This window comes from Castor canadensis, chromosome 8 (assembly GCF_047511655.1).
Source record: "Castor canadensis chromosome 8, mCasCan1.hap1v2, whole genome shotgun sequence".
Taxonomy (NCBI): Eukaryota; Metazoa; Chordata; class Mammalia; order Rodentia; family Castoridae; genus Castor; species Castor canadensis.
Genome location: NC_133393.1, coordinates 3023236 through 3311593, shown reverse-complemented (window position 1 = coordinate 3311593; position 288358 = coordinate 3023236). Strand labels below are relative to the sequence as shown.

General features: G+C 39.2%; 1 protein-coding gene across 1 annotated transcript; it reads right to left on the bottom strand.

The window, feature by feature from the left end:
* Nucleotides 1-121418: 121418 nt before the first annotated feature.
* Col21a1 (collagen type XXI alpha 1 chain) lies at nucleotides 121419-282745 on the bottom strand. Its single transcript, XM_074081869.1, has 30 exons — nucleotides 282373-282745; nucleotides 233733-233856; nucleotides 230017-230568; nucleotides 205572-205740; nucleotides 205266-205482; nucleotides 202667-202840; nucleotides 201312-201389; nucleotides 199471-199479; nucleotides 199109-199192; nucleotides 191640-191702; nucleotides 180937-180990; nucleotides 180792-180845; nucleotides 170313-170366; nucleotides 169806-169859; nucleotides 169192-169245; nucleotides 169026-169079; nucleotides 160714-160767; nucleotides 144225-144269; nucleotides 142270-142323; nucleotides 140559-140612; nucleotides 137041-137094; nucleotides 135405-135476; nucleotides 133701-133736; nucleotides 131035-131079; nucleotides 127533-127565; nucleotides 126847-126993; nucleotides 126702-126756; nucleotides 125988-126188; nucleotides 124382-124459; nucleotides 121419-122988 (listed from the first exon to the last, which is right to left on the bottom strand). The coding sequence occupies exons 2-30, from the start codon at nucleotides 233818-233820 to the stop codon at nucleotides 122801-122803; spliced, it is 2874 nt and encodes a 957-aa protein (XP_073937970.1). The 5' UTR covers nucleotides 233821-233856; nucleotides 282373-282745; the 3' UTR covers nucleotides 121419-122800.
* Nucleotides 282746-288358: the final 5613 nt, after the last annotated feature.

Sequence of the window (288358 nt, the reverse complement as noted above, 5' to 3'; positions counted from 1 at the left end):
GTAGAAGAGAAAAGGGGGGAAAAAAATGACATTTTTGCTTGTTTGAGATAAAGTTAGCAGAGAGTTTCCTTGTGACATTTCCACATATATATGTATTATAACCTGACTTTACTTTTCTTCATTCTACCTTGTCCATTTCTTATGGTGGTTTCAGCTGGTTTAAGATCTCTGTGTTCATTCTTGTATAGAGTACATCAACCATATTCACCTTCTTAGTTTCCTTCTTTTACCTTCCCTTTCTTGTGTGACTTCCCCTTAGCATGACCAGATGTCTTCTTATGAATTAAGCTTCACGGCCAGAGTCAGGTCAACCACACAGAACAAGAGAAAGGTTGAGAACGAGACTTGCTCACCTATGCAGCTCCAGGAGACATTTGGAAAGCTCAATAGTGCTCAGAGCCCTTTGTATCACCAGCTGCGTTTGTCTGTGTGTCTGTGTGTCTCTGTGTGTGTGTGTGGTAAGAGAGGAAGCAAGACTGTATTGAGGGATCTGCTGAGAAAACTACAGCAGGTGGGAGAGAGAAAGAGAATGTCTGAGACTGAAAACCTTGAAACAACTATGAATGCACAAGTCCCTGTAAGCTGCTGAATAATGGGGCAGCAGGGCAACAGAGCAAGAGTAATGGGGGGTTAATTGATTAAGGCATGATACATACATGTTTGAAAAGCCAAGGTGAAACTCCTGTGAATTATCAATATACACCTTTACATGCCTTAAAAAATGAAGGGCAGGAGGGTAAAATAGGTCTTTTGGGGAGAGTGTTAACAGTGAGAGGCGGTGGGCATAAGGAAAGGGTAAATATGGTGGATGTATTTTGTATCCATGTGTGAAAATGGAATATGAAACCTGTTGAAATTATTCTAAGAAGAGGAGGGGGGGAGGATGGAGAATGATGGAAGGGGAGAATCTAACTAAGATTATTGTAAGCACATAGGCAAATATCACAAAGTATCCCCTGTACAACTCTTATATGATAACAAAATCTAAAAAGAGAAAGAAAGAAAGAAAATCTCAAGGAAAGATTTAGGATTTTCAGTAGGGAGGTTGGTTGGTTTATTTTGTTTTTCTTTTAGGCAGATGGAAATTTAGCTTGCTTCCACATGGAGAAAAAAAGAAGCCATAAAGGGGAACATACAGAAGACCATCACCAATGGAGTAAAGGTCACTAACGAGGTGGCAGGGGATGGGGTCCAGGATGATTCCTGGATCCCAGGAGGGTGTGACACAGATCAGTGTCCCTGTGACTGTGCTGCTGTGGGTAGGACGTGGGGGATGAGGGAAGAGGGGGACTCCGTTGACTGGCTGACTGGCCGTCCCATCCCATCCCAGCTGTTGGAGACAAGTGCGTGAACTTGCTGTCTACATTTTAAAGACAAAAGCCTAGCTTCTTATTGTCTACTGTATACGCAAGTGTGGTCAGGAGATGAAGTTTAAAATTCATTTGCAATGAAAAACCAAATCTGTGAATTAGAATCAAGACCTGTAAATTCTTAAAAGACAACTACAAATTGTTTACAGAAACAAGCATACAAATCACAAATTCTAAAAAAGGAAGCAAAATAAATATTGAGGGAAATCCTTCATCTTCACCAGAATTCAAATCATGTGACAATAATATCGTCATGCTTGCCTTTCGAATCAACTTGTATTCTTCTTTTAAAATTACACGCAGCTAATATAAGGTAATCTAACCAAAGAGAGTCCAAAACCAAAACTAGCTCAAGTAAAAAAGTAATGTAAAATCATTTGAAATGCCAATATCAAGAAACAGCCGGGCACCAGTGACCCACTGCTGCTGTAATCCAGCTTCTTAGGAGGCTGAGCTCAGGAGGACCATAGTTCAAGGTCAGCCAGGCAAATATCTCAAGAGACCCCATCTCCAAAATAACCAGAGCAAAGTGGACTGGTGTGGCTCAAGTAGTAGAGAGCCTGTTTTGCAAGCCCTGAGTTCAAATATCCCATCCCACCAAAACAGGGGCGGGGGGGGAAGAGAGAGAGAGAGAGAGAGAGAGAGAGAGAGGGTTTAAATTTCCTCACACTTGCTTTTGGATGTTTCCTGTGCCCACATGTGCATGAAGCTCATACTTGACATGTTCTACGTGATGTCTTTGTGCACCTGTGTAGTTAGTTTTGGAGACATTTCTGAGTCAAAGACTGCTCATTGAACCTTTTAAAACAATTGTTCTCCTAATCAATTTTAGCACCTCAGAGCAGTGTCACTTCCCCACGGCCATGCTGGTCCTTGGTTTCATCCGAGGTCTTTGCCAAGCCAAATGTTCTGTGACCTAATTCACACTTCTTTAATTGCAAAGATTGCATGTCTTAAACCAGTGTTTGTCTATGAATACACTTTGTCTACAATGTTAAATATTTTTAATTATGGTAACATTCAGTACTAGCGTGATTGTTACTGGTAAAATGGTAAATTGCTAGCATTCTTGTGGAAACATATCTGATAATAAAATAAGTATAAACTGACAAAGTGACTATAAAATATGACAGGAGTAAGAGTTAATTCTGTAAAGCCCCATATTTCCACAAATAAATCATTTGTGTTGGAAAACTGCATTTTGCACAGCTCCTGGCACATAATAGGCACTCAACAAGCTTGTTAAATGAATGAATAACTGACTGAATATGTTTGATCTAATTTGCTTTCATAGAACTATACACATAAAATATAAGGAATATGTCAAATCTTAACTTTGCAACAGTTCTTTCCCCTCTTTAAAAAAAACACGAACCAAGAGTTCATGAAAAATAACCTTTAATTGTGATCTTAATTTTAACTTCCTTGATTCTTTCTCATGTTATACTTACCTTTGTGGGCTTTTGTTTTCTTTTCAATTTTTTTATTGAATTTTAGTGGTGCTTTATAAGGTGGAGATATTAATCACTTGTTATCAGTATGAGTTGAAATACCACCTCCCCGTCCGTGGCTTGCTGGTTGATTCTGTTTGTCTTTCTCACATCGGGTCTTGCTATGTAACCCAAGCTCATCTCAAACTCGAGAGTCTCCTGCCTCAGCCTCTCAGGTGCCAGGATTACAGATGTGAGCCACGATAGCTGGCTTCTTTTCATACAATGTTATTTCATGAAGCACTCTCAATTTTAATAAACCTAGATTTTCGAGGCTTTTCATAATGGTGAACGTGTTTTCTGTTTTCTTTAGGAAAACTTTTTCTAGGGACAAAAAATGTTTCCCTACACTTTAATCAAAAAGTTTTTAAGGTTTTTGGGCTGGCCAGGTGGTACAAGCCTTGACCCCACCTACTTGAGAGGTGGAGATCAGGAGGATCATGGTTTGAGACCAGCCTGGAGATAAAGTTAGTAAGACCCCATCTCAACAAATACAAGACCCTATCTGAAAAATAACCTAAAGCACAAAGGGTTGTGGGCATGACTCAAGTGGTAGAGCACCTGCCTAACACATGCAAGGTCCCAAGTTCAAACCCCAGTATCACCAGTAAAAAAGAAGTTTTCATTATTTAAATATTTAAACAATCTGCACTTGAAATTTTTGTGTGTTGTAAGCAGGGATTTATTAATTTTTCCATCTTTATACCAATTATTTCACAACCCTTTACAGGATATTCTTCCTTTCATTCTGTTTTGAAATACCACATCTGTAAATATTCAAGTTTCACACGCTTCAGAACTCTCTGTGCTGTTTCTCTTGTCATTATCACTTAGTTAAAATATTTTAAGATTTCCATTAGGATTTTTTCTTTAACCCAGAAACTTCTTTTATGGCACTTGAATTTCTTAATTTCGTGCATTATCTTATTGGTTTTAAACTGAACAGTTCTGTGATCAGAGAATTACACGCATAGGTTCTTGAGTGACTCACAACTAACCTGCCCCACACGAGATCCCTGGCATAGAGCAACCCCCAACTGCTTCAGTCTGTGCTCAATTTGTTGCCTTTTCCATCCCATTCATTCTGTTAGGTTTATTTGCAAAATTTCCTTCCTTTCCGCCTTTTTACAGCTAGTTATTCTTGCCCAGAACTGCTTTTTTTCCTCTATGGCATTTGCACCGTTGGGTCTAACAGAACACTTCAGCACTGTGCAGCATTGGGCCAGTGTTGGGTGTCTGGCTCCTCTTTGGCTTCTTTGCTCCCAGCAGGACCAACATCCTGAGGGGTTTTGTTCATTGATTTATCCGAGGGATAGACTGCATAGACGGCAGATGTTCAGTGACTGCCCAGTGGGTGAATCTAACTTCCAATCCGCTCATTCTCTCCTCAGCTGTGACTCACATCCTGCTCATCCTAACTACCAACGTTTTCAATTACAACAGTTTCATTCTGCATTTATATAAATCATAAATATATTCCTTTTAGGTTCTTCTGGTGATTTCGTCCCTGCATCATTTTCTATTAAATCTTTTATTTCTTGTTTTTCTTACTTTCAATTGTGATAACTTGTTTCATTTTACATTTGTTGATTTTGCTTGTTTGATTTTGGCCTTGTGGCTTTGTTTGTTTTTGACGATGGCGTCTCGCTGTGTTGTCCAGTCCAGTCATGAATGTGTGGGCTTAAATGATCCTCCTCAATATCTCAAATACCTGAGACTACAGGTGTGCACTGTCACACCTGGCATTGTGTTTGAAGACTGTTGAATGAGAGCTCCTTTTGAACAGAAGAACTACAAAGTCACATTTGAAGAACCCGAATTTTGAACGGGGAGATGGATGGTGGCCGTTTTATAATGTATCTCCAACATAATGCCCTTACTTCTTGGGAGGAATTTTCTTCCATCTAACAAGTCCGAGTTCTGGAACAGACACGATCTCCCTATTTTGGTTTCAACTGGAGCATCATCTCAGAGGATATGAAAATTGGAATTACTGGGTTTTTTTCAATGTGATTTTTATTTTTATGTATTTTTGTTATTGCTGTGCTGGGGGTACATTGTAACATTTACCAAAGTTCTTACAATATATCGTACTTGAATTCACCCCCTCCATCATTCTCCCTTGTCCCCCCTACTCCCATTCCTGGAATAGTTTCAAAAGGTGTCATTTTTTGCATTTATGTCCATGTGTACATATTTCCACCATATTCACCCTCCCACCCCTTTCCTTATATCCCCCCCTCCCGCCAAACCGCCCCTCCAACAGGACCTGTTCTGCCCTCCTGTTCTCTGATTTTATTTTTTTTTAAACGACATTTTGTTTGTTAAGATAACTACACAGGGTTGGTGCTACACCTGCCCTGAGCCCAGGGGCCTAAGCAGTCTTCATCCCCTGTCACACGGTCCTCCACACGCCACCTTTCCTTCCCTTTCAAACTCCATGCATTTGTCAGATGTGATTCCTCACTATGCAGACAACACCTCCACGTCAACCTGAGATTGCTCCGACTGTCTGTCCTGAGTCCGTGAACCAGACACATGAGCTCAGGTTGATTATCTCCCTGACTCTTCACTGAATGTGGGGCATTTGATCTAGCAACGCCTCCCTAAGTAAAGTGCTATGGATTTGCTGTACCATATCTCAAGTGACAAGTGTCTTGAGTTTAAAGAAAGCAAATGTTTGTGTTCAACCCACCACATCTCAAAGACTTGTAAAGACTCACTTTCCCATGCTGTGGTTTGTGCTAAGTCTGGCTGCCTTCTCATGATTCCCTGCCTTGCCCCAAGCTTGAAGGATCCCACTGCTGCACAATTCCACGTGCTGTGGACTCCAATCAAAGTCAAACTATGTACTGCTTACTGCCCACACCATAGCCACAACAAGTTATGTATAACCTGGCAATATAGAAAAAGCTTTACTTGTACATTGAAGTCCAAGACTGCAAATGCTGGCTCTAAAACAAACTTTATCATTCCATGTGTAATTAGTAACCTCCATTTCATTTTCTGCTTCTGATACTTTATTTCCTAACGTTTTCCAGATGGTAAGTGGAATGCTACGTAAGTAACTGGGTAGACTTCAGTCTCAAAATCACAGGCCACCTGCACTTCTCACCCTCAGGAAAGATCAACCTCCAAGACAGAGCATAGGATAGGAGAGGAGCACAAGAGAACATGTTCTCCCAGGGACACTTGCCCCCAAGAGGGGGTGACAGGAGGTGACTGCTCTATGATGTATCTCTCTAGGTTATTCCTTCCCACATTCACCAGCCAAGCAAGTGATTTTACCCTTTCTGCAGAGAATGAGGAAAAGGAAAGAGAAGATGACAAAGTGTAACAATGATTGCATCTCCTTAATAAAAAAGCAGACTAGAAGATAATGAAAAAATACCAATTTAGTCTATGGAAAGTGGGTGAAGGTAGAAAGGAAGAGATAATTACTTTATTTTGTCATGCATATTATTATTCAAACCAGACTCAAAGCAGAGAAATGAAATCTAAAAAAAGTATTTTTTTAAAAAACAGGGCAAATTTGGTAAAACTAGGGACTTAAAACTCACCTCTGTTTTATGGGAAACATGAAACAGAGTTTTACCTCAGTTAAAGCAATATAAATAGAGAAAATCGAGTTCATATTTGTGTGGCCCGAATGGAACTTCATTCAAGATGGTTAAGTGCTCTGGGCCACTGTTATTTGGAGGACATGAATGTGAGCAGCTAGGTGACAGCCTTGTGGGCTGTGTGGCTGAGAAGCTCTACAATGAGGGGGAAGCCCCCTGCCCCCCTCCTCTGTGTACTCCTCCTCTCTTCAGTGCTTTTTTCTCCTATGCTTGAATGAGCCCAAGGATAGTCAGTGTTTATGCTACTGAAATTTGCTGGTTTGTTATACAAGATAATATTTTTTAAAGTCATACGTAATCTGGCATAAGAAGTGGAAGGATTCCATTACGAAAACCTACAATATGTGGTGTTGTCTTAGAAATAACATGGCAGGCAGGGAAAAACCTGACCTTGTACTCAGTGAAGTTGGATACCCAGGGAATGCAATGTGAAAGCAGTTGCTAACCAGGCACAGCGGCTTACACCTATAATCCTAGCTACTTGAGACCAAGAGGATCGCTGTTTGAGGCTAGCTCAAGAAAATACTTTCTGAGATCCCCATCTCCAAAATACCAGAGAAAAATGGACTGGAGGTGTGGCTCAAGTGGTAGAGCGCCTGGTTTACAACTGTGATGTCCTGAGTTCAAACTCTAGTCCACCAAAAAAACAAATTTTTGCCTGCTATGTTTCAGGTTGGGAGAACCATGTGAGCCAAGTGAGGTAGTTGGGTAGTGTCTCACCTCTTACTGTCTACGTTTAAGAAGGTAGAATTAGAAATAGATGCACAGGCAAAAATTAACTGGTCTTCAAGCACAAAGCCAATAAAGAAAGTTCAGAAATTGAGTGCGTAACAGTTACAAAACTACCCATTCCAGACCTCAGACAGTAAGAGATAAGGATGAAAGTGGCTTTGGGGAACAGATCATAAGTAATTAAGCCTTAACTCTGGGAACAGTCACATTAAAAGTGTGACCTTCCCACATGAGTAAATGTCTCAAGCTTTCCCACGGAAGCACCCCTTAAGTTGGGAGGCAGAGGAGTGAAAGAGGCACAGAAAAAATTTGCTTGAGGGTGATGTATAGGAAAGATTTTGCAAATAGTAATTGGCAAATGGAAATAGCTAGCAGCCAAAAATTCAGATGCCTGCTATGTTTTTAAGAGAAATGTTTTACCTCAATAACCAAGAGTCCAGTTGAAAAATAGTAATAACATGACTGAATCTTGAAAGATCCTATGAACCCTTCAACTTTCCCAAGCAAGAAGCTGTAGAGCCACCAACAGTCACCTGAGGTACAGCCAAAGAGAAGAGTGGGTGAAGAAAAGGTAGATAAAAGAGACATGAGAATTATCAGATGAGGGATTCCTTCCTGGCAAGCCAAACCAGAGCTCAACGAGAATTTTCCCCACTTCTCAAAGCCCCAGATCTACCTGGGATTCCAGCAGTGCCATCTTAGGTTCTCCCTTACCAAGAAGAGGCTGATTAAGTTTATCCTGCACCTGATATATAAATACCAGGGAGGAGAGATGACTTGTTATTTTACTTTCTAGATTAAAGGAATAAGAGGAGGCACATTTGGAGCATAGTGACTGCCCAGGAGTTCAAGTTATCTTCCTTGGTGCTTTCTTTGTGTGTAGAGGTGAAAATTACCTGATATTTGGTGTCTGGATGGATGGACGAAGGCAGATACATTAGTGCTCACCCACGTGCACACATTGTTTTGTATTTCCCAGCCCCTCTTCAGACATGGACTTTAAAAAGTCAGATCACCTTTTGAGAGGGAAGTGATGTATGTTGCTTTTATGCCTGACCCCAAAATGCCTTGTGCCTCTTGCACACACTCTGTTTTGTCTATATGGCTGGGACCAAAGGAGTCTGCAATGAAGTCACATTGATGGAAGGAGTTAGGATTCCTAAGTGAGTCTTTTGGAAAGAGCCACTCAACCTGCTTCAGAAATAAATCACAAAGTTTTTTTTTTTTGTAACCGCTAATGTTATTTATTCAATAATACAAAGCAGATTGCATAGCTGCTCCCAAACCAAGTCTTACCCCAGATCTGAACCAATGAAGCATGATCTATCACAGACACTAACCTTTTGGAAGAACATTTCTTGGGGGCAAAAGTGAAGGCAGCAAGAATTGTAATGGACTTAGAGCACCCTCCCAGAGGACCGGAGACTTGCCTAACAAATGATTTATCAGTGCTACAGGGAGTGGGGAAGTTGGGGGCGGCCATCTAAAACTTGAGAGTGGGTGCTGCAGACTGAAGGAGGAATATGAGCTCATGTCGTCAGACATGGACTTTTTAAAAAGTTAGAGCATGTGTTAGAGGGAAAGGCAGGTCCACAGATGATATATTGATATTGGTTGGGAAAGGATCAAGATATGTAGTCAGCCACCTTGAGACCCAGCACCAGTGAGCGGGGGCAGGCAGTGGGAAAGCAAAGACGACCAAGGTGCATGCTGCTAAATCCTGGAAGCTGAAGGATTTACAGGGATGCACTGGAGTGCCCTGGGAGGAGTTCAGTCCATAATTTTACCAGAGTATGGCGAGAATGGAAATTTTCAGAGTCATAAAAATAAAGAAGAGTTGTAGAAATTTGGAAAGTCTCCTCTCTTGAGGATGGTTTGTGGTTTAAAAGCTACAAATTAATCAGTTTGGATTCATGTCAGTTGCATGCCTTATGATCAGTGTTTTACTGTGTTGTATGCCAACTACGCTAATACAGCAGAGATGAAATTTGCACACTATAACTCAACCTACAAAAAATGCATGTTTAAAACTCAAACATGATGTCATCCTGTCTCACATTTCCATTTCTACTCAGTAGGTTAAAAAAAAATAATACTTTTCAAGGAAGCTTGGTCCTTTTTGGTTCAACAGTCTGTTTTGGGTCTCAGTAAATAACTCAACTATTTCATTATTTAAGTTCATTGGATTTTTAATTAGTCCTTTCCTCGTTCTGCCTGCTTTTCTCCCAGGAGAATCCATGGTCTCAGGAGGTTGATCTACCTTTCCCTGCATTCAAACTTCATCCAGTCACTCACCAACAATCTCTTCCCCCTTTACTCAGATTCACCTGGCTCACCTGCTTCATTTGGCCCTTGGGCTGGAGGTTTCTGCTTGTTTTTGGCACCAAAACACACTCTGCACCCACCTCATACAAGCCGGTTCTTGTAAGCACTTCTATGTGATCCAGAAGGGAACAAGGAAATTCTAAGGTGCCAAGACGTATTTCTCAGACTGGGGTCTGGGGAAGTGTAAATGGTCTTCTAGCCCAATATGGTCCTGACCTACAGCCTTCTTCAGCTATGTGGGTCTTCCTGACCTTTCTTGAAGATATCTACCTTAGGATCTTGCCTGTGCTGTTCCCTCTGCCCGGGATTCCTCCCCACATCACCGAGCTCACTCACCGCCCTCACGCTTCTGTTCAAATGTTAACCCCGCAGAAAATCATGGCATCAGCTTGCTCTATAAAACAGGATCCATTCATTCTCTGTCTACTTTCTCCCTTGTTTTCCTTCAAAGGACCAAAAAATATTTACGTATAGCCACAGTATTTTACCTTCTATGATACCTGCATACACTTTTTCATCTGTGCTCCACGAAAGTAGAAGCACCACTTTTCCTGTTCTTCTGCATTCCTAGTGTTTTTTAAATTACTGAAGGGCTAGTGGAGTGGCTCAAATGATAGAGCGCCTGTCTAGAAAGCATGAAGTCCTGAGTTCAAACCCCAGTACTACAAAAAAAAAAAGTTAAATGGAGCTTAGTAAAATTATTGGTACACAAGAAATACTTGTTGACTACATGAACTGCAAGTTTCTGCATATGCCCACATTATATACAAGTGGTCAAAGACAGGAAAAGCCTTAAGATACGTGGGCATAATTGCCACGTGGTAGATTATAGGTGAGTTTTTCCTTTATTTTTTAAACTATAAAGCTTAGAATCATTTATACTAGTAATTTGTGTGTGTGTGTGTGGTACTGGGGCTTGAACTCAGGGCCTACACCTTAAGCCACTCCACCAGCCCTTTTTTGTGAAGGTTTTTTCAAGACAAGGTCTCGCAAACTATTTGCCCTGGCTGGCTTTGAAATGCAATCTTCTTGATCTCTGCCACCTGAGTAGCTGGAATTACAGGCGTGAGCCACCGGCGCCTGGCTCTGTACTAGTAATTATTCACACATCTTAACTTGGGACTAACCATATTTTCCCATTCTTTGAAATTGTTTTGGTGAGGATCAGATGAGATAATAAATGCAAAATTCTTCTGAAAATGGTAGATTTCAGTTAACAGAGGAATTGCATAAACATAAGATTATTTGGACAAAGGATATATGCTAAAAGTGATTTATTAAGATACATATAAGCTAATAAATGACACAGAAAAAAAACAGATTAAGGAAGGGGTCCATATTATCAATTTATCAGATTATCTATAACTTTGCTTATGCTGATGTGACTTCAATAACATCATCCAGTTTCTTCAATGTGACATGTAGAAATTTAAATTATTTCCTAGGTTATATATTCTCCAAACTACTTCTGTAAAATGTATCTCATATATAATGATAATCCAGAAATACATTCTGCTAAATATTATGACCTCTAAATTTAATTAAATCATATTGGCAAATATAAAAAAATCTCTTTAACATATTTAAGAGAAGAAAAACCTACCTTTATCATTAATGACAAAACAACATTTAAAATATTAGCAATGATGTGTACCTATCATTCATTGAGAAAAAGAAAACAGACAAAACATCCATGGTACACCCAGTAAGTAGAGTGGCAAAACACCTTAGTCTACCGCCTTTGTGACTCCCCGTGGAGGAAGCTACTGCAAACTCTTGAACAACTTTTCTCAAACTCTGCAGCTTACCATCACCTGAACACTCTTACTTTACACTGAGGTAAATGTTTCTCCTGCTTTAGTTCTCCCATCTTTTTAACATACTGGCATCTTCCAAGAACACTTAACCAACAGCTGCAAAGTTCACTGTCATATCACTTACAGCTTTGAATTCAGCCCAGAAGGTCAGTAAGTTTAAAGGCAGTCTATTTGCTTCTCAGAAATACAAGGAGACCCCTACCAAAGGGAGAGATGAAAAGTACAATCATGCAGGCAAATGCCACATGCCAGTAATCCAAAACAAAGAGGACCATTTGCCTTCACTTTATTTTTATAACTAATACCTGATATTCTAGTTAGGAACTCTTGGGTCAACCAATAAGTTTGTTTAATGTGCTTAACAAACCTCCATCACCTCTCTAGATCCTCCTCTGACACCTTGATCCCTTGCATTTGAATTGAAGGTTATTTACTGAATGATTGGTTTACCTTTCTACTTATCTTGTGTATGTGTTAATGCATGTTTATTGTGGCAATGCAAACAAAACAAAAAGTATCCAGATTAAATAAAATGGCCACCAAGGGATAACTAAACCACTCATCAAAGTATCACTAATCAAAGATATTCATCAACATTTTGGTGCATACCTTTCAGAAATTTATTTATGTGTACCAATAACTATAGACATGCATGACTTCATATAAATAATTTCGTTTTCTACATGCTGTTTTTATAGGTCAGCAGCTATAGATACACATCATACCTTCTTTTGGTAGAATAATATACCTTCACATGAACCAGTGGAACAGGAAGGGATCCAAACTGCCTAGGATGCTTGGAATGACAAGAACTGAATTACTACATTCTTTTCAATAATTTTCTTGAGTTTTATTTCATTTTTCATCCAGATAGACTATGTAAACATTTTACCAAATGGCAGCATTACTATTTCAATTGAGTTTTGTTGAATTATAGATGAGCTCAGGAAGTGTTGACATGCTTGTGGTTTTCAATCCAAGCACGAGATACATGTTTCCACTGAAGTCATCATTCGCAAAACTCCACAGAATGTTTGCTTCATACAACATGCTTGGTTACGCCATCCCAAAGATAAGCCAGGCATGGTAGTTCCTGCCTATAGTCCCAGCACTCAGAAGTCTGAGGCAGGAGGATCACAATGTCAAGGTCTCCCGGTTACACGGCAAGAGCCTCTCTCTCTCATTCTCTCTCTCTCTCTCTCATATCCCAAAGATGTTTTATTGTCATCGTTTTCAGTTTTTTCATTTGCTACATACCATTGTTACTGCTAATGTAAAACCTGATATTTTCCCGTTACACTTCCCACTAAGACAAACAGAGACAGAGGTGTTGCGATGTGTGCATTGCATGGCGGGCGTCTGGCCCTGTATGGCCACCGTGCAAAGCCCTCTGGTTCCAGGGCTGTAGAGAAGAGCTCCGTCAGACAAAGACCGGGGCCCTCACACCAAGGGTGTGCACCCTCTGGAGCTTCAAGGGCACTTCTAAGCTTCAATTCCTTATCTACAAAATTAGATTTTAGTGCTGTGTACCTCACAAGGCTACAGAAGGACTGAAGTCAATAAAATACACACCATCACTTTCACAGTAATTTTAAGCCTTAGTAGATGCTACCAAAGCACTAGCACTAAGGATACTAAGAGTCTTTCAGTGACTCTGAAGAATTATACTCAAAGATTGAAACCTGGCATATTGTTTTCCAGTTCTGAATCTGCTATTTTTTCTGTTCAGAGGGTTGGGGTGCAGCTCACTGGTGGAGCAAGCATTTCACATGAATGAAACCCTAGGTTCAATCCCCAGCACCCCAAAATAATTTACACTGGAGCAGTAGTAAGTGACAAGGGTAAAAAGCTTTTTAGACTTTTCCTGACTCTGGGAAGGCAGCTATGCTCGGAAGGACGCCACCAACACCACGCTCCCAACTGTTTTGGGATGGCTCCAAGTTATTTGCTGTTAAACACAGTGGTCCTTGTTTCTTTAAGATTTTTGTAAATGTCACAATGTACCCCCGGTGCAGCAATAATGTAAAGAGCTATATATTTTTAAATCATGTGAATAGCAGATGTATATACTTTAATAAATGCTTTCGTTCTTGTTATCAAGAGTAAATATATTGGACTGGGTGTGGTGGCGGAGGTCTACAATCCCAGCTACAGGGGGAAGAAGAGATGGGAGGATCAGTCTGGGGCCAGCCCAGGCAAAAGTGCAAGACCATGTATGAAACTGAGCCAAAGCAGAACAGGCTGGAGGTATGGTTCAAATGGTAGCCTGGTCCCTGAGCTCAATCCCAGTACTGCAAAGGAAAAAAATGAATAAGTAAAAGAATAAATACACCATTTTGCAATCCTCTGACATGCATCAATTTGGTCATTTTTCTTCCTCCAGACCATTAGTATGGGAAATACATGTGACATTCACGTGTGTCCCAAGACACTGGGTATCTCTTTAGGATTTTGAAACAAGTATTAATAAATACTGGTGGTTATAATTAGTTGATGCTTATTTTTCTGTGCTGTGTTACAATTTTTGGTTTTATTAAAAAAATGTAGAATTGAGAAAATTGCCCTTTGATTTAGCAGCTAAAGTAACATAGAGATGTTTTCTGCTTACTGGTTCTGCTTTGAAAGCCATCCAGACTCGGCACTATTTTATCCAATGATTCTTTCACAACTTGTCTAGCTTTTTCATGGTCATTTATTTGGCTTTTCTATTTCCCCTTTGGTGAACTTAAGTTTACCTGTGTATTCCGTATTTTCCTAAAAGAGCATCGATTCTATCCAAATTTTCAAATTTCTCAGGATGGAGTTTTACTTACTATTTTCTAATTATCTTAAAGTTTCTCAACCCATAATTGTTTATTCTTCCTCATTTCCACTTTGCTCCATCAGTGTTTTCCCTTCCCCTACTGTGTCAGTCAGCTTTCCACTACTGTAACAAATACCTGTCATCAATTAATGCACCAGAAGGAAAGGCTTATTTGGCTCAGGTTTTCAGAGGTCTCACTCTATGGACAGAGGACATGATAGCAGGAACACGTGGCACCAGGGAGCAAAAAGAGGATGCGGAGCCAGGGTCCCAGCAGTCATTTCAAGGGTAGTGACCAAGCGTCCTTCCACTGGGCCCTGCCTCCTAAAGGATCACTTTTGGGAGCACTTATCCAAACCCTGGCACCTTCTCTGTCTCTCTTTATACATACTTAAGGCATAATACTTTTTCAAGAGCTAACCCTATTAAAAACCCACAGACAAAATATGAAATTAGACTTCAATAAACATAATCTATTAGGTATTAAAGTGAATTTGGGGCAATTTAAAAGAGCAAGCTTCAAAGTTGAATGGATCTGATTCAGTTCTTGGCTGTGGAAGTTACTGTCACATAACACTACACAAATCTAATTCCCAATTTTCTTATCAATGAATTTAGGAGACTTGTGTACTTACCTGGTGTAGTTGTTATCATATTTAGAGTAAATAATTCAGACTATTGGTACAGTGCCTGAAGATAGTAGGTAAGCAATGAATTGTAACTTTTATCTTTATAATTGTTATTATTTTTTCTTCTTGTGATAACTCACTTGCTATAGTGGCGAGAACTCTTCTCAAATGCCAACATTTCTACTCTATGATCAAACATGGAGTAAAATGAATGGTGGAAAACTGCAAAAGACATACTATATAGGAGACTGGGAATGACAAGGTGTTAGTAAGCCACCAATTCATTCTGTTTAGTTCTCATGTTCACAAATTTTAGAAGAGAAAATGCCTGCCATCTGGCATTCAATCAAATGGAAGAACTTAATATTACAAGAATATACTGCTCACAGAATACATTCATAGTTTTGTGTGTGCTTTCTTCTTCTTCTCCTTGTCCTTTTTCCTTTGTCTTCCTCATTCTGCTTTTCTTCCTCCTCTTCCCTCCTCCTTCTCTCCCCTTATCAGTACCGGGACTCATGATTGCTAGCTAGGCAAGTGTTCTGCAATACCAGTCATGCTCCAACCCCATATTCTTTCCAGAATTCCTTCTGACTCCTGCCTTGTCTGCTGGATGAGATTTGCTCATCCTTTGAGGATTAATTGGAAATATGCCCTATCAGAGTGTCTTTTAACCCCTCCAGACCAAGTTAATATCTGACTTTTCTTCATTTTCTGTAACTGAACACACTGGTTTATTTTTCGTTTTTATGGCATTCAGGAAACCTGGATATCATTTGAGAGATGTCTGTCTGCCCTGGATACAAGTTAGAATGAACAATCACGAGTGAAGGCATAACCAATCTGTCATTCCTGCTCTGTGACCTCAGAGCAGTGGAGCTGTGGGGTGCTTCTTATACCTGACAAATATGTTTCCTTATTTATAAAATAACTGAAGACATACAGCAGGCTAAGGTGCCAGGGATCTAGGAGATGCCCAAGGAGGGTGAATATCCTCCTTTTAAGTGCCCCATGGAACTGAGAAACTCTCATCTCTGTAGAGTTGAGGAGAAGGCACAGGCAGACAGTCTGCTTGGAATCAAGCTTCCCAACAGCAAGTCAGAGGAAAGCATCTATTTCAACCCAGTCACAAGAACCTTTGATTAAATGGAGCTTCCAATGCCAGGAGGTAAGTCTGCTGTACCAAGACACAGGACTCAGGTGGCTAACGTCCAAATGCACTGCTCTCCACCTGAGCCTGGATCTGCTGGAAGCATTTCTGTATCAGACTTCCTCCGACGTCTGAGTTCATGATCACAGTCAAAAGCTTGCCTCTCTGACTATGTCTTCTTTCCATGCTGTGATTTCTATACTACTTCAAATTCATTTCCCACTGTTCCTTTCACAATGAACTATTGCACTTACCTAAGACCTTTGTTCTACTTAAACCACTTTCACCTCTGCCAGTAACCTGTCCCTGCATTCTGAAATAAAACCCGAGTGTCCTGGGAGACACGGTTTCTTCCACAGCCTCCCGGTGGAAACAGGTCTTCCACCTGCTAATCTCTGCCCCTCCATATTCACTGACAAACTGCTCTTTTTAAGTTTATAGCTGTTCTCCTTCTTGTTGACTGTATGCCTTCCTTTGTTTACTTGAGTGTTTTGACAGTAAAGTCACAGAATTCCTCCCCAGTGACCAACTGCAAAGTGTAACCATGCTGAGCTGTGATGCTCCCAATGCTTTTGTCTTTGGTTTATTATAACTGCAGTCTACACTCTTATCTTACATGCTATCTATAATCCCAGATGCCCAATTTCCCTTCAATGCTCATGTTAAGACTATTTATTAACTCTACATATGTGAACACTCCAAGCCCTATAAATATTCCACTGACATATTCAACGTGTGACTCACATTCAGACATTGAAATGAATTTATGCCCATCCCACTGCTGGGCATAAATTCCAAGCTTTACTGCCTTTCAGTTACCCTAATGAGTGACTGTCATCCTAAAGCATCCCCTCTTGCCTCACTTTCTAGATCTGAGAAGCTGGCAAGGTGCAGTGGTTCATACAGGTAATCCTAGCTACTTGTGAAGTAGATATAGGAGGATCAAGGCCAGCCAGGTGGAGAAAACAAGTGAGTTAGACCTTCAAAGGACAATCCAGTATGGCAGTACACACTTGTCATCCCAGTTACCTGTGAGGTATACATAGGAGGATCATGGTCCAAGGTCATCCTGTACAAAAAGCATGAGATCTCATCTAAAAAATAACTAAAGCAAAAAGAGCTGGAGGCACAGCTCAAATGATAGAGCGCTTGCCCAGCAGGCGTGAAGCCCTGAGTTCAAACCCTAGCACCACCAAAACATAAAAGTAAAAATAACTTTAGGAAGCCACCAATTCTGAGAGTTACATTTCTCACTCAATTCATTGGCTCAGACTCTGATTCCTCATGGATACTGCTGCAAATGTCCTTACAAAAGCCCCTATGTCCAATCTCAGCTCCTTCTAACCTACTCCAATAGTGCCAGGAAATCCTATGTTGAACTCAAGCTGGTCACATTTTCCTGCTCAAAATCTCTAATGGCTCTTCCAGGATTTGGGCAAATTTCCAAACTCCCAAGCCTTCAGTGATTGATCCCTTTTATGTCTTACCAGACTCTTACACTTCACCAATCTCCATCTCCAAATAAACTACACATCTTCCTTCCTCTAGATCTTTGAACATGGTGATATGCATTGCTCTGGGCTATGTCTTCCTTCCTCTCCATCCCCTGTCAGCCCCTCTCTCCCACCCAAAGCTGGCAGGCTGAATTAGATTTTACCTTTCCCAGGAAACTTTTCCCAAGGCTCTCCCATCTCTCTTTGGGATGTGAGTAGGGTAGACCACCACCACACTTTGGGTTAAATGCCCTTCATGTCAGCTCTCCTAGGACCCTGTGCTTATTTCTGGGATAGCAGTAAGTGGACTCTGTTGAAATTGACAACTGACTTTTCTGTGCCATACTCAGCCCCCATTTAACCTAAACTATCAGTCCCTTGAAATTGAGAGCTTTGGCTCTACACATCTACAAAACCCTAGTTTAGGCCTTAAAATTAGTACATAATTACTTGGCGAATGAAGGGAAGAAGAGAAGGAAAAGATAAGGAAAAAGGAAAGGAAGAAGGGAGGGAAGGAGACGGACTCTTTGGAACAACTGAGCTATGGAGATATTCCTCAATGGCTCCTGAAAATATGCCAGACCTGCACAGGCCACGATCAAAATTACTAGGAAAGGAGTGTGGGTGTAAATCAGTCACAGAGCGTTTGTCTGATATGCATGCAATCCTAGGTTCAACCCCCAGCTAAGCCAAAAAAAAAAGAAAAAAGCAGCAGGAAAAATCAGGCATACCACAAATATGCAGGCGATATATAGATGGGATGGGAGGATTAATTATAGGTAAGTACCTTACTTGGCAAACAACGATGACTATAATTTTTACCACATTCACAGTAAGGTATTACAATGAGTTTTATATATCCATTATATTAATCGGTTATTATAACCACACAGGCAACCATTCTACTATCATACCAATTTTACAGAGAAGACTCCTGAAGCAGGAAGAGATGATAGAACTCAGGATCACACTGCCTTGGATCTCCTGAGCCCAGACTCTTAACTCCTATGCAGTATTGTCTATTTGCCTCTCTCTTAATTATATTCATTCATGTTGAATAATTTTCCATTACAGAATTTAGCAACCCTTTGTGGAAGAAATGCACACATGTAATTATAAAGCAGCTTAGAACTGCAGTACTGACATAGGTATTTTTCATGCTTACGACAACCAAGAATTAAAGGAGTATTCAAGAAACATGAATGAAGTATTCATTCATGAATGATAACTGGGGAGTTAGGGTTAAACCCTTTGGTTTCCTAGCAGGTAACAAAGTATGCATTGTTATTTAGAACTATCTGAGCTGTGGGCAAACGAACACTTGCCTCCTCACTATTGTCTGGTTAAAAGCCAAGACATTAAACATCACGAGGCTTAGAAAGCCAAGTAGAGACAGTCTTTCCAAACAGCGAGTCCAACTTCTACAATTCCACATTAATTTTACTTTAGCCCAAGTCTCTTTCTGTGTTGCCAGAGTTGATCAAGAGGTATTATTTCAAAGAAATGGCATCTGACCAACTTTTCCCTCTGAATACAAGAAGACTCATCCAATTTCTTGCAAACCACATTTAATGGCTGATTAAACAGAAGATGCTCCATTTTTATAGCAGATTTGTAAAATCTGCATTGCATTAATAAGTTGCCTTTAAATTGTCTTTCTGTGGTTATTACAGATGCTCTGTCCCTCAAATTTGGTTGATATATGACATATATTTTGAAGACATAAAGCATTTCCTGTAACTTCCCAGGTCTACTTTCCACCACTAAGTGGCCAGTCAGTATAAACTCTAGCAACACAATCCTTCAAATTTTTTTATGCATCCATGACATAATTCATTAAGTAATTAATTGAGAAAACACTGAAAGCAGAAAATATTTAAAGAAGAATGAACATCCAACACACAGATTAACAACAAAATTGATTTTAACTTTAAAAAGTCTATCGTATGGTAAGCATTAAATGATTGTGTTAGCCTTCTTTGCAAACAAACAAACAAACAAAAAAAAACCCCCGCATTTTTCTTTTCTCTAAATCACCCTCCAGTTTTCCAAAGATTTGGAGCTCTTTCCCAACTCATGCTCTTGTAAGGATCCTGGAGAGACCCATAGAAGCATTTTCTCACATCCCAGATGGCCTTTCTCTTTTGTTTTTCATCTTTTAGAGACAGTCCTTCTTAATAGCTCATGGTTAGCAGTTACTCTCCTAAACAGGCTGTTTTGGATATTTAGCAGGAAATACAAATCTCTAAGCAACCATGCTTAAGGTAAACACAATGGCTACCTGCAGGTATTACAGTAGCCAAGTCCCTCTCAGCAAAGGTCTAAAGTACTTAAAAATGAACCTTCAGGAAATACACAATTTAAAACTGCATACACGCACACTTCAATCCATGACGTTAATTAGGTTTGTCAATAATTTTTTTACACATGGAAAGATTAAGAAATCAATTTTAAACAGTAAATTAAAACAAGACCTGATTTTAGGAAAACCAATATTCCCAAATATTGTGGGAAAAGCCTGAATCCAGGATTAGGCAACTTCAGGTCTATTCTTGTTAACATAGCATCAGGACAGGTCTGGTTGACAGGAGTTCTACTCCAGGGCATATCACATGACCAGTCTCACTAACTTGCTTTTTTTAATCACCCTCCCACCACTCATCCATAGATGTCAATGTAGTTAAACTGTCTGTTATGGACGTAATTATGTCTCCCAGAATTCATAAGTGGAAACCCTAACCTGAGACTGTCACTGGATTTGGAGGTAAGTCTTTTAAGAGGTAATTAGGTAGGGGCTGTGGATGCAGCTCAGTGGTAGAGCGCTTGCCTAGCATGTGCAATACCCTGGGTTTGAGTTCCAGCACCAGGAAAACAAGGAAAGAAAAGAAAAAAAAATGTAATCAGAGTATCATATTTTCTTTATTCCATAAACTGAAATTTTAAGAGAACATGACAATCAAAATAAGAGGTAAGGAAGGTAAAATGAGGCTGTTGTTTGGGTGCTGATCCATGAGGACTGGTGTTTCTATAAAGAAGATTTTGATATACAGACAGGACTCACACAGAAGACGGGGTGAGGACGTAGGGAGAACACGACTGCCAGCAAGCCAAAGAGAGAGGCCACAGAAGAAACCAATCTGGCCAACACCTTCATCTCAGACTCCTAACCTCCAGAACAGTGGAAAACTAATTTCTATTGCTTCAGCTACACAGCCTGTGGAACTTTGTTACGGTAGCCACACAACCGGTGTCATTAATCTATATTCTCTAATTGCCTGACCACCAGTCATTAACAGTTGGCAATGTTCCTTGGCTGGCCTTTCACTCCTGGCATGCTTGTAGCTCCAGACAGCAGAGGAATCAGCAAAATGCATTTTGAATATGAAGATCTAAGCTCATCCCCTTCATCATTTAAGAACTTTCCAGAGCCTTCATGAAAAGACAAAAAACAGAAAGGGGAAGGAAACAATTCATCGTGTTTCCAACGAGAACATGGTTAACAGAAGTACAGGCAACATTTTATTTCAATCTATATGTTCTGCTTCTTACAGATTATTATCTACTTATCTTGATAAGTATCTGAGAACCCTGTGGAGGAGGGTCTTTTGTCTTGTGGTGCCTTCCAGCATCCCTGAAGGGTGCTCCGATTCCATCAAGAACAGCTAAGACAACTGTTTCAATGATATTTTTGTATTTGAAATGGAAACTTCTACTCTTAAATTAGCAAGAAAATATTTTCAGAATTGTAGGAACTTATAAATGCTGCTTTAGTATTGCAAAGTCAAATCCATATCATTTACTCCTGTATAGTTCCTTACTGTATCATATTTACAAGATCATGAAAGAAAATGTGCAAGTCCAGAAATACTCAGTGTTTGGGGAAGTCTTTGTGAAGAGCAGTTCAGTGAATCGTGAGAGACCCCTATCGACCTTTTTAGGTATTATGAGAAATTCACCACTGCTCCCAAAACACTGCAGTCCCAGCGCGTGACAGCATTTCTGTACATTAACAGTCTCCGGATCAGGGGCCATGTCTTATTTACTTCTGTCTCTCTGCACCTACTACAGAGCCTAATACCCAATAGCAACTCAATAGTATACATTTAGCATTGAATTATGTTGGTTAGATGTGAATCGTTTACAGTTAAGAGGCTTGTCACTGAGATGAGGTTAAATGCAAGGGAACATGTACAAAGGAAGGAGGATGTTATCGAACCCCCAGTACCCAAAAAACCCCAGAAGAGCCCCTAATGTCTAAGAGCAGGAGCAGTGTTCCTCAGGCTCGGTGGGGATCTGAGATCTGTCTGCTACCAGGGTTCTTCACTTATCACTCTCCTCACCTCCTCTCTGCCCAATCTCTTTCATTTCTTCCTTCTGTTGATTTTTCTAGTTCACACAAAAGAACCCAAGATTTCAGGCAGACACAAAATGTTAAAAGCTACTGTTTGTTACTGCATGTGGAAAGCCTACATTGATGAGTCCCCCAGTCCTGGCTCTCCTGTGGCCTCCAGCAGGGAAGAGGCTACAAGTTCCAGAAAAGAGCAAGGTGCAGACACCCCCACTCGTCCACTCTGTAAAGCAACGAGTGCACAAATGAACAAATGCATTTGAAAGCAGAAGTTTATAAATTAGCATGCCCATTTTCTATGCCAGAGAGCTAGGAGAGGTTACTGTATCCAATTAATTTGGCAAATAATATACATATTAGCAAGGTGACAAAGAGAAAACACTGCAAAGGTCAAATATACTGAAACCCCATCACAAATGGAACGATTATTTTTCTTTAGGACAAAACCTGATGATCAGAACTTTCTTTAAAATACGGGCTGTACAGATTCCAACATAGCATCTTTAGGAAACAGCACAAATCCTCCCTGTGTTGGGCACCTGGTAAACTGATTTTTGTTTCAGCTGCCTTGCCACAGTCTTCCCCTAAGCAGAATTGACCAGATTGGATGTGAATTTAATCTTTGTCACAGGTTTCTTCCCTCTGCCACAAACCTTTGAAGCATCTCTTCCGGAGGCTTTTTGAGGAATTAAAACAATATTTCAACGTCACCCTATAGTAAATATCTGTTGAAGGGGTGACTCTCCTCTGATTACTTTTTCATCTCTCTGGCCGCAAACAGAGTCCATCTCTCCAGCTTCCAAAGCGAAAAAGAAGGTGATAAGTCATGAAGTGTAAAGAACCGAGAATGAGAGGGTTTATATGATTTCAAGAGTCGGGGAATTTCTACATTAAAATTCTAAATGGTTAGCTATGTGGCCTGCACTTCAGATAGAATTAGGTGTGCAGGGAACCACTGACCTCATAAAACGAAGCTATCTCAGGCTTGAGGGATCCCATACAACTTAGTAGAGTTTGCCCTGGCATTCCTGTTTATCATCCATAACCAACAAATGCTCGTCACAGAACTGTGCTAGCAGAGAATAAGTCACCAGAAAAGTGCAGTTCTGTAAAATCTCAGCTTGATACATTTCCTGAAAATTGTAATATAAGTATTTATAAATGTATACAAGTATATAAATACCTAAAGTAATGAGATAACCACCTGGAAGCTTCCAAACACCACTGTGCTAGCTCATCCTAAGCAAATGTAGGTAGGATGTCTGCATATTTGATGAGGAAACAGGTTATGGCTTAGACTGCATTTACCATTTTTTCCTGTACATTCATTGGGGTGGATGGTAAGGAAGATCTCTCTCCCCATCCTCCTGTCTCTCTTGGAGCTTGTATTTAGAACTTCCATTCTTCCTCCTCAACTTCCACACAGTGGTTCTTTCACCAAATAATCTTGTTCATCCAAATAAAATCCTGGTGGATTATAGTTTGCATTTTCCTTGTCTTGACTGAATAATAGGATTGAGAGATTACAAATCCTACTAATTTATCCCGTAGAGTTGAAGGATTATTAGTAGGGGCATGGTTTGTTTATGTAGGGATAGATTTCATACCCCTTCCTTTCTCCGTTTCATCTAGAAAGTGGAGGTTTAACCACCCTTTCTGTGACTAAAACCTACATGGGTTTTCTACCAACATGATTCAAAGCAAGAATTAGGTTTAAAGAGCCTAGATGATATATTTTAGTTCTCAGTTTCCAAATCCCCTGAACCATTCAAATAAACTTCAGATGGTTTGCTTAAATGTTCCCTTGTAGAATATTTACTTAAAATACAGAGGAGCTAATGTGTTATGTTATCTTGATTAACACCCAATTAAATGTTCTAAGTTATAAATCTGGCTTATTTATCCAGAATTAATTTTCCTTATAATATAGGGTAGATATTCTTTATTTTGTTCAACATTTTAAAGGATTTTATGCTTGAATTTGGTGACCATACTGCACATTACTGCTGAGAACACCACTGAACTGTTAAGGTGCCATTATGAATTACAAAATGAACTCACTATTAAAACTCAGTTTAGCCTCTGAGCTTCAGCAGATGTTCTGAGTACTCATTTTAACTGTGCACTCTCTCAATATGGTGCTGACTTATCTTTGTTCAAATGGGATTCTGCACTCTGCTCATTCCAGTCAACATGTCCTCAGTATTCACAAGAATGGATTGACAATAAATAAATAGGCCTAGTATCTTGTCTTTATTTACATCCTTCTCTTATTCAAGCATAAGAATTCAATGCCTACTGTCTTATTTGATAATGCAGAGCATCAGAATAAGTTAGGTATCTTCAATTTTTTTCACTTCATTTAGAATTAATCTCAAATAAATTCAAATACCCACACTGCTTATTATGAGTCAGGACAGGGGGACTTACAAAAAATGGCACTTCCTCTTAAGATAAAAGAAAAAGTAGATGTCATTCTCAAATAACTTAGATAAACTTTTCAAGTTTGGGTTTAAATTAAAACTTCCCAGGAAATCTACCATATCCTCAAATTTATCTATTATTGGTTTTAGATTTCTTCTAGATATTAAATTAAAGCTAAACTAATGAATTTATAAATTTATATCATTTAACCAATAAATTAAAACTTTAATACATGCATTTCATACCAATGTGTCTTCTAAAGTTCTTTTTATAACTCTGCAAGTTATTTAAAAACTCACTTTTAGTGTAAAATTAGTTTTATCATTTTAATAAGCATGCTATAGAATTTGCTTCTTGCTAGTTTTTATACTTTACATCTAGCCTATTTCAGTTTTCACCAGTCTACTTACATGTTTTAAACAAAATAAACAATCTTACCATGGGGTCTATGGAAAGGAGGACATGGAGAAATCCACTTATTTGGATGCAGTTAAAAACAAAGGAAAGGAAATGGGACTGTACTACCTCATCTCTGGGTGCCGAAGAAGAAACTTCCTAAGTGCGTGCATTTCTCAGCTTGAATGTGACTCACGTTCTTAGAGCCATAAGATCTCACAGAAGTCCGTGTGTGTTTGATAGCATGAGGGTCGTGGGCTTGCACCAATTTTATTCACATGCCTAACACAGAAACTAACGCACAGCAACACAACAACTTTTACTAGTTAACACCTGGGTGAAAATAATGACCATGATATACTAGAAAATAAAGTCCATGGATCAGGAAGAAATTTATAGCATCAAATAGTTTTATTAGTAAAAATGAAATGACAAAAATAAATGGATTTGTATTTTTTTGGACGGGGGCAGTGCTAGGGTTTGAACTCAGAGGCTTTTGATTACAAGGCAGATACTCTAGCACCTGAACCATGCCCCCAGCCTTTTAGTTTTAGTTATTTTTCAGATACAGCTTTGCATTTTTGCCCAGGACTGACCTCCTAAATATGCCTCCTGCATAGCTGGAATGACAGGTGCACACCTCCATCTCTGGCTTATTGATTAAGATGGGGTCTTGGTAACTTTTTTGCCTGGGCTGGTGTCAAACTGTGATTCTGCTCATCTTTGCCAGGGATTCCAGGTGCAAGCTACTACTACTGGTCTTTGTTTCTTATTTTAAAAACCCAGAAAAAGAACAACAAAGTACCAAAGTGAAGCTAAAAGAGAAATGAATTTTGTTTTCAGAAGAAATGAAATCTTGACAAGAAGAAAATAATGAGAAGAGTATAGGAAAACAACATATCTCATTAACAAATCAAAATCCTAGGTTTTTTAAAAAAAGTATAGATATCAAAAGCTGAGTTAATCAATAAAAAAGAAAGCACTAGAAATACAAAAGGCCAATGAGAAAAGCAAATATTGAAGCAACAGGAATTTATTTTTAATTGAAAGGATGATTCCCAGACATTTATGCAAAACATTTTAACACACATAAAATGGACCATTTCCTAGAGAAATATAGACTACCAAAATTTACCCAATTTGAGTCAGAAATTTTTAAAGGACTAATCTCCCTAAAAATAAATAGATAGCGTTGTTCAGGAACTGTAGTGGTTTTCTAGCGCTACTGTCACAAATTTCTACAAACTTGTTTAAAATAACAAATGTGTTCTTTCACCATGCTAGAGGCCAGAAATCAGAAATCTAAGTGTCGGCAGCACGGCGCCCCACAGACATCTTGAGGGGAAAATCCTTTCTTCATTCTCTAGCTGTCTTGTGCCTGGCTCCCTGGTTGTGGCAGTGTGTCTCCAGCGTCTACCTCTCTCCTCTGTGTCTGTTTATCAACACCATTCGCTGGATTCAGGGATCACTCTGACCCAGGATGGCCTCACCTAGAGATTCTTACCTTAATTAAATCTGCAAAGACCCAAAGACTCTTTCTCCAAATAAGGCACTTTCAGAGATTTGGTTGAGTAGGATTTGAGCATATCATTTGGGAATCATATTCAGCCCACTATAGAAAATAACCATCAAAGAGGCATCAACTTCAAGTGGTATCATAGAAGGTGTCTGTCAAGCCTTCAAAGACCAGAAAGGCTAAATGTTCTACAAATTATTCTGGAAAAATGTAAGGAAAACTTCCAAATTCTTTTTATGAAACAAATATTATACTGATATCTAAATTTGATAAAGATAGCTAAAAGAAAATTACCCACAAATCTCTGTTGGTGTATATGCAAAAATATTACACAAAATACTAGCAAACATAATTCAACTCTAAATGCCAAAAATAATACATATTGACAAAGTGGATTTGTTCTTAGAAGACTAGGTGGTTCAATATTAGGAAATCATTAGTATTATATGCCATATTAATTCATCTAAGGGGAAAAGCATATAATTGTCACCACAGACACTGAGAAAACCTTTGAAAAATTCACAACCTAAAAATGATTTTAAAGTTACTCAAAAATAGAAATTGAAAGATATTTCTTCTTTTTTTCTTGGCATACTGGGATTTGAACTCAGGGCCTCACACTTGCTAGTTTACCTCTTGAGCCACTCTGCCAGGCCTTTTTAGTGTTGTGAATTTTCCATATAGGATCTCAGGAGCTATTTGCCCTGGGTGACCTGGAACTGCAGTCCTCCTGATCTCTGCTTCCTGAGTAGGTAGGACAGATATTTCTTAATATTGTAAAATATTTATACCTTAGTCTTAAACATACTTTGTGATTCGGTGGAGAGGCATCAGCCATATTGCCCTAAGAGCAGGAGACAAGCAATAAGCCACTTCCTCTACCACTATTCTGTTTTAAGCTAGAGGTTTCATCTATTGCAATTAAACAAAAGAAATAAAGACTAAAAGAAGAGGCAAGCCTTTCTCTATGTGCACATGACATAACAGAACAGCTAGAAAATATGACAATTAAAAGTAAAACTAACCTAAACAAAAATGACTCCATAAGACAACAAGATATAAATGAATATAAACAATTAATGGCCTGCAAACACACAACTGCAGATATGTGTGGGAGACATCCACACTTATAATAGCAGTAAAGAAGATTAAATATTTAGGAATAACTTAAAATGTGAAAAACCTACAAGAAGAAAATTCTAAAACACTAAAAATAAAATTTGAGCCAATGGGAAAATATCATCTGTACTTAGATAAAATGATACAGCATTATAAAGATGCTGATTTCCTTAAGTTAACTTTTAAAGTAATGCAAGGCCAACAAAGATACTTACAACTGGATTTTTCTCTCCAAGGAGTTCAAAAAGTTGATACTAAAATCCACATGGAAAAACAATGCATGTATGTTCAGGAAAATATTGAGAAAAAACAGGAAGTGAATTCAATTATGGTATATTGTAAAAACTTTCTCAAGTGTCACAATGTACCCCCAACGCAACCATAATTTTTAAAAAACTGTCAAAAATAAATACAAATATTTGAATAGCTAAATAATAAAAAAATGAAAAACATAAGCAAAGATTAGTTCAGTCAAATATTAAAACATATCATAGATCCTCCACATTTCAGATAGCTTGGTTCTGATTCATAAAGACAAACAGACCCATGAAATACAGCAGCAAGCCCAGGAAAAAAACATATGTATGGATTTAGTATAAGATAAAAGGGGCACCTTAGTTCACAGAGGAAAATGTGAGTATTTTGATAACTTGTGCTGGGACAACCTGAAAGTCATTTGGATAAAGAGACAGTGACATCTATGTCCGTCACCAACATAAGAACAAACTCCATGTGGATCAGCAGTCAAACATCAAAAATGGATCTGTTACAAATACAAGAAGAAAACATACAAGAGTTGCTCTTTAACCTCAGGGTACAGAAAGGTTTCCTGATTTGACTCCAAGCCCACATTCAATTTCTATTTTAAAATTTTGAACACCCAAAAACTTAAAAAGAGAAAAGAAAATGTTTTTATAAACAAAGCTGAAAAGCAACTTATAAAATTAGAAAGTATTTCAGCATATAGAACCGAAAAAGAACTCGAATTTTCAACATCTAAATAGCCCTTAAAAAGGAAGAACGAAGGGCAAAAATCTGATAGGAAAATGACAAATAGATATAAATAGATAATTCACAAGACAGTCATAAAAATAACCCTCGGTTTTATATATATATATAAAACCCACTCATAACTAGAGAAATGTAGGTTAAAACAACGCTGAGTATCCATTTCAGAATGACAAAGTTTTACCATAAGATGAGGTATCCTGTTAGCAAGACTCAGGGACAAACAGGTGCTCACATAGAGTGCTGGTGGAAATACATCTCTGTGCTGTTTTTGCAAATTTCCTGAGAACCTAAAAATATTTTAAAATAAAAATGGCAGCAAAAAGTCTCCAGGAATTGCAGGATAACCTGAGCTGACAGCTGGGCAACATGCAAAATGGAAATAATTACCTGTGTGGTAAAGCTCAAAAGGAGTAATTTTTGTGCAACTGGCTGCAAAATCATACAAAGTCCCATGATGAAATGCACTTTGTAGAAATCTGGAGGCAGGCACTCGAAGGGAAGATGGGTACTATAGACTGTCTCGCGGGCTGCAAATCCAACTTAGGTAAAAAATACACAGTTCATTCATTAATTTGAAATTTCTTAAACAAATACGTGGTAGATAGTGACAGGCAGTGGTCACATATATGTGAAAAAGACACTGCCCCTGCCTCTGAGTGTTCACAATAAATGGGGGAGGTAATATTCAATGAGAAACCAAGAAGTAGATAAGGTCTCTAACAGGCGCACTCAAAGCTCCGAGTACCATGAAGAGGCACAGGGGTTGGAGAAGGCTTTCTGGAGCAGTGACATTCAGGTCACATGGACGTCTGAAGGAGAGAAAGTGTCCAGTCTGAGCAAAGAACTGAAGAACAAAAGACTCTAAAGATGTGGAATATATTCTGTGACATGGCACAGACAGGGGTGTGAATAAGGCTGAAGAAGGTCGATGGTGAAAGGCTTTGACAGGCATGCTCATTTATCTGAAATTCATCTTGAAGCAATGGAGAACCACTGAAAGATTTTTTAAAGATATTTTCTCTGTGACACCAGAAAAATAGGTCTTTTTTTTTTTTTGCAGAAGAAATTATATATTTATTTGATGAAATATGAAATAACCAATATGAATCACTACTGACAAGTCCTATAAACATAAAGAAGTTGAGAAAGAAATAAAAGTAAGTTAGAAAATATACTGTATGATACTAATTATATAAAGTTCAAAACATGCAAATAGTATTACATATTAACTTAGGGATACATACATACATTGTAAAAATATAAAGAAAGTCATGGGTTGAATAATCATCAACTTTTCAGAAATTGGTTACATATGTCAGAGAAGGAAGGAGAAGCAGCGGCTTCTTAACCAGGTCTCCCTCCTCAAGACATCTTTGATGCTGTGATTCCACTAACCTGCTCAAGGTGGAGCCTTGATCAGACCATTTCACTGTTCAAAATGCCTTCAACAGTTCCACCTGCCTAAGCATGAAATCCAACCCTTCTCGAGATTTACATTCAAGTCTCCCTCATGCGACCTCAGTTTATTTTTCAAATGTCATCTTCTATTACTTCCTTTCACATCCCCCTACATTCTTCCCCCAGAAAAATAGGTCTTGTACATTGTATCTTAAAAAAGTCCCTCAGCTCCTTGACCTACAGAAAGAAGATAACTAGTGTACAAAACGTATAGTAAATATGAATATAGGTCTTATGAGATGCCAGATCCTGTTTATATAAGATATATCTATATTTGTATATTAGGTGGAGTCTTACTAAGGCCCAGACTGGCCTTAAATCCCTAAACTCAAGCAATCTTCCTGTCTCAGCCTCCCAAGCAGCTGGGACTACAAGCAGAGCAAAGAAAGATGTATTAATTAACCCTCTAAATCCGTACCACAGTGCTATTTGCTAGTTAAGGTTACAATTTTCATTGTACAAAGAAGAAATTAAGGCTTAAGCTACCTAACGTGCTCAGGGTTATAGAGATGGCAAGAGTTGGAGTTAGATTTTGAACGTAGCGAGTACAGCTCCATGATCTGTGTTGTAAACAGCTCTGTGATAGCGCTTCACGTGTTTTTGTGTGTTTGTATGTGTGTGTGAAAAAAATAAAGTCAGTATTTTAACACATGTGACTCATACATCACATTTTGCTCTGTACCATGGTCTTGCCATAGCAGCATATCTAGCAGATAGTCCCTTGAGAAAACACCAGGACCCCCTCGATTCTTAGGGGATTCCATTATATGCACATTCCAAACTATGTTTATATATTTCTATATTGATCGATATTTAGGTTCTTTACAAGTTTGGGTCTTACAAAGAATGCCACGACAAAATTAAAAGCAACAGAATTGTTCAAATTCTGATTTTAATATTGAGAAATAATGGAAAACTAACCTTTGCTCTTGGTGTTTAATATTGTGTTAAGGGTAGGCCAGAGAAAAGGACTCACAAATACCCTCTTGTTTTATGAATTGAGAAGCCAAAATTTTTATAATTTTATGATCATCCTAGGAAGCACACAAGATTTGGGAGCATGTCAGAGGAAGGAAGATAATGAAAGAACAAGTCCTCTAAGATCTAAGATTCTGGAATTCCAAGATGGCGGCTAGAGGTAGGAAGCAGAAAGCGACCCTCCTATAGTGAAATCTTGGAGAGACGCTGGAGACACACTTTGCAGGCATAATCACTGAGAAAAGGCATAACTTTGACCCCTCCACACCTCCAGCCAGCGCAGAGAATCTCCACTTCACGTTAAACGGAGAACCGAGGAGGCCCCTGGGGCCGCCAGTGGCCGGTGCCCATACGGCTTGGGAAGACACAGACCAGGTGAGCTTCGCGGTAGCGCGGTAGCCCCACAGACAAGCCTAGGCCAGAGCAGCATAGCCCCCTGGACAGACTGACCTCCACCCGGGAAAAAAAGAGAAACTGAGTACTAAGCAATAAGAACAGTTAAGACACGCGGGAAAGAGGGTGGGGCGCCCTGAGCGCTGAAGATTGGGGGAAGGGAACCCTTCCTGGGACTGTAAATAAACAAGCTGGGCAGGCCGGAGAGCCTCTGGCGGGAGTGGGGCGTGCACCCAGCAACCAGGAGCGGGGACGCTTGTGAGAGGAGGGAAGACCCACCTCCCACATGAACTGTAAATAAACATGCAGGCCTGACAACACGGGAGCAGGGTCACCTTTCCCAGTGCTTGGAAAGGGGAAAGCCTGTAGCAGAGGCCCCCCTCCCCCGCACAGGAGAACTCTGAGCAAACAAAGCCTGTGGGACCAGGTGAGTGCTAAGCTCACCCCAGAGATCTGCATAAATAACACTACCAGCTACAGGCTGAGAGCAGCAGGCAGACGAGCCACAGTTGCAGATACCACTCTCAGAACTGCCTCCAGACGCTTTTTTTTTCTTTTTCTCCCTACCTTTGATGAGAGAACAACCGAATTACACCTGCAAGCCGAAAAACTTACTGAAACTGTATTGCATTTGAACTGGGGACACTTGGTGGGGCTTTTGTGTGTGTGTGTGTGTGTGTGTGTGTGTGAGTGTGAGTGTGTAGTTTTGTTCTACTTTATGCATCCCCTTTGATGAGACAACTACAGAACAACATCTCAGGCACCAACTCCAGGACTGGAAATTGAGACAGACACCCAAATTATTAAGACTGAAACTGCATTGCATATAAACTTGGAAGTTTTTTGGTTTTTTTTTTTTTAATTTTCTATTTTCCATTTTATTTTAATTCATTTTTATATATAGATATTACTTTCATTTACTTATTTTTTATTTTTTATCTTTGATTTTCAATCCTCTCTCTGTCTCTCTAATGTCTGTTCAGCTTACTGTCGATTAGTACACTAACACTCCCTGTTTATACCTTTGAAACTCTCTTGTCTGATACCTTGTTCTGCTTTCTCCCTCTTGTCTGTATATTTGTTTTCCCCTTTTCTATAACTTCTTGCTTTCCATCTCAGCTCACTCTTCCAATCTAAATATTACCATTGTTATTATTACAAGCTAGAAAATACTTAATTGCACATAGTACAGGGACAGTAGCAACACCAAGGACAATGACGGGAAGACAGAAAAAACAGGGAAACCAGTTTCCCTACAGCAAAAAAATTAGTACAGGAACCAGAGGGGAATGAAGAGAACAGAAACTCAGATCCAGACTCCAACAAAATGAAGATAAACTATGCCAAAGGACCCAATGAAGCCCACAAGAATAATTTAAAAGAAGACATACTACAAGTACTCAATGAGAATTTTATAGAGATGATACTGGATAGGGTCAACCAAAATGTACAGGAGACACTCAAGAAATTCCAAGACAACAAAAATAGAGAATTTGAAAAAGCAAAAGAGGAAATAAAGGAAACCATAGAAGCACTGTATAAACACCAAAGTGAAAGAGAGAACACAATGAATAAATGGATAAATGAACTCAGGACAAAAATAGACAACAATAAAGAAGAAAACTGCCAGGATATGGAAAACCTCAGAGAAAAGAATGAAACAGAACTGCAAAACAAAATGGAAGGCCAATCCAGCAGAATAGAACAAACAGAAGACAGACTCTCAGAACTTGAAGATGAAATGCTAATTGAAGGAAAAACCGAAGAACTATTAATTAAACAACTCAAGACCTGTGAAAAGAAAATGCAAGAACTCACTGACTCCATCAAAAGACCAAACTTGAGAATCATGGGCATCGAAAAAGGAGAAGAGGTGCAAGCGAAGGGAATGCGTAATATATTCAACAAAATAATAACGGAAAATTTCCCAAATCTAGAGAAAGATATTCCCATACAGATGCAAGAGGCCTCCAGGACACCAAACAGACCAGATCAAAATAGAACTACTCCACGACATATCATCATTAAAACAACAAGTTCAGAAACTAGGGAAAGAACATTGAAAGCTGTAAGAGAGAAAAAACAAGTAACATACAAAGGTAAACCCATCAAAATCACAGCAGACTTCTCAAGAGAAACATTAAAAGCAAGAAGAGCGTGGGGTAAGATCTTCCGGGCACTGAATGAAAATAACTTCAACCCCAGGATACTCTACCCAGCAAAGCTATCATTCAAAATAGATGGAGCAATAAAAGTCTTCCATGATAAGCAGAAACTAAAACAATATGTGACCACAAAGCCACCATTACAAAAGATTCTGCAAGGGATCCTACACGCAGAAAGTGACACCCAACTTAACCATGAAAAGGCAGGCAGCACCAAACCACAGGAAAAGAAAAAGCAAGACAGTAGAGAGTAACAAAAAGTTAGGTACACACAATCAAACCTTCAAACAACTAAGACAACTAAATAGCAGGAATCATCACATACCTATCAGTATTAACGATTAATGTTAACGGACTTAATTCACCCATCAAAAGACACCGTTTGACAAAATGGATTAAAAAAGAAGATCCAACAATTTGTTCCTTACAGGAGACTCATCTCACTGACAGAAATAAGCATATGCTTAGGATGAAAGGCTGGAAGAAGATTTACCAAGCCAATGGCCGCCGAAAACAGGCAGGAGTAGCAATACTTATCTCTGACAAAGTAGACTTCAAACCTACATTGATCAAACGAGATAAAGAAGGACATTCCATACTAATAAAAGGGGAAATAGACCAAAAGGAAATAATAATCATCAACCTGTACGCACCCAATGTCAACACACCCAATTTCATCAAACATACCCTGAAAGACCTAAAAGCATATATAAATGCCAACACAGTGGTTGTGGGAGACTTTAACACTCCATTATCATCAATAGATAGGTCATCCAAGCAAAAACTCAATAAAGAAATCTAAGATCTAAAATATGCAATTGATCAAATGGACCTAGTAGATGTCTACAGAACATTTCATCCAACCTCTACACAATATACATTCTTCTCAGCAGCCCATGGAACCTTCTCCAAAATAGATCAGATCCTAGGGCACAAAGCAAGCCTCAGCAAATATAAGAAAATAGAAATAATACCGTGCATACTATCTGACCACAATGCAGTAAAAGTAGAACTCAACAACAAAAGTAAAGACAAAAAACATGCAAACAGCTGGAAACTAAATAACTCATTACTTAATGAAGAATGGATCATTGATGCAATAAAAGAGGAAATTAAAAAGTTCCTGGAAGTCAATGAAAATGAAAACACAACCTACCGGAACCTATGGGACACAGCTAAGGCAGTCTTGAGAGGAAAGTTTATAGCCATGAGTGCATATATTAAAAAGACTGAAAGATCCCAAATCAATGACCTAATGATACATCTCAAACTCCTAGAAAAACAGCCAAGATGCCCCACCACTGACAAATGGATTAAGAAAATGTGGTATCTATACACAATGGAATTTTATGCAGCCACAAAGAGAACGAAATGTTATCATTTGCTGGTAAATGGATGGAATTGGAGAACATCATTCTGAGTGAGGTTAGCCTGGCCCAAAAGACCAAAAATCATATGTTCTCCCTCATATGTGGACATTAGATCAAGGGCAAACACAACAAGGGGATTGGACTATGAGCACATGATAAAAGCAAGAGCACACAGGGAGGGGTGAGGATAGGTAAGACACCTAAAAAACTAGCTAGCATTTGTTGCCCTTAACACAGAGAAACTAAAGCAGATACCTTAAAGCAACTGAGGCCAATAGGAAAAGGGGAACAGGTACTAGAGAAAAGGTGAGATCAAAAATAATTAACCTAGAAGGTAACACCCACGCACAGGAAATCAATGTGAGTCAATGCCCTGTATAGCTATCCTTATCTCAACTAGCAAAAACCCTTGTTCCTTCCTATTATTGCTTATACTCTCTCTACAACAAAATTAGAAATAAGGGCAAAATAGTTTCTGCTGGGTATTGAGCAGGGGAGAGGGAGGGGGCGGAGTGGGTGGTAAGGGAGGGGGTGGGGGCAGGGGGGAAAAATGAACCAAGCCTTGTATGCACATATGAATAATAAAAGAAAAATGAAAAAAAAAATCTAAGATTCTATTATTTATTTATGGAAACTGCTTCACCTGTGGCAGACACTAATTCAGGATGTGAATATATATTTCATAGCACTTAATAATGAATCACAGGATTTTGTAGCCCTTAAATCAAACCACCCAGAACAGTTGTGAAAGCAGAGCGTCATGGCGCTCCACCAACGCTCTTCTCACATTCTGCCACCTCGTGACAACCAGTGCGTCTGCAGCTTGCCTGTAAATAGGTTCTTCAGAAGAAAAACCCTGAATTTTGTACCTCCTCATCACATAGCTTTTCAGAGTACGCACACCATTGAGAAATAACTTGAAAACTCCTCACATTTTGGCGAAATCTTCCTTTATGCTTAGTTTGCATTCTTAGACTTTGAAGAAAGAATGAAAGATGACAAATCGCCTGGTTTATCTCAAAATTTGACCTAATATTCACTTGAAGATTTTTGGTTTATAAACTCAAAGGAAATTCACAAGTTTCTTTGGGATACATCAGCTCCTCAAATCATTAAAAACAGCAAAAAAAAAAAAATTCACTCATCAGCAGATTTCTTCTCTGCAATGGAATACCTTTAGGCAAAAGATAGTTGCCCTCCAATGAATGGTGTTTAATATTATCAAAAGTTCCCCATTTGAAAGACTGGAGAAGTGGCTCAAGTGGTAGAGCACCAGCCTGGCAAGTATAGGCCTAGAGTTCAAATCTCAGTATCACCCCCCAAAAAGTTTGCTATCTGAGAAATTATCCTACATGATACATTAGATTGTGTTTGAATGCCGTGGAAGTAGGCTTCAAAAATGTGTTCTCGAAATTTACTTTTTTCTTTTTTTGAGATAGGGTCTCACTACATAGTCCAGGCTAGCTTGGAACTTGCTAGGCAGACCAGGGTGGCCTCGAACTCACCATCCTTCTGTCACTGTTTTCCAAGTGCTGAGATTATAGGCATGAACCACCATGCCTACCTTGTTGTTTACTTCTGTGAAACCTTCCCTGACTCCTTCTGAGTTGATCTCTCATTTTATGTCACAAATATACCTTTGTGCCTGTGATATTTGGTAGCACTTATCATACATCATATCATAGTTTGAGTATTTTCTTTTGCAAATCTTGCTTCTCAAGGTATCCATGAAGTTCTAGATTGAAGAAACAATGTAATATTCAGTGGTATATCTGCAGTAACTCTCAGGATGAATGGTACCTAGCGTTAATATTTCACTAAATATTAGAAAATGAAAGATTTGAAATAATTGTTCACAAGTGAACTTTGAAGCTTCATTAGTTTTAATTCTAATTAAACTGACATATAATTTAAAATAAGCAGTTGCTGTGCTCAACTTCCTCCATAAAACCTAGGGGAACACAATGATGGGATATGCAAAGAGCCCGAAAATACACATATGCACTTGTTACACCTACCAGAGTTGGGTCCACAGTCATGGAAACTTCCCAGCATGTTGACATCTTTCTCTTGCCATCTTTGGTCCCTCTGCGAGACTTAAATGGAAATGTTCTCAAGCTGACCATGGGATGCTGACTATGGGCATCCTCATTCCAAGTGACTATGCCAGCAGAACAAGTCATCTGAGCTATTTCTGATTCCAAATGAAATTGTTCTCAAAAGAGCATTGGTGCTGTTTTATTACCGCATGGGAACATTTTGGATGAAACCCCCAAATCATGAAACTTGTCCTAAGATTTCAAGTGATTCTAGTAGTGTACATTGTGGAGAGGCCTCTTAATTCAGCCACATGTCCAAATTCACTCATCTCGCTATCCAAGCTAGTTGTAAGAAGTTCAAATAAGAACTCCAGCTACTTTGTGTGTTTTTTAAAACATTTATTAGTTCATAAAAGTTGTACAGGGGATACATTGTGATGTTTACTTATGTGCTTACAGTTTATCTTAGTTAGATTCACCCCTCCACCATTCTCCCTCTGCCACTTCCCCCCTTAGAATAATTTCAACAGGTTTCATTCTTCTATTTTCATAAAAGAATATAAAATGCATCCACCATATTCACCTCACTCACCCTTCCCTTGTACCCACTCCCCTCCCACTGGTATTTGCACCTAGAAAAGACCTGTTTTTCCCTCCTGCCCTTCATTTTTGTACGTATATATTCATAGTCCAATGGGGTTTCTTTTTACCTTGGTGCTTCAGGCCTGTATGTGTCGTGTTTTAATCAAATTAATCCCCACCATCTGTTACTCATTCTCCATGACTGCGCTCCCCTAATATTCAGCAGCTTTCAGCACAATGCATTATATTATATTCATGCATAGATGAGTCATTCAAATATTTTTCATTCTTTAACATTTTCTTTCTCTCCCCTTCCTCCCATAACCCCTGCAGAGAGATTCACTGATCCAGTTTTGTTCTCTCTCTCACTATAAATGTGTGTGTGTGTATATGTATGTGTACATATATGATCATGCATGTATCTATATATACATTTAACTTACAGGTCTAGCTTCCACATGAGGTGCGTGCTTTGATTTTTTTGAGCTGGCTTAGGTCACTTACTTTTTTTTTTTTAAAGTACTGTTACCAAATTATTTTCCTTTGGGCAGTTGTTTTCATTTTCTCTTATGGTTTTAGTGCTTTTCCTTTTAAAGTCCACACCTGAGTAGTGTTTTGGGGCTCATTCATCATAATTGCATATTTCACAGAGCATTCTTCCCAATCTATCCTGTAGTATAGAAATCCTTGTGAAGAGACAGCATTAGCTCTCCTAAGACATTTAGTGCATTTTAAGGTTTGTGTCTGACCTCCACAAGATTTATTTTCCACATCCACATTTCCCTTAAACAAGTGTGTGTCCTCATCAGCTTTTCTTGAACAGTGCACTCAGGAGAAGGGTGACAGTAGCCACTTTTTCTCTTTCTTAGAATTACTTCTCCTCAGGAAATACACATTTTCTGCTTTGTCAAGTTGGACACTTATGAGGGGCACTTCTGTCATTGAAGTTGGGATGGTGGAGAACAGAGCTGCAGTCACCCAACGTTGGCTGTGATTGGATAGGAACTTAAATTTAATAGGAACAGTAGAAAAATCCACTTGGCCCCAGTTCCCATCCTAATTTCTATTAAACTTTATCTCTAATAAGACTTCTATCCTCAGAGGCATTTCCCTGACACGTGTCTCTGAGTTATCAACTAATTGTGAACTTTGTAGGTAAAGAAAGTAATTTTATCAGACTCCTTGGATGTCAACATATACTATTATTTATGGTTTTTTCTTCTCAACTATTGCTACTGAGCTGCTTCTTATTTACAAAATCATCATGAGTCTCTCTAAAATAAACTGCTGCTGTTATTAACTTGAAAAGAAAAAGCAAAAAGTTGCAAGTGGGAGAAATCAGCATAAAATGGAAAATAAAACTCCAGTTTCTTTTATAGGCAGAAAAACGTGAATTACATTAAAATAAATAAAAGTAATGATTTAAAGGTACATACTCAATGCTCAGAGGAAGAGACTCACAATGTCATGAAAGAGGACATATTAAAAGGAGATGGGCTCCTGGCTTCTTGGAAAAGTGGGCTGGAAGAGACCAGAGTTCAGACTCCACAAGGAATGATGCCTTCCACCCATTGCCTGATGCAATGGAGAAGGTGGGCCTGAGGAGAAGAGCAAGGGGGACGTCCAGCCTCCAAATGTCCTCCAGATAGAAAACCATTTTCTGCATGCCACCCATTCAGCATACAAACCAGACAAGGTCTCTTGCTCTTTCAAGGCACATTTTCTTGATCTTTGTTTCTTGATCTTTGTTGCTCTGAGTTTGCAGAGTTCCTTTGTTTATAAGTATACTTAAGTCCAAACTATTTTCCATACTCAACTCTTGGGTGACTTACACAGTTGCTAGGCTTCATGTCTCTGACCACACAGAGTCCAGAGTGGCCAGCATCTTCAAACCAGTCACTGTCCTCATCAGGCATTTTCTTGCTAATACTTGCTACTGTGTTTATCCTCTGTTGGCCCTTCCATTCCTCAGCTCTTAGAGCTTTTGGTACCGTGGTTCATTCAGATGGCAATTGTTACTTGGCTGATGAACATTTGATTTTCATTAAGAGTCCTGCAAGGTGAAAATGTTTGCTTCTGGAAAGAGGAATTGCAATACATAAGAGAGGTCAGGAATGTGACTTGGTGTAGTGTGTGTGTGTTGTAAGGAGGTTTTACATACAGTTTCATATATCAACCCTCAGATTTTTAGAATTTAGGAAATTCAATACATCGATGAAAATTTAGAATTACGTGAGAGGTGCATTTTTTTGCAAACTCCTTACATTACCACAGAGCAGTGTGGTCCCCAGACCAGTGAGATCACAAGGGAACCTTTCAAAAACGCAAATTCTTCTGCCCCATCCCAGGCCTGTGGAGTACAGACCTGGGGATGTGTTCCAGCAGTTGGTGTTACAACAAACCCTCCAGGTCATTCTGATAAATGTTGAAGTGTGAAGACCACTGACAGAGGTAAGTGAATTTTAAAAATGAATCCCACATTATTGTTGAAGAATTTCATTCATACTTATATAATAAACAAATGTTGGGAATTAAAAAAAAAACTTAAATGTTCCCATTGTAATGACTGACACATTTCTTGTTACTAACAGATGTGAGAGTTGACAAGTTACTCATGCAGAATCATTATAAATGGAGTTTTTATGAAGTTTGAGTGTTCTAAGAGCCCTGCTTGCATTTGAACTAGTAAACAATAGACCTGCATTATGACGTACTGTGTTACGTTATTTATCAGTTCTGATAATAAGTATTAGCAGAAATACTCATCATTTCTCTTTGCACTTGTAAAGAAGTCATTAAAAGTTTCAAAGGTAACAAGTTCCCTTAATGAAGCCAAACTAACGACGAAAAGATCAAATACAAATTTCAGAGCTTGAGAAGCAAATGTAGATGTAGGAAGGGCCTAGATGCAAATCAAAATTACATTTAGTTTTCATCTCATCTTGGCCAGAATGACAATCACTAAGGGAAAAAAAGCTGGTAAGGATATGGGAAGAAAGGAAACCTTATGCACTGTTGGTGGGAATATAAATGAGTGCAACCATTATGGAAACCAATGGCGGTTCCTCAAAAAATTAAAAATAGAGCTACCATATATCCTACTGTATCACTTCTGGGTATATGCCCCTTGAAATCAAAATGAGTTAACTATAAAGATACCTGTACACCCATGTTTTTCACAGCACTATTTTCAATTGTCAAGTTATGGTATCAGCCTAGACCCAACAACAGATGAATGGTGAAAGACAATGTGGCATCTGCATGCATACAGTGGAGTATTACTCAGCCTTTAAGAATAAAACTATGTCACTTACAGGACAATAGATGGAACTGAAGAGCATATTGTTAAGTGAAATAAGCCAGTCCCACAAAGGCAAGAATTACATGCTTTCTCTCATTTGTGAAAGCTAGGGGGAAACACAGCAAAAATACCAAGATTGTGAAAGTAAAAGGGGGATGGCTAAGAAGGTGGGAGGGGAAGGAGAAAGTGGGAGAGAAAGGGGTACAAGAAAGAGGAGTAGAGGGGTAAAAGCAATCAAAGTACATTATATGCACATATAGAAATGTCATGATGAAACCCCTTCTGTGTACAGTTTAATACATACAATGAAAGAGAAGGACAAAGAACAGGAAGCAGACAGCTGAACTAAACAGCACAAGTCAGAGCAAATCAAATTAAGTCAGAAGTCTCCAACATCCAAGGCTTAGCTTGCAAAACGAAGCCAGAACTGCATTAAAGTTCTGTACAGCTGACAGGGCTGGCTACCAACTCCGAATCTAGGAACCTATCAAATAAGGAAGGAAATGGACGGACATCAATAAATTCAGTCAATGGAGAACTAGTCATTTGTGTGAGAAGGTTGAAAATGAAGTCTGTCTCACAAATAGAAACTGCATTAATTACAGATTAAGAGCGAGACTGCTGAAGACCCAGGCTGAAAGATGGATTACCATCTAGGAATGAACTAAAAAACATATCCATAATTTGAAATGGCCCTTTTCTCCTATAGTTGACCAAAGCTTGATGCAAAAATTAAATGCAGAAGCTTGCCTCTAGGAATAGAGACCCTTAAGGAAATCCGTGAGCAAACAGACATGACTGTGTAATAAACTGAAAAAACAAGTGTATGTCCTGAAAGAGGAGTAGGGAAGATGTGAGGTGCAGAGAAGAGCAAAGGTAAAAGCAGAGAACTCAACACCCTTGAGGATGAAGCGCAGAAAAGGAAGAAACCAGGCTGCCAACGTGCGGCGCTTCTGGCAGCTCCTGCCACGTGTAGCACAGGAACTCTGTAAGTTTTCTTTCCAGTTCATGTACCTTGATCACTGACAACTGCTTCAAAACCAGATGCTGTGAAGCACCTCGCTTTTCATGTGTTCTAAGCAAGAAGAAAAGAATGAACTCCGTATATTTCCACCTGTATGCTATTGTGAAGGCATCAATTTAGAGAGAGACTTTGTAGATACATTTGACATATTTCACTGTTTTGGTCCTTGAGACAGGAAGCACAAATGATTACAATTGCTAAAAGAAAACAAAACCTTGACGATAACGTTTTTTTAAAGCCCCAAATAAGAAGGAAGGTGGTAAAAGGAAGTGAGAGAAGAACACATTCAGATGGCGAAAGGAGGAAAGTTTCTACAAAAAGCCTGCGAGGAGACCTGTCATGGAGGTAGCTCTTCCTTTTATTAACAAACCAAAGTGACCTGGAACCAGCTTATTTTTTCCACAAGGAGCATGGCAATTTGTGTCAAGGGAGTGGTCAATGTGTCTGACCCTTATCATCGAGTCACTACCACCCAGAAACACACATCGTGGCTATGGCTGGGCCATTCCGTTTCCTCTCTTCATGATTCTTTACTCACGCTCTGGAAACACGCTTCATAAAATATTTTAACACCTGTCTTAGGGCTAGTGTACCTTTATAATTCACTCTCTTAGATACTATGCTATGAGCCAGCCAGGGGGTACATGCCTGTAATCCCAGCCCTCAGGAGGTAGAGGAAGGAAGATTGGGTCAGGAGTTCAAGAGCAGCCTAAGCTGAGTATTTTCACATAAATATAAGTATCACTCTTTCTAACTAAAAAAGTCTTTTTGGGGAGGGAGATTGCATTGTACAGATTGATAGAGGAGTATAAATTAAGAGTGTTGACTAGGTGGGAATGTAAACTATACAGCCATGTGGAGAACAGTTCAGAGATTCCTCAAAAACCTGCCAATATATCTACATATGAGTCAGCTATCTCATTTCTGGGTATACATCCAAAGGAAATAAAATCAAAGTGATACCTGCATAGTTGTGCTTATGGTGGCACTATTCATAATAGCAAAAACGAGACCAGCCTACATAACCATCAGTAAATAAAAAGATACAGAAAACATGTGTGTATATATTTATGTATTTCTTCTGCAACACACACACAGAACGGAGTATTATTCAGTCATAACGAAGAATGAAATCTTATCATTTGCAGTTAACTGGCTGTTAAGTGAAATCAGTCAGACCCAGAAAGACGGGTACCACTGTTCTCTCCCATATGCAGATGCTTAAACGAAGCAAGCCGATGCAGACCAGCAAAAGCCAGGGGATAACAGGAGGCTGGATCTGACCAGTGTGTGCAATACACAAGCATTGAAGCATCTTCTCAGAACAGATGTCCATTATAAAGTGACACACGACCGCACTATATTCTGTTTCACTTTCCATCCCGTTTATTTTAGGTTTGAAGGGGGCTTTTGGCCCTGCTGGGGATCAAACCCAGGCCCTCAAACATGCTAGACAAGTGCTCCACCATTGAGCTACATCCCCTCGAGGCGGTTCTTACTCACATGAACACTATTACACTTACTGTTTGCTTTCTAAACAATGTTCACAGTTTTCTAGTTGTTTTTAATATTTTTCAGCTAAGAAAACATATCCCAGTAAATTCCAGCTATATAATTGTAACTTCTGCAAAACCTGAAGATTTGTATCTCTGCCATTTATTCTGTACACTTTTCTAATGCCTTAAGCAAATTCTTCAGTAACATCCCTGACTAATAACGGTGAAGGGATGGGATTGGACATTAAGTTGAAACATCTTTTTCAGTAGCATATGTAAAATTGTGTCTATTCCTCTTTTGTTTTAATTGATGATTTTATTAATGAATGAATGTGGTGTATCTCCTTCATAGTTCTCAAGAGTCCAACAAAAATAAGTCTGCGGACTTAAAGTCATAAAATACTCCACAGCAGAGAGCTGCAAACAAGATCAACCCATTGGTCATCCTCTAGTTCTGAATCTAAATTGCCATATAGTGACCACTGCTAACAGTCTTGGTGTCTCCAAATTGCACGGTGCCAAGGGAGACTGATGGCTTCCCACACGGGAGGGAGCACAGCTCAGAGAGTGGGCGGTGTCTTTTTCTTTTTTTTTTTTCAACATTTAAATCTCTTTATTCACCTCTATTTTTGCTAACTTACATTACTGTTTTTAATTTGTTTACCTATATAGCCTATTAAACTAATCCATTTTTGCTATTCTCTCTCCTGGAATTTCTTCAGAAGCTTTTTTCAAAGCTTCTCAGATCATTGTGTCTTTTTTTTTAATTGTTTTATTACTCATATGTGCATACAAGGCTTGGGTCATTTCTCCCCCCTGGCCCCACCCCCTCCCTTACCACTCACTCCACCCCCTCCCTCTCCCCCCCACCCCCTCAATACCCAGCAGAAACTATTTTGCCCTTATTTCTAGTTTTGTTGACGAGAGAGTATAAGCAATAATAGGAAGGAACAAGGGTTTTTGCTGGTTGAGAAAAGGATAGCTATACAGGGCATTGACTCACATTGATTTCCTGTGCGTGTGTTACCTTCTAGGTTAATTCTTCTTGATCTAACCTTTTCTCTAGTTCCTGGTCCCCTTCTCCTATTGGCCTCAGTTGCTTTTAAGGTATCTGCTTTAGTTTCTCTGAGTTAAGGGCAACAAATGCTATCTAGTTTTTTAGGTGTCTTACCTATCCTCACCCCTCCCTTGTGTGCTCTCGCTTTTATCATGTGATCAAAGTCCAATCCCATTGTTGTGTTTGTCCTTGATCTAATGTCCACATATGAGGGAGAACATATGATTTTTGGTCTTTGGGGCCAGGCTAACCTCACTCAGAATGATGTTTTGCAATTCCATCCATTTACCAGTGAATGATAACATTTCGTTCTTCATGGCTGCATAAAATTCCATTGTGTATAGATACCACATTTTCTTAATCCATTCATCAGTGGTGGGGCATCTTGGCTTTTCCATAACTTGGCTATTGTGAATAGTGCCACAATAAACATGGGTGTGCAGGTGCCTCTGGAGTAACCTGTGTCCCAGTCTTTTGGGTATATCCCCAAGAGTGGTATTGCTGGATCAAATGGTAGATCAATGTCTAGATTTTTAAGTAGCCTCCATATTTTTTTCCAGAGGGGTTGTACTAGTTTACATTCCCACCAGCAGTGTAAGAGGGTTCCTTTTTCCCCGCATCCTTGCCAACAACTGTTGTTGATGGTGTTGCTGATGATGGCTATTCTAACAGGGGTGAGGTAAAATCTTAGTGTGGTTTTAATTTGCATTTCCTTTATTGCTAGAGATGGTGAGCATTTTTTCATGTGTTTTTTGGCCATTTGAATTTCTTCTTTTGAGAAAGTTCTGTTCAGTTCACGTGCCCATTTCTTTATTGGTTCATTAGTTTTGGGAGAATTTAGCTTTTAGAGTTCCCTATATATTCTGGTTATCAGTCCTTTGTCTGATGTATAGTTGGCAAATATTTTCTCCCATTCTGTGGGTGTTCTCTTCAGTTTAGAGACCATTTCTTTTGATGAACGGAAGCTTTTTAGCTTTATGAGGTCCCATTTATCTATGCTATCTCTTAGTTGCTGTGCTGCTGGGGTTTCATTGAGAAAGTTCTATTAATTCCAGAGTATTTCCTACTCTTTCTTGTATCAACTTTAGAGTTTGGGGTCTGATATTAAGATCCTTGATCCATTTTGAGTTAATATTGGTATAGGGTGATATACATGGATCTAGTTTCAGTTTTTTGCAGACTGCTAACCAGTTTTCCCAGCAGTTTTTGTTGAAGAGGCTGCTATTTCTCCATCGTATATTTTTAGCTCCTTTGTCAAAGACAAGTTGGTTATAGTTGTGTGGCTTCATATCTGGGTCCTCTGTTCTGTTCCACTGGTCTTCATGTCTGTTTTTGTGCCAGTACCATGCTGTTTTTATTGTTATTGCTTTGTAATATAGTTTGAAGTCAGGTATTGTGATACCTCCTGCATTGTTCTTTTGACTGAGTATTGCCTTGGCTATTCATGGCCTCTTGTGTTTCCATATAAATTTAACAGTAGATTTTTCAATCTCTTTAATGAATGTCATTGGAATTTTGATGGGAATTGCATTAAACATGTAGATTACTTTGGGGAGTATAGACATTTTTACTATGTTGATTCTACCAATCCATGAGCATGGGAGATCTCTCCACTTTCTATAGTCTTCCTCAATCTCTTTCTTCAGAAGTGTATAGTTTTCCTTATAGAGGTCTTTCACATCTTTTGTTAGGTTTACACCTAGGTATTTGATTTTTTTTGAGGCCATTGTAAATGGAATTGTTTTCATACATTCTTTTTCAGTTTGCTCATTGTTAGTGTATAGAAATGCTAATGATTTTTCTATGTTGATTTTATATCCTGCTACCTTGCTATAGCTATTGATGATGTCTAGAAGCTTCTGAGTAGAGTTTTTTGGGTCTTTAAGGTATAGGATCATGTCATCTGCAAATAGGGATATTTTGACAGTTTCTTTACCTATTTGTATTCCTTTTATTCCTTCTTCTTGCCTAATTGCTCTGGCTAGGAATCCCAGTACTATGTTGAATAGGAGTGGAGATAGTGGGCATCCTTTTCTCTTTCCTGATTTTAGAGGGAATGGTTTCAGTTTTTCTCCAATTAGTATGATGCTGGGTGTAGGTTTGTCATATATAGCTTTTATAATGTTGAGGTACTGTCCTTCTATTCCTAGTTTTCTTAGAGCTTTTATCATGAAATGGTGTTGGATCTTATCAAAGGCTTTTTCTGCATCTGTTGAGATGATCAAGTGGTTTTTGTCTTTGCTTCTGTTAATGTGGTTTATTACATTTATTGATTTTCGTACGTTGAACCACCCCTGCATCCCTGGGATGAAGCCTACTTGGTCGTGGTGAATGATCTTTTTGATGTGTTGTTGAATTCAGTTTGCTATTATTTTGTTGAGGATTTTTGCATCGATGTTTATTAAGGAGATTGGTCTGTAGTTCTCCTTTTTGGAGGTGTCTTTGCCTGGTTTTGGGATAAGTGTAACACTGGCTTCATAAAATGTGTTTGGCAGTTTTCCTTCCCTTTCTATTTCATGGAACAGTTTAAGGAGGGTTGGTATCAGTTCTTCTTTAAAGGTCTGATAGAATTCAGCAGAGAATCCATCAGGTCCTGGACTTTTCTTTTTGGGGAGACTCTTGATTGCTGCTTCAATTTCATTTTGTGTTATAGGTCTATTCAGCTGATTAATTTCCTCTTGGTTCAGTTTTGGATGATCATATGTATCTAGGAATCTGTCCATTTCTTTAAGATTTTCAAATTTATTTGAATATAGGTTCTCAAAGTAGTCTCTGATGATTTCCTGGACTTCCATTGTGTTCGCCGTTATCTCCCATTTTGCGTTCTTGATTCTACTAATTTGGGTTTTTTCTCTCCTCATTTTATTCAGATTTGCCAGGGATCTGACGATCTTGTTTATTTTTTCAAAGAACCAACTTTTTATTTCATTAATTTTTTGTATGGTGTTTTTTGTTTCTATTTTGTTGATTTCAGCTCTTATTTTTATTATTTCTCTCCTTCTATTTGTTTTGGGATTTGATTGTTCTTGTTTTTCTAGGAATTTGAGATGTATCATTAGGTCATTGATTTGGGATCTTTCAGTCTTTTTAATATATGCACTCATGGCTATAAACTTTCCTCTCAGGACTGCCTTTGCTGTGTCCCATAGGTTCTGGTAGGTTGAGTTTTCATTTTCATTGTCTTCCAAGAACTTTTTATTTTCCTCTTTTATTTCATCAATGACCCATTGTTCATTAAGCAATGGGTTATTCAGTTTCCAGCTGTTTGCATGTTTTTTGTCTTTACTTTTGTTGTTGAATTCTAGTTTTAATGTGTTGTGATCAGATAGAATGCATGGTATGATTTCTATTTTCTTATATTTGCTGAGGCTTGCTTTGTGCCCTAGGATCTGATCTATTTTGGAGAAGGTTCCATGGGCTGCTGAGAAGAATGTATATTGTGTAGAGGTTGGATGAAATGTTCTGTAGACATCTACTAGGTCCATTTGATCAATTGCATATTTTAGATCTTAGATTTCTTTATTGAGTTTTTGTTTGGATGACCTATCTATTGATGATAATGGAGTGTTAAAGTCTCCCACAACCACTGTGTTGGCATTTATATATGCTTTTAGGTCTTTCAGGGTATGTTTGATGAAATTGGGTGTGTTGACATTGGGTGCATATAGGTTTATGATTGTTATTTTCTTTTGGTCTATTTCCCCTTTTGTTAGTATGGAATATCCTTCTTTATCTCATTTGATCAATGTAGGTTTGAAGTCTACTTTGTCAGAGATAACTATGGCTACTCCTCCCTGGTTTTGGGGACCATTGGCTTGGTATATATTCTTCCAGCCTTTCATCCTAAGCCTATGCTTATTTCTGTCAGTGAGATGGGTCTCCTGTAAGCAACAAATTGTTGGATCTTCCTTTTTAATCCATTTTGTCAAGCGGTGCCTTTTGATGGGTGAATTAAGTCCGTTAACATTAAGTGTTAGTCCCTCAGCCTCCAATCCTGGAGATGGTGTCTCAGAAGTAGTTCTGTCATCTCATCAAAGGGGAAAAATACCCAAAAAAAAAAGAAAAACACCACAAAGTTTCCCAAGTTCAAATGCAATACAGTTTCAGTAAGTTTTTCAGCATGCAGGTGCAGTTCGGTTGTTGTCTCATCAAAGGAAGAGAGAAAAAAAATAGTCTGCCTGCTGCTCTCAGCCTGTAGCTGGCGGAGTTATTTATGCAGATCTCTGGGGTGAGCTTAGCACTCACCTGGTCCCACAGGCTTTGTTTGCTCAGAGTTCTCCTGTGCGGGAGCCTCTGCTACAAGCTTTCCCCTTTCCAAGCACTGGGGGAGGTGACACTGCACCCGCTTTCTCAGGCCTGCGTGTTTATTCACAGCTCAAGTGGGAAGTGGGTCTTCCCCCCTCTCCTGTGGAGTTTTCCTCCCACACCACTTTTACAAGCTTTCCTGATCCTGGTTGCTGGGCGTGTGCTGCTGCTCCCGCCTTCTCTGGCCAGCTTGTTTATTTACAGTTCCATGAGGGATTGCGCCTCCTCCCCTTCAGCACTCAGGGTGTCCCGCCCTCTTTGCTGTGTGTCTTTTTTGTTTTTGTTGCTTATTGTTCAGTTTTTTTCTTTTTCCCCTGGGTGGGGGTCGGTCTGACCAGGGAGCTATACTGATCTGGCCCAGGGTTGTCTGTGGGAGTACTGTGTGCCACTTAGCTCACCTTGTGGTCTGTGTCTTCCCCAGCCACCTGGGAGCTGGTGTCTGGCTGCACAGGAGCCCTCCTGGTTTCTCCGTTTAATGTGGATTGGGACTGCTATGCATGGGGTGGGGGGTATGGAGGAGTCAAAATTTTGACTCTTCTCAGTGGTTTTTCCTGTAAGTTGTGTCTCCAGTGTCTCTCCAAGATTTCACTTTTGGAGGCATGCTTTCTGCTTCCTCCCTCTAGAGGTCATCTTGGAATCTCTCTCCAGGAACACTTTAATTTCCTCTTTTATTTCATCAATAAAATGACCCATTGTTCATTAAGCAATGGGTTATTCAGTTTACAGCTGTTTGCATGTTTTTTGTCTTTTTTGTTGTTGTTGAGTTCTAGTTTTAATGCATTGTGATCAGACAGAATGCATGGTATGATTTCTGTTTTCTTATATTTGCTGAGGCTTGCTTTATGCCCTAAGATAGGATTGATTTTGGAGAAGGTTCCATGGACTGCTGAGAAGAATGTATATTGTGCAGAAGTTGGATGAAATATTCTGTAGACATCAGCTAAGTCCATTTGGTCTATGGTGTGATTTAGGTCTAGAATTTCTTTATTGATTTATTGTTTGAATGACCTATCTATTGGTGAAAAGGGGGTATTAAAGTCTCCCACAACTACTGTGTTGGAGTCTATATGTGTTTTTAGGTCCTTCAGAGTATTTTTGATGAAATTGGGTGCATTGATGTTGGGTGCATATAGGTTGATAATTGTTATTTCCTTTTAGTGTATTCCCCCCCCTTTTTTTTTTAGTATGGAATGTCCTTCTTTACCTCATTTGATCAATGTAAGTTTGATGTCTATTTTGTCTGAGATACGTATTGCTACTCCTGCCTGTTTTGGGGGGTCATGAGCTTGGTAATCTTCTTCCAGCCTTTCACCCTAAGCCAGTTCTTGTTTCTGTTGATGAGATGGGTTTCCTGTAAGCAGCAGATTGTTGAATCTTCCTTTTTAATCCAGTTTGCCAATCAGTGTCTTTTGATGGGGGAATTAAGTTTGTTAACATTCAGTGTTAGTATTGATAGGTATGTGGTAATTTCTGTCATTTAGTTGTCTTTGTTGTTTTAAGGTTTGATTGTGTGCAGCTGAATCAATATTACTCTCTACTGTCTTGCCTTTTCTTTTCCTGTGGTTTGGTGCTGCCTGTCCTTTCATGGTTTCTTTGCTTTCACTTTCTGTGTGCAGAATTCCTTGAAAAATCTTTTTTAGTGGTGGCTTGGTGGTCATATATTGTTTTAGTTTCTGCTTATCATGGAAGACTTTTATTGCTCCAATCTATTTTGAATGATAGTTTTGCTGGGTAGAATATCCTAGGGTTGAAGTTATTTTCATTTGGTGTCCAGAAGATCTCACCCCACGCTCTTCTTGCTTTTAAGGTTTCTGTTGAGAAATCTGCTGTGATTTTGATAGGTTTACCTTTGTATGTTATTTGTTTTTTCTTTTTTACAGGCTTAATATTTTATTCTTAAAGAACATGAATCTTAGTAATTATCATGAATAACAAAAACAAAAGTTCACCATGTCTCGGCCTTCATTCCTCAGGTTCAGATCCTCAGAATCACCCAATGTTAGCCAGATAGAAAACATCCTAAAAATTGCATCTAGACTGTATATGTACACATTTTTCTTGACATTATTCCCTGAACAATATAGTATAACAACTAATCAGATTTCATTTACATTGCATTAGGTATTAAAAGTAATCTAGGGATGATTTAAAGCCTAGGAAAGTGGGCCATAGTGGTTCACACCTATAATCCCAGACTCAGCAGGTTGAGGTAAAAGGATCACAAGTTTGAGGCCAGCCTAGGCTACAGTGTGAGACTGTGTCTCAAAAAAATTTAGTATACTCAATGGTTGAAATTCAATAAATTATAACTAAAAAATAAAAGGAAGCTATAGGAGAGTGTGCACAGATTATGTACGAATACCTACCCCATCTTATGTGAGAGACTCAAGCTTCCAAGATTACAGTGTCAGCAGGGGTCCTGAACCAACCCCTCATGACTCTGAGGGAGGACCGTGATTAATCTTGCATTATTAACAGACCACATTAAACAAAATTTCCTAGGAACAAGAAATGAAAGTGTCCTTCTTGTCATGATGCCAATGATAGTATACATCCCATAATTATTCAACTTTCTTAAGCCCTTTTCAGAATATTGTAAAGTTAGTTGATTAGGTTTAACATCTGGCCTTCTTTTTGGAGCATCTTACTCAAACCAATCTTCTCAAACATGATTAGCACAGTACCTAAGACATAGTAGACAATGGTTTATTTTGATTAGATCCTAAAATTTTTGTCAAAATAGCTTGTATGTTTATGTGTTGTTTTACAACATGAAGTCTCATAGCAGACATGTGATACAATTAACAATTTAGCTGAATTCCTCAAGCTCATTAGGAACCAGATCAGACTTAAAAATACTAAAATGTAGATTTTAATTGTCTCAGGCCAGGAAATATATCCTGTGAGGATTCATAACACATCCCAAAAACTTCACCTTAAACAGCAGGCTAGACATATCTACTTCTTCAGCAAGACAATGATTCCCTGAACCTACACAGCACTTTCATTAGGGGCCTTCCACAGTGTTTGAAGAAATAAGTAGATTGATAGGAGAATTTTTCTCCTTGTCATACTTTCTTCCTTTTTCTTTCATCTCTTCTTTTCTTTCTCCCCCTCCTTACCTCCCTCCCACTCTTCATCCTTCCCTTTCTCCCTCTCTTCTTTCTTTTTTCCTTCTTTGCTTCCTTCTCTTTGGAAAACAAAACATACAAAAAAAAGTAAGATAATAGAGATCTTTTTCCAGTCCAAATTGAAAAAATGAGTTTTCAGGCACAAACAAATGTGATGTGAACTGTTCTTCAATGAAATTGGTCAAAATTACAATGGACAGATATTAAAGGAAAAACCTTAGCTTAACAGAGAGCCCCAAGCAGCTCTTTCAGTTGATGAATAATTCTCCAACAGAAGTGTTTTCAATAAAAGTGAGAGCTGGAGGGAAATAATCAGAAGTTGACTGATGTACAAGTGAAGGCTAGCACAACATTCAACAAATAAACTTTAAATTTCAAAATTGATGGAGATTCTATAAGGTACCAAGTCATTATTAATCAGAACATCCATGACAGGTGGACCAATATTTCTGCTGAAGAGTTTTTGCTAGTAAAATCACACAAGCTACCTTCCTGAAAAAGAACTGAGTAAATGCTTCAAAATTTAAGAAATGTTAAGATAGTTCCAAAACACAAGTAGGCTATATTTCTAAGCTGGTAGAAAGCTTAGAAAGCTTGAAGATTATTCAACAATTTTCTTTTCTAAACTACCAAAAGAAAATATCCCAAGTAAGTTCATGCTTCTGTATAATCATCCACCTGGCTGCAGCATATCAGTTGAGTTTTTTGGAAGCACATCTATTCCTGAGCTGAGCTCCAGTTCAGTTCATCATTGAGATGTGACAAAAGTGACTCTTTTGTTGTGTTGCCCATTCCTTGAAGTGAAGGAGGATCAAAATGTTGTAGAAAGAAGGTAACTGAAAGTTTCTCATTTGTAACCTTTTGGGACCATGGGACCAGCTGAGACCAGCCTCTCCTCTAGACACTAGGGCTCCTTAATCAATGCACAGTGGCTAAAGCATATCTTTGTCTACTCTAATAGTAAAATTTTTAATCCCCTACTGACAGTGAAGTGGAGAGACCAACTACCCTTCTTTGTCTGGGACTACCCCAGTTTTGACACTGGATGTCCCTCTTTCCAGGATGCTTCCAGGTAAACAGGTACAGATGGTCACAACTGGTATCTGTGACTGACAGAGAGCTCTTCCCCTAGTCATGAGAGTCATACAAAGATGCCGTATGACACTATGCATGGGATTCCACACTGGTGCAGGGAAATAGAATAAAATTATAGTATCCTGGCCCAAATATAGAAAAGACCTTGATATGACTCCTTGCTTCTGGAGAACTCTAGCAGTACAAAATTTCTCCCCAAGAATGAACGAGTTATCCTAACAATTCTTTTTTTTTTTCTGAATCTGAATCTAAGCAATATGTGCCCTGAATCAATGATGAGAGTATTTAATTTTGATCTACAGAACCACATTAGCTATTTGAACAAATTTGTACATCTCACATGGGTCCTACCATACCTCATTGAAGGACCCATGGAATGACTTGTTCTTGCATTCCTGTAATCCAAGACCAACCCGGGCAAAGTTAATGTAGGACCATAACTGAAAAGCAAACTCAAGTGGTAGAGTGCTTGCCTAGCAAGCAAGTGGTCTTGAGTTAATCCCTAGTATGACAAAAAATATTAATTAATTTGTTAATTAACTAAAAATTTTTAAGGCAGAATTAGATCCACATAGCTCCTGATTTTCTTTGAGGAGAAAGGAATTCAGGTGGTTGCCTTGCTGGGTATTTTCCTATCTGAAGGGAGTGAGTGTGAAATTGTGCTCAGCCAGGCTGGCTGTATAGACCATTCTACTCCAAAATTCCCCACAGTGTTTCAGTGCTGAGCCTTCCCCAGGAAAGGGTGCTCTGTCTTTTTTCTGAACATGGCACACATTTGATCTCTAATTTACATATTTGGAGGCCTCATGACATTTTTCTTTGCAGCCATTTACCTTAAGAGAGGGAGAGGGTGGAAGGGAAAATTTGAAAATAAAGAAAAGGTAACACAGGTGAAAAAAGTATGCTGAGGAAAGGGGGAAGTGTTCATTTAAAGATGAATTCTACAGGATCAAATGTTGTGTGAAATCTAACTGGATCCTAGCAGCAAAACACCTGAACTCATCAGGAAGGTTGAGTTTGTAAAATACTACTGCAGGTGTTGCATTACATTACCTTTTCTTTCTTTTGGTGAAAATGATACCACATATTTATTTGGATATTAGAGGTGAATACTTCATGACAGCTGCAAAGAAGAGGAACAAAATAGGAGAGCCAACTAAGGGCCAAGTAAGGGGCATCATCATTAAGAAGAAAGGGTTTTTACACAAGCACCCTCTACAACCAACCTCTTTTTTTCTCAGTTCACGGTTTTGAGAAAGATTACTGCTTTCTTTAAAAATGATTTCGAAGTCAAATAGCTATTTTTAATTTTTTTATTATTGTTGTACTGGGGGTACACTGTGACATTTGCAAAAGTTCTTATATTAATCATATTCACCCCTCCATCATTCTCCTTTATCTCTCTGCTCTCCATTCTTAGAACAGTTTCAACAGGTCTCATTTTCCCATTTTAATACATGTATACATAAGAGTTCCATCACATTCACCCTCCTAATATCTTCCCCCTCCCACTCATACCTACCCTCCAGACAGGACCTATTTTTTTGTTCTTTTGTAAAAAAAAATAATAGTTTGTTTATTTAAGATAGCTACACAGGATGTTTCATTATGACATGTTCATGTATATATATATATCATAACCAAATTGGTTCATCCCCTCTATTTTTCTTCTACTTTAATCCCTTTCTTAGGTGATTTCAACAGATTTTAAAATTCTACATTCATTCTCATATAGAAGTGTATCTACCATATTCACCTTCATTTTCCTTCTCTCACCCTCCTTCTCTCATATGTGACCTCCCCTTAGCATGACTTGTTTTTCATAATATGCAATAACCTCTTTTGTTATTGTATGTGAAGATGATTCAGAAAATAAAAGTGTGACCTTCTAATAAAATCTATTATCCACTGATATTTTCTGAAAATACCACACCCCAACTTGTTTCTCATTTTATTTTGCTAGTGTGACAACCACTTTGACATTAACAAGGTGAAAATCCATCACTGAGACCCACACTTCTCCATTTCACAGCCATTACTTCAACATGCAGAAGTCTTCCTGTGTTTTGAATTTAGCAACATAGCTAATTTCTGTACCTGGCAACATGGAGAGTTTATTTTTCTTACCGTTTTTAACAATTGTTTTCCCAGAATAAAAATCATCAATAGCAGGTATTCTATGCCTGTGTTCTCTAAATCCTCAGTCTTTAAGAAATACTCATTTTCATAGTTCCTGGCTGGTATTTTCCCAATATTCCTCAACTTTTGTTCAAAATGCTAAACAAACCAACATGCAATCGGAAGAGGAAAAAGAGCAGAGGGAACACACCAACTGTGGACAGATGAGGACTCGAGTTCTCAATTGCAGCAACATATCCTAAGGTATAATTCATATTTTCTCTTTTGCCAACAATTCCCTATTTCCTTTCATTCATGTAGTGCCTCAGGCTGGTTAACTGTTTCCTCTGGTGCAGTAACTTAAACTTTTATTCCTTTTTTTCAGGTTCATATTTTGTTTTATTTTATTTATTTTTAAATTTTTTATTAGCATATTATTATTGTAGTGGGGGTACATTGTGACACTTACAAAAGTGCTTACAATTTATCTTAGTTGAGTTCACCCCCTCTATCATTCTCCTTTATATCCCCTCCCCTATTCCTGGAATAGTTTCGACAGGTTTCATTTTTCCATTTTCATATATGAGTTCATAATATTTTCACTACATTTACCATCCTACACTCTTTCCTTATATTCTCCCCCCTCCCACTGGTACCAGTCCCCAGACAGGACCTGTTTTACCTTCCTGTCCTCTAATTTTGAGGGTGGGAAAAGAAAATTTTGTTTGTTTAAGATGTCTACACAGAGGTTTTCATTGTGACATTCCCATGTATATATGTATTATAACCTGAATTGGTTCATCCTCTCCATTTTTCTCCTTGCTACTTAGTCCCTTCTTATGGTGATTTCAACAGATTTAAAAATTCTATTTTCATTCTTGTATAGAGAGTACATCAACCATATTCACCCTCTTAACTTCCTTCTTTTACCCTCCCACTCTCATATGTGGCCTCCTGTTAGCACGACCTGCTTTTCATTCTTGTTCTTAGTTGTTTAGGTGTCTGTTGTTCAGTGGGATTTTTGCCTAGTATTACATGCCTTGTGGTTAGGTCCGTGTAACCCCTCACTGCACTTCCTCACCGTTTCCCCCATCCTGTGTTGTTGAACAGTTTCCAGCGTGTCTCCTTGTGTCTTGTTCCAACACAGATGTGATGTAATTACTCACTATCTTACTTTCCTTCTTTTCCTCCTTGTAAACTTTTATTCTTAGTCTGAATAAGTAAAAGTTGCAGAATGAAAAACCCTGGGTACACACCTTTCCCCCACACCTCCACCCTCCACCCCTGCCTGGGTTCAGGCATTCCAGGTTGCCTCGATCTCATTCCTCCTCCCTCATCAAGATGAATTGACATGGCATTTTGGGCTATTTCTGTAATGGCATGGGAAGTCCCAAATGCCTAGGCCACAGTCTCACACTCAGATTTAGAGTTGAGCATGACTACATGACTTTCCCCTCCTGCCTGTGCTTCAGGGAGGACATCTTCACTAAGTAGTAGGCTTATTCTTTACTCATTCCCTGGCTCTTCTTTTTGAATTGGGGGTATTTAGGGAAATCAGTTCATGATGTTTTGCTTATTTTGGGGAGCTCGCTCTGTTTCTCTATCAGAGGAATTGCTGTCTCCCTTCCTCCAGGCAGGAAGGCACTGATGCTGTCAGGGGTCCTGTGATGCCTGCTGGCTGGATGAGACTGCCTGAAAGTCTAGGCTAGAAGTCCCAAGGTTCTCCGTGGGTGCACTACACCTTCCTATTCACGTTTAATCACCACTAAAGCCAATGCTTCAAACTCTTGCTGCCTGACTCCTGTGTCTGTCAGTTGGTTCCAAATTTGGGACTGGGACTATATGGTGACAGTTAAGCCCTTCTAAAACCCCACAGTACTAGTTAAGAGGAAATAATTGTGTCCTTTATTCCTTCAGCTAGGGAAATAGAAACCTTCTCAAATTGCCACTCACACCTGTAAGCCTAGCTTCTCAGGAGACAGAGATCAGGAGGATTGTGGTTCAAAGCCAGACCAGGCAAATACTTTGCAAAGACCCAATCTCAAAAAAAAAAAAAAAAAAACCATCACAAAATGGGCTCATGGGGTGGCTTAAGGAGAAGGCCCTGAGCTCAAACCCCAGTCCCACAAAAAAAAAAAAAAAAAAGAGAGAGAGAGAGAAGAAACTTCAGACTGTTCCCACTCTTGGATTCTTCCATGCAACATAAAATTAAGGGATTGGAAAGAAACTTCATGAGAGAAGTTTATAACCTCAGAATTCAGGCAAGTTCTGGAAGGAAATCGGGCTTTAGCTTTGTTCTTCTTAGCATCACGTCAATTCTCAAAACCTTAGGGTACAACATAACATCTATACTGAACTTTTAAAAGGTGTTGTTATTTAGTGAGCTACATAGAATTTATTTCTCTATTTGCATTTAATGAACCAATTAACTCAAAGAGCAATTTTCACATGGAATCTAGAAGATAATGACTTTACCTACTCATTCTGAACACTTTGTGACCCTACACCTTCTTTTATTATTTTTTTCTAAAGTTGATTATGATGCTATACATGTGACATGTATAGCTTTAGACTGTGCCCAGGAATGACTGAAAAATAGGAGTTACCTTTAATTAAATTCTTAGAGATTACCATAGTCTCTCTTTTGCAGGGAAATTTTATTTTCTAACTTATCTTGCTAAAAAACAAACTAACCAAACATATATTAATAACCACCCTTGAGAAAACAGATTTATTTTTTGTACATTTCATGTCAAGTCATAAGATTATTTTATAAGCATAAACCATTAACATGGTTAATTTACTCTTGCAGCCTGAAGATAGATTTCCCCACAGTTGAGATGAGAATATTAACTCCAGCAAACACAGGCTTACATTAGGTCACTTTCATTCAGCATGAGTTCTCTGAGAACTGGAATAATATCCAAGTTCTATAAATTTCTGAAGTAATTACTATATTGGTTATGTATGTGGTTGCTAAACTTTCCATTAAAAATAGAAAGCACTTGGAATGGGTAGCCCCAACAAATGCTTGCACGATTTATGTTGAATAAAATTGTACAAATCATGGTTAAGTACATTATTAATAGCTGCTCAGTCTTAGATAGATGGCTTTGAATGTATCATTGAGTATATTAGCCTTAACTTTCTGTCTTCTGGTGACATTTTTATTGGCTTCCTCCTGATTTAAATGGTCTGGGATGTATGTAACCATATGCTTCCATAGAAGAGGAAAAACAAATTTCTCTCTGACCAATGGTAACTAGCTCCTTAATAACAGGATAAATGCATAAAATTCCCCATTTGGTCCCTGGCTATGGTGCTACCTGATGAGAAATCTGCCTTTGGAGCTGTTCCAATGCAGATAGGGAAGAACTGAGAGTGAAGAAGCAATAGAGTAGACTACCTTTATTCTTTATTTTTCTTATAAAATAGAATAATAGTTAACAGGGCAAGTATACAAGAAAATATATTAAAATCTAAATGGTATTCCTTTGGGATTTCCAGTTGCTCACTTCCACCAGTATCTGTTAAAAAGTTTTAACAGTGTATTAATGTTTTTATTTTAGCCACATTTTAAATTTTGTCAGTGAGTTATAGCTATAGCTACAAATTGCACTTAGGGGCAAATGGGAAGAATAATTTCTATGTCATCAATGTTTATCCGGATTAGCTCTTTTGGTGGAAAACATTGCTTATCACAAGAAAGATTCACCTCACATTGCTATAGCCTGCAGCTGCCATTTTCCATGCCACAACCAAAATCTGAGTTAGAACACAAAGCATTTCACAGGGTAGTGGTAGAGCGGGAAGTGAGAAAAAGAGGGTAGAAAGAACTTCAAGTTGAGAGAGACTCGCAATTAGATCCAGACTCTCACTCGGTATCCTGGTTTCAAGTTACTCTGGGCAAGACAGCCAACACCCACAGCCTCATAATCCTCATATCTAAAATGGAAATGATAGTACCTATCCACTAAGGGTTATTGTAAGACCCAAGTACCTAACACACTGGCACTTACAAGAGCTTCCGTGGGTGTTGACCTATTCCTTGCTCCTTTGTCCTCCAAAATGTTTTCTATAAATAAGTTTATCTTCAGTGAACTATTATTGATGTAAGTACAGACCAAAAAAATGGTATGCATTTTCTTCCTAGGTAAGTTCTCTTAAAAATTAGACACAAATGGATGTCATATCCAAACCAAAGTCAGTTTTTGCGAAGTTCCTTTCCCCCTTGAGAAAACGCATCTCATAACACTTTACTTCATTACCACATTTGCAGTATAGCACTTTCCCAGTCTCCTCTGCACTGTGATTATTAAAATTCTTGGCAGCTGGATGTGCTGGAGAGGAAAACAGAACAACACAAGTATAGCTATGAAGCATGCATTAATGCAATACCAGCTCACTTATTACCTGGGTTTGGTCTGTCAAAAATAACAAATGAAAGACTTGACTTTCTATAACTCCCCCCAGCTTCACCTATTACATTCTGGAATATCCTCAAAAATGCTTTGTGTACTCCAGAAAAGAAACCCAGACTTAGATAGTCTTGGATTTCAGTGTTAAAATGTTCATAACATTATAACTTTGCTAGCTAAAATCTAAGTCAAATATTGTGTGCTAACTTTCTATCACAAGCTAAGTTATATCTAACAATTTTTAATTTGCTTATAAGATGTTCTGTTAGTTACACTTGACTCTAAAGAGACATAAAGGAAACCCATATCAACTCCATCTGGTGCCCAACCAACTACCTCACTGCTCCTACTTTTTGAAACTTCTGATAAAAAGTGGTGTGTTTCAGCCTGGAGTTTAGAATGAACTGGGGTCCATTTTTATTCTAAAATCTTATTTATCTATTTATATCTTAGTATTTGTTAGGCTAACATATATGGTTTTGCTCTAATATGTACAAAATAAGCCACAAAATAAACCCTTTGAAAGAGGAGATTAACAGCTAGTTTCCCCTTAAGCTCAGTACTTAACCAGTAATAACTGGGCTCATTTGTTCAAGTCACAAAGTCAATGAATTCTCATTTAGGTTTTTAATTTAATATATGTGCTATGTCCAGCAGCCAGGTTGCAGCAGTTATATACAGGGTAATCACCAGCTAGAGCCTCTCAAGTTTAAAGTCGAGTGCTGGCTGAACAGCTTTGGTTTCTGAATGGATGACAACTACTGCCAACCCCTGAGAAAGCACCCAGAATTGTAAGAGATGAGAAAAAAGTGAAAGTTCAGTTTGGAGTATGTTGAGTTTTAAATGTCTTTCCCAGAAAAAAAAGTCTTTTGAAAATATATGACCTTTCTTGAATTCTGCTATTGGTGCTAACCTGGAGTCACTTGACACAGGATTAAGAGAAGTGGAATCTCCTAAAGGCATTATTGCATTATTGCAATAAGTGTTCCACCATAGGAGAGTCATGGTGACCAAGCTCCCCACTTGCCAAAGCAAGATGAGTCCCAGAGGTCAAGTCCCTTTTAACACCCTACTAACACCTGGAGCATAAAGCGTAAATTCAATGCAAGCAAGAGAAGTTGAGGTTGGGGATACATGTTTTATTCTTTTAAAGAGAAAAAGTTGAAAATTACTTCTGTGATTGGAAAATCTAGTCAGAAGCCGCTTAAGTTCAGTGGTCTGTGAGCTTGTGTCTTCATTTCCTTTTTAGTCTTTTGAGTTGAAGGAAATATTTGGGTCAGAGACTATAATGTGGAGTTTTCTATTCATTCAGCAGCACTGAGAGAACAAATGAAAGGCCTTGTTTTGATAAGGCTGGAATCAAGGGTCAAAATGGATAGAATAAACAGATATTGCTGTGGGGAAAGGAATCCAAAAGTCAGAGCAAGGCTTTGGATTATCAGCTAAAACTCAAGTTGAGTCATCACAGGAAAAGGTAACGACACTGTATTGCATTGACCCTAAAGTCAAATTCTTCCACAACAAAATGTGAAATGACCTCTGACCCTAACTGCATAATTTGTCATCTTAAACCTGGTGGCATTCCCAATGTAATTGTCATGCTTAATCACTACAAATTTGGTCATAGATATTTAATTTGCCGTAATTTGAAAAGTGTTGTGCATTTTAGGTATGCCAAGTATAATTAGTTTAATTAAAATTAAATTAGTTTAATTACTGCAAAATGCTCTCAAAAGATTGTGTTAGGGTTCAGTGGTAAGTAAAAAGTCACCATCTACTCAGAAATGCACAGAACAGAGCAAATTTCAAGCAGACATCTGTGTCTAGTAATTACAAAATAATTTTTCAATAAATGTAAACTCAAATTCTAAGTGATGATGAGAAAGTACTGTGTCATTGTTTAATTGCAAATGTTCTTCCCTTCTTAGTGATACAGGAAGAGAATGGTGCCAGTTACAGTAACAGGCACCTTACACTTGATGAAATGTAGTAAAAAGTCCCATTTCCAAAACATGCTGTTGTCTCTATAAAACCTTAATTAGGGAGATTCCAAGATGGCGGCTAGAGGGAGGAAGCAGAAAGCAAGCCTTCTATAGTGAAATCTTGGAGAGACACCGGAGACACACTTTGCAGGCATAATCACTGGAGGTGTGGTGGTGACCCCTCCACACCTCCAGCCAGCACAGAGAATCTCCACTTCACGTTAAACAGAGAAACAAAGAGGGCCCCCGGGCTGCCAGTCGCCAGCACCCAGACGGCTTGGGAAGATGGGGACCAGGTGAGCTTTGTGGTACCGCGGTACTCCCACAGACAAGCCTGGGCCAGAGCAGCATAGCCCCCTGGACAGACTGACCTCCACCCGGGGAAAAAAGAGAAACTGAGTAATAAGCAATAAGAGGAATAAAGACACATGGGAAAGAGGGTGGGGGGGCCCCTGAGCATTGAAGATTGGGGGAAGGGAATCCTTCCCAGGACTGTAAATAAACAAGCTGGGCGGGCCAGAGAGGCTCTGGAGGGAGCGGGGGCAGGGCGTGTGCCCAGCAACCAGGAGCAGGAAAGCTGGTGAGAGTGGTGGAGGGAGGAAAACTCCACAGGAGAGGGGGGAAGACCCACCTCCCACATGAACTGTAAATAAATACGCAGGCCTGACAACGAGGGGGCAGTGTCACCTTTCCCAGTGCTTGGAAAGGGGAAAGCCTGTAGCAGAGGCTCCCGCACAGGAGAACGCTGAGCAAACAAAGCCTGTGGGGCCAGGTGAGTGCTAAGCTCACCCCAGAGATCTGCATAAACAACACCTCCAGCAACAGCAGGCTGACAGCAGCTGGCAGGCAAGCCACAGCCGCAGATACCATTCTCAGAACTGTCTCCAGATGCTTTTTCTTTCTTTTTCTCCCTACCTTTGATGAGAGAACAACCGAATTACACCTGCAAGTGGAAAAACTTACTGAAACTGTATTGCATTTGAACTTGGGACACTTGGTGGGGTTTTGTGTCTGTGTGTGTTTGTGTAGTTTTGTTCTACTTTATGCATCCCCTTTGATGAGACAACTACAGAACAACATCTGAGGCACCATCTCCAGGATTGGAGACTGAGACGGACACCCAAATTATTAAGACGGAAACTTCATTGCATATGAACTTGGAGGGTTTTTTGGTTTTTGTTTTTTTTTTCAATTTTCTATTTTCCATTTTATTTTAATTCATTTATATATATAGATATTTCTTTCATTTACTTATTTTTTATTTTTACTCTTATCTATTTTTTTTTATTTTTGATTTTCAATCCTCTCTCTGTCTCTCTAATGTCTGTTCAGCTTACTGTCAATTAGTACACTAACAATCCCTGTTTATACCTTTGAAACTTTCTTGCTGAAACCTTGTTCTGCTTTCTCCTTCTTGTCTGTGTATTTGTTTTCTCCTTTTCTATAACTTCTTGCTTTCCATCTCAGCTCACCCTTCCATTCTAAATATTACCATTGTTATTATTACAAGCTGGAAAATACTTAATTGCACACAGTACAGGGACAGTAACAACACCAAAGACAATGACGGGAAGACAGAAAAAACAGGGAAACCAGTTTCCCCACAGCAAAAAATTAGTACAGGAACCAGAGGGGAATGAAGAAAACAGAAACTCAGATCAAGACTCCAACAAAATGAAGATAAACTATGCCAAAGGACCCAATGAAGCCCACAAGAATAATTTAAAAGAAGACATACTATAAGTACTCAATGAGAATTTTATAGAGATGATACTGGATAGGGTCAACCAAAATGTACAGGAGACACTCAAGAAATTCCAAGACAACAAAAATAGAGAATTTGAAAAAGCAAAAGAAGAAATAAAGGAAACCATAGAAGCACTGTATAAACACCAACGTGAAACAGAGAACATGATGAATAAACGGATAAATGAACTCAGGACAAAAATAGACAACATTAAAGAGGAAAACAGCCAGGATATGGAAAACCTCAGAAAAAAGAATGAAACAGAACTGCAAAACAAAATGGAAGGCCAATCCAGCAGAATAGAACAAACAGAAGACAGAATCTCAGAACTTGAAGATGAAATGCTAATTAAAGGAAAAACCGAAGAACTATTAATTAAACAACTCAAGACCTGTGAAAAGAAAATGCAAGAACTCACTGACTCCATCAAAAGACCAAACTTGAGAATCATGGGCATCGAAGAAGGAGAAGAGGTGCAAGCAAAGGGAATGCATAACCTATTCAACAAAATAATAATGGAAAATTTCCCAAATCTAGAGAAAGATATTCCCATACAGATGCAAGAGGCCTCCAGGACACCAAACAGACCAGATCAAAATAGAACTACTCCACGACATATCATCATTAAAACAACAAGTTCAGAAACTAAGGAAAGAGTATTGAAGGCTGTAAGAGAAAAAAACAAGTAACATACAAAGGTAAACCCATCAAAATCACAGCAGACTTCTCAACAGAAACATTAAAAGCAAGAAGAACGTGGAGTGAGATCTTCTGAGCACTGAATGAAAATAACTTCAACCCCAGGATATTCTACCCAGCAAAACTATCATTCAAAATAGATGGAGCAATAAACGTCTTCCATGATAAGCAGAAACTAAAACAATATATGACCACAAAGCCACCACTACAAAAGATTCTTCAAGGGATTCTGCATACAGAAAGTGAAACTCAACTTAACCATGAAAAGACAAGCAGCACCAAACCACAGGAAAAGAAAAAGCAAGACAGTAGAGAGTAACCCCAACTTAGGTACACACAATCAAACCTTCAAACAACTAAGACAACTAAATGACAGGAATCACCACACACCTATCAGTACTAATGCTTAATGTTAACGGACTTAATTCCCCCATCAAAAGGCACCATTTGACGAACTGGATTAAAAAGAAAGATCCAACAATTAGTTGCTTACAGGATATCCATCTCACCCACAGAAATAAGCATAGGCTTAGGATGAAAGGCTGGAAGAAGATTTACCAAGCCAATGGCCCCGAAAACAGGCAGGAGTAGCAATAGTTATCTCTGACAAAGTAGACTTCAAACCTACATTGATCAAACGAGATAAAGAAGGACATTCCATACTAATAAAAGGGGAAATAGACCAAAAGGAAATAATAATCATCAACCTGTATGCACCCAATGTCAATGCACCCAATTTCATCAAACATACCCTAAAAGACCAAAAAGCATATATTAACTCCAACACAGTGGTTGTGGGAGACTTTAATACCCCATTATCATCAATAGATAGGTCATCCAAACAAAAAATCAATAAAGAAATCCTAGATCTAAAATATACCATTGATCAAATGGACCTAGTTGATGTCTACAGAACATTTCATCCAACCTCTACACAATATACATTCTTCTCAGCAGTCCATGGAACCTTCTCCAAAATAGATCATATCCTAGGGCACAAAGCAAGCCTCAGCAAATATAAGAAAACAGAAATTATACCATGCATACTATCTGATCACAATGCAGTAAAAGTAGAACTCAACAACAAAAGTAAAGACAAAAAACATGCAAACAGCTGGAAACTAAATAACTCATTACTTAATGAAGAATGGATCATCGATGAATAGAAGAGGAAATTAAAAAGTTCCTGGAAGTCAATGAAAATGAAAACACAACCTTACCGGAACCTATGGGACACAGCAAAGGCAGTCCTGCGAGGAAAGTTTATAGCCATGAGTGCATATATTAAAAAGACTGAAAGATCCCAAATCAATGACCTAATGATACATCTCAAACTCCTAGAAAAACAAGAACAAGCAAAACCCAAAACAAATAGAAGGAGAGAAATAACAAAAATAAGAACTGAAATCAATGAAATAGAAACCAAAAAAACCATACAAAGAATTAATGAAACAAAAAGTTGGTTCTTTGAAAAAATAAACAAGATCAATAGACCCCTGGCAAACCTGACTAAAATGAGGAGAGAAAATACCCAAATTAGTAGAATCAAGAATGCAAAAGGGGAGATAACAAAAACACCAAGTCCAGGAAATCATCAGAGACTACTTTGAGAACCTATATTCAAATAAATTTGAAAATCTTAAAGAAATAGACAGATTTCTAGATACATATGATCATCCAAAACTGAACCAAGAGGAAATTAATCACCTGAATACATCTATAACACAAAATGAAATTGAAGCAGCAATCAAGAGTCTCCCCAAAAAGAAAAGTCCAGGACCTGATAGTTTCTCTGCTGAATTCTTTCAGACCTTTAAAGAAGAACTGATACCAACCCTCCTTAAACTGTTCCATGAAATAGAAAGGGAAGAAAAACTGCCAAACACATTTGATGAAGCCAGTATTACACTTATCCCAAAACCAGGCAAAGACACCTCCAAACAGGAGAACTAGAGGCCAATCTCCTTAATGAACATTGATGCAAAAATCCTCAACAAAATAATGGCAAACCGAATTCAGCAGCACATCAAAAAGATTATTCACCACGACCAAGTAGGCTTCATCCCAGGGATGCAGGGTGGTTCAACATATGAAAATCAATAAACGTAATAAACCACATTAACAGAAGCAAAGACAAAAACCACTTGATCATCTCAATAGATGCAGAAAAAGCCTTTGATAAGATCCAACACCATTTCATGATAAAAGCTCTAAGAAAACTAGGAATAGAAGGAAAGTTCCTCAACATTATAAAAGCTGTATATGACAAACCTACAGCCAGCATTATACTTAACGGAGAAAAACTGAAACCATTCCCTCTAAAATCAGGAACCAGACAAGGATGCCCACTATCTCCACTCCTATTCAACATAGTACTGGAATTCCTAGCCAGAGCAATTAGGCAAGAAGAAGGAATAAAAGGAATACAAATAGGTAAAGAAACTGTCAAAATATCCCTATTTGCAGATGACATGATCCTATACCTTAAAGACCCAAAACACTCTACTCAGAAGCTTCTGGACATCATCAATAGCTACAGCAAGGTAACAGGACATAAAATCAACATAGAAAAATCATTAGCATTTCTATACACTAACAATGAGCAAACTGAAAAATAATATATGAAAACAATTCCATTTACAATAGCCTCAAAAAAAAATCAAATACCTAGGTGTAAACCTAACAAAAGATGTGAAAGACCTTTATAAGGAAACCTATACACTTCTGAAGAAAGAGATTGAGGAAGACTATAGAAAGTGGAGAGATCTCCCATGCTCATGGATTGGTAGAATCAACATAGTAAAAATGTCGATACTCCCCAAAGTAATCTACATATTTAATGCAATTCCCATCAAAATTCCAATGACATTCATTAAAGAGATTGAAAAATCTACTGTGAAATTTATATGGAAACACAAGAGGCCACGAATAGCCAAGGCAATACTCAGTCAAAAGAACAATGCAGGAGGTATCACAATACCTGACTTCAAACTAGATTACAAAGCAATAACGATAAAAACAGCATGGTACTGACACAAAAACAGACATGAAGACCAGTGGAACAGAATAGAGGACCCAGATATGAAGCCACACAACTATAACCAACTTGTCTTTGACAAAGGAGCTAAAAATATATGATGGAGAAATAGCAGCCTCTTTAACAAAAACTGCTGGGAAATGTGGTTAGCAGTCTGCAAAAAACTGAAACTAGATGCATGTATATCACCGTATACCAAGATTAACTCAAAATGGATCAAGGATCTTAATACCAGACCCCAAACTCTTAAGTTGGTACAGGAATGAGTAAGAAATACTCCGGAGTTAGTAGGTATAGGTAAGAACTTTCTCAACAAAACTCCAGCAGCACAGCAACTAAGAGATAACATAGATAAATGGGACCTCATAAAACTAAAAAGCTTCTGTTCATCAAAAGAAATGGTCTCTAAACTGAAGAGAACACCCACAGAGTGGGAGAAAATATTTGCCAGCTACACATCAGACAAAGGACTGATAACCAGAATATATAGGTAACTTAAAAAACTAAATTCTCCCAAAACTAATGAACCAATAAAGAAGTGGGCAAGTGAACTAAACAGAACTTTCTCAAAAGAAGAAATTCAAATGGCCAAAAAACACATGAAAAAAATTCTCACCATCTCTAGCAATAAAGGAAATGCAAATTAAAACCATGCTAAGATTCCACCTCACCCCTGTTAGAATAGCCATCATCAGCAACACCACCAACAACAGGTGTTGGTGAGGATGCGGGGAAAAAGGAACCCTCTTACACTGTTGGTGGGAATGTAGACTAGTACAACCACTCTGGAAAAACATTTGGAGGCTACTTAAAAAGCTGGACATCGATCTACCATTTGATCCAGCAATACCACTCTTGGGGATATACCCAAAAGACTGTGACACAGGTCACTCCAGAGGCACCTGCACACCCATGTTTATTGCGGCCCTATTCACAATAGCCAAGTTATGGAAACAGCCAAGATGCCCCAGCACTGACGAATGGATTAAGAAAATGTGGTATCTATACACAATGGAATTTTATGCAGCCATGAAGAGAACGAAATGTTATCATTCGCTGGTTAATGGCTGGTGTTGGAGAACATCATTCTGAGTGAGGTTAGCCTGGCCCAAAAGACCAAAAATCGTATGTTTTCCCTCATATGTGGACATTAGATCAAGGGCAAACACAACAAGGGGATTGGACTTTGAGCACATGATAAAAGCGAGAGCACACAAGGAAGGGGTGAGGATAGGTAAGACACCTAAAAAACTAGCTAGCATTTGTTGCCCTTAACGCAGAGAAACTAAAGCAGATACCTTAAAAGCAACTGAGGCCAATAGGAAAAGGGGACCAGGAACTAGAGAAAAGGTGAGATCAAAAAGAATTAACCTAGAAGGTAACACCCACGCACAGGAAATCAATGTGAGTCAATGCCCTGTATAGCTATCCTTATCTCAACCAGCAAAAACCCTTGTTCCTTCCTATTATTGCTTATACTCTCTCTACAACAAAATTAGAGATAAGGGCAAAATAGTTTCTGCTGGGTATTGAGGGGGTGGGGGAAGAGGGAGGGGGCGGAGTGGGTGGTAAGGGAGGGGGTGGGGCCAGGGGGGAGAAATGACCCAAGCCTTGTATGCACATATGAATAATAAAAGAAAAAAAAAACCTTAATTAGTTATCTGTTGAGTGTTAGATAAGACTGGTGGTTATTTTTACTTATTTTGGAAGCTAGAGTCTAGATCTCAAAGAATACTCATTTTTAAATTTTTTTTTAAGTTTCTGCATTTGTTAGTGTTGACTGGTGGTTGGGAACTTATTATGTAAAAGAGAAAACTTTTATAAAGAGCTGAAACTTTAAATTTTAAAGCACAAGCACATTCTAGCAAATGTCCCAGGCATCTTTATGGGTCTGGAAAAATAATTTCACAGGATTGTGTATGGAAGTGCTATGGTAATTTAGATTCTGAATAATTTCCCCAGGGATTTCAGAGAAACATCTCTAAGTGGAAACTGGCCATTGAGGAGGGACAGACGTTTTAGTAGCTCATTTTCTGGGTTGGTAGCAGGTCATTTTTGCATGCCATACAGCTGAGTACCTGTTTGCATAAGGAACTACACTGGACTCGAAAATGCAAATAAATGGACAGAGGAGCCTAGAGTCTGAACAAGGTGCTAAAGCATTTTATGCAAATGAATGAAACTTAAATTGTGACATGCTTCAAAAGAGGAGCAAGGATGCTGACAGCAAAAGGATCACATACCTCTCTGCTTTGAATTAAAGTAGAAAAAGTGGAGGGATCCAAGAGCTAAATACAGGTGTGTAGCATGAGGTACTAGCCTAAAACTGTAAACATATTATTTTTCAAAGGTAACTTCAATACTCACTTTAGAATAATTTTATTTTTTAGTTCAGGGAGAATAAAAAGAAAGTGGAAAGTGTCAGCATTGCTTTTGCTTACAATGCCGCAGAATTAAATCTTGAAAATAGAATTCAAACTTGAGCAGTTTTTAAGTGAGCTATCTCTTTTTAAAACTTCTGTTTCAAAATCCAAGCTGATGTGATTTAAATTTTGTAATTTTTTATAAATAATTTCAAGGTCCTTGCTGCAATAAATAATCAATTTTCTGTTAACGGGCTAAAAACGATTTAATGCTTTTTCTTTGTATGTACTTCAACTAAATATGTATAATTTTTTTGGCTGAGAATATTTTTATTTTATCATTTTTACATTTACTCACAAGTGTATACATTATTTGGGACACCTCCCACCCCCTCCCACCACTTCCAGGTAGACCCTGCTCTGCCCTCTTCTCCAATTTTGTTGAAGATAAAACATAAGAGATAATAAGAAAGACATAGTGTTTTTGCTAGCTTGACATAAAGGTAGCTACAGAGAGATTCCTAGCAACACTTCCATACACATATGTATTACAACCCACATTGGTTCATTTCTACCAGACCTCTTCATTCTTCCTGGTCACCTTCCCATAGTGGCCTCTTCTGGTTTAAGATGACTTTATTCACTCCTCTACAGTGAGCACATCAACCACATTCAAGTCTAAGGTTTTCTTTCCTTTCCCTATTCCTCTCTTGCATATTCTCCCCTTAGTATGACCCATAACCAATAATATTACTGCATTTGTTTTAGGGCTATAGTCTGCATATGAGGGAGAACATATGATTTTTGGCCTTCTGAGCCTAGCTAACTTCACGTAAGATGACGTTCTCCAGTTCCATCCATTTACTTGCGAATGATAAAATTTCATTCTACTTTGTGTGTATAAACACCACATTTTCTTAATCCACTTCGTTGGTAGTGGAGCATCTTGGCTGTTTCCATAATTAAATATATTTTTGTGCCCAAAACTTTTTAAAAAAATTCTGTGCTGCCCCCTTTGTGCAGACTTTTCATTTCACTTTCTGTGGGTTTTCTTCCTCACGTAACTATATACTTGTGAGACTGTCTTTGTAAATAAATCGTGGTAGTTGTAGTCGAGGTCCATGCACCCCACTCTGCTCCAGAGGAGAGCCAGTCCAGCAAAGGAAGAACCAGATTTCCAGGAGAGTGATAGAGGAAGAACTCTGGAGACCAACAAGGAAGAGTGAAGGGAACCAGAAACAGCCAGAGACTTGGAGAGACAGCTAGAGAAACGAACAGAGCCAAATCCAACCTCAACCCTAACTACTTGGCAGCTGGGGACTGGAGACACAGCAGGGAAAAGCAGGAAATTTCCAGCAGCCCAGCAGTAGCAAACCAACTGCTCTAATGGCCCGAGGGTTCCGTGGTCCTCTTGACTTGCAGTTCAATAAGAGTGACTGCCCAGCTCTAAAGAACGATCTCACATTGGGCCTCCCGAGCCCCAGAACCCAAGCTGATCCAACACCCTCTGCTAGATGCCATTCTGCCTTAGGGACCAGCAGCTGCCTCTGATGCTGCCAGAAGCCTTGGGCTGTGGGGGCCTCACAGACACCTCTGCATCTGCAGCTTCAGGAGCAGCAATTGCTATTGTCACAATCTGCACTTGCCCCAGGGAACCTATGGAAGAGCTTCTTCCCAGCCATGGAACTGCAGCTGCTGGTGCCAAAGCCTCCACATCCACCAAGTGGATCCCTGGGACCACAGAAAATTCCATCTCTGTCTTGTCTCCAGGACTGTGGCCACCAGTGCTGTTCTCACCGGAGCTCACCCTGTGTGACCTTGAGACATTGCCACCCTTGTCCTGCAGCTCCAGGACCGGAGGTACTAAAGTAATAACCCCAGCAAAACACATGCTGAACTGTGGGATGTAGGGAGCATCTACTCCAGAAGCCACAGATATGGGACCCTTTTTCTTCACTTCATAATATGTAAATATGGATAACTTATCAGTGCATACTTCACATTCTAATGACCATTTTAATAGTCATATGCTATTCCATATTATAACAGAATATATTTGTTTATTCCCCAATTGATAGGCACTTATATTTATTTTTTCTCTTCTTTCTCGTTTTGCTCTCACACACACACACACACACACAAAACCCTGAATTGAATATTTTGGATTTTTGTTGTTTTTATGGAACTGTGGATTGAAAGTAGGACCTGTTGCTTGCTCAGCAAGTGCTCGACCTTTGAACTTCAACCCCAGCCTTTGGTTGGTTTGCTTGTGTGCTTGTTTGTGAGATAGTCTCTCTTACTTTTTCCAGACAGACCTCAAACTCTGGATCCTCATTCCTCCACTTACCAAGTGGCTGGAAGAATACTCTTTTTTATGTCTTTTTTATTAGCACATAGTAATTACAGAATGTGAGGGGTTCATGCAATATTTGCATGCATACATACAGTGAACTCTGATTGTAGTCACCCCCATTACTCTCTCATTCCACCTTCCCCAGCCCCCTTTTGAATCCTTCGTATGATGTTTTAAAGTGTGTTTCAGCATGCATGTTCTTCAGCATATGCTCTTCCCACTTTCTCTCTATCCACTCATGCCTCCAATGGTCCCCCATTTATGTTCACGTCTTTTTTTTCTTTACATCTAGAAGCCACATACAATATTTGTCTTTCTCAGCCTGGCTTATTTGACTTAGTATGATGATCTCCAGTTCCATCCATTTTCCTGCAAATGACATAACCTCATAATCATTAGGGCTGAATAATTCTCCATAGTTTGTATATAGCAAATTTTCTTTATTCACTCATCTGTTGATGGTAATCTAAGGATGATTCTACAACTTGTCTGCTGTGAATAAATATAAACATTAAATAAAATAAACACAAACAAGCGATAAACATGGGTGTGCAGGTGTCTCTGTAGTATGTTGACTTACGTTCCTTCAGGTATGTGCCTAAGAGTGGTATGGCAGGATAATAAGCGGTTCTATTTTTAGTTTTCTGAGGAACCTCCATACTGATTTTCCTAGTGGCTGCACTAATTTACATGTAACAGTGTATAAGGTGTCCTTTTCTCTTCCCCCATAAAATTTGTTGTTTGTTTCCTTTAAAATGGCCGTTCTGACTGGGGTGGTTTTGACTCACATCCCTTTATGGCTAGGATTTGTTCATGGGTTTATTTGCCATTTATACTTCTTTTGAAAACCAATTGTTCAATTCATTTGACCATTTCTTAACTGACTTATTTTTTTACTTTGGTGGTTAGTTTTGAGCTTTAAAATATTCTCCATATTAATCCCTTTCTAATGAATAGCTGGCAAAGATTTTTCCCACTCTGTAGGCCGTCTCTTCATTCTGGTAATCACTTCCTTTGCTGTGTAGAAGCTGTTTAATTCGGTGAAATTCCATTTGTCAGTTCTTGCTCTTATGTTCTGAGCACTTGAACTCCTATTCAGAAAGTCATTGCCTAGAACTACATCTTCCATTGTTTTCCTATATTTTTCTGTAGCAGTTTCAAAGTTTCAGGTCTTATGTTAAGATCTTGGCGCCATTTTGAATTGATTTTTGGGCAGAATGAGAGATTCGGGATCTAGTTTCAGTCCTCTACATGTGGATATCCAGTTTTCTCAACACCCTTTGTGGATGAGGCTGTCTGTTTCCAGTGTATGTTCTTGGTACCTCTGTCAAACATCATGAGGCTGTAGCTGTGATGGTTTGCTTCTGCATCTCCTGTTCAATTGGTCTACGTGTCTGTTTTCGTGTCAGTACTGTGCTTTTGCTGTTTTTCCTCTGGCTAAGTCCAGCATTGTTCTTTTTAATCAGAGTTGCTTTGACTCCCTGAGGTCTTTTGTGTTTCCCTCTGAATTTTCGGATTGATTTTCCCAATTCTGTGAAGAATGACATTGGACTCTTATGGTAATTGAATGGAATCTCTATGTTGCTTTCTACAGTACAGCTATTTTAATTCTGCTAGGACCTGAATATGAGAGGTCCTTCCATCTTTACTGTCTTCTTCAACTTCTTTTCTTGGTGTTTTATAGTTCTCATTGGAGAGGTCTTTTACCTCCTTAATAAAGTGTATTTCTAGGTAGTTTTGAGGTTATTTTTTTAATTTCAATATATGAGCTCTGAGACACAAATTTAAATTTGTTTTCCAATCAGCCAGTTATTCCAATATCAATTTGTAAATCATCCAATAGACTTGAATGGTTACATTTGTAAAGCAAAAAATATTGTGACTCTGCTGGTTTGTGGTGTTCTGTGCCACTTGTCTTTATTTCTATTTAGAGAATTGTACCATACTTCTAAAATTATTCCATCTCTAACCATAATGTCTTCTTATATTCATATTTTGTTGAAAGGTTTCTTTCTTTGAGGTGACCATCCTAAAGTTTTTAGACTATTCTTTCATGTTTATTTTTTCTGACAGAGATTGAAAACTTTTTTGTAAGTACTTATCCACAAATATTATTGGAATTGGCTCAATAATGCTCAAGATGTGACTAAAAACTCTGCAAGGAGTTATTTAGCATGATTTTACTTTTTAACTTAATTTCAGAAAGTATGGAACTTTTGCATGAAAAAAGTAATACTGGGAGGGAAGGGACAAAGAAGAAAAAAAAAGAAAAAGTAATAGTAGAAAACAAAATCAGGATGAGAAAATTCACAATGTGAAAAATCTCATCTACAACCACCCACAGATCTGTCTTTTCTAAGGGGCGTTGGGATAACCCCACACGGACCACCACCAAAACAAGACAAAAACTATTTTAACCACCAGAGGGCAGCACACTCTCAATAATGGACCTCAGCAATCAAGATGCAACTCAGAGTTTCCCTTATTTTGGAGATGAAATTTATGTAAGAATAATAATAAATTATATATTTCTTTAAACTCTGAAATTATTATACAATTAATTCTAGCATTATCAGAATAACACTCATTTATAATATATATGGAAATAGTCATCGCTGAATTATCCAAATTAATATCAGTCCATGCTTGCCCAACTACATTGATGAAGTCCTACGTGAACTTGTGAGACGTTTCAGAGAAAAGAGAACTTGAAGATAGAAATTGTATCTGGATCACCAATTGTTTCTTTTGTACATGGGTAGGACATGAATGAAAAAAATTAAATGATCTATAATCTCAGCCTTATTAAATTTCTGAATTAATTCAAGTGAAACCTGGCTGTCTTGTACTGGGAACTAGAACTCCCCTTAGGCAAATAGGTCCTTACCCCAACCCCTGCACCTCTTCTCAGCTCCTCTAGCCATGCACCCTCTCCTTCAAGCTAGGACTACCCTCCTTCCCATGGTCAATGTATAGAGCAACCTGGAGCCTATGGTCACCCTTTTGAGCATCACGCTCTGGATTTGTGGTCACAGAATTCACATTAGCCCATGTCCAGGGCTTGTTTATCTCTACTTCTCTGGGCTCATCTTATCCAAACTATGTGATACCATGGATTTCTACATCCCTGACCCAAAGGATGGCTGGTGGAAAGCTGCTTCTTTGCAGTACAGACAGTTTTACTGAGAAGGTGGGCTTTATTGACCAGAAAAACTGAAGAACTTTCTCTCTTTAGTCTTGGTATTTCTGGATGGTATAATATTCAGGCACTGATTATGTATTACTTGTATAACTTTTTAAATGCAGAGGGAAATACATAGAAACAAAACCATATTGAATTGGAGTTGGGCAAAGTCCAGCTGGTGCTCCAAGTTCCACAGGGCTCTTAGGATCCTTTGATAGGTGCCAAGCTACAAGCAGGCCTGTTGGACAAAGGACACACCTCACTAGGGCAAAAATAAATCATAAAGAAGCATGAAACAGTTTCCCAATTGCCTTAGCTGCTTTATAATTTGGGAGGTGTCACAGCCTCCTCTGATACTATGAGTCGTGTTATTAAATAAGCAATAAGTGTCCTTCTTAGGGTGGATCCCTCAGGAAAAAAGGAGGCTTGCAGACATTTGCTCTAACCAGTCTCAATAACCTTCTTGGCCAAATTCCTTGCCCTCGGTTTCTATCTGGGGGAGTGGAAGGAGGAGGTTTATTCCCCAATTGTGTCTTCTTCTTTCATTTAGGAAGAAAGAACAAAATGCATTGTAATATGGCACCCAGGAGATACCAACCTGAACACCCGATGTTCTCAGGAGCCATACTTCTCATGTTCCCTACACTCGAATGCATCATGTCCCCAGTGAGCCATCTGTTCCTGTAACCAAAATCTTCTCATCAGAGCATCTGCCCTTGCAGTGAACAAGAACTCACTGAGAAGTTGTCATGGTGCGTTTATGCAGTACTTGTGTGACTCAATGCATCCTAAAGGAATTACCAGCACTTGGTAAGTTATTCACTCCATGAAAATATTTTAGAGTGTCTATTGTTTGTGGGAATTACAATTGATGTTGGAAATGGAAATAAAAACACATCAAAGATGCCCATTTCTGTGAGTGACATTTTCCAATTATTGAATGCCATTAGAACTACTCCTAATTCAACCTGTCAGCAATCACTTCCACATCCCAATTTGCACACATATACACATAAGTGCTTGTGAGGGAAACCAGAATTAAATCTGATTTATTAAAGTCAATTAAACAGTGGGGAACATTTATTTTTATGTTTAATAAGCAATAGAACCCAAACAACATAATCTAGAAGGGACATAAATAACATTCAAAATACATTAAAGCTGAAACACTACAGCCACATATTCTACTGTGGCTCCTACCTATAGTAAATTTTAACATAGGGACATTTTTGAAGTATGGACCTAACCCTAGCTGTCCGAGCTGACCACAACCCGAAGCCTCAAAAGCTTGCGGTTGTCCTTCACTCACTTCCTTAATCCCAGCGTAACGCAGAGTGAATCACACACCGATCCCTTGCTTGTGAACGACTGATACAAACCTAGACAACGCGAGCCTCCCGCAGAAGAGAGGGCTACAAATTAACCATGAGGTAACAACTTAGATAATTTCAGAGTTGTCATGAAGAATTCTGTACCAGGTCTTTTTTGGTATATGACCAAAGGTTCTATTTTCTCTCCCTTTTCCCCCTCTCAGCTTTACCAGAATGTTCTCAAACACCTAAACTGACAACACTACATCCTTTAGTCCTCAGTAAGTCAATCAGCATGTGCTGAAGTCCTGTTGTACCTGTTTCTTGTCCCAGCACCAAAGACCTGGACAAAGACAGTTTTGCTCTTCCGTTCCTCGGGACAATGAGGAGCTGGTGTGAAGCTCAGTGGTCAGTGTATGCCTAGCATACACAAGGCTCTGCCTTCAAACCCCAGAACTCCTCAACCCGCCAGGAGACAATAAGAAAATAAATATGCAAATATATACCAGTAAAAATTAAATCTGAAAGGGCCCGTTGAGACCGAAAGTGAGCCTTAAAAACAAAGAGAGTCCACAGTTTTGCTACTGGTACTTACTGCATCAGTGCTTCCCCCTCTTTTTTTTTTTCAGTTTTTCTCAGATAGAAAATTTATGTCGCTGTGTAGCTTAGGGTGGCCTTGAATTTGCTATGTAAGCCAATGCTGGCCTCAAACTCAAGACCCTCCTGTCTCTGCCTCCCATATGCTGGGATTACAGGCATGCTTCACCACTTCTGGCTAAAGCTTTCTATGTCTCCCATTTTATTATTATTATTATTATTTTTATTTCTTTTATCCATATGTGCATACAATGTTTAGGTCATTTCTCCCCCCTTCCCCTCTCCCTCCCACCCCCTCCCTTTTCCCCCACCCCCTTGCTACCCTGCAGAAACTATTTTGCCCTTATTTCTAATTTTGTTGTAGAGAGAGTATAAGCAATAATAGGAAGGACCAAGGGTTTTTGCTAGTTGAGATAAGGACAGCTATACAGGGAGTTGACTCGCATTGTTCCTCAGCGTGATACTGGGGGTTAAAACCACCACCCTGCATATGCCAGGAAAGCATTCTGCATCCCTTGAATGTTTTCTTTCGTCATTGTGACAAAAGAAGCATGGTTATGTAGGACATTGCTCTTAGCGAAAGGAAAGTGAAAAGCCTGCAGCAACTCTTGGGAATATCTTTGCAACTTTGTATAATTCTCAAATAAAAGATTATATAAAAACAAATAGATGATACTGGTGTATTTTACAGAATTCAGGTGATAGAAATTCCCCACAAGGAACGAGAACCTGGAATGAAAAATTCTGATGAGAAGTATGACATCCATCCTGTGCTATCTATCAATTAATGACAATCAAAAAGGACCAGAGTCTGAGGAAATGAGTCCTTTACACATGACAAGGGATAGTCAACATATCAGGATCTTTCTATAACAGCTAATCAAAAACTGACCTCTAGACTAGAGTAAAAAAGGAGTTCTTGGGTCAAGAAGCTGAATTTTTAAGATTTTAGTGAGGGCTAACCCCGTATGTAACAACCCAGGATTTCTGTCCCTCCCTTTTGTCTTCTACAGTGACTGCTTTGCCCCAAAGTTGACTTTCCATGTGCCATGAGGTGGCCAGCAGATCCCACAGTTTCCCCTCAGCACCAAGGAACTAAGAGAACGATCGTGCAATATTCCAGAAAAAGAAAATACTTCTCACCTCAGTGGCTTGAGTTGCTATGACTTGACCCTGAGCCTGGAGGACGGTCTCACAGACGGGGCCAATCCTTGCAACACCCTCAGGATAAGAATGTCAGAGGGCAGGTCCACCAGAGGAAATGGACAGTACTATTTCCTTGAAGAAAAATTACAAGTAAGGAATTTCAAACAACTCTGGTACTTTCATCTGTTTCATGTAATGAAAGTTGTACAGAAAAGAGGTAATTATGCATAAAAATTTGTAATGAATTGAATGCCCAGGTGTCACCTGTTTGTGGCATGAATTACAATGTACTGCTCAATGCACTCTACACAGCTATGAGACAGGATGTTCTCAAAGGATATTTATCATTTAAATTTAAGACATACTGCTGTAATACAGTCTGATACATACAGACTTGTGGGATACACCAGTGAACAAAACAAACAGACAAGATGACTGCTCCTCTGTGTTTAATTTTTAAATATTATTATAAAAATAATATATAAGTTTAAGAATATATTGTCAGCTGTGTGTGCAAATATGTGCAAAACACCAAGATTTTCAACTGGGCATGGTGGCATGGCACATGCCTGTAATCTCAGCACTAGGAAAGCTGAGGCAAGAGCATCACCAGTTAGAGGCCAGCCTGGTATACATAGGAAATAAAACAAGCAAACAAGAAAACCCCAGTATTCTCATATACCTTCACACAGAGATATTTGCAAGTACCTGTGAAGTTAGCAGTAGTTTTCTCTGGCTAATGGTTTAAGCTGGATTTCTTTTTTTAATTTGGCCCTTTATTTTCCAAATTATCTACCACAAACATATGAGCTTGCTATTTTGTAAAAGAGTGGACATTGGTTTCTACTGACAGCTTGTCATTTCCAGAATGTCTGCTAAATGCCTAATTCTTTCTTTTCACTCACACATAATTTGGAATTAGATGGTGAAAAAGGAAAAGAGAGTTTTCTACCCCAAGGGGTATTTCCAGCTAATTTGCTCAAACTGAACTCTTTTATTTTTTATTAAAACTTCATTTTAATAAATGCCGATGATGAATTTATTTTCTCGAAGATAGGATTGCTTTTTTTTAATATTTGAGAAAGGCAAACTTGGATGCAAGAAGTGGACATGACCTATTTGTCCTATCGAAGACATGGCTGCAGAGTTACGATTTCACATCTGAGACTTCCCACTGCATGACTTTTGCCATGATTTAAAATAACTCTAAAGCTGCCTGAGACATTCTGGATTAACCTTGGTGTGTGAATTCCAAACCCATTCCCAGAGCAGAGATGTTTTTAAAGCAGTTTCCCGTGAGAAAACAAAGCATCTGACTTTTGGTGATGTGAAGGTATAAAATGTTCACTCCAGTGGTGAACACTTCTGTCTTGACTTCTCGCTGCCATCCTCTGTGGTATGTGTAGGCTAAGGGTGACATTTATGAGGAAGCTCGTCCTGCAGAGTGGATTTCTGTCACAGTTCATGCGATGTGTTAAATAACTTGACACACTTTGACCTTTCAGGGTTGAGCAATTGGTCAAACAAGTCTATAAGAATTCATGGAATTTACTGGGTGAGTGATGGGTGAGTTCAAATTTATTCCTAGGAGCATTATAATTATGATTCCCTCAAAAATTGAACAAAACTCCCTGAAAGCCCTGCAAAATCAGAGAAGATTAGTGTGGGCTGATGTATGGGAGGTGTTTTCTGAGGATTTGACATCCTAGCTTAAAGGATTTGTGACTCTAATTCCAAGAAGATTTTGCCACAAAACTGGCATACAATTGTCTCAAAAAGAAACAAGAAAAACTTGCCCAGTAGATCTTTGACATGATAGATTTTGACTAGCACTAAAGAATCTTACTTCTCAGAAGTGAATATCCGATGCATCAATTGTCTTCATGAACCAAATCCCCACTTAAGTTACAGAGGACTCCGTGCTTTTCATTTCAAAATATGCTTGAAAGTCTTTGATAATAAGAGATTTCTGCTGTACAACAGATCCCTAATCATTTAGCATGCAAGACTACTCAAAATACAAAGACCAAAATGATCACTTTCGGAGAACTGAAGCATCCATTTTTAATGATTCAAAGTAGCCAAGTCTTTACATAAGACATTTAACTTCTTTTGGTGCAAGGAATGGTTCAGTGACAAAGGCCAATGATAGCAGATGTCTGCTTGACAGGTGATGTTTTCTGCAAAAAAGCAAAGTAATTGGAAATAGCCTTAGATATAAATAGGTTAAAATAATTTCTAACCAGGCTAACAGCATATATTTATTTATTTATTTAATATTAATACCTTGATGACTTTCTTAAAGATATGAAACTTATAATAGGTTTTAATCTCATGTAATATTTGACAACAAAAGGACTCAAATGCTTTCCAAATGTAGATCCTCAGAATAATAACAAAATCTTTTGTTTTAATTTTTTTTTTTTTGGCAGTACTGGGGTTTGAACTCAGGGCCTCATGCTTGCTAGGCAGACTACTACTTGAGCCACTCCAGCAGCCCAACTGCAAAGTCTTAACTGTGATTTTTAAATTATTTTGCAAAATGTCCTAATAATAATGACCTGCTGTTTATCTCAGCAGTTAACCATAGCATCCCTACCTGGTGTGCATGTTTCAGTATTAAGAAATCCATGCAGAAGAAGTCTACAAAGACCTTCTAATGTCTATAAACAACGGTGCCCAGTGGGAATTAAAGCTCAGAAAATGTCTACTCCAGCAGTTAAGAATCTCATACTTCCCTTTTACTGATATAGCAGAATATTCTATTTGAAAACAAAAATGTACAAATGTTTGTTTTACTAAAAAGAACAGTTTAAGATGAAGAATAAATTAAACAAATTCAACTAATAATCAGTCATTAATTGATTAGTATTATTCATGATAAGAAATATACCTAGCACTGTGAAAAGCAAATTAAATTGTCTTGATCTAGGTTAATCTGGAGATTGCACTTGGAATTACCAAATGCTGTTGTTTATGAATTCATGTATCCGAAATATATTTATGACATTCTATTAGCAAAGGCTCAACTTCAGGATCTTTAATGTGCAGGATCTCTTTCAAGGACTGGGAAGGGACTCTAGCAATGGATTTACATGCTAGATTCAACTGCCACCACCAAGATCCCCTTCCATAAGGATCTCCTCCCCGTCATTCTCCTTATGTAGGGTAGTGCTCTAGTAATTATGGGCCTTTGGGGGATCTGACTGAGAGGGTCTTCAGGTGGATGTTCCTTTAGTTCTGATTTAGTGTGAAATATTCAGGTGTTACTTGTTTGCTACCTCACTGTACACACGGCATCAGGAGCTCTCCCATTGCTCCAACTCATCCAGCATCAGCTCACAAAGATGCAGGACACAGAACACAGGACACAAAATCACCCAAGGCATCTGGCACTGGAAATATGTGGGTGATGAAGGAGAAACGAAATCATCCAGTTTGTTTATGAAGAGAGGAATGTATGTCAGATAAATTCACCTGTAATCTCATCTAACGGCAATGTGGTTTTGAACTATTTCAGTGTATCCTCTCAATATCTTACACTATCTGGCTGGGTACTAAGCACATAGCATGTTAATATTTGTAGCTAACATTTATGCTATACCAGGAATTCTTCTAAGCGCCTTACAGATCAGCAGTTCTCAATTTAACTTAGGAGGTTATAACATTACCCTGTTGTTAATGGGATTGCCCAAGACACAGCTGCTACAGGATAAAACTGACTTTGAGCACAACTTTCTTACTGTCTTGAGCTTCATCTTAGATGGCCGCTCTTTCCACAGTAACACATTTCACCTTCTGAAATAAGAAATAAGCGTAATAAATTAAGCAATGGTAGAAAGTAGTCTTACACTGAAAAGGAAGTTATAGTTTAAAACACAGATCACCCAGAGTTCAGAGTGAGAGGAAGCAAATGTCTTTATCATCTTCCTTCCCAACAAGGTGAATGTCCTTTAGCCTTCCAAGGGACTTAACTTTGCATTGAGATTTTAGTGCCAACTCTGTACTTTAAAAGGACATAGACATCTATCCCCACAAAAAAAAAAGACTAGCCAAGCTCTTAGCATATTAAGACAACACACCTCCAAGGCCAGACTAAGTGGAATATTACAAGTGGACTATCAAGGCTCCAATTTTCTGGCTCCTAACTACTTTCCCTAGCTTCCTTTTGAGCTCCTCTACCTCCTCTACCCATTTTAAAGAATGCTATGTCTGGGGCACCTCCGCATCTCACCAGGAGGATTTTCAGGTTTTGTATTCAGAGAGCTGTAAGAAAGCCTCTAATTCTGTGTTCCTTGTTCTCCCTCCCACCCCCTGGATCCACAAAGATGTGGGTTACTTCTCCCTCTTCTGTGTCCAGTGTCTCATAACTTATTTGCCTTTTTCCTGAAGAAGAACACAATGACTGACAACAAACACAAAATATTGATTACAAATGTTCACACTTTATTTTCTATGATAGACATTGGCTAGATGCACTCTGATCTTGTTTCCTCCTCCTGGGAAGTCAGGAAAATGGCATTTTTCAGACATCTTTTTGATTAGGCTGAGACCATCCCGGCAAGTTCCAACCAAAGGATGTGGTCAGAGGAGGTGTACAACATTTCCACATGGCCCTAAGACATCCAGTGACACCTTCCATACATGCTCTGCTCTGTCCCTCTTCCCAGTGTTGGAGCTACCTGATGAAGGAGCTTGTTCCCCTGAACGATGGCCTGAAGGGAAGCCAGCAAAGGAGCTGCCCGATCGACTTCACAACTGAGACGTCAGCAAGTCGCAGAAGTAAACATCACTGAGTTTGAGAGGTTACTGGCTTCAAATATCCAAATTAATGTGTCCCACTATGGTTTTAAGCAGAAATATATCATTTTAAGCAAAAATGATCAAATATATGGAAAAATCAAAAAATGATCTCTCTGAATTAAAAATATGCTCATGGTTAAAGTAAAAAGTCTTTATGTAGCATCTTATTTTAACACATAAGTTTGTATATCAAATCTTAATTATCTGATTGAGTGCTTATCCAAGTAATACATTGAAATTTCAAGTTCCCTTAATTTTAAGCATTATCTATTCCTTTTATCTCAAATATCAATTATAACACTTTAGAATTTACACATTTATTTGTGCAATAGAAACCCCAAATATGTTCATTGATTTAAAAATTAAGCATTTATTGAAATCTGAAATATTGTGCCTAAAATCTTGAGTCAGAACCAGAGAAGGCTAAGAAGTGAATTCTCACCCATTCCCAGCAGTGACATGGGTTCCTGGCTGACCAAGATGTGTGCCTATGTGGATTTCCCTCTTTGTACCTTCTGGAAGTAAAGGAGTTCAACTGCTGTCAAATTTATATTTCTAACTAACATTTGCCATCTGGGAGCATATGTATGTGTGTATTTTTTTTAAAGCAAAAATGCTCTTCATAGCATTTTCATATATTGTAATAGCTCTGATTAGCTCTTGAAAAATCTATGGATAGGCAAGAGACTGGGTTCAACATGAAAGCTACAAACGTGTCATTTTGTTTTTCTCACAGATAGCCGGGATGCATTAGTTGTCATTAGTTGTCCACAACATTTGATGGGAGTGATGTTTGATTCTTGCAAAGCCATCTTAATTGTCCCAGAACACTGCAGAATTTTCTAGTTTGTAGGAACGTGTGAATTTTTCATCGTAAGAATGAGGATGGGGAAGTCATGGCTAAATCAATCACTTGCTCAAAGCTTGGAGGCAGCTGCTGGCAGATCTGGGAACACAGGTTAGTGCTGCCCTTTCACCCCCTTCCTGCTTTTATCTCCCCATTTCAGACATCCCACAAAAGAGTTCTTGGACTTCAAAATCACTTTATGGTCTTTTAAATTTTTCTGTATGTAATTTTCATGTTTGAGAGAAACTACGCATTAGAAGTATCAGATATGTTCTACTTTTGTGATTTTCTAGATAAAATACCAATTAATATTTCCCCTCCTATCTCTCTCTCTCTATAAATCCATAAAAAAAAACTATAAGTATCATTTTTTGATAGAATCTCAGAGTCACAAAATATTTAATATCAACAATAGAATTTCAGGTCTTTCTTATTCTTTTTATAGCAAAAGTGACATGCCTTAATATTAGGATAAAAATTGATTTTCCAAATACAATGTTCATAGAAAGAAACAAACTGAATTTTGGAAGCCAACTCATGGAAGTTTCCAGTTAGAATCCTAAAAGATCGCTCAAACTCAGAAGCTGTTTAATTGTCATACGAGTGTAATTATTCCTACAGTTCAACAAACTAAATTATTTGGCTGCTGGAGAGATGACTTCAGCCATTTTAGCATTAAACCCACATGTGTTTAAATCGCTTTCTGGTTTTTGTTGATGAGGTTAGCCAAGCAACGAGAATAGCTTCAGTACTAAAAAATTGTTTCTGGTTCAAACTTCCTTTTTTTATGGGCTAACCTAATTTGCAATCTTAAGTGTTAGTAGGTTGATAAATTGGTTGAAGAATTTTTATCCGGTAGGACTCACTTCATTTGTTTTCTTTCTCTCAGGGACACAACTATCCTTTGTTGCCAAATGTTCACTATTTGAAAATCTTTATTTTTATTTATGTTTTCTGGAATTTCTTGCTGTTGCTTCAGGTGACAGTGTGTGGGGTAAACTTGATCCCTGTTACTCCATCTAGTCTAGAAGCAGAAGTATTCAAATTCATTGAAACAAGAAAGGATTCATAAAAGTTTTGGGAAAGAGAGTTTTGAGGTGACTGTAGATGATAACCATGGTGACAGGCATCATGGGTGGTGAAGCAGAAATAATTTATAGCAATTGTTTAACCGAGGCATGAGGAGATTCTACTATACAAAGTATGTAGAAATTGACCGTCTACTTATGAGTCAGCTTAAGATAACGTTTACTGCGGACATGAAGAAATGCCTCAGACATGTATTTACCGCTCCCCCCATTCAACCCAGACTGATGGAGCAGCCTCTGTCTGGGCTGGGTCTAGTTTGATGGCAGAGGTAATCAGAAAGGGCCGGCATGTTCTTCTGAGACCTGGCACAAATCATGCCCCCATATTTCATTCATCAAACTAGTCATGTGTCTGTTCTCATCTAGGGAGGGCCCTCTAACCATCATACCTGGTTTCTGAGAACAATAATAAAATCTACCACGCTCAATAAAAATTAGTGTTTCTTAACCTCTTTTGAATTCCTATGAAGATTTGAACCCCATTCCCAGAAAAATTAAAATGAGCAATAAATACAAATTATTTTATTAAAAACTCCTGTAATATACCCTTGGAACTACCAAATCTATAAGGCCCATGACCCAGAGTCATAGACTCCAGGTTAAGAAACGCCAGTTTAAATAGCTTTGATGATTTATAGCTTTGGGGCCAAAAGAAATTTTAAGTGTTATAAATATAGAGTTGAAAGGTCTTATTTTGAAAAAATCAGAGTATACTCTAATTCTGCTGATGACAAACCCTATTCTGTTTGTAAATATACCAAAACATTTTATAGAATAAATACAAAGGTATGTATTAAGCATTTTTAATATGTGATAATTAGAGTTATTTAATCTATAATGGCTTACTCTTCATTTTCAGAAATATTCCTTGAGCCATCTTAACAAACATGTTCTTCAGACTGAAGCAAGTTTGCTGAACTTCACTCGAACTTTTAACTCAGCCACTTGGTTGGGTCTGTGAGAATAACACACCTGCTAGTCAGGCAGTGTTACTTCAGTTTCCTTTAGGACATCTTGCCAAATTTGTCAGACTGTGAGACTATACATGCTCCATTAAAAGTCAGAGAAGATCATAATAATATTAAAATATGCAATAAAATAAGTTTTACTTTCATTTCTGTTTTGAAGAATGAAGAGAAAATAAGTCAAGAACAAGAAATACCAAAAACAGGCAAAGTAAGTTATTCATACATGGAGGACACAATTTTACCCATCTCATTTTGATCTGCAATTTTGTTCTTTGTAATGATAATCAATATAAAGTATATAAAGATAAGCGAAAAATCATTATTGGTTTAAGAGAAGAGTATTATCTTCATGAGACATATTTGTACATAGTTCACTAGGTTCAGGTAGCTTGAAAACTATAAACTTATATTTAAAACAATAAATATATCTCCCATTAATTTTCTTAGCTCTGTTAGATCAAGACAGAAAGCAAATAAATGAAAAAGATACAATATGATAGCTGAATAAACAGTGCAATAGTCAAGGTCCCCATGCTGGAGTTAGAGAGCTTCTTTGAGCATTTATCTGTAAGGGAGTGTTTCAGAAACATTGGGCAGAGGATGGAGGATCCCGAGAATCTGTGCACTGGGAGGTAGGAGCAGCAGGGACTTCCTGCACCAGACCAGGTGAGAGCAGCTAACGGACCCTGCAATCAGAGAGTCCTGTGAACTGATCAGCCTGGAGAAGAACAGTGACCTTAGCGAAAAGACACCATCATCCCAGGCTGACCCTCTAAGGAGGAAGGGACCAATACTCTGGTCCTCTTTTTTCCTGGATCTAATCTGATGGGACTTTCCAATAGTAAGACCCAGCTTGAGGAAGCCAGAACTTAGAGAAAACAATTGATTCTGGGAGTGGATCTGGAGAGGCAAGCAGTGATACCTAGCTCAAATATATAAATACAGAAGTGGGTGATTTCTGAAAAAAACAATTCATATGGCTATAAGAGTAGATTGCAAAATACCATTAAATCTTATTTCAGCATTATTTTCCTTTATTCCTATGATGGGGAGCAGGAGGTTTGAGGAGTAGAGCAAGTCCCTTCAGAGACTTATAATCTCACAGCAAGTTCCCACAATGTGTGTATCTTTCTATCCCAAGCACCTTACACATATTTTGCTCACAATAAACATTTGTTGAATTAATTGAACGGATAAGTGAACAAATCAGATTTCAATGAGATGGGTCTGATGCATGTAAACCCTAATGGTCAAAATGGTAATCTATATGACACAGCTCATTAATCCTAAATGTAACTCCTGTGGTGGTTTCTATGGGGAAAAAAAAGGTGCTTTAATTCTGTAATACTCTGACTTAGGTTTCAAAATTATTCCTTTAGGTAATCTCATATGATTTTCTGCAAATCTAAATATATTACAGACCTCATGTTTTTAATTTATTTTATGGTAAGATGGCTCTGAAAATATATCATTACTAATTCCTTTGGTTTTCTTTGGGTGTTATATTAACATATTAATCTCTAAATGAAAACAGGATGATTTGTTGGAATGAATCAATGCTCACTTAGGCCACCCCAGAGAAATAAATCTCAGCACTTCCAGGAGAGCTGGGGGAGCCTTATTCCTTTGGCCTCGATTTGGCTCAGCCAGACAGTGATCATCTTTAAATAACATAAGTAAAATAGAAGTCCCTTCGAGACCTGAAACGTGTAACTAAGTACAACTCTCAGTTGGTTTTCACTTGACTGAAAACATGGCTCCCTATGTAATTCACCCGAAGAAAGCCTATATTCTCAGGCTGATTATGAAGTCATTCATTCTTCTCTGTCTCTTCTTTCCCTTCTCTTTGTTCTCCTTCTCTACCAGCAGACATCTATAAAATATTCCCTTGTAACATAGCCACTTACGTGAAAGTGTGTGTACAATTTGCCAACTCTTCCAAAAACCTTGTGATGTAACCTAAGGGTTCTGTTTTGTTTTGTTCAAAGCTTGTATCTTCTACCTTGAACACAGATATGACAAAATATTACCCATAAAGTAGATGAGGAAGGGGAAATTAAAGAAATGGGGGAAGGGAAGAAAGGAGAGGGCCGGAAGGAGAAGGAGATAATTGTCCTTCTCTCGTCCTATTCTTTCACAATGCTGGGATCATTTTTCCTATCAAAGTAACAAGGAAAAACTGCAGAAGACGCTTAAGGGAAACAATGTGTCAACCCCAAATATTCAAGAACCTTAAGTGGATCCTGGTCATAATTTGGTGACTCTAAACTTGGAAGACAAAAGGAACTTTTAGATTGTAGAAAAGTCTGATTTGGGAGAACTCTCAGGTAAAGACAAGCAGTTAGGGAAAAGCACATAAATCCAAAAAAAAAAAAAGAAAGACCATGGGATCTGGAATTAGAATATGTAGTTCTGAGGTTTTTCTGTGACTTCAAAAGTGTCTTTGATTTGAAAATGGAAAACATAGGATTCTGATCAGCAGCTGCGCAATTAAGTATCCATAGATGAGCAAAAAAGGAACTCCTCAAGAGAATTTCCCCGGAAGAAAGCATCATGTGATCCAGGAAAAAGGAAACGAAACAACAAAAACCCTACACAATAAATAAGTGAGATTGGAACACGTAATGTATAAAGACCTCTCAACCCTTCCGGCAAGTTCTGAGGACTCTGAGGTTGGCTGGAGTTCCTTCTTTAAACCGAAGCATTTACCTGTGGCTGGTTAGTTTCTACAGTCAACCAATGCACAACAAACAGCTCTATGCAATGACTCGATGCAGTCTGATACCAAGGGGCACATTTTGACAACTAGTTAATCTTAGAACTTGCAATATGAAATTATACTGTTTAAAGCTAGACATTTCTTTGGGTGATGGAGGTTTTAATGGTAGGAATTCGATGATATCATTCTAAAACTTTTAAAAAATGCATTCAAATGTTCAAGGATATGACAGAAACCATCATGGGTAGAGCATAACGGAAAACTGAGGCACGAGCCAAGAATATCAAAGTCAAAGTAGGAAAGGATGAGGTAACACAGGTCCTCCTAAGCCATGACATGAAATTTTACTTTTATATCAGAGCAATGTGACAATCGTTGAAAGAGTTTAAGCAAAGGGTTACATGGTCTAGCCAAATATTTTTGTATAATTTAAAGACTGCCTGGATCTCACATACTAGACTACAAATATTATTGGAACAATTATAGGAAACTTGTGAGATTTTTTTTTATCCCCAAGCATCTAACACATTACTTGGGATCTGGTCCTTTCTGATCAGCCTTAATGGCTGATTAGCAACTTTCATGGGGCGTTTAGTGGGTACCACCATCCAGTGACTCCTATAGCCTCTGTATCCTGGTAGGTTCTCTCTCTGTGTGTGTCTCTGTGCCCGTGTCTCTGTCTCTGTCTCTCTCTCTCTCTCACACACATACACTCACACACATTTACCAACAAAATATGCCAATGTGAGGAAAAATTATTGCTTAGAACATCCATGATTAGGTTAAATAAGATTGTACCTCCTGTTTCCTAGTTGACTTTCTCTGCGTTCTTAGTTTACATGCTTTGATGTAGAAAGGTTCCATGTTGTAGTAAGTCACACGGCAGGGAGCAGCCAACAGTCAGCTCAGCACTAACCCTTAATTAAACAGATTTAGGGAACTGAGTCCTACTTGCAAGTGGATCCTTTCCCCATCTGAGCCTTCAGATGAGACCCTACCCTGGCTAGCCCCTTGATTACCTCACAGGAGCCCCAAAGCAAGGGATCCGATGAGGTCACATTCGGATGCCACGGAAACTGTGCTATAATAAAGGTATGTTGTTTTCACTGAGAAATTTATGACATAGCAATACTAGTTATAGTATTGAGAGGGAGCTCAATTCATACTAATTCATTCATTTCTGGGAATTACTTTAACATACAGGTATGGAGTCCAGGAAACATTTTAGGGCTAAAAGACCAGGTATCCTGGCTACAGTATTAATTCATAACAGTCTTCTGATCAAAATTGGGCCATTCAGAATCTGTCTGCCAGTCATGGAACACTTGGAATAGAGAGAAAATGAGATAAGGATAAGTTAAATTACTACTGCCACTCAAGAAAAAAAAAGATTGGGCTGACACAAGCAGTACAATTGGCCTGTCTAACATGCAGCAAGTCCTGAGTTCAAACCCCAGCACTGCCCAAAAAAGAGGGAGGGAGGGTTGAACGACTCTTATTGCTTGGAAGTAATTCAATAAGTCACATTTATGCCAATGAGAATGGTAAGGTGGTTGGATTTCAATCAGTCGTCTACAGTTTAGACAGAAAAACTAGAATTTATTCATGCAACATTTTAATCATAATTCATATGTGAGACATGATTACAGAGATTGAAAACCTCATAACCAAACTTCTTTAAATCAACAAAGTCTTTAGAAAAATGCCAGTTTCTAATGACTTCATGTTATGTTAAAGGAAAGTTAAATTTGTGGACAATTTTTAAATTAATACGTGAATCTGGGAATACAGGATGTCCGTGCACAGTCATGGGACTGTGGTTAGAGGAAGAGTCAGTGGTAGGTGTTTGACTCAGAAATGGCGGATGACTTGCAAGTTTTTGGGAGAATAATGTGAAAATACAGAGGTGCACTTTTTCTTTCAGGAGAAGGAAAGTGAGGATAAGGTATGATAGGGATCCATTTCTCTATTTGTATAAAAGAGGTCAGATAGAATTTCCTCAGTGTTCTACTTTTATGGTCCTACAAGAAGTCATTCTAAGGAAAATTTAAAACTGAAGAGAACCCTTTATGTACAGGACTGCCATGCTCCAGGTAGAGGGAAGACTAAGGTAAAGGGGAAGAAAATGGAATACAGGCCTCTTTAAGTCCTGGAAGCCCAGTTACAGTAAATATAGGTAAGCCAAGTTAAAGAGCTATTTTGATCCAAGGAAATTTCAGGTAAAACTCAGAAAAATCCATTTTTTGACACAACACAAAAGCAGAAACCTGGGTTACTACTTAGTGTGAGTTCTAGTTCTGTTGCTTTGCTCATAAACCCAGCTGCTAATAAAACTTATGCATGATCTTATGGAAACTTCAGCTAACTTTCTCTTCCTGGCTGGTTAAAGAAGAAGATCCTTCATTCATTTTGGGTACTGAACAATACTGAAAACTTCAATGTCCGCTCAGGGCAGCAGAGGGCAGCAGTCACACCCTGGACAGACTGACATTCCGTGAGTGGGCATTGCTTCTGGCTGATGAGAACGTGGAAATTTCAATAGCTGCTTTCCTTGTCTTAAATGTGTATTTATTACCACGAGAAATGGAGAAGCTGACTTGCAAAGATGGAATTACATGAAAGATGTTTTTCTGTGTAGTCCTTCTTAAAGCTTGATTGAATCATTTTCAAAGTCTACAAAGAGCACAACAGAGAAGAATGGAGTAACTGGATTATTTCAACCCCTGCTTTTCTCACCACTAAAGCTGTACACAGACATAACCACCAAGGTCTCCTTAAATGTGGAGATGGCCTTCCAGAAAGTGCCATGTGTGCAGGAATGGTAGAATTTGCCCAATATCCTCTCTTAGGTGGATCAGTTTTGTTTGTTACATTTTTCTGCTTCAAAATATTTGTTTTAGTCTGTCTGTTACCCTACACACAAAAAGTCTAAAATTATGCAAAGCATTTTAGAAATAGAAAATATCAAGAATATTCTCAGCTTGCAAATATTTTATAGTGTATAGATGTGTTTTTATCAAGTTTATACAAATACATTTTTTTCTGCAGTCTACAGATTTTGAATATCCACTGATTTAAGAGATCCATTGTGAAAATAACAGAAAAACAAAATAATTGAAATGTAACAAAATTAATTTATAAAAATATAGAGGGAGAGGGGTGGGGGATGGGGGAGAGATGGCCCAAACAATGTAAATATATATGAATAAATGTATAAACTATCTTTAAAATTTCATTTATAATAATATATAAGGAAGAATTCTGACCTTTTTATGACTGCTACTTAAGAAAAATACTGTTAACTTTAATAAAATAATTATATTTTGGAAAAAATGAACAGCTGTCCAGAAGTTATTTGGTTTATACAAAATGCAGAGTCTGGAATAAAATATAGTTCTAAATCATTGTTCTGGCAGTGGAAATCACAATGTAATGAATATAAAAAGGCGACCTGGGATTCAGGAGGCAAAGAACTAGACCAGGACAGGTAAATGGCTTCAACTCAAGTATCGACTTCAAACAGCACGGTTTACCTTGAGCCGTCTTGGTGACAATGAGCTATTGCTGTAGGGAGGGATGGAAAGAAGTGTGTGCTGAGGCGGAGGGAAGATTGGCATGGCATCCTTCCCACATCTAACCAGTCGTGTGCCTTTTCCTTTACTGCTGCTGCATTACTAGAAGAACAACAGGGTTGGACTATATCACAGGCAGTCCTTAAAAGGAGGAAAAGTATGTCTATTAAAACAAAGAATATCAAGATGTTAAAAAAGAGAAAGGAACTGAAATGGTCATAGCAGGAAATCTTCATGTACAATGTTGAAAGACACACAGTTCGTGAGTCCTTCCTTGCTCAATTAAACTCCAGTTGGAGTTCAACTATATTGAAACCTTGTTAGTAGAATGGGGGTGAAATGCCTCCAGGACTTAGATCTCCTTTGACCTCATCCTTATGTGGGAACCCTCTTACTTTTCTACTGACCAAGTGTTTTATTCAAAAATGGTTAAAATATCCAAAGTGAAAACAAGAAATATTCAAAGTGAAAAATCTGTTCCCAATACAAAATCTAATTTATAAACACTGGAAATTCTGCTTTAGCACAGCAATGCTTTTATTTAAGCATGGTCAGTAATTGGGTTAGTTAGTTGGACATAATAGTTTAGAAGCATTTTTGCCAAGGTAAACTTTGCCTGCTTTGGGGGGAGATCATCAAAGTTCTAACACATACGAAGCAAATAACTTTTCTTTCTTTCCATTCTTTGTTATAAAAAGGCAAACCAAAACATACAACTGAAAGGGGAATTTAAAACCAAGCCAAATAGAACAGAGAAAGATTTGTGCAGCAGATGGCCTCATATAGAGAGTTGATAAGCAGTGGCAACGGTTGATTCAAGAGTTATGAAACTCTCTTGAATTTTTTTCTTCTTAAGGCTTACTTCTGTTGTTATCACATAAACATGTCCTCTAGAATTCTTACTCTAAGATGCAAAATTTAACTCTGAGGTAAGATCGAATGGTGATCAATAATATTTGTAGTTTGTACACGGTTTTGATAGAGCACCTTTCGAACAGTCAGCTAGTTTCCAAACAAACCCATTCGCTTTTCTTCCACAAGAAGCTGGGCTTCTTGCAACCTGATCTGACCATGAGCATTTGGTTCTGCTATACGGTGCAAACAGAGGAGACTCAGCCATTCCCTGGCGTCAGTCTTGTTTATCATTGACATTCACATACTTTTCTCCTTCCGGTGAGATGGAGCACACACGCACATGCACACACATACAAACACAACTCAGTTTTTAGCACGCATATAAGATCAATGGTTTGAGCAAAGAGGGAGTACTAAGGTGAAAGAGATCAGGGTCCCTGAATGACTATATGTAGCTGAAATTCCCCAGTAATCTAGTTATTTCTCTAATTATTATTATGTAAGAGAGAATAAATTATTTTTTCTATATATTTTCTTTAAACCACAGTATTTGGGAGCCATTTGTAGCACCTTAAGTTTTGTACTAAAGGTTTTCTACAGATATTTTTTAACTATGCAATATCATATATATATATGTAGATAGATAGATAGATGTGGATACACATGGTAAAATAAAACAGTGACTATCTCTTAGCCATCATCCTTGTAATTAATAAAACATTACCCGTAAGATTATGGTTCCTTCTGATAACCAGAATATATAGGGAACTCAAAAAACTAAATTCTCTCAAAATTAATGAACCAATAAAGAAATGGGCAAAACTAAACAAAACTTTCTCAAAAGAAGAAATTCAAACGGCCAAAAAACACATGCAAAATGCTCACCATCTCTAGCAATAAAGGAAATGCAAATTAAAACCACACTAAGATTCCACCTCACCCCTGTTAGAATAGCCATCATCAAAAACACCACCACCAACAGGTGTTGGCGAGGATTTGGGGAAAAAGGAACCCTCTTACACTGTTGGTGGGAATGTAAACTAGTACAACTACTCTGGAAAAAAATTTGGAGGCTACTTAAAAAGCGAGACATCGATCTACCATTTGATCCAGCAATACCACTCTTGGGGATATACCCAAAAGACTGTTACTCCAGAGGCACCTGCACACCCATGTTTATTGCGGCACTATTCACAATAGCCAAGTTATGGAAACAGCCAAGATGCCCCACCACTGACGAATGGATCATTGTGTATCTATACACAATGGAATTTTATGCAGCCATGAAGAAGAACGAAATGTTATCATTCGCTGGTAAATGGATGGAATTGGAGAACATCATTCTCAGTGAGGTTAGCCTGGCCCAAAAGACCAAAAATCATATGTTCTCTCTCATATGTGGACATTAGATCAAGGGCAAACACAACAATGGGATTGGACTTTGAGCACAAGATAAAAGCAAGAGCACACAAGGGAGGGGTGAGGATAGGTAAGACACCTAAAAAATTAGCTAGCATTTGTTCCCCTTAACGCAGAGAAACTAAAGCAGATACCTTAAAGCAACTGAGGCCAATAGGAAAAGGGGAACAGGAACTAGAGAAAAGGTGAGATCAAAAAGAATTAACCTAGAAGGTAACACCCACGCACAGGAAATCAATGTGAGTCAATGCCCTGTATAGCTATCCTTATCTCAACCAGCAAAACCCCTTGTTCCTTCCTATTATTGCTTATACTCTCTCTACAACAAAATTAGAGATAAGGGCAAAATAGTTTCTGCTGGGTATTGAGGGGGTGGGGGGGAGAGGGAGGGGCAGAGTGGGTGGTAAGGGAGGGGGTGGGGGCAGGGGGGGAGAAATGACCCAAGCCTTGTATGCATATATGAGTAAAAAAATAAAAATATAAATAAATAAATAAATAAATAAAAGATTATGGTTTCTGTGTACTTTTTAACATTCAAATATCTTCCTTCCTCCAACCTCCAGAGCACCTTCAGGCACTTCTGAATTTGATGTTTATCATTCCTACATGTTTTCATAGTTTTGCTACATATAAATAATTTTCCTTAAAAAATACATAGCTTTACTTATGTGACTCATCATAGTGTATAAGGGGTATCTTTTTCAGTTGGAAATCTTAGTTGCAAATACAAAAGAATTTATTTTAGCTAGTTTTAGAAAAATAATAGGACACAGACTATCTTGTGGTGCATAGAATCTCCAGGATTCTTAGAAAGGCAGACTCTGAAACTGCAGAGTTCAACGACATCAGTGAAGCTTCTCTAATCAAAACATTTGAGCTTCTAATCAACTCTAATGCCATGGGACGGAGAGAGAAAATATTCCTGTGTTTCTGCAGCGTTTGGGTTTTTCAAATAAATTTCCTGAAAACTTAGGTTCTTAGGATAAAAGCAAGTGTTGGGAATTTAATTTACAACTGGAACAATGATGAAAAAACTCCAGAGGGATTTACCTAACTCTGGAGGTATGTGTTTACATTTCAGGAGAAACTGAATCCCAGGACCTTAGCCACATCTGCAATCATAAAAGCCAAGGAGACACATAAAGCTTACAAGGCCCCTGGAGAGGTTAGGGTGAGAGCCAGAAGCCATTCCACCCATCTCCACTGGGGAGGGAGAGGGAAAAGCAGCTGTCTACTTCCCCTGTAGATAAGGAGAGAACCTTTCCTCTCTTCTGCACCAATAAAATGTTCAGCTACTCCTATAGGAGACTTTTCCATCTGGCTTTCATCACCCACTCCAGAGATAAGGACTGAGTTGGGGTGAATCATATAGTTAGATACAGTAAAGTAATAAAAAATCTGTCTCTGGTCCAGAACAACACATGTGCACATTCAGAATAAAAATAAAGCGAATATGAAAATCTCAACAATGCGTGGAACCAGATGCTAGAAATTCCAACACTGCTCCCCACTAAAAGTATTGTGTGCTATCATTGCAATAGCCAGATGCTCTAAGGCAGAGATTTCCGTGCAAGGAGTTGATCCAGAAATACTCAGAATTCATATGTGTGAGAGAAGTATATTAGTAGAGGGAGAAGTAGATCTGTAACAAATGGTAACACAGGCTTAAGTCAGTCCCTTAGGGAGCACTGGACATCCAGAGGTTTCCAGATTAGGACCAAGAGTTTGGATTCCCAGAGTTGACTAATCACTGGATACAAACTGTCTCCGGGGAGGGGCCAGAGGCAGCTTCCCTTGGCAGGCCTCCAAAAGCAGTGCTTGGAGACAAGACTCAGCTGAGAGCTACCAGCACCAACTCTCCTGCAACGTGAGGTGAGCACCTTAATCTTGAAGGGGGGGATTCTGGGAAGCACACCGTGGCACCCTCCACACCAGGTCACTTCCTTCAAATTGCAGGCACCTCCCCACTTTGCTCACTTCTGAGCCTAAGACCTGCATGAATGTCTCCAGTTGGAGGAATTTTTCTAAAGTGTGGTATTTCAGAAAAGGTATATCTATGTCCGTGTGTGTATTCCAGTAATAGCAAACTCCTTCTCTGTTCACAATAGAAGGTGTCCATTTTCTTAACCTGCTATCAGTCAGTTGGGTGTCAGTCCTCCAGAGTGTGCAACTCTTTTCCAGCATGAGAAGTTAGGGAGTGGGGAGGAAGTAATGTCAGCATTGGGTAGTGATGTTGGAAAGCTAGGTACTTAGCAGTATCCATAACTTGGTCAGATTTTATAAGGGAACATCTGCATTGAGCTGTGATACCTCCATACTGGCAAATTGGGAAATAGACACAGACATAAGTAAAATAAGGCTGACATCTAAATAATGTTTTCTTACCTTACTATAGAAAAAAGTTAGTGTAACAAGAATGTTGGAAAGCCATTAGGGTGATTATCTCTAATAGTTGCTGCTGTGGACTTGCATGTTTCCCTAAAAAAGGGAAGGGTTTCAGGTGAAAAATTTGATTAAAATTTGTGTAATACTTTCTGGAAATTTAAATGTCTGTCATCTAGCCCAATGTAATGTATTTAAACCTGTGAATTTCTTTATATGGACTAGTCTGGACATGGGCCAGGGACATCTGTGTCAGTCAACTCTCCATTAGTGAAACAAAATACACGAGACAATCAACTTGAAAGGAGGCGTCTGTTGGCTCATAGCCGCAGAGGTTTTCATTGAGGATGCATTGACCCATCATTGATCCTGTGGCAAGGCAGCATATCATGGCAAGGCGGGCACCTCCCAATAGCACCATGGAACAAGGACCATGCTTTTCTTTCAGTCCTGTAAAAGACCAACCTTTAAGACTGGGCCTTTGAGGGACATTCTAGATCCAAACTACAGCACCATCTAAGCCAGGTAGACTTCATCAATCTCATGTTATCCAATGAAAAATATGATGCTGGAGTAGAGTACAGCCCAAGGGTTCTTTATCAAGAGTTCATTTATAAGAGTTTATCTTTAGCCTTCCTGGCTTAAGTGCTCCTCTGAAATCAGAGTTAGAAACTGGAGCAATGATTATAACTAGAGCCATGCTAAGACATCCTATTCTTGTTGACCCTAAAGGGGAACTAGGATCTCTGCCAGGAGAAAGCCAACTCCTTCAGTTCCAATCACTGAAATGGATCAATACCTCCCTATCAAGTACTAGGGCTCAATTGATTGCTCTGACAAGACTAGAGCAATAGAGTCACCCACTTTGGTAAGCTGACATTGATAACCTTCATTCTCCAAGGCCCAAGTAAAATGAGCTAAATGATTCTGTATAAGGATAACCAAGCCAGATGAAGGTTGCTTACATGTGTAATCCTACCTGCTTGGGAAACTGAGATCAGGAGGATCAGGGTTCCAGGTAGCCTGGGCAAAAAAGTTAAGTGAGACTCCATCTCAACGGAAAAAAGCTGGGCATGGTGGTGCACACCCGTCATCCTAGTTACAGTGGGAAGCATAAAATAGATGACTTTTATCCCAGACTGACCTGGGATAGAAGCGAGAACTTGTCTCCAAAATAACCAGAATAAACAGAGCTAGAGGCGTGGGTCAAGTGGTCAGGTGCTTGGCAAGCATGAAGCCCTGAGTTCAAACCCTAGTACTGCCAAAAAAAAAGACTAACCATACCTGAAACCTTCAAGTTTTTGCTAGTGGAACTAATTGTCATAATTCCCTGGAGATGTAGTACCTCTTAGCTTATATTTTGGTGGGGAAATTTATTCTGGGATCTTTCATTTGGTTCTTTTTTCATAATAGTCTTCATAGCATTTTGGAAATTTGCTGAGTACACCTAATCTAAGAATATTTACTTAAGTAGGATAAATATTGGAAAATTTTCTTTGCATATCTGATATGTCTGATAGGTCCACATGACCCAGTGTTGGGCTAAAATTCCATTTACATCTGATGTCACTTTCCCTAAGACTCACCTTGACTGGTAAACCAAAAAGATGTTCTGGGTGTCTGCGTAAGTTCCATTTTGCTTATTTAACAAGTTACCACAGATTTAACAGCTGAAAACAATGCTCTGTTATGATTTCTATAGTTCAGAAGTTTAAAATCCTGAAGGATTTCAATAAGATCGAGCTATCAGTAGGGCTGAAGTCTTCACTAGAGGCTCTGGAGGGAAATCTGCACCCAGATGAAATCTGCTGGTCGACGGGCTTTAGCACCATGAATCTGCATGACTGAGTTCCCCTCTTCCTGGATGGTTTTCAACCAGATGTCACTTTCTGCTTCTGAAGATGACTGTATTTGTGTGAGAATAGCTCAAATAATGTTTTATAATAACTCAAATAATGCTCATACCTTTAGCAATTATGATTTTAAGTAAAGTTTATAGTTTGTAGTGATTTATAGTTTAATTTATATATTTTAATATTCCGAAATGGGAATCTATGGTGTCAAATAGAAAAAAAACTAAATTATTTCATATTTGATGCAGATATAAATGTATCTGATACTACATGGTACATGAATACATATACATAAAATATAATACTCTATGAATTACAAGCTATAGGTATGACAGTGGACACCAGAAGTGTTTACATGGAAGCTACATAAAATTATGGCTTGTATTTAAGTAAACACGCACACATTATTGTGCTATACATTAAAGATATGGTTCATATAAAAATAATCAGTATTATTTGGATACAGACAAACCAAATAATTTGATAGTCAATTTGATATTTATAAAATACAGATTTAGTGATCGATAACAGAGACATAAAGTAGTGGCTACTGGGGACGTAGTTCATGGTAGAGTTGCTTACCTAGCTTGCTCAAGGCTCTGGGTTTGATCCCCAGGACCACAAATATAACAGAGAGAGAAAGAGAGGAAAGAAAGAAAGAAAAAGAGAGAGAAGAAAGGAAGGAAAGAAGGAAGGAAGGAAGGAAGGAAGAAGGGATGGAAAGAAAGAGAAGGAAGCCAAGGAGGAAAAGAGAAAGGAAGGAAGAAAAAGAAAGAGAAGAAGGAAGGAAGGAAGAGAGGGAGGGAGGGAGGGAGGAAGGAAGGAAGGAAGGAAGGAAGGAAGGAAGGAAGGAAGGAAGGAAGGAAGGAAGGAAGGAAGAAAAGAAGGAGAAATCTGTCTTATACAGTCTGGTTGTGATTGGTCCAAGGTGGTATGACCTTCTGTTCCTAAGGTCCCCTTGGTGGTCTGCCATCCCTACCAGATTGTCCTTATCTACATGGTCTCAGAGGACTTGTTACCACATATATGATGTAGTACAGAAGAAGGAGAAGGGGACAAGAAATTTTCTCTCCCTTTTTGTGCACCACCTATAAATAGCCTATGTCACTTCTGGCCAGTCCAGAACTTAGTCAGATGGCCACAAAGAGCTACGAGAAAGGCAGTGGGATAGAGTCAGCACTAAGATACATTAACAACTACTTTGTCATTATACTAAGCCCTGGTTGTAGAATTTCGTTTATTTTGGTTTAATCTTTACAACTAACTGCAGGTTTACATTACTGTTGACTCCCATGGAGTGTCAAAGTTGAGAAACTAGGGCTGTGATTCATTTCCCCAACTCCTGTTCTTTTCACTCTATCATGCTTCAGTGATGGGATATCGACTTTTGAACCTACATATTACTTCCGTGTAATATGATATAATCTTCGGTACCAATAAAGCCCAAGTGAGATATCTTTTCCAACAGGATGCCATTTTAGATGTCTTTGAGCCTTTCCCATGAAGATGTGATAAAAATAGAGGCCTCACGATCTATAAATGATGTTCAAACAGAACATCTTTTTAAACTAAAATTCCACACATGAAAATGACCATCTCTATACTTACGACCACTTGTTGACTTGAGGTCCTTTCAGTCTCTGACTGGTACTTTCTGTCCAGTGCAAGATCCTAGAAAAACATTCACACTCACACAAGCCCCCTGGCAGGAACATTTACCACAAAGTTTTCCCTCCTCAGCACCAAGTAATCTTCCACTTAACCAACTCTATTTCAGCCACTGCTTTAGTGAGACACCAGCCTCAGAGGCAATTAGGTTGCCCTGTGGGTTTCTGTCATAGCCCTGAGACAGGGTGATGGTGGACACTGTGGTTTTCATCACCTTTCTCTAATACCTGATGAACCAGAGCACATCTTCATGTTTTTTGGACATTTTATTTCTATGAAGTACATTTTCATACTTTGACTATTTTTATTGGGTTACCTGTTCTCTTACTGGCTTGGAGGTGTGGTCTTCCCTATATTTTTTGGACAGGAATTCTTTGCTGGATATGGTCCTTAAGGCATTTGCTCTCCTCCTACCCATCCCACTTAACTCTCCCTCCCATTATGTTACAAATTGCTCATTCCTTTCCAGCCACTGGACTTCTTGCTTCTTGAACATGATACAGACAATCCCATCTCAGGGCTTTGCAAAGCTCCCACTTTCTCCTGGGGTGTTTGTTCTTCCTCCAGCCACCTTCATAGCTCTCCTCTAACCAACAACTCCTTCAAACTGCTGCTTCAACATTACCTTTTTAGTGAGCGCCTCCCTATTTGGTCTAACAATATCTCTTAATTTTATTAGCATATAATAATTGTACAGGTGGATACATTGTGATATTTATATATGTGCTTGCATTACATCTTAGATTTATCCCCTCCATCATTCTCCCTTCTCCCCCTCTCCCATTCTTAGAACAATTTCAACAGGTTTCATTCTTCTATTTTCATAAATGCATACAAAACACATCCGCCATATACACCCTTATTTAACCTTTTTTTGTGCCCACTCCCCTCCTGCTGATACCTCCCCCAGAAAAGGCTTATTTTCCCTCCTGCCTTTCATTTTTAAAATTAAGTGTATATTGATAGTCCAATGAGGTTTTACCTTGATACTTCAGGTCTGCATATACCATGCTTTCATCAAATTAACTCCCACCCATCCAGTACTTACTCATTCTCTATCACCATGCTTCCCTAATAGTCAATGGTTTACTGTACAGTGCATCATATTATATTCATACAGAGATGGGATGTTTAACAGTTTTCATTGTCCAACATTTCTCTCTCTCTCCCACCTCCCGTAGTCCCCTCAGACAGAGTCACTAATACAATTTTGTTCTCTCTCACTACATATATTTGTATATGTGTGTGTATATATATATATATATATAATCATACATGTTTCCATATATACATTTAACTTATAGGTCTAGCTTCCACATATGAGGAAAAACATATGACCTTTAATTTGTTGAGCTTGGCTTACTTCACTTAGCATGAAGTTCTCCAGTTCCATCCATTTACCTGCAAACAACATGATTTCATTCTTCTTTTATAGCTGAATAAAACTCCATTGTGTCTATATACCACATTTTCTTTATCCGTTCATCACTTGTGGGGCATCTGGGCAACCTATTTGCTACCCATTCGTTGCTTTGAGTTTAAAAAAATTTTGTATTAGGGAAATTTTCAAGCAATTCACTTATTATCTTCCTGTGTATATGCTGTCTTCGGTTTTTGAACGTTAGTAATGCTGCTAGAAACAAATTTTGAAAGAATAGTTTAAGAACTCTTATCTAAACTGGGAATGGGGATGCATTCCTGTAATCCTAGCTACTCAGGAGGAGGGGCGGGATGATCTGAAGTTCAAGGCCAGCCCAGGCAAAGTTAGAGAGGCGTTATCTCAAAAACAAACTGCAATCAAAAAGACAGGGGACATGGCTCACGTGGCAAAGCACTAGCACAGAATGTGTGAGGTCTGGATTCAATCCACAGTGCTGGAAAAACACCCCAAAACTCATGCATCTGTCTCTCAACATTAATTACCAATCTTTTTACAATCTTATTTTATTTTGGCCTAAATTCATCAGTCTGCACTTTCAAATTCGATGATGCCATGTGTCGTCGTCAAATTTAGCAAATTCACAGAATCATTTAATAACAACCTATATTCAAAATTCCCAGTTGTCTCAAAGATATCTTGATATATTGCTGTTGATATGTTTGAATAAAGATCAAAGCGAGGATAAAAATGTAATAGATCATTAACTTTTTCTCTTTTATTCTAACGTTGAGTTCTGCTCATAGTCTCTTTCAGTTTTGTTTCAAAGGTCTAAGTAATCACACACATTTCAGAGGACTGAGAATGCACAATCCGGAGAAACAGAAGCTAAAATGACATTAGCTCCAAGTCACACTGTTTACCAGAAGACAGAGCGACAAAGACGTGCTAAGGTTTTAATGTCCTGAAAATCAAAGTTTAAAAATATTCGTAATCCCCAAAGTGGACAGCTTCAAAGTTAATATATATGGACTACATCATCCAAAATATGCTCCAATTCTGTATCAAAAATAATGAAAATGGGAGCTACTGGCTTCCAGGCTCTGCTACTCTTCTCTAGCCATAGCCTTTCCTTTCTCTCTAATAAATCCTACTTTATAGACCAAAAAAAAAAAAAAAACCAAATAATGACAGTGATGTTCACAATAGAGAAAAAAAATTGCTTGAAGAAGTCAATGTGCATACCAACTCACCAAATGAAAGTTAATAAATTCTTATTGTTCAAATTCTGGGACTACAACATGTAGTGCTGTAGCAGAATTCAGGGATTTATGTTCTAGGATGTTCTGTGACCACGTAACTGACATTAGGGAAGCCAGTATTTCTATGCCTCAGCGTCCTTCTCTAAAATGAGATTTTAAAAAAAAGTGTGATTTACTTCACAGGGTTGCGAACTTTCTTCGTAACATGAGATTTCACTGAGGATACCAGTAATGCTTTCTTCCCAAATACACTGTTTTGTTTCTCAGGCTATTTTCAACACGTTTTATAATTTATTTCTATCTTTTCTTTCCCTTCCTTACTTTCTTTTCAAGAACGATAGACACACACATTTAAGTTTGAATTTAAAGTAAAGCAATTGTATCCTGAAGTGGTAAGTTGAATTTTCAATACATGATACATTGGCCATAAACATTGAGGGAGCTGTGGCCTTCTGTCATGGGTGACGATCATTCTTTCCAGCCATGGCCACATCCAAGAGGGTTTCACCGCTGTCCCCATGCTGATTGGAATACAGCACTGTGGTGCCTGCAGCAACAGGGAGACACCCACTGTCCTCTTTTCAAAGTTCGCCCAACTCCTGCTCTCTTTATGGGAGTTCCAGTCCACAGAGAGTAGGAGACTTCACCTGACTTCAGGAAAGTGCCCCTGTATAAATCTCTCTCTCTCTCTCTCTCTCTCTCTCTCTCTCTCTCTCTCTCTCTCTCTCTCCCCCTGCCCCCTTTCCCTCTCCTCCCTGTCTCTCCTCTCCTCTCCGTTTTAAAAAAATACTGTAAGAAAACAGTTGTCTGGTTTACAGTTCTTTCAGGATTGGTCTTGAAGGATGCTTTGGGAAGAGACATTGTATCTGAATATTCTTTGTCTTTTTTATTTATTTATTTTTTTTTGCAGCACTGGGATTTGAACTCAGGGCCTCAGGTTTGTTAGGCAGGCACTTTTTCCACTTGCGCCACTCCACCAGCCCTTGTATCTGATGATTCTAATGTCTCTTTATAATTCATTCTGAATTTGAAGTCCCCCAAACCTTTCTCTCAATTTTTGTTTCCTTGTGCGTCATCACGCAGGACAATGAATTCTGTAAGTGTATGGTGTTCTGTGTAATGTGGTGTAGTATTTGCTTTCAGTCAACTTAAAACCACTTCTTCCCATAAGATGAGCTTTTCTGAAAGTAGGCACAGAGATGATGAGAACATAGCCAATCTGTGTCTTGGGGACACTGAACCAGACGCTGGGCTGGCACCGAGCACAAATTCAAGGAGGCAGAGCACTGCAAGACTCAGATGCCAAGCCTGGATAACATGGCGTGGAGCTGGCACTTGCAGGGCTCGTGGCAAAAGAAAATGTGAGCGCTTTCTGTTCCAGCTTTCAAAAGTCAGACCAAAGGGAACAGTTGAGCCTCTGTCCCTACTTCTTACCCTTACTGCACATTTCATGAACCAAGGGCTTTTTGTCAGATTCCATACACAAACATGGAAAGTTTCATCATTCCTGTAGAATCTCTTGGATTCTTTTTTTTTTAATTAGAATTCCAGTGTCTTGTGCTCTGTAGGGTTCTCCTCACTAACATCATTGCTCCATCATTTGAACTTATTTTTTGTTGTTGTTGTTGCTTTTCTGTTGCTGCTTTCCTCTATATGTTTTTATTTGAGATCAACTCCTCCAGAATCCTCGAAGAACAAGGACTGAGGTAATGGTCAACCAGGCCCCACACCATCAATAGGAATGTTTATGCATAACTATTGTTCCCCACCCCTAATTCTTTGTCTATTTGAAGCAAAACTTCATGCCTGTACCCCAAAGATGGCTGAAGAGGGACTGAGTACTTATTTTGCCTCTTCCCCCAGGGTGTCTGGACCATGGAATCGGTCTCCTTTCTCTGCTCTTTGCCATGTCTCTTTATTTGGCATATAGGTCCAGGAAATGTGGAATCCCAGGAGTTTGGGCCTTGGGTCCAAAATTGCAGTTTCAATACAAAAACATACTACTCAAACAAAAAAAGTAACAAGACGCTGGTAGACCCAAGATAATGGATGAATATTAAAGATATCATGCTGAATAAAGAAAGCCAAAAAATCCATTAAAAATGACTCCACTTTTGTGTCACTCTAGAAATGACACTCTAGTTAACAGTGACAGGAGGCAGGTCAGGGGTTGTGTTGAGCTGGAAGGTTAATTATCTGAGGAAAGGCATAGGGAACCTTTGGGTGGTGATGGAAATGTTTGTATCTTAATGGTGGTTGTGGTTTCATGGGTGCATACATTCAATAACCCATCAAACTGTGCACAAAATGGAGAGAGAGATTTTATTGTATGTAAATTATGCCTCAATAAAGGTGATCTCCTAGCAGTTAGCCAATTGTATTTATCAAAAATGTATAACAAACAAAAACAAGGTGTGGGTTTTGTCTTGGCCCTTCTATAAGCAAGTAATAAAAACAACAAAAAGAGAAAGGCAGTAGGTAGAAAAAATTTAGAATATAGACCAATTTGGGATTATTTCAAAGTTGTGAAATTGGTAAAGAGAAAACAGCTACTTATTTGAGTTTATTTAATTTTTATTTGAAGTATCTTTTGTGTAATCAGAAGTACAAAGTCAGACTGGGCTTGGTGGTACCTGCCTGTAATCCGAACAGGTGGGAGGATCAAGCAGGAGGATTGAGAATTGAGGTCAGCTGGGCTCATAAGGATACCCTGCCTCAAAGAAAAAAGTACAAAAAATTATTTTTACCCTCAGAATTTCCTTCCCCTGGGTAACATGTATAAATTTCATTTTATAAGGCATTCAGACAGATTTTAATGCAAGCAGATATTTGGAAATTAGTGTTTCTTTGCCAATTTCCAATGTAGAAATTAGATAATAGCATAAAAAGTTTATGGGTTGAATACTTTAATTTCTAGGCCAAGAAGCGAGAATCGGCAGTGTTCAACCCTCTTCTAAGTTCACTGACAGTTAGTCTTGTGCAATGCAGAATCGGGCAGCAGAAAATGACTTACTTCCACTGCAATTAGGCAGCATCAGATGCCCTTGGAGAACAGCATCAACTCAGTGGAGCTCAGTGGAGCTCCCCTCAGGAGCTCAAGTAATTTTCCTACTACCCCATCCCTGCTCTTTCCCCAACTGACCAGTTCTCTCTCCAGTGTGCAATGCTTTCAGGACATTAAATTAGGCTTGATGCTTAAAATTCTTAAAAGCCTTTTTTCCCCCTAGTCACTATAAAACAATGTCAGGCCTGAGAATGTTAATAAACACATCACAGCACCTTTTATTTTTCACAAAGTTAACAATGGGAAATGTTTGAGGCCATTATTTTTATATAAATAGTAAGTTTCATTCAAATAATAAAAAACAGTTCTGCCAGAATCACAGAAGCAGAGACTTTCATTTTCCTCTGTGAATTTGTTTAATGAGTTAATTTAATGAGTGAATGCGTGAACCAGGACTATTCAGGTGCAAAGCATACCCAAAAACATCCTAGAAATTCACAATTAGCTACAATTCTCAGGACTTGATTATACAAAATCTCAGTCAAGTCAGATGGATTTATTCAGGAAAAAGTCTTATATTTCAGAAAGCAGAGGAACAGAGCAACAAATTGTGGCCCTGCCAAAAGCAGCCACAGAAGGCGCAGTGGGGACAGCAGGCCGCCTGTTTGGGCCCTGTGCAAAGACAGCTATTCCCCCGCTGACTGGGGCTGGGGGTGCTACCAAGGCAGATTAGGACACTCAGGTAGCACGAGTGCGATTTTGAACAGTTCCTGCTAGGTAGGACATTCTGATGAAGAGAACTCATCTATTCGGTTACATGGAGGACTAGACAAAGAGTTTAGGATTAAAATTAACAGACAAGGTCTGGACGGGCAGGGTGGTACACATCTGTAATCCTAGCATTCTCGGGAATGAGGCAGAAGGATCTCGAGTCCAAAGCCAGTCACCTGCACTACATAGGGGGACCTATCTCAAAAAAAGATGAGAGATGAGGTCTACTAATTTTACAAGTCAAGCCACAAATGACAATTTAGTGGGTAACCTCAGACACTAGCTCCTTTGGTAACAGCACCAACAGTCTAATGTGTGTTGGACACTTGCATTTTTTAATTATCACATTTGAAAGAATTACCTGGGATATTATGGCCATTCATTCCCCTTTTGAAGATCAGAATATTGGGGTTCTCCACAACTAAGGTGAAGACCACCTTGCTAAGGAATGGTGGCAGGTCTGTCCAAATCCTGTGATGGCTCCCACATCCTAATTTCACATTGCTAGGGGATCTTAATAGAAAGCTGAGAGAAAGATAGCTAGGATTTATTGGGTATTTCTATGTTACAGGTACTCTCCTACAAATGTGAGTCTTAGGGCCACAGCTGCAGTCATGACCTTTCTTTATGTGATCTTTATACCAACGAAATGACTCCAAAAGTGTCTCATCAAGCCTTGGCAAGAGTTACACCTGAAAACATGTTTTCACACCGCACAAGGTTTACCTTTCACAAGCTCACAGTCTCATAGGACAGGGTAACAAAGAACAATTGTACTTCAGGGATTAAATCAAAATTGTTTTCTTGGGAGATTATATAAGATGTCAGTGGGACACCAGAGTCTCCAGCCTGACCTGGGAGAGTCACTCGGAATGAAACCTGCAAATGACATTCCAAAGGACAGAAAACATCCAGAACAATATCTCCTGTTCTGACTAATGTAAACTAGATAAATTGCAGGCAATGAAAAATTCTGCCAGATGAACACAGCCGTAAAATGATAAATTGGACTCCAGTCACCAACTAAACATTACACCATGGACACGGACTATAGAGAGACCCATTTTACTTACATTAATTAAGGCTGAAAGCTCCAGCTTGCCAGCTTACTAGATCTGGGTTTGAATTTTGATTCATCACTACCTCATAATATGAAGCTCACCATTTTCTTTTATTGAATGAAAACATTACCTACTCCTAAGGGAGCTGTGAACACTAAAGGTGAATGTATGAAATCAGTGAATCAGTAGTAGCTGTCCTTGTCAGTCTCTGTTCTGAGTTCCTAGTGACTGTCCTCCTTGACAGACCTCAGTAAGAGCCTTGCTTCTTTCCCTCCAGGCTCTTAGGACTCCTAAAACCTGCAGGGGGTCATTAACGTTTCATGGGGATAGACAACAGTGGTCATCAATTTTACTCTCTCCTGCTGTTATTGGAGGCAGTTGATCCTTTCTTCTGTGAGTTTATGCCTCTAAAATTTTAACTAGTCTCTCTTAAAATGAACAACGGCATCACAGGATTATGTGGCACAAAACTAACCAGAGCCAGCTGTCTTTCCCCGCTTTTTTCCTATGAGGGTGCCATTTATTCCTATGATGACTTAGAAACATCTTCCCCACCTCCTGTCTTGAGAAGATGTGAGGGAGCCTTAGTCTCTTAAATGAAAACCAAAGTAGGAGCTGTCACTGGGACTTAGAGCTGAAAAGAAAAGTCATGTTTCCTTAAATTGAATTAAACATATTATCCAAGGGATCCCTCGGTAGGTAGATGGGAAGTGATTTTAGATGTATCTCAAATTTTAAAGAACATAAACTCAGAAAAAATTTGCTTGGTCCTTCACGGCCTTTCCTTTTATCCCCAGCAAGCACCAGCTTTAAACAAAACTTTCTTCCACATTACTGCTTTGTATTAAAATGATGCTAATTAACACTAACACTTTGCATCTAACATTCCAACACTAAGTCACAAGATCTCTGATAAGAGCAGTCCTCAACCATAACATGCTCACCTCACTCTCCTATAGTCCCCAATTTTATTTTAACTAGACCCTTTGTTTCCCTGCACTCAGATGCCAAATGGGAGGGTATTGCTTATGTTGCACCCTCTGAAAATGAGTGTATTAGGAGGCTTGTCTTTGGCTCCATGTCTGTCCTCTACTCTCCTGGAAAACTATTCTCCATGACAAAATCATCCCAGCCTCATTTCTGCTGTTCTTTCTCTCCCATCCCTTTCTGAGTAACATCAGAAACAGATTTCCTGATGAAATTTAAGTCTCTCCAAGTTACCTTGAGGTTGTGCTTTCTCTAGCAAACCTCTTCTGACCAAACAAGCTCCCTCCTTTCCCTTTATTGTGCCTATCAGATGTAAAAGAACTAAACAGTTATTTTTTCCAAAGTATTAAGCAATCCTCAAAGGCTCCAGTGTCCAATGCATCCTTTCAATACAAAAGTTGAATGAGTTTTAAGAAAACAACCTTTAACAGTAGTTTCGAAATTACATCTAATATTTCTCTTAGTTGCTACCAGTTCTTCACTTGTTGTTTAAAAGAAGTTAGTTACACTCTTAATCTCTGGATTTAGAAATATATTGCCAGAGAAAGGAGTTTCCACTAAGATGAGCTGTGGATAACCACAAATTGGCATGAATTGGACATTGTGACCCAAGCACCACCTCTTTGAAATAATTCTTAAGGTGTCCTCAGACCTTTTATTTTTTAAAATTTATCACCAAATTCCCCATGAGGAAAAGCAGGGGAAATCACTTAAATAAACAAGACAGTAAAAATTCTTACAAAAACTCAGTTAGTTTTAATTCTCAAAGAAGAGGAAAATGTGACCAAGTCTTTGAAAATGGAAGGTCTTAGGTTTGAATCCTAACTGCTTCCCTAATTCTTATGTAACTGTGAAAAATCACCTGGATTTCTTTGATATGTCAAATGCCCAAAGTTTACATATTTTATTTATTTGTGATTAGTATGCCTTAACTATACAAAGGGGTTTTGTTGTAACACTTCCATACAGGGGCATAATGAATGTTGATCAATTTCACCCCGTCTATGCTCTTTCTTACTCCTCTCCCCCCTTTCTAAAACAATGTTAGTGGGTTTCATTATCTATTTCCACGCATGCATATGAAGTACTTCAGTCATACACAAATCTGTACATATTTTATACACATGATTTCAAGGTAAACAAACATGTTATCAAAGTTACGAATTCAAGTTTGTTCTGCCAAACCCCTAGGAGATCACAGATGGAAATAAAACTAGAATTTCAAATGTATTTTCCTCTAACTCCAGCCCCACACAGAGAATTTCATTCTCTTCCCTACACCCCAATCCGCTTACTCTCACCAGTGCGTCCTTAAGTCACGGAAACTTGCATCCAGTGCTTTGCCTTCCTCCAGCCAAACATTTGAAACTGCTAGGATTAGGATCTAAGAACCCTGCTCAGCATTTCTGGTTTAAGGATTTTGGTGATTCCTCCTCAGATAAAGACCTGGAGGAGTCACCAAGATGACACCCGTGACACAGACTTTCAGCTTCCCACCAGCATCACAGCAAGAGGACTCACCCACCGGGTGCGTACTCACACGTGCTTAGCTCTGCACTTCTGCCATGAGGATTTCCTAGATGACAACAGCCTGGGTAAAATAATTTTCTCTCGAATCCTCAACTCCCCCTGAGAAAGAGAGACACACGGAATGCGGCTGCAGTCAGTAAAATGTGGTGTGAGACCCTGACCAGGAGACTTCTCTTCAGAAAGTCGTGTTCTGCTGCCATGCGGCCTGAAGTGAGCACGTTTGCGTTCACGTTTCAGACTCCATCACCCACTCTGACCCTGGCCAACGCTTTCAAGAGAGGCCCCTCCAGTTGCAGCCCTGCACCTGCAAACAAGCTTCTCCTGTGTCCAAAAGCCAGGTGCAACGCCTAAGAAGTTTGTTCCACACTGTGGGACAAGAAGCCTTATTTTCTTTGAGTCACTGAGGGCTGAGGTTTTGGGCACATTCTGGACGTTTCCTGTGACATTAGTAGAGCTGATATATTGATAGTCTTTTTTTACTGTCTGTGTGTCTCAGTGACACTGTAATGATATTTGCTTACTGCTGCCTCTTGGTTTCATCTATTTTCCTTACAACCAAACTGACCTATCTAAAATGAAATCTCTTCAGGCTGTTTCCTCCTTAAAATCTCATGAGCCTGACTTGGTGGCACACACCTGTAATCTCAGCACTCTGGAGGCTGAGGCCTCTCCCTCTCCTCCAGGACCAGGCTTGGAGCCTGGGTCCTACCCAGGACTGTGGGCAGGCCTTTTGCATCCCCAGACGTGAGGCCACAGAGTGGCCTGGGAGAGACTCTTAGAGTGGGGACTGGGCTCTGTACTTTATGCTTTAGGAAATTCAGGGTTACATGAACTTGGATAGGAAGACATTCACCTAGAGGCAGGACCCATTCCACCTCACCCTCTGCAACCACAGAGGGAGTTTATCACTGTCCAAGGGGTTCCCATGCATCATTATGGACTCCATCTCTTCATAAAAACATTTGGGTATGTTACATTGTCACCTTCTGTGTTTGGTTGTACGCATTTTAAAATGTTATTCTGAGGGAGGTCACAGGATTTACTAGGCTACCAGAGGAGAAAAAGTGGTGAAGCAGCCCTGTTCTCAGGGACAGAAGCCCTGTCCCTTTTCCCTGCACATGTTTGGTGGCCCTGGGCCTGGTCTGTTCCATCCAGGTGATTGTCTGTGCTTCCACTTGGTGAAAAAGCCTAAAGTGTAGCCCAGCCTGGGCTACATAGCAACTCCCTCTTTAAAAAAAATATTGCAAGACTCTTTGATATCAGTTTCCCTCTCACCTCCAGCATCTCTATGCTTAACTTTTATACCACCGTCACTTGCTAAAACCTGAAAAAACCTCCTTTCTCTGCCTGGAAGGCACACCAGTTACAGCAGAGACTGAGCAGAGCCCAGGACAGGGTATTTTCAGTAAAGTAAACCTTTTAGTTTATAGTTTTGTTGGTTTTTTTAAATTAGATTCAGGGAAGTTACAAGATTCATCCAAGGTCACATGTCACACACACTTCTAACTTATATTTTTATCAGAATGATTTATGTCACAATTAATTTTATTTTGGGTGTTAATAGGAGCTATAAACACTACCCAATTTTGATTTAATATTTGAAATGGCAGCTAGGCTGGGACAAGGGGAAAACTTTTACTGCTTCTCAGACCTTGCCTGGTTCAGAATGACCCATCAGTCATCTATTTCAAGCTGTCATCTTACCTAAAATGCACAGAGGACATCTGAAATCTGCTTGTGCGGTCCTCTCTGAAGCCTCTGAGAAAAGCAGGACCCAAGAAGAATTTAATGTTACATCATAGTCAGGTCCATTCTTCAAATGTGTGATTTGGGGCAAATTAAAGTTGCCCATGGAACTTTTAAGTTTTGTTATAACATTCCAAAGAGAAGCTTTGCAAGTCGATTTAACCAAGGGATGGACTGACTTCTGGGTTCTCCCCCAGCAGCTACAGAAGACTCTTAATTTGAGGGTCCCTATCCTACCTTAAGACAGGCTCTTGACACTTGAGGCACTCAGCTGCCGATGTCCTGTGCTGACATTTTATTCAGCCTGTTGCTCCAGGGTTATCACAGCAGGTCAACTGCAATCTCCAGGTGATGTAAGGACAGTGCTGTGCCTCAACTACGATCCAGCCACAGTCCAGGTCTGCTGTACCTGAGAATCACCAGAGTGAGCTGGGAGCCTCTGCAAGAGGCTATCAGAACACAAGAGTTACCAGTCAGAAGAACAAATCACAGCTCCTCACCAGAGCACGCTAATAAGTAAAATCATACAAAGGGAAGACAGATGGCAGGACATCCAAATATAAACAGCATCTTCAACTCTGATTTCAGGTGTTCACTTTATGAAAACCATATTCTTTCTTCCTGGAAATAATTATGTTTGTCTTGTGCCCAGGCTGAGCTCCAATTTATGATTCTTGTGCCTCTTCATCTCCCAAGTGCTGAGATTACAGGTACGAGCGACATGCTCAGAAAAATAATTAATGTTTTAAGGAACAAAACCATACTTATGAAGATGAGAAAATGTTCACACTGAAGACATAGCTTATGTGATTAATAAATGAGAAAAAGGTTATCACGGCTTGTGTGTGACAGACAAGAGAAACAGTTATGCATTTTGCTGCCCTCTACTGGAGAGGAAAGAATGAATTCAAATTCCAATTCAACCGGAAATCTCATTCAAGTACTTAGCAAAATTCTGAACAGCAGAGAGAAAACACAGTACCCCAAGGTGATAAACCCCAAGCTTCCACCCCCAGATGGTCTCTACTTCACACTTCAGACTAAGATAATCTGTATTTCACAGAGACAGCTTATTTCTTTTAATTTTTATGTCATTCATATTGCATACAATGTTTGGATCATTTCTCCCCCCTTCCCCCACCCTCACCTTTACCCCTCCACCCCCTCCATCTACCCCCAGCCCCCTCGATACCCAGCAGAAACTATTTTGCCCTTATCCCTAATTTTGTTGTAGAGAGAGTATAAGCAATAATAGGAAGGAACAGGGTTTTTGCTGGTTGAGATAAGGATAGCTATACAGGGCATTGACTCACATTGATTTCCTGTGCATGGGTGTTACCTTCTAGGTTAATTCTTTTTAATCTAACCTTTTCTCTAGTTCCTGTTCCCTTTTTCTATTGGCCTCAGTTGCTTTTAAGGTATCTTCTTTACTTTCTCTGCGTTAAGGGCAACAAATGCTAGCTAATTTTTTAGGTGTCTTACCTATCCTCACCCCTCCCTTGTGTGCTCTCGCTTTTATCATGTGCTCAAAGTCCAATCCCATTGTTGTGTTTGCCCTTGATCTAATGTCCACATATGAGGGAGAACATACGATTTTTGGTCTTTGGGGCCAGGCTAACCTCACTCAGAATGATGTTCTCCAATTCCATCCATTTACCAGCGAATGATAACATTTCGTTCTTCTTCATGGCTGCATAAAATTCCATTGTGTATAGATACCACATTTTCTTAATCCATTCGTCAATGCTGGGGCATCTTGGCTGTTTCCATAACTTGGCTATTGTGAATAGTGCCGCAATAAACATGGGTGTGCAGGTGCCTCTGGAGTAACAGTCCTTTGGGTATATCCCCAAGAGTGGTATTGCTGGATCAAATGGTAGATCGATGTCCAGCTTTTTAAGTAGCCTCCAAATTTTTTTCCAGAGTGGTTGTACTAGTCTACATTCCCACCAGCAGTGTTAGAGGGTTCCTTTTTCCCCGCATCCTCACCAACACCTGTTGTTGGTGGTGTTGCTGATGATGGCTATTCTAACAGGGGTGAGGTGGAATCTTAGTGTGGTTTTAATTTGCATTTCCTTTATTGCTAGAGATGGTGAGCATTTTTTCATGTGTTTTTTGGCCATTTGTATTTCTTCTTTTGAGAAAGTTCTGTTTAGTTCACGTGCCCATTTCTTTATTGGTTCATTAGTTTTGGGAGAATTTAGTTTTTTAAGTTCCCTATATATTCTGGTTATCAGTCCTTTGTCTGATGTGTAGCTGGCAAATATTTTCTCCCACTCTGTGGGTGTTCTCTTCAGTTTAGAGACCATTTCTTTTGATGAACAGAAGCTTTTTAGTTTTATGAGGTCCCATTTATCTATGCTATCTCTTAGTTGCTGTGCTGCCGGGGTTTCGTTGAGAAAGTTCTTACCTATACCTACTAACTCCAGAGTAGTTCCTACTCTTTCTTGTATCAACTTAAGAGTTTGGGGTCTGATATTAAGATCCTTGATCCATTTTGAGTTAATCTTGGTATAGGGTGATATACATGGATCTAGTTTCAGTTTTTTGCAGACTGCTAACCAGTTTTGCCAGCAGTTTTTGTTGAAGAGGCTGCTATTTCTCCATCATATATTTTTAGCTCCTTTGTCAAAGACAAGTTGGTTATAGTTGTGTGGCTTCATATCTGGATCCTCTATTCTGTTCCACTGGTCTTCATGTCTGTTTTTGTGCCAGTACCATGCTGTTTTTATCGTTATTGCTTTGTAATATAGTTTGAAGTCAGTTATTGTGATACCTCCTGCATTGTTCTTTTGACTGAGTATTGCCTTGGCTATTCGTGGCCTCTTGTGTTTCCATATAAATTTAACGGTAGATTTTTCAATCTCTTTAATGAATGTCATTGGAATTTTGATGGGAATTGCATTAAACATGTACATTACTTTAGGGAGTATAGACATTTTTACTATGTTGATTCTACCAATCCATGAGCATGGGAGATCTCTCCACTTTCTGTAGTCTTCCTCAGTCTCTTTCTTCAGAAGTGTATAGTTTTCCTTGTAGAGGTCATTCACATCTTTAGTTAGGTTTACACCTAGGTATTTGATTTTTTTTGAGGCTATTGTAAATGGAATTGTTTTCATATATTCTTTTTCAGTTTGCTCATTGTTAGTGTATAGAAATGCTAATGATTTTTCTATGTTGATTTTATATCCTGCTACCTTGCTATAGCTATTGATGATGTCTAGAAGCTTCTGAGTAGAGTTTTTTGGGTCTTTAAGGTATAGGATCATGTCATCTGCAAATAGGGATATTTTGACAGTTTCTTTACCTATTTGTATTCCTTTTATTCCTTCTTCTTGCCTAATTGCTCTGGCTAGGAATTCCAGTACTATGTTGAATAGAAGTGGAGATAGTGGGCATCCTTGTCTGGTTCCTGATTTTAGAGGGAATGGTTTCAGTTTTTCTCCATTAAGTATAATGCTGGCTGTAGGTTTGTCATATATAGCTTTTATAATGTTGAGGTACTTTCCTTCTATTCCTAGTTTTCTTAGAGCTTTTATCATGAAATGGTGTTGGATCTTATCAAAGGCTTTTTCTGCATCTATTGAGATGACCAAGTGGTTTTTGTCTTTGCTTCTGTTAATGTGGTTTATTACGTTTATTGATTTTCGTATGTTGAACCACCCCTGCATCCCTGGGATGAAGCCTACTTGGTCCTGGTGAATAATCTTTTTGATGTGTTGTTGAATTCGGTTTGCCATTATTTTGTTGAGGATTTTTGCGTCAATGTTCATTAAGGAGATTGGCCTATAGTTCTCCTTTTTGGAGGTGTCTTTGCCTGGTTTTGGGATAAGTGTAATACTGGCTTCATAAAATGTGTTTGGCAGTTTTCCTTCCCTTTCTATTTCGTGGAACAGTTTAAGGAGGGTTGGTATCAGTTCTTCTTTAAAGATCTGATAGAATTCAGCAGAGAGTCCATCAGGTCCTGGACTTTTCTTTTTGGGGAGACTCTTGATTGCTGCTTCAATTTCATTTTGTGTTATAGGTCTATTCAGGTGATTAATTTCCTCTTGGTTCAGTTTTGGATAATCATATGTATCTAGAATTCTGTCCATTTCTTTAAGATTTTTGAATTTATTTGAATATAGGTTCTCAAAGTAGTCTCTGATGATTTTCTTGACTTCCATGGTGTTTGTTGTTATCTCCCCTTTTGCATTCCTGATTCTATTAATTTGGGTTTTTTCTCTCCTCATTTTAGTCAGGTTTGCCAGGGGTCTATCAATCTTGTTTATTTTTTCAAAGAACCAATTTTTTGTTTCATTGATTCTTTGTATTTTTTTTTTTTTTTGGTTTCTATTTCATTGATTTCAGCTCTTTTTTTTTTTAATTTTTCTCCTTCTATTTGTTTTGGGATTTGCTTGTTCTTGTTTTTTCTAGGAGTTTGAGATGTATCATTAGGTCATTGGTTTGGGATCTTTCAGTCATTTTAATATATGCACTCATGGCTATAAACTTTCCTCTCAGGACTGCCTTAGCTGTGTCCTGTAGGTTCTGGTAGGTTGTGTTTTCATGTTCATTGACTTCCAGGAACTTTTTAATTTCCTATTTTATTTCATCAATGACCCACTGTTCATTAAGTAATGAGTTATTCAGTTTCCAGCTGTTTGCATGTTTTTCGTCTTTACTTTTGTTGTTGAGTTCTACTTTTACTGCATTGTGATCAGATAGAATGCATGGTATGATTTCTATTTTCTTATATTTGCTGAGGCTTGCTTTGTGCCCTAGGATATGATCTGTTTTGGAGAAGGTTCCATGGGCTGCTGAGAAGAATGTATATTGTGTAGAGGTTGGATGAAATGTTCTGTAGACATCAACTAGGTCCATTTGATCTATTGCATATTTTAGATCTAGGATTTCTTTATTGATTTTTTTGTTTGGATGACCTATCTATTGATGATAATGGGGTGTTAAAGTCTCCCACGACCACTGTGTTGGCATTTATATATGCTTTTAGGTCTTTCAGGGTATGTTTGATGAAATTGGGTGCGTTGACATTGGGTGCGTACAGATTGATGATTATTTCCTTTTGGTCTATTTCCCTTTTATTAGTATGGAATGTCCTTCTTTATCTCATTTGATCAATGTAGGTTTGAAGTCTACTTTGTCAGAGATAAGTATTGCTACTCCTGCCTGTTTTTGGGGGCCATTGGCTTGGTAAATCTTCTTCCAGCCTTTCATCCTAAGCCTATGCTTATTTCTGTCAGTGAGATGAGTCTCCTGTAAGCAACAAATTGTTGGAGCTTCCTTTTTAATCCATTTTGTCAAGCGGTGCCTTTTGATGGGTGAATTAAGTCCGTTAACATTAAGTGTTAGTACTGATAGGTATGTGGTGATTCCTGACATTTAGTTGTTTTAGTTGTTTGAAGGTTTGATTGTGTGTAGCTAAATCAATATTATTCTCTACTTTCTTGCTTTTTCTTTTCCTGTAGTTTGGTGCTGCCTGCCCTTTCATGGTTTTGTATGCTTTCATTTTCTGTGTGCAGAATCCCTTGAAGAATCTTTTGTAGTGGTGGCTTTGTGGTCACATCTTGTTTTAGTTTCTGCTTATCGTGGAAGACTTTTATTGCTCCATCTATTTTGAATGATAGTTTTGCTGGGTAGAGTATCCTGGGGTTGAAGGTATTTTCATTCACGGCCCGGAAGATCTCACCTCACGCTCTTCTTGCTTTTAATGTTTCTGTTGAGAAGTCTGCTGTGATTTTGATGGGTTTACCTTTGTATGTTATTTGTTTTTTCTCTCTTACAGCCTTCAATATTCTTTCCTTAGTTTCTGAACTTGTTGTTTTAATGATGATATGTCGTGGAGTAGTTCTATTTTGATCTGGTCTGTTTGGTGTCCTGGAGGCCTCTTGAATCTGTATGGGAATAGATTTCTCTAGATTTGGGAATTTTTCTGTTATTATTTTGTTGAATATATTACACATTCCCTATGCTTGCACCTCTTCTTCTTCAATGCCCATGATTCTCAAGTTTGGTCTTTTGATGAAGTCAGTGAGTTCTTGCATTTTCTTTTCACAGGTCTTGAGTTGTTTAATTAATAGTTCTTCGATTTTTCCTTTAATTACCATTTCATCTTTGAGTTCTGAGAGTCTGTCTTCTATTTGTTCTATTCTGCTGGATTGGCCTTCCATTTGTAAATCTGTTTCATTCTTTTTTCTGAAGTTTTCCATATCCTGAGTCCCTTCCTCTTTAATGTTGTCTATTTTTGTCCTGAGTTCATTTATCTTTATTGATCATGTTCTTTGTTTCACTTTGGTGTTTATACAGTGCTTCTATGGTTTCCTTTATTTCTTCTTTTGCTTTTTCAAATTCTCTATTTTTGTTGTCTTGGAATTTCTTGAGCGTCTCCTGTACATTTTGGTTGACCATATCTAGTATCATCTCTATGAAATTCTCATTGAATTTCATTGAATACCTGTAGTATTTCTTCTTTTAGATTGTTCTTCTGGCTTCATTGGGTTGTTTGGCATAGTTTATCTTTATTTTGTTGGAGTCTGTATCTGAGTACCTGTTTTCTTCATTCCCCTCTGGTTCCTATACTAATTTTTTGCTGTGGGGAAACTGGTTTCCCTGTTTTTTTTGTTTTCCCGTCATTGCCCTTGGTGTTTTTATTGTCCCTGTACTGTGTACAATTATGTATTTTATAGCTTGTAATAATAACAATATTTAGAATGGAAGGGTGAAAGGAGAGGGAAAGCAAAGAAGTTAAAGAAAAAGGGAAAAACAAATAAACAAGTAGAAAAAAATAAAACAAACAACACAAAACTTTCAAAGATATAAACAGGGAGCAATAGTGTACTAATCAAAAGTAAGCTGAACAGGCATTAGAGAGACACATGAGGATTGAAAATAAGAAATAAAAAAATTTTAAAAAAGAAAAATAAAAGTAAAAAATAAATAAATGAAAAATGAAAAAAAGTACATATATATAAAATCTCCAAGTTCAAATGCAATAAAGTTTCAGTCTTAATAGTTTTGGTGTTCATTCCTCAGCCTCCAGCCCTGGAGATGGTGTCTCAGAAGTAGTTGTATAATTGTCTCATCAAAGGGGAACCAAAACTAATATAAACAAAACAAAACAAAAAACCCACAAAGTGTCCCAAGTTCAAATGCAATACAGTTTCAGTAGGTTTTTCAGCATGCAGGTGTAGTTCAGTTGTTGTCTCATCAAAGATAGGGAGAAAGAGTCTGGAGACAGTTCTGTGAATGGTATCTGCAGCTGTGGCTCGCCTGCCCGCTGCTGTCAGCCTGCTGTTGCTGGAGGCGTTATTTATGCAGATCTCAGGGGTGAGCTTAGCACTCACCTGGCCCCGCAGGCTTTGTTTGCTCAGAGTTCTCCTGTGTGGGAACCTCTGCTACAGGCTTTCCCCTTTCCGAGCACACTGGGGGAGGTGACACTGCACCCGCTTTCTCTGGCCTGCGTGTTTATTTACAGTTCACGTGGGAAGTGGGTCTTAACCCCTCTCCTGTGGAGTTTTCCTCCCACCGCCACTTTTACAAGCTTTCCCGCTCCTGATTGCTGGGCGTGCACAGCTGCTCCCACATTCTTGCCCGGCTTATTTACAGTTCCATGAGGGATTTCCTCTCCCCCCTTCTTCAGCGCTCAGGGAGCCCCGCCCCTTTGCTACATGTCTTTTTTGTTGTTATTGCTTATTATTCAGGTTTTTTTTTCTTTTTTCCCTGGGTGGGGGTCGGTCTGTCCAGGGAGCTATGCTGATCTGGCCCAGGGTTTTTTGTGGAAGTACCGCATACAGCTTAGCTCACTTTGTGGTCCGCATTTTCCCAAGTCGTCTGGGTGCCGGCATCTCACAGTGGCCCGGGGGCCCTCCTGGTTTCTCCATTTAATGTGAAGTGGGGATGCTGTGCGCAGGCAGGGGGTTGTGGAGGAGTCAAAGTTTTGCTTCTTCTCAGTGGTTTTTCCTGTAAGGTGTATCTCCAGCGTCTCTCCAAGATTTTACTTTAGGAGGCATGCTTTCTGCTTCCTCCCTCTAGCTGCCGTCTTGGAATTCCCCCTGCATGTTACCTTATTCAGCAAAAGTCACACTTATAAAGTGCTTTGAATGTCTGCTTTTTAAATATTTCACCCTCATATTGTCTGACCACATATTGTCTGTGTGGTTCTTCAAAATCATATGAGTTCATTAATTTGCTTTGTTTTACCTCATTTAATCATCTTTGTACATTTGCATTTATTTGTTTTCTGAGATAGGGTCTCATTTTAGCCCAGGCTGACCTTGAACTCAGAATTCTCCTGCCCCAGCCTCCTCAGTGCTGAGATTATAGGCTCCTGTCACCACATCCAGCATCATTTCACACTCTTAATGCTATAAGGGAAGTAATATTAAGATCCCTCACTTACTATGAAGACATTTGAGCACAATGAGGTAAACAAGTTTTCTGAAGACTCACAGCTGGAAACAGAAAGTAGGAATTTGAAGTGAGGCAACCTCATTGCAGGAGCAATGTAAGTGACACCAAAAACCCTTGCATGTAGCATGGTGTGGGTCAGCAGGTATGGGGCAGAAATGTGCCAGCAGGATAAAATCACGCACTTACCATTCCCAAAACATGGCACATTATTGGTGAGTCTAACATTTTTCCAAGGCAAAAAATAAGTTCGGGCACAATAAATTTCAGAAATCTCGAAACACCGATTTACTCAAAGTAAATATAGTTTATATCCCACAGAATGATTGTCATTTGTGCTTCCTCTAACCCTACAGTCCTCTCTGTCTTTATGTGAGTTGGTTATGCTGATGCATCCTTGACTTTCAATTTATCAGAGATTGGCTTTGGGAAGCTTTCCGTAACATCACCCACACCAGTCAGCTCAACTGCCGAAACAAAACCTCTCAGGCTGAGTGGCTTCAGCAACAGAACTTCACTTTCATGAAGTTCTGGAGGTTGGAAGTTGAAAAACTTGGGTGGCAGCATAGTGGAGTTGTAGTGGGGGCCTGTAACCCAGTTCCCCACATGTCTCTGCCCATGTGCTCCTGCAGTGAGGGGGGAGAAGGAAGGAGGAGAGGCAAGAAGTTCTTCTTCACCTGTGAAGACACCAATCCCATCTGTCTTGTGAGCTCACTTCATCTCAGTTATCCCCTAGAAGTCCCCCTCTAGATACAGTTAGATTGGGACTTTAATGTATGAACTGGGGATGGGGGGGGCAGACAAAACTAAGCCTATGACAGCATCTTCTAGATTTCTACAGTACTTCTTAGAATGAATGCACTCAGATCACCTGCTGACTCACCTGGGCTCCCTCAGGCAGATCCCAGCTCCTTGCCTTTGTATCCCTGACACTCAGTGGCCAGGTAGGAGATGGCACTTTACTATTTGTTGCTGCTGTGTGAACGAATGAAGACATAATACCAACTACTTTATTTTGCTTTTATGGGGTCTTAGCAGCAAACGCCATCATTAGAATGGGGTCATAGGATACTTAGGCCTAAGAAGATGTAACAACAAGCCTTATGTTCATTTAGCAACTAAACCTATGGACTTTAATCAGGTCCAATGTCCTTACCAAATGGCAGAATCCTACTTCCACAAAGCTAACATGGAAGTCTTTACTGTATGGGGAAAAGGAAATGTTCTCTCTTTTTCCCACTTCTCCCTACTTTATCATGCTATACTAAAATAAATCCTTAATAAAACTTTAAAAAAAAGCTTGACACTGATCAACAGCCACGAGCAGGGCTCATATTCAGGTTAGTAGCATGCAAGCTCAATTCATAAATTCTTATTTCAGGTGAACCAATTATTGAAGGTTAGGACAAACAATTTAATAGATCATATCTATTGCATAAATGATCATGAGATATCAACAATATACTCAGTAATCAGTCAAAATTAAATATTAAAAAAGACTACAATCAGGCCTGTACAAAACTTTATTGTACTCTGAATAACAATCTTGTAACAAAATTTTGAGCATGACAAAGACAAAATATCTCAAATTCTGTTCCCTACAAAAGCATTAAGTACAGTACAAAAAGACTTTGTAATATTTTTTTAACATGCTAACAATATGAAAACACGCCAGGCTTTGTGGAACAGCCTTTCCTTTGAACAACATCTTAGCTGTTTGATCTTCTACAATGAAAATCAACATGAATGACACCCACATAATAAGTGAAACAAAAGAAAAGCAAACATTCCAATTAATTAGCCACTATGAAGTCATTTTAGTATTCCTGAACTTATATTTCCTCTCAATACATTGTACAATGGAACTTTTAAAAAATGTTTTGACGTTAGTTAATTATGACTGTTCTCTATGCAATCAACACTGTCAGCACACTCACTGATCTTATTTTAGAGTCTGAAAACAAAGTAATAAACACATTCATTTCATTCAGAGGAGATATTCAGGAGACTGAACAATAGCGTCCACCAACTCCAACCAATCAGCACAAAGGAGCAGGTGACTCGTATGACAACACTGGTGTCCCTCTATTGTGGGGAGACTGGCTCCCCACCCAGCCCTGTCCCACCCCGAGGATACAAACTCCACAAATGATTAAATCCCTTAGATAAAGTGGCATAGTATTCGCATATAACCTGTGCACATTTTCCTATGTACTTTAAATAATTATCTCTAGATTACTTATAGTACTTGAAACAATGTAAATGCTACACAAATAGTTATTCACTGTATTATTTAGAGAATAATGACAAGGGATAGTCTGTACATGTCCAGTATAGACAGACACAATGTTCTAAAAATACTTTCTATCCACAGTTCGTTGAATCTGAGGTTGGAGGACCCACAGACACAGAGGGCCAACTCTCCCATCCATCCCAGCTGAATATCAGCCCTCGTCTTATTTCCAGCGTCCAGGTACATTATGGCTGATGCAGACACATGAGCTGTAAGATAAGCAACATGAAATACACACAAACATGAACTTGAACTCAAGTCTTTCCTGCATGGAGACTGCGAAGTATTTCACAGTGACTGAAATCAACTGACTAACAGGCAATGGTGGATTTTTGCGCTTAACTTTGATTAAAAAGAATGGACTTAACAAGAAACCCTTGAGAATTAATTAATGCTACTAATCTTGAGACTCCAAATTACTGAGGAGCCTTTAAATATCAGTACATGTAACCTTTTATACACTTTTCCTTAAGGAAAAAGAAATAAAAACACCGAGGTACTTTAGTTTCTTTTCGAGGGGTTTCTCTGGGTTATCTTCCTGAGCTGCACAAGACCACAAAAGCACCACGCCTGGGCTGTCGAGTGAGGCGTCAGACATTAGTAGTTTGGTCCTTTTCTAAATGGATCTCTTCCGACAATGACACTGAAACACAGGGATGGATCGCAGATGCCAGGAGGGCCTGGCTGTCCTTGGATTCCAGGGTTCCCATGATCTCCATCTTTGCCAGGGACACCTGGGTGCCCTGGAGGACCTTCCTTGCTCATTCCAGGAGGGCCCTCTGGACCTAAGACAGGACATTAGCAACAGGTGAGCAGAGCGCTTTGGTCTTTGATGGTGAAGTAAATGATTCTGCAAGAAACTTAAACTGAAAAAAAAAATCTCTTGAACACTGAGCATTTGACACATTTGCAGTAATTCTTTTGCTAATTCTACGGGATTCCCACTTTGTAAAGGTCCATACAAAAGTTATCGGTACAATGTATAAAAGTAGGATGGACATGATCTTATTACTACAGCAATTGTGCTACCCATGAAGACACTGAGCTAACATTAACATTCCAGTTTGTGGATTTTCTAAACTTACTCTTTTCAGCCTCCCTTTTGCCACTATTTTATTAAACTAGCAGGCAGTGAGTAGGTAAGTCAAAACTTCAAGGATGTCATTTTGTGGCATATTTGCAGTAAAAATGACTATTTCCATTATATGTACGTATTTTAGACTCCTCATTTAATTATATCATTATTCATTATTTCCGTAGTATAATAGTCATCAGTACACATAAGTGTCATATCACTAATCTGTCCACTACATCCTACTTTGTTTACTTAATATGCTTAAGAAAAGGAGAATAAAGTTAACTTAGGACGCTGACCTTTTAAAGTTGATGACTCAAAATAAAGACAAGATATTCAGCTCTGTGGACAGAGCAGAGAGGCAGGGCACTTCCTACTATCCACTTTCTGCTAAAGCAAAGGGTAAACACTCACTCAACACTTAGCCATGCCTGTGAGTATTGTTTCAAGTGTTTTAGAAAAGCAATATTAAATCATTTGATCTACTCAACAGCTTCCTGGGTTGTCTACAATGGTAATAAAACAAAAACTGTGACTGCCATGGCCTGCTCTGAAAGCACCGCGCGTGAAAACGTGTCTAATCTCCCAATGATACCATCTTGCACACAACATTATCACTGCCATTTCACAAACGAGAAAACTGAGACCAGCCAAGCTAAAAAGCACAGTGATCAGAGGACCATTAAGAGTCCACTTCAGCATTAGTGTGCTTCCCTGAGGGTCAAAGATTAAACAGCATCATGCACTAGATAGGCAGGGGTGACTAAAAACATTCAAGGCCTTTTAAGGGGTACATACCAGACAAAATGATAATCTTAAAATACTTTCTGAATATAAAGTAACATTTGAAAAACTTCTGGTAATTAAACCTTAATGTTTTAAATGTGTATCACTCAAAAGTAAATGCCCTGGTTTTAAATTATTTAGTACAGCTTTATGACGATTTCTCTTAAAGCAAAATGTGTATCAATCTTCTGTGGCAGAAGCATCACTTTGAGTTCAGGAGTTTGAGACCAACATGGCAAAACCCCCACCTCAAATAAATAAATAAATAAATAAATAAATAAATGCAGCAACACTTACAAGCACTGTCCCGACCCTACCTGGGGGACCAGGGGGACCTTGTTCTCCAGGATATCCAGACCCTTGGCTCCCTTTTGCGCCATTTCTTCCTGGTAAGCCTGCAGGGTGTCCGACACGTGAGTAATGTTATTCTCCCGCACAATTACTGCTTTCTACACCATTTCTGTCAAAGCTGTTAACACACACATTGCAAGAAAAGCAAATCTATTTTAAAATAGTTTGCACGAACACAACAAGAGGATTGGAGTTTGATCACAAGATAAAGCGAGAGCACACAAGTAAGGGGTGAGGATAGGTAAGACACCTAAAAAACTAGCTAGCATTTGTTGCCCTCAATGCAGAGAAACTAAAGCAGATACCTTAAAGCAACTGAGGCCAATAGGAGAAGGGGAACAGGTACTAGAGAAAAGGTGAGATCAAAAAGAATTAACCTAGAAGGTAACACCCACGCACAGGAAATCAATGTGAGTCAATGCCCTGTATAGCTATCCTTATCTCAACCAGCAAAAACCCTTGTTCCTTCCTATTATTGCTTATACTCTCTCTACAACAAAATTAGAGATATGGGCAGAATAGTTTCTGCTGGGTATTGAGGGGGTGGGGAGAAGAGGGAGGGGGCGGAGTGGGTGGTAAGGGAGGGGGTGGGGGCAGGGGGGAGAAATGACCCAAGCATTGTATGCACATATGAATAAAAAAAAAGAAAAAAATGTTAAAAAAAATAATAAAAAATAAAATAGGTTGCACGAAAACAGAGAACAGGAGGTCAGAACAGGTCCTGTCTTGGAGACTGGTACCAGTGGGAAGGAGAGGATGTGGAGAAAGGGCGTAGGTTGTTGAATATGGTGCAAATACTATGTACTCATGTATGAAAATGGAAAAATGAGACCTGTTGAAACTGTCCCAGGAGTGGAGGGAAGGAAGATAAAGGAGAATGATAGAGGGGTGAATTCAACTATGATATACTGTAAGAGCTTTTGTAAATGTCACAATGTACCCTCAACACAACAATAATAAAAAATAATAAAATGTAAAAAATAGTTTGCATGTATTTTTTATTACTAATGGGAAACAGAATCTTTGAAGCCAAATATTCGAAGGTTATCAGGCTTCCACATGAAAGACTTGACAGGAATTACATACTAAGAAAAGACATTAGTTTGGCATTATTAATCTTGGTATGAATTATGATCCTTACAAAGCATCTAAATTATTCATCAATATTAAATAAAAGGGAAGAGTTATCAAATGATATTTCAAATAAACTTTCAAAGGCAAAGTGAAGTAAATTGTAGCCTATTATGAAGCTTGTTTGTAAAACATAATTTTTTTTCCTATAAATATTTTGAACAAGGTAGCAGTGTAGAAAGTTACCATAGTCAAAATAAGTGAAATGGTATCTGTGATTTTCTACTTGAAGACCTTATCAGTCGCAATTAAAAATTCTAAATGTATTGTCAACATTTCTAACTTCATGTGCTAATAATTTTTAACCTCTTTTCCTTAGTGAATATGGATTCAATAAAAGAAAATAGTCTAACTCACTTGACAAATTATTGAAAGGCTTAGGGATTTATAAAGCAATTGCCTCTTTTCTGCTCGTTCGCTTTTGCACACAAAGTTAAGTACCTTTTAATCCTCTAGCACCAGGGCGCCCAGGGACGCCCATTAATCCAGGAACCCCATCTCTCCCTGGCAAACCAGGAAATCCTCGGGGACCTTCAGGGCCCATGGGACCAGGTGGCCCAGGTACACCAGGAGAGCCACGTTGAGTCTGGCAATGGTCACAGTTTTGAATTCTTCCACTCTGAAGTAAGACTGGTAGCTGGGCTTAAAAGCAAAGAACAGTCCCCATTTATGTTCAAATGGTGAGGCAGAGTTAATACTGCTAATCATTATTAATTTACAGAGGAAATCCACAGTCACTGAATATGTGCTTATCTCTTGGCCAATAATTTCATTTTGAGGAATTTAATCACAGAAACAGCCATTGCAGTATGCAATTGGTATGTATGATAGCAATTGCTTAAAATACAGAGGAAAAGTGAAAGTGCCCCCCAAAGAAATCAGTCAATTACAGACACCTATAATACAAATTAAATGATCAAACATCACTTCACAAAAAATTAATTGATGAAACCATGATGAAGTGCTTTGTTAAAAATTATAAGAGCATATATACTATTCCATGTTTACAAAAATATGCATCCTCTAAACCAGATATGAGCTTAGAAATGTCTGTTTTCTTCTTTATCTTACTTATTTGTTCTACAATTTCTACCAAAAATCTGTATTACTTTTGTACTTTGAAAGAAATTATTTAAAAGTATGGTTGAGACATACCTCTTAATACATCAGTGCAAACTTGTCGAATAAACTGTTCTGAAAATTCTCTTCCCTGCATCAAATCATTAAGGATTATAATATGTACATACTGAGTAAAAAAGTCATGAAAACATAAACACCGTGAAAGAAGCAGAATACATACGGGCTTCCCATCCAGTCCTGGTGGCCCCTGAGGACCCATGTCCCCAGGCTGTCCCTTGGGACCTGCAGGCCCCATCAGGCCATTCACCCCAGGATCTCCTTTTGGTCCAATGCCACCTCTCATACCAGGTTCTCCCTTTTCTCCTCTCTGAAGCCAAAAATAAATCTTTAAAAGTTCTATTCAAATATTTCAGAAGGAGTAATTGCATCACAAACGTCCGTAAGGGTATGAAAACAGACATGTATGTATTCTACTAGTTACGTTGTTGTAACAGAATGCCAGCAGTGACCCAGACAGGTCTTCCACATCACCTGAACCGTCATTCGCCATGCCTCCAGCTGGTGAGCCCTACAAACATCTATTTACTGTGAACGCCACGTCCAGGGCTGGAAGGCAAGGCCTGCTTCCAAGGAGCGGTGGGAGAGACAGACTCAGAAAGGCGCACCGTTCTCTACTGAAAAACACCGGCTCCCAGCAGAGGATAAGAATCAGTGACATCAGCAGGTGTGTGATGTTCCCTACCTGATTCACATCAGTGCTGCAGTCTAAAAACCCTAATTAGGAACTTTTTCTGAAGAACATGAAAAACATTTTCTCTTCAAACATCGAAAGCTAGATTTATACAGCATTCAAAAACCAAGCAACAAGGACAGAATAAAGAGGGTGTCACCTGTGAAGAGACATACCTGTCCTTTCCCTCCAGGATGGCCTTGACTTCCCTTTGAAAATAGGAAAAACAAAACAAAAACAAAAACAACCCTGTAATAGACGTGTAAGTCACCGTACCAGTAACATGGGTTACACCTACTACATGCATTTAATCAATTTTAGCTCTCAGTTTGGAGACTTCTGATAGAATTAGTGTCAGAAATGCATATATGAGAAAGCTTTTTGTTTTTCTGCTCTTTAAAAAGAGGTTAATGATTAGCTGGAGAACAAAACATTTTAATTGCGTAACTGTTCGCGATCAGATAGCAATGCTTTCACACTCCACAGGTCAAATTGCACAGGTTAGAACAGGGTTATACTGGATTTAAAATATGTCACTATTTTAAGGCAAAGAAAACTCAACACAGTAAATATGAAGCATGTTTATTCTCACTCTGTTATTAAGACAGTCTATTTTCCCAAGTCTATATTCTTAAAATTAAATTTTGATTGAGTACTAGAGATAAAGGAAAAATTAAAGCAAAGGCACCATTAAAAGTGATCAAGGGCCAGGCATGTCTGTAACCCCCATTACTTGAGAGACAGAGAGTGGAAGGATTGCTTTTTGAGGTCAGCTGGGGTGGGGGTGGGGGAACTAGCAAGACCTTATCTGAATCAATGAAACAGGCACGGTAGAACACAGCTGTAATCCCAGCTTCAAGGGAGGCATAGTTAAGAGGATCACCATCCTAGGCTAACCCTGAGCAAAAGCATGAGACCATATCCAAAAAATGAATTACAGCAAAAGAGGGCAGAGGGCATGGCTCAAGTGTAGGGTGCCTGCCTAGCAGGTGAGGCCTTGAGTTCAAATCCCAGTACTCAAAAAATAAATCAGTAAACAAAAATGAATACATAAATAAAAGTGCTTCAGTAGAGAGAAAGACACCGTTTTTTCCTTTTTCCTGTGCCTGAACCACTCACTGCTGATAAGTAAGGGATTAAAGAAGTAGTATTACACAAAATGTGGTGTTTTTCCCAGTATAGAAACACTGGGGCATCCATATGTGAGGCCCACTCATCATTATAATGCTAGGGTATGTCCAGTCCATTATCCCCCACTGGTGTCTTTCACATATTCATTCAAATGGCATATTATACATGATAAGAACACTCAGGAAAGGCATTAAAATATTCTATTTCTGAAATTTACAGTACACTCAGACTCTAAAATCACTCAATATCAGATCAGGAAAAGAGGTTTAACTTTCAAACACACAAGTAGGGTTTCATAATTCAAGTTTTAAAATTGGTGTTTAGCAATTCAGTATGAAAATAAATAAATTTCACACAATGAATTTTGAGTTGGATATAATTGGATTTATTTTCAGGTCCATATCATATTCAAAGGAAACAAAGGGAAGAAAAGTTAGGTAAAATCAGTGTTTGTTACCAACAAAGTAGATGCTTTAAGATGTGAGCATAAAACACCAAATACTCAGTTCTCACATAACAATTCCTGGAGCATCCCTAACTTGAAACCTAAAATCTGAAACTTTTCAAGCCTCGACATGATGACACAAGTGGCAAACTCCACACCTGACCTCATGTGTGAAACTTTGCTCTGTGCACAAAATTATTAAAAATAGCATTACTTTTGGCCTAAGGGAATATGAGACAGAAATGAATTTCACAGTGAGACCTGGGTTACGTCACCAAGACAGCTCCTTCTGTGTATGCACACATTCCAAAATTTTAAACCTTCTGAAATCAGAAATACATTTGGTCCTAAGCATTTAGGCTAAGAGATACTCCACCGGCAGTCATTAAAATCATCTGTAAGATGCTTGAAATATTGAGGTTTGTTTCTGAAGAAGTGCAGAGGTGATTCCTACCAGGAGAAATCCTACAACTGGCACCAATGTCAGAGGAAAGGCAAAATAGTAAGTTCTGGGGATGAGGAATGAATTAGAGCTGAAACTGAAATCAGCGTCACTGAGAATCCATTAAGCTGATTGTGTGAGAGAAACACTCCTTGGACACTGCTCACAAAATAGGGGGCCAGGAAGTCACACACGTGCAGCACTTGATCCCATGACAGGTGACTAAGGGTGTTTACATGAAGAGTTTGGGATGACCACTCATCAGCAGATCAGCATCAGTGTCTCTGACCCCTGGGTTCCCTGTGTAGGATCAGTTCTAGGCAGTGGGAAATGTAGCTTCCAGCAAACCCAGCTCTCTAGCAAACTCAAATCCTATCTCAGGAGAGCACAGTCCTCGAGAATGAGGAAATGTTAATGGGGCCTTGGAGGAACAACCTGTAAACCAGTGAGCTAGCTAAGTTTGAATTCAAATGCCAAAGGACATAGCCTTTCATACAGAGAGTTATTATAATGACTTTTGCTGAAAGGCCTGGCCTGTCGAGGTTGAATGAGAAGGGATGGAGGTCCTATGAGAACAGCTATTTAAAAATCCTATCAAGGATACAGTGGGTTGGGTCATTCATTAGATTTGAGTCAAGTTCAGTAGAACAAATATTAAAAGACGTTTTTTGGTCAAGCATGCCTGTAGGCAAACCCATTCGCCTCTCAGTGGTCTTTTCTCCTACTGTAAGATTCTAAGTTTTCAGCTTCTCAATATATAGCACTCGCTATAAATTGCAGACCACCCTGTGGCCATATGCTTTCAACACTCTGTCCCATGGGCTCTGGCATTCTTCCTAGTGACAGAGTCAATGGCCCTGGACACTTTGCTACATAGTTTTGTCACCCTAGCTCCAGAGCTGGTGAAATTTCTGATTTTTCTCCTGCCCACTCTTGGAAATGAGGTGCACCCCAGGGATAGCTTGCCCCTCTAGTCCACATGAACCTGGAACAGTACTCAGGACTCTGAACCCGTGGGCTCTCCAGCAGCAGCAAGCATGCTACAAAAGCATGACTTAACTTCTGTGCTTTTCACTCTGACTGAACTTACACAGCTCATGCAATCTCACTGGAACGATAATGGATGAGGACAGTTTGGTTAGGGAAGAAGCAAAGCAATTTATTTTGTCTGTTTCACAACCCAGTCCCTCGGAGAGCATTTTAGTGAAGTCTCTAGAGTAGTAAATTATATCTCTGTTATTACAAACTAGAAGGAAACACGTACATCCCATCCTATAGGTGACTCTGACTGCTCACATTTCAAGAAGAAAACCAAGGCTAAGTGGCAGACATGAAGATGCTGCCATTTTGCAGCTTGCTGCATCTGATCAATTACTACTACAAGAAATAGGTTGAATTTTTTACTTTCAGTCATTTACTTGGCCAGAAGAAAGCACTGAAAACCAATTTTCACTATTGTTAATGTTTTGAAATGAAAGGGTAAGACAAGCAAGCAAAGGAAACCATTATTACTGCCAGGGTCCAGCATTTCCATCCTTGTATACTTAGAATGAACATCTTCCCTTCCCCCATCCTCCTTCATTTAAAAGTAACCTTCTCCTAGCATTGGCCCAGTCATGTGGCTCATTTCATTTTTTATCAAAGGAAACACAAAAAATACCTGTTTTCCTGGGGTCCCTTGTCTTCCAGTCTCTCCCTTTAGCCCCTTTAAAAGTTAATAAACATTATTGATTATTTGGCACAATATGGTTACATATAAATACTGAAATCTAAAGAAATGGCACAACAGTGGTGAAATATGAACATTAAATGAGAGATTGGAAGTTAGTCACTCAGAGAAAAAAAGAAAGTGAGAAGGAAAGTCAATGTAATCTTACAGTGAGATGGATAGAGGCAAGGAACATGCTACTGACTTCTAGAGCAAGTAAATAATTTTAGGTAATGAGGGAATTCTGCTGAGTCCACATTAATAGCATGAAAATAGCTTTACAACTCAAGGGATTTGGGCATTTTAACAATTTCAATGACAATTACATTCAGTGTTGACTATTTAAATTTTCTTTTAAATTTTTAAATATATACAGTTATATTTCAGTGAGAAAATATTTTGAATGGAGATCTTCAAATCAGGACAAATAAAAGAAACAAACTAAAAAGCTTTAAACACATTTATCTGTTTAATAAACATTTTGGATATTCATCATTAATAACACATTATCCCTGACTCTGAAGTATAACTTCATCCCTATATGGACCAGATAATATAGCCAATGAAAAATTCTAGTGAAAAAACTTAAGTTGCTGCTGCCCAGTGACTAATCCACTTACTTACATAAGTGAATTCCCAATATTTATTGAGCAGCACCTATTTTGCTGGCTCTCAGAGATACTGAAACAAAGATACCAGTGTTGCCTTCAAGTTCCATACTGTATGGCAGCAAAGATAAGTAATTGAATCAAGAATGAGGAAAAGAGAACCTGACAATTCAACAAGGTATAATTAAACATCGGGACTGGATCCTATTGGACATCTGACAGAGAAGGTAGGGAATGGGCCTTGCCCTTGAGTGCATCCTTACAAGATGAGTAAGAAGTGACCATTTAGAGAAAGGATAGGAGGACATGTGAGAAAGAGGGAGATTGGACATGGGGCAAAGCCATGTAGCACATTTTGGCTGAAGAGTGGATCCTAGTGGACAGGGTGGCAAGAGATAATGCTGGCGAAGACTTGGAGGAACCAGGGGGCTCCTTTTGGGACAGACACCCCTAAATGTATGTGCAACATTAAAGGATTCCTTAGCAGATGAAGCTTGGCTGTTGCATGCTGGTAAAAGCAGGAAGAAAGAGAGTAGCATGGACTCAGAAGATCAGTTAGGAAGTCATCACCGTAATCCAGGAACCCTAAAAAAATGATTGGGACAGTGGGGGACAAGTGGAAGGGGCCAAGTGCAAGAGATATTTAAGACTGATTGGACAACGGGATGTGAAAGACAGACCAGGTTTTGCAATAACCTCAAAGATGGGTGTGTGCACGTGCCTGTGGTGTGTGTGTGTGTGTGTAGGGGTTGTTGATCATGGTACCAATTTCTGTGACAAAGAATTTGTAGGTGGGAACTGGTTTATGGGGAAGAATGGCAAGCTCAGTTTGGGATGTGTTGAACTTAGTCAAGTCGAAGCATCCAAAAGTAACACCAAGAAAAACATTGGAATGCATGGTCTGAAACTCTAACACTTAAAATTTACCTCGCCCCTAATTTCAAGACTAACTTAAATTAATTATAGTGATACTTGGGTATTTAAGTAAAAACTGTCTGAAAAATAACTGGATTTTGTCAGGTCACTCTAAAATATTCATACATGATATGAAGAATAAATTTGTAAGTTGTTGAGAGATGAATGTGGCAGATTTTCATTCTTATTTCAATTTGAAAATTCTTCCATGTCTCCCTGATTTTTTATCTGTGGAATATTTCAAAGTGTTTTTCTTTTTACTTTTTTACTTTAAGCTTATTTGCAAAGAACAAGTCACTACAACTGAGCTTCGTAGTTTTTAAAACATCATTAAAATGCCATCTGGGCACTAAGTGTGAAATTTAAAGTTGGAAATTCTTTTATCATTAAAACTTATAAGACTGAAAGGAGAAGAGATGCCATTTATCTCAGATAAGTATATCATAGCCTCAACCTAACGCCTTCCTAGTCGCGGGTCTTCAGTTAATGAAAGAATGTATCCCATAGTCTGATAAATTAACTGAGGTGGAACAGTCCTCATTCCCCATGTACACACGGGTGTCCTCTGTGCCTCTGATGCTAAGGCACCAAAATTAAGTGTGCTTCTCATTTACTCCAGGTGTCCCCAGAATAAGGTAATTTTCTAGCATAAATCTCCCTCCACGTGTTAACTTCATGTTTGCTATTGTTTCTTGTTAAATTTTTTTGCCAGAAGGTATTTCAAATAATTTCTGGAAGTATATACACTATAAATTCATAAAATACATAATATATTTGATGTATGTAATAAAATGTTTGTAAATACATGATATATATTGAAGCATGTAATAAAACATTTATTTCATTGAATCAAGAAGTATGGAATCATTCAATAGAAATTGAATTATTTGGTTCCCAAGATTTTTATGATAATGACACTGACAAATTTCAAGTTAGATTTGACTCTGCCTAAGATATTCATTAGCAAAAAGAGAAAAATATGATTTAACGGTTAGATATTGATGGTGAACCAGCAAGAAATTAAACATAAAAATTTGCAAGAACAAAACTCTGATTTTATTGCTAAGCCATAAAAGAAAAAGCAAAGCAACATACCTGAATGCCCGTTTCACCTTGACTTCCTTTGTCTCCCTGCAAAACACATAGTTATTTTACATCATAACCTAGTATATTCTGTACCATTTCAAACATCATAATTTTATGCAGCAGAGAAAAACATAAGATCTCATCTGAATTCCACAAGTGCCTGTATATACAGAAGCTGACTCCTAGCCCAATATTTGTGAAGACTGTAAAACCATACTATGTCAAAATTATATCCTAAAAGACCACTGTCTTGTGCTTACACTAGAAAGAAAATTTTCCAACATTTCTGTTACCAGGAAGAACACATCTCTGTAGTGTTCACAGTCTGAGGTTAAAACAAACATTGTTTTATAAAATCAAACTGAAAATCTTCCATTAAGCTAATAGCAGCCACAAGTTTATAGGAAACAACGACAGAGTCAAACACAATGTTGTTTAAATGATATTTTGGAAAGCACATGCTTAAAATAGGCTTTTAAAGGACGATTCGTGTCCCATAATAATAAGCTTCACACAGTTTCTCAGCTGGAAGGGAAATAAGAGACCCTTGCAGCCCACACTGGCACTGCTCCCTGGGGAGGTAAGCACCCTGGACACGCTTCCCAAATTTCTTTTCTACCTCATGGTATTCAGTCAGAGTCAAGCTTTGTGTTTACAACAACTACAGATTTTCTTTTAAATGGCAAGACCGTGGATAAGAAAATTCTGGTAAGCCCAAATGTATGTCATGGTAGATTTACGAACATTCAACAAGATTGACATTTAATTGTTGTTCTGAGGCGTTATCTCTGTCTCAGCAAGTGCTGCCTGCTGCTCTTAAGAACAAAACGCCAAGAATCATGGTGCATGTAATAATTTAGAGGGACAGAGGGTGAAATGGTAGAAAGCTGAAATGGCAGGGGAGATGAAAACGGAGACACCACGGTTTGCATCCTTTCCAGAGTAACAGCCAAAGTGTTCTCCAAGTGTGTGCTTACAGTACAGGAATTTGTTTTGTCACGTGGGCATCGGTTGTTGCTAGCTGTCTATAAACAAATGACAATATTTATATAAATATAGCACAGGGATGCTTTAACTGATGAGAGAGAGGCAGGAAGAGAGAAAGAACGACAGAGACAGAGAAACCCCCAGTGCTGCTAGCTTACCTCACACCCCAGATGGTGTGAAATGAGGATATATGATTTGCATTAATTTTAAAGGAACTCCTGTGCAATAGTTTCACAAATGGGAACTTTATGGTCAAACATTCTGGATGTCATTTTCATCCTGTCGGAATTTTGCTTCAGTCTTTGTAAGAGTGGAATTCCTACTCTGGTAAAAGTGCCTGACATTGAATACAAATAAATTCTTGGATCATTTATACCAACTATAAAAAGTCCAAATTTACAAGGTGTTACTTAATTGTGCATTTACACTTTCTGATCTGCATGTCTCTTCCCAAGGCTTCACCTAGGAGACAATGCCCAGGCATGGATAGGGAAGATGTCAGATGGAACTAAATATACCAGGTGGCTTGTCATCACAAATATAACCGGTCCTACTGTGCTAACTTCACATGTAAATGGCTTATCAAAAGGGACTTAGGGGCTGGCGGAGTGGCTCAAGCTGTAAGAGCACCGGCCTAGCAAGCACGAGGCCTGCGTCCAAACTCCAGTGCCGCCAGAAAACAATTTTATTTGAAAAAGTGAACTATATCTCCAACACAATGCATACCTTTGCTCCTTGGACCCCCGGTAAGCCTGTGTAGCCAGGTTCTCCTGGGAGACCTTCTGCCCCTGGCTCCCCCTAGGTAACACAAAAATTCCATAAAGATCACAGATTTACTACTAATGAAAACACCACTGTTTTTTATCTTTCCATAGCACTCAGGTTTAAAATAAAATCCTGTAAACATTTACAGCTAGTACCATAGAAAGAATGAGAAGTTACTGGAGCCCTAAGAAAATTTCCCATATTTTCCCTGTCTTTTGCATGGTTCAAAAACCATGATAATATTTCATAGTTTTAAAAACAAGTGGAATTTTTTAATACTTTGTAAAGTATATCAATACACTAAATAATTATTTAGTAAAAATAATAAACACATGCATATTTTTGATTATTTCCCAACACATTTTCTTCCTCACACAAACTGCTTTGTCTTGTACTGAAAGTTTAAAAACACTGTTCGTTATAAAACTAATGAATAAAAGCATTAAAATTATTACTCACTGCTCTTATTTTGTTATATATTTTCTGTCTAATGCACAGACATACACAATTTAGTTAAGTCACTAAATGTGCCCATTATACTTTTTTTAAAGTCTTTTCACCTCAAAGTACATTAACATTATGAAGTTCCGGGCACGGCATTAAATACAGTTTTATAATACAATTTTTAATTACAGAAGAATATGCAATTGTATCATTTACTATATTTTATTTAATAAAATTCCCAATTTTTATTTTCATGAATAATATCGGGAGAAGAACCCTGATATGTGAATTTATGCAGGTGTATAATTTGTTCTTTCTACATATGAAATGTTATTGTCTCAGAAGCAATAAATTCTTGAAATGCTTTAATACAGGGAATATTTAATAGTTATCATAATTGTCATCATCCTACAGGGATTTTCTTATCACAAATAAAGATTTTGTAAGGCTTTTTTTTGGGGAGAGGGGTTGAGACAGGGTCTCACTATGTAGCCCAGGCTGGTCTCAAACTCACAATCTTCCTGCCTCAGCCAGCCTGGGATTGTAGGTGTGCACCCCACACTGACCTGAAGTAAGGGCTGTTTAAGAATATTGATAATATTTAGGATGTATGTGTCAGAGATGGAACACAACCCCTAGCATGCTTCATAGGGTTTTGTTCTGTGTTGTGTTTTTCCATTTATCCAAAACTCTATTGAGATAACTAATAACCTCTCTCTTGTGGAAACCTCTTTATTCTCTTTGCTCATTGTGCTACTCCTGAGACACTAGTACTCTAGATGTTCAAAGGCCGAAGTAGAATTTACAATCCCACTGAAATAAACACAAACCATTTAGTTCAACAGACACCGGTAACAGCACTTGTAAGGGTCAGGCACCCTAGCTCCCAGTACTTAAGAGTGTGTGTTCAACTCAGAGGGCAACTTTTACTATTTTTAGGAAAACTCTGTCTGTATTACTCAGTGATACAGAATCTAAAATCAAAACTGAACCTCTGCACTGACTCATTTCATGTACCTTGGTGTCATGACACAAACATTAATTTCACGTATCTTCCCTTACATGATACAAAATGGCAATTTTCTTAAGGAATGAAGGGAATGTACATTATCGTGCCTTTAACAACATTTCAAAAGCATGGAGTCACACTAACCTTGAGCCCAGCAGCCCCTGGCAGCCCTGGAAATCCAGGTTCACCTTTGCTCCCCTGTCAAAGCATCAAAACCATTGAACTTAAAAAAACATTTTAGTCACAATACATCTGATATAGACACTTGAGGAAATATATTTAAAATAAATTTTATATTTTCAACTTCCCAACTGCTCAACACATACTGTATCCATTAGGCCTGTTTATTAAAAACAACTCTTAAACAAGGAAGCAAGTGTGCACATTTACAAAGCTCTGTAAAAGTCAGTGCTAAAGCTGGTAACTGCGTTAAAGGGTAGATGTCGAAATATTTTTGCAGTACTGGGATTGAACCCAGGGTCTCAGCATGCCAGGCAGATGTGTTACCACTTCAGCCACAACCCCATCTTCTTGTCTCTTTGCTTTTGAGATGAGGAGGTCTTACTATGCCGGGCTGGCCTCGAACTAAGGTAACTAGGTGAGTCTGCACGATACGATCCATGGATGGAAGCCATTTACATCAACAGCGTTCTCTGGGCTGAGAGTCCTCATTTTGCTCTTTTCCCTTTCTCGGTGTGACTCACCTCCAGGGAGTAACTGAAGAAAGTTAGCTTCAAATACACAGTGGCTTTTTTGAAGCAGCATGAATCAGAAAATGTTTAGTTTGCACCCTTCTTGAGGATTCTAGCACAGATGGACATGTGGAGAGAAAGATCAGGTTGATACAAGGAAATGGTGTAGGAAGGTGAGTGCGGTGGAAATATATGTACTCATGTATGAAAATGGAAAAATGAGACCTGCTGAAACTGTTCCAGGAATGGGGGGAGGAGGATAAAGGAGAATGATGGAGGGGGTGAGTGACACATTGTAAGAACTTGTGTAAATATCACGATGGACCCCTGCAGTACACATATCGCGATATAATTAAAAAATATAAAACCAGACCAAATTGATAGAGCAAAGAATTGTTAATATAGGGAGAGACAGCAGCATATTGAAAAGAGAGAGAGAGAGAGAGAGAATAACCCTGCTGGGTAATAAGATGATTGTGTCAAATGTAATTACAGTTCTAAACACTTTGATACCTGCAATCACAGCACAGTGTCTGCCAAAAGCCTGTGATTAAGCAAATCAGTGTGACATCTGGTAGGCCAGGGCACCATCACCCAGTGCCGACTTGGTCACTAATAAGTAAAGAAAACTTCATTTCCAGCTTTTTAAAGAGTTTCCAAGACTACTCTCAAATAGTGAGAACTACTTGAGTATAATATTTGGATTTAATTAAAGCATTCACAACATAGCAAAACACTACTGAAACAAAAAACAATGGTTCCTCAAGATTTCTCATTTCACAAGGGATTATTAGCTAAAACTCACGGAGGTGACAAGAGTTGCTGAACGTTACAGGATTTGGTTACATTAATATATCACAATATCATGTAGTTAATAAGTTTCTGACAAGCCAAATACACAGTAGTATGGAAAAGAGGCTTGTAAGTGGTTAGTAACTATTTGTGAAAGAGGTGTTGTGATCCAAATTGGAAGGTTTCCAAAGATCTGTCAACCTTGCCCCTTCACTAGTTAGTAAAATTATGGTAGCATCCTAAAATCTCCACTGATAACATTACGGGCCCACGGTTGAGAAAACACTCAGGGACGTGCTAACCCAGAGCGCAGTTAACCAGCACCAAGGGCTCAGTCCTGCGTGGCACGTGGTTTTGAAACAAGGTTTTGCTGGAACACAGCCACGCCCTCTACCATCCATTGGTGCATTGGCTGTGGCTGCTTCTACACTACAACAGCACAGTGGAGTCACTGCAATAAAGACAATATGGCCCTCAAAACCAAAAATCTTTACTATCAAGTCCTTGGCAAGAAAGAAGCTGAAACATTTCACTGAAAGGACTAATGAGTCCCTGGGTTCAATCCCTAGCACCATAAGAAAAAAGCAGTTGACGGATTTAGTTTTAATATTATGGTTCAATGTTTAACAAAATAATTTCATAAGTGCAAGACAAGAGGAAAACAAATTACAGGAATTTATATGGAAATAAACTGATGCTTAAAACACTACTCGCCTACCAGCCAAATAGGCAGAATTTATTCACACGGTAAAATACCGGAACAAATGCTTGGATCTTGTCTTTTATGGAAAATCCAGAAGATTCAACTGACCGCCAGCTAGTGTAAGCCAACAGTGTGATGCTACTAATTTTTTTGAAAAGCTGATGGAAATCTTAGGCTGCATTCTCAGGAATTAGGGCATCCAGAAAACCAGGGAAGAGCCCACTATGGCCAAGTTATTAAGGGCATATAACTAATCTATACCCTTTTATGAAATGACATTGAGAAATTAAGTACTTCTACTTGGTAAGTTCAATGGTTTTATGCCAACTCTGGGCACACTTACCACTGCAAAGACTCACAGATATCCACAGGGATATCTGGTGTACACAGCAACAAAAGACTGGTTACTTTTCTGAAATCACTGGACTTTCATGGTTTTGTTGTTTGTCCTTGGTTTGTGGTTTTTTGTTAGGCAGAGTCCTGCTTCATAGCCCAGACTGGCCTCAAACTCATGATCCTACTGCCTGGGCCTCCCAAGTGCTGGGATTAGAGGCCAGGGCCACTATGTGACATTTCATTCTTTTTTTTTTTTTAATAGCTCAGAAATTAAATGTAGAATAGGTTACTAATCTGATATGCCAGGATCTTTTCTCCAGAACAATGTCTTAAGGTTGAGTGTTTCCAAAACAGCAATTCCATTACTTCCTTTTCAATGCTTATCCTAGAATCTATTCACTAAACAGTCAGTAACAGTTTCCTGGGTTTTGCCAGAATGCACTTGATTTGTTCTCTGCCTTATGTGTACAACTTTTTGTCCCACCCTAGGACTTCAACAGACAATACTGAAGTCAGAATCAACCCACATTTAGTTGATAAAACTGGCAGGTGTAAGTTCACACAGAGGTTGGTAAGTACTGACCCACAAATTAAATCCAAAAGAAAAAAAAAAGCAATTCTCTTAGCAGAGGATTCTGTACACCTACAGAATGCTCAAACAATAATATGCAAAGAAATTCAGTTTTATCATAAGGATAACCTAACCTGGTATCCTAAATATATTTATCATGATTGCATTACTTTTTTGACAATCTGAAGGACAGTATGATATCTTACCCACAGGAATAAGGGAGTGACCGTACAATAAAACTTACAACCAGATATGTTACAAATGAGTTTAAGAGCTATCCTCAATGCTTGGTGCTTTTGGCACCTGATCCATAAAGTTCTGAGCATTCCTCAGTGACCTGAAATGACTAAAAATGGAGGAGGGGTCAATTTTCAAGGGATTCTAGAACCTCTCTAGGTTACACCTGACCTGCTCTGTTTCAGCCTGTTTCTTATGCCAAACTTTTGATTGCCCACAGACTGAAAACCACATTCACAGTAAAAATCAATGTAGCTGAATTGTCACTAAAATTATAAATGGTCACCATGATGGCTCAAGGTCTCAATCTTGTTCACTCAGTTATATTTACCTTAGATCCTGGTGTGCCAGGCTGGCCTGGTGAACCACTGCTTCCCACCAAACCCTACATTTGAAAGTGGGAATTTGAAGAGTGACTTAGAGAAGAATATTAAAAATATTAAGTGCAAGTCATACATTCTCACAATAATTAATCCCTTGAATTTTAATACAGTATTTGGGAAATTTCCCCACAACTATCCAAACATAAGGACAATAAAATAAGCAAAGAATGCAAGATAGAATGAAGGCTGGCAGTGCTCTGATAATTCTTTTGCTCAATAAACCTACAAAGAAAAAAATTACAAAATATAAATGTAAGGAAAAGTTTACTATTTCTATACTTCTACTGTCTTCATTTTTTTCTTGATGGTTAAGAAGTTTTCAAGTAGGTGTTAACATTAATTATAATTTTTATTATCTTGAACAGTATTTTGATAGCTACAAGTTAGTAACTTCTCTGACTATGATAATCTCTTTTTCAAGCATATTTTATTATTACTACTATTATTTTAATTATAATTAAATAATTAAGAAGTATTATTATTACTTTGGTAGCCCTGGGGTTTGAACTCAGAGCTTCATGCTGGCCGCTCCATCAGTTCTTCAAGCATATTTTAACTCACCATATGATTCAAAATAAGATGATAACTGCTCATGAAATTGAGACCTGATTTAATTTAGATTCTACTTTAACTACTACTATTATATATGTAAGACACTTGGAAAAAGAAATGTGATGTATCAAAAATATTGAATTAATATCAGAAGACATACACTCAATATAGCCATAATAAAAATACCTTGTCACTACTCTATGCTTTTCTCCCAATTTAGGATGCTATTGCCACTACAAAATGCAAATACACTAGGACATAGCAAGTGCTTAGAACATCAGCAATGTTGAATGCAGATGTTCTTGGTGATCAATGGTAACTATCTTCATTTTCTGGAGGCTACCTTAGATATTGATAACAAAATTAATTTATCCTAATTAATAAATAAATTGGTAGTGAGGTGAAAGCACAGAAAGAGTGCTACATTTCAAAGGGCAGAAGCTTCTACCAACCTCCTCAAAACTTTAATTCATTTTCCTTATATACTCTTGCATACAAAATTACACCAAGTGTAAATAAAACATCAACTTTCAAATTTATCTGTTCTTCACAATGCAATGAGAATCATACATTTTCAAATGTGAAAATGATGTTTTACTTAAAGGTAAAAGATACTGAAGACAGTTTAATTCAAAGATTAAATCAGTATCATTTCTAAGAGCAAACTTACAATGTTTTTAATCTTAGGCACACATGATTGGATTTTCACAATTTATAGTATCAAATTCCTCTGTACCTTCAACTCCTGAAACTTCTAAAATAATTTTCTCATAGAAAAAAATATTAGTTGAGTTTTTTACTTTCTCATAAAGTATATTTACTGTTTTTTAAAGTGAATACCCAGTATATTTCTTTTCAGATTTACTATAGATAATCTTTTCAGATTTATCTATAGTAAATCTGATCTTTATTTGAGTAGGCAACTTTTTAAGAATTGGAAGAAATTTTGACTCCTCAATAAAAAAAGAAATAAATATAATATTTTTAACACAAGTAGATGTAAATCCCATTACAGTAAACCCCAGTACAATATCTGGTGCAGAATACAAGCTTCCATTCCATAGAAACAACTCTTCAAACATCCTCAAAACAATGACTTGAGCATACTGGCATTCCTGGAGCTCCTTTTATTCCTTGTGGTCCTGGAGGCCCAATTTCTCCCTAGAAATCAAATACAGATCTAAGTTAAAACTTGCACATTATTGATTCATTCTCTAGAATTTTTACCAAAGCAGTATAGAATGAAAACACAATACTAATCAGCACAATTAGTAACCTTCCCTTCGTCTACTGTGAGAGGATGAGAAAAAACAGAGCTCTATTAAAGGCCTGGGCCTAGAGTCCCTGGAATTGTCACGTCTTCCTTGTGAACTCTGGAGTGACACTTGACATTCTAGCAAAAGAAGACTTCGTAGCTCAGACAGTTGGTTAAGTGAGATGCGGGGGAAGGGGGCATGAAGAAGTGAATTTTTTTCTTTTTTATTACAGAGTTTAAGAGCTATGATGGATTTAGACTTCAACTTCTGGAACTGTCCTCTAACTGGGTGCTCTGAGGGACTCTCTAAATTTAGAATAAAATCCCTGAAAAAGGATCCTTTGTGAGAGAGTGTCGGTCTTCTATCCAGTAGGGAAAACATTCAAAGATCCCTTATTTTAATAAAATGTGCTGTGGACTAAGCTACAATTATAAGGATTTGGAACTGTGCAGAAATCTTGCAGCAGCCCACAGTGGTAGCAGTGTTTGAGGGTGCTGACTCAGCTACTGGGAAACTGAATGTCATCCAGCTATGGGAAGGAGGCAGAAATCTTCAACACCTATGACAACTCAAGGATGATTTTTGGGTATGGCTGTAATGGTATTCATTGCTTCCAGAAGTCAGCTCTCCATTCCCCAGTTAGGCTGGCATGACTCCCTCCAAATTAAGATGAATCAATGAGTTCACCATCAACAATGAAGTGTAAGTAAATGAAAAAAATGATACTTTTTTTAGTGAAGAAACAGGAGACAACAATCCACAAGACTCATAGTTAACAAGAATCACAAATAACAAAGTACAAATATTGGAATTATTAGAAATAGAACTTAGAACAACATATGAGATATTTAAAACTTAAAAAACTTGAATCATGAAATCTTATTAGAACTGAAAATGTAACAAGAGACTATAAAAAGATATGGTATAAAAAACAGACAATCTAGAAGTAAAACTATGATTGTGTATATTTTTTTAAATAATCAGTTTGTGGTTTAAAGAATAGATTAGACACCTTAAAAGAAGAATAAGCAAAGTAGAAGATATATCCAAAGATTTTAACCAGAATGTAAGACATAATCAAAGATATGAAAAGACAAAGCTGTATTAAGAGATGCAGAGTATAAAGTTAGAAGGAAGAACATATTCCACAAGGAGAAAACAGTTGCATTTTTCCACAATTAACAGAAATAATTCAACATGACTAGTAAGTAAACTGCATTCCTGGCAGGATGAGTAAAGAGAAACCCACCATATATACATTACAGTGAATTCAAGAACACCAAAAACAAATAAAATATCATTAAAGAATCCAAAAGAAAGGAATAGATCACTTACAAACAAGGGCAGTTAGAATGACAGCTGATTTTTATGTTTAACAGTGGAAGCCAAAAGACAATAGGAAGGAATTCTTCATTTAATAAGAGAAAATAGAAGTTGACCTTGAATGTCACACTCTACAAAGTTATCTCTCAAAAATCAGAGTAAATTAAAGAAATTTGTAATTAAACAAAAACTGGAATGTTCATTAACATGATATCTATACTAAAGGAAAATCTAAGGCTACATTTTAAGAAGTAACTTATCACAAAAGTATACCAAATGGAAAAGTAATTAAGTAAACAAGTACATAAATATAATCTAAATGAATATAAAATGAAAACTAACAGTTTCTGAAATTACATACGTGAACAATTAACTGCCACCATGGAAGTAAAAGTGCTCTATGTGAGGACCATAGCCACCACTGTTTCACTCTTTCAAAAAGCAGCTCCAGGCCCCAAACTTCCAATTTTCATTAATACTCACCTTTTGTCCTATTAACCCTTGGTTTCCAGGAAATCCTGGGATTCCCTGATAATAAATAAAACAGATTTTAATTAAAATTGTCCATCATATCATTAAAGAACAATCAGTCCATAACCAGAATTCATAAACTTATTTATATTTGTAAAATATGTGTATATATGTATATGCATGCAAATAACACATAGTTTAAAACTTTCATCATGCAAAATGCAGTATAACACTGCTATTTACAGCAATACAATTTTGGATAAGAGAAAATCTGTGACATTTAGCATTAAGATCTACTGATACTTAAAGCTCAAAACAAAGACTTTTACAAAGAAAAGGTTGCAAGGATATTAAATCATGATTCTTCTTTCAGGCTGACATAAGTGATACAATAAAGAGGAGATTTAATCTGAACACATCCTGATATTAATTAAAATGAACAATACAAGAAAAACTGTCAAATAATACAAGTTCAGATTAAGTACAACTATTTCAAATGTTCTCACAATCTTACAGCCTTCACTAAAAAACAGTGAAGTGAAATCATTTCCTCCAAATCGGGCTTTAAACACCAGGACTCTAACTACTTGCAGAAAATGTATCACTCTCTTCTCCTAATGATTGCCTGCTGTAACCTTGAGGAACACAGAGATTGTACATTGCAGACAGAAAGACAGAAAGACATACAGATAACTCTTTCAATTGCTCCATCCCAAAGTCTAAGTTCCCTTGCAAGATTCAAAGAAAATTAATGCACTTTCACTCAAGTTGAGAATAAATTTATCACAACACGCATTTGTTAATGGGAAAGCAGTTCTGTTGTGTTTCACCCAAATCAACAGTGATGGCACCAATCAATTTCCAGGGATTATTCTTTTTTCTTGATGACACTCCAGTTTAAATTAGTATTTATGTTTATTGGCACATATTGACTTATGGAATAAGGAATTTGAAAAACAAGGAGGCTGGGCCTCATCATTTGTCCTTGACAGACCTGTGCATCATTGGAGCATCCAGAGGGCAGCAGTCCTCCTCAATAAATCAGGGCAGAAGTAGGGCTGCCACTTCAGTGAGACCGAGTGCCTTGGACTACAGGGAGAGTCCGACATTATTCTGTTTTTCCACACTTGAGTTTATGAATACTGACGAATGTTTAACCGTAATATAACGCAAGACAGAAGTACATAACTCCAGTTTTACAACCCATTTATTTCTATTCTATTCCGCTAAGTTCATTTGCTAGTTCACCACACCCTCAGCAGGGGGAAAAGTCCCATGACTATCAACAAAGGGCTCAAAATCCAATTGTAAAGACAGCTTTTATAAACATACTAACTAGAGAACAAAATGAACACAATATAAATTAAAATTTTAAACATTAGAAAACACAGGCACAGTATACCCAACAAGCTTTCTAAAACACAAGGCAAATCAATGAGCTATGGCTAAAAGAGAATAGACTGAGATGAACTATATCCAAGACAAAATGCCTAGTTTTAATGGAATCAATTAGAACAAATATTGTTCAAATTTAAGCCATGGTTTGGTGTAAAACAACTCCTCCCAGTCAAATACACACACACACACACACACACACACACACACACACAAGTTCACTATAAATTTAGACTATGTCCTACATTTAATTAAAATCTATCTGTAAAATATTATCAGAAGGAAGGTGGCTGCACATTTTCTTTACTGGAAAAGCAGTGCAATTTTTCTAGGACCCCAGAACCCTTAATTGGGAACAGGCGTTTGTCCATGGCGCTGTCAGACCTGAGAAACTGCACCTCTTGCTGCCTGGAGTCGTTCATTACTCAGGCTCCCATTGCTATTCAAGTCTATGCCTTTACACAATCTACGATAGTAGCAGGAAATGGTTACAGATACCCTGACTCTATTGCTGAGTCCGAATCCAATCCCAGAGCCAGCAAGCCCACATCCCTGAAGAACAATAGTTGTGCCCAGGCATACGTGAACACCATCCTGACGTGGCTTTCCCGGGAGTCCTCGCAAGCTTACGTCCCCAGAGTGCACTCCGGGATTTAATTCGCTACTTTTATATCTGAATTTTTCTAACACTGAGTTTGATCTGTATTGGTCACAAATCTTACATCATTTTAACCTATCAGAGATCGAGATTATTTTGAGGAGGTTCCATATTAGAAAGCAGATTTCCTTATTTATTTTCTGTCCTCTCAAGCTAGTAAAAATATTAATGTACACTTCATAGGTATTCAAGTAAGTCATAATATTTTTATGCTATACTAAGGATTATTACTTATAAGGTCAAGAAAAAGCATATAAATATTAGACAATATTTCTTATAGTAATTTAAATAAGCAGTTCTTGGCAAAAATAATATCACACGGTAGAGATGTTTGCACACACATGTTTTTTGTGGCACTGCTCAAATTGCCAAGTTACAGAATCAGGATGGATGCCCATCAACAGAAGAGTGGATAAAGAAAATGTGATATAGACATACAATGGAGTTTTGTTCAGCCATAAAGAATGAAATTACATCATAATGGATGGAACCAAAGATAATCATGTTAAACAAAATTAGCCAGACTCAGAACAGCAAATATTATGTATTCTCTCATATGTGGAATTTAGATTAAAAACAAAAAAGACACAAAAGTAGAACAAGAACTATTTGGGGAGATATAGGGGGGACAAGAAGGAGTAAGGGGTGAGTGAATATAGTCTAAAGGTATTCTATACATGTGTGAAAATGTCAAAATGGAACCCATTATTTTGTACAATTAAGATACACTAATAAAAGAATGACCAGAAAAAATGACTAATATCATAAGCAAACTCAACATAAGAAGACTGTTGAGGGGAAGTTAATGAGAAGAACTGAAGTAATTCAGAGCTGTATTAGTTAATAAAATTCTGCTGGATAATATTTTCCTGGACTCCCGATGCATGTACTGAAACCAACACAACTTTGCCAAATTTACATTAGCAGAAATATCTGCAAAACTGCTTGAAAGTTACCAGTTTGTTGATCCAAAAGAATTTAGTGACAATTACTTCACAGAGCAAATGTTTTTTTTAAGCAAACTATTTTCTCTTTTACTTTCATCCCATGTGGTTTGGAGTTCAGGGAACTGTGAAAATTGTGTAAACAAAGACAGAAATGGGCATTTTGCTTGGTAAGAATAAATGGACATATCTCCTCCAGTTCTGTGTTTTCTTCTTTGGTTTTGAGGAAGAGCAGAAAATCAACTGGAGAATCTTGAACAATTTGGTGAAATAATGCTGACATGTTAAAATGTTCTAGAAGAAATGGTTCTCTGTAACCACTTAAACCATTACTTTGGAACAAATAAGTCATTAGGAACAGAAATACAGCTGGGTGCAGTGGCTCACCCCTGTAATACTAGCTACTTGGGAGGCAGAAATCAGGAAGATCATCGTTAGAGGCCAATCCAAGCAAAAAGTTAACAAGACTCCATATCAACCACAGGCCTGTCACCCTAACTTGGCAGGAAGCATAAATCTGTCTGGATCATGGCCTGGACATAAACATGAGACCCTATATCAAAAATAACCAATGCAAAAAGGACTGGGGGGGTGTGGTTTAATTGGTAGAGCACCTGTCTAGGAAGTGTGAGGTCCTGAGTTCAACTCCAAGCACTGCCAAAAATAAAATGAAGAGAAATACATACTGTAGAACAAACAGTACGGCCTCTATTTCACAGAGATGATAATGAATATAATGTGTCCATCACACGTAGAAAAGACAAAATATCACGTGGACGTATTCAACTTACCCCAATATGAGGTTATCTTGGATAATATCTGCCCTTAAGTAATGCAGTATTTTCAATGTACTAAAACAGATAGACTCCACTAATGGTATTTTTTATACGAAAATGTCTAACCTTTCTACACAGTGGTAGAGCTATTTAATATTTCGGATTTATCAAAACATTAGAAGCACAGTACATATTTTCTCCAATTGTAACAAGAAGTAATTTTGTCAGTCTTAGAGAGCAAATGAAGGAAAACACATATATCAGAAAGCTCATTTTTTTTCTTTTATTATTCATATGTGCTCACAGGCTTGGGTCATTTCTCCCCCCTGCCCCCACCACCTCCCTTACCACCCACCCCGCCCCTCCCTCTCCCCCACCCCCTCAATACCCAGCAGAAACTATTTTGCCCTTATTTCTAATTTTGTTGAAGAGAGAGTATAGGCAATAATAGGAAGGAACAAGGGTTTTTGCTGGTTGAGATAAGGATAGCTATACAGGGCATTGACTCACATTGATTTCCTGTGCGTGGGTGTTACCTTCTAGGTTAATTCTTTTTGATCTAACCTTTTCTCTAGTTCCTGGTCTCCTTTTCCTATTGGCCTCAGTTGCTTTAAGGTATCTGCTTTAGTTTCTCTGCGTTAAGGGCAACAAAAGCTAGCTAATTTTTTAGGTGTCTTACCTATCCTCACCCCTCCCTTTTGTGCTCTCGCTTTTATCATGTGCTCAAAGTCTAATACCCTTGTTGTGTTTGCCCTTGATCTAATGTCCACATATGAGGGAGAACATACGATTTTTGGTCTTTTGGGCCAGGCTAACCTCACTGAGAATGATGTTCTTCAATTCCATCCATTTACCAGTGAATGATAACATTTCGTTCTTCTTCATGGCTGCATAAAATTCCATTGTGTATAAATACCACATTTTCTTAATCCATTCGTCAGTGCTGGGGCATCTTGGCTGTTTCCATAACTTGACTATTGTGGAAAGTGCTGCAATAAACATGGGTGTGCAGGTGCCTCTGGAGTAACCTGTGTCACAGTCTTTTGGGTATATCCCCAAGAGTGGTATTGCTGGATCAAATGGTAGATCGATGTCCAGCTTTTTAAGTAGCTTCCAAATTTTTTTCCAGAGTGGTTGTACTAGTTTACATTCCCACCAACAGTGTAAGAGGGTTCCTTTTTCCCCGCATCCTCACCAACACCTGTTGGTGGTGGTGTTGCTGATGATGGCTATTCTAACAGGGGTGAGGTGGAATCTTAGTGTGGTTTTAATTTGCATTTCCTTTATTGCTAGAGATGGTGAGCATTTTTTCATGTGTTTTTTGGCCATTTGAATTTCTTCTTTGAGCAAGTTCTGTTTAGTTCACGTGCCCATTTCTTTATTGGTTCATTAGTTTTGGGAGAATTTAGTTTTTTAAGTTCCTTATATATTCTGGTTATCAGTCCTTTGTCTGCAGTATAGCTGGCAAATATTTTCTCCCACTCTGTGGGTGTTCTCTTCAGTTTAGAGACCATTTCTTTTGATGAACAGAAGAGAAAGCTCATTCTTATAAGATAATAAGATTAATATAATTATTGATAGAAACTTCAATGATAAAAGTACATTGCTGTTAAAAGCAACATAGCTGGAGTCACCCAGCCCATTTCCAAGTGCCTTATGGACCCCAGTCCAGTCATTTAAGTGCAGGATCTTAACATGGGGAAAATAACTGCTTACAGAGCAGGCACATCCTGTCAACTTCACAAGGAAAGTACTTAGTTCAAGTCTGACGTCATAATGAAAAAATTTTTATAACTGTCTTTTCACAAGTCCTCCCTGAACTTTGAAAATTGTGAAGTAGAGGAAGTCAATTCTTTTCCATGCTTCAAGAATTTTCCTTCTCTCTCCACACCTGAGAATGTTATTTTCCCCTTCCCACCTTGCCTTTCCTGATCCTCCATTGTATGGCCTCCATTGTATGCAGGATGATGCTGGCAGTCTAAGGATTGCCACTAGGGGGTGCCGACAATTCGGCTCTGCCCTCTATCTTTTGTCCTTCTGTGTGTGGCTGACTTTGATTACAGAATAATACTCTAATGATTTGCTTTTTCAGTATTTTAAATATATTTCACCATTATTTGTTCAGAGGGATATGATCAAGAGCTCCAAATATAATTGCAGTGGAGCCCACAATGCTTTCCAAATGCTTTTTTAATTTCCACACTAACTGTCAGGACATTACGAATGATATATAACAGACCACTCTGTGGTGACATAACTATAAAGAGACGTAACTGACAACTACAGTCGCCAGACCTAAAAGAAACCAACATACAAGTACTTACAATAAGCCCTTAACAAGGAAATTACCAGGTTTGCGACTCCCACATCATACTCTAATTAATCTCTATGGGTAAAAAAGTCATCTGAGAACAGTGGATGAACTTATTCACCCTGCTCCACAGACCAGGATCCATGGCAACTAGATTCAAATTGTCAATACTTCTGGGTCACCAATGTTTATATACAAGGAAGTGTCACCAATCTGACCTAGTCACAGAAAGAGACCAAGGACATCACAGGAAGGAAAGCTAGTCACTGTTTGCAAAGCTACTTCCAGTCACTGGCATGCCTCTTCTACACCTAAGCCAGTCCTACTTTTTAGGAGGTGGGGATCAAACCCAGGGACTCACACATGCTAGACAAGCGCACTACTGCTGAGCTACATCTTCACCCTACAGTTTGTTTGTTTTTTAATCAAGAAGATAGTCTTTACTATCACTGTTATGAAAGTATTGTTTTTCAGGAGAAGACTAAAAAACCAAATGTTTCGTAAATTAAAATTATACATCTGGTAAATCAGTGAAGGAGAGGACAAGAATAAGAGAACTGACACATCGTGGAAGAGTCATATAACTGTTCTGTGCCCAAGAGGTCCAGAAAAATGACCGGCTACTTCATGTCAGCAAGTAAAATGAAAAACATCAAAAAGTTAAAAGGAATATGAATGCACAGAATGCATATGTATGAAAACTGAAAAGTGACTCCATTTTGAAAGAAACTTTCCAAACTCATGCCAGAGTTCAAAAATGGGCTCTAGTTCATTAAAAGAAAAAAAAAAGGGGGTGTCCTTTTTGGTACACAGATTGTCTCTGTTCTAACCAAAACAAATTGTGGTGAATCCTCACTAAGAAGAAAACTCTGCAGTTGATTTTGCTGAGTAATACTTGTACAGCATTTTCCAGAGAAATCCAAAAATTGTGTAAGTTTTCCTAAGTATCATGTAAGAAAGAGTTTGGCAAACAAAAATACTTTAAAACAACAAATCAAGGGTTAAACTAATTTGATGAAGAAAACAAACTAATGAATGAAAAACAAATACCCTAGTTACTTTATATATGGCAGAAAGTATATTAATATTTGAAAGCTACATCAAATTTCATATCTTCGTTTATTTATAATCTTTTTTTGAAAAAAATACATATATCATTCCATCTATACCTCTGCACTCTTTATTGTATAACTGAGCCTGTTGTGAATTTTGTTGGTTATAAAATACACATTCCCATTTTTCCTACTGAGAAGTAATGAGCCAGGCAATCACGAATCAACTAAAGTAAAAATTCAAGGAAATTAAATTAGTTTTCATCTGATCCGTCACACACTGTACTGCGCCTTAAAACCTCTCAAATGTGGTGCCTTACAGTTCTGTCGGTCAGGGATTTCACCAGGCTCTGTTCCTTTCTGGAGTCTCTGGGAAAGCATTTGCTTCCTGCTCATTCTGGTTATGGGTGAAATTCAGTTCCTTGCAGTTGTAGGACCAAGGTCCCGTTTTCTTGCTGGCTGCAAGCTGAAGTCCATTCCCAGCTTCCAGAGGCCACCACACTCCTTGGCTTATGGCCTCATTACTCCATCTTTAAAGCCAGCAATGGTGGGTCAGATCCTTCTCAAGTCATCTCTTGTCATTTTTAAATTTTGAGTCAGAGTCTCACTGTGCAGTCCAGGCTGACCTTGAACTAGTGTCCCTGTTGCTTCAGCCTCCACAATGCTAGGATAACAGACTTGTGCCCTCCCCTCAAAGTTCAAATCACATTCTGAACCATTCACCTTCTGTATTTTTCCACTTTCAATTACTTATAATTAGATTGAGCCCACTCAGACTAACCAAGGTAATATCCCCATCTCAAGGGCATTAACCTTAGTTGCATCTGCAAAATTGAGAAGTATTAATAAACGATAAAGATAAGTAAGAATTAGTGAAAATAATAAACATAACTAGTAAGATATATATAATGAACATAATTTTCATATCTCAACAAATTCTCAAAGATTGTCTAGTAAGAGCTTTTCCCTCACATTGAAGTCATCCAAGAAACTACTGTCAAACAGTGGTCTTTTGAAATAAAAGGGAACGGTATTATGACTATGGTTTGACAAAAGAACTTAGAATACGAAGAAAGAACAGTGTTGCAGTCTCAAGACCCAACACAACTCACTGTGCACTTGCTGAGTTTTCCCGTCTCAGCAAGTTATTCGTGCAAATAAATTCCACACATGGCAAAGTACGCTGTGTTGGACGAAGGCACCAGTGTTTCTCAGGGAAAGACAGTGCTGTCCTTGAACAACTCTCCTCACCAGGCCTGGGGCCACACACCTGTAACCCTGTCATCAAGGAAACTAAAGGCAGTGGGATGGAGAGTTTGAAGCCAGGCTGGCTACATAGCAAGATCCTGTGTCAAGATACACCAAAAGGGGTGAGGTGTAGCTCAGTGGAAACTTGCAAAATGTGTGTCAGGCCCTGGGTTCAATCGTCAGTACCACCAAAAAAAGAAGAGTTAAGAATTCGGCAATTGGTAAGATTAGCTTTACCAGGCTGTATTTCCCCCCATTTTCCAACAGAAGTCAAATTTTCTAAAATGAAAATGGTAAACATCAGATTTATGATTAAAAATATTTTTATTTTTAAATACTGCATAAAATTTTAAAGTTAACTTTATAATGATTTTTCTAGTTCCGTGAAACATGAAATTGAGATTTTGATGAGGACTGCATTGCATCTGTAGACTGCTTTCAATTGTACAAATATTTTCATGATATCAATTCTACCAATCCATGAACATGGGACAACTTTCTATCTTCTAGTGTCTCCTTCAAATTCTTTCTTCAAGGTTTTATAGTTTTCCTGTAGAGGACTTTCACCTCCTCTGTTAGGTTTATTCCTAGGTATTTAATTTTTTTGAGGCTATTGTGAATGGGATTGTTTTTGTCATTTCTTTCTCTGCCTATTCATTATTGCTGTATAGAAAAGTTACTGATTTTTGTATGTTGGTTTTGTATCCTGAAAATATTTATCAGTCTAAGAGGTTTTTTTGGTGGTCTTTGGGCTTTTTAAAGTATAGGATCATATTATCTGCAAATGGGGATAACTTGACTTCTTTCTTTCCTATTTGTATCCCTTTTATTTCTCTCTTACCTTATTGCTCTGGCTAAGAATTCAAGCACTATATGAATAAGAGTGGGAACAGTGGACATCCTTGTCTTATTCCTGACTTTAGAGGAAATGATTTCAGTTTTTTCCTGTTCAGTATGATGTTGGTTATAAGTTTATTATATATAGCCTTTATTATGTTGAGATACTTCCTTCCATTCCTATGGGATTGTTTTTTTTATAGTGAAAGGATGTTGAATTCTGTCAAAGGGTTTTTCTGCATCTATTGAGATGATCATGTGATTCTTGTCTCTTATTTTTTCATGTGCTATATTACATTTACTGACCTCTGTGCACCAAACCATCTATGCATCTTATCATGAAATCAACTTGATTATGGTGTATGATCTTTTTTAATGTGTTGTTGAATTTGGTTTGCAGATATTTTATTGAGTTTTTTTGCTCCTACGTTCATCAAGGATTTGGATCTCTAATTTTCTTTCTTCTTTGTGTCCTGCCACTAGAATTGCCAGTCTGCCTCTAGGGCCATGTGGCTTACCTTGTGATTGTACCTTTGGCTCTCCCCTCCCCCAGGACCCAGGGATGGAGCTCGTGATTGTTTCTGCTGTTTCTTTCACCTCTCTGTTTCTCTGATTTTCAGCTGTTCTGTCACCTCTTTGTCTCTTCAGAATAAAGTCTCTCCTTTTTTACTTGATTCTTCTCATTCACAGACTCAACACAGAAGATATTTGTAATCTGTTTTCTTTCCCAATTTTTTTGAGACAGGGTTGGTTTTAGTATGCTGTCCGGGCCAATCTTAAACTCCTGGACTCAAGCCATCATCCTGCAGCCTCTCAAATACTGGGACAGCAGGTGCACACCACTGCATCCAGCTCAGTAAGCACAATGTTTTTGATACATGTGTTACAAAAAGTGTGCAATATACCCACTGGCATTTTACATAGGTTCTTCTTCATATAAAAGTCTTGCTAAGGGCTAGACTAAATGAATGTAAACATACTAGTGTCCAATATCAGCTATAACACATCACCATAAACTTGCTGGCTTAAAATAACAGAATTACTTTCTCTTGATAGGCTAGAAGTCTAAAGTCAAATTCTTAGCAGCCCTGCCCACCCTGCCCTTTCACACTGAGGCTGTGAGGAAGAATCCACTACTTGCTTCATTCCAATTCTGAGAGCTGCCAACCTCCCTTAACTTGTGAGTGCATCATTCCAGTTTTGCCACGATGATCTCATTACCTCTTCCTTTTCTGTGTGTGAATTTTCTCTCTGTGTTTCTCTTATAAGGGCATGAGTGATGACATTTAGGGTCCTAGAAGAAGCCAGAACAATCCCCCATCATAAGAATCTTCATTTTATCACATCTACAAAGACCCCCTTTCCAAGAAAGGTAACATTTTCAGATTCCAAGGATTAGAATGTGATATTTGGGGGTATGGGCAATTTTCAAACTAATATAGTCCATCTTCTGATCTCAAAAATTCACCTCTATCCTATATGCAATGTACATTCACCCCATCCCAACATCCCCCAAAGCCTCAACCCATTATAACAAAGTTGGAATTCTTATCTAAATGAAGTCAGCTCAAAAGTCCCAAATCTCATTATCTAGACCAGGTAAGGGTGCAATCCATTCTGGGACAAAAATTCCTTTCTATTTGTGAACCTGTGACATAGAAAGCAAGTTATGTACTTCCAAAACACTAGGACGAGACAGCACGAAACCAGTTCTAAACATTCCCATTCAAACAGGAGAAAAGCAGAGGGGAAAAGGAGTCACTGACTCATAGCAACACTTAAAATCCAGCAGGGCAAATTCCAGATTTCAAGGCCAGAGAAGCATCTTCTGGGCTTAAGGGTCTAGCCTCTGTGTCCATGGCTCCAGCCTTGCAATCGCCACTCTTGAGGTAGTACACGTTTTCAAGTGAATAGCTTTATAAGCCTATTTTCTGCCTATTGAATTTGGGGAGTCTAACAACCTTCCTTCATTCTGTCCTGTCTCTGTGCCTTTCAGTCCAACCTGGCAGCATTTCTACAGAGATAACATTCTTCAAAACCTTGTAGGTCTCCATTGTCTGTCATGGGGACTCAGGTTGTTAGACTACAAGCTTTTCCACAGGTCTTCCTGGGAAATCGTATCTTTTTTTGGGGATTCTACTGGGATGGTTGAGTAGATCCACAGGGAACATCTTAATCTATTTAGAATTATCAAAACAGTGTAGCTACAGCATTACCCTTGCTTCCCTCGTTTTTCAAAAAGTGAATCTACTCATTCTAACACCTTTTGCAATCTGTGTGAGCTCAAAATTTCCCAAATCGTCAACTGCTGGTTGTTTTCTTTAATAATTCTTACTTCAACGTATTTTTTCTCCTCACACTTTGCTACAAGCAGCAAGAAGAAACCATGCCATACTTTCAGCGCTTTGATTGGAAATTTCCTCAGCTAAATATTCAAAATGGTGACTTACAAGTTCTGCTTTCACTACACAGCAAAGAATAGCTTATGCAATTGTCAGGACTGGCTAGGAAGGAATAAAATCCAAGGGGCAGATCCCCAGGGAGGAAAGGCTAGATGTTCTTAGGGAGGAGCTGCCATGGCAGACTATGGTCGGAATTTCCTCCTTCTCTATGGAATGTCAGCTATATTCTGAACTCAGGCCCATCACATATTCTCTCTTTGAAGACCCTTCATCCAAATAAAATAAAATTTATAGGTTTCAGTAACTAAGATGTGATATCTTTTGGGGAGAGGCATCTTTAACTTACGACAGTTAGCATCTATGGAAATTAATCTAAGAATTGCTTGAAACTAGCCCATGACATTTAATTGAAATTTTATTGTCTTCATTTTTACAAATCTGTGATCTAATTACTCAGATATAGATGTCCAATTTGTACCTTTGTTGTTTATCTAGATGTTCCTTTTGGAAATATCTTAAGTGATCCCCAGTTAAAGCTGGTTCTTCTTGTTCTATCCTGTCTATTCCTTGATGTTTCCCTGCCTCCCTCCATGCACTAAGACTTTGAGAGTTATCTGTTACCTTAAGCATATCCAACTGATACTCAAGCCCTGCTAACAATGCCTAAGTTCATTTGAGATCAGTCCCATCTTCCCCTTCCCCTGAAAGTTCTAATCTTAACTTCTACCAGAGGGACTGGAGCTCAGCTAGGCTACTGCCAGGCTCTGTCCTCTAGTTGGACCCACCTCTTACCCATTCTCTACTCTCCATATGTGTGATTATTTCCAGACTTAAATCTGACAAGCTCACATCCCTACATAAAACCTAAATGCCTCCCATTACTCTCAGATTTAACTCCAAGCAGCACAGACTAATAAAGCCCTTTATGATCAAAACACTACCTACCCTTACAACCTCACTTATTTTATGCCTTTCTCTCCATGAACCCCAGGGAGACTGAACTAGCATCAGCTCTGCCCAGAGTATCATGCTTTCTTTTACTTAGACATTTTAGAACATGCTACGTGCTCCTGTCACATGAAAACAACTAGCCAACTCCCATTTACCTTCCAAAAACTGATCAAAAGAACACCTTATTTAAAAACACACCCAATACAATTTACATAAATGTACAAATTATATCTTGTCAAAGCTGTTATTAAAAGAAAGATTGTATCCTTTTCTGTAATGTCTCCAAATTCATCTGGGGTTGTACACATCTATAGCCTCTCAAATCCTGTGCTGAGTTCCATAGCATTCATAGTGCTTTGTCATCTAATGCTCATTTGGCTTTTTGAGAGCATGGCCATAATTAAATGACATTCATTCTCCTGAGCTAGTATAATAGTTGACACAAACTAGACACTCAGTAAATGCTTTTCTGAATGAGTAGCTAGAGAATGTAATCCTCCAGGCTGGAGGCATGGTTCAAGTGGAAGAGTGCCTGCTCATAAATGTAAAGCTCTGAGTTCAAACCCCAGTACAGCCAAAAAAAAAAAAAAGAAAAGGATATAATCCTAAACAGTGATTCATAATTCTAACCAGTTATAATAAGTTTAGCAAATGTTAGAAATTAGTTTACAGTTAATTGAATTAAAGTGATTGGATACAAATGCTACACAAAGAAATTACCTTTAGGATTGAATTATTTTAAGGACTGATCAACAGTAGCCTTTAAAATTCAAAGAAATGACGTGTAAATACACTTGTACTTTAAAGCAAGGGGATCATTTCTTGATGATTACAGTCTTTGCCCTCAATTTGAATTCCAGGAGTTAGCCATTTGTATCTATCAATCTGCTTACAGGATGAGTCATCACCAGAAAGCCATCCCTGTGTTTAATTAGCTTCAGAGCATTTTTCTAAGAGTTTCTCTCCTTCCAACTTAAGCTCCATTAATTTTCCTGGCTGCCACATTACAGAACAAATATACTGAGCACATCCTTTTTAGCGGGGCCAAAACATTCATTACAAGTACTTAAAACCCCTATTCACATGGAATGGAAGAATCTTCATTTCTGTGCACCACAAAATACATAAACATTAGCATTTTTTCCTGCCTTCAAAGCTTTTCCATAAATGGCAAAGGTCAATCCTCACAGTATATTTCTAACATCCAAGTTTTCATTAATTGTCAAAATAACAGGATAGTTAGCAAGGCTACAAGTTATTGTCTGGAAGGCAATATAGACCAGATGCATTAAAAGCCAGACACTGGCAAATTCTAGATGCATAAACTACTCACAGATTTCCCAACAGCCTACGGTTCCTTGCTTAGAACACCTGACTTCCTCTGTCAGGCATTAGGAAAGAGAGGGGATGGGAAAAAATGGATATGGGATCTTCCCCTGCCTCCCCCATTTTTTGGGCCAGTTACAGAGATTTGCTGAGGATTTCTCAGTAGCTCCCAGTTTTCTATCTACTGAGTTAGGAGGAGAGGTTGCATCTAAATAACCCTCACCACCCATTCCCATCTTTCCTTGCCTCTGTTTATCCATTGCTTTGAACATGGTAATTTAGTTTTACTTTGTTTATTCTTTTGTCTTCTGTCTCTCCCACTAGACAGTAAACCTCCATGTGGCACCCCCTGTGTTTCTCTCACCACCAAACCCAAACATCGTAGGAATGCAATAAATATTAGGAGGAAGGAAGGAAAGGTAAAATCTGAAGAGCTCACTGCCTGCCATGAAAATTGACTCTAGTGAAAAAATGCTAGGTAGGGACTGGTCTTGAAACACTGGGATCACACAGGGCAAGAGTAGACATAAATCAACCCCTGCTTCCGGCCGAAAGTGAGGAGTGGGGTCCTGGGGAAGGAAACCCCTCCATGTACCCCTCATCTCCTATGTAATGTTCTTTCCTCTGTTCTAGTTTTATTAACTGATGGTAAAAGTATTACTTTTCAAAGCAAATGTATTCTGGTCATATTACATTATGGTTTACACAGATTAGTCACTCTTCACTTATAGCTTTATTTCTATGGGAAAATGAGTTTTAGATTTCAAATAACTAAGACCAACATGTAGAACACAGTCACAGGACAGGGTATAACCCACTCTTACTTCCCTCTTTCTCTTCCTTTTCTTTTTCTTCACTTTCTTCTCTCTCTCTCTCTCTCTCTCTCTCTCTCTCTGTCTATCTCATTTCTGTCTCATCTATCTCCACATCTGTGTCTCTCCCTCTCTCTCTCTCTCTCTTTCCCTTTGTATTCTTTCCAAAATGAGAACACAAATAATTATACCTAGTCTGATATCCATTTACCAAGGCCTAAGGCTCTTCCTCAATAATAATAATTATGACTCAGGTAGACTGAGTCCACACTCGCCCTAACCAACTCACTTCATTCCTATTAACACCCTAGTTGAGGCCTTATACCTCATGCCCGGTCTGTCAAAATGGCCCAGGAACTGGTGTCCTTAACCCAGTGTCCTTTCTGTCTATTGTACATACACAATTAGCTCATATCTTGCCTCTAAATCACTTCTTTTCATCATGTCATTATATTTTTCCATAAAAATTCAATGGCAAGTGAACAAAGTTTACTGTCCTAACTATCTTCAACACAATAGGGACCCATAGCTGCAGCCCCAGACCTCAGTACAATTTTTTAATTTTGGGGGCTGGGCACATTTTTATCCATTTAACCCATGTGTTTTCACTCATATTAGTTCTTTATCTTCCTTTCATTCCCTGTTACTCTTCATGACCAAATATAGCCCCAAATCTCTGAGAAAAAATTCTTACCACCCAAGATGCAATGTAGTCCTCCAATAATTCTTCAGAACTTAGGGTAGCCCCTTGGATTTGTGCAATGTTTTTACATTTTTTTCAGATTTCCTATGTAAGCCTCACAACCACTGTATGAAGAATGCACTATAAATACTACACCATTTGGATTAAGAGAAAGTCAGTCAGAGTTGTGAAGTAACTGATGAAATTCACATGGCTGGACTTTAACTAAGATGGTCTTAAACCCCAGCCTGCAGCTACATGTCCAGCCCATATGCAGACTTCCTATCAACAGTCTTATGTTAGGAATCTCTTCCATCCTTTTCTCAGTCTTCCAAACTAGATTGTGAGCAAATGACAGACATTAGCTCCATGTAAAACTAGTTCCACTGAGTCACAGTGCATACAATGAGAGTGCCGGGACAGTCTGAGCAACTCTAAGAGTGGTACATCTCTCTGCCTCTCTCCCTTTGTGTTCAATATTTCTGAAATCTCAACTGAATACTCTGTGCCAATATATCTGGATATCATTTTACTTCCCAACCTCATTCCCCTAAAATAAATTGCAAACTCCCTGAGGATAGACACCTTTGAGGAACAAAATGAGACCTGCTGCTAGCTAAATATTGGCCATGAGTTCTAGGAATAAGAAGTGGAACAGACTACATTACCAGGGCCAGGTGAAGTTAAGAATCATGTAGGAATACAGACATGCAGGATTCAGACTCAGTTTTTTCTTAATCACATTTCTCTACTCCTGATTTTTATAGAAGACATAATTCCAGAGAGCACACTACGCAACAGGGGACAAGCAGCAGAGCAACACTAACAGAGGCCACAGTAGACCTGATGCTTATGCTAACCACACGTGTGTGTGGGCACGCTTGGTGTGGCTGTGATTCACAGAACATGCAGCATTCTTCCTGGTTAGTAAAATAGGATTTAATGTTTCAATATCTTACAGTGTTCCATAAAAACCTTCTACAACATCCAAAACCTGGGAGTCACTGAACAACACTAGGGTACCTGGGAGGAGAATTTAAATAGTCAAAGGGTTTCATGACAGATGAAGAACTTCATCCTTTAGAATAGAACTGAGAAGGTACTCACAGGCTCTCCCCGAGATCCATCCTGCCCTGGGGCACCTGGGGATCCTGCTTCTCCCTTGTTGATTGGACAACAAGAAATAGCAAATTCTGTCTTCAGGTCTACTTACTAAAAATAGCAGTATATCTTATAACATTATATGTTAAAGCATGCTAAATACAAACAGAAAGGTTAAAACTTACTTTCATATTGTTAATATTAACTTTTCTTGACATCAACTTTTTCATAGATTCATAAAGTAACTATTTTAACATCAAAAACTTATACCTGACAACAGATAATTAAGTTATAAAATAACCGTCATACTATGTAGTCATCCTTATGAGAATAGAGCATAGTAACCCATGTTCTAGATCCACCCTGTTCATATTTATGATTTTCATTTTCATTTTTACCTTAAAATTGATCATCCTATTGGAGCAAATTTGTTCATGCCTCTCAAGAGTTTCATTTTAAAATTAAAATAAAACCTTCATTATGAATGGAGTTACTTAGAGGTTATTAATTATCTTCCTACTGAAAATAGCATCTAAAATATATATTTTTAGATAACTGTCAATAGTTTTCAGTTCTACACCTTTAAATTGTTATGCTCAAATTATCTGATAATCTTATTTTACACCTACCTTTTGATATGTTAAAATTTTCCCAGATGAATGAGTTGCTAGCTATTATGTACAAAGGTACCCATCACCCTACCTACTAAAGCAATAAGCATTAGCTGAATATAACACTGAATGCACAAAGCCTACAGATTAAAACAGCTATTAAACTGCCTAAGCAAAATTAGAGAAGGAGAAGGAAGCACCTTGAAATATCCACAGCTCAAACATCTAGAATTCTCTACACCTGTCCCCAAGAGCCATGGCTTTGCTACTGTCTAGCAAGTGATCCTCTGACAACCAAAGGTCTGCAAGCTATGATGCCCCACCTGCCCTACCAGAGAGAACGCATCATCCTAGAGAGAGCCAACGAGTGAGTGGAACAAACTCATTTTCTTACAAATGTCTCAAATTTTTGAGCTGAAATGGGTTCAAAGAGGAGTCTCAGAATACATGCACTAAAACATATTCCAAATTGTTTTTCACAGTTTTGTATATTCTAAAGAATTTCCCAAAATTGTAGAAAATGATGCACAGAAGAACCTGTGAAGTATAGAAAGTACAGTGGGCACTTGAAAAATTCAACCATCTCACCTCGTATAAACCACAATTCTCTCACTTCTGTGAATTCTTGTATTTCATTAACACAATGAAATATCAATCAGAGCCAAATATTCCATCTGTTCTGGTTTTATTTACAAACACAAATGATAGCTGAGCAAAGAATAGTGTTTCCCGGTAAACTGACCAACCTGGAGGGAGGGGAGTTCTTAATCCAGAGGTTCTAAAGAAGAATTTAAGAAAATGTCATTCAAAACAAAAGGGTAGGTTGAGTCCACTTAGTTTTAAAACTTCAGTTCTAAAACATCTGAAAATTTAGAGAGAAGGGATATTAAGTCCTAAACACTAAGGGGGAATATTAGGATCTCTTATATGAATTTAACACTCATCAAAAATCTGGAGTAATCTTTAAGTCACTGTTCTCAAATAAGGTCCTCAACGAGCCAGCTCAGAGTCTCCACGTCACATGGGAACTTTTTCAAAATGTACAGTTGCATGTCCCCTTGCTGCCCACTGAGTCAGAAGCTTGGGATGGGCAGCAGACTGCATTCCAACAAGTCTCCAGTCAATCCTCAGCAGCACCCTGAGGACCACAGCACTCCCACACATCCTTCCAACACTGAATGTCCCTACACCTAGGTTCTTCTTATCATTACGTGTGACTTACTATCAACTTTGTAGTTAGACTTTCTGTGTATAAAATAAAGGGGGGAGGGCAGTTATCAAACAGTAGAAAGCGTTAACTTCGAGTTATATGACCTCTTTGCTTCATAAAATCTGTCCATTGACCTATTCTTACTGTCTTATTACAATTAGCAGGAAGGATTCTAAAGTAACTAACCATCAGCAAGTTTCATCAATAATGATGTTCACAATTATTTGAGATTTAATTAATTCTTACTATTACTACTTCTTGTTAAGAGAGCTAATCAGAATAATACAAATTAAACGAACAGGATGTCATCCATTCCTTATAATCTATATTAGTGATTCTCAGACTTCAGTTTCATCAGATCTAGAGAGCTGTTAACCAGAAGACTTGTGGGTCCAACCCTGGGATTTCTGATTCAGAAGCTGTGGGATGGACCCCAGGAACTGGCTTCTCTACCAAGTTCCCAGATGTCCTGCTACTGCTGGCCTGAGGAGGACACTTTGGGAAACCACTTCTCTAGCCCAGATTTCAAGACAGAGACTTGCTGGTCCTCACTGCTCTTAGCAATCCCTCCTTTTACGAACTACAATGCAACAACATAAGCTTTACACTTAGTACTGAATTTTGTGTCTTGTTTATATGGGTGTTGTTTATCTGGCTACACATTCTTGTTAGGCAGGAAACAAATCTTATATGAGTTTGTTTTTTTAATCACCTACTATAGATAGCACCTAACACAATGTAAGACCACTTGAGCACGTCAAGGAATGAGCCACCACCTATTTGCTCCTAAATGCTCAGCTTTGAAGGAATAAAGGAAATGTGGGAAATATTTTTGGTCAGGACTCTAGCATTTGCTGTTGGAAGATGATTCGGGTTATTATAAGACAATTGCCAGTAATCATTACCTAGGAATGTTCCCTTCATTTTTTAATGTATATTAATATTTCATCAGGAGATAAAAAGATAATTTCTGCTTGGCCATTTTCCCTAAAATAAAAATGCAAAACACAACCAACCTGTGAAGTTCAGAACTAGAACTAGAATTTAACCTGATAATATTCCCATTTCCATTCTCTGCAAACCTGGCATCAGTGACTCTATTTGAGCTACTAAAATACATGCGACATGGGTCCCCTTCTGATTTATCATTTTTTTCTATCCTTGATAATCAATAATTGTGAAAGTGTCACATTTCACATCAGCCCACCTTCTACAGCTAATGTCAAGGCAGATTTATTCCACAGCAGAGCACTTTAAAAAAAAAAAAAAGGAAATTTAACAAAACAATAGACACATGAAAATGAAAATTGTACTTCATATGCAATCCCTCTCATACTGTGGTCTGTGGTCTTTGGTACTTATTGAGAGAGAGAGAGAGAGAGAGAGAGAGTGAGATTTAGACTGCAGTCCTCAAAATCAGGAGGAAAGTATGGCTTACTGGCCTTGAAAATACAATTTGAGGAAGATCATTGCCTTGTTGGCAAGGAAAGGTTTTGTTGTGACTTAGAGCTTACACCATGGTTTATTCTTAGTTTATAAACAAATCTCCAGCACACCTGAAGATGAACTGAAGAATCTAGACTGAGAAGCTTCTCTTGGCTTACTCAGACAAGACACCTGTGGAATATAAACCAGGGGCTCATATAAACCAGGCCTGGAATTTTCACTGTGCTCCGGAACTTATGGTACACACTTGGCTAGATCCTGCAGTCTCACTGAACATAAACTCATATATTTAATATCATTGAGAAATGATAGGAAAATGAAAGAGCTTTTGTACCTTGCACAACTCTAGACACAGAAGGGGAGATACACTACTATCAAAAATTTGGAGTATGGCCAGGCCTGGTGGACACATCTGTAATCCCAGCTACTCAGGAGGCATAGACAGGAGGACTGTGGTCTGAGTCTGGCCCAGGCAAAAACACAAGTACCTATCTGAGAAAAAGCAAAATGGACTGGGGGCATGGCTTGAGAGGTAGAACACTTCTCTGAGACCCTGAGTGAGTTCAATCCCCAGTACAGCCAAGAAAAAAAAAAATTGGGGATTTTGCCATGTGGTGTGCAAAGCTCAAAATATTTGTGACCTGCCATGTTACAAAAAACAGGGGAAAAGCTGGGGTTTTAACAATCTCTTATTTATCATTTGCTTCAGACTTTATTATTTTCAAAGAGCATATGTTATTTTTGTACTTAAAATGTGATGGTTTGCCATTAAAATGTGGGAAAAATGAGTATTTAAAAACAAGGTCAGTCTTTATATTAAAGATCAGCTGTTCAATCATTATTTTCTATGTTTGGAGGAGAATATTTGGGTATGACATCACTTTTAAACACTTTGGTAAAAAGCATTCCCATTGGCTAATAAATGATGGCTACACAACCCTGGATGCTATTTAATCTCCTCGTTACTTGGCTTTCTCACCTATATGTAAACAGGCAAAAATATAATGCACAAAGGATTTATGAGATCAGAAAGAAAATGCATAGAAAGGTGAGGAAATGAGCCAGTCATGTGAGTTGGTAACTCATGAGTTACATCTTTTTTCTATCTGTCCTCTCGTCTTCATTCACTTTCATTGCCAGCCATGCGTCATTATTTGAACCACTCTCTAAAATTCTTACCCTGTGGCCCCACTGCTCTCCTATCATACTTATTTGTGCAAATCCCAATGTGGGAAACCAATGTGAAAGCTGCCTCCAACTTTTGCTTGGGTTCTAAGTATCAGGAAAGATAATACTATAACCACACTACTGCAACTGGACCCCAGTATACCTTTTATATTTCCTTCAGTTGCTGTTTGTCATGTGTTCCACACATATTAAAAGTTTCTGCTGTATAAAAAGTTCTAAAATCAAAGACAGCCCCATTTTTCTCCTTTTTTCAATGAGTAAAAACTTCCACTTAAAAAAGAAAAAAATAGAAGTCAAACATCCTGCCAAGAAAACAACATTCTACTTCCATGTGCACCTCTGTTTTCACTGTGACAGATGTCCCTCCTCTAAACATCCTTTGCAAACCCCACTAATTATCCCACTCCTATCTCTTCTCCAAGTGAGAGAAGCTCCTTCTCTGGCTTTAACTGCTTAGAAGTGCCAAAGAACCTAAAATGAGTTCTTCATTGCTCTCACTCCTCTACCCACCCATCAGAAGACATACCAAGCCCTTCCAATAAATAATTTTATTGAATAAAGGAACTACTAACCTGTAATCTTAGCCATCTGGGAGGCTGAGAATGGGAGGGTCATGGTTCTAGACCAGCCCAGGCAAAAATGTTTGTAAGACTCCATCTCAAAAGAAAAAAGCTGGGCATGATCATGCATGCCTGTCATCCCAGAGAAGACACCAAATTTAAAACAAAGGAATTGTGGTCCAAGCCTGCCTTGGCCAAAAGCAAGCCTTTACCTCAAAAAGATAACCAATCCAAAAAAGGACTGAAGGTGTGGCTCAAACAGTAGAATACGTGCCTTGAAATATGAAGCCCTGAGTTCAAACCCTAGTGCCATTAAAAGAAAACCTACTAACATTACTGTACTTTAAAAGCAAGCAGTCAGATCTAAGTAGACTGAAAGCCACCCAAACTTTCACACTTCCACCTATTGCTGCAGATCCAATACACCTGAGACACTTCAAACTGAAAAAGAATTGGCAGACAATACTCAAACTACTAAAAGGAAAAACAGAAAATGAGGGTCAAAAGATTTCATTGAATTTCCCTTACACAAAAATAAATGTGAAGCAGAAGAAAAACACAAAATGCCATGACCTGGATTTGCAAACATACAGCATTTACAGATGTTAAAAAGTTTCAGTGGAGCCCATAAAGGAGAAATTAAACAAATATCATTGTCTGATATAGTGCAATATGTCAAGAAACTGTTGACAGAAAAGAAATGAAAAGTCATTCAATGGGAAAAGTAACTCTAACAATTCTTAGGAAAAAGAAATAACTAAAACTGAAGAATTAAAAAAATAATATTAATAAAGATATCACACATCAGAATCAAGGGGATACAATTGAAGATATATTCAGAAGACATTCGCAATCTAACTACTTGAGTAGAAAAAGTAATAAAACAATTAAAATAAATGAATTCAATTCTCAATTGTAAAAATCTAGAAAAATATAGGAAAAAAAGAAAGGAAATAGTCTATATAAAAGTTTTTTTTAATCATTCCACCTAATGATTAAATTGCAGTGTTGGATATTTTAATAAAAAGCATAATAAAGCAGAAGCTTGTATATTCAAGAAAATACTGGAGTCAGGTGTGGTGTACACCTGTAATCCCAGCATTCAGGAGGCTGAAGCAGGAGGAATGAGAGTTTGAGGTCAGCCTGAACTAGATAGCAAGACATCATCTCAAAAAAAGGTGATAATTAAAATGTAAATATTCAAGGTAAGAAATGACAAATGGAGAATAATCTTTGATGCAGGAAGAAACTTTTTAAAAATTTTAGGAGTGGGATTTGCACAATTTCATACAAGTCCAAGAGAGTAAAGTTTACTATCATTGATACTGAGAGAGAAAATGCTTCCACACATCAATTTCCATGTAAAAAAATAAGAGAAAGTTATCTAAGAACAGTAAGAATAACAACAACAAAAAAATGTCCCTGATGACAGAGTAGAAGACGAAGAAAAATGCTTTGGCCCTTGATTTTAATCATAAATATCAATAAGAAATAATTATTCCAAAACTCAGGAATAAATAGAGGAGACCAACCTATAAACAATGCAAGGGCAGGGATAGGCAGCATTGTAAACAAAAAACACCAAAATATTTTAAATTTTTGTGAAATGAACAAATTCCTTTAAAGCCCAAATTACCAAAATTTACTCAAGAAGAAAGAGAAAACTGAAATAGCTTTCCAATTAGTAAAGAAATTTAATTAATAACTAAAGTCTTCCTTACACATACAGCACAGGTATAAAGCTCAGGCCCGGATGGCTTCACTTACAAATTCTTCCAAATAAATGAGGAAGAAATGATCTCAATCCTACACGAATCCCTTCAGAAGATAGAAGCCAGGATTACCTTAATCACAAAGGCAGATTTCAAAATTCACAAGAAATTTACTGACCAACACCCTTTATAAACACAGACACGTAAGTCCTTAATAAAATATTTGTAAGTTTACTTCATAAAACTGACAACTGACATGGTGAGGGACTGAAAATTCTCAGGCAAAGGTCAGAAACAAAGCATTGAACTTCTGTCTAGGTACTGGAGGGCCTGGTGCAATAAAATTATCAGGTAAGAAAGTTTGCTTTATTTGCAGAAAATATCATCTATGCAAAAAAAAAAAAAAACAACAACAACCCAGAGGAATCACAAAGAAAACTCCAAAAAAAAAATAGTAATGAACTCAGGAAGACTGTAGGAGATATAATTACTAAACCAAAATTGAAAGTATTTGCATATACTAGCAACAACAAAAGGAAAATTTAAAAAATATAAAACACTTAGGTACAAGTTTAACAAAAGATGTACAAGACCTGTACACTGAAAACTGCAAAACTTTGCTGAGATAAACTATTTTCATGGATTGGAAAACTGAGTATATTGTTAAAGGTGGGAATTCTCCCTCAAATAAATTTAAACATATGAGCTACTCCTCCCTCTAAGAGTTGCAGCTAAATCCCATCCCACACCTTGAATAGGAAATAGACTTGTGAGGTGCTTCCGAAGAAGAGAATTTAGAAAGAAACTTAGCAAAGTTGTCCAACCAGGTGACTAAATTAACATCACTATTGCTTTAGGGGCATTATCTATAATCTTTGAAAGACCATGGGCATCTGGAGAAATTTCCATATTTGAAGCAAATAAATGAACAAACTTTCCAGAGGAAGAGAATGTCCTGCAGACGATCACAAGTTGGACTCATTTTCTGAGCAGATTTAGACTTCGAAGTGCTGACCATCTAGAAATACGACGACTGAGTGCTTTCTTCAGCCTAGGTAGAGTCCCTAAATCAGTCCTTTGGGGACTGAAGTCAGCTTACAGCAGGGCTATTCTGTGGTCACCTGGGCTGTCTGCACATTCCAGAGACACTGGCTTGAATATGTGTGCATGCCCGATGTGACTGACAGCTGGCTCTCTCTAATTCTCTCATAAGCACTCCACACTGCCAACTGACAGACATTCCAGGGTTAAGGTAGTGATTCCCCCACCCCACTCCCAAAAGTTCAACAGTTGAGAGATGGAGCTAAGAACATTTGCCTCTTACCTACCAAATAAACCAACATCAAAGGCTTTTCAAGGATGTTCAGCCTTTTAACATTCTGTGAATTTATTTCTAACACATGGGTTCACAATAAACTCAGAGGAAATTTAGTATCATTTAAAAATTAGACTTACAAAGAGTTTGTAATTTTCTCCTAATGCTATGTGTAAAAACTGCATATTTTATGAATATTAGAAGAACATGGTCTCGTCTTGTGCCCACTCACAAAGCATAGAAATCTTTCTCATTTTGTTTTATTTTGACAAATACCTTGAAACCAGGGTTACCCATTAATCCATCTTTTCCATCTCTTCCTGGTTCTCCCTGAAAAATAAATGTGGTTTTAGTACATTTTTGAACTAATTTTTCCTTTTCAGGAAAGATACTATACATTCATTTAAAGTAAAACACTGCTTTTGTTTTCCACTAAACTCACAGCACGTCCAGGAAGTCCAGGAAATCCAGCATTTCCCCTTTCACCTTTTGCACCCTGCATTTAAAAAACAAAACAAAACAGACCTACAATGATGTTCTCAAGTTCGAATTCAAACTTAAGTAGGAGAGCTAATAAGTTAACGTCATTTTGGAGCCACCGCTCCCTATGAGCTCTGCAACTTTTGGTAAAGCCCAGGGGACACAGGTAACACTGAAAACGCCCAAAGATGCAGAATTATTAGTATGAGCACCTAGACAAGGAAGCCACATTTTAACAAAATTAAAAAGGCAGTGGGTTTTTTTTAAAATTCACAGAGTACTACCTTCGTTTAGTGGGAGTATGAAATGGGAAGCCCAGGGCACGGACTCTCGGAGGACATGTTTTTGAGCAGTTACTGCTTCTGAAGGAATCTTTCACTGTGCATACCAATGAAGTACACAGATGTGCAACAGGACGTATTCTTAGGAGTCACCAGACATGGCCCCCCTTTTTTCCTCATTGTTTTAAATAAATCCCGTAGGAAGGATGCGCACAGCTGATAATTGCTCTACTGTAGGGCTGAGGCTGCCATTCCCATTACACTAAAAAGTCAGCATTGTGTCTCCCATACTTGCCTTTTTCCCATAAACTCCAGGTGATCCTTTCTCTCCTTTGGGGCCCATGTCACCCTAAAAGACAAAAATACAAATATTGAATGTTAGAGAATGATTATGTCCCTTGTAAAGAAAAAGTAACACAGATTATGAATGAGTTTAATATGCCAACATGGAAATAAAATTAAGTTTGTTTACCAAAGTCTGACTTTCTAGACTTTATAAGGAAAAATGAATATAATCAGAATTGTTACAAGGCTCACAACCCAGAGAACTTGTTCATCAATTGTCGAATACTGTAAAATTTACACATTTATAACTGGAAACTTATAAAAAGAGAATTTTGAAAACTTTTGAGTAAAGCATGCTATTAATATTAACCCAATTGTCTACTTTAATACACTTATTGTCATGTATATAACAGTGTATTGCCATGTTGTAACACATTTGTAATGTAAAATAATTTCATTTTACTTGAAGTACGGCATTTAATATGAAATTTAAAAGGAACAGATTTTTTCTTTCAACCTTTAATCCTGGCATCCCATGAAGCCCAGAGAAGCCTGGAAGTCCACGGTCACCCTGTAAATAAAACTAAAATTAACTGAAGAAAAAAAAAAGCATTTCAACCTAAATATACAATTATCAGACATGTTTTCCATGTCACTCTTGTCAAAATTCATTGGCAATAAATCTGCAAATGGTTAAATTTACACCTGCATTACACACTCTCTCCAGGAAAAAGATCAATCCCCATTCATCAGGACATCACTTATCATCAGAGAAGAGAAGGATTTTGGAGTCAGAGGAACTTCACCCACAATCTGACTGTGCCCTACAGAGACAGTCCTCACCTAACCCGAGAACAGCTTGGGCTCACAGTGGAGCAAGACACATGGATTAACTGAAAGGCTACAGTCCAACACTTTCTGGAGACAGTCGTCCTCTGAGGCCCCATCCAGAGCAGAAAGGACAAACCTGAACTGAAACCTTAACCCACTCAATGGTTCCAGAATTTTTTAAACTGCTGATCTTAGAAGCTACTCATACAAGTATCTGTTGAAGATGAAAAGCCTGAAGTTATCCACAAATGAGAAAATATAGAGAAAAGTCATAACTGTTTCATATTCAGTGGAAAACGTTAGGCTTAGTTTCAAAATCTTAATTGCAGAGATACTGTTAAGAAAGAAACAATGACTGTTGTGGCCAGGTTTGGGCCAGGGTCACTTTACTGTAGGGCAAATTACGAAACTACACATGATCATAGTCTTAGCTGGTCTCTTAGAGAAAGAGGAGGGAGAAGCTGGTCGTTCTTGAGGACGGATGTGATTTTTACAAAGGTGACCCACCCACAGGTTTTAGAGTGCTACAGCTATTCAAGGCTGATAGAGCCCCCCACAGGCAACCCCTTTAACTCTAAAGTTCCATATCTGAGCTCAAATCACCAAACCACATGGCTATGTTACAGCTACAATTTTATTTCTACCGTCATCTGCTACCTTCCCACTGTGAACAAAGAGGATTCACTTCTCAGACCACCCGCCTACTCCTCACCTCCACCTTAACCTTCTAGTACACCTTAGGTAAGTCAGTAGTCACTGTTTATTGTATTGCCATGCATTGCTAAGACAAAAATATATAACCTATTACATACCTTCTCTTGCCAAAGTTTTTATTTATCCTACAGTCACAATTTTCCCTTTTTGGTTTTTTTGCTTATTTCCTACAAACTCATTGTTGAATTCAACTCAAAACTCCTTTGAATTGTCAAAAAGAAAAACATTTCTAAATGCACTTCTAAAATATGTCGTTTTGTACTTTAAACAAATTTCTCTTAGAGCTGTCTTAATTGTTGCAGTATGGAATTTTGGGGGTTTTTTTAATCTGCATTTATTCCCTAACTTAGATAAACACACTCTCCAATGACTTCATGAAAATCATTTCATGGGAGATTGCCTTTTGAGATCTTAAGTCTTTGAAAATGTCTTTATTTACTTCACTTATACAATTGATAAGTCACATATGGAAATATAATTTAGATTTTTTTCTTTCTTTTTTTTTTTTTGTTGGTACTGAGGGTTTGAACTCAGGGCCTCACACTTGCAAAGCAGGCACTCTACTCCTTGAGCCACTCCACTCCTTGAGCCACTCCACCAGCCCTTTTTTGTGTTGGGTATTTTTGAGATAGAGTCTCACAGGCTATTTGCCCAAGGTTGGCCTTGGACTGAGATCTTCCTGATCCCTGCCTCCTGAGCAGCTAAGGTTATAAGCAAGAGTCCCTGGTGCCTGGGTTCCTTCAGACTTCTGAAGGCTTTGCTGCAGTGCATTCTCAACTGCCGTGCCGTTAATGAGATTTTGAAGTCTTTCAGCTCCTGATCATTTATATAAAGCCAATTTGGGGTGGTCATGGGTAGGGGTGTTTTCTCCCTCACAAAGCTTTTAGACCTTCCTTTTCTTTGCAGAATCTTGAAGCTTTATACTGTTATGCACTGATCTGTAGCATCTACTGTGCCAGGCACTCTGCAAGTGTTTCATCAAACATTTGACCATGCTCCTATGTACATCACGAACTCACGGGGAGAGGTAAAAAACGGAGGAAACAGAATGTTGGTATTATGAATTGATTGTTATTGGTACTATTTCTTTTTAAAAGAGAAAAACAAAACAAAACACAAGGTCAGAAAAGAATTGGCCAGTTTGCAAGTAGTAAGAGGATCAGACAAATCTAAAGACATCGGGACTGGGAGGTAAAGCTTTTTTCTCATTTCTAACAAGTGGTAAAACTGGTGAGCACTTTCTTTAAAGAACAGGAAGTACAATTAAAAGCCAGCCCCTAGGAAGGAGGAAATCAGGATGTAGCTATAAACACCTCTCCTACAGTCTCTGAGTCAATGAAGGTGCATCCACTGCATCTTTCCACACCAGACAACATGGCTGGAGGAAAAGAAGCAAAGAGTGCAGTGGAGGCCTGATAGATTTAAGTTGTCCATTGTTAAGAGCAGATATGACTGAAAGAAGATTTGGGCTGCTGCTATTGGCTGGGAACAAAAGTCAAGAACACAAAATAGCAGATATGTGTAACATAGACACGAGGCTGAATCATTCTACCAAAGGCTCCCCACATTTGGTAAGAGACTTGTCTGTTTGAGACTTTAAACAGTTATTCAGTACTAGCACTATTGGCAATGTGTCTCTGAACCAGTCAGTGACTTTAGATAAGACACAGAAATAAGAGGGGTAAAAATAAAAGGAAGAAGAGTTTTCTTTAAGATTATTCATCCAATATGACAATATACCTCATACACTAAGATCACTAATATAGGAAATTAGTGTTTTAATATAAATATACAAAACTGAATCATGTACACATGTATATATCTAAAAACAACCACCATAAAAATATATTAAAGGCTCCATTTATAATAGAAACAAAACATATAAAATGTCTGGGTATAGTAAACTTAAGTAATGTTCAGAATCAATGCAAAAAAAACCCTCAAATATTATTCACCAAGTTTTCAAAAATAAGGCAAAAAGAAAGATAAGCATACTATTACATAAGAAAACTCAGAATTGGAGAGATGTCAAGCTTTCTATCCTAATGAAAACATGAATAGGAATTCTAAGAAATTGAAGGAAATATATTGAGGTTTATCTGGAAAGAGAAGCACTCAAGAAGAGCCAGGAAAATTTTGATTATGAAGAATAATCGGGAAGGGCTAGCCATGCCAATATTAAATCATATTATGAAGTGACAAAAATTAAAACAATTTGGCAGTGGAAAGCATGTAGACAGGTCAATGGAACAGAACAAAAGCCATAAATGCCAAACCCAAATGAAAACAGAAAAATGATTTTTCAACTAACTGGAGAAAAAGTGATATTCCTATAAATTTTGTTGTGGCAACTGGCTAACCACTTAGGAAAAAAGATAAAATATATGAATTCTTATCTAACTTTACCTCAAAAATCAAAAGTTTAAAGGTTAAGATAATGAAATTCCAAAAATAAAACTATCAGTGATTAAATTCAAAATGATACAATGTGGAACCTTTCTATATAAATATGAAATATGAATAAAAAGAAAACCTACATAAAAATTAATTTTTGCACAGTTAAAATTCCAAAGCATATAATAAGTTAAAACATATGATATAAACCAGAAAAGTATTTCACACATTCACAACAGCCTCTGGAATGCATATAAAAGTCAACTTAAAAATTTTTACAGCCCAGGAGTGAAAAAAAGATATATGGACAAACCCATGATATGATACCTTATCCCACTCACTAGTAAAAAAGTGAAAAGCAAACCAGCACCATTTTCACTTCATACTGGAGAAAACGAGAGGTGCTGACGAAACCCAGTACCAGTAACAGTGTAAAGAAAGATATTTTCTTACGTGTGTTGGGGAAGTACGGACTTCCTTGAGCACAAATAAACAATTTATATCAAAGTTTATAAATTTAGCCCTTTGGTCCAATGATCAGTTCCATCCATGGGAACTTTTCTTATGAAAAATATAACTGAGAAAAATAACCAAGATGATCCTTACAGTCTTCTTGGTAATACAAAAATAAACAAATAAAAGAAAAGAACCCAAGCATCCCTAAGTTAGAGATGTCTTACACAGAATACAAACAGTCCTGATGTCATGAAGATGTGATGACCTTCTTCCTCATAGTTTATTTCAAGACATGTCTTCAATTGTTTGATTTTTCTCTGAACACCTGGAGGATTTCTTTTTTATTCTCTTCTTTAGCACTCAACATTGACCATCTTGAAATGCACTGATACCGTATGTGTTGTGTCTTTACTAGAATTCAGTCTCTTTGAGGAAAAAAAAAAATCTACCTCTCATGCATGGTATTTTTTCTTGATCAATATGACTACTACTTACTAGTATCTCGATTCTGTCTAATTCCTGGCATATGGGAAGTAATCTTCCTAAAATCCTGAAGATGGTGTGGTCTACACAACTTTATCTGGTTAATGAAAGAGAAATGGAAATCATCTAAGAGCCAGTGTTTGATGCTCCATGCACCTACTACGAGAATATTATAACCCAGATGGTGAAACTTTGGTTGGAGTGAATTTCCATGAAAACCATGGGGAACTCCTAACTATTGCTGATCAACAAACCTATGATATTGTATTATATTATATTATATATATATGATGTTATAAGATACAATATTATTTTATATGCCAAAATACACAGCAAACCCTATATTGATGAGAAATGAATCTTACTTGTTTAAGGCCTTGAGCATTTGGGGTTTGCTGGCTGTTTCAGCATAACCTACTCTATCTTGATAATGATAGATTGTAATTTGCTTAATATACAAAATATTTCCAATTTTCAAAACATAGCAAACATTCTAGAGTCCTCATGGAAAAATCCAATGGAACAACTCTTTTGGGGAGTCATGCTCTGGTTCCCATCTGGGCTTATAAGAGATGAGGATCTGAGAGAACCCAAGACAGTGAGGTGCTTCCATTCCCCACAGGCTGCAGCCAACTTTTCATGGTTGATGAATATCTGAGAAGCCCATCCATCTTGTAAGCTGATGTAGCATCACAGTCTTCAAACTCAGGTCAAGTTATTTATTTGAGTAGTAAGAGCATGTAAGAACTACTATTGTTAAAATCTCATTCTTTTGAAATGTCTCTGCGTGTGGGTTTTATATTTGTATAATGCTTTGCCTAGTAGCATAGAAATATAATTCACATTTATGTATGGAGCTACATGACCAAAAGTCTTGTAGTGAAAATGTTTTGCAGTTTAAAAGTCTGAGGCCCTAGGATGGAAAGCAAATGACCCTCATTCCCTTGGGTGAGACTGAAACAGTGAAAACTCCTCCTGGCATCTGCACAGCCTCCAGCACTCACCACCAGCTCCCTCTCTGATCTGTGCTCTGGGCTTCCAAGGCAACAGAGCGAAGGGGGCGCACATCACATTGTGAGAACTATTCTGGCCACAGCAGGAAATACAGGGAAAAGAAAACCAGATGTGGATCAACACATTTTATGTCAGCCCCTGATCCTGGAAATGACTTCAGACAAATGACTTAAGCTCTTCATTTCTCAGTTTTCCCAATCAGAAACAGATCACTGACTTCACTAGTGTAAAATGGGCATAGTCTGACTTCCTTACTAACATCATAGGACTTTTGTGAGGAGTAAATGTGGGAAGGAATGTGTGTAGGTAATACCAGTGCAATACACTTAGGAGTCAAACAGAAAAATGGACACATGACAATAAAACCCTTCAAGAACCCAATACATCAAAAGTTGCTCAGATCTGTGGCTCCTTCTCCTGTCACATTAAAAAAAAAGCTAAGTGACAGAATGGAAATGATTTGAGTTTTACTAACACATCTCTAATACAATGGGGGCATTCTCTTTGGTGATGGAGATTACCTCTGAACTATAAAAAAAAAAAAAACAATTGCTAAACTGCCACTACGGAGCCACTGTCACAGCTTCAATAACCATGCAGCAGAGTGCATGGTTTAGCAGAGTGAGTGGTTTAGAAACAAAACATGAAGCATTCTGTAAAAATTGTTCTTATTTCCTAATAATACCAACAGAGGAAGATAAAGAGGAATGACAGAAATAGATGAGGCAAAATACGTAATTAATAGTTCTTTCTAATAAACTAAGATGCTGAACCCATCACATATCCTTAAAAGAAAAAAGACAGAAATATCAGGTAATAATCAAGATTTTGAACAAGTGGCACAGAGGTAGTAAAAACCTAAAAACATAGGGGCCAGCCCCAACAATACAAGAGGGAGACTCTTAGATCCTAATATCAGAGATGATTTAGGGAGCACACAGCCAGTGCATCTTCAGAGAAAAGCATATAAGGAAAAGATGTTCTTAAAAAAGAGAAAGTTGTGGTATCATCCCTTCCATAAAAAGTAGAGAAAGCTTTCCTGAAAATCCCTGACAACTCCAAGGTCATTCCAGATTCAGAGGAAGAAAAATATGTGTTAGAAAAAAGACTGTACCTAGGTATATATGTACATATGTATACATAGTAATTAATACATTTTATAAAACTATAAAATATAATTAATCTGTAAGTTTATATTCTTATAGGTCTACACTTAATAATGCAGACTTTAACCTACAATCTACATTATTATCTAACCTATAACCTATATTATATAGGTCTTTAATCTCTATTAAAGAAGGAGAGGAAAGACTGAATCCTAGAGCACCCTGAAATTTGGAGTACGGCTAGAGGAGAAGGAAGCAACAACTGAACATGAAAAGGTAACTAGCAACAGCCAGGGGGGAGTCTAGGAGCAGACGGCAGGCAATATTACTTCCTCCACTTTCCAGACCATGAACCAAGTTTAAAGGGATTAAGACGCATAATTTGGGGGCTGGGGGAAGGGCTCAAGTGGTAGAGCACCTGCCTAGCAAACATGAAGCCCTGAGTTCAGACCCCAGTGCTGTAAGAAAAAATAAATAAATAAAGTAAGAAGTATAACTTGGGAGTTAAGGTGTCTGAATTCAAAACTGAGCCCATTATCCAGCCCTGCCTCTTCTTCACACACACACACACACACGTCACCCTACTATTTGGAGCATGGTGAAAGCTACATGGATAGACTACTGCCCCTTCTTTCCAAAGTAAAAACAAGAAGGCAATTTGTTGCCAGTTCCGAGTGTACAAGTAACAAAATGTACCGCCACACAGTCTAAACCTTACAGATTACCTTAAAGTTGAAAAAGCATTTAAAGTATTTTTAGGTTAAAAAATAACTTTAAAGCCAAAGAAGTTAGTAACTGAAGATCACTCGCTCAGGAAGTGTTCTCTTCAACTTTGTAAATTCAAGGGAAAAACCTGAAAAAAAAAATCTATGCTCATTCTGTTCTCTGACCTGTGAAAAGCAAATGTTGAAGGAAGAAAGCGCATTGAATTTGAATTATCTCAAATGGAAATTCCTACTCTGGGACTATTCAGAGAGAAGTCACAAGATGGAAATGATTCTGGGAAAATGTCCTAACAGGGAGCAGTATGGTGGAATAACCTCTCAGCAGCCACTGTGTGGTGCCTGGAAAAAATACCCCACCTTTCCCCAAGTCAGAGCCTTCTTAGGGGCATATGTGTCAACCTTCCCATTCTGGAAATCAAGGAACCATATTATAAAGGAGGAACAAAGGAAAGTCTTTTAACTAGCCTGCCAGTTTAGTTTAACTCCGGGTAATGAATTCTCAGGAACCACAGGGAAGGGGCCTTAGAAGGCAGCACATGGTGAGTTTGGTCCACTCTGTCAATTCAAGATTAACCTCGACAATGAGCCTCAGAAATGAACCAGCTCTGTTCTGAAAATGGAGACCCCTGCATAAATGTGCATCCATGTCACTTGCCTTCTTCAATAGAACATGTATATATCTTTGTGACAGTCACAGTCTGTATTTGAAAGCTTGTCCAATGGCCCAACACAATAGGGCAGTTAGTTGAAGAAGCTGAAGCTTAACTAACTGTGACTTCAACTAACTACTGGAGTGGATTACGGAGAGAAAGGGAAGCCAGAAAGTCCAGAGAAGAAATGCAGTCCTTTCTGATTAGAAACAGAGGATAGCTAAACAAGGCTGTGTGGCCGAGGGAAGGAGTTCTGCTGCTGTAATCCCAGCTACTCAGGAGGCAGAGGTAGGGGGATCATGGTTTGAAGCCAGCCTGAGCACAGTTAGCATGAAAAAAACCCCTAAAAGCAACAGGACTCGGGCATGGCTCAAAGGGTAGAGAACTTGCCTAACAAGTGTGAGGCCCCAAGTCCAATCCTTAATACCAGAGAGAGAGATAAAGAGCTGTATCCCCATATTTACTGTGACACTATTTACCATACTTAAAATATGGAATCAATCAGCCTATTAACAGACAAATAGATGGATAAGATACATATCCAGAATGAATGAAATCTTTCATTTCAGCCAGAAAGAATGAAATCTTGTCATTTGCAGCAAAATTGGTGGAACTGGAGTACATGTTAAGCAAAATAATCCGGACTCAGAAAGACAAGTGTCACATGTTCTCTTTCATATATAGAAACTTAAAAAAAGAGTAACTTGAAAGTAGAAGAGAGATTGTTAGGGACTAGGAAAGGTGCCAGGGAATGGGGTGAGGGTAGGGAAGGGTTGGTGGATATGATTGATGCATGATGAGTACAGTGAACCCCATTAATCTGCACAATTAATATATTAATAATTATAATAACCAGAAGATGCTATCAGTAAAATTTTCTAAAATAAGGCACATTTATTCCCAAGAAATTTGTTCTAATTCTTTTGTACAAACAAAAAGCCCATGTTTTATATTTGATCTTTAAAATTCAACTAATGGGAGATTTCTCATTCATTTATAAATTCGTGGATCTATTCATTAACAAACAAACATTTTTACATGTTTCTCTCCCAAATCCAGCCAATTATGACAATGTAAAGAGACAGTGATGGTCCTGTTAACTAGAACGAGGGAGAAGTGCCTGGCACATGGGCTCCTCAGAAAAGGTCTCCCCACTCCTCCTGGAGTCCTCACTCACCTGGAGGAGGGCATATGCCTCATTTAACACTAGGGCATGAGAGTAGAGGCCTGGCCTGCTCCTCGGGGCCTCAAAATTCACCCATGATATGAAACCAGCAGAGATTGCTCACTGGCTAAAGAAATCCGCAGGTGCTCAGGGCTACTCAGTAGACAGAGGATTTCACACTTCCTCTTTGGGAATTATATTCACAATGGCTTTTGGTTTACCTTCTCTTTCTCTCTTGATATTATAAATCTGCCTTCACCTGTTCCACCTTTTCTCTGTTTCTCTTCTTTCTTGCCCCGTGGCTTTCCTGCTAACATTTGTCAGTGCAATCCATGCTACATCCCAACTACAGCCATGCTACTTGAGGAAGAAAATAGAACCATAAAAAAAAGTAGCAAAACTCTGAGCCAGGAATCCTACTAAGTAGTTTTCGTGTATTACCCCATTTAGTGCTCACAACAAGCCCATGAAGAAACCACCATTTTGTCAAGAAAGGAAGAAAGATTTGGAGACACTAAGTAATTGCCCAAGGTCAAATCTCTTGAAAGCATCTGACCCCCAGACTCCAGAAATGCAATTTAAACAGCCACAATTTCCTGCCACCAACATGAGCTGCCATAAACATGTACAATGGACAAAGTATGGTGTTCCTCAGATGGGAAGGCTGTGGACATTATTTTTAAAGGTAAGAATTTTGCAAGGACAGCAGTCAGAGAATTACTGTAGGGTTCTATCACGACCAAACAGCAGGACACCTTCAAAAAAACCTGGAAGTAAGAGTGTCCTCTAGGAACTAACTTAACAAATCAACAAGAGGATCCAGACAAACACAAAGGATGCATATGGACAAGGACAGCAAACCAGAGCCAGCAGGCAATGACTGCATAACAAATTTAAGCAGACGTGCACTTCAGTAGGAAGCATGGCAAATCTCAGAGCTGTAACAAAAGGAGTCAGTAATGCAAACGTCATCTGAACACATCAAAACCCTACGGGAGAAATCCAGTAAGACTAAGAACAGCCACCTGCCAAATAAGTTCCTATTTTGGAGATGGACTCGCAGGCACTGGAGTGAGGCAAACATAGTAGCACAGTAACGCACTGATACAACTCACTCCTCTAAGCAGGACTTTAACCACAGGAAAAGAATTTCATCAGACAGTGGTCACCCAATGATGGAAACTTTCATCTAGTGATAAAAGCTTTCTGCAAGCTATTGGCCAATGCCACTGACAAATTTCTGGGTCCATAAGCCTTGTAACTCACCAAGATGAAGGGCAGCCATCCTAAATAACACCCTTTGTCTTCTTTTTTCCTTATTTTGTCAGTCCTGGGGTTTGAACTCAAGACCTCATGCTTGCTAATCAGGCATTCTACCTCTTGAGCCACACCTTCAGATTCTTTGTATTCTTTGAATGACAAAAAAAAAATTTGATCCCATTTTTTGTGTGTATTTACCTTTTGGCCATCCCTCCCTGGTTCTCCTTTGTAACCTGGAGGTCCTCGGGCTCCCTAAATTAACCACAAAATAAGATTCTGTTAATTTTGGTTTTTGACTCACTACAAATGAGATTTCTACAATAGGTGTAAGTGGACTGCATACTTGCATTCCTGGAGATCCTGGAACACCTGGTGATCCTGAGGGTCCCTGAAATCCCTAAAGAGACATGAACAAGAAATAATTACATTCTATCACATTTACAAAGACCAGCTCTCCATTTCAGGATTCCACTCTTAAGTTTCTTACACTTAAAATCTTCTTAGTGGCTTTTGAAAACCAAAATAGCAAAGCATCAAATGCTTCCTAAAGCCTGGAGGTTTAAACAGATGTAATACATTTTTAACTACCTGGTTAATGGCCATCTGAATTAATCCCTGGAGTTAAGTGAGCCATAGTGAATGTTATCCTACAGATTATATGTATAACAAGCTTTGGACAGCTGCTGATGTTAAACCCAAGAACACTCCTGTGACATGTTCTCCCTCCTTTCCCAAGGCTGAGCTGGATACTAAGGGTGGGAAGACGGGGCAGTCACTTCTAACTCCATTGGTCTTTTCACATGCCCCCAGACGCTGGACCATAGGTAAGAGAGCAGAACTCTTCTAGAAAGAGCACAAGTATTCATTCTTCACTCAGCACCCAGCAACTGAAGTCTTCAAACAAACTTTCAGGCCCTGAACACTTACCTAGGTTCCCAGGTGTGGCGTCAGGTTAACGTGGACCAACTGGCACCTACAAATACGGCAATTTACCACCCTCAATTCACATTCCACCTTTCTTGGTGCTTACTGTTTGGGTGGAGGTGTGTGTAGTCAACAACATGAACACAGACCTCTTTAAGGTTTCTAATTACGTCTTCATTCTATTTGCAGGGGGACGGGGCACTAGGGTTTGAACATAGGGTCTCATGCTTGCTAGATGAGCGCTCTTCCATCCAACACACTCTGCCAGCCCTGCACCTTCATTCTTAAATCCAGAAGCTTTATTTCCATTTGGCTATTAATGCATGTCCACACTGGCCTGCATAACCATCTCCTTCAAAGGCATCTACTCACTTAGAACTGTGTGTGTGTCTGTATGTGTGAGTGTCTATGGGGGTGCACATGTGTGTAAATGTGTGCACACATGTGCACATGTATGTGCATGTATGCATGTGCGTGCATTGTGCATGTGTGTACACATGCGTGCACGTGTGCGTTGTGCATGTGTGTACACATATGTGCACGTGTGCACTGTGTGCATTGTGCATGTGTGCACCCATGTGCTTGTGTGTACACATGTGTGCGTGTGTGCACTGGGTGTACATGTGTGTTGTGTGTGAGTGCATGTGTGCGTGTGTGCACTGTTGTACATGTGTTGTGTGTGAGTGCATGTGTGTGCACATGTGTGCATGTGTGTGCTTGTGCATGCACTTGCGTGTGGGTGTGTGCATGCACATGTGTGGTGTTTCTGGGCATTGAACCAGGGCCTTGCACATGCCGGCAAGTGCTACGTTCCAGCCCCAAACGTAGCTCCGATTTTATGATTTTAGAGACGTGATAATCCCCAGTTTTTCTACTTACATTGCCAAATATCCTTTCTGATCATCTTTGGTAGCTACAATAACGACGACGGCTGCATCTGAAAGTCCAGTCTTGGCTTATTGGTTTTCTCCTTCTACACACATGACATTTCTTACTGTGTAAACTATTTTCTCAGTTACTTCCACAGCAGTAGTTGTGACTGGAATTCTGTCACTGACCATCACCATTTCCTCCATGATCCACTCAGCTCTTCACAAGGTAGATAAATCGTTCCACTTCCCCATGACCTCTCAGATGCACATTCTCTCATGAGTTCCTTTGCCCCAGACAGCAATCAGTCGTGTCACCACCGTCTTCATCCTCCACACAACACCACCTGCAATTCTCGCTGGGTCACGTGCCTCTTGAGATGCGGAGCCAGGTCTAAGTCACCTCTGTACTCATTCCCCTGAACACACTGCCTGGTAGATCTCTGCTGATCACTAAGTGGAAGAAGTCACCTTTAAGTCACTAATACAGTGCCCCTGTGTGGAAAATCTCTTTCCCCAATGAACCACGTAATGTTTGTACAACTTCCAGTAGATAATAAAGTTTTTAGTAATGTGATACGGTTCATGTTCTCAAGATCAGGCAAAACAATGAAGTCAACATACATAACGCTTGATCAGATCTGTCTACCTACCACTGTTGTCACAACTGAATTTCCTTCCTTCAACTACTGTACAATAAGTAGGCCTGAAATAGAATCCCAGCCCTTTCACTGCTATCAGTGAGGAGAGCTAGATAAGAAATGCCAGCACTTGGAAATGTCCTTCAGCTCCTTCAAAACCCTCCAGGCACTCTCAAAATAACCCCACACAATTCACAACACACCAGTGTTTACAACGGTCCACATCAAGTGCTTTACATCTATTACTCCACGAGCTCTTCACAGCCACACTTTAACATAGGTTCTAAATTATCCCCATTTTCAGATGAGGAAACAAAGGCACAGAAGCATTTGCCCAAAGCTACCCAGCAAGTCGCGTGGCAGAGCCTGTGGGCACCCCGTCTATCAGAAAGGGCTCCACGGCAGATCAGATCCCACTGCCCTAGAACGACTCATCACATTCAGAGGAGCCCATTTTCTTCCAGACTATTTTTAAGCAGCTAAGAATTCAGAATGCCCAGAGGAAAGGAATGTTCATAAAATTCCTCAAAAGAAAGTTGCCATGGAGATTGGCTATTGATCAACATGGAGAGCCATCTGCAAAGCTCACATTTAACAAACTATTTTTCTTTCACATTTTTTTCAAAAGTTAAACCAAATGTCCTATCTGCCTTTCTACTCTTTTTTTAGAGAAAATTAATCTTTTGCTTAGATCAAAAGCTGCTGTGCTGTCACTCGTCCTTGAAGAAGTGGATGTGGTGCATATTCATAGCATTTTGACGGGTTAAACCAATGCAGAGATGCCCTCCACTGTGTTCCTAGCTTACCTCTGACTCACAATCAGAGCTCAGGCAGAGTCAGTAAATCGCCAAATTCTGGGAGGCAACCTAGTGAAGTGGAAAGACACTTGGGCTGAATTTTCACTCCTCTTTTGACTTTCTATGGGGTTTTGGCTGAGACACTTTGCCTACCAAAGGCTCAATTTCATACCACAAGATGGGATATTTTGAAAAGATAAAAATAGAGTCACAGGTGAACATGTCTGGCAGATGTTAGGAGCTTAATAAATGAGAATTTTTTTTTTTCTTCAGTCTCAATACAAAACCATGAGAATGCTTCTGCTCTATAGGTTTAACTGCCACCAGAGTACTTTGGAATGGGAGCTCTGGTCATCCTCATCACAAAGACCCCATGCTGAACACAGACAATGCCTCTCTGCATTTTTAAATGGCTATTTGTTTCATCTTCAGAGGAGCTAGTTCGTATGTAAGAATAATAGCTCTTCCCACACTAGGAGAATATTGTAGCCTGCAATGTTTCATAAATTCATAATGAGATGTATTCTTGACATCTTAACTGCAGAAAGAAAGTCAAGATTACTTTAACACTAGAGGAAACAATGCTTAATAACGAAGTAAAATATAGCCATATCCAAGCTGGGGGATCCCAGGGCAAAACACCAAAAGAAATGGGATAAAATTCAGAAAAACAAACTTTGGACAAAAATATCAGGAAAATAAAGCTTAACCAGGAGGAATATTACAACACAACAATTTCCAAGAGAAGCAAGAAATAAAACACTGGTTGACTCAATAGGGCACACTAAAACAAGAAAAACCTCCTAAAACAGGAAAAAAGATAAGATTTTCATGTAGCCTACTAAGTTTTTGTTTTTCTGAAAAATATCTTTCAGCATTTCATTGTAGACTTGTATCTTCCCTATGATCTTTGAGTAGCACTGCTCAGCATGAATTTTGCTATTTTGCAGTTATTAGCAGATCCAAATGTCCGCCCCACCCCATCTACGAGATTAAGCCTTTTCCATGTTCACAGAAAGTCTCTTTGTAAATGAGTCATTTTTTTAGGAAAAAATTCCTCACTGCCAAATTGTAGGGTTGAAGAATACAAAATCAATTTAATTCTCTTCCATGATTCATAGTTACAATGATCCAGGAAAGATATATAGCATTGAAATAAAATCCTCAAATACACAAGGGTCACTATCTCTTCTAAGCCTGATACTAATCGTACCATAAAATATTCTTCCAAAGTAAATTCCATAATATACATTTTCTTTCAAACTAGTGGAAAGGGTAGATAAATTAGTCCCCTTTAATTTTTTTTTTTTTTTTTTTTTTTGCAGTACTAGGGCTTGAACTCAGGGCCTTCACCTTGAGCCACTCCACCAGCCCATTTTTGTGATGAGTATTTTCGAGATAAGGTCTCACAAACTATTTTCCTGGGCTGGCTTCAAACTGCAATCCTCCCGATCTCTGCCTCCTGAGTAGCTAGGATTACAGATGTGAGCCACTGGCACTGGCCCCTCTAATTATTCTAAACTTAAAACTGAGAATAAGATCCAGAGAAATAATTTAGGGGGAGCACCTCTCTTTGAAAAATGGAAGAATGTGATTTAATATTTAGTCTATTATATAATTTCCTTCAAAGTTTTCCCAAATTCCAACAGACAGTCTTTGGAACAAAGCTCACTCTGCAAGCCTTGATGCTAGCTAGCTCTCCTTCCATTCTCCACCATCATTCTTGAATATTTGGAAATAGCATCTTGTTTGGATTACACCTGAAGTTCAATGAGTCCTTCCTCAGAGCCTATCTTCTTATGCTCTCCCAGTTACTCTCTTCTGAACGAGTTCCTGTGCCTGCTAATCCTTCAAGTACAGATCCTAACCCAAATCCAACGCCGCAGAGGCAGGGGGTCATTCCTTCAGGGAGATGCTGCCATTCGCTGACTACACAGAAACTTGCATCAGCCATTCAAGCATCTCCCTCCCCACGTTACAATCTCTTTTCACCAAGGTTAAATAACATCTCATAGATAAGTAATGGCCACATAGACACTCTGGTTAAATCTCACTATGTTATAATAGCCCATACTCCAAACTCCTTCTTTTTGGATCTTCATGTCATCCAAATACTAAACTAAGTTCCCAGTGAAAGCAAGAAACAAGTCATTTAAATCACAATAAGGTAAATGAACACATAGTAGAGTATCTAATGTACCCAGCCCAAAAAAAATACCACTGGGAGAAGTAAAAAGGATTAAATATTCTATTCTGAGAAATATTTGCATTTTTAAAAATTAAAAGCAAAATTAAAAACCAAACGAGTAGTTGGAAGAAATACTTATAATATATAGAAAAAATTAATTCTACCAAAGCCTAAAAAGCTCTAATTAATATGAAAAATATACCTGCCTTTACAGAAAATAGGCAAAGGACAAGAGAGGACACTTCACAAGATGGGAAGTCACCCTTGCATTTCTAAAATATGAATTTAACATATTCAAGACCATACTCCCCCACTCCTGATTTTCCTCACCCAGTTTCTCTCCCCTGTTCATCCGCATAAGTTTCCCCTGACGCCTCTTTTTCTTCAACCTACAGCCAACATAAATGCAAATCCTGTCTGTTCTAACTTCAAAGTATTCCAGAATATCAGAGGTTCTCCCCACCTCACCACACCTCCTGAGCCAGCTGCCACCACCTGCCATCCTTTCCCTCCTGCATCCTGGGGTTTCTCCCTCCTTTTGCCCTCATCCCCCTGACATCAGTTCTCATTCCAGAAGCCAGAGTAATTTCTCTCAAAAATAAGTCAGATCATGTCATTTTTCCCCATCAGTGGCTCCAGAACTTATTGTACCTGAAAACCAAAGTCATCACAGTGACCTAAAAAGCTCTATGTCATCTTCTCTCCCTCCCTCCCTTCTCATCCTACCCATACAAATTCATTTCCTACTGAACTTCTCCTACCCACATTTTGCTCTTCCATAAGTCATGGTACTTTGCAATTCCCCATCTGTACAGACTACCATCTCTGTAAGATTTATTTCTCCTTTTGGTATCTGTAGCCCAATGAGTGGTACACTGAAGACGGCAGGCTAAGGAGAGCACTGGACAGTGAGCACCACTCGACCAACCCCTTGAGTTGTCCACTGGCAGCAGTGTGCTGTCAATCTCCCCAACTTACTTCCTGAGGCCACTGATGTGGAAAATTGCACCCAGAATTCTACGGTTTAGTCTCTTGCCATTCTCTCTCAAAAATATGATGGTCTTTGTGGAACCTTAGAAAATCAGACTGGAGAGAACCTGGACCTCCTCTGGCACCATCTTCTCATTTTCCAGATGAAGAAATGGAAGTTTATTAAAAAAAAGCAACATTGCTAAGCCCCAAATCTGCCCAGTGACCAATGAGGGCTTTGGTTTTAGTAAAGTGCTTTACTTCATGAAGTGAAATTAGTAATGACAAAAAACAGAAATGAGCACTGTAAGTGCTCCAAACCCTAAACTAGTCTGACTTGTTTCCACATAAGTCTGCTTTAACAAATCAATGTCACCTAGGTACAATGCCTTACTGGACCACTCTCAGTTATCTTGGTGATTACATAATTCCCCTTACCTCTCTTGTACAGTGATAGAAAGTAAAAGAATAATGTGCTCAGACACTGTAGTGATAGAAGTTATTGGGATGATGTGTTTTGAAATAGCTGTCTAATTCTAGTAGAAGGCACTTTCTTATGAAAATCAGTCTTTCTCCAGAGTGGAATAATTTACTATTTAAAGCTTCACTTGACTTGGCCTGGCTGTAATGTGTGAAAGAGATTCAGATTGCTTATTGAAGGGGATCACACAGAACCAAATCCAAACAAAGCAGAATTCCCTGCAAACTGTTCCATCCAAGTTTCCTTGGTCCAGATGGCTGCAAGAGCCAGCCAGAGGCTCCACCCACACCTTCCCACTCCCGCTGGGTGCTGGCCCTGGATGCACACTAATGACCCTCAGCTGCTCTGGCTCCAGGCTCCCTTTCCATTCCTGCTTGGCCACCCAACCACATCTCCTGCAGAGGGAAAAGCAGGGGCCTTAAGAAAAAGTCACAGTTTGGGGGAAACATGGTTTTGTTTGGTGTCTCACTTTCTTATCATTGCTGTAACAAATCACCTCAGACACACATAGTTATTACCTTACACTTCTGGAGGTCAGGAATCCAGTGTGGTTCCTCAGGAGCTCACAGCCAGGTGTCAGCAGGGTTAGACTCCTTCGGGCATCCATTCCTTCCCTTTCCAGCTTCTGGGGGCTGCTTTCTATCCCTTGGCTCATGGCTTCCTCACTATGATCTCTGCTCCCATCCTCACAGAAAATCCCCGACTATGACACTCCCTCCCACTTACACAGCCCCACTGGGTCATCCAGATAACCCCAAATCTGAAGAGCCTCACAATTAATCCTATCTGCAATGTCCCTTCACCCGTACGATAACATACTCATGGGTTTGGACATGGACCTGGACATTGGGGGGACCATGATTCTGCCCACCGCAGCTGTTGCCTCCTTTCTGTGACATTCCTGTCACACACTGCATAACTATAACATTAAAATTATGTATGCAAACATAAAAACATATACTTGTACTAAATTAGATGAGGCAATAAATCTATTAGGATTTAAGTCAGAGCACAGATTAGATAGGTTATTATATTAGGTTATTTATATCGATTTCCAACACTTCATTCATGGTTCATAGAAAGACATACATATTAAGAAGCAAGTTGAGGTCTGATAGCTTATGGAAGGATGACAGTCCTCACCTCAAAACAGTGTCCAGGATTTTCTTTTTTTAAATCACTGAAACAAACCTGAACAATTCGGAAGTACTGTCAGGTGTGTCAGGAAGTGACACATAAGTCTGTAAAGTGCATCTGCTTTGGAGTTTGCATGTCACTTCAGCTGCCAATCACAGAAAAAACAGCACATGGGAAAGGGGTCTCCATGCAGAAGGGTTCACATCTACATAAAATCATCTACCCAGTGGATTAGAGGGGAGAGTTCACACAGAAGCATCTTAACGGAATTGGGAATTGGCAGTGAGAAAATGCCAGAAGTTCTGTGAGAGCCTAGGCTCCCATGAGAAAGCAAGAGGTTATAAAGGCAATCACAAGGCAGGTGTTGACTTATAGTGGAGGATGAAGATAAACACAAAAAGGGAGATATTAGGTCTGGAATCTATTCACTCAACTCAATTCAAACACAAGCAGTATGATGATAATCTTCTCAACCTCTTCCCCCCAAATCACCCCCTCGCTATTTCTGTACCTATGGGCTTGGCCCTCTATCTGCTGTGAAGGTTTAAGGGTTCATACTTTTAATCAGGCCAAACTCTCCTTTTGGATTGAACTGATGCCCTCCCACCTACACATGTATTTTCTTCCTGAGAATATCCACCATGTCCCCAAGTCATCCATTCTCCGTTTACCTCATTTTCATCACCACAGAACTATGTTACAATAGCTCCTATGTTTTAAAACCCCACATTTCCCCATATTACCCCCACTCTACTGCTCCATTTCTCTGTTTCCCTTTAGATCCTTAGAAGCAACATCTATACGGACCATCATCATTTTACCTCCTTTCTCCCTCCATCCCCCTTCAGCCCAGCTTTTACAAACTTTCTCTGAAATCATATTCTCCATATGGCAAATTTAATAGTCCAGTCGTAACTCATTTTTCTTGCCTTCTTGACAACAATGACACAACTGCTCACTCCCTTCTTAAAATGCTTGCTTCATGTGGGATGTCAGAGTCTCCTGGTTTTCCTCCTACCTCACTCATCGGTCCTTCCCAACATCCTTGACTGGATCCTCTTTGTCTTTTTCCTCTAAGAGATCTCACAGCTCAGCCCACTCCTCCCCTCTCTTCTCTGTCTGTATTTCATCCATTCTCATGGCTTTTGGTACATCTACATGGTGGGTCCCAGCTGAACACCACTCTTCTCTAAAATGCATTCTCAATTTCCCAGAAGACTTAGATCTCCCACAATGCAGTCATGGTACCTCTGTTCACCCAGGTTTTCAAGGTAAAACCCCCTCACTGTATTTCACACCCCACATGTAAATTTGTTGGCAATTGTCAACTTAATATTAGAGAGTAACCCAGGATCTGAACACTTCCTCCATATCCCATAGTCCAAGATTGTCTATCTTCTCACTTCAGATTATGAAATAACCTCCTACATGGTCTCCCTTCTCCCACTCTTGCCCCTGTATTTATCCTTCAAAATCATACACCAAATCTAGTCACTTCCTTTCTTAAAAGCTCTGCTTGGATCACCTCACACTCAGAAGGAACACCAGTGGTCAGCAGGCCAGCACCTCCCAATGGCTTTCTACAGGTCTCTTGCTGCCCCTTTTTTTTTTTTACCTCTTCCACCTTCCTTCTGCATAATTTCTCTCTAGACAGGCTCACCTGCTTATCTAACACCTTCCTATGCAGCACTGGGTAAAAAATCCTGGGGTATTATCACTTCTGTAAAACCTGATTAGTTTTCTGTATTGTTTTCATGTTGACTTTATTAGCTACCCTCTCTTGAGGATGGAAGCAACTCTTCCATCTTGGAAGTTGGGTTATGGGCGATCTGAAGTGAGATCTGTGGTTCTTTCATCTTTGAAGATCATAGACTCACGCACAGCACAGCCTTCCCATGGTAGTGTACCATGATCGTTTTCAGTAAGTCTCTTAGGAGTCATGTTTCTCCATGACAGTCATGCCTTAACATTCAAAAGCTAATTTTATTTTCAGTGCTGGGGATTGAACCCAGGGCTAGGGAATCACTCAAAAGCTAATTCTTGATATTTAATCATTCTTATAAACATGCTTCCAGGTGACTTGCCTGGAAATATTTGCCTAAAATGCTTCAAAATTGATTAATATTCCCATTAAATACCCCTAATGCTCTCTTGACCCTCAGAGGATGATATTTTTAGTCAGATTATGTCTTCCAGTGTAGACATTCTTAGAAAAACAACATCACCTTTGAAAAGATTTTTAGGTTGAAAACTTCCTACACGTGCAGGGAAAGGGCAAAAATGATTTTTAAACACCGTCACTGATATCATTGAGACTCACTGGTCATTTTTTTCATGGTAACAGATACATGCAGTTTTGAAGGAGATAACTAAGTCTCTAGAGTACTCATTCTGTTGACAAGCTGGGTCTTAACGTTCTGCCCGGGCTCCACTAAAGTCAGGCAACATCCTCTCCACTCCACCTGACTCCTCTCCTTAGGATGTACTTTTAAAGACTTGTGAGCTCTTTATCTCTTTAAGATGTAAATCTCTTTACCTTCTTGCCAGTTTTATAATCCAGGAACGTCTTTTATTTTTGAGGTACTAGGGTTTGAACTCAGGGCCTCAGGTTTGCTAAGCAGGTGCTCTACCACTGGAGCCACTCCACCAGCCCCAGGACCCATGGAGGACTTCCCTTTGAAATGCAGTCATCAAGGAAGACAGCGTCTCTCTTTTCAAGTCTCCATGGAAAGGCTGGGGCCTAACTTTGACTAAACAAACACAGCTGGCCTCCTACAGAGGGAAACCACTTGCAAACCAAGGAATAACTCAGTGTGCTCCACCCTCCTGATCAACCTTCCAGCTAAATCCTCCAGTACTTTTCCACTGGCTTACTCCAGGTCCAAAACCTCCTCCTCCCCTGGTTTCAGCAGGGTTGATTTCAATGTCCCTCCCCTGGGGCAGTAGCCTTGAATAAAGTTGTCTTTACTGGTTAACCATGAAATTTCTACATTAATGCTATAATCCCACTACTGGAGATGACTAAGCTTTCAGTACTCACAGGCTTACCATCTTGACCAGGTTGTCCAGGGTAGCCAGGGCTCCCAGGCTGTCCAGGATCACCCTAGACAGGAAAGAAAGAGTTTCTCAATACAAAACAGCCAGCCACATTGTGCGGGGAGAGCCCTCAAGGTTCAAAGCCAATTCCCTTCTTTGAGGCATTTTTTTCCTAATAATACTGGGGTTTGAACTCAGGGTTCATACTTTCTAGGTAAGCAGTCTACCACCAAAGCCATGCCCCTAGCCTAAGATTTTCTGTATAGTAAGCACACACATACACAGAGAGAGAGAGAGAGAGAGAGAGAAAGAGAGAGGATATGAAACAAACAGAAGTCCCAAAATGAACTTAATGAAAATGGGCCAGGCATGGCTCATGTCTGTAATCCCAGCTATTCATGAGGCACAGATCAGGTGGATTGAGGTTAAAGGCCAGACTGGGCAAAAATTTCACATGACTCCCATTTCAACAAACAAGCTCTCATCTATTATCCAGCGATATGGGAGGTATAACTAGGAGGATCCCCATGCAAGGCCAGCCCTGGGCAAAAAAGTTATGAGACTCTATCTGAAAAATAAGCTAAAGCAAAAAAGGCAGGAGGTGTGGCTCACATCATCAAACACTTGTCCAGCAAATGCAAGGCGCTGGGTTCAAACCCTAGTACCACCAAAAAAAAAGTAGGAAAATTGTAGCATATTTTAAATGCCTACCCTAATAAATAAGATTTTTTTAAATAAACAATGATTTATTTCTGTGAGCACACTAGTATAAGAAGCAAGTTTTTCCACTGGTACAAAATATCAGTCTGTAGGACAGGGAACAATTTTGGAATTTTGAACAAACTGTGACATGCCACAGCAAATATGGATCCCCTATGTGACTCATGAGTCTACAGATCTGATTCTCCTCTTAGTGCTATACCATAGAAATCAAGGGTATATAATGTAATAATCCAACTCATAAAATTACTGCTTATTTTAAATTTTATGCAACCATGAAGAAGAACGAAATGCTATCATTTGCTGGTAAATGGATGGAATTGGAGAACATCATTCTGAGTGAGGTTAGCCTGGCCCAAAAGACCAAAAATCCTAAGTTCTCCCTCATATGCAGACATTAGATCAAGGGCAAACACAACAATGGGATTGGACTTTGAGCACATGATAAAAGCGAGAGCACACAAGGAAGGGGTGAGGATAGGTAAGACACCTAAAAAATTAGCTAGCATTTATTGCCCTTAACGCAGAGAAACTAAAGCAGATACCTTAAAAGCTACTGAGGCCAATAGGAAAAGGGGACCAGGAACTAGAGAAAAGGTGAGATCAAAAAGAATTAACCTAGAAGGTAACACACGCACAGGAAATCAATGTGAGTCAATGCCCTATATAGCTATCCTTATCTCAACCAGCAAAAACCCTTGTTCCTTCCTATTATAGCTTATACTCTCTCTACAACAAAATTAGAGATAAGGGCAAAATAGTTTCTGCTGGGTATTGAGGGGGTGGGGGGGAGAGGGAGGGAGCGGAGTGGGTGGTAAGGGAGGGGGCGGGGGCAGGGGGAAGAAATGAACCAAGCCTTGTATGCACATGTGAATAATAAAAGAAAAAGAAAAAAAAAACAAAAAATAAATAAATAAATAAAAAGCAGTCTGCAGATCATGTTTCCTACACATGAGATGTGAGTTTAGGGTGACGTGACAATTATCCCTTTCATTCCTGTCAAGGTGTCACTCTGCCTCTATCAAACTTTAGCATGGTGTTAAAATTCCAAAATTTGAATTTGTGAGAATGAAGCCCAAGCCAGACAGCTCTCTCCCAAGCACCGTAGTCTCTCAGTGTGTGTAATACGTAAGAAATTAAGAGATTATCTTTGTCCTCATATACCTGAGACCTTCAAAGAACACTATCCCATGCTATGTGAAAATGAGAACAGGTACATTCGATAGAGTTCTACTGGGTTCCCTTGATACTGATGTTTAGAGGGTCATAGTTCACGAAGAAAGGCAGCATGGCAACATTTTCTGTGAGGTGATGGTGTTTTATAACTTAATTCTAAGGAATGCTTCAAAACCTGCTACCATATTCACCTACCCCCAAGTGGATGAGTCTACAAGGGATATTTTGTTGGAAAATAGGAAGTCTCCCCATCAGTATCAGTGAGCTACAGAGAGGCAACTGGTTTCATTCAACAGCTTTTGTTTTTGTTTTTGTTTTGGTGGTACTGGGGTTTGAACTCAGGGACCCTCCCTTTGTAGGCAAGCACTCTATCACTTGAGCCACACCCCCAGGCCTTTTTCCTTTGGTTATTTTTCAGGTAGGATCTCATATTTTTGCTCCAGGCTGGCCTCCAAACTCCTTCCACCTAAAGCCTCCTGAGCAGCTGGGATCACAGTCTGTACCACCACCACACCAGGCTTGTTTGTTGAGACAGGGTCTCACTAATCTCACTAACTCTTTGTCTAGGATAGCCTCAAACCTCGATTCTCTCCCAAGGAGCTGGGATTATAAGCGTGAGTCACTGCAACTGGGCCATTCAATAATTCATTATTTTTATCAAGAAAAATCACAGGATTTCAGTGATTAAGAGTACTTTCAACAGAGCCAAATTTACTGGTATGATAATTATTTCAGACTCCTAGCTAGGGAGATGTGTTCCTGAACCATAACAGGGAAAATGGAAAGAACTCTGTGAACACAATTCAGGAACCAATAAAGTAAGGATGGGCTCTTCACTTACCAGTTGTCTCACAAGAGGCTTAGCAAGAGGAAAGCCTGAGAAGAAGGGAAATGCCACTTTTTAAAGAGATAAAGAGCTGTGATTTGTAATTCTCATCCAGGAATTTGCACTTCTGGCTGGCAGTTAGGGAGAACTCCACAGATCTTAGGGACTGAGCATTCTGTGTTCCATTTGGAGGGAGTTCACACTAGTGTCCAGTCTCCCTATCATCCTCCCTTGTCCATCTGGACTTCCTGTCTTTCAACAAATTCCATCTTTTCTTTCTCCCAGGGAAAAACTTGTCCTCTCTTCCACTAAGGTATCAACATGGCAAAATTCTCTATCACTTCCTTGTAGCTCGGTTTCTTCTGGTGCCTTTTATTAAAATATTATAGCAGTTGCTGTGTCACTTTTACAACCAGATATTCTCAAATTTTTCCCCAGTAAATTTCACTTATCATTTGGATTGATGCTCCTTTTTTTAAAAAGGTGCTTATTTTCTCTTTTTTTAGAGGGAGAGGGGGACACAGAGCTGGCTATCAAGTAGATTTAATAGCTACTTTCCAGCTGAGTTATTTAAAATCAAGTCTGTCAATTACTTGCAGAATATTGACATCAGCAAAATCTAAGACATCAAAGGGATCTGAGAAAGTTTAATCTTTACTGTAATGATGCTTAAATAAAGTTTTGGCACAAGAAGAAAAAGGCACTCATGTGTTTTTATGCTGCATAAAAGTACAAAACATCCTCAGTGGTTAATGTTGTAAATTAACGAAAACTAAGCTCTCAAGAAAAAAAACTCACCCTGAAGATAAACCCATTGTGAGTTCATAAAGACCTAATACTAGCTGACAGCCCCAAGAGGGAAAATAACCTCTTTCATAGCTTCTGTTGTTGATGATTTTTTTCTTTTTGGGAGGTGGGGGTTATTTTAACTATTGTTCTTCTTGGACTATTTCCAAAATCTCAGGTAAGTTTAGGGCTGTTTCCATAAAGTTGTAAGAGTAAAGAAAAGCCCAGACTACTTTAGCAATTGGAGAGTTAAAATACAAGTTCAATTTTATTACTATTAAAACCAATATCCGATAGTTCTTTATTGTTTATAGTATGCTAAGCACTGTGTTAGAGACTTGTCTATGTTAAATTACTCAGTCTTCAGCATAACCCTTTAAGGTGCTACTTTCATCCTATTTTCTATACAGGAAAACAAAGGCCCAGAAAGATGAGAAAAACTGCTCAAGGTCACATGGCAGCGGTGGAGATGGATTCAGACCCAGCCAGGTCAACTTCAGAATACACAAACCTAAACACTGTTATTCCTGCCATGTTAAAATGCATATGCTGACTAGAACCACATTTAGGGACTGCTAAAAAAAATCCAACATGAAAAAATTCCAGATACATCAAATTAGTCAAAAGACTTATTATTTATACAACTGTGACTAAATTCCCAATCTGTTTCATTCTAATTTCATTGAAACAATTGCACATTCTGAATTTTAAAAATATGTACTCAGCTTGAAAGCAATACATATTTATGTTGAATTGAATTTGTGCCACGGGATTTTTAAGTTGTTGACAGGAATGGAAATTTCATGGACTAAGCTGAAACATCTCTGAAGATGGTTTCTCACGCAGACCAAGTATGAGCCAAGCAAGGCACAGCTAGAATTTTTAATTGTCCATCTAAAGCAGATGTCTTGGACTGCTTCACCTAATCCCAAGTACCCTATTTTCAAGCCCCTTTCTCTAAAATCTGTTCACTTTCTTGCTATTCCTCGGCCTCCACAGGAATAGCTCACCTTAGACAATTTTTAATTCACTCAAATCAACCATTTCCCTCCTCATACCACAAACCCATTCTTCAAGCTAGAAGAAATTCACTCAGTCTGTAAAAATTAGAATTCAAATGTTGCAATCCAATGACCCCTGAAAGTTTCCAAAAGATTTTGTACTTTATATTCCAAATGAATCTCCAAATGATAAAAAAAAGAAAAAAAGATTAGGGTATAGCAAAAGCAACAACAGGAATATGGATGTCTAGAAGTTGGTATTTCAGAACAAAGAGGTTATCAAAATTGCTCCAAACTAAAAAAAAAGAAAGGAGAATGCTTTCCTCTTCTTCTGAACTCACTGATTTCATATTTATTTACGGTCAGCTCAAATATGGTGGGTTGTCCTACAAAGTCTGTGACTAGTGAAGTGGGAGAAGCCATCATTTGCATGGAGGGTCAATTGAAAGGGAGCTTCTTGCAAACTGGTAATTCCCTCATCAGAGACATCTCATATAGGCCAACTGGGGGAAGGAGTGGATCTTACTTTTTCTATAAAAATTATTATATCCTTTGTATTAACTTTCATTGTGAACAAAGACATTTTTGCATGTAAGAATACCCCAATGATAAATTAATAATTCCATTAATTTAGTCATTCCTTACATTTGGAATTAGGGATGAAAATGCATGAACCATTCTTCAAGGGCTCACAGTCCAAAGGCTCAAAGCTTGTGGGAAAGTTGCAATGCCACGACAATTTTCAGTGTGGGGTGCCACGCTGGATGCCACCCAGTTTTGCAACAGGGCTGTCATATTTATCAGAAACTTAAAGAACCTTAGACAGACGACTTTCCTCATCTTAGAATAAGGGCTTACCCTCCTGTCTCCCCAAGGCTTTGTCTTCTGTTACAACCTCACAATGCAACAGTCAGCTGCCAGAATGCTATCTCTGACTAACAGGCTGGCTCTGGTCTGCACAGGTGATTCTGTTTTATGAACAGCTGCACAACTTTCCAGAAAGCATCCAACAAAAATGAACAATAGCTTTCTGTGAAGTAAAAATCACCTCATCTATTTTAGTTTGGTTCCTATTTAATAATTAATAATAATAATAATAACCCCATCAATTGCAAAAGCCAGACATTCTCTAAAAGAAATATGACTCAGACACTGTTAAAGATTCTGCTTTTCACATACAGGTCCCTGACCTGGGTAAGGAACTACCTCCAGAGGAAAGAGCCCTAAAAGCATGGAAGAGTGTGTGTGTTCCTGTCCTTGTGCCAGAGGTGCTGAAGAAAATGGAAAGCCAATCAGGAAGGCAGCCAACCTGAAGACTGGTGGAAACTGCAATTTCACTTAAAGTAGTAGGTGGCAATGGGGCTGGGTCATGACTAAGAAAGGAGAATGAAATGAGAAACAGATGAAATTGGAACTTAGAGGCTTTGCCAGAGAAGACAATGGGGGTGCTAAAGATCTTCTATGGAAACACATGACTAAAAACAGGGGATACTACAAGACATCTATTGGATTAACAATGAAGAATCAGAAAATATCAGAGGCTTTTAGGGCCTCCAGTGGAGGCCACAGATGTGTGACCTCACTGTCCTGAGAGTCAGGACAGCACCCTGGAGATGAGCAAAACCCCACTGAGGGGCCAAACACCTGGCCCGTGACTCCCAAGTCATGTTATGTGTGATAGGCAAATTTGAGTAAGCTGTGTAAACACTTTTAACAAAGACTTTGTCTGTGGGGCATGTCCATCTGTCCTACAAGGTTTCTTCCCTCAGAAGCATCTTACAGGCGTTTCTCCTTTATGGCAGGCATCCTAAATAATACGTGGTTACTTTGACTAAAGAATACTTGCAATCTAAAAGTAGTTACAGTAACAAATGGATTATAAGGCATGACAGTCAAATTCCAAGCCAAACAGAGATTTCCTTGGAATGGGATTTTGAATGTATACCTTCATTTCTTAAAATGCACTTGTTTCTTGAGTTCCACAGATAGGCATGAAAGTATGCACAAAAGACAGGAAGATCTAATTACCTCATACCAGATGTTTAAAAACTAAAACTTTTTCAGTCATTGTAATTAAAACACTAATCAGAAAATTCACTCCAACTGAACCATATAACTCATATTTAACCAAAATTAGTTTTGTCACATCAAGTAAGAGGGGTGAGTACACATAAACAACATCTTTGTGACAAGGGAATTATAGTTGCTTTCAAGTTAGAAATTATTTTCACATAGGTGATATTTTAAAGTAATATTAAATGAGCACAATTTACCTATCAGACAAACTAGTACTCAGTTATCTTATTCTAAGTGAAACTGCAAGAAACATCAACTTACTTAATAACTTAGTCATTCATATGTAATAACAGCGATGTATTCTAAACATGTTATAGAAAAAATCACTTGTTACCATCTTTCCAACCATATAAAAATGAATCTATACATACAGATATAAAAAATTCAACTGGAACACATGTGTAAACTCCCCCCAAATCTTTATATGATTCTAAGTGAAATAAACATTTATGCCCCTTCTTAGAATTAGACATTAAACTCACAATCAAGTTAAATTTTTTTTACTTCATTTTTCTACCTGAAAATGATTTTGACAAATTGGACATTTAAGAATTTAGGACATATTAGCAAATGTTCTCTCTCCATTTTTTTTTTTTGGCCAGGTTGCAAGGAAGAATCATTCTTGGGCTCTAATGGCAAAATTGGAATAAAAGAAACAACGAATAGTTTCACTTTAATGTGTGTTAGTGGTGTCTTTTTTTGCTTTCAAAAAGTTTCAAATTAAAATATGCTTTTTAAGAAAAAAAATCACTAAACTCAGGTAGCTTAAGACCTGATTAGTCAGCATTAGTGATTTCACAACAGGTCAGTCGTGATTAGGAATTTTGTGCATTGGATCAGTACTTATTTATGTGATGAAGCAAAACTGTCATCTTCGGTGTTACTCACTTTGGGGCCTTGGGATCCTGGTTTTCCTGGAGGACAAATGCAGGGAGCTGAAGTTGAACCTATGTCACTGGGACCATTAAGGCACTGGAAAAGATGAAAATAAAAGTAGAAACCTGAAGGCATACACAAACATGTGTATCTCTATGTATGAAATGGTAAAGCTGCTTTATGGTAACTATCTAGTTATATTTAGCATAAACTGCTAAGAAATTAAATATCACAAAATCTATGAATACTAACAACATGCAAACGCATACAATGGGTTCCATTTGTCCAACATACTTACAGCTGATGAGAGGAAGCTAAATGGTCCCACAAGGAAACATTACCTCAAGAAAAATATCCATTGTGTACATGCCTACCTCTCCATTCTGAAAGAAAAACAACACATGTGGGTTTTTTGGGTTTTTTTGTTTTGTTTTGGTTTTTTGTCCCATACTTTTTCATCCTAGCCACACTTAGACCACAATCTTCCTAAAGATACCTCCCACAAAGCTGTTATTGCAGGTATGATTCACTATGTCTGGCTTGCTTTTTTTTTTAAATTTCTTTTATTCATATGTGCATACAATGTTTGGGTCATTTCAACACATGTGTTTTAAAATATGTTTTGAATTACACTTTCAATCTTCCTAATCCTCCTAATTTATAGATACTTCCTTGTCCAGATGAGAGATTCAAGAAGCATCAAATCCAGTAAGAGCTAAAGCATTTGCTTCTGCTTATTCTAAAAATGATTTATCCAACATTTACATTTGTAAATGATAAAGGAAAGAAAACAAGAGTGGTGAAGAGTGGAAGGCAAAAATCCAAACACCAAGGCTACTTGATACAGTAGCCATCCAAGAATAAAATACCTCCAGGTGAGATTTATATGGTGTGTTCAACCATCTAGAAATTGTTTAAGAACTAGAAAAAAAGAGGCCAAAACATCCTTAGGAAGTCACAAACTGTGTGCAATAAAATTTTATGCATTTTACTTTAAGTGAGCATCTCAATTTCTTACTGGATAGCACATACTTCTAAATAGGTTAAGATAATCTTTCCAAACAATAATACATTAGATCAGAAAATGAGTAGGTGGGAGAAAAAGTACAAAAGGTAGAAGCCACATGAAGTCATAGTAGAGAATTCAGAAAGAAGCAGGAAAATAAAAATGGATGTGAGAATTCAAAATCTGGAGTCTAAAGATGTGATTTATCCTATGAGTCATACGTGAATGCAAAGACCTCAATAAATGAAGTATATTTCGTGAACTCTCAAATGCAGTGAGTTGTAATACTCTTAAGAGAGATTCCAAGTATCTAAAATAAAAACCACAGTGTTTAAACAACCACCTATGTAGAAAACCCAGAATAAACCATTCTACAAGTTCCCATGTTTGATCGTATCATAGACACTTTAAATATGCCGCCCCATGTCTTCAAGGCTTCTGAATACTTGGGTTTAGAAGTTATTCTGATTGATAGAAAAGAAAAATGCTGATTGTAAGAGTATTCAAATTAAAAGAACCAACAACCATGTCAAAATCACCAAGAATGCTCATTGTCAGAAAGATTTCCAGCTTTCCACTCTATTTCCATTAAAGCAATACACCATTTTTTGCCCAGGGGAAAGGAATAGTTATACACATGCATATGTGTGTGTATAAACATGTACATGTAATCACATATGTAATATGTTCTATGCCACGGTACTTTAGCTCTAACACATCAATGAAAATAGGTAAATGTGTGGAAATGTTCCTTGTACAATATAAGGAAATTTTCATAGCGAACAGCAACAAAATGCACTGGTGAACAGGAAAATTACTTATTTCCTATTCCTCAGAACTGTGTAGTTGGGGGGTTCTGTCCTACATTTAATTAAGTATATAATTATTCTTCACACACTGATATTCAGACAAACATCCTGTCTTGCAAAGCAGGTCCAGTCCTGTCCCACCTGATCAATGGAAGAATCTCAACCAGAAATGATGCGAGCGAATGCATTTGCTGTGCTCTCACTCACACGAGTGGCATGTTAGAATTTCCCAGTGATGAGCTTCTAACTCTGTTTTCTTCCATGTAACTTTATGTTCATTGACAACAAAAAACAAAGTCAACCCTACATATTCAATAAGACTTGGGTACTACCTGCTTTTTATCTATGACTTTGAAGCCCTAAAGTAGCACTTGTAAGAGAAGCAATCCATCCTACTTACAAATCCAGGAATCTCGCACGCCGTCTCCCGGTTATTCTGTTCTGGGTCACAATAGATTCGCAACTTTTGGACATCAAACTAGGAACATAAACCCAGCAGGGGTAAAGTTGAGGCACAAGATATTGTTTTATAAGAACAGCTCAACAACCCCTACTACTACAAAGGAGAAGAAGAAAAGGAAAGAGCAACTCAAATACATAGAAATAGCCACTCTGAGTAGTAATTTTGGACTTTTAGATCACAGCACTTAGTCAAATCAACAACAATACAAAATGTGAATACCTAATATATGACTTGAGATGTAACATAACTCATTTTTGAGACCCCAAAATATTTTATTTAACAATTTGTAGTTAGGAAAAACAACAGCTCCCACATTTATTTTAATTTTAAATATTTAGTTACTTACTTATTTACTTATTTATTTGCAATGCTGGGGCTTGAACTCAGGACCTCTCGATCTTCTTAAGGAAAAAATTCCTACCACCAAGAACAAATCTCTGATTTCCTTCAGGCACCCAGTGAAGCTGTTTTAGTAGCCCTGGGGCAGAAGCTAGTCTAGAGAGCATTTTCAAGAACACTTTAGCGTTCTGTCAGGTTTCCTACATTTATCCTAAATCTCTACAAAATTCCTGATCATACAGGTGGGCTCAAGAAGCCATTTGGGGTTTAGAGATTTCATTGCTGGGATGGACTGCTGTGTGAGTAGGCTCAGCACCTGTTACTATTTAAATATTTACAGCAATGTGACAAACAGTATTCACACATGTGGAGTCACACCCTTGAACGTGACAGTCTTCCCCTGAGAGAAACAGAGCGAGAGGGATATACCTTTTCAAATAAAGCTTTTAGAAAACCACTACTCAATCCAGATACAGATGTATTCCAATTTAAAAAGATGTCAAAACAGTCAAGCAAACCTTCTTAGGTATGAGTTGAACACAGCAAGAGCACCTTATTCTTAAGTAGCAATTTTTTTCATGAAGAACCCTGACATGTGTTAATCTAATTTTATCCTCACAGCTGCAAAGAAATTTTTATAGCCTTCATTTTATAGCTCAAACTACATTCTCATTTCCAAATTCATTATTTAGACTCTGTTTCTCCTGGGAAATATGAAATTAATATTTCCTAGAATTCTACCTTCTACCCTGGAGGACATTTTTCTAAGTGTTCTTATAAAATAGATTGAGTCCAATTTTGCATTTTCACCACACATACCGACACAAAAGAACTGACCACGTCTTAAGAGAACTCACAATTAAGCTGAATATAGCTGATGCAGTAACAGTACTACAAACAACACCAAAAGTTTTGTTCTGCACACCACAAAGAGGAAATGATTACTTATCCACCTGGACAGTTTCTTCTTTCCCAGAATATTTTCCAATTTGTGTTTGCCCGTTGATGAAGATTCCTAGTACTGGATGTAAGGGCTTACTGTCTATTTGCTGATCATCAATAAACAGAGTTACATCTTGCTCTGTTACTAAAAGACGAATTTGATGCCAGCCTTCATCAAATAATGTCTGTGGAAAGAAAGTATGGAAGATTCATTAAGTAAGCACCTAACAACTTTCTACTTTCTTTCTTCCTGCTCCTTTACTCCAAACTGTTGCTAAGAAAAGCTGAGTCACACAGATTTTCTGTGTGTTATGTACTAATTCGCCCGACCCAAGCTGGGCTTCTTATTCTACCCACCAATTTTTTTATCAACCCCTATCTCAGCTCCTATTACATATCCCAAAGTAGTTGTGCCAAAGTTTACTTAAGCAACTACCTCAAAGTCACAAAAAAGATCCTAGTCTCTGAATAATGTCTTCTCTCATCCCTCATCCTTTTCTTCACTGCAACTTTGGACCTAACAAACTCATGCATTCTTCCTGATATTCTCACTTAACTTCCATGACTCAAGCCATCTTGATTGTCTCTGTTTCACCCTCTCCAGTTGCTCCATCACTCTGAGGGCTCCTCTCCCTCAACCTACCCTATAATGAGAGCACCCTGCATGAGTCTGTCCTTGACATTTTTCATCCTGCCCTTTCACTGTCCCATTCATTCCTACATTCTATGTAATAGCCCTCTCCTACATGTGGGCCCTATGGCTCTACCACTGCCTGAAATAATTCTGTAAGGATATCTCACAAGTGGCTTACCAAAGTATATATTTTTCTAAAAAGTTTGAATTACACTCCAACTCTTCTCCTCCCCATTTCTCTTGGATAATGTTATCGTTTTTCTCAAGCACAAGCTTCTTTCCTTGAGCTGTAATAACTCACCAGATGCCAAGTACTATAAATATGTCTCTTGATTAGGTGCAAACACTATCACACGTGTCCCTTAAACATGACTCAAAATCACTTCTCCATTCCCACTCTTACGTCTGTAATTTAGGAGTGTAGATATTTAGTTTATTTTCAAACATACTCTTATCTATCCTCCCCAAGACATACTTCCTATCTCCAGTAGACATCACTACAGTTATGCTAGAGGAGTTCCATTTTATTCCTTTCTGTATTCCCAGAATTGTCATAATTAAAGGATAAAGTTGAAAATACTATGTTTGGAAAGAAGGAAGAAAGGCAAGGAGAGGATTGCTTTGACCATAACATACCTATGATCAAGACCTTTTGATGGAACCCTATTATGCACTGAATAAAATTCAAATGAATATGTATCCATTTCCAGACCACTCGCAAACTAGGTGCATAGCTTGTTAGTCTCTTCAGCCGTGCGTCTTATACTCCCAACACCCAGGCTATCACTTCTCCCTTTCTGAATAAAAACCTCTCATTTTGCTACCGACAGGACTACTGACACTAAACCAGTGACTATATCTCTATCAGAATCCTAAACATTCACCACGGCGCAGTTCAAAAGCCATCTTCTTTATCAAGACTTCCCCATATTTTGTGTCAGAACCCGTTTTTCACTCCACTAATAATTTATGATTGTATTTGGTGCCAATTGCTTGAATACCTTATTATAAATAAGCTACTTGGAGATAGGAAGCATGTGTTATTCATTCTCATTTTTAAAGAACCTGATACATTGACTTTCGTGAAGTTAGCATGCAAGAAATATTTTTAAATTTTAATGTGCTTGAAATAAAGAGAGTTTGTGCAAAAATGCCTAATTTATGTATATAACCATATACAAATTCTAAACTGTATAATATACCTTATAATAAGGAGCAAATGTTATTGTGAACAAATGAGTTAGAAAATAAACTTTTAAAAGCTTGTTTTATCAAAATATATTCCTTTTTGAGAAATAAATGTACTGCTAATTAAGATAAATTATGCACCCATCATCCACCTAGTATTTAATGTTTTAACAGAGATGTCTTTATACTGATATACTGTAGGACATTTCTGTACAGAAGATATCAATATTAGCTTTGAAATTAACAGATTTAACTTTAATTCCTAAGTCACCATTTACGAGCTGAGTTACTTTAAAAATGCACTCAGCCTTGGATATTTGTTTCTTTGTCTACAAAATGTGGTCAATAGCTTCTTCTTTGGATGGCTGTTATCACTAACTGTGCCTGGCACTTAGTTGTAGGCACTCAAAAAGTGCCAGTTCCCTTCACGCTTTGTGCTCATGCTGATTAAGATATAATTTTCCTGCTGGGCATGGTGGCACATGTCTACAATCCCAACACTCAGGAGATAGAGGCAGGAAGACTGCAAGTTCCAGGCCAGCCTGAGTTACATGGAGAGACCCTGTCTCAAAACAAGAAAAAAAGAAACAACAATACAACAAAAGTTTCCTTCCTCTGTTGATATTCTTTAATAAAGAATATGACAGTTCTTAATGAAGTATATTGAGCTGCATTACAATATGAAGTCAATATCTCTTAGTCATGTTAAAACCATAGCTCTCTCTCTCTCTCCCAACACCACAACCTTGAGCGCTTCCATACAACGATGACCACCCCGCCATCTTTACCTTAACTCGAGAGTCAGCAAAGGTGACAGTTTGTGAGCCATTGATTACACTGGTTGTTGTAAATGACAAGGTTCTCTCCACCCCATTTAAGGTAACTGCCATTTGTGGCCTTCCATCGATGGTTAATATCCTCCACAAATCCCACACTTTCTTGACCTTAAATCTCTGAGTGGAAACAAACACATACGATGGAGGAAGACCTTCTGGGAAAACGTTGCTAGAAAGGGAAGAACACAGATGAGTGTGAAGAAATCTCAGCTCTCAAGAGATACATCACCCAGTGCTTCATCAACACATCAGGCTTACCTCGTAAACTCTGACAAGTCAACTTTTGATGTCACTTCATATCCTTTTATCTTTGTTGGTGAAAGCTGGACTCTTTTCTTAACTTTCTTATTTACACCTAGCCCTAAAAGAATATCAAATCCCTTCTCGTCTCGGGCTGCCACAGGAATTCGTGTTGGACAGACAGATTCTATAAAGCAAAAGCAGTAAGAGTTGGTTAATCACAGACTACTCCAGAAAGAAAATGAAGACCAAGGGGGAATACTAGAGAACAGAAGGATTATAAAATGTCAGTGCATAGAAATATCTGTGAATTTATGCAAACATGTTTTCTGAGAATAGGTGGTGTTAGGCTAAGCATTTAAGTCAGGTCTCAATCCTTATATTCCATAAAGGTAGATAAAAGTACAATAAGAATGTAAGAGGAATATTTGTTAATGCATTGCTTCAAGGGCAGCACCATGCTGATATCTGCAACATGAAGACTCCTAACACCTGAGAGGAAGAACCCTGGAATAGGACCGAGAGTTACTACGGATGAGTTGGTGACCTTGGAATTAAATTTCCCAGTTCTAGACGAGGAACTCTCAGGTTCCTCTCTTACATTCCCAGCCATTGAGGACAAAAAAATACCAAATCCCTTCTCTTCTTGATATTCTTTCTACTTCACACTGTTTAAAACTCCACAGCTCAAATATTAGGTTCTATCACTCTGGAAAAAGCTAGGAATTGAGACAGGTTCTCATTATATAGCTCAGATTGGTCTGGAACTCACTATCCAGCAAAGGTTGGCCTCAAACTCTCAATCCTCCTGCCTTATCCTCCCAAATGCTGGGATTATAGGAATGAACCACACCTGGCTAACGTGAAGATTTTTATGTAAGTAAAACTGGATGTCTTCCTGGGAGACATGTTTTCTTTTCTCTCCAGGTCTTTAACATATTGTATTTTGAATGGGTGCATGCAATAAGTGACCTCCTCCATTCCCTGGTTAGCTTGGAGCTAAGTGACAAGGAGAGATGGGAATGAAGCAAAGAGAAGATGTTGGTTAGATGAGTGGTCCAGTGAATTCCATGGAACTTACACCATGATTAACCAACCTCACCTCCCAGCAGCACAGGGCTGAGTCAAGCCCCATCCTTACTCAGGAGCAGACCTCCTCCCTCACAAGTGCTCTAGGGAGGAACCAGGATGCACTAGCTCCATGAATCCATCAATCCAAACAGCAGACACCAGAAGGCCATCCAGGGCCACCTAGAGCCACCCAGGGCCACCCACGGCCATCCAGAGCCAACTACTTTCACATATCATACTATATGTATTAAGTGTATATTTTATATTTTAATCATATTTATGGATAAGTAAATATATCCTTAAGAAGCATAATTGGTATTATATTGTTAGCTATATGAATTACAAATGGATGATATACTTAATAGTTCTCTGGAGAACAAGTGCAATATTTGGAACTTGAAAGTTGCAGATTTACACATGAGGGAAATCAATTATGAAGAGAGACTTAGTCAGGATCTTGCATAGAACCTCTAACAAGCAACTAGGACAAGTACATGAACCAAGTTAGTGTGAAGGCATGCAGCCAGAAGCAAGGCAAAAACAAACAGCAAACAAAGACTTCAGTAGATGCAGTTACAATTCCATCTTACTCCAGTATGTTCACAGACCATTCAGAACAGGAAAGCTTTACTGATGAGCACAGATTGCCCCATTTATTTCAAGCTCTGAAGACCAATAGTACTTGGTTTTTGGTTAAATCTCAGGACTTAGTGCTGTAAGTCATTTGATCTTATGGGAGTCATTTGAAATGTGTTTTATTTAAAATCCTGCTATGCACAAGGAGACAAAAACTCTGTATCTGGAATCTAGACAGACATCTCCAACTACACTTTATTGGCAAAACAACAAAATAACAATGGTAAAATCAAAATAAATTGAGATTCTATTACCAAACATTAAAATAAATAGTGAAGAGGGCAACCCTGACTTCGCACAATCTCTTTCCTAAATACAGACTGAATGATCTCATCCCCATTTACTAGCAAATAATCCTACTGCCTTGAAATCTGGAATAACTTGGAGTGAACCATCTTCCTCTGCGGAAGATGTCTGCCAGATGCAAGGCTCACACATGATGGCCTTGGTGAGTAAACATGGGTTTTATCTAGTGCTGTCAGAGTGAAGTCAACGGGAAGAGGCTCCCACTAGTGAACTGTGTACCAACCAGAAAAATCAAAAACTTTTGCACCAGTAAGTAGCTTCACTGTTCTTAAATTACATAAGAAACAGAAATCCATGAGGGAGGGGGACAGGGTGGAGAAATGACCCAAACAATGTATGCACATGTGAATAAATGAACAACAAAAAAGAAATCCATTCATGATGAACAATTAAGGAGAATACAATTTTAAAGGCTTAAACAATAGCATAAATAATTTGGTTTTCACCCATTTGGATATTAATTTTTTTTTCATTTTGAAAGAATTATATAATGAGATTTTGTGAAGTTGTTACTCTTTCCTCTTTGAATATTGAGAGAAGGTAGCATGTTTTGTTCTTTTTTGACATATATACAGACAATAGTATGTATCAAACTCTTTTACTTCATTCTTATTCCTTTCCCTTTGCAATTTTGATATGAAATGGCATAACTTTTGTCAGATATTAGCTATATGTCATTTCAACACACAAACTTGAGTATTTGGCCTTTACTTTATAGAAATAGGATTTGTTCAGCATGGTACTGACACAAAAACAGACATAGACCAATGGAATAGAACAGAATTAAGCCCACACAACTATAGCTATCTGATTTTTAACAAAAGACCCAAAAGCATACTTTGGAAGACAGCTTCTTCAGCAATGTTGAGAAAACTGGATATCCACATGTAGAAGAGTAACTAGACCTTACCCTGTACAAAAAATGGATCAAAAATGTTCATGCAAGACTGAAATTTTGAAACTACTGTAGGAAAAGTAGGGAAGACCCTTGAAGACAGAAGCATAGGCTACAACTCTAAATAGGACTCCAATAGCTCAGGAAATAAGGGCAAGAATTGACAAAAGGGTTTGCATCAAATTAAAAAGCTTCTGCATGATAAAGGAAACAATCACAAAAACCAAGAGAGAGCCTACAGAGTGGGAGAAAATATTTATCGGATAAAGGATTAACAACCAGAAAATATAAAGAACTCCAGAAAATTAAACACCAAAAGAGTGAATAATTTAATAAATGGGCAAATTAATTAAACTGACAGTTCTGAAAAGAAGTACAAATGTCCAATAAATTCATGAATAAATGTTCAACATCCTAAGCTATAAGGGAAACGCAAATCAAAAATGACATTGAGATTCCATCCAGTGGGCATATATCTGAAAGAAGACACCTACACACCATGTTTATGGCAGCACCAATCATGATAGCCAAGCTATGGAATCAACCTAGTAGCCTCTCTTCTGACATATGGATTTTCTAAAATGTGGTACATATACACAATGGCATGCTATTCAGTCAAGAAGAAGAATGAATGAAGTACTTTATATGCATGTATGAAAACAGAATCATGAAATCTGCTCAATGTTGGTTAAAAGGGGGAGTGGGGTAACAAAGGCCAATAGAAGGGGTGAATTCAATCAAAGTGCATTGTATGTGTACATGGAAGTGTCACAATGAGACCCTTTGTGCAATTAATATACACTAGCAAAAAAGTGGCAGAAATAGTCTGTTTTAACCAGACATCCAAATGTCATAACTAGCACACATACACTTCTGTAGCAAACTGATCCTAGTGTTCCTAAAATGTGATCTTCAGCACCAAGGTTGGAGCCTGTCATTTATTCCAGATCCCATTACAAGGAAGAGGTGTTGACAGAGTCAGGAAGCAAATCCAGATCTGGGCCTGATTTCAGAGACTGGGCTGGAACTCTGTGTAACCATAAGTCTCAGGTGTACACAAAGCAACAATTTCATGTCTGACATTTTACTCTACACAGTATCTGTGAAATTATCCATGTTATTGTACTTAACAGTTGTTTGTTCTTTGTTGCTGTATAGTATTCCATTGTATAAATTACATTATTTACCTGTCTTCCTGAGGGAAGTCACTCGTGTTGTTTTTAGTTTTCTCTGCTATGGTTAAAGCCACTGCTAACATTCTTGGACATGTCACTTGGTAGACCTACAAACTTATTTTTCATAGATCCATATCTAGGGGTAAAATTGAGTATATGTATGCTTTGTCCTTATAAACAGAGCCCAAAACTTTCAAAGCAGTTGTGCCAATTTTCACTCTCACCAACAAGCAGAATGACATTTTAAAAAATTAGAAGGCTTTCAGAATAAAATATGTAACAAGATGATGGCTAATATGCACAATATCTCACAGAGAAGGGCAAGCAGGATGGATGATTCACACAGCTTCATACATTCTTAATGAAAGTGTTTTCTTGTTTATGTCTTTCATAGAAATAGGTAATTGGATGGTAGTATAGTTGCTTCAATAGTATCTACCATATACTTCTGTAATCTGCTTCCAAGGGTATATAAAGCAAGTCCCCCTTGTTCTTGGGGCTCAGCCTTTGGACACAAGTCCACTGGGTCTGTGTCAGCACAAGAAATGTTGCTTCCTGCTGAACTGCCTCCGTGCCCATATCTGCTCGAGAATCCCACAACATTTCCACTTGTAAATATTAATAGCATGGTTTATATGCCGACATGTGTTTATTTTCTGAATCATGCCATAGTTGTTCTATTTTTCCAATGAACACCCAAACATCAATCTCCATGCATAATATGAGCACTGTTTATTTGAAACTGTAACTCTTATTGTCTCTAATTAAATGAAAAGAAAATTCATATTTTTGGATCTACAATAAGTTCCTGACATGTACATTGCCTTTGATTCAGATTAGAATCAGACTCTTAATCAACAAACAGAAAAAGAGCAATTCTCAGCATAACTGAGATTTTATGAAATAGTTTATCCTGTCCTCTACCATCCAACAAATTGCACCTCTTCTTCCACCTCAATGACTGGGAAGCCATAGGTATAATGACTGGAGGGGCAGGAAATACAGGAACTGTTCTCAAGTGAGGGTAAAGAAATTCATCACCTATGTGTTATGAAAGTGTGAGTGAAGATCCCAACCACTTCCACCACAATGGCGGCCGTCCTGGCCACAGTTGCTGATGTGTGCAACCTTACCCTTGGGACTGTTACTGTTGTGCAGGTTCAACAGAGTAGAGTGGGGTAATTATACCAGACCATTTTTTAAAAGCATATAAAGTTTGAATTAGATAAGCAAATTATTGAACAAAATCCAAGAAAATAACAGTACAAAGTATCGTCGGAGGCAAAGAAATTCAGGAGAAGTCTTGACTGTCATTGCAAGTTAAAGTACATCATGGTAAAGAGCATGCAGAGAAGAAAAGTCCCAAAGTTGATGAGGAAGAAAGAATCCAAGGTCCCTGGAAGAGGTAGTGCTCATCTCTCAATTCCTCCTGTGCTTCTTCTCTGCCTTCTCCTCCTTTCATCTCTCAATCTTTCTCATTTCCCATGAGACAATAAGGGAGGAGTTTCAGCATTATGAAAAGCAACTATTTCACCACAAACATTTGGCCTTAAAAAAAGGCAAAGATGACCAGGTACGCTAAAACCATAAAAATAATAATTCAGGTAGAGTTCTGATACATGTGATAGGAAGTTCCCATCTAGTTCAACCTGCTTGCTTCACAAAATGGAAAACTCAAGCTCACTCAAATAAGCCAAGGCTGTGAAGGAAATGTGAATCAAAAGACACTGAAATCTTCCATCTCACCGTCAGAATGGTCATCATCAAGGCAACAAACAATGACAAATGCTGGTGAAGATGTGGGGGAAGAGGGACCCTTGTACACTGTTGATGGGAAAGTAAACAAGTGAAACTGCCTTGGAAATCAGTATGGAGGTTCCTCAAAAAACGAAAAATAAAACTATGATATGACCCTGCCACCAGAAGGAACCAAAGTCAGCATACAATAGAACACCTGCACCCCTGTGCATCTGGCAGCACTACTCACAATAGCCAAAGTAGGTGCTCATCAAAAGATGAATGGATAAAGAAAAGGTGGTACACAATGGAGTGTTATTCAACCATAAAAAAAGAACAAAATTATGTCCTTTGCAGGAAAATGGATGGACCTAGAGATCATTGTGTTGAGTGAAACAAGCCAGACTCAGAAAGACAAATAGTGTGTGCTTTCTCTCATAGTGGAATGTAGATATAAAAGAAAGACATGAAAGTAGAAGGTGGAGTATTTGGCAGGAGGAGAAGGAAGGAAAAGAGAGGGTGATAGGAGTGAATAATGAAGTACATGGTATGTAAGTATGAAAATGTCATAATGCAACCCATTATTCTATAAAATTATTTTTTAAAGAAGGTCAGGTTAAGGTTGCATGACTAATTGGAGCCATAACCAAGCCTGCCTTCTGTCCCCTGACCCTTGTAAGTAAGGTTATGTCATACACTCCTCTTTTAAAAATACATGAATTTCCTGCAGCATCCAAAAATCAGGATAGTAACAGATGGAAAAGTAAAAGCACACAAGCAATTTTATAGAGCTTGATCTTGAACTGTTTGCACCTGCACACAATCAAACTCAACACACCTGAATCAAAATGTGAGTGCCCCACCACCACCAAATCCAATAATTCCAGCCACAGAGAGCTGTAAGGCTTTGAAAGTACCTAAGTGTCTTGCAAGGCATGAGGGAGCAAGAGGAAATTATATTCTCTCTCCCTCCTCTTTCTGTTCTACCATGCTCATGCCTGGTTCACTCAAAAAAGGAACAGAGTGGTATCATCAAAACGGTAGGAAGTTCCAGACCTCCTGATCCCACAGAAGCCCCAATTCAGTAATGACAAACAGAAAAAAATACCTTTATGGGAACTGAAGGATCCAGTTAGGATATTGTAGGACTCTGGGTGAGGAAAAAGCAAAACAATGGTCACTCTAAAATAGGAAGAAAAGTGACTTCTCTTTCCTCATGTCAGACTAAGCTCCAGGCTGGCACAGATGGGAGCAGGAGCTCACAACTTCTCCCTGAAGAGGAATGGAAGGGATCTGATACTCTGGGTTTTCACAAGGCTGCCTGAGTCTGACTTCCTTCTCATCGCATTTAGAGTAGTGGCAGACATGCCATAATTTAGATGCTTGAAGGGCCACTGAGAATAAAGAAAAGAGGGATGCATCTTGCTGTGTGTGGCATGATTCAGCGTAACCAGCAAGAGGCATACAACTTGAGGCTTCTCCCTCAGAAAGGAGGACAGGGATGGAGCATGTATCTGAGGGACTAGTGTCCATTCTGGCCGCCTGAGGGCACTGATGAGGACTCAGCAAACTTTGGATGCTTAGTGATGGCTAAGAACAACACTGAGTGGGGCACCTTGAGGCTTCAGAACCAGAGAACTTGCAATGCTACAGACACTAGGTGGAGGAAGAGAATACACTCTTTAAAAAGAAAATAATGAGTTTCTCTAATTGAAAATTGCATTCACAAGCTAGGCAGGGTGGTATACACCTGTATGTCCATCTATTCATGGGTGGGAGGATCACTGGACTCCAAGAATCCGTGAGCAGCTTGAGGAACACAATGAGATGGTCTCTTGAAAAACAAACCCAAAAAATGCACACACAGGCCTCCAAAGACAGGTTTGAGAGGCCCCTCAGAATCTCTTCCCAAGTGATTGCAGAGGGCCACCTTCTGTACAAAGCCAGTCTGTAAGGCTGTGGAGATGACTGTTTCTTCCAAATGTTTAAATCCCAAAATGAAGCTAAAAGACACACAGAAATAGGGAAACATGGCACAATCAAAGGAACCAGGATATCAGAAAAGAAGCCTGGGCATTACCTGAAAAAGAACTCAAAATAAGCATCATAAAAATGCCCTCTGAACTGAAGAAAACACTGCATGAACAAAAGAGCAGGTGTAAAGAGAATCCAAGCAGACATGTTGAAGCTAGAATTACAATAAGTGAACTGAGAATTCAGTAGAGGGGATCGAGCAAACTTGATCAGGAAGAGAAAAGGAATCCCTGAAGTCAAGACAGGTCGGACACTTGAAATCATCCAGTCAAGGAATAAAATGAAGAAAGAATGGAGGAAAAATGAAAAGTGCCTAACAGGCTTATGGGACACCATCACACTGACACACGGTATCAAAGGAACCTCAGAAGGAAAAGGAGTGACAAAATCTTTAGTTGAAGCAACAACAGTGGCCAAAAATGTTCCAAATATGGATTAAAAAATGGACAGTCACATTCAGAAAGTTTAATGAACCTAAAGTGAGCCCAGAAGGATCCACACTAAGACACATAATCAAATTAACAAAAAGCAAAGACAAGGAGAGAGTGAACTCAGCAAACAGCAGGAGAATAGCAACTCATCACATTCAGAAGAGCATCACAAGACCAACACTGGATTTCTTATCAGAAAGCTTGCAGGCCAGAAGACAGTGGGATGATGAATTCAAAGTGGTTAAAGATGAAGAAAGAGATTGAGGAAGACTATAGAAAGTGGAGAGATCTCCCATGCTCATGGATTGGTAGAATCAACATAGTAAAAATGTCGATACTCCCAAAAGTAATCTACATGTTTAATGGAATTCCCATCAAAATTCCAATGACATTCATTAAAGAGATTGAAAAATCTACTGTTAAATTTATATGGAAACGCAAGAGGCCACGAATAGCCAAGGCAATACTCAGTCAAAAGAACAACGCTGGAGGTATCACAATACCTGACTTCAAACTATATTACAAAGCAATAACAATAAAAACAGCATGGTACTGGCACAAAAACAGACATGAAGACCAGTGGAACAGAATAGAGGACCCAGATATGAAGCCACACAACTATAACCAACTTGTCTTTGACAAAGGAGCTAAAAATATACAATGGAGAAATAGTAGCCTCTTCAACAAAAACTGCTGGGAAAACTGGTTAGCAGTCTGCAAAAAACTGAAACTAGAACCATGTATATCACCCTATACCAAGATTAACTCAAAATGGATCAAGGATCTTAATATCAGACCCCAAACTCTTAAGTTGATACAAGAAAGAGTAGGAAATACTCTGGAGTTAGTAGGTAAGAACTTTCTCAATGAAACCCCAGCAGCACAGCAACTAAGAGATAGCATAGATAAATGGGAACTCATAAAGCTAAAAAGCTTCTGCTCATCAAAAGAAATGGTCTCTAAACTGAAGAGAACACCCACAGAGTGGGAGAAAATATTTGCCAGCTACACATCAGACAAAGGACTGATAACCAGAATATATAGGGAACTTAAAAAACTAAATTCTCCCAAAACTAATGAACCAATAAAGAAATGGGCAAGTGAACTAAACAGAACTTTCTCAAAAGAAGAAATTCAAATGGCCAAAAAACACATGAAAAAATGCTCACCATCTCTAGCAATAAAGGAAATGCAAATTAAAACCACGCTAAGATTCCACCTCACCCCTGTTAGAATAGCCATCATCAGCAACACCACCAACAACAGGTGTTGGCGAGGATGCGGGGAAAAAGGAACCCTCTTACACTGCTGGTGGGAATGTAGACTAGTACAACCACTCTGGAAAAAAATTTGGAGGCTACTTAAAAAGCTAGACATTGATCTACCATTTGATCCAGCAATACCACTCTTGGGGATATACCCAAAAGACTGTGACACAGGTTACTCCAGAGGCACCTGCACACCCATGTTTATTGCGGCACTATTCACAATAGCCAAGTTATGGAAACAGCCAAGATGCCCCACCACTGACGAATGGATTAAGAAAATGTGGTATCTATACACAATGGAATTTTATGCAGCCATGAAGAAGAACGAAATCTTATCATTCACTGGTAAATGGATGGAATTGGAGAACATCATTCTGAGTGAGGTTAGCCTGGCCCAAAAGACCAAAAATCGTATGTTCTCCCTCATATGTGGACATTAGCTCAAGGGCAAACACAACAATGAGATTGGACTCTGAGCACATGATAAAGTGAGAGCACACAAGGAAGGGGTGAGGATAGGTAAGACACCTAAAAAATTAGCTAGCATTTGTTGCCCTCAATGCAGAGAAACTAAAGCAGACACTTTAAAAGCAACTGAGGCCAATAGGAGAAGGGGACCAGGAACTAGAGAAAAGGTTGGTTCAAGAAGAATTAACCTAGAAGGTAACACACATGCACAAGAAATCAATGTGAGTCAATGCCCTGTATAGCTATCCTTATCTCAACCAGCAAAAACCCTTGTTCCTTCCTATTATTGCTTATATTCTCTCTTCAACAAAATTAGAGATAAGGGCAAAATAGTTTCTGCCAGGTAGCGGAGGGGGTTGGCGGGGGAGAGGGAGGGGGTGGGGGAGAGGGAGGGGGCAGCGGGTTAAGAGAGGGGATGGGGGAAGGACGTAGAAATGACCCAAACATTGTATGCACGTATTAATAAAATAAAATTTTTTTTAAAAAGTGGTGAAAGAAAAACATCCAGCCAAGAATACAATATCCAGAATAACTGTCCTTCAAAAATTCCTAGATAAACAAAAGTAGGTTGAGTTTGTCTCCACTATATCTGCCTTAGAATGACTGTTCTTCAAGTTGAAATGAAGACACTAAGTAGTAACACGAAAGCACTAGCAAACATAAAGCTTGCTGCTAAAGGAAAATATGTGGGAAAATACAGAATATCATATTTGTAACATTGAAATGGTGGCACATAAATCACTTTTAATTCTGTTACAGCAAACAAAAGATACAGTATAAAAATAATAAAACTATAAAAATATATTAATGTATATGCCATATAAGAAGACATAATTTGTTTTTATCTTTTGTTATTTGTTTTGCAGAAGATGTAATTTGTGATATCAATAACAAAATGTGTATGAGATACAAAAGCATAGAGAATTTGTATATAGCTAAATACAATATTTTATGTAATTCCCCCTCAACAGTAGCCATAAAGATAATAGCTGTGAAACCTACAGAAAAGAAAATGATACATGAGACAAAGAAAATCATTACAAAACATTAATGAGCGCAAAGAAAGGAAAACAGGAAAAGAATAACAAAAAAGCTGCAAGGCAGACAGAAAAAAATTAACAAAAATAATGTTAAATGTAAATGTTCAATCCAAAAGAGAGGCTAAATAGATTTTTAAAAAACAAGCTCCAACTATGTGTGTCTGTAAGAGAATCACTTCAAATCTGAGTCATTCTTAGATGGAAAGTGAGGATGCAGTGAAATATATAACCAAGTCATAACTGACAGCTGTACCTATATGTGAGAAAATTGGCTTTAGGTCAAAAATTATTACAAGGAAACACAGGACATTATATCATGATTGAATGGTGACTTCACCAGAAAAACATGACAGTTATAAATGTACATACACCCAACATCATCTGTGCCAATACGGAGCAAATATTGGGCAAACTGACACCAGCGCAGTCATGGGAGATTCCGATGTCCCACTGTCGATGGTTACGTCATCCAAAGAGATTACCAGTGAATAAATAAAGCACCTGAACAGCACGGAGACCAAATGTCCGAAGGGCACTTCTAGAGCATTCTGTCCCTCGGCAGCAGAACACACATTTTTCTCAAGTGCACATGAAACATTCTCCAGGGTAAACACATAAGATCACAAAAGGAGACTTAGAGTATCCCAGTGCATTTTCCAATCACAGTGGAATGAAACTCTCAGAATTAAAAGCAGAGGGAATTCAAAAGCTCAGTATATGTGGAAATTCAACAACATACAGGTGAACAACTACTGGACCAAAGAAGAAATCAAAGGGGAGTTTGGAAAATATCTGTAGACAAATGAAACCAGAACACAACACACTAAAACTCACTGAATTCAGCAAAACGGTACTAAATAGCGATTTTATAGTGAAAAATGCTTACCTTTAAAAAAGAAAGATCTCAAATAAAATTTATACTTCAAATACCTAGAAAAATAGAAAGAGAACTAAACTAACCACAAGGTTAGTAGAAGGAAGGACATAAAAGACTAGAACAGAAATAAATGAAAGTGAGAATAGAAAAACGAGAAAATCAGTGAAACCAAGAGGGTTTTTAATTAACAAAACTTGGCAAATCCTCAACCTAAATTAACTGAGACAAAAAGAGAGGCCTCAAATATAATCAGAAATGAAAGAAGAGACATTATAACTGACACAGCAGAAACTGGAAAGATGTGAGACTGCTATGAACAACTCTATGTGAAACATTGAATTACTTACAAAAATAAATAAATCCCCAAAATAAAACATGAGAAGACTGAATCTTATTCTTTTTCTTTCTTTGTTTTGTTTTTTCTTTTCTTTTCTTTTAAGGTTTTTTTGAGATAGGGTCTCCGGAACTATTTGCCCAGCTTTGAACCGTGATCCTCCTGAGTAGCTAGAATGACAGGTGTGAGCCACCCACAACCGGCTTGTTTTGTTTCTTGAGTCAGGGTCTCACTGTGCAGCCAGGCTAGCCTTGAACTCTTGATTCTCCTGCCTCTGTTTCACAAGTGCTGGAACTACAGTCATGAACCAACACTCCCAGCTCAAAAGTAAAACAAATGTAAACCAGTCTATGTCTAGTAAGGAGACTAAATCAGTAATTGAAACATCACAGTAAAGCTCAGGACTAGATGGTGTCACTGAGAGATTCTTTCAAACAGTTAAAGAATTAATCCTGGACTGGAAGTGTGGCTCAAACAGTAGAGCGCCTGCTTTGAAAGCTTAAAGCCTGAGTTCAAACCATACTCCCACCAATGACAACAACAAAGAATCAATCCCAATCATCCCTAATGTTTTCCCAAAAACTGAATGCACACTTCCAAACTTTTATTATGATGTTATGTTTTCTGACCCCTGCAAAAGTCAGAAAAATACATCAAAAATGAATATAGATGTGAAAATCCTTGACAAATGCTAACAAACTTAACTCAACAGTACATCACAAAAGGATGAGACACCATGACCCAGTGGAATTTATTCCTGGGATGCAGAGAAGGTTCAACATATGAAAATCCATCCAAGAGACATACCACATTAGCAAAACAAAGGACAAAAATCATGTACGTTTATCTATTTAGAAGCAGGAGAAGCATTTGAAAAAATTCAACCTTTCATGACAAAGAACCTCAATGAAATAAACACATAAGGAATATATGTCCACATGCTAAAGACCAAGTATAAAAAGTCCATGGGTAACACTGTTCTTAGTGGTGAAAACTGAAAGCTTTTCCTCTAAGATCTGGCACAAGACAATAAAATCCAGTCTCAATGCTTCTATTCAAAGTAGCCAGAGTAATAGGCAAGCAAAAGATACAAAAGGCCATTTGGATCGAAAAGGGAAGAAGTAAAATATCTCTGTTTGCAGACAACATGACCTTACATGTAGAAAATCCTAAAAACAGATCTACAATATGATCTGGTTTTCCCACTTCTGAATATGTGTAAATCCAAAGGAACTGATATCAGTATACCAGGAAACACCCACGTGCCTGAGTTTATTGCTGCACTCTTCACAATAGCTAACATGGAATCAACACTGATGTCCATCACAGGCTGAATACATAAAAAATCATGGCATATGTATACATACGTGTATAGATTTATATCTACATATGCACACCGTGGAATCTACATATACACACTGTGGAATATTACGTAGCCATAAATGAATGCTATCAAAATGGATGGAACTAGGAGATACTATGTTAAGTGAAATAAGTCCAACACAGACTTATGTTCTCCACATCATCTGTGTATGTCTTACAAAGCAGATTTGAATGTACATCAGTAATTAGTAGAGTTTCAGAAGGGTAGAGAGAAAGAAGACAGAAAGAGGTTGAATAATGGGTATTGAAAGGAATATGAGGTCTCAGCAGGCCCCAACCCCCTTGTTGGAGAAACCAGTACCAAACATCCCATGTAGATAAGATAAGCAATGAGGCAGGGCTCAGTTAGGGCATATAGAATGTGAGGAATGCAAGATGTGAGATACGAGCAAGATGTGAGATACGAGCAAGATGTGAGGTACGAGCAAGATGTGAAGTACGTGCAGGATGTGCTCTGCCTGCTTGTCTAATGTTGATAACAAAAATATGCACGCCACTGCAGTCTATATAAGATTTCCCCCTAAGAGGCTCAGGGTCTTGCTTTCCTAACCGGTCCTGCGTGTCCGTGTGGGAGCTCGACCCTGGCTAGCCAGTCCAATAAACTCTGCTTTGTTGATTGCATTCACGCCTGGCTCTCTGTCTCTCGGGGGAATAGGATTCCGGGTCCTAACATTTGGAGGTCCCACCGAGATTTCATTTTCTCGAGAGACAGAACCTGCCTGCGAGAAAGCAGGGGCGATCCCAAGTCCTAGGCGTTGGGAGGGGATCCCAGACCCTCATTTGGAGGAACTTGAGTGTTCCATTTGGGCCGCGGCGGGGATTCGGCCAATCCCCAGGGAGATTCATTCTGGGAATCTTGCAAGGAGGACCACAGGGTCCTATTGGGAGAGGCTTTCCTCTCATTTGGGCTCGAGCATTTTAGGAACCCTGGCGCCAGGTGAAGAACTAATTGAGCTAGTCGACCGACCACCCGTCAAGTGGACGCCTTTCGGCCTGATATCCCAGTTGGATGGTGAGGAGGTTGAATGGGGTGCGCACCAGTGTGAGAGAAGGACCGGTCCGAGCGAGTGCTGGAGAGTGTTGTGTGTGTGTGGAATTATTGTTGCCTTTACCCTTTTTGTTCTATCTCTCTTGGTGTTTGAGTCTCCTTCCACAATGGGACAGGGACAAACAACCCCAAAGTCTCTGATCCTTTCTCACTTTCCAGAAGTTAAAGAAAGGGCCTTAAATGCGGGTCTGGTCATCAAGAAAGGTAAGTTCGACACCTTTTGTTCTGCAGAGTGGCCCACCTTTGGAGTCGGGTGGCCCATTCAAGGTTCCCTCTCCCTAGACCTGATCACTAAGGTTAAAGCAGTCATTTTTCAGCCAGACAATCGAGGCCATCCAGACCAAGTTCCTTACATTTTGGTTTGGGAGGATCTGGTGAGGAACCCTCCCCCTTGGTTAACAGTTTTTCTGACCCACCCCTCCAGTTCGGCCCCCGGGGCTAAAACCCCAGTCACGCCCACCTTGGTCATAAAGGAGGAGGAAAAACTTCCTCTTCCCACCTTGACCGGTCCTCAAATTAGGGCATCTCCTTCACCATCTCCGGTCTTACCAGAGAGTTCCCCCCTTTACCCATCCCTCGCAGGGGCAGAGGAAGATCGGCCGCCTCCATACGTGACTCCCCCTGGCCAAGCCAGTGCCCCGGAGGAGGAAATTTCCTCATCCTCCTCAACAGGACTGGCAGCAGGAGGAGGAATGGGTCGAAGACTTCGCCCCCGAGGGATCCGGGAAAGGGAGGGGGAAGACGGGCCCCCCTCATCAACACAGGGGGAGGAAACTGTCCCTACACTTCCAGTCCGGATGGTGGGCCAAGGGGGACCGGGAGGAGGGCAACAGTTTCAGTACTGGCCCTTCTCCTCCAGTGATCTATATAACTGGAGGACGCAGAACCCGCCCTTTTCTGAAGACCCCAAGTGTCTCATAGATCTCCTGGAGTCCATCATGCATACACACCGCCCCACTTGGGATGACTGTCATCAGCTGCTCAATACTCTTTTTACGACGGAGGAACGAGAGCGCATCCTCAACGAAGCGAGGAAGAACGTCTTGGGGGATAATGGGAGACCCACAACTCTCCAACCGGCCATAGACGAGGCTTTTCCCCTACGCCGCCCTGATTGGGATTTCGGGACCGCAGAAGGTAGGGAGCGTCTTCGGATCTACCGCCAGACTCTTATGGCCGGTCTCCGAGCGGCCGCTAGAAGGCCCACCAATTTTGCAAAAGTAAAAGCAGTCATTCAAGGGGAAAACGAAAGCCCAGCCGGTTTCTTAGAGCGCCTCCATGAGGCATACCGTCAGTACACCCCGATTGACCCTGAGGCGGACCTCCACCGGTCTGCTGTGGTACTCTCATTCATTAATCAGGCAGCCCCAGACATTAGGAGAAAACTCAATAAACAGGAAAACTTAGGGGAGATGACTATAAGGGAAATGCTACAGGTAGCAGAAAAGGTCTTTACCGCTAGGGAAACTCCAGAAGAAAGGGAGGAAAGACAGAGAAAGGAAGACAGGGAAGCCCAGGAGAAATTGAGAAAGGAGGACCGGGAGTTCCAGGCTAAGGAAAACCGAAAGCAACAGAGAGAAATGGCTCGTATTTTCCTAGCGGGTGTCCGGGACCAACCCAGAGGAGGGGGCCACGCCAGGACCCCGGATAAGGAACACTGTTTTTACTGTAAGGAAACGGGGCATTGGAAGAGAGAATGTCCTAAGTTAAAGGGAAGAAGAGGGTTTGGAAGGAGACCGGGGGAAAACAGGGAAAGGGAACGAGCAGTAGAGCAGGCCAGAGTCCTACTAGCCGGAGAAGAGGACTGAAGGAGACGGGGCTCAGACCCCCTCCCCGAGTCCTGGGTAACAATGCATGTGGAGGGGAAGCCGATGGGGTTCATGGTGGATACCGGCGCCCAATATTCGGTTTTAAACAAGGCACATGGACCTTTGAACAAGGCACGAACAAGTGTTGTTCAGGGGGCCACCGGTACGCAGTTATGTACATGGACTACCAAAAGAAAGGTGAACTTAGGAAAGCACCAGGTCACACACTCCTTCTTGGTCGTCCCTGAGAGCCCCGCTCCCCTGCTCGGACGGGACCTACTCACCAAAATAGGGGCCCATATCCATTTTGAGCCAGATGGAATAATTGTGACTGATCGAGAGGGGAGCCCGATACATGTCCTGTCCCTATCATTGGCTGACGAGCATCGTCTGTTTGAGAGTCAACAGGAACCAGGAGGGGACATGACTCATTGGGTAAAAAGATTTCCCACGGCCTGGGCGGAGACTGCGGGAACCAGCCTCGCCAAACACCTCCCGCCCGTAGTTATACAATTGAAGGCTTCTGCTCTCCCCATTCGGGTGAAACAGTATCCTATGCCTGAGGAGGCCCGAAGAGGCATAGCCCCTCATATCCACAGGCTAATAAAGGAAGGAGTACTGCGACCTTGTCAGTCTGCCTGGAATACTCCTCTGCTCCCCGTCCGAAAGCCGGGAAGCGGGGACTATAGGCCTGTGCAAGACCTACGAAAGGTAAACGAGCGGACGGAGGACATTCATCCCACCGTTCCGAATCCCTATACCTTGCTCAGCCACCTACCCCCCTCGCAAGTATGGTATACAACCCTTGATTTGAAAGATGCTTTCTTCAGCATTCCATTGTCAGAAATTAGTCAGCCGCTATTTGCTTTCGAATGGCAAGAAGATGGGGGCCAATCCGGACAGCTCACTTGGACCAGACTGCCGCAAGGATTTAAAAACTCTCCCACCCTGTTTAATGAGGCCCTGAGCCAGGACCTGGAACCTTTTCGTCGGAGCCACCCATGAGTCACTCTATTACAGTATGTTGATGACTTACTGTTAGCGGCAGAAACCCGAGAGGAGTGCATCAAGGCTACTGAACACCTGCTAACGGAATTAGGTGAGCTGGGGTATCGGGCAAGTGCCAAGAAAACTCACATCTGTAAAAGGTCAGTGACGTATTTGGGTTATCGGATTGCAGATGGGGCAAGGTGGCTGACTGATGCCATGAAACAGACTATTCTGGCTATCCCATCCCCGACATCCACTAGGGGGGTGAGAGAATTCCTGGGCTCCGCGGGGTTCTGTAGACTCTGGATTCCAGGATTTGAGGAAATAGCCAGACCCCTATATGAGGCCACCAAAGAAGCTCCAGATTGGAGTTGGGGAGAGAGAGAACAACAGGCCTTTGATCAGCTAAAAGACGCTCTTTTGCAGGCCCCTGCCTTAGCCTTGCCAGATCCTACAAGACCATTCACTCTGTTTGTAGATGAGAAAAAGGGGGTAGCCAAAGGAGTCTTGACCCAACAGCTAGGTCCCTGGAAGAGACCAGTGGCATACTTTTCCAAAAAATTAGACGCAGTAGCGGCAGGATGGCCCCCCTGCCTCCGCATCATAGCGGCCATTGCCGTGCTGGTGAGAGAAGCCGATAAACTAACCTTTGGACAGGCCCTCTGGGTAACGGCCCCTCACCCGGTGGAGGGAATCCTTAAACAACCCCCTGGGAAATGGATGACGAATGCCAGGCTCACCCATTACCAGGGGCTCTTGTTGGATTCCCCTCGGATCACATTCACAGATCCCGTAATCCTGAACCCTGCCACCTTGTTGCCTAACCCGGAACTGCAGACACCTGTCCATAACTGCAAAGAATTCCTCTCCGAAGTTACACAGGTACGGGCTGACCTAAAGGATACCCCCCTGTCCGGCTGCAAATTAAACTGGTACACGGATGGAAGCAGTTTTTTCCAAGATGGAGCCCGAAGGGCAGGGGCAGCTGTAGTCGACCAAGAAGGAAATACGGTATGGAGCAGCGCCCTCCCACCCGGAACATCAGCCCAAAAAGCGGAATTATTTGCCTTGGCAGAGGCCCTGGAGAGGGCAAAAGGAAAGCAAGTCAATATCTACACCGATAGCCGCTATGCTTTCGGTACCATCCATGTCCACGGGGCCATCTATCGCGAAAGAGGATTCCGCACAGCAGAAGGAAAACATCTAAAGAACCTAGCCGAAGTCCAGCGTCTATTAATGGCAGTGGAAAAACCGAAGGCAGTGGCAGTGATGTATGTCCCAGGCCACCAGTCTGCCAAGACGCCGGAAGCTGTCGGTAACAACAGAGCAGATCAAGAAGCAAAGAGAGTAGCAATGGTGAGTCCTCCCATGGAGACAGGGCAACCTTCCACGGTTGCGGCGATAGACGTGCCGGTCCCAGAGCTCCCTCCGCTACCCCCCCGACCAGAATACTCCACAGAGGATTTCACTTGGATGAGAGCCCACTCCCCCTTTAGAGAAGGGGAAGACGGATGGAAAAGCGACTTGGAAGGCAAGTTAATTCTGCCTGAAAAACTCGGACGATTCCTGTTGGCTAACTTACATAAGTCCACCCATTTGGGGCGGAGAAAATTACTAGACTTGTTGACATCTGCGCAGCTCCGATTTCCGAACCAGACCATAGCAGTCCGCCAAATTGTGGAAGATTGTGCCAGCTGCACAATCATGAAACCAGGACGAAGGGAGGGGCACCATACAGGTACTCGGGAACGGGGGAGGGCTCCGGGAAGAAGTTGGGAAGTGGATTTTACTGAGGTAAAACCGGGAAAGTTTGGGTACAAATATTTGCTGGTATTCATAGATACCTTTTCAGGCTGGGTGGAGGCTTTTCCTACAAAGAAGGAGACGAGTCAGGTAGTGGCAAAGGCTTTGCTAGAGGAAATCATACCCAGATATGGGGTGCCCGAGGCAATTGGGTCAGATAACGGTCCGGCTTTTGTTAGTAAGGTCCTGCAGGGACTAGCCCAGACTATGGGGGCCAATTGGAAGCTACATTGTGAATATAACCCCCAGAGCTCAGGGCAAGTAGAAAGGATGAATAGGACACTAAAGGAGACTTTAGCCAAATTGGCCCTGGAGACTGGCGGTGATTGGGTGACACTCCTTCCCTTGGCCATCTTCCGAGTCCGGAACTCCCCCTATGTCCATGGGCTAACTCCCTTTGAGATCCTGTATGGGGCTCCACCCCCCATCATTCAGAGGACCTTAAGCCCAGAACTAGGTGATCTGGCCCCAAATTACCTGACCATGTTGCAGGCTTTAGCTAAAGTGCAACAACGGATTTGGCCCTTAATTCAAGCATACCACGCTGTTAAGAGGGACCCGGCTCCGGAACATGGCATAGTCCCGGGTGACATGGTATGGGTTAAAAGGCATCAGTCCAAAACCCTAGAGCCTAGATGGAAAGGACCTTATGTTGTACTGTTTACTACCCCTACCGCCCTCAAGGTTGATGGCATCGGACCTTGGATCCACCACTCCCACGTGCGTCGAGCCAATCATCAAAAACAAGAAGGGGTCAAGGAGTGGACTGTACGGCGGCACCCAGACAACCCATTAAAGCTAAAGCTTTTGTGGCCCCGGGAACATGCAGAGCCTTCAGGAGCAGCCACGGATGGGGTGGCTGATCGCTCTGATCTTGCTCAATGCCCAGAGCGGGAGCCTCGCAGAAACCAACCCTCACCAGCCCTATAAGCAAACCTGGATACTCACCGATGGGGAGACGCATACCACCCTCAACGAGACTACTCGCACTGCCCCCATAGGAACTTGGTGGCCGGAGCTTCAGTTCTGCTTCAGAGACATCAATCCTGCCTACAAGTCTACTGCCCCGGAGTCAGCCCGACGTTATGGGTTTTATGCCTGCCCCGGCCACAAAAAGAACCAGGAATGTGGGGGGATACAATACTCCTTCTGTAGGTCATGGGCATGTGTCACATCCAATGATAGTGAATGGAAATGGGGGATATCAAAATCAGACCTAGTCAAATTTGCCTTTGTAAATGGGATATTAAGGGGGCACAGAATTCCAATACCCACCCATAAATGCCAGCCCACGGATCTAGATAGAATCAAGGTCACTTTCACTGAAACTGGCAAGAAGGACACCCCTGGGTGGATACAAGGTAAGGTATGGGGACTTGTATTTTATAAATATGGTGGACATGCTGGCTCGACCATAGTGGTCAGATTAAAAATTGAGCCCATAGGGCCACCGTCCACAGCAGTAGGCCCCAATAAGGTACTTAGGCCGCCCAATGTAAAGCCATCTCCCCAACCTTCCACAACTCACCACCTTCCCTCAACCATAGCTCGGGCTAATGTTACAACTCCAAGACCATCAGAAACCAGCCCTCCCCTGGTGAGGCCCAGTCTCATGACCGCATCTAAAGACCCCCTCTGGGAGCTAGTGGGTGCTGCCTTCCTGACGTTAAACCACACCAACCCTAACATGACTAACTCCTGTTGGTTATGTTATGATGTGAGGCCCCCATTCTATGAGGCAATAGGGCTAAACACCACTCACGATACCTCATCTGAGGAAAACCCTACTCAATGTTCCTGGGGAGACCGTAAGAGAGGTCTGACCATACAGCAGGTAAGCGGCCAAGAAACCTGCTTAGGAAAAGTGCCAAAGAACAGACGGGACTTATGTACTGTTATTAACGCCAGTTCTACCTGGGGAAATGCTATTAAATGGGTAATTCCAAAGGACAATGGGTGGTGGCTATGCTCGCGGTCCGGACTCACCCCATGCCTATCAACTAAGGTGTTTAACAGCTCTAAAGAATTCTGTGTTATAGTGGTTGTGCTGCCCCGCATCCTCTATCATTCGGAGGAAAGTCTATATTCATACTGGAATATAGGAACAGGTGAGAGAAAGAAGAGAGAGCCTATTTCTACACTAACCATTGCTGCCCTACTTAGCCTAGGGGTGGCTGGGGCAGGGACCGGCATAGCCTCCCTGGCTACTCAACATAAAGGGATGTCTTCGCTGCGTGCAGCCATAGACGAAGATATAGAGAGAATAGAAACCTCCATTAGCCACCTAGAAAAATCCCTCACTTCTCTGTCTGAGGTAGTACTTCAAAACCGACGAGGTCTGGACTTGTTGTTCCTCCAAAAAGGGGGACTATGCGTTGCTCTAGGGGAAGAATGTTGTTTTTACGCTGACCATACCGGAGTTGTTCGTGACTCCATGTCTAAACTCCGAAAGAGCCTGGAACAAAGAAAACGAGAAAAAGAGGCAGGGGAAAGCTGGTTCGAGTCTTGGTTTAACCAGTCCCCATGGTTGGCTACCCTTTTATCTGCACTGGCAGGGCCAATAATAATCATCCTACTGCTTGTTACCATAGGACCCTGGATTCTAAACCGACTTATGACTTTTGTCAAAAGTCGAATTAATACTATCCAACTTCTGGTCCTCCGCCAACAATATCAGGCTCTTCATCCTCTTGAGGATGATTCCTCAATTTAGGCCATAAGAAAGGGGGGAATGAAAGGAATATGAGGTCTCAGCAGGCCCCAACCCCCTTGTTGGAGAAACCAGTACCAAACATCCCATGTAGATAAGATAAGCAATGCGGCAGGGCTCAGTTAGGGCATATAGAATGTGAGGAATGCAAGATGTGAGATACGAGCAAGATGTGAGGTACGAGCAAGATGTGAAGTACGTGCAGGATGTGCTCTGCCTGCTTGTCTAATGTTGATAACAAAAATATGCACGCCACTGCAGTCTATATAAGATTTCCCCCTAAGAGGCTCAGGGTCTTGCTTTCCTAACCGGTCCTGCGTGTCCGTGTGGGAGCTCGACCCTGGCTAGCCAGCCCAATAAACTCTGCTTTGTTGATTGCATTCACGCCTGGCTCTCTGTCTCTCGGGGGAATAGGATTCCGGGTCCTAACAGTATCAAACACAGAGAAAGTTCTAATGTTCTGCAGCCCAGTGGAGGGACTTAGCTCACTATCACCTAGTATATATTTCATCAAAAACTAGAAGAAAGGAGCTCAAAAAAAGAGAGATGGAAGTGTTAATTACCCTAATTTGGTCAGTATCACTGTATAATGCATTGAAATATATCATTGCATCCCACAAGTATGTATAATTATTACATCTTCAGGACACTCTTAAATGCTGAGAGGGACAGAAGTGCTGACTATCATTCCAAACTGGATACATGCATCAAACCGTCACACAGACCTCATATCTGTGCAATTAAAATAACATAAAAAAGAAAACCTTAAAGAGACCACATGTGCTCTCTGAAAAGACTGTTAGAGCAAATAAAGTTGGCAAAGATATGGGATAAAAAAACCCAACAGTCAATGGCGCACAGACGATCCAGGTATACCAGTGCTGGCTCTGACCCAAAGGAAGCAGTCAGATTATGACAGAGCCACTGGCACACCCATGTTCCCCCCAGCCTATTCACAACAGCCAAACTATCAATCAGCTTTGGAGCCCATCTGCAGAGGAGTGGATAAAGAAAGTGTGGTGTGCACACACAACGAAGTATTCCTCAGCCATAAAGAAATGAAATTGTGTTGTTTGCAGGGAAATAGGTGGAACTGAAGATCGTTTTGTTAAACAAAATCAGCCAGATTCAGAAAGACAAGTAATGCATGTTTTCTCTCAGATGCAGAGTCTAGATTCTTTTTCAAGACATGAAAATAGAAGGGGACTATTTGGGAAGAGGAAGGGACCAGTGGAAGGAGGACAAGAAAGGGTAATGGAGGTGAATATGATCAAAGTACTCTACATACTGTATGAAAATGTCATCATGAAACCCATTATTTTGTACAATTAATGTATGCTAATAAAAAGGCAGCTGTGTTTTTACATACTACCAGCAAACAATTCAAAAGAGAAGTTAAGAAAATAATCCTATTAACAATAGCATCAAATATAAACTTCCCCCCAAAATAAAGTGCCCCAGTGAAAACAGCTATCACTAAGTACAAATAACAAATGCTGGTGAGGATGTGGGAATATAAATTAGTGCAACTGCTACAGAAATCAACATGGAGGTTCCTCCCAAAACTAAAAGCAGAACTATCAATTGCATGGGCTCTAGTACTCTGCTTCAGGCAGACGGATACACTCAAGGCACAAAAAAGGGGAAAAGAGTGGAATGAAAAACAAAATTTCAGCAGCAGGAACTACGTGATCATGTGTGGTTCATACATTTTCATTTTTGTGAGGCTTCATTTTCTACCATTGCCACCATAGATGTAGTACAACTGAAAGGAAACAAACGTAACAAAACATTGCATATTCCAGATTTCTATTTTATAGGAAAGCAATTGTTTCATGAGCTGGGGAAGTGGCTCAAGTTGTAGAGCATCACCTGGCAAGCAAAGGCCTGAGTTCAAATCCCAATGCAGCCAAAAGGAAGGAACGGAGGGAAAGAGGGAGGGGGAGAAGGAAGCAAGCAAGGAAGGAAGGGACGGAGGGAGGGAGGGAAGGAAGGAGGGAAAGAAAGAAAGAAAGAGAAAGAGAGAAAGAAAGAAAAAACATGAGGCTCTGAGTTCAAATCCTACTGCTACCAAAACAAAGTAACTGTTTGCAAGGATACTATGTAACAATAATGGATACCTCAACTGTAGTATTATAAATGATTTGGTTTTCAAAATAAATCTCCATGAACAGGACATGGGAGTGACAACTGGGAAAAACAATCACCAAAAGATTGCATTTCCCATATTTCTTTTATAAGAAAGCAATTCTTTTAACGTGAGCCACAGCTGTGGCTGCCTGGCAAGGCATGAGGCCCTGAGTTCCAATCCCAGTGCCACCCAAACCGAGAACAAAGTAACCCTTGGCCAGGACACCACATATCTGGAAAGGACACCGTAGCCATGGAGCCCTCCTGGCGTCCGCGCAGACCCCGGGTGACCTGGGCGGCCAGTGGGTCGCAGACTCACCCTCGCACAGCTTCTGCTTCATCACCTCGCGGATCTTGCTGATGGCCATGTAGTCCTCCACGTAGAACACGTAGGTGGACGCGGGCTTGTTGGCGATGGCCCTGAGCTCGGCGTCCTCGGTCTCGGCGCCCACGCCGATGGCGAACAGCGTGACCCCGCCGTCGCGGGCCGCCTGGGCGGCCACTTGGACCTCGTCCTGGGACTTGCCGTCGGTCAGCACGACGGCCACCTTGGTGAGGAAGCGCGGGGACTGCGCGAACAGGTAGTCGAGCGCGAAGCGGATGGCCCGGCCCGTGCGCGTGTTGCCGCCCAGGTAGCGCACGGCGCGCACCGCGGCCGCCAGCGCACCGCCCGAGCCCGGGCTGCCCAGCGGCACCTCCAGCACCGGGTAGTCGCTGTACTGCACCACGCCCACCTGCGTGAACTTGGGCCCGATGTCGAAGTTGCCCGTGAGGTTGACCAGCCACTTCTTGAGGATTTCGAAGTTCTCCGGGCCCACGCTGTAGGAGCCGTCCAGGATGAAGACCAGGTCTGTGGGGGCCGTGCGGCAGCCTAGGGCCAGGGCCAGAGAAAGGACAGGCGGCTTGCAACTTTAGTCGCCAGACAGGGGGCCGGAGGGGACGCTGAAGGGGTGTACAAAAACGCAAACCACTGAATGAGGAGGGGACAGTGAAAGGCAAGGAAAAAGGTGGGAAAATGCAAACCACTGAATGAGGAGGGAAAGTGTAAACCAATGAATAAGTTGAAAAAAAATAAGACAACGAATAGAAATAGCAAAACGTAAATCAATGACTAAGGAGGAAAAAAATGTAAGACAATGAGAAGAGAGAAAAAATGTGAGTCAATGCATGAGGAGGAAAATTGTAAACCAGTGAATAATGATAAAAAATATAAATCAATGAATAAGGAGAAAATGTAAATCAATGAAATAAGGTGGAAAAATGCAAAACAATGAATAAGGAAGAAAAATGTATACCAGTGAATAAGGAGAAAAAAATGTAAGACAATGAATATAAATAGAAAAAAATGTAAATCAATGAATAAGGAGAAAGAAATTAAGACAGATTTTCTGCCACTTTCAACACTCAGCTTGCCAATAAAATCTCATGCTTGCATACTTGATAAAAGTTCTTGGAGCCAAGATCACAAAGCTCTCAACACTTTCACTGCGTGGGAAATTAGCTTCTAAAGGTCTTCTGTTCATCACTCACTGTCAGCCAGTAATGTAGCAAAAACGTCACCTTGGGCTAAGTGGATCTGGACAAAGCTATCTCTTCCCCGGTAAAGATTCTCCGTTAGAGATAACCAGGAAAACCGTATTCTCCGCACATCTTAGAGTTCTATTAGAAAACAATACAGTCTTTGGTACAGATTACCCTTGAACAAGCCTCTAACCCCAGTCCTTCCTTTCAGCGTATGGACGCTGGAGGGCGACTGTGTGCCTGACATCGTATTGAGTATAGGGGTCGGTCACAGGTACGTAAGATTTCTCAAAGAGCTCACTCTAGTAAGACAGAAAACTGGCTCCTTAAAGGAAATACTGAGTACTATGGGAACACTTAAGAGGGTGTACCGACCTCATTGTGACAGAGGTTTTCAGGGGGAAGCTGACAGGCCACCTGCGACTTTAAGAAAAGAAAAGGACCGTGTAATGAAAGGGAACAGAAAGTGCAAAGGCCCAAGAGTAAGAGACAATCACAGACTAAAGGATAGCTGCGAATGGCAGACCCATGGGCACCTACATTTCCTTCTCTTTCCTTACTTCTGCACACAAATAGCAAAGTCACTATCCTTCAAGGCCTGACTCTGTATTCATTTTTTTTGCTCACATTTAGCCTGAGGACAGTCGCCTCCCTGGAGATGATAAGCTGGAAAAGGGTAAGATGGGAAGTCAAAGTACCGTTAATAGCAAATTTTCACTCTTTTTAAAAAACTCGTGATCAGATGTCCCATTTAAAGTAAAAAAGATTTATTTCCTGTAAATATTAACAAATAAGATATCATAATTATAAAGTAGGTACTGAAGAAAAGTTAGTATTAATTAGTATTCTTAGTATTTTTGCATTTCTTTAGAAATAGTTCAAGCTCTCACTTTCCCTTCCCTTCCCTTATCTGTGTTTATATACAGACTTTCAAACCTGGATGTTCACAAGGATCACATGAAGAGGCTCCAGTTTTTTACAATTATCTTAACTCATTACAGTCTCTGTCAAAAATAAACACTACTGTTAGATGAAAAACAGCCAAAAATTTTCCCAAAAAAGTAAATAAAATAAAACAAGCTGAGGTATAGCTCAGTGGTAGAGTGCCAGCCTAGCATGCTCAGGGCCATGGGTTCCATCCCTGGCACCACACATACTCAAAAAGACAAATCACAGATTTGTGACACAAATGTAAGTGTGACTATGACATTCCTAAGATGCTAAACTGCACTGGTGGTGACCTCCAAAAGGTATGAGGGACAGAATTCTGATTCCTCCTCCTCCAGCGCCCACTGCCAGCATGCAGGGCAGGCAGAAGGAGTGGAATTTTGCCTAGAAGCAAATTCACAAACCCAAGAGAATGTTAGTTTTGGAAGCTAGATGGGACTGAAAGGTTATCCTATGGGGCGTTTTGGAGGAGGAAAAAAAGGACAGGGAAGTCGTGTTTGCAGTGTTGACGCTTCCTGAATACTGAGACCCACTGTTGTCTGAACCTGCTAATGTTCAGCACCTGACTCAGTGGTTACTGTATTCTCAGGGTTGGTTATTCTTGGCCCTTTCTACCCCTCTCTCTGTTACAGAACCACAGAGCATGGATTTCATAACTGTCAGGTTAGCCAAGAGCACGGTGACAAAAGCAAGTGCTGCCATTTATAAGCACCAGACAAAACACAAGAGGTCTCCTCTTTGCAGAGACGAATGGTGTCATAGTAAAGGAATGGGATTAAAGCTCAAAAGCACAGTTTCAATGCTAGCTACAGTCCTGGCCAGCTGCAAGACACTGTGTAAGCCCCTTAAATTTTGTAGGTCTCTTTTTTCATCCAGAATAGTAAAGAGAAAGGTATCTACCTTGTAGAGTGCTTGAGTAGATTAAACTATAAGGGCCATACACACATTAAATATTAGTGTTTAGTAAATTTAAAAGCAAATTGAATCAAGTTGTTGAGTCATATGATTTAACCATTATCGACATCTTATTTTATTTATAACAGGGTGTATGTTTATGAGTTTTAACATATAAATATAAGCAATCTTTTAAAAGCATATGCTATCAGTAAATCTTGGCCCAGGCAGCAGAACCCCAATCATCAAGGCTCTCTGTCACCAAAGCAAGGTTTCTTGCAAGCAATCAGGAAAATGGTCACCACTTCCTGCAATGTCACCGCGTAATTGTCATGTGTTACCACTTCATCAGTCCTAATAAGCATCATAGGAGGCAGGTGCTTTATCTCCACATTGCACAGCTCAGAAGTGGCTAAACATGCACCCGACACCAGACTCCCTACTGCAGAGCCTAATGGACTAAGAGGATGAATTACTGCCACAGAGTTACCTCAAGATCATCTCTGAGGGAAGCTCTTCTTCTCAGTTAATGCAATCTGCCAGCTCATTTATTTTAGGAAACTATGGTGTCAAAGACAATGAGATCCTTAAAACCACTGAGGGAAGTCCCAAAATTTGATTTCCAGAATCAATTCGTGAGTAACAAAAGCAGACAACACTAGCAGTTCTTACTTGATCTTATTTCCCCATCTTCAGCTAGAACAGAATTCTGAAGAAGCAGGACCAAAGCCATCCAGCAAAACCTGATATGGTGAGCCATGCTTACTTGCAATCTAATATTGTGGTTTTAGGATTCCTAAAAGGAAAAAAGAGAAAAAGTTAAATATATTAGATAAATACAGGTACTCAGCTATTAAGCATTTAAATTTAAATCAACTTTGTAAATACCCTTAGAGTTATTTTTAGATGTGTCTAAAACAGTGAGCTTTTAAATATAGTAGTATAACAGCACAATGACTGGGAACAGGGAAGCAGTTGCTAAAGCCATAATTCATAATTATCCTGAAAAAGAATACACTTTTCCTAAAATGTTGACTTTTGCTCAGAATTTTTACTAGAATTTCTCCAGTGGGAAAGTCTGTTGAACCTTTTCACATTCTTTTTAATATCTGAATGCTAGCAAACATTCTTTTAAATATGAATTTGCATTTAAAAAATACTCAAGGATATCTGGCAAAAATATTTGTATGATAAAACTGAGGGGTAGAATTTAATTTAGAAAATGAGGCATAATTTGTGAGAGTATTAAGAACTGTTTTTTCAGCCAAGATGCCCCAGCACTGACGAATGGATTAAGAAAATGTGGTATCTATACACAATGGAATTTTATGCAGCCATGAAGAAGAACGAAATGTTATCATTCGCTGGTAAATGGATGGAATTGGAGAACATCATTCTGAGTGAGGTTAGCCTGGCCCAAAAGATCAAAAATCGTATGTTCTCCCTCATATGTGGACATTAGATCAAGGGCAAACACAACAAGGGGATTGGACTTTGAGCACATGATAAAAGCGAGAGCACACAAGGAAGGGGTGAGGATAGGTAAGACACCTAAAAAATTAGCTAGTATTTGTTGCCCTTAATGCAGAGAAACTAAAGCAGATACCTTAAAGCAACTGAGGCCAATAGGAAAAGGGGACCAGGAACTAGAGAAAAGGTTAGATCAAAAAGAATTAACCTAGAAGGTAACACCCACGCACAGGAAATCAATGTGAGTCAATGCCCTGTATAGCTATCCTTATCTCAACCAGCAAAAACCCTTGTTCCTTCCTATTATTGCTTATACTCTCTCTACAACAAAATTAGAAATAAAGGCAAAATAGTTTCTGCTGGGTTTTGGGGGGGTAGAGGGAGGGGGCGGAGTGGGTGGTAAGGGAGGGGGTGGGGGCAGGGAGGAGAAATGAACCAAGCCTTGTATGCACATATGAATAATAAAAGAAAAATGAAAGGAAAAAAAAAGAACTGTTTTTTATTTGATTCATAAACACTCAGTTAAATGGCTTTCACATCTTCTAAACATCAGCCTGAGGACTTCATTTCTGGCTAGACTGTGAAAAGTTGCAAGACACTACTTAATCATAATAAAGATAACGGAAAAACTACAATCCATGATCTCCTTAAATCTCGGTGAGACCTAAACAAGTTCAGAAGTTATTACCCTTTCTAGAACACAAGAGACCCAAAAACTACTTATATCCCTGGTAGAAAGGAACTTCCCTAGAAGAGGAGGGCTTTGCCAAAGTTTAAGAAAAATCACTCAACAATGGTGTGGTGGATTAGGATCCTAAGAAGTCCCAGTCATCAAGAGAAGTATCCTCACTTGGCGTTTCTTCCCCAGGAGCGCACAGGAAAGGCACAGAGTAGACAGGTGCTACATGAAATGTGTGGAGCAGTGTAGGGCAGACTGGAGACCGTCCCAGCCTCCCCTGTCCAGATGCAAAGGTGTCCCCTCCCACAGGAGAGCTGAGGGGAGCTCTTGGGAGGCAGCACAATCTTCAGTACAGAGGGGAGAGAGGCCTCCAAAGTAGAAATCCAAGGGAAGGGTTAGAGAAGAAGACAGAAATACTCAGCAATCCAGAATGCTGGAAATCATACTGAGAAGCTGAAGGAGATCTGCCACCTTTCTCCCAAGAAAGGAGAAGCAAGAAAATTTGATTTTTCATCGAGCATAAGAAATTCCAGAGAGATTATCTAAATATCAAAGTGTCAAATAGGGTTTGAAAATGACTGTGATGGACACGTTGAAGGATAGAGTGACTACAATGCACAACCTAAGAAAAGTCTACAGGAAACATCATACTTAGTGGAGAAATACTGAACACTTTTCCCCGCATGTCAGTGGGTAGTTAAAGGTATACTCTCAGACCACTTTTATTGAAAAGTGTGCAGAGCCCTAACTAGTCCAACAGACAAAAGTGAGAAATAAAAGATGTAGCAATTATAAGAGAGAAAGTGAAATTGCCATTATTTTCAGACACACAATTATCTACTTAGAAAAGCATTTGGGATCTAACAAAACACTAGTAGAACTGACAAGTGAATTTATAAAGATTGTAAGAGAAAGGTTAATAGTTTTTCAAGTATATAGATATACTAGCTACAAAACTGCAAGAAAATTTTAATATTATCAAAAGCATCAGATGTGGACTAGAGACGTAAAAATTAATAGTATGACATGATTTTAAAAGGGGTGCCCGGGGTGGGAAGGGGAGGAAAAAGGAGAAGTGATGAGGGAGTAAATATTATAAAAGTCATATATACATATATATATGAAAATATCACAATGAAACACACTAAAAACTATTAAAAGGGAGGGGAAAGAAAAAGTAATATAGATGGGATGAAATTGATCAAAATACTTTATGTGCATGATGTATTCACACAATGCAATGCTATGCAGCAAAAAATAATGAGCTAATGAACATGAATAAATTATATTCATGAATACAACATGTTATACCAAAAAATGAATAAAGTTTAAATTTCCTTAAATTTCTATTCACCAAAGAATTCATACAATATGATTCCAGTTGTATGGTTCCCTAAATAGGCAAAAGTAAGCTACAGTGCTAGAAATCAGGTAATGGTTGCCTTTGCCAAGAGAAGGTGACTGAAAAGCAGCACAAGGAATCTTACGGGATGGAAGAAACATCACATGTGGGCGGCACCAATATTCAGGTGTATAAATGTATCTCAGGCCATTAAAGTGAATGCTTAACAGCTGTATGAATCTCTGTATGTAAATTATATCTCAGTGAGAACAATCACTGTCAGTTTTGCATCATTTGTCAGCACTCCAGTTAGTCTGACTCCTCGGCCCAAAGAGCCACAAAGGTCAGGAAATGTCAGTGAGAGTCACTGGTGAGTCACCTCCACAATGTTTTATGACAATAACATGCACTAATAAATGTTGTCTAACTTCCTGCTCCAAAGTCTCAAAATTAAGACTCTATAAAAATATCTAATTTGTTCAGAATTCTTGGGCCAAAGTTAATTTATCTAATTTTATTATAATCCGGGTTGACAAACATTGAACAAAAGATAGGGGAAAGGCATTAAAAATGTAGGTTATTTAATCACTGAAACAAACAGGTTTCATGAATATGCTTGCAGATATTTCACTGTGTATGTGTTTACATCCGATTCACATCAAGTTAGTCTGTCGAGTTTGAGTATTTGCTTGAATCCCTGGGAGACTGTTAAACAGATGCCTCACTTCAGATTGCAGGGGAGGACCAAGATTTTCCAGAAGTAAACAATGTTCCCAATTTACTAATATACATCAACCCTCTAGAAACTCTTGTGTAAGACAATGCAACAGTGATGAATAAAAGGAAAATTCCTGTGGTCCCTATTCCCTTGGTAGAGAAGTTGGCTACCCCAAATGGGAGAGTGTAACTCAGAGAACTTCCACAAGCAAAACCTTCCAGGAGCACTCAGATGACCTTTAGCATCATCACTTCCCAAGCATTAAAGGGCACGAAAATTGCCCAGTAACCTTATTAAAATGCAGGCTCTGATTTGGTAGGTTTGCTTCATTTCTTTTTTCCTTTATTATCATAAATTAATTGTAATATTTCCATATGGGCATATAAGGTACTTCAATCAAATACGCCCCCCCCATTATTCTTTCTTAACTCCCCTCCCCCTTTAAGCAGTTTTTACTGGGTTTCATTGTGCTATTTTCACATACAGATATATAATATACCATATTCACCATCAATCACCCTCTTCTCCCTCCCTTCCATCGGTCCCCACAAATGGTCCCCCTTTTACAATCAAGTCATATTATTTTTTAGGCCTAAATTCTGCATAGGAACAAAAACAAACGATATTTGTCTTTCTGAGCCTGGCTTATCTTGATGAACAGTCTTCATTTATTACTAGCTCCTTACCCTGACCATGCTGGCACCCAGAGTGCAATTTAAGTAGTTAGTCTATAAAAGTCACTCCAGTAATTGCCTTTTGTGGATTTTTCTCTCAAAACTAAAAATAATGTTGAGATTTCTATAATAGAAGAAACTGTATTCCTTGTTTTTATAGCCTGTGCACCAGTATTTATCTTTCTGAAACAAATACAATGCTAGGAGTAGAGAGGTGGGGAGAATTCTAACCTTAGTAGCATGAATTAATAATATTTAATATCTATTTCAGGTAAGAATATTAAGAAAGAGAGAGATACAAATAAGTAAAACTATAAATAAAAGAAGTGTCATTACAACTGACACCACAGAAATACAAAGGATCATATGAGATTACAATGAAAACTTAATATGCCGACAAATTGAATAACCCCAAAATGAACAAATTCTTAGAAATACACGACTTACAAAAGCCAAATGATGAAGAAATAAAAATATCTGAATAGACCAATAGTGACTAAGGAGATTGAATCAGCAATCAAAATCCTCCAGTCACAAAAAGTCCAGAACCAGATTCTTCTAAGTCACATTTAAAGGAGGACAAATGTCATCCTTGTCACACTCCAACATCTGTGTCACACATCACCAAGCTAGAAAAGGCAAAGGTGAAAGAGCTCACCATTAAACTGGCCAAGTGGACACTTGAGTTTTCTGTACATAAAAATAATAAAAACTGTCCTGGTGATGGAAAGAAACTGTGCAATATGTACACAAAAATAAGAAAAAACCTGGGTGAACCTGGAGGATTTTATGTTAAGTGAAATCAGCCAGATACAGAAAGACAAATTTGATCAGATCTCACATATATGTGAAATTTAAAATACATAAGTTAAACTAATAGGAACAGAAGGTAGAATGGGGGTGTAAGGGAAGGGGAGAGAGATGGTCAGAGCACAAACTTCGAGCACTAAGGTGAACGAGATCCAGTGCACAGCGTGGGGATTAGTTAATTACAACGTAACATAGACTGAACATTGCTGAGAGTATTCTCAAGTATTCTCAGTGCAAAACAATAACAATTAATGAAGTGATGATTGTGGTCATCATTTCATGATGTACCTGCAAATCAAAACACCATGTCGTATTCCTAAAATATATATTGTATTTACCAATCATATACAACAAACCTTGGAGAAACATTTAACCTCACACAAGTAAAAATTAAAACGAGAGAAAAGAAAGGAAAACAATCCAGGCTAGCAAGGCCCACAGTACGGTCAGAATGGAGATGAGGAAAGAAGGGGGCTGCACTCCACTCTTTCTCACGCCATTCAGGATGCTGTTTTTCTGCCCATCTACTTCTCAGTAAGAAACTACAGTGAGTCGCTTGCCGAAGTCCTGTTTTTCAAAAGCTTTGGATTATGTATGCTTAAATGGTGCCTTGAGAGTAACTTGGAATAACTACAGTGGTGCAGTTGTAGGTTCAAATACAATGGATTTCCTCAAGAGTGAAGCTACTGATTAAAACACAGGCTCTCTGTTCTGTCCACTGAAAGTGGCCCTACAAATACAGTAGGACTAGGATGACATTTGGGAGGAGACCCTCCTTCAGGCGCTGAATTCGCCCTTTTCTCGCTCTTCTCAGAAGGACATGTGGAAATTTGCTACCACAGACTGAGCACAGTGCCAAGTTCATTTCGGACAGTGGCAAGTGTTATAAAGAATTTATAAGTTCAGCCCATTCTAGGAACAGAGGAAGGCCAGTGAGCCAGGTGCAGAGGCAACAGGAAGCATGGTGGCTGGCGTGAGTAGCATGTCAGGTTGGAACTGTTTTCCCTAAGTGCAGAGCGGGTCCCTCGTGGGTCTTAAGCACAAGTGCTTCAAAACCTAGTGCTTAAGTTGAGTATGTCATCCCACCTTTAAAGTCAAAGAGCTCTGTAAGACACACCTTACCTTCTGTGTTCTAGTCCACTGTCCTCCTCATCAATGTTTTGTAAATATTAAAATCAAACACTTCCCAGAATGGCAGTACACATGAAAGCAAATTCCTTGCAACTAAGGTGTCTGTCTGTAGTGCAGAAAAAGGACACAAGGTTGAATCTGAGGCACCACCAAGCATGTAAGAAAAGTCTTCAAAATAAGGGACTGTCATGGGAAAGCCCAGGCTTATCTGTAAACCTTCAAATGAAAGTTAGAACTAAAAATAGTTGCCTCAGGAAACAGTACACATGCTTATTTAAGAGCTCTGTCTTTGAACTGCACTGTAAAATAGGAAAAGGTGTGGAAACTGAAATTCTGATCTGTGCTCTTTTACACACACACACACACACATGCACACACTCACACAACACACGAGTGCACACTCAGGCACACACCGCATGCACGCACACCGTGTAGGGTCCTGCATTCTGCTATTAAAGTAGTAACAAGAAGTACAAATTGAGGCCAAATAACATTTAGAAGGAAAGAATGCTGAGGAGCTAGTAAACGAGCCAATAATTAATCAATGTGTATTGACTGATTTCTAAAATTTTTAATATGAACTTAAAGAATTAATTTGGAAAGTACATGTTGCCAAAAGTATTTTTTGCTTTGTTTCGTTGTTTTCTTGCTACATAGCCAAGGCTACATAGCTGAGGTATTATCTTCCTGCCTCAGCATCCCAAGTGCTGATATTACAGGCGTGAACCACCACACCTAGTTTGCCAAAAGTACCTTTAAATGAAAATAACAACATTTGGTTCCACAGAGCTATAAAAATAATTCAGATAAATTAGGGAAAACTCAAAGGACCTGATGATTAGAGAAGTCTAAATAAATATCAGTATGGTATACAATGTACAATACATTTAAAATTTATTGAATGACAAATTCTGAGATACAGATATATATCCAACCTGCTATCTGACATAGTTTTGCAGTTTTAGGTTTTTAAAAGATTAATGAATCCAGGTGTGATAAGGCACACCTGTAATTATGGCTACTCAGGAAGCAGAGATCAGGAGGATTGATGTCTGGGTAGGACCTTGGGTTAAAACATGAAACCCTATCAGAAAAATAACTAAAGAGTAAAATGACTGGGGGTTAGGGTCAAGTAGTAGATCACCTGCCTAGTGTCTAGGGTGAGACCCTGAGTTCAAACCCCGGTACAACCAAAAAAGCAATGAGAATTCAAGCCATTCATTTTTAATTGGCCTTGTAAAAATGTTATTCCTCCCTGTTACTGAATATTACTTAATAACATTTAATGTCATGCTTGAAACAAGAAGAGACTAATAATGCATTTCCATTTGGAAAAGTTAAGGGTAAAAGGGAATCCCCTAAAACACTAATTTTTCTACTCCCTCCAAAGAAAATGATATGTCATAGGAAGAGGTAATTAAATAGTGTACAAAGAAAAATGCAGGGGTAAAAGCTTTATGAAGGTGTCAGGCAATTAATAAAACCATGGGTTTGGGGGGCTTTTTCCTGGGAAAAAAAGGACCACCGCATTTTCTACAACAATATTAACAACACTGATTTCTATCTGTTTGCTGAAGCTCAAACAGAGGGATAGAAACCAACATCTAAATGGATCGGAGCACACATCCATCTTCCTGAGGCACTAAGGGGTCACCAAAAGGACTTTGTCATTCGTTTTCATCCCTGCATCCTTAGGGTTTCGAACAGAACCTGTACATCATTGTCACTCAATAGATGTTGCCTGTTTCCTCTACTTCCTACAACTCCCCAGTCAGTCCCCTGAGATTTCTCTCTCCTTATCTCACACCTCTTCATTCACAGCAAGGTCTTTCTAAACTCCTAGATCCACAGCTGGCGTTCACACTGTGTGGACTAATGCTTGCTTGGTTGTAGAGGACTTTACATGGTACCCAAGGAAACAAGAGAGGGGCTGTAGTAACTAAGAGTACTCTGCAGTTGAAGGAGTGGTTTGAAATCCAGTCTGACCATGGCAACTTCTAAATATTCAAACAACAAAAGAATATACATGTCTGTATAACCACTTAAAATGGGACAAGTCAAAAGTAGCCAAGGAACATGGAGAGCAGTGCACTTTATTTTTCTGCTACAGCAAACCCACTAAAAATAGGCCATGGGATTCTGTTGGTAATTTTAAACTGTGCTCATAAATGCTGTCTCTCTTTCTATTCCCAAATTCCTCTTATATCAATATTTATCAGGCTAGCTTCTTTTTTTCTTAATTCAAATATAAATTTTGATGATCAAGCACAGAAAAACAAAGATATCAATTCCCAAATGGAAAACTAATAAAATTTTAAACATCTAACTCAAGTGAAAATTTTCTTCAACTATTTAATCCTCAAATTCATCTATGATACACCAAAAGGAATTCTGAAAACTAAGCCAAGAAGTGGTGAGTGCTACTTGGAGTTATCCTGTCTACTTAGAAAGTATATGAAAAGTCAAATAACATTATAAGGGGATCCAAAATAAATGGCAGAGACAAAAGAGATGTAGATGAAAGGAGCAATTTATGTCCAAATGTATATGCACAAAATGATCAATAAGGAACCCCGGCACCCCAATGGTGGTATCTAAATACCATCTCTCCCATTACCTGTTATCAAAGTTCTTTGAGACATGAGGCAGGGAGATTTTGTCGTCCTGAAAACAAGAAAACTCTCAAAGGCAACTAAGATTAGATTGAAGGAACCTAAGAACCAACTTGAAGAGGCTCCCACCAACTACAGATTAAATCATTTAAAATTAAATGTAACTTCAATAGGGTAAAATGTAACATTCTGCTAAACCTATGACTTCGGATTAATAAGTATAGAAAAACTACGGGTCACCTTTGAAGGTTGCTGGGGCACAGAGAGAGAACCTCTCATTTATTATACTTTCTACATGGATAGCTCAAGGCCATGACACAGGTGATGAGGTAGCAGTTAATAATACAGCATTACCTCTCCTAGGAATAGACCTGAGGAATGTGTCAGGTTATTACAAAGGCACCTGCACACCCATGTTTATTGCAGCGCTATTCACAATGGCCAAGCTATGGAAACAGCCAAGATGCCCCACTGCTGATGAATGGATTAAAAAATGTGGTATTTATACACAATGGAGTTTTACTCAGTCACAAAGAAGAATGAAATTTTGTCATTCACAGGTAAATGGATGGAAGTGGAGAACATCATCTTAAGTGAAATTAGTCAGGTTCAGAAAGCCAAAAGTCACATGTTTTCTCTCATATGTGAAATACAGACTTAATACAAATACAAGAAATGAGATATAGATATATATGGATATATATATATTTAGATGCACATGCAATGATATATATACATATAAATATACACCTATACATAGAAATACATACAGAGCATGTATTCAAAAGTGGAACTAGTAGAGAAGACCAGGAAGAAAAAAGTTAGGACATTGTGATATAATGAAATATATCACATCTGTGTAGGAACAAGACACAGGAAACACACTGAAAACTGTGAATCAACAGGATGGGGGAAAAGGGCAAGGAAGTACAGTGGAAGAGGGCTGGATTGACTTAAGCACAGTGCATGTGCAGGTATAATAGCAAGAGTGCCACAGATACAGTTCCTGCTCCTGCCCCGAAGTATTCCAAGTTTACAGCTGAAATTCTTGTTAGACTAATGACATATTGATAAAGACTTAACATTCAAGTAGAATTATGATAATTACTTTTCCAAACCTAAAACCTTTCCCTTTCAAGGAAAAGAACTAGTCTCTAAAGATATTTTGTACAAAGAGTAAAATGCATGTTTTCAACAGCAACATATTTCTGTAGCAGTTTATTAAGGCATTAGAAAATCAATGACAAAAACTCAAAATGATGGCAGTCATTTTTACTACCCAAATATACCCATTCCATGAGTGAGTCTCTTAGAACCACAAGTCAATAAACAAATCAATGAGTGAAGACCTTCTGTGGCTCATAAAATACTAGACTAGATGTTGGAAGAGTGGGGTTTAGCCTGATTCTGCCATCATATCAATTTAAGCAAGAAAGAAAAAACTTCACTGGGACAGCTTCTTCGGACATGGTTTTCTTTTGTATAAAAACTGAAAGGTTGACCAGTCTGACATCCTGTCATCCTGTGAATCCATAATAAAGAATAAAATCAGTTTACATGCATTCCTCTGGTCATTTTCTAAAATAAAAGTATATCTTATGCCTTTTCGTAGCCTCCTTTTTGCCAAAACAACAACAAATTATACATTTAGGAAATAATTCCAAGAGTTAGGACATTTCTTCCCGTGAGTAAAATGCAAATATGGAGCTGAGTGAATGCAAGGTTCGCAGTTCATCGTGTAGCCATGCTTTCCCTTGCAGTATATATGATCACTTTAGTCACCAGACCTTCCCCTCGTCTCAGCTCCTCAAAGTGAATTGTGACTAATAGATAGTTCACTGATGGCTCTGGGTATGGATTTTCTGCCTCCAGCTATTATTATATGTTCTTACCAACGTTAGACTGGTGTTCAGCCCTGGCTCCCCAATCACTCGCACAGGCAACTTCTCCACCGTGCTTAGCCACAGTCAATTCACCTGAAGACCCAGTAGGGTGTGGAAATGTCACAGTGAAACCCCCATACAGCTATTATATCCTAATAAAAGCATTTAAAAAGATTAAATGGAGTAATAACAGGCTATTGTACAGTTCAAGAGTGAGTGGAAAGCACTTACGTTTCATTTTATGTGCTCCCGCTTTCTGGAGGAAAGAATCTTGTGTGTATCTTTTATAGCCTACAGAACCTTTAACGGTTCCAAGCCCACAGTGCTAGGCATTTATTGAATAAATCCTTAATTGATGAGCATTTAATGAGAACCTACTTTGTCTGGCTTTGGGATAGAGATGGGAGGAGTTTTAAGTGAGAATAATGTCATAGGTCTTTCACCTCGAAATCAACTAAACACCAAATAATAAGGATATTAGAACTATGAGGTAATTTTCACACAGCTTAGAATAATTGTGTCTGGAAGGTGCCCCAAGTATTTAAAAATAACAAAAACTCACAGTAATACCTAAAGAGGAAAGATTTTAGGCTATGGCCATTGATTATGTCCCTAAATGAAAATGTCCCTTGGAGTCAAAATTTAATGAGCTAAATTTGAATACTTGTATAATTGAAAACTTATTTTATTTTTCTTGAGCAGGAATAACAGGGAAAAAAACTGCAGTTTCAAGTTCCACGATAAAGGAGAAAAAAACAAAATGGGTTTTGTAGATGGGCTGAAATCATATTTCCATGGGAACACTGAACTGGCTTTTATAGTCCAGCTTAAGTTGGTAATTTGGGCTAATTTCAACTACAAAAATAAATTTGGCAACTTAAAAAATTTACCCATCTTACCACGAATGTAATTTTCAAATAATAGCTAAATATGCAAAAAAGCATCTCACTAGATTAAAGACTCACATTTTAATTTCTTTAATCCTTACCAACTTCACCTGGCAAAAATAGCATTTAAATTGGAAAGAAGTCCAATGAGCTAAATCGTGCCAGAATAAACAGAATCTAGACTGTGGCCATCCCCTGTAGAGCAAGATCAGGAAAAGGGCTTCCTCTCTTACAGACGAACGGCGTAGGTGGGTTTAAGAGATTTGGCTGAATCGTGATAACCAAAATAGACTCCACATCCCACCCCAAACAGCAAGGCTACTTTTGTAGTTAGAGTTCTTCTTTTCAAATCAGAGATACATTGGTTCATAGTATCTGGTTGTTGAGCAAAGTAAAAACAAGACACCAGAATGTTTATAATTACATTAGTGATTTTTAAAATACTTTTGCCTTATATTTTACATTTATCATAGCCTTTTGCCCTTGTTTCAGTACCTCATTGTTACACAGGAATTGGCTCCAGCCTTTCAAGTTGCTTCATGTGGATTTCTTTCGTATGACTCAGAATTTATTGACACAACCAGAGCCAAAGGAACCAGGTACCTTGACACAGGCTTGTAATCCCAGCACTGGGGAGGCTGAGGCAGAAGGATCTTGAGTTTAAGGCTAACCTGGGCTACTTAGTGAAGCCCTATCTCAAAACACCAGAAAAAAAAGCCTGCAATTCCAGTATTTGGGGGCAGAAGTTGGGAGGATTGTGGTTTGAGGCCAACCTGGGCAAAAAATTAGTGAGACACCATCTCAATTAATCTGGGTGTGGTTATGCATACCTGTAATAACAGTTACACAAGAGGCACAGATAGGAGGATTTCGGTCCCAGGCTGGCCATGGGCAAAAATGTGAAGCCCTATCAAAAAAAATAGCTAAAGAAAAAAGGATAGGGTGAAGTGACAGAGTAGCTCCTTAGCAAGTATAAGCCCCTGGAAGAAGAGCTAAAGAGCAGAAAATATATACCTGAATTAAAAGTGTTCAGTCATAGAACCTTGATCTACTCTTGGTCATGTCTAGTAATTCCCAAACTGAAAAGTTTAGAATTAACTGACTTAAAAATGAGTTCTGTAACTCTTCTTGAATCTTACTAAGACCTTTAAAAACGGCTAATCTTCCCTTCCTGCCTTGAAGTGTTGTTAGTGAAATGGCATAAAACACTTTGCAAGTTTTCAACATATTGTTAAGAATCAAATAACTATCTTCCCTTCCCTCTAAGTTTTTTTAACAACAGGATTTATGAAAATATGAATGGAAAGGCGGGTGATTGTGTGGTTAAAGGGAATTCTCCCTTCCTGATACTCAAGAACATTGTCCGAAAATTGTACCCAGGCACTTAGCCCTGCCCTGTAAGGTAATCTGCATTCATGTGAACATGTCTGGTTCCCAATTGCCTGATTCATTGCCTACAAGTTCCTTGGTGGCAGGGTTTAAATCAGTAGTTTTCTATGCCTTACCTGTTACAGGTAATCAGTGAAATTTTAATGTCTCGCACGTCACTGGTGAGACATTTAGTTTCACTTTCTCACAAGGGTGACAGATTTATACTTCCCCATCTGCACTCTCGGACATGACTTCTCTTGGGCCCACACACTGGTGGGGTGACTGGCTGGGACGGAGTGTACAGAATGTGGTGTGGAATGCTGTCAGGTCCCCTGGGACTAGGGATCTTTTGCTGCATGAGTGACTTTGTTCCAACCAAGCCATCTGAGCTGAGCCAACCCATCCATCCCCACATACAGCACCAACACTGTTATTGTTGGAGAGGAGTTTATTTTAGGAAATTCAAATTTTAGCTTTGCAATTATGAACCAAGTAGATCCAAATGGTGACACATATGAGCAGCTAAAAGATACCCCTCCTCTGTTCACACACCTAACTTTCTCTTTTGACGAAGGACATCTTTTAAAGCTCATTTCACCCAAGAATAACTTCAGGCGGTGCTGGGAACACTGTTGTCTCTCCTTTTACTGCGTTCTCTGCTATCCAAATGAGTTCCACTGGGATCATGAACAGAGACTCCTGATCAGGGTCAATGTGATTCAGATGTGGCTCTTGCTGGTTGCACACAGCCAATGCTAGGTCAGCACTACTCACAGCCTCTGACCAAGAGAAGACTCCGGCTCCATTCCTTTCTTGAACCACCTGTAGAATCTTCAAGCTGTATTTTCTTAACAACGTCTTTTAACACAGGCCAAAACTTCTTAAAGCATGAGAGCAAAGTTGGATTTTCCCACACCTGCTAGCATTTTTAAACAAACAGTGAAAAACTTATGAAATCAATATACTTTTTATTTTTAACAGAACAAGGTTATTACACAATCATTTGTCTCTGGAAATTAAGCACATGAGAAAATAAATTTACCGATTTAGAAGGTGAGTCCTGCTAAGCCTGTACATATTTCAAGTGACTTACAAGTGTTTCCTGTATTAAGTAACATATTCAGTGGCACATGTGTTCTTTGAATGTATAAGTCCTTCTGAAACAAGACCAACCCATATTTTAAGTAGATTTTTAAGTTATAGAGCTTGGTGGCTAATTATAAAATACGCGAAATTTAAAATTAAAAAGAAACAGTGTTGGAAAATAATACTCTCAAATGTACTTGAAGTGTGTTGCTACCGTTTTAATTAGAGTGAGATTTCTATAAATGGACACTTGCTTCATTGAATGGTACCCTCAAATGACAGGACTCTACATGGTAGAGTCCCACATACCGATCATGTGAACCGAACTACCAACTAAGTCAAGGCTTCATCTCAGCTAACTCAACCACCAATTTAGAACAGAAATCCATCCAGATTCTAACTCTCTCTCTCCACAGCAGTGACAGCCAGCAATTTTTCCAGACTCAGACTTGTATGGATTAAATACATTTAAGAAGTAAGAAACTCCCCTGAGAAGGAAAGAAAAAGGAACATTCCCTAAAAAAAAATAGCTGAAAGACACCAGAAAGTCTTTCCAACTCAGTCTCACTGCTTAACAGATAGAAGTTGAGCTTAAATATTTTAGCCAATATTAAGTATGGTCTGATGACATCACCAATATTGAACTTAGGTCCATTGGTTCCCACAACTATGATCTCTTCAATCTGCCACTCTGCCTCCCTTAAAATAAGAAAAGCTTTAATACTATCACTGTACAACAGCCTACAGGAGTCAGTGCATGGCTTAACCACATTCTGTAACCCTGGAACCTCAGGAAAACCCCATACACAAGAGAGCAGCCCCATCCCAGCTCCAGCCTGACCGCAAAGCACAAGGTGCGTGTTCTTTCTGGTCTCACCAATGAATGAAAAGAACCCAGTTCTGCAGGCAGGAGGCTGTGTGTGCAAAAGGAGATGGGAAGCTGGTTCCAGTCCATCTTGCCATGAGGACTCCCCACGATAATCATGAAAGATCAAAAACTTCTCATTGGGGACAGCCCTCAGCATCTAAAGAAATATTCCTCCAAATGAGAAGATACTCATTTTTTATCTGTATTATAAACTACACATTAAAAAGGCTTGCAGAACACTAACAAAATACTCTGTTGTAACTTGTTTACAAGTGTGGAGAGAAATGCAAATGTTTGATTCTCATAACTGTTCTTTAACATTTCCAGATGTAAAAATAATTGGCTTGCTTAAATAAAAAAGAAAAATGCCAGAATACATTCATGGAATTTAATAATATCACTGTTTTGTTCTTGATACATTTCTTAACACTGATTAAAACCAAAAGATTTTTCTTAGTGGCTTCATAAAATCACCAGATGGGTTGTTATTACTATGGATCTACAATGTGACAGTTCCTTCTTAGATGGAAATAAAATGTATCCCTATTCATTTCCATCACAAAAAAACATACATGTAATACTCTGTCACTTCAATCACTTGAGCACCATTTTAAAAGAGCGTCTAGGTTCATTTCACAAAATGAAGGTTCCTACATAATTCTTGAAATGTCTTTTCATTCTTGAAGCAATTGCTATGTTTCTTCTCCTCATACTCAATATACTAGGAAATGTTGAACACACTTGTTTGGGGGTTTTAAGCCAGTAGTTACTATTTCCTACTTGTTTTTAAATTTGGGAATTGTATTATAATTTTAGTCCTTCTGCCTGCATAAATTGGGAAGAAAAAGTAAATTGGTTTATATATTTATATATAATTATATTTTATATAAATATTTATATATATGTACATACACAGTACTCCAAGTGATAAACTAAATCCATAATTAGATTAGTGCCAGGATCATCAAAATGACACTTCAGTCTTTTTTTTCTCCTTTTATTTTATCATTTTTAGATATACTTACATGTGTATACATTGCTTGGGCCACCTCCCCCATCCCTCCACTGCCCCCCAGCTCCCTGTTTCCAGGCAGAACCTGTTCTGCCTTCTTCTCTGATTTTGTTGAAGAGAAAATGTAGGAGATAATAAGGAAGACTTAGCATTTTTGCTAGTTTGGGATAAAGATGGCGACATAGAGAGATTCCTAGCATTGCTTCCATGCACTTGTGTATTACAACCCACATTGGTTCATCTCTACCACACCTCTTCATTACTTCCTGGTCCCTTTCCCGTAATGGCCTCTGCCAATTTAAGATTACTTTATTAGCTCCTATACAGCAAGCACATCAACCACATTCAAGTTTTAGGTTTCCTTCCCTTTCCCTATTCCTCCCGTGTGCATTCTCCCCTTAGTGTGTGAGCCATGTCCAATAATATCACTGCATTTGTTTTAGGTCTATAATCCACATATGAAGGAGAACATGAGATTTTTGGGCTTCTGAGCCTGGCTAACTTTGCTTAAGATGATATTCTCCAGTTCCGTCCATTTAACGAACAAAAAATGAACAAAATTTCATTTTTCTTTGTGGCTGAGTAAAATTCCATTGTGCATAAATACCACATTTTCTTAACCCATTCATCAGTAGTGGGGCATCTTGGCTGTTTCCATAACTTGGCTATTGTGAATGATACTGCAATAAACATGGGTGTGCAGGTGCCTCTGGAGTAACCTGAGTCACATTCCTTTAGGTATATCCCTAGGAGTGGGATTGCTGGATCATATGGCAGATATATGTTTAGACACTTCAGTCTTGAAGAAAAATTATTCTGGAGAAGGGGGATGTCCCCTTTATAGCTTTTCTTCAAAAACCTACCTCCACATTCAGAGAGGTGCAATGTCCAAGTGGTAAAAACTTTTACAAATAAAAAATATTCAAGATAAGGAATTGTAATTTGGTTTACAAGAATGTAATTAGAAAGACTGCCATCAAACATCTCTTGCACACCCAGCCATCCTTTGTGATCCCTTCAGGATAAACTCCACTGCCTTCCACATTTTGTCAAGCAGGTGACGATTATCACTATAGCATCTGCTTATCTACCCACTGAATGGCACTTTATTCCTATCTGGGCCAAATATTTATTGAGTGTGAGACTTGTTGGAAATCTGACATTTATTGAATGTTTGATCAGTACTAAGGTGTATTCAGGCCGAGGAATAGCTCAGAGGCAGATCACTTGCTTAGTATGTGCAAGGTCCTGGGTATGATCCCCAACACCATAAGAAATGATGTAATCATCACAGCTCATTCAGTCAAGCACCTAACTGCATGAGGAAAGTTATAATAAATGCATTCTGTGCCTTCAACAAACCTAAGAGCTTGTAGGGAGTCAACTAAAAGTGTATTTTATATTTTTATATTTTCAGTAATAGCTAGAGTATACCATGGCATAATGCATGGTAGAATCTCAATCAATATTGCTTTATTGTTAACATAAATAAGTGCTTATTTATTCACTCACTAAACATTTACTGCCTGCCTGTGAAATGATATTATACAAAGCATGCACTTTGCATGATTCTGGAATTCAGGGAGTGCTCAACTAATGTCCTGTTCAACAAAGAGATGAAGAAGACCCAGCCGTGGCTGCACACACCATGGGCACACAAAGGATTCTGTTGCTGTAACAAAGTTGCCTGTGGAGATCCAAGCAAGTACAGAGCACTGGTCAGCAGAAGGAATGAAGGAGCAAGCGTGTACAAATATTTCTCAGTGTCCTACTCTCCACATACAACGTGAGCTTGATTTTACTCAGTATCATCAAAGCCTTCTGTGTCCACCTGATGTCAACCTAACCTAAAATTTCTTAATCACTAAAACCTTGAAAAAGATCATGAATGGTTTGGAATCCAACACTTTGGAATGTGTTGTACAACTAAAAGGACAGAATGCCATATACCACTCAGAGTTGGAAAGAAGACAGATGCTTTCCATAATTCTATCTGAACTTACCCCAGGAAGAGGGCACTTTCTACCCTCAAATAAACCATTTGGTCTCCAATGACAAGGTCCTTCCCAGTAGGACTCTGATTTTTGTTAATTTTTTGCTAATTTTTGTTGAAATCTTACATAGACCAGGCAATGGACCAACCAATAACATAAAGTATTTCCTTGGACCCTATGATCCCTGAAGCTGCACCTACATTACTAGCTCCCGTTCATAAGGACACAGTGTATCCTCAGAGACTTAGAGGAAGCTGATAGCACAAAGGCAAAGCCAAAGTTTAGTGAAGGTTTTTTGAAGTCATATGACCTCTTCTTCCCACTACACAATTCAATGTAGTTCTGCCTCTTGTTGACTGACATTTTGGGGTGTGTGACAGGGTCTCTTTAGCAGGGCATCCTGGCCTGGAACTTGAGATTCTCCTGCCTCCATGTGCCATGAATGTGCACCAAAGCACCTGACTGTAGTTCTGTTCTCCTCTTCCTTCTCCTTTTCCTCCTCCTCCTTTTCTTCTTCCTTCTCCTTCCTTTTCTTCTTCTTCTTCTTCTTCTTTTTTTCAGTATGAGGGGTTGAACCCAGGGCATCATGCATTTGGTCGTATATGGGAAAATATTTGGTCATCGCAACTGGAGGTGGTAAAAGCACTTTACTACCTGAGCCACTCTCTTAGCCTTACAAATTTAGTGCATTAAATGCACTGCTGTATATACAGCACAGGGTTCCTAACTGACATTTGAAACCAGGTAACTTTTGTGGGGTCTGTCCTGTGCATTTTAAGATGTTTGCAGCATCTGTGGTCTCCACCCACTAGACGCTGGTAACATGCCCTCCAGGTGTAGCAACCAAATATTTTCCCATATATGACCAAATGAGCTGTGGCACAAAAATCTCCCCATTGAAAAATCACTGATTTAGTCAACAGAGGTTTACCTAGGAGTTAGAAATTATACCTTAATGAGCAAAACTAAACTTAAGTTTTGTAAGTCTTAGATCTCATAGTAGGAGCCAAGTTCATATTCCTTTGCCCTAAGAATAAGGCAACAAGGTAAGAGGCATTGGTTTGTTCAAAATGCTTTTTTGTTATGGCTTGTTTTTTAGCTTTCTCTGTTTTATTCTTGGCATACATTCTGTTCTTTTACTACCAACATTTCAGGGATATTGCCTTTATCAGAATCAAACTGGTTTTGAAATAGTAGGTGAGATATTCCCAAAAAGCAAATTGAGGAACCTACGATAATTCCATGACTTATATTTCACGTTTATTCTTTGGTCTTGAACAACACAGTTCTTTTAAAACTGAGTATTTGCTTCCTATTTTGTTTTAGTGTCACAGACAGCTAATTGTAAAGCAGGAGGTGAATAAGGTTGCCTTTGAAGATTTTTATTATACATCGCTCACTCATATGATAACAGTGGTGATATTTTCACACTTCTCAATTCATGCATCTGCAAAGCTCTCAGATGTCATGCCTATGATGAATTTGTTATATAATCTGAGTCTTGAGTGAATTCAAAGGATACAATACAGAAAAGGGCTGCTTCTCTAGGGAGTGATTAAACTCAAGACATGTAATCCATCTCTATGATGAAATGCAGATTTCCTATGAGAAGGCAAGTCATTCATTTAAATCAGTTGGGTAGGGTAGTACTAAAAGAAAATTCATCTGGTTACATTTAAGTTTAGAACAAAATCATGAAAAAAGGATTTTCTGGCTTTCAGCCTAGGGGATTTTCATACAATTGTCAACTGCATGTATTTTAATTCAGTTTAAGTTCCTATTCTTCAAAAAAGAGAGAGAGAAAGATTTACAGGAGGTGTTGGGAGAATTTCAAAGTGGATCACGTATATCAGAACTCTCAGATTCTGATAAACTAAAGCCAACTTTGGGCACTTTCGGTTAAATGGATGGATTAATCCCACCTCCTTGACTTGTACCATCCTTTACATTTTTGCTCTTATACCAATGAAACACTGTATGAGTCATTCAAATATTTATTTTTCCTAAGTACTAATAAGGTCATCATAGTGGAGAAACAGTGACCATTGGTTTATTTGGGATAAAAAAAACTTTTGGAGTATGTGACTAAGTGGTTATTACAATTATTAAACCACTCACTTCTGAGATACTTTCTCTAATCATCAGTACCTGTATTTGATTGAGCTCCATTTAAAGACAGGCTGATAGTTATTGACAGTAACACCAGTAAATGGGAGGAGGGTGACACATATTTTTCTATATTCTATGCCTCTTTATTGTCTCCATTTTATCTTTTTCTTTCTACTTGTTGTGGTGTAGGAATGACATGTCACCTGAAGACTTATGTGTTGAAGGTTGCACCTCACTGCAGCAGTGTTCAGAGGTGATGGATCACAAGGGAACTGACCTCATCTGTGGCTTAACCTGATGGTGGACAGATGCACAGCTGAATGCACTGTGAGGAGCTGGGGCATTGCTGGAGGAAGTGGGTTGCAGGAGGTGCGCCCTTGAAGGATACAGCTCATCCCAGCCCCTTGTTCTCTCTCTCTCCTCTCTCTCTCTCTCTCTCTCTCTCTCTCTCTGCTTAATTGGTTTCTGATGATAATTATAGTTATTACATTGGTTTTTCACAAATAAAGGAATAATTCTAATTTCATAACACATAAAAACCTTAACATAGGAATTTACTTGCATAGTACAATTATGATAAGATACCTTTAAATCAAAGATGCTCTAGAGTATAGTAACAAAATGCACAGAGTTCATCTCAATAAGTATCAAAAAGGTTCTGGCCTATGTATGAAAATCTCACATTTCAGTTGCTTTGTCAACAGTGGATGTTGGAAGATAAGCCTGCACAGGGTTTGTGCACATTTCAAGAATGTGCTTCAGAGAGGCTGAGCATCAAGAAGGAGACTGGTTCCCTCCTAGGAGGGCAAATGTGCGTCCTGACTGGTAAAGATGGTCTCTTCCTTCAATACGACAGGAAAGACTTGCTGGAACAGTTTTCAAAGATTAGCAATTTCTTAAGCACAGCAGTTCCTCCACTATGACACAAACCCACTGGTAAGCAACAGCCACCTGGGGCTCTCCATATCAGCCTGGGGACTTGGTGGGGAACGCAGCCAAGGCAAGCACGGCACTCACGCTGTCTGCTGCGTTGTGAGCAATGAAGCCCTTTGTCTCTGGGCAGAGTCTCCTGTCTGCCCACGTCTATAAAACTGGCAGATTAGCTTGTTAGCTTGCAAACAGGGAAAAAATATCAGATTCTTCATAATCCTTGACAAAAAAGCCTATGAATACTAATTACTTGTTAAATCAAGAGCAAAAACCAACATGTGTAACTGAATTCCATTACTTAGTATAGAGGCTTAGAGTTTTTGTTAGTAAAAGTGTGTTATAATCTATACTTTGTATGCACCTAAAACAAAAAAAATACTGATTTTAATATTTCCCATTCTGGTATCTATATACCTCAAATCACTTAACAAGTCTCAATATGTTTTGTTGTGGGTAACAAACTAATTTTTAAAATCATATTTAATACTGAAAAAGGACTGTGTTTCTAAAAACCAGCAGATTTAGCTGAATGAAAACAGAAAAACAATGACACCATAAGCTGTTGTTTCCCTGGCATTGTTCTACATTACCACGTCCCTCACTGGAAAAGGTACATCAATATAGACAGCTGATGCAAATAATGACATACTTGCTTTCATTTGGACAACTATGCTCAAGTATTATAGTTGGTAAGTACTCTGCTTAATTAAATTCCATTATTGAACCAAAAGTACAGCTGTCTCATCAGAAGAAATGGAGAAAATCACTCCTACCACCTTTTCTACCTCTCTCTAAACTAATGGAAAAAACAATAGCAGGGCTCTGGAATAAGACACCATGTAGTATAAATTGTAGCATAAAACTAAAATACAAGTCAATATACATGGGAAAACAAAAATCTGTCATTCTAGGAAAAAAAATCGGAAAAAGATTTCCCTTTTCTCAAAATTCTAAAAATGGTCACTTTAACCACTAAATTAGTTTAAACACCACTGACTCCTCCAAAGCCACAAATTTTAAATTTCTCCCACAAAGCCCCAAAAATATTCCATCTTCCTCCAACAGTGTGAAATTCACAATAAGGCTTCTACTGAAACCAGCAACTTCCCTGGTCTAAATGATCAGTTCTGTAAATCCTACTAAGACCTTCATCTCTTCTGAAACTACCTCACCGCCATGTCAAGTGGTCTTCACTGATTGTGAACACCTGCTACCGAATGATGCCATGACTCAAAAGTCTGAGCCCTTTTAGAGTTTCCTGTTTAGAGCTTGCTACTAATTCCTCAATTAGGAAACTTGAAGGCTCTATGTAGCAAGTTCTTACTCGAGTGCAGAGGGGAGTTATAGAATTGGTGGTGTGAAGACCACAAAACCCTACTCAGACAGAAGGGGCCTGGCATTTGACTCCCTAAAGGTTGCTATATGGTGAATTTCCAGCTCACTCCTAGCCAAAGCATGTCCTGTTTTCAGATAATGAAAAGCAAATGACCTACAGCAGAAAAGAATCAGGTGAGGACTTTGGCATGAAAAGATCTTTTTAAGGTCTTCAAATGGCAAAGATGTTCCACTAATAGGAATCAAAGGTGAAATCTGGAAAAAATCAAATACATTAATCATTTAGCAGAGTATCTTGTCTCTTTATTATGTTACAGATGTTACAGTTAGTACTATGCCTGCTATTTTGTGACAGCCTTTTCCCAACTTATTTCAAATATTCTTCCCAAGAAGAAACAGAGTACAAATAAGAAGCAGAACTGTTTAAAGAATTGTCTTGAATATAATATTAGAAATTTTACCAATGGTAAATTCAAGTACCACTGAAGAGAAAAATAACTGTAAGGCAAAGCTGAATCTCCAACAGGTGAGCTTTTATATCCAAGTTCATGCCAAGATATGTCAGTTTGCTTTTCATGGACTCATCTACTAATGGTCCCACTTTTCAAAAGAGACATTTGTCCCTCTTCATAATCCAAGAGGGAAGAGGTAACTACCATGGGATACTTTTTAAACCCTATGAATTAAATCAATATGAAAAGAACCAGTTCCTCAATTAGGTTAATACTATCTGGCTTTTCAGGACAGAATTCACTGAGGAAGTTGAGAATATAAATAGCACACCAGAATGTCAGCCTTCCATCTGGAGGTAATTGCCAACTAGCAGGTCTGTTTTGAGTCACAGTGTATTCAGAAAGCCTTGCTTTGCTAACTTAATTCATTTTGAGTTATTTGTGTGGTGGTGCTGTTTGGTTTGCTTTTATAACACAATGTACTGTTTGGTACCTTCAGCATTGCAGTCCATGTGAAAATCAGACTCCCTTCATTTTCACAGAGCACAGAACAAAGCCATAGAACCAAATGAGGCAGGGGTTAAGTTGATATGACGATGAACCTAAGGACACTAGCCAATTTGAAAGTGGGTCACTGAGAAAAAACCGAGATGCACTTTCTTTGGAGACTTTTTTTAAGTAGATAAGATTCTCACTGCTGTGGGATAAAATCTGCAGGGTGAGCCCACAAGGACCCTGAGTGGATTCTGAGTTACCCATGTTCTTTAACATGGAGAGTCTTCAATGAAATGACAAGATCAACCGTCTCAATAACTAAGAACAGAATACAGTTCCAGATCACCAAAACTCTGCAGTGCTGGTTTGGTGACCTTCACTTGGAGTTACTGGGAAGTACCAGGAAACCACAATTCTGGCAGTTGTACATTCTATGGGCAAATGTTTACCAGATGTGAAGTTCATAGGATCTACACTGTGTATTAGAAACAAAAATGAATGTGCTGTGTAATATGACATCCTAGCTCATTGTGTGAGCCAGAGCACAGCATTGGTCTCATATTTATGCAGAGCCGATGGGGTATTAATTTGGAGCAAAGAGAAAATTTCTTAAGTCCTACTTCCAACCCCCAATTAAAACTAATCCCATATGCTTGTTAAGCCTGAAATCCTACCAAGATTCCTTTCTATCAAATAAGGGTTCTATCCCTATAAAATGCAATCTACTGGGAGACATAAAGTGTTATTAGTTATTCGGCATTAGGGTAAATGAATTTCAGATCCTGTCTTGACAGCTGGTTATGATAAGAGGAATGAATACATGAAGTTCAGTTATATGGATTATACAGAAGAGAAAAAATTTTAAGAGATAAAAGTCAATGAATAATAACTATTTTATTATTCTTACTTGTCTACGCATCCATTCATTCAACAATATTTATGGCTATCTACTATTTTCCAAACAATATACTAAGCATTGCAGATGCAAAGCTGAAAAGGCTTTATAATGGCCTCAATGAGGGTAGAATTGTTGGTGTAAAGTAATCAAATGTGCAAATTTAATAGAATCGAAGAACTGTTAGTGGTCTGTACAAGTGCAATGGGTGCTCAGGGGAATTAATGCCTAATTTGTGCCTGACAAAGAGCAGATAGGTAATTTTCCAATTCCAGTGACTTAAAGGAGAAGCAGCAACCTGCTTAAGGACACTAAGAGGACAGGAAGACAATCCTTGAACATGTTTGGAAAAATAAAAGCTGATGAGCTCAAAGAAACAGCATGTCTGGAGGGAAGTACTGGGTGAGGGATAGGAGTGGGCTAGGGGAAAAAGAGTAATGAGAGGGGTCCTCAAGAAACAGATCATTTACATCGAGGAGCAACGAGTGGATTCTGCCTTTTCAGCTTAGTACAGGAGGGATTTTAAGCAGAGTGACATATTCTGCTTCACCTTTTAGAAGGCAGCAGTAAGGAGAAGGGTGTATGGGAGGGTGTATGGGAGAAAGGCCATGCAGCTGCCACAGTAAGAGGCGGTGAGGGCTTGATGTAGGATGGAGAGAACGGGAACAGATTGGAGAGCTATTCAAGAATTAGCCCAGGCCAGGGCTGACAGCTGATCAGAGTGGAGGAGAAAAGAGATCACGACTCCAGTCATGGCTTAGACATCTAGTGATGTCCTTGCCTGAGAGAAATAACCCAGAAAGGAAACTAAATTTGTCTGCAGAAGAGGAGAAATTTTTCAAGCCTTCTTGGATTTTTGAAAATTATGCTTAAGTTTCTTATGAACTGTGTACGTATAGAAATGTGTACTTGGCATCTGAATATATGAACTCTTTATGTCCCAGGGTTGGAGGACTGGGGAGAGGCAAATGGTGTGTGAGGAGAGTATGTGGACACTGCCCCAGCTTGCTGTGTGCTTTTCAGTTCCAAGGGCAGAGGTTTTGGCCCACAAAAACTTAACTATCTAACAATAACTGAGTAATTGTTGGCTTATCCATACCATGGTGTGCCACAGAAGCATAAAATCCATGTGTTCCAAGAACACTTAATGACATTTTAAAAACACCAGTAAGGGAAAAGTAAAATGCAAAGCTGTATATAAGCTAACAATGTAAAAATATATCTTTCATAGAACTGTCAAAAGTTATTTTCTCTGGATAGTAGCAATATGGATACATAACTTATTATGGTTTCCCATGACCATTCTTTAAAGAGTATGCACTACTTTAAGACAAGAAATAATAAATTTATTTTTAAGCTTGTCTATGTTTTAGGTAACATTAATATTTCAAAAGAAGACTCTATGACTGATAAAACACATAATTGAATTATCCTATACCAATTATGCTGAGTAACAAATATATCTAAAACCTGTCATGCTTTTTAACAATAAAAGTTCCCTCTCTCTCTCTCTCTCTCTCTCTCTCTCTCCACTCTGAGCTGGCTAGAGTCTCTACCACACACCCTCATGTTAGGACATGGTCTGAGAACGTGACCACTTACCATGGCAGAGGTAAAGCACTCTGGAGGATGTCACAGTGGAAATTAAATTACTCAGGCCACAAATGTATCTGGAGTGAAAAGCTGTGATCCTAACCATGTAATGGAAATGTATTTGGCAAACAGAACTGAGAAGGATCAGAAATAACTACAAATCCATCCCCCTCTCCAACAACAACAACCAAAAACCAAACTGAAGAGGGATTTTTATGGCAGTGTTTTTAAAAATACAAACATGATCCTTTAGTAAACTGTATAATCAGTTCAGTGGGCTATGACCAATGTGGTCAAAGTGGTAATTAGGATAGAATGGGGTGGGTGGGATACCAGAACACAGCGTGTGCATAAAAGGTAAATACATATGATGAAGCAGTGTTTGATATAGACGTATCAAATAAATACAGGTGCTTCACAACAGAAACTTGTTTCTTCCTAGGGCTCCCATAAAAATCATTTCAAAGCCATTGTTCTGTGGGAGCCTTATCCAAGTCAGATATACAGAAGCATAATAATTTATACTTGTCTCTCTTAGTCCAATGCCCAGTGACTACCATGAAAAATCGGGAAAACTTGCTTACCCTCCACTGCATCAAGAACTGAGTTGAAGCTTTCTCTTTAATATCACACCCACTACCTGGCATGGTGGCTCACTCCCGTGGTTCCAGATATTTGCAAAGCAGAGGCAGGAGGATTGCAGGTTCGAGGCCAGCCCACGCAAAGGTAAAGAGAACCTGTCTCAATTTTCAAGGATTGGAGGCATAGCTCAAGCACTGTCTAACACGTGCTTAATCCCCAAAACAACAAAAAAAGGAAACAGTTATCATACTTACTCAATAGTCCAGGGGTATAATGGAGCAATTTAGATTTTCAGCACCTTCCACCTATTAAAAGGATGGGTTTTTTCCTCCTAAAGTAAAAAATTGCAAACCTCCAAGTAAACTTTCCTTAATTCTGTAGAGCCTCATTTTTTTTTTTTGGTTTGTTAAGAATAATACAATTCTTATCTTCATTTAAATGGCATTCTTGACAAGGATGAGTGGTAATTTGTTACTTTGCTTTGCTATAAACTCAGAATTATATTTTATTTAGTGATGGGCTATCACTAAATTATTTAGTGATATTTGTTGGGCTTACTTATGCTTTGATGTTTAAGGAAAAAAGCATTTCAATTTTTGCTTTGTTTGTTTTTATTTAACATTTTTAGCATATATTAGTTATATAGGAGGCTTCATTGTGACACTTCCATATGGGCTTCCAATGTATTTTGGTTATGTTCACTCTCGCTCTCTTTCTCCCACATCCCCTCACCCCTTTTATAAAATGATTGACACGTTTCATTGCTCACTTTTCATATACATAGAGGAAATATATCAACCCACATCTATAATTTTTAATACTTTTTCTTCTTCAGTTCTAGGGACTGAACTCTGGGCCTCACTTGCAAGTACTTTACCACTTGAGCCACACCCACAGTCCTTTCCCCTTTGGTTTGCTTTCCAGTTAGGACCTCACACTTTTTGCCCATGCTGGCCTTGAAACTGAGATCTTCCTGTCTCTACCTCCCAAGTAGCAGGGATTACAGATTTGAGCCACCACACTGGGATACAATTTTTAATACTCTTTGTTATCTTCAACTAAGAAAATACTAATTTGAAATATGCTAGTTCTGTATGTCTGCTTACAGAAAAAGCAACACTTATAAATTTAGTTTCACATTTCTCATATCCAAGATAAATTCATCTTAATTCTTCCTTCCTGTCATCCTCTCAGATGACTCCCTTCCATTTACAAGGAATGCCGGATGAGGTTTCCTGAGGAAAAAGAGAGTCAATGTGAACCATCCTGACATTCAAGAGAACCAAATAGCATGACTAACTGGGTTTAAAAGAATGGAAAATGAAAAGACCATCCTCAAAAATAAACTAGTGTGCATTTTTTTTGCCATATAAAAGGAAGCTCTGGTATGGAACGAACAATGATGAATTTCCTGTATTTGTTAATTAAGGAAGGATGAGATTCAAGGCAGTAACAGCAACTTGTTTAAAAGTGATGAGTCACAATATTCAGTTCCTTCCTGGTGTTATTCAATGAGGTGTTGGAAAAGAGGATTATGCTGGGGCCATACCACCTGAATCACAGACCCAGCAAGGTTATGAAGACTCTGTAGGGTACAAAAAACAAGCCTGGCAGGACTTCAGCGATCTCCTCTGTAAAACCAGGAGGGTCAAAGGAGGAGTGAGCCTGGGGACCACTTCTGTTTACAAGTGGCCACAGCTCTCTCTTAAATACCTTAACAACTATTTATGTCATTAACTACAAGTCAATAACTAGCTCAATAAAACAAAACGAAAAAAGTCCTGTCTTTCCATTACTCCAAACTGGATCTACTATGTTATAAAGTTTCTATAAATTAACATTTTTGTCATCAAAATTATGATACCTAAAACACTTCTATTAAATTCAAAGACTCACACTGTTGCACTGGTTCATTGTCTTCATGAGCTCTTTTAATTATAAAGCTATCAAGACAAAACAAAATTCCAAGAAAAGGCTTCTCCATTTTAACAAGTGAGAAGCATGACATAAATCCACCTGAATCCAAAAATGTGATATTTCTTAAAACTATTTCACATTGTTCTCAACACATAAAAAAAGTTAGCAAACAAATGCCACGGTCAAATTTTAACTACCTGCCAAGTGGGATGCCAAGAGAGAGAGTGGACAGCATTTTCAGATGCTAGAGAGACTGGGGGGAGGGTGCAGCTGGGCCTCTGAATGTGTTTTATTCCTATGTGTGAATAAAACAATGCGTGGAACTCTACATACTGATAGTGCTATACTTCAAACTGAGTAAATAATAAGAAATTCTAGGAAAAGCAAATGCAGGAATTTAGAAAACATATTAGTTTGGAATATTTTTAGTTCACACCTTAGAAAATGGAAACAGTGTGCAATATTTTACAAATCTTTTTAAAGCCTCTGGCACCAGGGTGATAGCCTGAATTACAGCCATTGATAGTATTATTAAATATTTATTTAAAAATTCCTGCAGAGAAAGCCCTAAAAAGGCTCATGACATATAACTCAAGATAAGATCATCTACACAGTGAGAGTCTCATGAGGTGCGAAGCCCTCGTGCCTCGTTATTGGTTATGATCCATTATGTAGACTTTCAGACTCAATGGTTTAAAACGAAAACAGCTGCATTGGACTCCGTTCATCCCAGAAAACTGACATTTCTCAAGCCAGTGCCAAGTGCATTCTGAGCATTATAGTGTGCAAGACGTCATCCCAAAGGAGATGCTCGCACTTCACGACATCATCCAGGGCTTTTCAGAAGAAATCGCAAACATTGCTCCTACCGTCATTTTACCCACCGCTCCAAGGGAACAGCTACCATTTCCACATATTGCTTGGTCCAAAACATTCAGCTCATAGGAGAAATAATAAGTCAGACACCAAAAATGACTTTTGTTCCTTTCCATAATTACAGATGCTTTAGAATATTGTCAGATTACCACTGCACACGATGTGTTTCCAACTCCATGGCCTGTGTGACTGGGACGGTGAGAAGAGCAATGCTACTCCAAGCTGGGAGGGAAAGAACTCAGATCAGGAGGAGAAAGGATACCGTCAGAGGTATACGCCCCTCAGCCGAGAAGGAAATGACTTACACAAATGAGGAAGAAGAGTGGTCTCTCAGATGTTAGCAACTACCTCCATTAATGTCCATAGAAAGCATGAGTTTGGGCCCTTAGGCTGGACTGTTGAAGCAAGCCTCATGTAGGTTCCCCACTATCAAAACCCAAGAGAAGCAAGACGTAGCCATGTCGAGAAAAGTAGATGCTAAGACACTGCCCAGCTCCATAGACACCGGGGAAAGCAACAGCAGACAGAACGAAGTAGCCATTGGTTCTAAACATGAAATCGCAAACACAAAAATGGGCATAAATATAAGAGTATGCAAATATTCAATAAAAAGCCAGCATCATGGAGGAAGGTCACAAACAGCAAACATAGTAACTAACACCCTAGAAGCAGAGTTCCTAACAGTAAAAAGAGGTCATTTAGCTTAAAGGCAATGAATTCTTACAGGCACACCTGTAAGAATATTGATCAATGAAAAGGGAAAGAACCAATGAGTATCTTGGAAATTAAAACTTTAATAATGGTCATAGTTGAAGATAGAAAATAAGGTTGAAGAATTCTGCCAGAATACAAGGCAAAAGCACTCCGGTTTTAGAAAAAAAATGTTAACAGAATCTTCAGAAAGAAAAACTAAAAAGAGACATATGAGGAAATAATGACAGAAATGGCAAAGGAAAATTTTTAATGCTAAATAAAGACTTAAATGTTCAGACTGTAAGGGTCTCACAGATATCAAACTCTTTAAATGGGTAAAAAGACTTCTTTGAGACCTATTTTGGTGAAAATCATAATTCAAAGAATAAAGAAAAATCCTGAGTTTCCATCTGTATGTGGGAGGAAAGAGAAGGGATACCTAGAAATAAATAAAATTCAGATTGTCTAGAGATTTTTAGATTGCCTTGAGAGTTCAGATTGTCTGGAGTTTTCACAAAAGTGTGGAAGGAAAAAGGCAATAGAACAAAATCTTTCGTATCCTTCAGGAAAATAATTTAGAACCTAACCAAAGAAGCATTCACTTTTAACAGTTTAAATAAGTAAACATTTAAGAACTCAAAAATTTACTGCAATACACCCTCTCCAAAAAATGCTAAAAGATAAAAGCCAAGAGTTAGTTGTGCGATAGAGATTATTTTAAAATGAAAAACAATGCCATCTTCTCTAACAACTACCTCAAAATAAACTTCAGTGTGGGCTGGTGGAGTGACTCAAGGGATAGAGCGCCTGCCTAGTCAGCATGAGGCCCCGAGTTCAAACCCCAGCACTGCGAAAAAATAATAAAAATAAAATGAACTTCAGTTTAAATTTGTTACTGGAAAAGAAAAAAGTATAACATTCCAGAAATAAAAAATGTAAGCCTTGGACTGAGATCTGGGGCTGGAGGTGGGCGGACAGTGAAGGCGGCACAAGTCTTCTAAAGTGGACAGTTATAGAAGGCTAAAAGATCCCAACCAGCTATTAGCACCAACACTTACCGACCTGTACAAAATGCATTTGTATCAATTATTAGATACACATGTAACTTTCAGAGACAACTGGGAGAAGAAAATGAAGCAAACAATTTCAAATTAAAACAGGAAAGAAAAAAAACCTATACTTAAGAGCAACACAAAGTAAAATGCCCATGTTGGCAATCAGAACAAAGATTAATGGGTTTAAAATGCCTACTTAGAATTTTTTAAATTTACTGATGGTGGGATTGTTTTAAATCTACTTAAACGCTGCTTACAAGAAACCACCTGAAAATCAGTGACAGCAAATGTCAAAAATAAAGGAGCAGGAAAATAATTTAGTCAGCAAATGCTAATAAGGGCAAGCAGGTGCACTATGTAAGGTAGAACCCATGTGTGAAGCCCTGAGTTCAAATCCCAGTCCCACAAAACAGTAGCACTCAAGGCAATCATTAAACAGGACCAAGAAAGGAATATCACATTTACATGACATATATTTCCAAAGAAAAAGAATGAAACTACCTCGGCTTCTCTTTTCATTTTTTTCTCCTTTTTTGAGACAGGGTCTCACTATGTAGTGCAGGCTGACCTGGAACTCACAATTCTTCCTTGGCCTCCTGAGTGCTGGGATTACAGACATGTGCCACCATGCCTGGTTCTTTTAATATTTTGACATGAACATTTCTATATTGAATTTGTTCTCTTTATATATTTTACTTCTTTATGTAAAGATAGAGTTACTGTTAAACCACATTTTAAGTTTCACAGTCAATGCAAAATGCACTTTTCCCCTAATAGTGCACATTTATGATGTTATTAATATTTTCTTTATAAAGATAGATTGATAATAAATACCTCTTAGAACATTTGCCCTAAAAAATTAAAAGAATAAACAGGTAGTTAGATAGACAGCCTGCCAACTGACTGAACTCTGACTCTAAGACCCTCAGCCCTTCAGGCAGGAAGAGATATTCACGCTGGCAACAGGGGAGTTGCTTCCTCTGTCAGATTTGGCTCAAACCAAACACTTTTTTTTTTTTGGTAGGTCATTTTCTTTTTTACTTTTTATTTTTTTATTATTCATATGTGCATACAAGGCTTGGGTCATTTCTCCTCCCTGCCCCCACCCCCTCCCTTACCACCCACTCCGCCCCCTCCCTCCCCCCATCCCCCTCAATACCCAGCAGAAACTATTTTGCCCTTATCTCTAATTTTGTTGAAGAGAGTATAAGCAATAATAGGAAGGAACAAGGGTTTTTGCTGGTTGAGATAAGGATAGCTATACAGGGAGTTGACTCCATTAATTTCCTGTGCGTGTGTGTTACCTTCTAGGTTAATTCTTTTTGATCTTACCTTTTCTCTAGTTCCTGGTCCCCTTCTCCTATTGGCCTCAGTTGCTTTTAAGGTATCTGCTTTAGTTTCTCTGCATTGAGGGCAACAAATGCTAGCTAATTTTTTAGGTGTCTTACCTATCCTCACCCCTCCCTTGTGTGCTCTCACTTTTATCTTGTGATCAAAGTTCAATCCCCTTGTTCTAATGTCCACATATGAGGGAGAACATACGATTTTTGGTCTTTTGGGCCAGGCTAACCTCACTCAGAATGATGTTCTCCAATTCCATCCATTTTACCAGCGAATGATAACATTTCGTTCTTCTTCATGGCTGCATGAAATTCCATTGTGTATAGATACCACATTTTCTTAATCCATTCGTCAGTGCTGGGGCATCTTGGCTGTTTCCATAACTTGGCTATTGTGAATAGTGCCACAATAAACATGGGTGTGCAGGTGCCTCTGGAGTAACCTGTGTCACAGTCTTTTGGGTATATCCCCAAGAGTGGTATTGCTGGATCAAATGGTAGATCAATGTCTAGCTTTTTAAGTAGCCTCCAAATTTTTTTCCAGAGTGGTTGTACTAGTCTACATTCCCACCAACAGTGTAAGAGGGTTCCTTTTTCCCCACATCCTCGCCAACACCTGTTGTTGGTGGTGTTGCTGATGATGGCTATTCTAACAGGGGTGAGGTGGAATCTTAGTGTGGTTTTAATTTGCATTTCCTTTATTGCTAGAGATGGTGAGCATTTTTTCATGTGTTTTTTGGCCATTTGAATTTCTTCTTTTGAGAAAGTTCTGTTTAGTTCACTTGCCCATTTCTTTATTGGTTCATTAGTTTTGGGAGAATTTAGTTTTTTAAGTTCCCTATATATTCTGGTTATCAGTCCTTTGTCTGATGTGTAGCTGGCAAATATTTTCTCCCACTCTGTGGGTGTTCTCTTCAGTTTAGAGACCATTTCTTTTGATGAACAGAAGCTTTTTAGCTTTATGAGGTCCCATTTATCTATGCTATCTCTTAGTTGCTGTGCTGCTGGGGTTCCATTGAGAAAGTTCTTACCTATACCTACTAACTCCAGAGTATTTCCTACTCTTTCCTGTACCAACTTTAGAGTTTGGGGTCTGATATTAAGATCCTTGATCCATTTTGAGTTAATCTTGGTATAGGGTGATATACATGGATCTAGTTTCAGTTTTTTTGCAGACTGCTAACCAGTTTTCCCAGCAGTTTTTGTTGAAGAGGCTGCTTTTTCTCCATCGTATATTTTTAGCTCCTTTGTCAAAGACAAGTTGGTTATAGTTGTGTGGCTTCATATCTGGGTCCTCTATTCTGTTCCACTGGTCTTCATGTCTGTTTTTGTGCCAGTACCATGCTGTTTTTATTGTTATTGCTTTGTAATATAGTTTGAAGTCAGGTATTGTGACACCTCCAGCATTGTTCTTCTGACTGAGTATTGCCTTGGCTATTCGTGGCCTCTTGTGTTTCCATATGATTTTTCGATCTCTTTAATGAGTGTCATTGGAATTTTGATGGGAATTGCATTAAACATGTAGATTACTTTGGGGAGTATCGACATTTTTACTATGTTGATTCTACCAATCCATGAGCATGGGAGATCTCTCCACTTTCTATAGTCTTCCTCAATCTCTTTCTTCAGAAGTGTATCGTTTTCCTTGTAGAGGTCTTTCACATCCTTTGTTAGGTTTACACCTAGGTATTTGATTTTTCTTTGAGGCTATTGTAAATGGAATTGTTTTCATACATTCTTTTTCAGTTTGCTCATTGTTAGTGTATAGAAATGCTAATGATTTTTCTATGTTGATTTTATATCCTGCTACCTTGCTGTAGCTATTGATGATGTCTAGGAGCTTCTGAGTAGAGTTTTTTGGGTATTTAAGATATAGGATCATGTCGTCTGCAAATGGGATATTTTGACAGTTTCTTTACCTATTTGTATTCCTTTTATTCCTTCTTCTTGCCTAATTGCTCTGGCTAGGAATTCCAGTAGTATAAACTAAACACTTTCAAAGAGCTTACGGCCCCAACCTGTACACAAGTCAAGAGTTAGCACCTGCTTATGCCAGACACTGAACTTGCCCCAGTAAATGTAGCTTCTCTACTAACAGGTTGAAAATCTGAATAATACATTGCAAGTCTCTGTCTTTATGCTCAGTGCTTCTTATGATGAGAATACCAACTTGTAAAATCAGCACAAGACAGACAGTAGAAGAGAAGAGAGCCCTGCTCAGGTGTTAAGGAAGCCAGAGTCAAGTGCAATGATAACCTAGAGGCATTTGGAAGAATTTATTTAAATTCATTCACCATGGTCTACAGAGAACGTTCCACCCTTCTTCAGGGTAGCTTCCCCAGTGCAAAACTCTGAAATCCAAATGCTCCAAAATCCAAAACTTTTTGAGCATCAATTTGATACCACAAGTAAAAACTTCCCATTTTTGTTTTACTGTGATCTCATGTGATCGGTCACAGTCAAACACAGGCATAGGAAAAGTATTGCATTGGCCTGTGTGTATCAGGTGTATATGATGAATGAATTCTGTGTCTAGACCTGGATCACATCTCCTCAGATATTTCATTATGTATATGCAAATACCCCTATATCCAAAAACACCCAAAATACGTCTGGTGCCAAGCATTTCAGATAAGGGATACTCAATCTCTACTAAAGCACTTCCTTTTCTTTATATTCAAAATTCATCCTCCTCCACACATCTAAAGTGACCAAGACTGAAATTTTTTTATATACAGAAGGGCAGGAATTGCTATACTTAGGCTTGAGCTCAGGACCTCATATATGCTTGATAAAAGCTGTGCCACTTCAGCTGCCCCCCCCATCCTTTTTTATTATTATTTACTTTTGGAGATAGGGTCTCTCTAAATTTGCCCAAGCTGGCATTGAACTCACAATCCTCTTGACTCTGCCTCCTAAGTAGCTGGGATTACAGGTGAGCCCCACCATACCTGCCCACCAGGGCACAACTCTTTGTATTTTCCTTGTGGATATTTCACAAAGTAATAAACACTTGAATAACAACTGCAAAGATTTTTCCAAGCACAATGTAGAACTAACTTGGAAATTGTTAATTTGAACTGAAACGCTAATTATTTTCTCTAAATAAAAGAATGTTTAATAACTAAACGATAATGGAAACTAGGAAGGCAGAAAAGTTAAGTTTCTTTACTTAAATCTTCTTCTCCCTCTTCTAAATCTTTTTGCTAATGTTTTCCATTGATGGTATTTCCAAAATTATTATACACCTCTCACAGCTTCAAAAGCTCACCATTCATGCTTTTTAAATTGTAATAAAATTGCTCTTCTGACCCATCACCAATGGAAATGCTCAAATCAAGGATTTCTGTCATCCTCAGTCCCACACTTCATGCCTTTATCTCCCTCTGTTAGGCTCACCCACAACACGAGAACGACTCTTCTCATGGTTTTCCATGTGCATTGGTTGAAAGCTATCCTTTCTCTGGAAGTCTATTTCTTTTTAGCATTCTATAAATAAACGTGTTCTAAGTCACAAAACCCTCAGTTCTCATCAGGCAAGTCATTTCAGGCCCCTTCAATGAGCCTTTTTTAAAGACATACCTTAATTTGTGACTTACAGGCCAGTCCTCGGGTCTAGGTAATAAATAACATAAACTTAGAGAAACTTGGTGCAATGTAATCTACACGTGTAAGAAAGAAACCGAAGGCAAAGGAAAAAGGAAATAACTGTGACTATCAAGAGCATATTTGCCTTCGGTGAAACTACAACCTGAGGTTCTAAGGGATCATGAACAGGGCCTTGCTGACCGTGTTCCTGCATCTGTTCTAACTGGTCCTGTGCCCACATCCACTGGGTGATGGTCTGGCCTTTCTGAAATAGTCTAAACTGTACTCGTATCTGTGAACACTACCAAAACTTACAAAACAAGGAGTCACTAAACACTAGGTAATCCTTGCTACGGACCAAAAGTAAATCAGCTCATCTGTATTTCTTTGACAGGAGTACTAGTTTGGCCAGAATACCACGCTTATGACATTTCACAGACAAAATGGGTGGATCACTGTCATGGTGATTCCGCCTACAATCTCAGCTACCTGGGAAGCTGAAACAAGAGAACCATAAGTTCAAGGCCAGCCTGGGCAGGTTAGCAAGACTCTGTCTCAAAATAAAATAAAAATTGCTCAATGTAGAGTATTTGTCTAGCCCGTGAGAGGCCCTGGGTTTGATCTCTCGTTAAAACAAAAGGAAAGAAATGGATAACTGTAAACTGGATTTAAAACTAGTCAAATGGCTCCAAAATGGAGAGTAACACCTGATGTCAGCCTGTGGGAGGTTTCAATAATCTCTTCATTACATATGTTCTGCCATCAGCCCCATTCAATCAACCGGTTTTTGGTAATTTCAGTGAGGACAACGATCACTTCCAAATAAAATGTCCAGAGAGAGCACAGCTAACAAAGATGTCTTAACTGACTGATTAAAATATTTTGTATTTTTTTAAGTATCTCAACTTGATAAATATTGCATCAATTGCAACAAGTCAAAACTCAAAATCCTTGAATTAAAAAATTTCAAGGATTTTGGAATCCAAAATCTAGATTCTGAAGGATCACTAGGAGCCAATGGGCTTAAAAGCAGTAGGTATGGATAGACTAAAAGTAAGGTCTGAGTTGATAGAAAACTGAAATTATTATGTGAACTGGCGGCCAACAATAGTTAGCTCTTCCAAAGAAGAGTTACATCCTTTCTATTTGGCCAGAGAGATTCATTCTTCTCCTTCTCCTCTTCTCCTCTTCCCCTCCTCCTCCTCTCTCTCTCTCTCCTCTCTCTCTCTCTCTCTCTCTCTCTCTCTCTCTCTCTCTCTCTCTTTCTCTCATCCCTCACTATCCCCCCACCTTCTTCTGGGGATCCAACTCAAAGCCTTCACACACTCAACTCCAGCAATACTCAGTCCCAGTAATAAAAAATCAAACCTTAATGTGTCCAGGAAAGGCTGACCAGAGTGGAGACATAACTCCAAAACATCTCAAAAAAGAAGTAGTTTGGGGACACGGTGTTTCCCATGGGGCATGACCTAGCAGTCTTCAAATACTGGTAAGACAGCCACACAGAAAAGAAACTGGGCTTCTTCCTGTCACTCCCAGGGTATAAAATTAGGTTCACAGCCTGGAAAGTCCGGGCAGAAGTTTTCAGTCTGAATTAGGGAAAAAGTTTTTAATAGATGGGGATGCCCCTAAAACTGAGCATTTCCCATTACTGGAAGTGCCTGGCACAGGGAGGAGTGACAGCATCAAGCATTGTTGGTATAAACAACATCTGAGCTGCAAACAACAGTTATTTATAACACACTTCACAGATCTCTGATATATGTGGACTACAGTGTGTGCCTAAACGAAACCATAGGTCCAAGTGAACTAGGCTTCAAGAGGCCAGTCCTGACCCACCTCGTCTGTGAAGAAAACCACGACCATACAAGATCTTACCTTCCATAATGCCTACCTCTTCTTCTACCACACTCTGAACCTATTAAACACAGCATTGCTTTGCTTCCTAAACATTTTATTTGCAATAGTCTATCTCACAACTGTACCATAAGCAACCAGAGGTCATGACCTTCCTCCACCTACTACCTACCTCACAACCACTGATGTTGAACTTGTCAATTCATTGCTTCTCTTGTTTGTCCCATATTCCGTGATTCTGTAATCATCAACATCTTGCTGTGAATGTGGTGAACTATACAGTAAAGGCTTCTTTGGGGGTTCCTATATGCCTCCCCCCAATATATCAAAATTCCTCTATTTTTTCATGTAAAACTTTCTAACTCCCTCATGAGAAAAATGATTACAAAAACCAAAATCCATTCTTATATCTTTTATGGACAGTAAAATATGCTGTTTTTTCTTTCCCCATTTCCCTGAGAAAACAAAAATTCTAGGATAAGAAACATCGTGAGGAGAAAAAGTCAAAATATGAAGTTGTCTACAGTCTATAGTAACAGAAGGTCGCAAAGCCTCATGCTCCCGAGGAGCAGAGATTCAAGATAGCTTGGAAAGTCTACAGCTCCGCCTAAATGGGTTCCCCAATGGCAGCCCCTGGGGAAAAAACGGTTTGCCTCCCCTAAGGATTGGCAACACTAAACCATGGAAGGATGAAAAGGAAAAATCTCTTCTTCAGCTAACTTTCATAAATGTTCATCTCGGGAGAATAGAATGGGACAGAGGACAAAGTGGAAATTCATTGGCACATTTATTTTTCATCTTAATTCATTAGTATTTAAATCAAATGTGAAAATACAACTGCTTCTTTAATCTTAGGCTGTTTTAGGCTCAAAGCTCAAAAAGTATGATGGGTTACTGGAAGGAGGATTTGGAAATCAACTTAGGAACCACATCTACAATGGGGCAGAAACATTTAAAATTCACAAACTTATTGAATTACTCAAGCTTAGCATTTAATAATGTTAGGTCTGGCCAAAAAAATGTCTAATGTGAAATTACACTACTCAGCTAAAAATTTAAAATATTCAGAGACACAGTTAAGGAAACACAGCTGCACAAATGGTGCTATGCTCTTCGTAGGTAACTGGCCAGGCACTTATTAAATTAACTAATTTAAAATGAGTCAGAGGTTAAAAATAGTCACACTTTTTTTTAGTGATCTGTGTATTCTAAAAGTAATTTATTCTGCTTCTCACTGTCTTCACGGCCCCCTCTTCTGAGCCTCGGTCAGTTCAATTCACAATGGTTTTTAGTTTTATTTATTTATTTATTTTTGGAAATCAAAGAAGATTTATTTTTTTATTTTATTGTTTTTACATTTACTCACATGTGTATACATTGGTTGGACCACCTCCCGCCATGTCCCCCACCCCACACTTCCAGGCGGAACCCAACAGGCTACATGCTCAATCTAAATACTAAGTACAACCGTACCTTATCTATGCAGACCCCGCACAGACCTGCGGAGACCAGAGATCTGACCTCTGGCTCCCATCACAAACCCTCTCATCAGCGGGGGTGGGCCAGAGAGCAACGTCCTCACGGACTTGCATATGCAGCAGTTGGTTGAGGCTGGGAGCCTTGTGGAATGACAACAAACCATGATATCCCAGTGCGTCCGTGGGGAAATTCACTCAAGAGACTGAGAAATGAGGACAGACAAGATCATGTGTTATTTCTTGCTGTATCCCGAGCACCTACTCTAATCTATGGAAAGAGCTGAATGAGCAATTACCAACTGGATGAATTAATGCAAATCCTATACAAATGCACCAGAATCTCAGGTGCAGCAGCATGGAGGAAGACACCTGGCTCTGGAGACAGAAGACACTGAAACCCAGGGCTGCATCTGCCCAAAGGAAAGGCTGTCTTCTACTTTTCATAGGAGTGTGACATGGTCTACCTACGAACCTGACCATATGATTGTTATAAATAATAAATCCAAGAGCTCAGGACAGACCAGCTGCTAGCAAGACCTGGGATACCCTCAAAGCCACCCAGGTATTGCAGTGATCTAGAACTGTGCCCTGTGACAAAGGCTGACAGGCTCATGGACTCTGAAACCAATCCTTGGAGTCACAAGGGCTGAGTCTCAAAAGCCACTGCGGGAGCTGCCAATGTGTTGCTGACTTCAGGAGACACCTGTCCCACCCCTCGCTATCTTCCCTCTCAACACGAGGTGAAATGGCTGAAGTTGGGACCTGCATCTCTCTACCACCCGGGCTACACGGAGGATATCCTCACCTAAGGAAGCAGCAAGCCTTCAGAAGAGTAGGCATCTCGAAGTAAGGGTGAAAAACTTAGAAGTAAGTGAATGAATACTTACAACAATGAATGGAAGCACAGTTGAGTGCTTTTCATCTGACAGGCATCATAACAAAGCATTTCTGTGCATTGCTTTATTTAACTCTCTGACCACACTGAGAAGTGGGTCCTGTGATTACTCGCTCGATCAATGAAAAATTAAGTTGTACGAGATCAAATATCATGCATGAGTTCTCACAGGTGGTGTCAGGCCACGGCTACACAGTGCCCAAGGTCTTAACCGTTGTCCTATACGGCTTCAATGCATGAGAACATTCAATGTTCTTTTGGCATTGACAAAAAGAAATAATTTTTTTTGTTTTTTTAAAAAGTCTTCTTTTATTTTAACCAGATTTGCTATTTCTCCTCAGTGTATTTCGTGTTTAAATCTGGCACAATCTGTACACAGAGTGTGAACTCATTACTCTCTCAATATTTAATTTGTATGAGATTCAAAATTCTAATTACACATTTCCATCTACAAAGTGTATAATTACGTATTCCCTTTTGCACTTTAAAGGTAATCAATCAGTATTAAAAAGTAGAGAAAAAGAAAGTAGGAAAAAAATCTATCATCTCACCACCCAAATACAACTGTTAGCGTTTTGAGAAACATGTAATTTAGAGCTCAAAAATATAATTTGATTACTCATATAAACATGATTTCCCTCAAAAAGCCCACAATTTAGAATCAGGAAATTTTTTTGAAGTGTTGAAAAGACCAGTGAGAAGTTTCATATAATTCCTACATGGAAAACAAAGATAAATTTGTTCAGGCATCATGAAAAGGAGCTTACAAATTTCCTGAAAGAAGAACTGTTATTTCACTATTCATCATTCACAGTAATCGATCTTCACTGAGCATTCAAGAAATATGCTGCTATTGTTTGCATGTGTTTCCTCTAAATGTCAGGGTGTGGCCAGGTGCAGAAGGTCATGTCTATAATCCCAGCTACTCAGGAAGCAGCGATCAGGAGGATGATGGTTCTGAGAAGCCCAAGCAAGAAGTTAATCAGACCCCTCAACAAATAAGCAGGGCATGGTGGTACACATCTTTAATTCCAGCTATACGTGAGGCATAGGTAGGAGTTCAAGGCTTGCCCTGGACTAAAAAGTGAGACCCTATCTAAAAAATAACCTAAAGCAAAAAGGGCTGGTAGGGTGGCTCAAGTGGTAGAGCACCTGCCTAGCAAGAGTAGGGTTCTGAGTTCAAACTCCAGTCCTACTAAAAAGATTTTGAGAGTGTTACCAGTATGTCGATGTGTTTGTATTCAGAGGAAGTGTCTTTGAGAGGCCACTTAGGTCTTAAGGGCATCTCTCTCCTTTGCAGGATGAGGGCTCCCCTTTGCCTAGCATTCAGGTGGGCTGCCCTCCTGCCTTGTGCAATGTACAGACAAGTGATCCTCTCCTCTCAGGGTGTAGTGACAAGCAGAGAGCTGCACTCTGCCACGCCTGCTAGCACCTTGAACTTGGACTTTCCAGCCTCCAGAACTGTGAGAAAATAAATGTATGTTCTTTATAAGACACCAGCGTCAGGTACTTTGTTATAGCAGTAGAAGACAGAATAAGACATATGTCAAATTAGGAATAAATTTTAGGATATGCTACTCGACATTGACAAACTCTACATGTGTATGCTCCAAGGTGCAATTCTTTACATGTCCCATGATGGCCTCTGACAGTGCTTTTAACCAAGAAAATGAAAGATGCCAATAGCTAAATGACAGATGTCTTTACAGTCCTTCCCATAAGTCCAGCTCACTCACTGCAACCATATGCAAGCTACCAGATTTTCAGTAAGTTGGTGGTAGGCTAGGAAGAATAACCGTCCTGGTGCAGGGACTTCTCAGAATAACCAGTGTCTAGTTGTAGAGTACTTGACACATTCGTGTTATTATCTTAATGGAAATATAGAAATGATACATAATTTAGATGATGGTATCCACTCACTCACACTGCACACTCTTCATGCTTACCACCACTAAAGATGGAAGTTTTAATTGGGCTCCATGACCTCCACTTACCACTCAAATCTCCCCATGTCACCTCCCTTCTCAGCCCTGTTCTTTGCTCATTGCCCAGCAAGCAAAGTAGGAACTGTGTCAATACCATTCTAGTTAACGCCGGTCACGTGGTATGATCTGAAATGTGTCACACGCCATCTAATCGTATATTGAAGCCTTAACCACCAAGGCGATGGTACATAGAGTGGAGAACTGGGAAGGTAATTAATTAGACCTCACTGATGACACCCTCGGGATGGGAAGTCCCCTTACAGGGAGAGATAGGAAAGAGCTTGCTTTGTCTCTGCTTGTGGGCACACAGTAAAAAGATGTCTGTCTATTTGCTGGGAGGAGAGCCCTCATCAGGAACCTAAGAGGTCTGCACCTTGACCTTGAATTTCCTAACCTCTAGAACTGTGAGTACATTTCTATACAGTATTCTTCAAGAGTAAATTTCTTTACAGTATTTTGTTTCAGCATTCCAAGTCAATTAAAACAAATGTCATCCTTGCTCCAGAGTTTATATTTCACTTCCTCCAAGACTTCTCTTTCAAAATATAGCCCTTGTGTTAGCTAACACATAATTTGAACAGTGAGAGAAAAGTAAAGAAACTGTAAAACGATGACAAGTGAAGAGCAGTTTTCTGAGGGAAGTAGTGGAGAGCTGCCTGCATTCTCAGGACCCTGGGTATTTGTGACATAACAATGCTTTTCTCCAAAATAATCTCTCTACTTTTTGCCAAGACATTACTTTAAATCATATAGAGCCCTTCCTAAGATCAATACATGGTTTATGTCGAACGAGAATCAAAAATGTCTTGAGAAGAAACCAGAAGAGACATCCTGCCATGCTTACCAATGTTTCTAAATTTAAATCAGAACTATTTTACCTTATACATTTTTTAACTCAAAATACTTAAGATGTTATTTTTATATAACAAATTGAAGGGAGTTTCTATTTTAAAAAACAAAACTACAAATTGGATATTAACAGATGCACCCTTCTGTGTACATCCCCTTCACGGAGGATAGGCAAGTGCGTGGTAGGCTCTTCGTAGCTACCTGATGAATGCTGAAGACTTTCCAGCGATGTTCCTCCCTGTCTTATCTCTACTATTCTGTCTACACCGAGGTGCCGCTGACAAGCACAGTCTACATCCACCCTGTGAACGGAATCAACTCTTCCTAATAAAGTAGTAAAATGCACATACAAGAGGATTAGAGATTTTAAGTTTCCATTTCAATAAGTTATTTCAATCATTGATCACCCACAGATTGAACGTACAATACAGACATAATGCACAAGTTCTGAGTGTTCCTTATTTACAAGTTACATAATACGAATATAAAAGACAAATTTCCAAAGAATGTTCTTAGAAGAACAAACTTTCTACAAACCTCAAACTCCAATACAGCTTCTTTCTACTTTAACTTAAAAAAAGAAAGAAAGAACTTTTCTTGGTCTTTAATCTTTTCTTCTTGACACCAATGGCTGTATAGACAAACAATTAACGGGTGACACGACATTGTAATTATGGCTAAATTGACCTGTATCAAAACAATGTAAGTCAAAACAAAAACTCAGCACTGAATTAAACACAAACAACTGGCGGGATTCCCAGAAGGTCACTAAACTTGGATTTGAGAAAACTGTCAGCATTTCATGAACTTTTTCAAAGCTATCTCTGAGTGTTTCATTAGCAAAATCCAAAATTCCAAAGAAACAAAGAGAAAGAACTAAATTGAATCATTTGAAAAGACAATCTGTAGCTAGTAAAAAAAACACTATCCTTTTCACAATTCTTAGCTATAGACCTATTTCACTGGGATTCTAAACATGTATTTTCATTGCTTTTTAATTAAAGAAATCTTTTAAATACATACTCTTGAGTCAAACTGGGATGAGTGTAACAGGCATAACCCACATATGGTAATTAGCACACTACCATGTGGACTATGTGTCTCCTTGTCAACGTGATCCTGGATTTCAGAAGGACAGACAGCCAAATGAAAAATGCACTGAGTAGAACACAGGAAATCTGAGTTGTTGTCCAGGGGCACCACCAACTGTTCATGACCTTCTGACCAGGAATGATATCGCCACTCCTCTCCTTTCTCACATATATTAGACATTTTCTAATATCCCTTCTCATTCTAAAACTTCTGTGAGCTGCAGGACTCCCATAGATGTAGCCTCTACGTAAACACGTTACAGGGCCTCTCTTCATAAACGAAATCGTTACTCCTTTTCACAATAAATTCTAAACTGACTGACTCCAACACAGGACAGTCTAAAAATGGTTCTCAAGTGATTCCATTTGAGATGGAAGCAGTAGAGGGAAAGGGAGAGGGGATGGGTACATGATCGTGACTACAGTACTTTATATGCATGTATGAATATAGAATAATGAAACCCAGTAAAAAATGGCTTAAAAGGGGGAAGAGAGGCGAGAAAGCAATACAAGGGATAAATTCTATTGAAGTACATTATATTCATACATGGAAATAGCACAGTGAAGCCCCTTTGTACAATTAATATATGTTCAGTTGAAAAACCACGATTTTTTTTCCCAGTACTAGGGTTTGAACTCAAGGCCACACACTTACTAGGCAGGTACTCTACTACTTGAGCCACTCCTCCAGCCCTGATTTCTGTTGGTTATTTTCGAGATAGGGTCTTGCAAACTATTTGCCCAGGCCAGCTTCAAACCATTGTCCTCACGAAGCTCTCACAAAGGAGAGCTTCAACAGAGAGGCTCAGCTTGAACCATCCGAGAATGTGCAAATCAAATAATGGCAGAGTCTTAACATACATTTACTATGAGCCAGACAGTGTTCTAAGAACTTTACACACGCTAAGTCATTTACTCCTCACAACAACCCACTAAGGTGGGTTCTATTACCCCAGTTACGTGACTTGTCCAAACTCAAACAACCAGTAAGTGGAACGGCAGGGCCAGGATTCAGAGTGAGGCAGTCTGGCCACAGTGTGTGTCTTTAGCCAAGAGTCTATGAAGAAAACTGGGGAACTCAGACTCCATGGTTAGTTTTCTTCGTGTGAGACTGAACCACATGTCAGAAATAAACACTTCGACTTTGTTTCTCATAAGAATGACAATAAATCAAGCTAAAGAATTACAATGCATGCTGAGAAATGTAATCCAAAGATAATAAACACAAAACAAAAACATGTATCCATTTCCTGTGATGTGTTTTACTCAAAAGTTTCAAGATGGCCTTAATAGTAAACCATCCCTGGAAGAACAGATAGGGCCCTGGAAATGAACCTGAGTGAGTGCCAGGTAGCTCTCATCGAAACCTTTCTAAGAGAGCCAGGTTATGTAAACCGAATGCAATTGAGCCAATGTCTTGATGATTACTCCTGCTCTGGACCTTGTGCCTACAAGTAGAGAATCATAAAGTCATGGGGGGGAGGGGAAACTGTGATATCAATCATTCCTGGTTGGCCAATCACTGCAGGCAGTGCTGCTACATCTGCCCCTCCAGATTGCAACATCACAGACTCCCCTGGCTTTTTAGTGAAACTATCCAGAACGCATAATTTGATTACTGAGAGTTTGAATTTGCTTCCACATGCCTTCATTGTTCCCATCAAGAGATGTGCTTCTGATCCTCCTTTTTTTAAATCATTCTATAGTGAGCCAAAATGAAAACCCTGCTTACAGTAACTTGTAATTGCATTTAATTTAACAACATTAAATCCTAATTCCACTCAATTCCATTCAGCATATTTCCAGGTTGGTGTCTGGGGGGTCAGATTTTGGGTTTGGTTTTGGGTTTTCTCTATGTTGTACATGTTTATAGCATTGTTATAAATTTTAGGCATTCTAATGAAGACTTGATTTCCTGAAGTCCTAAGAGGTTTGTATGCTGGAGTTTGCCTTATGTCTACTCTTCTAGAAGTCCCATGAGATTAGTAATAGACAAGTTACAACCTCTTACATTTAAAGATGCAAGATGACTTATACAAGGGCATTCTCTATTAGAAATCTAATATTCAACTTATTGCTAAAATTCAGGAGAACTCAAGACTAATTTCAAAGAACAGAATGATTTGGCAACTTTGTTGAAACTAATACCATAGATATTTTTCACTAGACCTAGTGGGTCCCAGGAAGATCATACAGATCCACTCCAGTCAGGTAATGTAAAAGGAACTGATTGTGTGCATGCAGTTGGAAGCATTTTTAAATTATTGCAGTTAAGGAAGAAAAGGGCTCTTGAATGACCTCACTACCCCTTTCTGCCAGCTTAGGCTTGTCCTGCACTTGTGTCCTCATTTTGCTTTCTATTTTCTTGAACAAACTTTTATGTAGCTGGATACGGTTGCATTTATTCTCTCTGTCAAGTGCCTGAGAAATACCAGGTAATACTTCTGGGCTGATTCTCTTGGAGGCCATGCCACTTTTAAGTTGCCACTTGACTTTTCTCTTAGGAAGACTGCCATTCTGAAGAGTCAGACTGTAAGAATACTTAAATGTAAATGCTAATACATTTTAAACCCCACCAGAAAGTGAAATCTGTCACCACAGACAGTGACCAGAAAAAGACTAGGCTACCAATCTGAAACTAATTTACTAATTTTTTTTCTAGAAAGTTCCAGATAAAGCATGCAATAATCTATAATGAAGATGACTTGAGGAGGTCCATATATTCAACATACTGGCAAATAAAGAAAAACTAAATTCTAAGGATACAGTTGGCAAGTAAATACAAAAGCTGATCACTTGTCAACATAGTTTTCATTTTGGTATTTGGGGGTTATGTCTTTGCCTTGGTTTTTGGTTTTGTGCATGTGTGTACATGTTTTTCTGGAATTTGAGCTAGTACATATTTAGTTTATTATACTAGACACTTTGGAAGTGTTTTGAGTTCAATATGAGAGTTGCAAGGTACAAGTTGTATCACTACTGTCCCAGTGCACAGAGAGGTAAATAAAAGAGCCATTCTCAAAACCGGGTCTGCCTCAAAAGGAGGCTCCTGTCCTACCCACTGTCCACATTTTCCCCAGCTTCCTAAACACAGACTTAGTACTGTCTCTTTGCAGTATTAAGTGAGTGAATATATACCTCACTCACAAACTGGCACCAAAAATAGCAGCTTGGAAAACAAATGTTCTCTGTGAGGCATGGTCTTGGTACAGTTGGAGTTAGCACTGAGTTCACTGCAGCACACTTGTGCTGGGTCTGGAGTGGTGCCTATTCTAGATTTTCTTATCCAGTGCTGGATTTTCTAATCCATTTAAGCCCATTTGCAAAGTCATTCTATTTCTGTACTAATGGCTTAGGAACAGCTGGAATTTTTTAGTCAACTTTTGAAATCTCAGATCTCTGTTAAGAAACAGTGAGAAAAGAATCAGCTTCAACAATGTAGAGACCTTGGGAGAACTGGCAGGAGTCCTTAAAGCCCATGACAGTTTTGGAAAACAGAAAGAGAAACGAAAGCCTTGCATATGAACTCTATAATCTGCACAGACAATGCAGTGATGGTCCAGGATTCTGTAATAGGGACCAGAAATGTGTGTTATTACAGTTAGAAAGCTTATGTGCAGCTCTTCTTTGCTTTTATTTCAACATTTAAAAAGAGGAAAAGTTTCCATCTCTTCTAAAGAAACTGCAAATTCTACTATGTGAAAACGGTGGTTAAGTCTCCACCCTCTGTAGAAGTCTCCGAAGAGCACAGTGTTCTTTTTAAAACTTAGGCAGAACGCTGCTGATGAATATCAAAGATTTTCTGGAAAGTGGTCAGCTTCTGCCTTGTGGGGAGTGAAGCTTAACAGGTCAGACACCTGTAAGAGCCCTTAGCTTACCTGAGCCCCAACCCCACGTTCTTAAACTCCAGCAACAGTACAATTTCCCCCCTCCCCAGGCGCACTGAATCAGATTGCTGGGCCCCAACCTCAGAGATTCAGGTTCAGCAGGGATAGGGTGGCGCCCGGCCCTAGCTTTTGCACTTCTCAAAGCTTCTGCAGACTGCTGTCCAAATGCCTGGCTTGGAGAATCGCTCATCACCGCCCCAGCTCACTGGCTGCTAAGCCCAAGTGCTCCCTGAGATGACCTGAGGTTGACTTCAGTATTGATGCCTGAAGTTGCACCCCAGAGCCACTGACCTGGGATGCAGCTCAAGCAACGGATTCTTTTAAAACCACCTTATCTTCAAAGTTGCCTAAAATCGGACCCTAGGTACGGACTTCTGGTCTACACCTGGAACTGCTATGCTGCACACACTAAATGCATACAATAACATCTAGCAATTAGCACAGTAAGTAAACTTGTTAAATAAAGGAACCTTTGGTCCACGCTGCACAGGCAGACGCAGGGCCCTGGGCGCTCCGCATCGCGCTGCGCTCCTGGGCGCCCGCAGCGTGGACGCAGCAGCCCTTCCTAGTGGATGGTCACGGTGCGGGGAAGGGGGCTTCCAGGGGTCAATCGCCACACACCCCGGGAAGGAAACCCGATCTCGCGGAATCTCCCGGGGTTCGTTAACACTAAGTAAGTTTGTAAAACAAACTCTGACCTCTCCGCCTCCACCCTGGGCACGGTTCACAAAAAGCAGGGAGACACTGCACCTCGGGGCACCCAGCACCTCAGGGCACCCAGCACACCACCTGCAGTCCCTGACGACCAGCCCTGAAGCCCCCTGGACGTCACTGCGGCGGTGGACACGGGAGAATGGCGGGGGGTCTCCTTACCTGGCGCGGCGTCCAGGCTTGGGTGGCCCGCGGTGCCGATGGCGCGTTGCGCCCGGGGGACAGGGGTGTGCCAGGCAGTGACAAGCCCCGACCCTGCAAGACCTGGCCGAGCCGGGTTGGTTGGCAGCCCTCCACCCGGAGTCAGTCCCGCCGCCGGCAGGGCTGAGCGCCTTGCTCCGGGCTGCGGCCCGGCCCCGGAGGCGGAGCCCAGATAAGGTTCGGCTCCCACCCGCCCCTTTGCGGGGGCGCGGGCCAGGGGTGGGTTTTGGATCTGGATCTGGAACTGCCCGAGTAACTCTGGTAGAAATATGGTCGGTGCAGGTCCTGCCGGGACCGGACTGTGCTGGATTGGAGATTGACAGTGAGGGTGAACAGGGAAGTCCCAGAGCAACCAGGAACCCAATCACTCAGAGAGGCGGGAGAAAAAGAGAAAGGCAGAGGCTGTTCTGGTGAGGACACCTGGGCGCCAGGCTCAGCCAGCTCCGGGAGGTCCCTTGCCTCTAATCTAAGACGCCTGCGACCTGAGCGCTCACTTTCAGTAAGATTCAGGTGTTCCAGGAAGCCTGGGGATAAAGGGGCTGCCTTGTGGCAGTAACAGGATTGAGTGTACTCTGCCAAAAGTCCCTGAGCACCCGTGTGCGGAGGGCCCTGGTCTCTTCCCCCTGACTCCCACCTGCCCCCTGCTCCCCAAATAGGGCAATCGAGCTCCTACTTATACACGAGGCCTTTCGTAGCACTTGGCGTTTCTTCTGCGTCCAAAGCTATTGTCATGGTTGCCTGCTCCTCTTCCCTCAGGTCTCTATTTGAATGTCCCTTTCAGTCAGTCCTTCCTGCACACTGAACCCCCTACCTCCACCAGTTCCATCCCCAAGCGCACTGTTTCCAACAGATCACTTATTGCTATGGGAGCTTTTGACTTTTTGTTTGTTGTTCTTTTGGTTCATGCTCATCTCCAAGTAAGCTCTGTTACCGCAAGGAGTTGATCTTGTTCCCAGCTTTATCCTCTCCACTTAGAACAACACCTTGAAACGCAGGAAGTGCTCAGTAAAGGTTGGCTGAGAATGTGAGAGTTAACTTCTCACCCTGGGGGAATCTTCACGAAGAAATGGCTTCCTTAAGCAGCGGGTTCTCACTGAATCTTCGAGTCTCACACATCTTGGAATAATCCGTTTCCTCATTCATTCGTGTTGGGTTCTGTTGTTAAGCAAACTTGAAGGAAGTAACTTGCCTTGTATTTGGCAATGGGTACTTGAATAAGACACTCAAACACAAACAAAGAATAAAAAATGAGTTTTACATTAAAAAAAATTCAAAAAATTTTTTATTTAAACAACACAGCCCACAGAGAGACAATATTTACAGTCAACCGCCAATGGGATCCTGGTGCCTAGAATATATAAAGACTTCTTACAACTCACAATCAAAAGACAACCCAGTTAAAAATGAGCAAAGGATTTAAATCAGCATTTCTCCAGTGAAGATACACTAGCCACCAGTAAGCACAAGAAAGTATCTTAGCATCACTAGAAATGAGGAATGGAGGCCAAAACCGCAGGAGAAAATCCACACCCCTTAGGATGGTGAAAATTAAGAAGGCAACAGGTGCAAGCAAGGCTGTGAAGAAATCAGTAACTTGGAGATTTCTAGTAGGAGTGTACAAATGGCTCAACCACTTTAACAAATGAGTTGGCTGTATCCTAAAACGTTAAATGTAAGAGTTACCACGTGAGCTGACAATTGCACTCATAAATGTGTGGCCAGCAGAACCAAAAACCAACTTTATCTATACAAACAATTATAGGAATGTCCATAGCAGCATCACTTCGTAGTTGCCAAAGGTGAAAAAAACCCAAATGTTCGTCAGCTGTTGAATGCAAAGTAAAATGTGCTATATACACACCAGGGAATATTTTTCTGCCATTAAAAGAGATGAAATGCTGAAGCATGGACAGACCTTGAAAGGTTAAATGAAAGAAGCCAGTCACAAAGCCAGTCACATACTCTATGATTGTGTCCATATAATTGTCCAGGATAATAATTTAAAGTAACCAGTGGTCTCCAGGAATGGAGGACAGGGAGGACAGGGAGAGGGTGAGTGGCTGCCAATAGGGGTCGGGGGTTCCTTTGTGCGTGGTGAAAACGGTCTGGAAAGACAGTGGTGGCAGCTGCACATTTTGAATATACTAAAAACTACTTCATGTTCCCCTTAAAATGGTAAATTTTATGGTATGTAAATTGCATGAGTTTAAAAACACTGATTTATACCCTTTAAGTGAATGAATCTTATGATGCATGAATTATGTGTCAATCAAAATATAAAAATAAGGAGATACAAGATGCGCTGGTTTTAACTGAACTGTGGAACACGCCTTTAAATCCCAGCATGGCTCTCCAGAAAACTATTCTTGCCTTTAAAAAAAAAAAAAAAGTCTGACACATTCATTGTTTAATTTCATCTTTCTCCATCATTTCTCCCAAAATGTGCCATGTGGGAATATTCTTTAACAATGGCCTTAATTAAAAGGAAAGGAAAGTTTTTAAAAGATACTAATTAAGGCAACAGATGTGAAAAGATTTTACAGGTGTACTTAAAGTCCAAGTTCAATTCAGGTTAAGATAGGGAGACTGTGGATGGGTTTAGAGTTTTCCTCACAGAAGAGGGAACTGGAGGGACATGTTCAGGCTGGACTCAAAGAAAACAACTGTCCATGTTGTGCACTGCCCTGGGAGACTACGTGGAAGGACCTCCAGGATCTAAATTTTAAAACACCCCAGCTGACAGCAGGGGAAAAAAATGAAAAGACACCTCTATTACATGACCATAAGGAAATAAAGTCCGTCAACAACCAAAGCTTGGAAGATGGTCCTGAGCCTAGATGAGAACTTAAGCCCTGGTGAAGTTTCCACCAGTGAGATCTGGAGCCAGTCCACCATCACCACGCCCACGCATCTTGCCTGTAGAAGCTGTGACTTTAAGCTGTTAAATATGTGATGATTTGTTATGCAGAACTGAAAGGGTGAAGAGGGGCCAATATGGTCAAGTTTGAAAATAGAACAATGAAACCTGATGACATTGTTCTAAGAAGGGGGAGGGGAATGAGGGAGAAAGATGGGAGGGTGAGTCTAATTAGGATACGTTGTAAGCACATATGTAAATGTCACAATAACCAACCCCCTACAACTAATATATGCTAAAAATGCTTACATTAGAAAAAAATGAAAACTATTCCGCAATCATCACGCACATATTCTAGCAAGGTCTAATTTCCTGAGCTATTCATTTTAATAGTATCTTTTTATACATGCTGAATGTTATTATTGTATTGCTGTAAGACTTGCCTCTAAGTGCTTACATTTAAATATTAGGAAAAAGACTGTTTTCCGTGTTTTTCCCAATTCTTGTTTTAGAATGGTGGCATACTAAATCTATAATATTGCTTCTCTCTTTTCAATAACAGGGATCTAAGTCATAGACTCAAAAATTAGAACAGAAGATATCAAAAGAGTCCTTCATTCATCCCTGTGTCTCATCTCAGGCTCTCAGTACAGAAGCAGCTGTGATATAAAAAGACTGGCTGTTTTGACAAGTCGCTTTCTTACAACTGCCTCTTTCAGAGTCTTCAGGGCTCAGTGTCTCTGCTCAAGGCAGTAATTCCTCCTCTTCTCAGAACAAGCCTGGCTCATGACTGTATTGTTGCTTTGGAAATGTCAGATTCACAACTAAAGCATAGTCAAGCTACCACAGTAAACTGAACTGCACACCCTTATCTACCTAAATAAAAGTCAGGTGCCATATCAATATCACATCACATATTTCCAAGGGGACAATTAAAAAATTATGGAATGAATGAGCCCAATGAGACAAAACCAAGGGAGACTTGCATCTACATCATACACTCAAAGAACTGATGCTATTCCAGACACCAGGCAAGATTTAAGGGACAGTAGGAACAAAATCTAAACCGTCTTCTGCTCATGAAAATTCCAGTATAATGAGTGAAATTTAATCTGGAACATAGCAAACATCACCCCAAAATTATGGCCCTTCATGAAGGCAGGAAGGCCTCAAATCCTGTCTCAGATTTGCATGGAGGGTCCTCTCAAGCAAATCTTACCATGTGTTCACAGTAAGGGACAATCTTATTTCCTTCTGTGGCTCCCACCTCATCACTTTTTTTTTTCTTTTTGAGGGTTTGAATTCAGGGCCTCACACTTGCTTGGCAAGTGCTCTACCACTTGAACCACACCTCCAGCCCTTTCTTTGCTTTATTATTTTTCAGATAGGGTCTTGCTTGTTTCCAGAGGCTGGAATTCTCCTATCTATGCCCCCCATGTAGCTGATTACAGCCATTTGCCACTATACCCAGCCCTACCTTGCTACTTTTAATCACACTAACTTCATCACTGCAGACAATTTGGCTTCTCCAACTACCCAAGGCTCCAGAGTAACAGGCATTAAGCCATCCTGTTTAGCAGACTGCAATCAGAATAACTCTAGAAGGGCCCCATTTGTTTTCCTTCTCTACTTTGAGAACGAGCTTCAGCTTCATGTGTATCCATTTCTCCTAGGATCCTGCTGGAGACTCAAAGATGCAGCCAAGAAACTTCAATACCTTCACATTTTCCTTCTGCGTCCCTGAAAGATTCAAATGGTCTGAGCCCCATTTACTACAGGCCACAGCTTAATCAGTTTTTCTCTTATTGCATAATAATCCCAGCCCTGGATACAGGCATCTTTTCTGCCTTCCACCCTCTTTCTCTAAATGATTTTGCATGGTGAAGCCTATGGTTTGTAGTACCCTACTTCTTGCCCCTTATTCTGTATCAATTAGTGTTCTCTGGTGGAAATTCATGAGTAGTTCAAAGAAGGGCTGGAAACCAGTGAGTTTCACTGGCCTGCCTCAGGTCATTATTCTCATACATTGAGTAGATTAATATATGAAAGGGGGAAAATGTATCTCATTTATACCATTGCTGGTGTCCTTTGAAGATACTAAGTCAGTCCTGCTATCTGGTCTCAACAGCTTTGCCTGTTTCCTTAGCTTCAATCAGGAGAGAGCAAGGTATCTAATTTCACTATCCAAAAACCTTTCCATAATGGGGAAAAAGAAATCCTCAGAGAAGTTCAGAGTACTATTACCAGCAAAAGGAGACATGAATTTTGGGTAGATGAAACAAAACAGAGGCTGTGAAGGGCAGGAAGACATGCCATTTCCTTAGAACCAACAACAGGGCCTCCTCCTTTCAACCCCTTCATCCTTGGATTGTACACACACCAAATGTGATGGATATACCAGAAGGCCTAATATATAATAATTATGTTTGTCTAAGAAGATTTGGCTTATAATACTCTTATCCTGGAAGTAATTGAGAAATACCTCAGATGCTCTTGGCTGAACTATAGACCTTGGGCTGCTGTTTCAAGAAACATCTCAACTCAGGGCCCAGGAGTGACTCTAGAGGACCTTGGCTTTGGCTCTCGTGCTAGCATATACATGAACTAGTTTAGGGAAGGACATATGACCCAAGTTGGTCCAGACAGAGGTCTCTCAAGGACTTTGGAAAGGAGGGAGAGTTTGTCTGTTGTTGGCATTTTCTACATTATAAACTCTAAAAGTTTTGAAAGCCTAGATCTTCCTAAGAAAGACCCTCATGGAGGACAAAGCCAGTGAAGAGAAAAAGCAGAGCTGCAGAAAAGGGCAAATGAGTTACTGACATCATTTGAGTATCTACATCCAGCCATTCCTGAAAGTAAGCCTACTTCTGGATTTTTCCCTTCTGTGATCCAATAAATGCCTGTTTTGTTTTAGCTAATTTGAATTGGGTTTCTGTTTTTCTCAACCAGAAGTGCTCTAAATTGAATACCAACTGTAATTCAGAAGTTTACAGACTCTTAAGAAAACAGAACCTGTAAAGTGTCTGCTTAACAAGTGTGAGGACCTGAGTTCAACCCCCAGTACTGAGTCCCAACAAGAAAATAGAACCT

Bases quoted from the DNA above. Each gene is read 5' to 3' on its own strand.
- Col21a1 (XM_074081869.1), bottom strand. From the start codon at position 233,820: ATGGCTCACCATATCAGGTTTTGCTGGATGGCTTTGGTCCTGCTTCTT. The intron at 205,741-230,016 runs GTGAGTCTGCGA...TTTGCTTTATAG, and splicing joins GAAGCAGAAGCTGTGCGAGG to AATCTGTCTGTCCAACACGA. The intron at 144,270-160,713 runs GTGAGTACCTTC...ATTTATTATCAG, and splicing joins ATGGATCTCGGGGAGAGCCT to GGAATCCCAGGATTTCCTGG.